Source organism: Zosterops lateralis, assembly GCF_965231275.1.
Source record: "Zosterops lateralis genome assembly, chromosome: 5".
NCBI classification, from domain to species: Eukaryota; Metazoa; Chordata; class Aves; order Passeriformes; family Zosteropidae; genus Zosterops; species Zosterops lateralis.
In genome coordinates this window covers 57950658-58191361 of record NC_139766.1, presented here as the reverse complement: position 1 = coordinate 58191361, position 240704 = coordinate 57950658, and the positions used below count along the sequence as shown (strand labels likewise).

At 44.0% G+C, this 240704-nt stretch overlaps 2 protein-coding genes across 4 annotated transcripts; both read right to left on the bottom strand.

Annotated features, from left to right (window-relative positions):
• Positions 1-112178: 112178 nt before the first annotated feature.
• Positions 112179-134191, bottom strand: SMARCA5 (SNF2 related chromatin remodeling ATPase 5). Its single transcript, XM_083861004.1, has 24 exons — positions 134033-134191; positions 131638-131712; positions 129252-129418; positions 128530-128630; positions 127788-127888; positions 125648-125827; positions 125134-125289; positions 124912-125043; positions 124574-124642; positions 124086-124195; positions 123582-123808; positions 122016-122137; positions 121775-121927; positions 120431-120567; positions 119829-119973; positions 119324-119443; positions 118975-119085; positions 118283-118396; positions 117577-117699; positions 116220-116352; positions 115177-115295; positions 113880-114092; positions 113340-113450; positions 112179-112459 (listed from the first exon to the last, which is right to left on the bottom strand). Exons 1-24 carry the CDS (start codon positions 134174-134176, stop codon positions 112394-112396), a joined length of 3129 nt encoding a protein of 1042 aa, XP_083717130.1. The 5' UTR covers positions 134177-134191; the 3' UTR covers positions 112179-112393.
• A 5085-nt stretch (positions 134192-139276) lies between these two features.
• On the bottom strand, positions 139277-240184 carry GAB1 (GRB2 associated binding protein 1). Of its 3 annotated transcripts, none has more exons than XM_083861666.1 (11): positions 240053-240184; positions 183755-184049; positions 172956-173169; positions 165049-165650; positions 163125-163210; positions 162615-162918; positions 151341-151430; positions 149463-149556; positions 148997-149120; positions 145933-146055; positions 139277-145725 (listed from the first exon to the last, which is right to left on the bottom strand). In XM_083861666.1, the coding sequence occupies exons 1-11, from the start codon at positions 240122-240124 to the stop codon at positions 145567-145569; spliced, it is 2163 nt and encodes a 720-aa protein (XP_083717792.1). In that variant the 5' UTR covers positions 240125-240184; the 3' UTR covers positions 139277-145566. The 3 variants fall into 3 exon arrangements, with proteins under 3 accessions (XP_083717792.1, XP_083717794.1, XP_083717793.1); XM_083861668.1 differs by having other exon boundaries at positions 162615-162825; XM_083861667.1 differs by lacking the exon at positions 151341-151430 and having other exon boundaries at positions 139278-145725.
• Between the last annotated feature and the right edge of the window lie 520 nt (positions 240185-240704).

The window sequence follows — 240704 nt, the reverse complement described above, 5'->3', positions numbered from 1 at the left end:
CACCTGCTCTGGCGCTGCCCCCCCACTCCACCCAAAGTGGCCCAGGTTGGAAGGAATCCCTCACCCTAAGCGTCTAAGACAGTCCGAAAGGATCTTGAATGATTTGATGGCTCAAGTCATCAGCAAACGCTCTGGGCACCCCTGCGCTGATGTAGTTTTCCAGTGGGGGAAAGTAAAGCCACATCCCACATAGGAGTTTGCACAGTGACGGCTGGGGAGATGCAGATGTGTCAAGTAAAGAAAGTTCTGTATTAGGCCTTACCCCAGTCCTTGGCTCTGTCGTTTGTAGGGGTGCATGGCGCTTGGGATGCCCTTTGCCCATATCATGGGATCTGGTGCCCATCCTGACCCGACAGCTGCACACAGACCAGCACACATCACAGCAGTAGCTGCTGGGAGCAAATGGATACTGTGTTACAGCCCATGTCACACACTCCTCTAACTGTGCTAACACCTCGTTGGCCCAGCCCAGCCCCTCCTGCCTGTCTTCAGCTCGCTTTGGAGAGCAGCAGCCAGGCAGCAGGCCAGAAAAACTCCCCGTTTTGGGTGAAAACCTCTGGAGTTCTTCTTGTTTTAAGAAAGGGGCAGGGAAGAACTCTTCACTCCACGTTACAGGAATGCATTTCAAAGTGCAAGCTGAACTTGCCCACCCTGCCACACTACCCAGCCTACTTCCCATTGCACAGCCCTTCCCCAAATGTCTGCCCCCACTCCTACACTGTAGCCAAGTGCTCAGACAATTTTCAAACAATTACGGGTCTTATTTCACTGACACACCGCTTAATGACTGCTTTGATTTCTGCCTGTAGTGGCAATACCACTTCTAACTCATAACTGTTGCTTTCTGGTGCAATCACATCATTTATGGCGAGCTATTTTCAGTCTTACCCTTCCTGCTTGGAAGGCTCTCCCTCTCAGTGCCTGTCAACAGATGTTTATGACATTTATCCTCATTATTCCGAAATTATTTTCCCTCCATCTATACTCCTTTCCAAAAGCCGGAAGGAAAACCCTAATCTCACAGCCTTTAATGCAAAACAGGGGCAGGTTACACACACCTGCCCTCGTTGCTTTTTTTTTCCCCCAGCATGCTAAAGTACTAAAGGTTGTACTAGAACAGTAAGACAACTATGGAAATGTTATAGTAACAGCACCCAAAACGTTAGAGTAGTAAAAACGTTACAGTAGTAAAGTAGTCAAAACCTCCTTAAATGAGCTGCAGCCTTTGCACCTGAAGAGAAATGCTTTGCACACTTCAAGCTACATCTATCCATTTTGATAATATTGAGAATTATTTTAACTCCCTTGTACACTGTGAAGAAATCCTTAGGGAGGTACAACTCCTTTCACCATGCACAGAATTAAGTCACTTATCCTGCACCAGAGCCACCTCCTGCTGTCACACCCAGGAGGCAGCTGAGTTTCCAGGCACCTCACCCAAAGCACCAGCTCACTGCCACCAGAAGGCTTTTTCAACTCGGCCTTCCATCCTCTGTCTCTAGGCTGACTACAGCTGACAGAGCTAGGCAGGGTAAAAAGGCAGCATGCACTCAGGAGTAACCTGCACACATCTCTGAGCCACAGCCTGAGCAGACTCCACAGGTGACCTCAGAAACCCCTTCAAGAGGCACTCTCACAGCTCCCACTTAGCCTGTATGCTCAGTAACTCTCCTCCTTCCTTACTCTCATGGTGAAGCTCACTACCTTTCAAAAAATAGTTATTGGTTAAAAACAGGAAAAAATAGATGCCCATCAGACACTAAAAGCAGTTTAAAATTCAGAGTTGGGGCTGAGGAATACCACTGCACGTATAAGCAAAGCAAGAACCATCCCAGCTGCATTGTAACACTCTTGGACGGTGTTAAGAGACACATTTAGAGCTCTCTACAAAACAGAATGAAGCAAAGCCATTTCCACTTTTTACATTACATCCCTGATGATAAAGCAACAAACTTTGGTTTGAATTTCAATACCAGAGGCCCAAATGGCTACTCTAAATCAGGAAGCCTTTAAAGGTCTGTCCTAGCCACACCCTGGAGCTCTGTTGGTATTGCACCTCTAACTCCTGACCCAGGAAGACCTAACAGGGTACAGCAACTGCAGCTTTCTTCCAGGATATCCAAATGTAGCGGTATGCTACTGTCTGGTGGATACAAGAACTGGCTTTGAAAAGTTAAGACTATTCTCTCCACCCTCACTGGAGTAATACCACATACAATTAAAAAAAATCTACCTTAGGCTTATACAACCTGGCCTTTTTGTTTGCTCTTCTTTTTCAAAGTCTCCACTTTCTTCTGAGCCAAGTCTTCCAAAGACTTCATAAACAGCTGCTGAAAGAAAACCTGTAACTGCTGAAAGTTATTCCAATCCCTCTGCATGACTGAGCCTGAGCTGGGAGCCCTGTTCAACCTGACTTCCTTCCAGCTGCTTGATTTCCCTGTCAGCAGGCAGCACTAAACAGAGCATCCTGACTTACAGGTTTTGTTGCAGGAAAACCCAGCTCTGCACTGTACGACCTGCGAGAAGCAGCAGCTCCTACCAGCTTTGAGGTGCACATGGAATGACAGGACACAGGAAAAGTGGAGATTTCATTTATTGGCCTGAAACTACAAATAGATTCACTTTGACTTCTGGCTCTGTGCTTGTGCCTTCAACACTTTCACAACGATCTTCTGCTCCTCAATAAGAAAAGCTTGTTTGATCCTGGAAAAGAAAAACTACTTTAGGATATGTGTCTATTACTAAAGAATAAACACAAAAATAAGACAAATTACAATTAATTTTTCCCATCTCCCACATTCATTGCATATGTGGTGTTAGTTCCACAGTTACATAAAAAGGGAACCCACTGCTGTTCTTGCCAGCAGCAAAAGACAGGGACAGTGGCAGCAGTTTGGGGATGGCAGACTACAGTGCCTGCAAATTTAGGGTAAGTGGCTTGGAGGCAAGCAAGGTAATACTTGATGGCTGAACATGGGAAAGTTTTCCATCCTCACAAACTTCAAAGGCAAAAAGCAGAACTCCTAACTGGAAAATTAATTCAATTCTGTTGAAGTCAGAATTGGTGTGACAAGTCGTGGTCAGCTCTCTTCCTCAGAACTACAGGAAACTACATGCATGTAGTTAGCAAAACCAGGAATACTTTCCCTGTCAGGATTAAAGCTCCTTGCATATCAACAGGGAAAAACCGAGCAGGTCACATCATGCCCAAATACTATTCTGGAAGACATGCAGGGCCACCAGGTAGATGGGACAGATCTATGCACAGCACTCACACACCAACAGACTATTTGATGGTTCTGAGTCAACTGCACAAGTGTATCACACACACTCTTTTACTCTTTAACATTAAATTGTCTTCTGTAAGTATCTGGTACATATGGGCTACTTCTGCAGGACAGAAACCTGTCAGAGGCCTAAGCAGGTGCAGGAGAAAACCTGACCATTACAGGAAAGGAGATGGCTGCAATTTCTGGTTTAGGCACAGTAAGAACAAAACATACTCATGCACTAAAAACTACCTATCAATCTCGTGATAGGTTTGGGAAAACACTCAAGAAAAAAAGCATAACAAAGTTATGCTATGGCTCTGCAGCTGTAACAGCTCATCTTTGGTGGTGCCTAATGTAATTTATCTTAGAACTTATGCATGTCAAAAAGAAAAAAAAAATTACTGGCACAACAGATGAAAAAAACTGGCATTAGATTGCTGACCCCAGAGATCTGCTTTGTTCACCATTCACAGAGATGACACGCTCGTGGTCATGTTTTTCCTCAAACTTGCTGAGGAATACACATTGAAATAAACATGGACCAGCGAGCTCCATCCGCATGTGAAAGGACCTTCCCGGAATACGGTCTGCAGAGTCCGACAAATCCGGGAAGCCCATTCGAAAATTATTTGGACTATTTGGACTATCCTGGGCACCTGTTCCGCCTCGAGACATGAAAACCCCTATAAAACCCCGAGCTGCGACCTGCTCTGTGTGGATTTGGGAGAACCGTGCCTGAGAGTGCGGTCTTCTCTTCCACCCGGCGCTGTGCTGTGAATCCTTTTGTGGTTTTCTCTTTTTATCGGTGATTGGGATCGTTTTATTAATAAATTGTTTCTTTGTTAATCTGATTGTTGCTGTTGTGTTTATAACAGTCTATAAACGGGTCCATTATGAATAACTAACAGGACAATATTCACAGCTGTTGCTGACAAAGAAATCTGCGCTCAGACTATGGTTCTGAGGGTCTTGCTCAGTTTCAGCCTTGCCAGACACAAGTTTGGGTGGCAAATTGACAGCCAGATTGTTGTTGGCAACAGCTCTGCCTTCTGTGCTGGAGGAGTGGGACTCACATGGAGGTTTCATTCTGGAACTGCTTTTTGGCATGTGGGTTGGTGAGGGTGGAAAACTGCAGTGGGTCCCTGAAATTGCTTGGATATTGTTGTGAGTCTGAGAGCTGCCAGGGAGAGGAATCCCTTCTTATAAAGAAGGGATTAAGTGGCTGAATGTGGAACAGAAGGCACATTTTGCATTTGGATATTTGACCAGGGGGTGTGAATCAGCACCACAGACATGCAGAGGGGTGACTTTTACCCTGATGCCAAGGGGCTGGAGGTGGCAGTGCCCTGGTATCCACAGGGCTGTGCTGGCTGTTCCTGTGGCCATGGGCTTTACAGAGCTCTGTGTGGATTTGCAATTTCTCCCAGCACCTGAATTAGGTGTGCTGCGCTGATTTGCACTGTCCTAATTTTTTTGAATTGCTTGGAAAATGCGTGCAGGGGAGATAATGTACGAGCAATGTTGCGGTGCACCTCTTCACCTGGCTAACCCTGGCACACCGAACAGCACCGTATGTTGTGGGGTCTTTTGCCACGCTTCACCTCCGAGAACAGTCACAATGGGGTCAGAAGGAAAGAGAAGGGACTCTCGGTAGGGTGGAACAGGGAACTTTTATTCTCTGTCCGGAGACCTCAGAACGAGAGACCCCGAACGGTCCAAAACACGAGCTTTTAAACCGGGCTAACTCAGGGGCGGGAACAACCAGCACAGCCAATGGTAACACAGCAGGGAGTGGCAAACTCATCAACAGGACCAATTACTGAGAACGGGGAGGAGAGAGGGTCAGGGTCCAGCCAATCCCCAGGCTCAGGCCTCAGGGTGATTGGCATGGGGGGTAGGGGTGATGGACAGGGCAGGTGGCGGGAAGGGACAGCCAATGGAAAGCCGTCTCCAAGGGCCGGCAAGGGGAAAGTAACAAATGAGGGTCTAAAAATAACCGAGAGGGAGACAAACAACAAAATGGAACCCGAGGGGAAGGAACTTGGAAGCCATTTTAACAGGGGTACAAAGAACTGTGAAATACATTAAACTTGAAAACACCCACAACTCCCCCTTTTGTTTTATATAAATGAAAAGGCAGTAAATGTCTATGATTGTTTCTGAATGTCCACTGCTTCTCCGGCAGATGGAGCTGTGCGAACTGAGTCTAGCTCTCGCAGTGCTTCTTCTAGCTCTTGGAGTTCTAGATCTTCCAAACTGACTCTGTTGATTGAGGGGGATGTGGTGTCTGAAAGTAACTTCGACAACAGTTTTTTAATTAAGGCAAACTCGACAGAAATCATAAAGAGAATAAAAACAATGAGTAAAATTGTCTTAATGATGGAACCAGACCATGATGAGAGCCCCCATCCTTCAAACAGATTATCCAGCCAACCTCCGGTTTCTTTCTTGATGTTGTTTATCATCTCTCGAATCTGGGCGATGGATTGTCTTACATTTTCGGCTTTTGATGTCAGGTTGAAGCAACACATGCCTTCAAACTCCTCGCAAGAATGTTCATGCAGCAATAACAGGTAGTCAATGGCCGCCCTGTTTTGCAGGGTGGCCTGCCTCGTTATTTGCTCGTCCGATAAGAGGTCCGTTAGGGCGTTGGTCGTCAAATTGGCCTGTTTCACTACCCAGCACTCCAATCTGCCAAGTTCCCCCATGGCTTTGGCGATTGAAATCCAGGGCAGAAATACCGTCACGGCCGTAGCCTTGGCCCTGGACCAATGCACGATTTCCGAATTACAGTCCGGGTCGAGACTTGCAAGGTCTCTTTTTTGGACTGGTGCGTGGCGTGAGGAATTTTTACGGATCCAATCAACAATTTGTGTTTTGTTGGGTGTGAACAGCCCCAACTTTCCCAATGTGCATGGGCCTCCGATCGTACGAGCGGGGATGCCGGCGTAAGCCCTATCTCTGCAAATCAAAAAGGTGCCAGTGGGGAGGGAGAGGGATTTTGATCCGGCTGCACTGGGCGCTGCCACATGAGCTAGGGCTGAGCACCATGAACTGGCCCAGTATGCATCCTTAATTTGCTTTATGGTGTGGTACAATTTTCGCTGGCTCTCTGGGGGATTATAGGTGAAATGAATACAAAAGGGAGAGGGAGAGGAGCCGAGGAGATCCAGCTCCTGCGGCTCCTGGGGAAGCTCGGGGAGATGGGAGGTCCACTCTTTCCAGAGGGCCAGGGGATTCTTAATAAAGGCGGAAGCATGATTAATTTCAGTAAAGTGGGAGATTTTTATGGGCTTACGGTTAAAGCTTTGTCCCATGCGGAGAAGGGCAGGGGGGAAGTCCTTCTCCGCGAACGGGATCCCCACGAGGCACGATGACAAGGGATCACCTGCCACTGCAGAGGAGAGGCAAATGTGGTCCTGGCCCAAGGTCTTCGCAAGGGTTTTCCATACATTGACCTTGGGCTGGGGGACAATCCACGCCCAGGTCAGTCCCAGGAGGCTGGCCAGCAGCATTCCCTGAATGATCAGGATGCCGCGGGAGACTCTTTTGGTGGCATCTCTTTTGGCCTGGTCCATTTGGCTTCCTGAAAGGAAACTAAAAACACACAGAATTAGTTAAAAAGCCACTCTGGAATGGCTGTGCTGTCTGGGCAATAAGGGGGAAAGGAGTCTTCGCCTTCTTTTTCAGAGGGAAACATCCACACAGGGAGTGTGCTGGTGGCACGATGCCAAGCTCTTTGCGCTGGGTCTAACTTCTGCCACTTAGACTTTGGTCCTTGCTTTTTCTTCCTCCTCCAGGAGGCTACCGCCACTTGCGTTGTCTGGCCTTCTTTGGAGGGTTTGGGGACATAGGGTCTCACGTTACGGGACGGGATCCACCGCAAACCGGTGTCAGTAGAGACGCAGGCGTACCCACGTCCCCAGGTTATTAACTCGTGAGGTCCCTGTGTCCTCAAAGTCTCCGGATCTCTAATGAGGACCTTCGGCCTTTCGTGGGGCTCTAACTGTGCGCTCCCTCGAAAATGCCTAGTCACCGGCGGGTTCATGGCCTCAAAGGAGCAGTTTAAAAAGTTCAAAGTAAACAAGGCACACGCGAGCCTGATTGATGGTGGTTCGTTTTTCAAAACTGGGTTCTGTTGGCTCAGGACTCTCTTGATGTTCTGGTGAGTCCTCTCCACGATCGCCTGACTGGTGGGAGAATAGGGGATGCCTGTTTTATGCCCTATCCCCCATTGCTGCAGGAAGCTGCAGAATTCCCTGGAGGTATACGCAGGGCCATTATCGATCTTCAGTGACTTCGGGATGCCCAGGAAGGAGAAAGCAAGCACAAGATGCCGGATGGCATCCGCCGATTTCTCCCCTGTGTGGGCAGAAGCAAAGACAGCACCCGAAAAGGTATCCACCGAGACGTGCACATACTTCTGCCTCCCAAACGGAGCGAAGTGCGTGACGTCAGTCTGCCACACCTCACAGCTTGACAACCCACGGGGATTCACCCTAGTGGGCATGAGGGGAACCGAATGTTGTTGGCACGTGGGACAAGCGGCCACGATCGCCTTGGCTTGGTCTTGGGTCAGGTTAAATTCCCGGGCCAGCCCTGGTGCATTTTGGTGGTGGAGCTGATGGCTGAGCTTGGCCTGCTCGAAGATGTTTGGCAAAGGGGCTATCTCGACAGGGGCAGCGAGAGCATCAGCCCTCCTGTTTCCCTCCGCGATAATCCCTGGCAGGTCCCTGTGTGATCTGACATGCATCACGTAAAATGGTTGCTTTCGACGGGAAATCAGCTTTACGAGTTTCGAAAGCAACTCAAAAAAGGCGATGTTGTCCACCTCCTGTAAGATGGAGTTCTCTGCTCTGGAAACTACTCCCGCCACGTAGGCCGAATCTGTTATTAAGTTGAGTGGTTCAGGGAACCGCTCAAATGCTCTAACGACTGTGGCCAACTCAGCAACCTGAGGGGAACCTTCCACCTCAGCTACATCTGATTCCCACTGCTGAGTCTTGGGATCCCGCCAAGTCATCACTGACTTGTGAGACCTCCCGGACGCGTCTGTAAAAACTGTCAGAGCATCGAGTGGCTCCTTACTCTGAACGCTCTTTAATTCCAATTGGAATGGAGAGTCCGAATTGAAAATTTTGTGGGCAGGTCTAAATATAGAAATTTGTCCTGAGTAGTTATCCAGTGCAAATTGCAAGGACTCATTTTCTTGGAGGAGGTGTTCTAACATTGCTTTAGAAATTTGGCCCGAATTGAGTCTGATTGGTATGTGAATGCATTCAAAGTCACATCCGGCTAGCTCCCGAAGATGGAGTCTAGCCTTCCGGATCAACTCTGCCACCAGCTCTTGTGGCCGTGTCATCCTCTTGGATCTTTGATGGCTAAGGAAGACCCACTCTATTACCAAGAGAGGATCATTCCCGCCTCGATCCTTCCTGGGTGTTTTTTTGGATGATGTCGTCCCATTGAAAAATCAACCCCTGAAGGTGTGGCAGTCTTCCGAAGATTATGAGTTGGAACGGCAGGTCAGGTCTGCACCTGTGAGCCTGCCTGGTGGATATGGTCTCCTGAACCTTTTCAAGGGCTTGTTTTGCCTCTGGGGTGAGTGACCTAGGGGAACTGAGCCCCTCCTCTCCCCCCTTCAGTAAACTGAAAAGAGGGGCTAGGTCTTCAGTAGAGAGATCCAGCCAAGGCCTCACCCAATTCAAAGTCCCACACAGTTGTTGGACATCCGCGAGATTTTTAATTTCGGTCTTGATTGCCAATTGTTGCGGAACAACGGTCCGCCGACCGATTTCAAGCCCTAGGTATTTCCAGGGGGGCATCTTCTGAATTTTTGAGTCTTGCAGCTCGAACCCTGCAGCAACCAGTGAAGCCACTGTCAGGTCAAGTGCGTGGGCCAACAGATCGTCGGTGGGGGCACACACCAAGACATCATCCATGTAGTGATGGATAATGGCCTGGTGCGCGGCTGCACGGACAGGGGCGAGCAAGGAAGAGACATACCATTGGCATATTACCGGAGAGTTCTTCATGCCCTGGGGCAAAACTCGCCAATGGTATCTCCTCCTTGGGGCTTCTCGGTTGATGGTAGGTACCGAGAAGGCAAAACGTGGGGCATCGTCTGGATGTAGCGGAATTTGGAAGAAACAATCTTTTATATCTATGACTGCCAAATTCCAATTTTGGGGGAGCATGGTCGGGGATGGCATCCCTGGTTGAAGAGACCCCATATCTTCTATTACTTCATTAATTTTACGGAGGTCGTGAAGGAGCCGCCACCTGGTCTTATCAGATTTTTGAATGACAAACACCGGGGAGTTCCACGGTGAGGTGGACTCCACGATGTGTCCTTTTCGTAGTTGCTCCTCCACGAGCTCGTTGAGCGCCTTCAATTTTTGTTTTGAAAGTGGCCATTGTTCCACCCAAACTGGAACATCTGACAGCCAATTCAGTTTGAGGGTAGGACGCTCTTCAATGGCCACCGTATTAACTCGGGACGGGTCAGGAAAGCCAATTGTGACCCCCCACTGTGTCATCAGGTCTCTTCCCCACAGGGGTGCATCATAATCTAAAACGAATGGGCGTAGAGAAGCCAATTGCCCATTCGGCCCCTCAATTTGTACCACGCTCTTGGATTGTCTCGCCAATTGGAGCCCGCCTACTCCAGAAACGTGCTTTGCCACGTTCTGCAATTCCCAATGTGACGGCCACAAGCTCTCCGGGATGACCGTCACATCCGCCCCTGTGTCCCAGACTCCTTTGATTAACTTAGATTCTCCACCCACACTGACCCTACACGTGTCTGTGGGTTTTTGGCGTGTTATTTTCCTTACCGCTAGGATGTCTGGTGGTTCTTCTGCACAGACCCATCCTGTCGTCTCGTCTTCGTCCCCAGTTAATCGTAAGACGTCAAGCAAGGGGTTCGGGATGAGCTGTGCAATGACTTGTCCTTTCGGTAAGAATGTGGGTGGATTGTCTGTGTGCAGCCAAAGGACGAATTGCTCCGGGTCTGATGTGATTGTCCCGGGAGCAATGTGTATATCTGGTGGTGTGTATTTACAGTCCCCCACGACGACATATTTACTTTCAATCAGGCCCCACGTACCTTTCTCCCTTGAGACCACGGCTGTGTGCCAATCGCGGTCCCGCAGGTGAAGAGGCTCGGCCAACTGGAGCCGAAAGGGCTCGTACCTTGAGGTCGTCGTCAGAGACCCTTCAGGCTCAGGCAGGATCAAGTCTCTTGGAGTCACGTCCTGTGGAGGAAGGTCTGGTGTATCGATCTGTGTAGAATCTGTGGTCAAGTCAGGTAGCAAGGTCTGTGAAATAAAATCAGAGGTGTTAAAAGATCTTATCTCTTTGCTGTTCTCCCCGGCGGTTTCGCCCTCCCTGTTATTTTCTTCACGCCGGGGGGCCCCGCGCTCTGTAGTTAGTTTTTTGGTTTGGCAGACCCCCCATTTCTCCCTCCGCCATCCTCCTGTTTTAGAAAGTTGTCAAAGTCTTTCTTTTTGGGGCACTGGCTAGACCAGTGTCCCCTTTTCCCGCATAAGAAACAGGGTCTCTCTCCGGGTGTCTTCTTAGGTGTCTTGGGTGTCCTCACATCTTCCCCAGACTGGACTACAGCGACTTTTGGGCCTCCAGTCCTCTTTCCAGTTTGGGGATTCAGTCTCGGAGCCGCTGTCACGGCACTGACAGCCCGCAGCATTTCATCGAGGGTAGGGTACTCCCCGGGCTGTTTTGGTATCCGGAGGATGATCTCCTTACATACTTCATTTGCGTGCGTGGAGACCATTTCCTCCAGAACCTCTTCCCGGGCGTGTACCCTCGGAACCTGCTGCTCTATTGCGGTGGTCAGGCGCTCCACGAACCCCACGAATGGCTCTGTAGGCCCCTGGAAAATTTCTGAGTAGGGAGTTAGTGGCCCCGCAGGCCACATGTCACAAAAAGCCAACTGCGCTTTTTCCTTGATTATCTCTAACACGCTCTCGGGGATGTTCTCGGCCTGCTCCGAGGCACTTTTCCAGTCTTCCTCCCCCATCAAATGATTTAAAGTGATGGGGTCCCCGCCATTATCCGTAGAGGTTACTGGATCTCTTAACAAGCTGGGCAGGGTGCGTCCGAGCAAGTCTTTCCACGTTGCCAGCCACAACTTGTACTCGGTTTTGTTGGACAGACAACGGAAAAGCTGCTTCAGATCGAATGGGAACACCACCTGACCCGCTAAAGAAGACGATAACATGCCTTGGAAGTACGGACTATCTCGTCCTTACTCCTTCAGGGTCTTCATTAGATCCTTTATTATCCCCTGCGGCAACGGCCTCCAGGTAGCTGCACTAGTTCTCCCTGTCCTGTGTCCCCTGTATGTCACTGGCGTCAGGGCAGGGATGCTACCTGGGTCAGGGCTTCCAGCTTCCAGGCCCTTTTCTTCCGGACTTCAACCGTGGGAACCGGAAGGCGGGGCGTGGGAACCGGAAGAGGGGCAGGGCTCGGACCAGTTGGAGGGCGGAGCACTGGGGAAGGACGTCATTGTGGGAGGAGATTCGAGGGGTGGGACTTGAGAGGGGGCGTGGTAGGAGGGAGGAAGAAAGGGAGGAGACTCCTTGTGGGAACAGGGAGGGGCCGGGGAAAGGGGAGGAGTCGGGGAAAGGAAAGGGTTGGTGCAATGGCGTGGAGGCTTGGGGGAAGAAGAGAGGGTACGGGAAGGGAAAATGGAGGAAAGAGATGACGAGCGGACCATGCAGCCGCCGCCCTCTTGGGGAAAGGGGTCGGGGGCGCCATCTTGTGCACCGGGAGGCTCGGAGAATGAAAACCGAACTCTGGGTTTTGAACTGGGAAAGGTTCGGGGAAGGGAAGGTTCCCGGGCGGGTGGAGTAGATCCGCTCCGGGAATCCTGAGCAGTCTGGCCAGGACTGCCCAGGCGGGGGGATTTTCTGGTTCCTGAGGGGACAGGGCTGGCAGACCCCTTAAGGATGCCAGACTTAGGTAAAGGGGGTCGGGAAGGGGGACTGGGGCAGGAACAATTGGAACTGGGGACACAACCATCATATCTTTCGGGGGTCCCTTTCTCCACTCCCTGTAATTTGATGCATGCAGCTCGAATCTGTTGGGCCCAGTTTAGAAATTTAATAGCTTTCTGGTCCCCTGACTTAGCCAAATGGGAAAATTTCACGCACACCACGCTCCAAAACAGCACGGTGTCTGTCAATCGAGGAGACGCCTTTGGGAAGTGGAGGAAGAGATACCGCACGAACTTCTTAAGCTCTCCCTTGGAGAACTTAAAATTAACAACAACCAAAAAACCCTTAACCTTTACTGAAACTTCTCTTTGGGTGGTGCTGAGCCGCGCACCCATGGCTTGATGTTAATCGCACTACCCAAACCAGAATCTCATTCAACAGAAACAACAGAAATCGTTACTCGTGCCGCGACAAAACTCCGGCCAGGCCACCAACCTCGCAACCGGGGCGGCTAAATCAAAATTCCACAGCCCAAACACAAACCAAACGTAAATCTCACAACAAACTCAAAATAAATGCAACTGGACCTTTCCGAACCCGAAGAGAGAGAGAGAGAGACAAAAACCGAAAACCCAAAAATCCCACCCGCTCTCCCCGGAGGCTGCGCAGCCTGAGGCACCTAAGCTTTGACTCAGAGCCCCTTTCCTGAACTGGGTGCTCCCCCTCCCACCTGAAGGGGGCCGCTTCCCGCCGGTAAGTTATACTTACCCGGTCCAGTCGCAAGGGCAAAGGACGAGATTCAGGAAATCCAACCCCGAAGAGGACTCCCGGGTGCTGGAGCTGCCCTCTTCGTCCACCGGGAGCGCACCAACACGTGGCTGCTTCTACCGGTGGCACGCAGAGCCACAGAAAGTCCGGACCCCTTACGGTCTCGCAAAAACTTTAAATCCAGTGGATCCGAGGATCCACACGCTGGGTCCTACGCCACGATCTGTCCTTCGGTGAGGGCAGTGGGGCCCCACGTTGGGCAACACTCCTGTTGCGGTGCACCTCTTCACCTGGCCAACCCTGGCACAGTGAACAGCACCGTGTGTTGTGGGGTCTTTTGCCACGCTTCACCTCCGAGAACAGTTGCAGTGGGGTCAGAAGGAAAGAGAAGGGACTCTCGGTAGGGTGGAACAGGGAACTTTTATTCTCTGTCCGGAGACCTCAGGACGAGAGACCCTGAACGGTCCGAAACACGAGCTTTTAAACCGGGCTAACTCAGGGGCGGGAACAACCAGCACAGCCAATGGTAACACAGCAGGGAGTGGCAAACTCATCAACAGGACCAATTACTGAGAACGGGGAGGAGAGAGGGTCAGGGTCCAGCCAATCCCTAGGCTCAGGCCTCAGGGTGATTGGCATGGGGGGTAGGGGTGATGGACAGGGCAGGTGGCGGGAAGGGACAGCCAATGGAGAGCCGTCTCCAAGGGCCGGCAAGGGGGAAAGTAACAAATGAGGGTCTAAAAATAACCGAGAGGGAGACAAACAACAAAATGGAACCCGAGGGGAAGGAACTTGGAAGCCATTTTAACAGGGGTACAAAGAACTGTGAAATACATTAAACTTGAAAACACCCACAGAGCAATTCTTGGCCCGTGTTAAGTCTTGCCTGTCGAGCAACTGTTTCTCACTGGCCCTGCTGCCACTCCCAGGAACAGCCAGAGCTGCACGGTTGCCAGCTTAGGGTGTAGTTGCATTAAAATGCCACAAAGTGGCAGCAACACCGGCCTCGCAGACTGAGCCAAAGCGGAATTGGAAATGCAAGTCTCATCTCCCGACTGCCTGTGCAAATCTTTAGAAAACAAATACAGGTGTGGTTAAAGCAGTCAACAAAAAAATTTAAGCAGAGTATCTGGAACAGAGTTTTTGGGTTTGCAAAACTCTGCACTGCAGTGAGGCTGAAAATATTCCAAGAACAGTTTCAGCCTAAATAAAGAGAGAAAGGCCCATTTGACTGTGGGAACAATTTAGAGTTAAGAATTTCAGCAGTCATTTGTTCTAATTAAGCTCAAATGGGCTAATTGGCTGAATTTTTATCAGCTGTTGACAACTTGTTTATGAAATAAATCTTGGTCTCCTTTGATGTGGGAGCCTCAGTCCCATCACACAGGGTCCTGTTGAGCATCCTGCAGCTGTCCCAGCAGACACAGCAAGCAAGGTGCTGCTTCTTGTTCTCATCCTGGTTTGGGCAATTAGGTTGGGCTGGAGCTGGGAAACCCTGTAGTCAGTTTTGCATTCCCAGCACCTTAATTTTTTCTTTGATAAACCTTTATTTACTCAGGATTTTGCCTGGGTTAGTGAGGCCTGACCCCATTCCTCAGTGATTGATGTTTGTAGATTTTTTTTTTTTTTTTTTTTTTTTTTTTTGGTTCTCGATGTGTGTTTCATGCAGCTTGTTTCCAACCCCTAGAAGAGATAGAAACACTCCACAATGAAAATGTTGTTGCAAGTGGAGGTAAGGACACAGAACTGAGCTCCTGCAGCCAAGACATAGGCTGATTTTAAGAGACTGCACACAAAAGGGTCATGGCAGCAAAATGATCTCATAGAATCTGGTGCCTCAACAGCCTTAGAACTGCTGGACTGCTGAATGCAGTGAGAAAGGCTGCTCACCCAAGTGCTGGATTGAGAATCTGCTGTCAGCCCTGCTGTTATTTGATTAGCTTCCCACTTGTTGTGGTTTGAAAGCAAAATGAATGAGAGGCTCCAAGTCAGCGATATAATTTAATAAGAATAACGGTAAAAAGGTAAAAGTAGAATAAAATAAATGCAATAACACAAAGGATCACTGACAGAGTCAGAATACAACCTGAGCAGGATGGTGGAAGCAGTCCAGATGAGGTGCTCTTCCTGAAGCAGTGATCCTGTAGAAAGGTCTGGTAGCCCTGCTCCTCTGGGAATCCAGTGGATAAGTGCTCCTGCACTGTCCCACATACCAGCTTATATCCAGGTGAGAATGCTTGGCTCCTCCCCCTGGGCAGAGCATCTCACAATAGCATGAGGAGTGTGAAGTGGGTCCTTGGTGGCCCATTAAACAGAGATAACCCCTGGAGGGAGTTACCTGTGACTCATGGGCCAGGCGTTAATGGGCCATTAGCAGAAGACACCCCCAAAGGCATTAATGGGCCATTAGCAGAAGACACTCCAAAGGCCATTAGCAGAAGAAGGCAGGGGGCTTGGGAAAATACTAGCCCACCTGGTTTCAACAGTTCATGAAGATGGTGATAGAATAAATACTTTGTGTGCATCCTACACTGCAACCCAGGACATAATCCACCCCTAATTCTATTACCATCTACATCATATCCAAATCAGTACATTCTTACAAAGATATGCATACACATAGAGAATAAAATGTTACACACTGTTCTCACTTAAAATTAGGTCTCCCTGTGGTACACAATGGGTTTCCCCATCTTTCTGCATTACCCACCAAGTGTGACCAGGTCCTTGAGCAAAGGACCACGGATGGGTCTGCCTTTTCCTGAGGTGGGATTAACCCAACCAGTCTTCCCTAAAATGCCTTTCGTATGTACTGCAGGGACTTTATCTCCATCCACTGTGTGCAAGGGTTCAGACTGGGCAGGACCACCTCGATTAATAGACCCTCGGGTGTTGACCATCCAGGTAGCTTTGGCTAAGTTCATTTCCCAATTCTTGAAGGTCCCCCCGCCAAGTGCCTTCAGGGCAGTCTTTAGTAGTCCATTGCACCGTTCAACTTTTCCGGCAGCTGGTGCGTGATAAGGAATGTGATGTATCCATTCAATGCCATGTTCTCTGGCCCAGGTGTTTATAAGGCTGTTTTTGAAATGGGTCCCATTGTCCGACTCAATTCTCTCAGGGGTGCCGTGTCTCCACAGGACTTGTTTTTCCAGGCCCAGGATGGTGTTCCGGGCAGTGGCATGAGGCACAGGGTAGGTTTCCAGCCATCCAGTGGTGGCTTCCACCATGGTCAGCACGTAGCGCTTTCCTTGGCAGGTTTGGGGAAGGGTGATGTAGTCAATTTGCCAGGCTTCCCCATACCTGTATTTCAGCCATCGTCCACCATACCACAGAGGCTTCACTCGCTTGGCCTGTTTTATTGCAGCGCAGGTCTCACAGTTGTGGATGACTTGGGAGATGCTGTCCATAGTAAGGTCCACCCCTCGGTCACAGGCCCATCGGTATGTCGCATCTCTTCCTTGATGACCAGAGGCATCATGGGCCCAACGAGCTAGGAACAGTTCTCCCTTGTGCTGCCAGTCCAGATCCACCTGTGATACTTTCACCTTGGCAGCTTTGTCCACCTGCTCGTTGTTGTGATGCTCCTCATTAGCCCGACTCTTGGGTACGTGTGCGTCCACGTGTCGAACCTTCACGGTCAGTCTCTCTACTCGGGCAGTGATGTCCTGCCAAATGTCAGCGGCCCAGATGGGTTTTCCTCTGCGCTGCCAGTTGGCCTTTTTCCAGCGATTCAGCCATCCCCACAGAGCATTAGCTATCATCCATGAGTCAGTGTAGAGATAGAGCCTCGGCCATTTCTCTCATTCAGCAATATCCAAAGCCAGCTGGACAGCTTTAAGCTCTGCAACCTGACTCGACCCACCTTGTCCCTCGGTAGCCTGTGCAACTTGTCGTGCGGGACTCCAAACTGCAGCTTTCCATTTCCGGTTAGCGCCTACAATTCGGCAGGAGCCATCAGTGTAGAGAGCGTATTGTCTTTCAGTCTCCGGTAGCTCATTGTATGGTGGGGCTTCCTCAGCACGTGTTACTTGCTTTTCTTCTTCTTCAGACGATAATCCAAAATTCTCACCTTCTGGCCAGTTTGTTATAACTTCCAGAATCCCAGGGCGATTTGGGTTTCCAATACGGGCGCGCTGTGTGATGAGAGCAATCCATTTGCTCCATGTGGTGTCAGCGGCGTGATGTGTGGAGGGAACCTTTCTTTTAAACATCCACCCCAGCACTGGTAATCGGCGTGCCAGAAGCAGCTGTGTTTCAGTACCAATCACTTCTAATGCAGCTTGAACTCCTTGATAGGCGGCCAAGATCTCCTTCTCTGTGGGAGTGTAGTTGGCTTCGGAGCCTCTGTAACTTCGGCTCCAGAATCCCAATGGTCGGCCTCGAGTCTCCCCAGGCACCTTCTGCCACAGGCTCCAGGACAGACCGTTGTTCCCGGCTGCAGAGTAAAGCACATTCTTCACATCTGGTCCCGTCCTGACTGGGCCAAGGGTTACTGCGTGAGCAATCTCTTGTTTGATCTGAACAAAGGCTTGTTGCTGTTCAGGGCCCCAGTGGAAATCGTTCTTCTTGCAGGTAACCAGATAGAGAGGGCTCACGATCTGACTGTACTCAGGAATGTGCATCCTCCAGAAGCCTATGGCACCTAGGAAAGCTTGTGTTTCCTTCTTGTTGGTAGGTGGGGACATGGCAGTGATCTTGTTTATTATCTCTGTGGGGATTTGGCGACGTCCATCTTGCCACTTGGCTCCCACGAACTGGATTTCTTGAGCCGGTCCGTTAACCTTACTTTGTTTAATGGCAAAACCAGCTTTCAACAGAATTTGGATAATCTTCTCTCCTTTCTTGAAGACCTCCCCTGGGGTGTTCCCCCATACGATGATGTCGTCGATGTACTGCAGATGGTCCGGAGCCTCACCCTTCTCCAGTGCAGCCTGGATCAGCCCATGGCAGATGGTGGGGCTGTGTTTCCACCCCTGGGGCAGTCGGTTCCAGGTGTACTGCACACCTCTCCAGGTGAAAGCAAACTGGGGCCTGCACTGTGCTGCCAAAGGAATGGAGAAGAAGGCATTGGCAATGTCAATGGTCGCATACCACTTTGCTGCCTTGGACTCCAGCTCATATTGAAGCTCTAACATGTCTGGCACAGCAGCGCTCAGTGGTGGTGTGACTTCATTCAGAGCACGGTAATCCACCGTCAGTCTCCATTCTCCACTGGACTTACGCACAGGCCATATTGGGCTGTTGAAAGGTGAATGAGTCTTACTGACCACCCCTTGGCTCTCCAGTTTACAAATCATCTCATGTATGGGAATCACAGAGTCTCTGTCAGTGCGGTATTGGCGGCGGTGTACTGTTGTTGTGGCAGTTGGTACCTGTTGTTCTTCGACTCTGAGCAGTCCCACAGCAGAGGGGTCATCTGAGAGACCAGGCAAAGTATTCAACTGTCTGATGTTTTCTTTCTCAACTGCGGCTATCTCAAAAGCCCAGCGATATCCCTTCGGGTCTTTGAAATATCCATACCTGAGATAGTCTATGCCGAGAATGCATGGGGCCTCTGGACCAGTTGCGATGGGGTGTTTTTGCCACTCGTTCCCAGTTAAACTCACTTCAGCCTCTAATACAGTCAGTTCCTGGGACCCTCCTGTCACCCCAGAAATAGAGATGGATTTTGTTCCTATATACCTTGATGGCATCATGGTACATTGGGCCCCAGTGTCAACCAACGCCGTATATTTTTGTGGGTCAGATGTGCCAGGCCATCGGATCCACACAGTCCAGTAGATCCGATTATCCCTTTCCTCTTCCTGGCTAGAGGCAGGGCCCCCCTATTCCTGGTCATGGCATATATTGTTCTCCTCTTGTACGTATGTTTCTGAAGTGCCTTCAAGAAGGTCAGTTATATCATCATTCCTGTACCGTCTGGAGTTCTGAGAGACTGGGGCAACCTTGATTCTAGATGGGCTTCTTGTGGTAGGTGTTCCTCTTTTCAGTTCACGTACTCGGGCTGCTAAGGAGGAGGTGGGTTTTCCATCCCACTTCTTCATGTCTTCTCCATGCTCTCGAAGAAAAGACCAGAGGTTACCTCGTGGTGTGTATCCTCTCTCCCTGGCTGGGGGACGCCTGCTCCTAATGGCAGAGACTCTCGTCGGCTCTGGTGAAATATGATAAATTTCTTCCTTAAGTTCTTTTTTCAGTTTCTGATGGCCTTCTTCAATCAAGCTCCGGACTTGCGCAGCCAGTCGTGTTTCCGCAGACGAGACATGAATACAAACTGGGGCGGTGACAGTATCCTCGTAAATTCTTAATTTATTAGCCAAGACACCCACCTTGTCCTCACCTTCCCTCCATTGCACTGTTGCCAAGTAACGTGAGTGCATCTCTGGTCCAAGCCGTGCAAGTCTCAGCCACATCTGTGATGTGCACTGGATATCATCTGGGTTTTTAGGAAATCTCTCGTTTTCTGAAAAAATGATCTCCAGCACAGCCAATTCCCTCAGGCATTGGATACCTTGTTCTATTGTGCTCCATTTGCCTTGGTGCACTTGGAGGTCTTCTTTACAAAGGTATCTGTCTTTCACACTTGTTAGCAGTCGCTGCCAGAGGCTGAGAGGTTCTTGGGTTTTCCCAATCCCCTGGTCAATGACCACATCCCAGGACAGCGATCCCAGTTGCCTGGCCTCAATTCCATTCAGAATGGTGTCATTGGCTGCAGCGTCCCAGATGCGGAGCAGCCAGGTCAGGATGGACTCGTTGGTCTGGCGGGTGAATTCCCTTCGCCGGTCACGCAGCTCACCCAGGGATAGAGAGCGAGTAATAATCTCTATCTCTGTCTCCTCTGCTGGCTGCGAAGGTCCTGCTGCATCCTCGTCCGTCACTACGCGGACTGATTTGCTCCTTGACTTCTTTTTCTGAGTGGTGGCAACTGCTACTGGTTTAGGTGGTTCCAGTTCAGTGACGGTTTGTGTGGAGATGCTGACGGCACCTTTGGTTCCTTTCTCCTCTGTGACAGTCTGCATAGATGTGGACAGTGTTGCCTCACTTTTGGCTTCTTTCTCCTCTGTGGTGGTTTGTGTAGATAAGGACACTGTTGCCTTGCCTTTGGTTCCCTTTTCCTCTGTGACAGTCTGTGTAGACGCAGACACTGTTGATCCACTTTTGGCTTCTTTCTCCTCTGCAATAGTCTGTGTAGATGGGGACACTGTTGCTTTGCCTTTCTTTCCCTCTTCCTCTTCCTTAGGAACACGCTGTATCACACCAGGTAGTGTTTTGATCCTAAGCATGGTGCAGAAAAGACAATGGGCTGTGCAGAGAAGACAAAGCAGGACTAACAATAACATAATACTGTCCTTGGCATCCAGAGGGTACTCAATATTTTCAAAAACTGCTGTGTGATGCCTGAAAAGCTGGAAAAAATCATTCTTTACTCCTCCCCACAGGGGCTGAGTGGGATTGTTGAGGCCCCAGATGTAGCATCCTAGACCAGGACACGAATCCAAAACTGGGTATATATTCTGAATGCTGTTCATTGCCTCGGAGTTTATCAAGCAATGGACATAGTAGACCAATAAGGCAATTTTAGTACCATACCCTGGTCTATGCAGGAGCATTAAGACTGGCAGATAGTGCCCCATGTGTGGAAAAATATAGAGAGATAGGTATAAGACACATGTAAGCATGTTGAACATCATAGCAAACAGGTGCCTTCTCAAATACAAAACTGTAGTTCTGACTTTTCTCAGTGCCTCGTGCCCCACGTTGGGCACCAAAAATGTTGTGGTTTGAAAGCAAAATGAATGAGAGGCTCCAAGTCAGAGATATAATTTAATAAAAAGAAAGGTAAAAAGGTAAAAGTAAAATAAAATAAATGCAATAACACAAAGGATCACTGACAGAGTCAGAATACAACCTGAGCAGGATGGTGGAAGCAGTCCAGGTGAGGTGCTCTTCCTGAAGCAGTGATCCTGTAGAAAGGTCTGGTAGCCCTGCTCCTCTGGGAATCTAGTGGATAAGTGCCCTTGCACTGTCCCACATACCAGCTTATATCCAGGTGAGAATGCTTGGCTCCTCCCCCTGGGTAGAGCATCTCACAATAGCATGAGAAGTGTGAAGTGGGTCCTTGATGGCCCATTAAACAGAGATAACCCCTGGAGGGAGTTACCTGTGACTCATGGGCCAGGCATTAATAGGCCATTAGCAGAAGACACCCCAAAGGTTATTAGCAGAAGACACCCCAAAGGCCATTAGCAGAACAGGCAGGGAGTTTGGGAAAACACTAGCCCACCTGGTTTCAACAGTTCATGAAGATGGTGATAGAATAAATACTTTGTGTACATCCTACACTGCAACGCAGGACAACACCACAGCTGTATGTGAGGCTGGACACCACAGCTCTGTGTGTGAGGCTGGACACCACATGAGTTTGTGTGAGGCTGGACACCACACCTCTGTGTGAGGCTGGACACCACAGCTGTGTGTGAGGCTGGACACCACATGTGTGTGTGAGGCTGGACACCACATACGTGTGTGTGTGTGAGGCTGGACACCACAGCTGTGTGTGAGGCTGGACACCACATACGTGTGTGTGTGAGGCTGGACACCACATGTGTGTGTGAGGCTGGACACCACATACGTGTGTGTGTGTGAGGCTGGACACCACATGTGTCTGTGAGTCTGGACAGCACAGCTGTGTGTGTGAGGCTGGACATCACATGTGTTTGTGTGGGGCTGGACACCAGAGCTGTGTGTGTGAGGCTGGACACCACAGCTCTGTGTGTGAGGCTGGACACCAGAGCTGTGTGTGTGAGGCTGGACACCACAGCTGTGTGTGAGGCTGGGCACAAGGTGCTCTCCCTGAGTGCTGGGATGGTTTCTGCACGAGCCGTGGGCCCTGTGCGTGCCGGACACAGTGAGGAGAGAAGGGGCCAAGGGGCCTGACACACCTTTGCCTTGAGCATAACCCTGCCTTGACCAAACACACTGAAAGGTTTCCCCTTTGGCCCGAATCTCTAAACGTCAGCTCAGCTGTTTGATGACTCAGGTTTGTAGCAGCGAGTTTTGGTTCTGTTCATTAGTGTGTGTCTGTTCTTTGTTCATGTTCTGTTATGTGGAAGCCATAATAGTTCACCCCTTGGAACCCCACCCCGAGTGTCTTCCCTGTGGTTTACCGCAGCTACAGTGACCTGTCAATCACTGTGTGACACACCCCCAGGTCCTGCCTGTCACTCCGAGACCCCTTCACGCAGATGGAAAGTTCCAGGGAGAGCCTCGAGTGATTGAGCAGGATCCCGGCTGCTCCCTCCTTCCCTGCCCTGATTTGTCCCTCGGTTTGTCCATCTTATGTGGAGCCACTCCCTGCCCTTACTGGATTGGCCCTTGGTTCTCCCCTTTCTCCAGCCCCAGTTAAAAGTGGCAGTGCCGGGGTGATCTGGGCTCTGCTGAGGCAGAGATCCTGGGGGTGAGGTGGGTCCTGCTGGAGTCCCAGTAAACTGTGGGTAACTCTTGGCCGAGTCCTCCTTTTGTCCTCATCATCATCGCAGCTTGGTTTGGTGGGAAGGAATTCCCCTCAGAATTACTACATTTGTCTTCCTCTGTGCCTTCCTCTCAGCAGCCCTGGGGATGTTCCTGTGTGAAGCCATTTGTCTCACACAGTATGAGAAAACCTAAAACAAGGTACTCTGGAGCATGTCATCTCCTCTGAAGTCTCCCAACAATCCCATTCCAGTAATAGGAAATGAATACTAATAGATGAAAGTGGAAAAGGCCCAATGGTTTTTTAACAAAAAGAATGCCCACAAGGCAAGGGAAAAAAAGTCACTAACTTCTAGACATCAAACTGTCAGATCTCACCATCCCCCCACTGGAACAAAACCCCAAAATGCCAGAGGAAAATCCCCCATGGCACGCTTTCCAAGGTGGTGCCCGGGTTCTCCCTCGGGAAAAACAGGTTCTATCACAGAGTAGGTCTAGCAGCACATGAAGGCTCGGCGGCCCATCCAGCACTGGCTTGCTCCCAAAGGCAGAGCTCTGCAGGACGGTCACAGCAGGTGCAGCAGCTGGGCTGGAGCTCCTCGCTGTCTTTCCTCCCTGGCAGGGGAGGAGACTCTTGGGCTGGGAGCGAGGCCACTCCACTTCTGCCAGCATCATGTCCCTGGGCTTGGACAGATAGTTTTCTACCGGGACTGTCCTGCACACTGTTCCACATATCCTTCATAAAGGCCATAAAACCAACTCCAAACCCTCTGCCTACAGCAGCTTTTCACACAGGGCTGCAGAATTCCAGGACAACTGCAGGTGAGTGTTGGGAGATGCTTGTCCTCTACCTGCCAGCAGAATTCTTGATGATCTAAAGCCATTTCATTGAGATGTAACATGGGATCTGAGTTTTTTCTATTAAAGTGTTTCATGATGAGTAACAAGCCTTGGGGACATGAGGTACTGGGCTGACATGTGAAAGCACGAGCATCTCCTCCAAAGTGACTGCTTTAATTGTCCAGTTTATTACTCTCCTATTTATTCCACACTAATAAGCAAACTCAAGCTTTCCTTGGAGGAAAACAGGCATGGGATAAACTACAGTCCCTCTCAGAGTCACCGGGGTGGCAGTGACGAGGCAGGCAATCTGCCTCATTGGCAACCATTACAGAGCTACATCTCAATCTGTTTGGAAGTGCCATGGTAGTTCTAAGAGCTGCTTTCCTTCATGAGATACCAAAAGAAGGACCCCAGTGATTTTCGTGCAAACCCAGTTGGACTGCTGGCTGGATAAATGTACATACAGATGACTATTCCAAAGCAGTGCATCTTTTCCCAGTGAAATACACGACCTCTTCTTCACTATGAAATTGTGACTGAAGACACCTCTGAGGCAGATCTGGGTGAGGTTGCAAAGGAGCAAAGCTGTGGCCTTTGGGCACGCTTCTCTTTGTTTCTTTGCTCAGGCCTTTTGTGATCGCAGAACACGGCTAGGTAGAAAACCTTTGACTATGCAGGATGTTTTGCGTTCGTTGCCTCCTAAACACGTCAGTAGGTGGCCCCGTTGTAATGGCATGTCGCAAACAGCAGCACAAATGACACAAAGATAATGTGGCAAAAAAGCAAAATGAGAGGCCCAGCAAGGAAAGGATGTGGTGAGACAGTGGCACATCAAGTGAGCTGCACCCTGATAATCTCTAAGCTAGCAGGTCCTGGTCTCACAGTCTCTGCTTCCATTTTAAAAATTTGGTTTATTTTATATTAAAAAGAATTATCAAAATAAACTATATTGAATTAAAACATAACAGCGCAATGTAAAGGATACAATCAAAACACATTTATTCCAACCTACAGCTAAATATCAGAACATATGTACATCTGTAGCTATAAAGACTAACTCATAAATCCATTTCTTCACTCCAAGGACAGGCAGCAGCTTCTTCCTGAGCTGGGAAGAAAGAAAGCTCTTCCATTTTGTGTGTAAAGGCACATATCATGTATGCACAGAAATCTTGTTTGTTGCAGTGCCTTCCTTGTGTTGCTCGCCTCGGCCAGCCCTGGCACCACGGGCTAGGCAGGAGCAGAGTCGCAGCTGCTGAGAGCAGGGACTCTTCTAAGGTCAAAGGCAACTGGGTTTTTTGAGGGATCCTCACCCTAGGGCCGTGCCTCGAAAGAGACCCCGAGCACCTAGGTGCAACAGCTTAAAGGGGTGGGCGTAACTCAGAGAAGGGTAGAACCTGAGACCAGTAGGGAGCAAGCAGGGAGTGGCTCAGGACTAAACAGACAGACATTGTAACAAATCTTAGAGAACTGGGAGGGGGATTCTTGGATCCTGTCCAATCACCCGATGCCTCTCCTGGAACTTTCCAGACGCAGGGAGAGGCCCCGGAGTGATGGACAGGACCAGAGGGTTACATAACTCGTGACTGACAACAGCTTGTGGTGAGAAACCAAGTGGGAAGGACAGGAGGGGAGTACATGAAACGAACCATTTAACAGTAAATTTCAGAAAAGTGAAACATGCAAGTGGAACTGATTATGAAACTGCAACCATGCAGTCAGGTCTGCAAAAGAGAGACACAAAATGTAGCAGAGGTCGCAGTGCAAACCTAAAGAATCTGAAGTTCCATGTTTCACGGGAACAGACTTCATGGGCACTTCTAAACAGCAGCACAGGGAAACAGGCTCCTGCTGGAAGCCCCTTGAAGGCAGGCCAGGGGGACACCCTGACCCACTTGCACAGAGCTCCCACTGGAACAGCCTGGCCTCTGGGCTGCCCTGGGACAGCAGGGAGCCCAGAGCCCTGTGCTTTCCAGGAAGGGCTCAGCTGCACATGCAGCCTCCTGCTCCTGTCCCTGCCCCATGACTGAGCAGCCCTCCAGCTCCACGGGGCACTGGGAGCAGCAGAGCTCATTGCAGGGGCACCTGCAGGGCAGAACTGCTCCCTGGGAATGTGCACAGGCTCTCCAGGCTGGCACAAGAGCCTTGCTCCTGCCAGAGAGTGACCCAGCTCCCCTCTCACCTCTGTGTGAGGCTGAGCCATGCTCACAAGGGAAGAAGGGAGTTAGGTGAACTCCCACCTCTACAATCAATCCATCTAATGCTTGAGGCATCCAAGGGGGTTCTGAATTATTCAGAAGATCACTTTAGTTTTCTTTTCATGAAACTACCATCATTAGAATTCCTCTAATCAGTATGGAGCTGGTAAGCCACGAGAGAGAGCTTCTACTACTTTGCTTATGTGTTGCTCATTGCCCATCCAATACTTGGAAATCCTTTCCTTCCAAACAGTGGCAACCCACAGTGGTCTCCAGAATTTGACAATTCCACCTAGGAAGCAACTGCTTTCCATGCTACTTTTCATGGCCTTTATTTCTGAAACACCCACTCAGTTCTGGGTTGGGGTTTGGTTTTGGTTGCTTCTATTTCTCTTCACAACAAAGGAACTGCTGGCACCTGAACAATAGCACCCCACGACAGAAGTAAAAGAGGCTTTGTACTCCCCATTTGATGTCCCCAGTATTCAAGGACCCAAATCTGTAGGGAAAAATTTGCTTTTCAAACGTTCTGCTTTTGCCCAGCTTCATTGCTCCCTGGAGTTATTCCCTGCTTTCTTCCCTGCACAGACACCCAAATCCAACATACACATGACCAGCCTCAAAACATTCCTGATCATGGCAGTTCATAAAAATTCAAAAGATTTTAATGGAAATGAGACAGGGCAGATGATGAAAAGATGGTTGTTCCTAAATCTGTGCTTTCTAATGCGTGTAGCATGGCCAAGATATTTCTAAAAGTGCAACAGTAATGTTTAATGAGAAAGGACATTTCTAGTCCAGAATTATTCCAGTAAAATGTCACCTTATTTACTGAGCAAGACTTCTCCCTCGCTGTATTCAGCATTGCAGCTGCAGAGCAGCAATTAAGGAGTCATTCCAAAGGAGCTGGACCCAGGATTTGGCAGAACTAACCCTGAGCAAAGGGACCAGGGCATCTGATCCCTTTTTCTGCAGCAGCAGCAGCAGCAGCAGCAGCAGCAGCAGCAGCAGCAGCAGCAGCAGCAGCAGCAGCAGCAGCAAAATTATTTCTTCAAGTCTCATCTCTCCTATCATTACACACCCAGAGATGGCAAAGGAACAACAGCAACAGGCCTTCTTTGAGGCTTTCAGCTCAAAACCATTGGCTGACACAGATGCACCAGAGACCCCATTTTGTCTGGCAAAATTCTACTTGTCCCGGGTCAGGCAAGGCAGGGATGGGGACAAGGCAGAAGGCAGCTCCTCCTGCAGCCTCAGCCTGCAACACTGACACAGGCACAGAGAGTTGGGGAAGAGATTTGTCATCCTGAACCTGCCAGAGCTGCCTTGGGCCTTGTGCTGTCACAGGATGACAAGCTCAGAGCCTGCATAGGCTGCATCTATTTGGAAGTCTCCTTCCCCCTGCCTGGAAAACTCACAAGGACTTTCTGTCAGAGGTTTCCCTATTTCTCCCAGTGCAAAACCAGGCAATGTCCATGAATGTATTTCAGATCTCCAGGGGGTTAGCTCACAATCTGCCCCAAGAAAAATTCTCAGCTTCAAGGGCAGGAGGAAGGAGTGGGAAAATTTCTCATTTCATGCTCACTGCCTTCTTTTTCTCTACTAATTGTCACACCAGAAAGGCTGCAGGGAGATAAAAGGCACGTGCAGGACGGAAAAGGAAAGTTTCCTTTTCCGGCACTGCATTTTCAGGGCCCCAAGGCACCACTCCAGCTCGTGCCACCCAACACTTCACACTGGAGGAATGTTCACTGCACCAGCAGAGCTCACTCCAGTGACTGGGCTCAGGGAGAGTCCACTGAGCCCATCAAGGAATTGAAACAAATTTAAAGAAATTTTAAAAGAAGGGATTTTAACCAAGCTTGCAAAATTTGGTTGCTCTGACTTGCTCTGTGTCGCGATTCCAATGGTCATTTTGGGACACACACCCCCTGGACTTACCTGCATGTTCAGAGTCCTCTTGGCCTCTGCTGCTTGATGTGAGCCTTGAGAAAATGGAGGGCAAAAGAACATATGAGGAGGTAGAAAGAGAAGGGAGGGAATGGGTGTAGCATGAAAGGAGGCAAGCCTTCATAGCATGATCACTCTAATGAAGACGGAAATGCAGCACGTAAACCCAAGAAGAGGCAAAGCTGATTAACTGACCTCAAGCTTTCACTTGCTGGAGTCAGACAGAGCAGGCCAAGCTCGAGTTGAAACACAGCGGTCATTCTTCCACTTGCATCATCCCTCCCCAATTCTGCTGTCTCTCCCTGTGGAGCCAAATGGCTCCTACAGCCTCTGTGAAGCAGCAAGAGCTGCTGAGCTGAGACACAAGTCTGTATGGAGGGCAGCTACTTCTGTACTTGGGCACCAAGCTCGACTTTGCTCCTGCCTTACCCTGGTGACAGTCTGTGCTCCATGTGGTCAGAGCGCTGCTGTCTCCTGAGAATGACATTACACCTCCTTGGTGTTTCAACAAGAAAAAGGCTTTTTCCAAGTCAGCTGCTAAGTAAGGATATTCAGACTGCACTTTAAAAGCCCTACCAAAGCTTTTCAATTGGAATGATACATCTGTGACTCTATTGTTATAACTTGGAGAAGCTTGACACCTACATTTTCTCACACACATCCAAGCCACTATCTTTCCATCAAGTACAGTCCAATAACTCTTCTCCAGCACCTGGTCCCCTTTGCAAATATTAACCGTTGATCAGACTATACATCTATACCCCAAAATTTAGCTGGTATCTCCTTCCACAGTGGAGGCCCAGGCACAGAGAAGTTATACCTGATGTTTACAGAAGCAGCACCTGAACTTGCAAGCACCTCTAGAGTAGTCAGTATTTCCCTATACAGGTTCTTGTGGCTGCAGAAGTTGACAGTCAAGGATCACAGTATTCAAAGATCTGCAGGATCCAGACCCATGCAGTACAGTTCCCAAATGACACCACAAACATTACAGAGGGAATCAACAGCCAAGTCCAGCAGAGGACCTGTCTTGACGTTCTTGTAAGCTCTGCCTCCTCTTCCCCACCACCGCCTCTGCTCTTGGGGCATATGGTGGTGGGGTTGACATTGTGCTGGATCATCAGAGCTGGGCAAAATGGAGAATACACAGAGGTTTGCCTACACACACGGGAGAGCTGCCTGTGCAAAATAACCTCGCAAGATGGCAAGACTGAGGTGAAGAGCACCCTGGAGCAGCAGACACTTTGCTTACCTCATCTCCCAGGACTGGTGGCAATCCAGCTGCAGAGAGCTCTGCAGTGGCCCTGCAGCCCTGCCCACATGGGGACTTGGTGCCTTGCGGATAGGGGGGATCAGAGGGGGTCCCAATGACCCCTTCTTCATATCCCCACCAATGGAATCCAGCAAGGAGGCCTGGAAAGAGTAAAAGATGGTGCTCAGATGAAGCATCCTGTCCTGCCCCTAGATATTTAGCCATGATTTAAATTGAGACCTGGTAGGAAAAGAGTAATCAAACTGACGGAGCACCTTGTGCTAGGACAGGGAAAGTTGGCCTAGGAAAGGGAAGTGGTGAGGGAGAGACCTTGTCACACATTTGCCACCACTCCCCTCGTGCTCACTTCTCTGCAAGTGTACTTACATTCCCAGCCGGCATCCACATGGTTGGCATCAAGATGTTCTGGGGTGCCACTGCCTCCACTGGCCATTAAATGCTGTGGGAATGGGTTTAGATCCCTATTCTTTCCCTGTGCCTAGAGCACCTAACAGCCAGTGCTGATCTCCAGCCAAGTGCCCACAGAGCCATTCTGCAGGATGTCAAATCTGCTTTTCTCAAGCTCCTCATTTCTTCTGCTGCTGCCCTTCGCTCCTACACCTGCCCAGCAGCCTTTGAGCCCATGTTGCTGCTCAGCTCTCGGCGTGCTCGGTGCTCTCCAGCTCCCACCCATCCATCATTTCAGGCTCACTGGCAATGCAGAAGCTCAGCACAGCTCCCTGCCCTGCTGCTCTCTGGAAGGTTTCTGCCTGCCCAGGGTGATCCATGGCCTCCATGCCATGGCCAGGAAGGGGGATTGAGGGGGCAGGGGCAGATGCACACCCTTCCTCAGTCTCTCATCATTTCTGGCACAGCTAGAGAAGCAAATCAGGACCTGTTCAAACTTCAGTTCCTGTCAGGGGAAAGGTCTCAGAGCTCTGCCTAAAGCACATAAACTCAAAATCTACCACACAGGACATAGCTTGGTCTCATTACCTTATGTCCTTTTCCCTCTGAACTCAGCTCCTGTTTTTTTCTGCAGCCACCATCATAGCTGCTGCGATTTTTCCCATTCTCCTGCTCTGTACTGGATATCTTGTGTGTCTTGGTGGAAGAAGAGCTTTGGAGGGTGGGAGGCAATGGCTTGGAGGGAAGGAGCATAGAGGGACGTGCCAGGGGAAACCTCTTGGCAGGAGGTGAGCCAGTCAGGCCTGCAAAGAGGAGACACAAAATGTAACAGAGGCTGCAATGCAAACCTAAACCATCTGAAGCTCCATATTTCATGGAACACATGTCTTGAAAACTTCTAAATAGCCTCAAAGGGAGAATACTCCTGCTAGAAGCGCCTTGAAGGCAGGCCAGGGGGACACCCTGACCCACTTGCACAGAGCTCCCACTGGAACAGCCTGGCCTCTGGGCTGCCCTGGGACAGCAGGGAGCCCAGAGCCCTGTGCTTTCCAGGAAGGGCTCAGCTGCACAGGCAGCCTCCTGCTCCTGTCCCTGCCCCATGACTGAGCAGCCCTCCAGCTCCACGGGGCACTGGGAGCAGCAGAGCTCATTGCAGGGGCACCTGCAGGGCAGAACTGCTCCCTGGGAATGTGCACAGGCTCTCCAGGCTGGCACAAGAGCCTTGCTCCTGCCAGAGAGTGACCCAGCTCCCCTCTCACCTCTGTGTGAGGCTGAGCCATGCTCACAAGGGAAGAAGGGAGTTAGTTGATCTCCCACCTTTATCATCAACACATCTAATGGGTGAGGGGTTTCTCAATTATTCATTAAATTCCTTTGTATTTAAATTTCATAGAACTAGTCTGCATTTAATTCCTCTTAAGAGTACTGAGTTCGCAAGCCTGAAGGAAAAGGTGGAAGGCTCCAGTGACAAGAGGGGACAGTGATTCCTTCCTGAGGCTGGCCTTTTGTGAATAACCAGTAAACACCCACAGAGCTGTGTCTGTTGTTTCTGGAATGCACAAAGGCCTCTCAGCAAGCAGGCTGCCCTTACTGGTGTTTCTATAGCACGGTAAAACCATCCTCAGGGCTGGACCTAATCAGCCAGTAGAGGAAGAAGAGGAAATTTATCTGTAGTCAGATCCAACATTGATGGCAAAGCAAGAAACAGGACTTGTATTTTGTGACCATGTCCAATTTGTGGGCAGCTGTGACCACAGTCCCTGTCCTGGCTGACACCATCAGTGATTTGGCTACTGTCCAAAAGGAGACAGCAGAGTAAAGGAATGATAGAATGTGTTGATGCCATGGGCATCCTTGCAGGATCATCAGTAGCTGTCAGCCACCTACTCTGACACAGAGCCACCACTGACCACCATGGACCAGTTTTCTCTGAAATCTAATGGGATTTTTTTTCCCATTTGCCCCTCAGGCCTTTCTGCTCCTTTCTATCCTCACCTCTTCCTTCAGTGGTCTTTCCTTTTCGAGGGAAATCCATCTGTGAACCCGTGCTTCTGCCTGGCAGAAGTATCTGGGTTTGGGTTTGGGAATGCTCGCAGACCAGAGGGCGATGGGAGTTGGTCCCCAGCCTTGGAACAAGGTGGGGTGGCTCCAATCCCAGCACTGGGCACAGAGAGGCAGAGTCAGACGTGTCTCCTGCTGCTGTGTCCGTGTCATCCACGACCGTCACATTCTCAGTGCAGGGCTGCCCCTTTGTGACGCACTGGCCTGTGGTTCTCTCGTTTCCATGGCTGCACAACACCCACCCCAACTCCATCCCTTGCCCTTCCTTTGCCAGGGGCAGCCAGCCCTAGGCCCAGCCAGGCCAGGGCTGAGGGTCTGACACTTGATTGCACCAAGTCCTGGCTCAAGGAGTCTCCAATCTGCTGCAGCCCTTCACTCACCGCAGAATCATCTGGGGCTGCCCTGGGGGAACAAAGGGGTGACGAGCTCTTTGCAGATGAGGGTCTCCTCCATGTGCTGCTGCTCCCTGCTGCTTTCTCCCACAGCTGTATCAGGAGCCTGCCTGGAAAAATAACCCTGCCAGTGCAAGTGACAGCCACCCATCCCTGCCATGGCCCTGCCCACAGGGCGTCCTGCTTACCAAACTGCTCCAGTCAGGTGGAGTTAGAGAACAAAAAATTCCTTCAAGCCATGCATTTCCCACATTCTGGCAAAATCATGGCCACACAGCCCACATGTTGGAGGCAGACTGCTGTCAGCAGAATGGGAGAAGCCCCAGCAGCTGCTCTCCCCATGGCTGGATGGCCATGGCAGCAGAGGCAAGTCTCTCACCATGCCCACTGCTCTGGGACCCAGGGCTTTGGAGTTGTTCCCACTGAACGCAGGCTGCTGCTACAGCAGCAACATCACTTCAAACATCTGATAACAAAGAGTTCCAATGGCACACAGGACATGCCCCAAGGGCTACGTAAAAGAAAAAAAAAAAAGAAAAAAAGGCAGGAGGAGGTAGGGGTGTTAGAATAGTTTGCTTCTTTTTAATGCAAGCATACTTGGATTTAACAGAGACACTGGGCTTATCATATCGGGACTGGTTTGCAAGCCTCTTCTCCAGCAATTCCCACCAGTCTGCAAGATATTTTATGTAAAAAGGGTAGATAAGATATTACAACACATCCATGAGCAAGTCTGAGCCAGAACTCAAAGCACAAGACAAATACTTCCAAATCTGCCACCCATGGGGAAAGGAAGCAGAAATGCAGATGAAACAAGTGCCATTGAAGCTGAATTGCCTGCATTTACCCCATGGTCCCGCCTTTCTGTACAAATGCACAGCAATTCAAACACTCAGTTTAACATCAGGGAATAAAAGTGTTTCGAGAGCATTTAAAGCCTGATTCCTAATATTTTCAAGCAAAGGTAGATGCTAAATTCCTTAAAAACACAAATGCGGGTCTATTTGAGACTACATCCTTCAAAACAAGGAATGGAGGTTTGGAATTGCAGAACTGTTTCCATTGGAAAAGACATTTAAGATCATAAAGTGCCCCCAATAACCTGAGACTGCTCACACTGCCAAGGCCACCACTAAAGCCTATCCCAGGACAGGAGGCTCTTGGCCTTTTTGGACACCTGTGCACATACTGGCTCACCTTCAGCCACTGACAGCCAGCAGCCCCAGGTCCTCTTCTGCTGGGCAGCTTTCCAGCCACTCTGCCCCCAGCCTGCAGCCTTCCATGGGCTTCTTGTGGCCCAAGTGCAGGACAGGGCACCTTCCCTTGGTGAACCTCATACAAGTGGCCTTAGCCCATGGTCCAGCTTGTCCAGATCTCTCTGCAGACACTTCCTACCCTCCAACAGATCAACACTCCCACCCAGCTTGGCCTCGTCTGTAAAGTGGCTGAGGTGCCCTTGATCCTCCCCTCCACATCATTGATAAAGACAGGAAACACGACCGGCCCTGGCAGTGAGCCCTGGGGAACAGCACTTGTGACCAGGTGCCAACTGGATTGAATTCCTCTGAATTCCACCACTCCCTGGGCTTGCCCATCCTGACAGCTTTTACCCAAGGAAGAGGGAATTAAATTCTTCAGCCTTTTCCTCATCCTTTGTTCTATGTTTCACCCCCAAATCTTATAAACTACACAGATTCTCCTTGGCCCTCTTGTTGTTGCTGATGTATTTGCAGGAATATTCTTATCCTCTTTTGCAAGATTCTAGGAAGAAATTCTCTAGTGGGAGGCTGGTGAGGCACTGGGAACAGGTTACCCAGAAAAGCAGTGGATGCCCCAAGTCCGCAAGTGTTCAAAGACAGGTTGCATGGGGCCCTGAGCAGCTGCTCTGGGGGAAGGTGTCCCTGACCACAGCCAGGAGTTTGGAAGGAGACAGTCTTTCGGGTCCTTTCCAATCTAAGCCATTCTGGCATTCTAGGATTTCACTGCAGTAGCCAGATTAAACCTGGGCTTTGTCCCTTCTCATTTTGTCCCTGCAGAACCTCCTGACATCCTTCGAGTCCTCCTCAGCTGCCTGCCCCTTTCTCCAAAGATGATAAACTCTCCCAGAGCTCCCTCTGGGACCCTTTGGGAATGGGACTAGTACAGAAAGCAGGGAGTCAGGTACATCTTCCTAGGGCTCATTTCATAGGAACAATAGTGAGGAAATATGTCAGTGGTAATTGTTTTCTGGTTAAGTTCACCTCCTAAATGAAGAGGACCATGCCCCATTGTCTAAGGTATTCAAAATGGCCAAATGAAAGTTCAACACCAGAAATTAGTGTATCCTGGAGCTGCCTCTGCCATTGCCTTACCTGTCACACAAAGCCAGCTTCCACGTGCCTCCCCGTTTCTTCCACTCCCAAGCAGTCTGACCTCCAAAGTAGCTGCTACACAGAGTCACCAGGAAGGGCATTTACTTACGGCACCTCCCTTCATGGTGCCCAGAGGCTAAATTGCCTAAATTCAGCGCACAGAACCTAATGGAGGCCAGCTAAGTGAGATGGAAAACACCAACAGTAAAGCTGTGTAGAATCACTCCTTTCTCACCTGCAGCAAAACCACTTCAGCTGGAATGACCGTGGCCAAGGAATGTGCCTGCAGCCTGGAGGAGGCATGGATGTGCAGGATTCCCCTTCTGCCTGTGCTGGCTGCAGCATGGAAAGCCAGCTGGGGCTGTTCCTGCTACAGAGGAGGCCAGTGGCAGTCATTCACTGCTGAGTGCAAAAAGGTGTTACCAAATTACTTTCTGAAGAGGCAAAACCAAACACAGCAGCACTTGAACAGCTCCAGGCCCTGGGGATGTTTCAGTAAACAGGAACTGAACTCCTTATCACCCTTCTGCTGGTTTCATCAAAAGGAAATGAATCCTCTGGGATTTCCAGCTTCTGAGGATCATTAGCACCCAGTAAACCAAACCAGACATTTCAGGCCTGCGAGAGAATCACAGTGCCGATCCCTGTGCTACTGATCCCATCTCTCCCTACTTTCCTAAGTTCTTGGTGGCCAGCTCACTTAGATGAGACACGCAGCTCACAAGAAATGCTCCTCTATTTTTCTGCACAATGAATATAAATGAGATTATACATCCTAAATCTGTGTTCTCTTACCGGCACACTGACTGATTTCAGGACTTTCTGAACCACCAACTACTACTGTGCGAGACAAGGAGCACAGAGAAAAGATTTCATGTTAAAAGCATCTTTAATGAACTCAATGAAAAATATTTCAGCCACACACCATGCTTTGAGGTGCTTAAATGTACCATAAGCTTAAAAGTCCATATCAACAACCAAGATGAAGACTGCAAGAGGTTCATGGAGTGGGACAAACCCTGAAAAGCCTCCAGAGCTTCTTCTGAGTATACAACACCAACCCAGACAAAAAAGTGCCAGGAGACCTTGTGTAGGGAGGGACTTGTGCAGCCTCCCCATCCAGACAGCCAAATTTTCTAAGAGGCAGAATGTGTGTGGGATGTACTACAGTATTATCCCACAGCTCTGGGCTGAATGGCACCCAGGCTGGAGAATAGACAGATTTGAGGAAAACTTGTCACTCGTCGTTGGCCTCACAGTCCACTCATCCTTCTGCAAACAAGTCCCAAAGAACCCAGTTGGACTGCTGGCTGGATAAATGTACATACAGATGACTATTCCAAAGCAGTGCGTCTTTTCCCAGTGAAATACACAACCTCTTCTTCCCTATCAAATTGTGACTGAAGACACCTCTGAGGCAGATCTGGGTGAGATTGCGTAGGAGCAAAGCTGTGGCCTTTGGGCACACGTCTCTTTGTTTCTTTGCTCAGGCCTTTTGTGAGCAAAGAACACAGCTAGGTAGAAAACTTTTGACTATACAGGATGTTTTGGGTCCACTGTCCCCTAAACACGTCAGTAGGTGACCCCATTGTAATGCCATGTCACAAACAGCAGCACAAAAGACACAAAGATAACATGGCAAACCGTAAAACAACAGGCCCAGCAAGGAAAAGATGTGGTGAGACAGTGACACATCAAGTGAGCTGCACCCTGATAATCTCTGCTTGGTTTTTTAAAACTTGTTTTGTTTAAAATCTTAAAAAAAGAATTAAAAAAACCCATACAATTAAAAATACAGCATCAAAATTTAAAATATACAATAAAACACATTTATTCCAACCTACAGCTAAACATCAAAACATATGTACATCTCTAGCTATAAATCCTAATCAGTCCTGTATCAGAACATATGTACAGCTCTCTAGCTAAAAAGCCTAGTGCATGAATCATGTATAAAAATATATGTACACGTCTAGCTATACAGTCTAATGTATCAATCCTGTTCTTCAATCACTCCATGGACAGGCAGCAGCTTCTTCCTGAGCTTGGAGAAAATAGCTCTTCTGGACAGGAGGTGGCAGGGGCAGATGCTCCCCCTGCCTTAGTATTCTGTCATTTTTGGCACAGCTCAGAAGTCAGATCCGGAGGTGTTCGACTCAGCACTTTGTCTGCTTCCTGGAGAACATCCAGCCTTCACCAGCGCAAAATGTTGGCGAGGTTTTCCCAGATGTGTGGGGGCTGGCTGGCAGCACACCTCTTCAGCTTGGTGCCCATCACCTTGTAGAGAGCAGAGGCGAGCCTGGCAGCCACGGCGCGGACATTGGCACTCCGGACGGGCAGCGCCTTGTTCCCCAGGAAGGACCAGAGCACGGGCAGGGCGCAGCGCTGGACGGCCTCAGGGCTCCTGGGATAAACCCATTCCACAAGCACTGCCGGGAGAGAGACACAAGCTGCTTCACCAACAGCATTAATGCAAACAAGGATCCACCTCTAGTCTGGCCTCTTGGAAGCCTCTCTGGCTCAGATCAGCAAAACAGCACACACAGCCCCGTGATCCAGAAAGGGGCAAAGCAGCAGATCCTCACCAAAACACAACCACCAACCCCTCAGCACTAATTTATCAAACAGAGCCCGGCAGACTTTGTACCTTTGTACCTTTACTAAATTATCTCACAATCTGTTTCTACATGAACAATGACTGAAATGTCAAATTGCTATTTTTTCCTTTTAGCAATTGTCTAAACCCACGCTGAAGATTTTGAAATGCACCATAGAGAGGCAATTGAGAGATTTCTAATAAAATGGATGATTCCATTTTCATGACCTTTGATGTCAAGTGCCAAAAGTGTGAGCTGGCTCTTGCCTTTGCTCAGTGGCACACAGCAAAGGGCAGCACAGGAGCACACTTTCAAACTCCAGCCCACCAGAGATGGGTGCTGCTTGGCACTTGGCTTAGAAACATCAGTGACTAGCTAGAGTCTTTGGCAGAATGCTTTTGTGGCTTCTAACAAACAGCTGTTTCACCCCTCAGGGGGTCTTAGATAATTACCCAGACTCCATTGCTGTGGCATTTGAGCATCTCCACATTTTAATGGCATTTCCCCTCCCAATGTTGATGACATTTTTTTCTTACTATGTGCACTGAAATAGGGGCATAGAGAGAGAAAAATGCTACCCAGGGAAATGAAATTGAACCAAAACATGAGAGTTTTCTCACACTGTCTCTCTAATCTGCTCTCTGCTCCTTTTCTGAACTGAACTATATCAAACACGGACAAAACTTTACTACCAACGGGCTCCTTGCATGGCAGAGTTGGCTGACAGATCCAAACCTGAAATGCTCTGGAGACCATTCTGATTTTCTGATCAGGCAAAATGCTATGTAGTAGCCATTTATTATTATGTGGTGGAAGAGACTTCCTTTTCTCTATGCTGTTAATCCACCTGCAGTCATCAACGTTTCAACAGCTCCTGAAAGTACCCCACACCAATTCTGCTAAGCAGGACAAGGGTCCTGCTTAGCATTTTACAAGGGGAGCTAATTGGGGTTTAAATGTAATTAAAGGCATTGGTCACTATGGAACTTGAGAAGAGAAAGTGCTGTCTGTTCCTTCCAAATCTCAGAGATCTGCTCTTTCTAAAGTAGTCCTAATTTATGCTTAGTTCCTCTATTTGAAAAAGAGATCAAAATAACTGCAAAACTAAACTCTCTATTCCATTCCAAATGGCTGAACATGCCCTTTTCAGATTCCTAATGAAGACACAAAGTGCATTAAACCTTGCATTTAAAGATGTTGGCATAATTAGCAGTGGATTTAGCCCCAGTTAAAGCAAGGCTATATATCGTCCCCTCTACTATCTATTGAGATTATCATTCTTCCATTCCTTAGCTATTGCTGACATAGCAAGCTCCTCTGAGCAATCAATTATCAGCTGATTTGTAGCATTTTGGACAGCACTGACCGAGGAAGACACTGTTTGCACACCCTGAAATGTCCAATGCCACTTGGACAGCACAGGTAGAGAGCCTGAGCACTCTGCTTCTGCCCCTCTGCCCCAAAGGCTGCCTTGCACTAATCCCTGCCTCTGATGTAAGGGTTGAGGTTTGACCTAAGCTCTGACCCCCAGGCTCTGCAGGATTCAGCCTCAAAGCTTTCTAAGAGCAAAACAAGAATTCTGGGGAGGACAAAACTAACTGATGCCCTGAAACAGCATTTGCCACCATTTTCCCTAAAGGATCGCAGATGTCCCTGAGCTTCCAAGAGTGGAGCCAGCTGGGTATTTTAACCCCTCCCTTTCATGGAGGTGGGTTCTGAAAGGCCCCAGTGAGAGCTCAGGGCCGAGGCCCATCTCAGACACTGCACACCTCTGCAGCAGCCAGGGAAAACCTGCCCAATACACCTGCCAGGGCTATGGGGCAGGAGGGACAAGCTCCTCCTCCTGGTTTGGAGGAGCTATTCCACTGTCTATTCACAGGCATTCCCTGTAAATACTCCCTCAGAAAACCTCTGGGCTTGGAAGGGGAGGCCATACCTGTGATACGCTCCGTGACATCCAGCAGAGCTTGGCCACTCAGTTTACTCCATTGGTAGCTGAACTCTTTCATCAGTGATACTTTATCTACAAGAGAAACACACCTTTCTGCTCACTCTTCTGAGGTCACAGGAGAAGGGACAGTGGGGAGGGAAAGGGCAGAAGCAACCCCATTGTATAAAATAAAGTAAATTGCTGCTGATTTTTAAATCCTTTTCTTCTTTCCTTCCAGCCTACTTGGGAGGGTTTTAAGTTCCAAACTAAAAGATCTCTTTTCACATTCGTAGATCCAAATCTGTCTACTGTACCAGGAGCTGTGTTAAACAGTTCCCATCAGGGACCTCAGGGGTTCAATCACACGTAATCAGTGACAAGGTTTTGCATCCCAAAGCAAACAGGAAGAAGCCCATACTTGGGACACAGGAAGGCACTGAGTCAGGCAGTTCATGAGTTCGCAGAGCACCTGAGGTGGAGAAAGTAGAAACTCCCCTTGAAGACCTGCCCCTTCAACACTCCATTCTTCAGGCATGTTTCCCCAGTGTGGCATTTTCAGAGCTGACATAAATCTGGGTGGCAAAGGAATTTACAGCAGCCCTTGCCTAGGTAGGTATTTGCTATGGCCTCCTTGACCCATGTTAAATGACATGTGAAACAAGGCATCATTGACAGCTGGATTTATACCTGTTTCTTAAAAAGAAATGAACTTGGGGAATCATAAGTTCCTCTTTGACAAAAGAAGACAAAGAAGAAAGGTAGAAAATAGGCAGCTAATGCCTATAATGCAGAGCCTGCCAGGAGGCTGTTCTGCAGAAGCTCTGATGGGCCAGTGTCCCTTCACACCAACAGCAAAGCTGTTCATTTGGGAAGTCAAATGGGGCCCAAGCAAACTCCAAAACCCCTTTGCCTCTGAATTCTGGCAAAGCTGTAGTCCAGGACCTTCTCTTCAGACAAGCAGCACAGAGCCAAGGGCTCCTGGGACTTTTGGGGAATGCTGATGCACATTCAAGCCCGTTCGGAGGTTGGTGTGTCAGGAGTGCACCTGCACTGCTCCTGGTGGATGTCAGCTGGGGCATTGCACAGACACCAACAGCTGTCAAGGCACTCAGGGTTCTCTTGTGTCCAAGAGGCAGAGACACAGTTGAGGAGAGTCCATGTCAAGGGTCAGCCTCACCTAAATGAGCAATGGATTCCTCCAGGGCTTTCACAGCTGCAGTGCGAACCCCGGGATCCTTTGAGTTTAGGTTGGTTGTTATTCCTTCCACCAAACCCACGATCACCGGGTTCAGGGCGTCTTCCAGGATGCCAATGATCTCTGCCAGCATGTCCAGCGCCTTCTGCTTCACTTTCTTATGGCTGTCAGAAATTCTCAGGACAAAATGATCAAAAATCTGTGAAGAGAACAACAACATGAAAGCTGCATTCAAATAGCCTTGTTTAAAGGGAGGTGTAGAAATGAGCACTCAGCAGTGTAAAAGAGGAGAGTGATCCTTTCTGTCAGATCAGCACTTGCTTGCACAATTTCACTCTTTTCCTGTGGGCCACTCAATGGAAAGGCTGTGCAACCTCATGCTGCTTGAAAGATTTTTATTTTTCATTAAGAGATTTGGTTGGGGACAGGAGAGTTCCTATGGTGTTTCTCTCCCCCTACAGGTCATTATGATAAAAATAAAACAGTAAAAAGCCACCTCAGTGGCACGTGGCACCTTTCCTCCCAGACCACCTTAAAAACAGGGAGCCCGTTCCCGTAGAAAAACTCCCGAGCGCCGCGCCCCCCCCCCATCCCAGGTCAGAGACGGGGCAAGGGAGCCGCGGCAGAGCGGCCGGCTCTGTCACCGACAAGGAGAGAGGAGGTAGCCGGTCGCCCCGTCTCCCCCCCGGTTCGCTGCCATGCTCCCCGGCCGTCCAGCCCACGGAGCCGCCCGCAGTCAGGCGCCGCCGGTCCAGCGCGGAGAAACCCCGGCCGCCCCCGCCCGCAGCCGCGGAGCAGCCTTTCCCCAAGCCCCAGCCGTTCCCCGTGCCGGAGCGGAGAAAAGAGCCCCGGCCGCCCCGTCTGCCCGCAGTTGCCATGCTCCCCGTACGAGCCGCCGCAGCTGCACCGTTTCAAAGGAAAGAAACCCCGGCCGCCTGTCTGCCCGCAGCCGCCACGCGGTCAGCCGCCTTGGCCAGATGAAGCGTCCCCGAGCTGGCCAGACCGCTGCCCTGCTTCAAGAGAAAAACCCCACACCCGCCACGTTCCACCTCCCACCGCACAAGCCCCGGCCCAAACCCCCACAACGTTGCCGCCGCTGTGAAGCAGCGTGAGACTGAGACGCCATTGCTGCGGCAAAGACTACCACACGGCCGCAAAGAGCTCCAAGCGCCCGCCCCAGTGATCCCGCATGCAAATTAAAGACTCCAAAAGCATCTCGGGATGAAATCTAACATAAAAAACCCCCTTATCAAATAAAAACCAAGTAAAATTAAAACGGATAAGAACTAATACTCAGCCGTGTGGACCCTGGGGAATCAGAAGAGCTAATTTCTCCAGCTTTGCTTACTAGCCGTAAGTTAAAAAGACCAAACCGGAGATGAGACCACAGGAGAAAACAAAGAACTGTCAGGACTCTGGGGTTACTCCCAGCGAGGGTTAGTCCTCCAGCTCTGTTAAATTGCCTGCAGCAGAGCTGATTAAGCCCTCCTCCTCCACGGCGACCACGGGCAGCCAAAAACCCCTCGGGCGAATATTAATAAGAGCTGATTAATAAAGGCGTTTATGGAGATTAATATTTTCTCCGCCCATTTTTATTCATAACACTCCTATATTATTAACCTGACTATTCTGCAGGGGAAAAAACTCCTGATTTAGGACATTGAGTTTTTTTTCTACTTGCTGCCACTTGATTTTATCCTCTGTGAAGTTATTGTATAGAATGTTTAGTTCTCTGCATAAGAGCAGATAAGAACCTCTGTCAAGAGCTATCTCCATCTCTGCCCTTCTCTATCAAACACAGAGGCTCTCCAGCATCCAGGGGCTGAGGCCTTCATCATGCAGAAGGCTTCAATCTGCTGCCAACAGAGTAATGTCATGTCTGCTGCCAGTAGGCCACCCATTGGGAGAGGGTCTAAGCATATGTACCTTGCTGCTCTCATACACAATCTCTGTGTCTTATGAGAGCTCTGTAATCTGGAACCTGCCTTGTCTGGTACCCAGCACGGCATTTCTGGGTGCCTGAAGTGTGCCAGAGATTTACAGGAGCCTTTGTTTCCATTACCAGGCCTCCCACTGAGCCAGACCAAGGAGATGGGTCATCCCACCAGTCCTGGCCTTGCCAGTGACGAAGAGCTGAGGGATGCCTTTGGAAAGGTAAGGGATAAGGTCAGGGATGGGCTGACTTCTTTTCCAGAGGCTGTTTAGTGCTTGGCCCAAAATCATCATCTTCTACTCCTGGGGGATGGGGATTCTCTTGGGAATATATTTAACAGCCACAGAGCAATTGGTTGGTTGTTTCTTGTGGTGCCAAGGTCACTGCTTTGGAGATGCTGCTAAGCTCATGCCAGAAGCATTCTTTATGTGCAAAGGCTGTTTTTGAGAAGTTCTAAAGGGCAGAGCAAACTACACACCAGTGAACGTGGGCAGAGTGAACCCTTGGAAGCAGAGAAGCAAAGGTTCTCATGTTGTGTGCAAGCAAGGCTGCAAGCTCAAATGGGAGAGTTTGATTTTTTTCCTGGTTACTCTCTGGCTGTATCTCACAGCCCTCTTCTTCTCAGACCTTCTGCTCATTAACATCAATGTTTCTGCAACTTATTTTCACATGACTCCTCTGCTTGCTCTCCTGGTCTCAGAGACCAAGTCTTTCAGAGTCCTTGTGAGCTGAGTCCTTCAGAAGCCAGGAAGTGAGAAACAGCTGCAGTTCCCAGCCATGAGTGTTAAGCAGCAGCTAATTGTCTCTCCTTGCTCTGTATTGCACATGGTTTTTGTTCTGCCATGGCCTGTGGGAGCTGAACTGCCTGCTCACTGCTCACATGAGCTCTTCGTCTGTTTTGGAGCACTCCTAGGACTTTGATGCTTCAAGCAGGGCTTCCTGACACGGGTGTCACTTGGAGCAGTGTAAGGTTGTGGCACAAAAGTGTTCCACCTCACTGTGTGTAATTGCCAAGGTGAGGAGGGGAGACATTCACCCAAAACTACTGGAATGTATATGGAGCTGCATTAAAGGCCATGGCACGCTATGGACTCTGTGCCCCTGAGGAGATCTTGTGACTGGTTTGTGTGCCTCTGCTTACAGTCTGTGACCTATTTCCATTGCAACTAGATCCGTGATGCATTGTGCAGGCTGGCTCAAGAGAACCTGGACCAGAAGGACATGGAGCTTTTTGAGAATGAGATGGAGAAAAGGCGACAAGAGGAAATGTCCTTGCAGCTGCCTCCACAGACAGCTGACCCTGGGGATGCAGCTGAGGCAAGTAAGTGGTGGCTACATTTGTGGTCCTCTTTGACAACTTGCTTGCCCTTTCCACAGTGTTGCAATCACGCTGGGGGCTGTTCTGCTTGCATCTGAGTGGAAGCTTGCAGAGGATTTATTTCCATTCCCCAAAGAAAAATACAGAACCACAAAGTGTCTTGCCCATGGCCTGACTGAGTCAGCAGCAGAATATCAGCTTCCCACCTTGTTGTGGTTTGAAAGCAAAACGAGTGAGAGGCTCCAAGTCAGAGATATAATTTAATAAGAAGAAAGGTAAAAAGGTAAAAACAAAATAAAATAAATGCAATAACACAAAGGATCACTGACAAGGTCAGAATACAACCTGAGCAGGATGGTGGAAGCAGTCCAGGTGAGGTGCTCTTCCTGAAGCAGTGATCCTGTAGAAAGGTCTGGTAGCCCTGCTCCTCTGGGAATCCAGTGGGTAAGTGCTACCTGCACTGTCTCACATACCAGCTTATATCCAGGTGAAAATGCTTGGCTCCTCCCCCTGGGCAGAGCATCTCACAATAGCATGAGAAGTGTGAAATGGGTCCTTGATGGCCCATTAACAGAAATAACCCCTGGAGGGAGTTACCTGTGACTCATGGGCTATTAGCAGAAGACACCCCCAAAAGTCATTAGCAGAAGACACCCCAAAGGCGTTAATGGGCCATTAGCAGAAGACACTCTAAAGGCCATTAGCAGAAAAGGCAGGGGGCTTGGGAAAACACTAGCCCACCTGGTTTCAACAGTTCATGAAGATGGTGATAGAATAAATACTTTGTGTACATTCTACACTGCAACCCAGGACACACCTTCACCTCTGAAATCTTTCAGGAGTAGAAAATTCTGTCTTGTAAAGTTGACTGGGGCTTCAGACTCTCTCCTGGAGAGCAGCCTCCAGGGAAGGTGAGTCCAAAAGAATGCTTCTCAAGCAAGGTGCAACCTGGAAGAAACAAACTTTGACTCTTTTTAACAAACACCAGAGATCCTTCTCCCACCACTCTGTCCTGCGGGGCAGGGGCTCTGGAGCTGTGCTGAAGCCCCAATCCAACGCTCCTGTTGTGGGCCCAGGAGCCCCCAGCATTCCCAAGGGAATCCCGGGGAGGGGCTCTGCCTGCAGGGCTGTGTGCACTGGCCCCAGGGTGGCAGCAGGGACCTTAGGAGGCAGCACTCAGCCCGAGGGCATCACCCAAGGTTATCTGCACTTGCTTTTGGTAGCTTCCCCAGCCAGCCCCTGAAACAGGAAAACAAAAGCAAAGCAATCCTGGGTTTTCCTTGTTTCCTAGAGGAAGCATCCCGACAATTTGGTTTTAAACTAGGAGAGGGTAGATTTAGATGAGATAGGTATTAGGGGGAATTTTTACAATGAAGGGGATAAAACGCTGGAAGGCTTTGCCCACAGAGGCTGTTGTTGATCCATCCCTGAAGGTGTTCAAGGCCAGTTTTTCTGAACCAGAACCTGATCTAGATGATGATACCCCTGCTCACAGGGCTTGGACTAGGTGGTGTGGTGGTTAAAGGTGCCCCAACTCTTCAAGGATTCTGTGATTCTGGGATCATTGTCCCATGTTAGTGTGCCAGGGTTATCCTTGAAGTTCTTTGGGATAACAAAGAGATGTTACTCAAGTCCAGCAAGTTTTCTGGCCCTTTCCATCGTCACTCTGTCCAGCCCCCTCCACTTACAAGCTCCTCTTTGGTCCCTGCAGGCTTTAGCCTACCTCTTGTCCATGGCACAGCTTCCAGTGTGCAGAGAAAACATCCTGGGGCTGCCTTGAAGAAGGAGGTCTGGACGAAGCAGGACAACGTGTCCTTACTGCCCAATATGCCCATCATCCATGGGGCTGGCAGCTTCCCACGCACCTCCTCAGGTGAGCCTGCTCCCTGGCAGCTGTTTCCCACACGGGTTTTTCCTTGCACAAGGAGCACAAACTGCCTCCTGCCTCAGCCAGCATGGCTGGGATCTTGGGCCCATAGTCTGTCCTGAGAATGAAGAGCAAATCTGCTTTGGAGTTGCTCCATTTTGGAGCAGTTGGTTCTTCGAGATCCACTGGAAAGTTGAGCTGAAGAAAGTAGTGGTAAAGGCCTGAGCTCTGGCTTTTGCCCACCCTGATATTTCAAAGCACAGCACTGGTGCCAGGAGGCAGCTGTAAGTGCAGGGATGAGCTGGGGGCAGTCAGCCAGGGTGTGCTCCCTGTGCACCTACGAGCACCACCACAATCAGTTGTCCACTCCCCATCTCAAAGGCCCTCTGCCTGTGCTGCTGTCCGGCTCTGCAGGCAGCTTTTCTGCTCTCCCAGCAGGGGTGGTCTCTGCAGGGCACTCAGCACTCGGTGCAGTCGTGCTGCTGCTCCCAGAAGTGCCCGAGGGCTCCTGGCTGCCCCATCCCAGGGCCTGCAATGCCCAGAGGGAGCCAGCAGTGCCTCCTGTGTCACCCCACCCAAATACAGCAGCCATGGGAAGCAGATGACAGCCAGGAGGGGCTGCCTGGCGCTCCCAGGCTGTTTGCTGCCTGCAGCAAATGCACAACAGAGAGTTCCTAATGGCTCTTGTCTCTCCTCTGTGGGTAGCCTGCCTGTGCTCTGATCCCAAGTAGACCGAGGTAAGAAGAAGGGAGCTGGGAATGACACTTTGAATGCTCTTTTCTAGTGATGCTGCTTCCATGTTCAGAAATTACCAGACCTAGGGTGACGTGGCTCTCCGTTTCCATTGAATCTAGATGTGTGTGTCTCCATACTTGTGCAATGACAGCACTAATGTCACTAATGGCTGGGGGACATCAGTGACATCCAGATTAGCTCTCTTCTGAATGTTTTTGATGTTATGGTTCCTCTATGCTTTGTGAGAACGTGCAAGGTAGCACCAAAACCGTGCAGAGTCTAGAGCAGTTCATCTAGATTTAGTGCAATGTTTATTCTTCCATCATTTTAGACAGCTCCGATGTTTTCATCTACACATTAGAAAACAAGCTTTGGAGTGCATGAGGTGAAATTTTTGATTGACAGTGCTTTCGATGCCAAATGGGTTTCGTAGGAAATGCATATATCAACTGAATTTTCTCATACCTGGTAAATTGATTATCAAAAGAGTGGGTCTGCCCACAGTTTGCATCTGTATTTGCAAACTTTTATCCCCAGAGTGCATTTGGAAGGCTTGTTCTCAGCTGTCTGGGCTGGAAATGGCATTTTTCCACAAGAGAAAGCTTAGGCACTGCACAGTGTGCACACACGTCCATTTGATGACAAATAAATTTCACCTCAGCATCTCTGAAGTACAGCCAGTGTGTAGCTGTGAAAGGGTAAAGATTCATGATCCTTGGAAAGAACCAAATCCATAAACTCCTCCTTTCCCCATAGTAGGCTGAAATGTAGGTGCCCTCAGCTGCCTGCTGCCTAGAACATTTGGAGTCAGAGCAAGCAGAGGCGCTGTCAGGTGTGCAGGGTCAGGTCTCGCTGTTCCCTGGAGCTGCTCCGTGGCGATTCCGCCGGGCCCCGCAGGGCTGGGCTGTGCAGGCTCGGCTTGGGGCTGTGGCCAGGCACTGCAGGCCTTTCTCCGGGAGCTGCAGGGAGCCTCTGCCCTCAGGGCTGGGGAAACGAGGGTGCTGAGCCAGGAGAGGCACCCGAGGGGTTCCCTGCTGGGGCAGCAAATGTCTGGCAGGGAGTGGGAGCTGTGCGGCCTCAGGAACCGCCTGTGGCCCTTGGGAGCCGTGTGGGCAATGTCAGCTTCAGCCCGGATCCATGCCTGGCTTTGGGGGCACTGCTGGGAGAAAGCAGGAGCCCGAGGAGCCGGGCAGCAGGGAAGGCCCTGCCCCAGGGCCAGTGTGTTAAAAATGGGCGGAGATAATATTTTTCTCCTTAAAATGCCTTTATTAATCAGCTCTTACAAGGGAGTCTCAAGAGGCCAGCAACTGGGTTCGCCCTTCAGGAGGAGGGTCCTGGTCCTCCCTCGCTGGGAGTCTCCAAGGAGTTCTGATTTCTGTTTGTTTGCTTCGGGTTCTCACCTTTCCTTTGGTATTTTTAGGTTACAGCGAGTTACAAAAATTGGATTAATTAGCTCTATTGATGCTCTAGGGTATATACAGCTTAGTACTGGTTTTTGTGGGTTTAAATCTTACTTAGATTTATCTTTATAGGGGGTTTTTGGTGTTAAAAAGGGTCCCAGAATGCATTTGGGATTTCTAATCTACATGTTCTACGGGGTCGCCCCGGGGGCGCAGGGGCTGCAGCAGCCTCATGGCATTTCGCAACAAGCATCAGCGAGATGGCCGCACTACATGGAGAGGGGGTGTCTCGGAGGTCCTGCGGGCTTGATGGTGGTGGGGGGGGGAGGTGCCGGTGGCGGCACCTCGGCGGCGATCCACCGCGGCTCAGGGAGCGGGTCTTTGGAGTGGGCCGGGCCGGGGCGGGGGCCGCCCCATCGGCAAAGCCATGCCAGCAGCGGCGGCGGTATGCTAGGAGCCGCGGGCTGCTGTGTCGGGAGAGCCATGCCAGGACGGGGCAGTGGTGGGAAGGCGCAGGGGTTCTCCGCGCCGGGCTCGGGCTGGTTCGGCAGCTCGTTCTGGGGCCTGGGGGGCGGGAGGTGCAAGTTCTCTCAAGGCAGCGGGCAGTCCACTCTGGCGTCAGAGGGGGGCCTGCGGGCAGCCTCTAGCGACCAGGCAGCCTCCCCGTCACTGCTCCCTTCAGGGGGACCACAGAGGTGGCTCTTTACTGTTACATTACAATTTAAGATTATTACATTTAAAATATTAATACACCTATTCTATGACAATCAAGGGTTTCAACTCTTTAAATTTTTAACATTTCTAATTTTCATTTTTATCAAGTGTGTGCCTCACGGAACCCCGGCCGGGAGATGAGGCTGCAGCGGCTCCATGGCGAGTGCCCTGCCCGGGCTGCAGCTCAGCCCTGACCGACCCTCTCTCCTCACAGGGACCTCGCCCGAGGCCACACAGGCCGAGCGCCCGGAGGAGCTGCTCCCTGGGCACAGGCAGAGGGGCTCGGCCTCTCCTGACCCGCAGCAATCCCTGCTGGAGGCGCTCTCCCTGCTCGGCAGCGATGACTGGTAAGAAAGGCCCGTTCCCTCTGTCTCCGTCTCAGCCTTAGGGCAGGTTACAAGTGAATCTGCCCGGTGCCTCTGAGCTCCGAGAGCCCAGAGGGCCCAAGGGCACAGGTGAAAGCAGTCCAGAGCAGGGAGAGGAGAAAGATGGGAGAGCTGCCTTTCCTTGGCCTTGGTCTGCAGCACTGCTCCAGCTCCAGCAGGGTCCTGCTGTTCCCTGCCTTTGCCTGCTGCTCCATGGAGCTGCAAAGGAACTCCTGAGGGAAGAGAGGAAGCTGTGGGACAAGAGGATTTGGTGCCTGAAGCAGGATGGCAGCAGTTCTGAGTGTAGAGATTTGGGTGCCTTGGGGCACCAGCTCAGTGGGACTGGATAAGACTTCTCCCTAGTCTAGTGCTGCTGACAGCAATGGCAGGTGAGAGGGTCTCCCTGTGACCTTCTGCATGTGAGTCCCAGCAGCAGCTCCAGGGAGTTCCTCTTTCTGAGAAATGGACTGAGTTGTGTTTTAAAATCCCTCAGCCCATCCTTACTCCTGAAGGGCTCATGGCAGAAGAGAAGGAAAAAGAAAGAAAATCCTCAAGGAAATCTTGCACTTTTGGAATTCAGCTTTTTTCCTTCTCACTGCTTCATATGGGCCTGAGATGTTTTGTCAATAGTCACAATGTGTCCCAAAATCAGACACAGGCAGGACAAGGCCCAGAGGTGATAACCCTACAAATGTGAGGTATTGGTTGACTTTTTGATGTCTGGGGTAGCATCTGCTCACTGGGAGATGCTTCATTCACACAGGGATAAGAATGGAAAGTCTGCCACCGGGCATTTCCTTGTGCAGTTGCCTTTCTCTCTTCTGCTTTCTCTTCCCCACTTCTCTTTGGTGCCCTGGGAGGTGCAGGGAGCTTCTGCAGGTGTGTGGGGATGACACTCAGGGCTGCCCGTGGGATTGGTCGCCAGCCCTGTGCTGCAGCCCTGATGCCTCACACACCTTCCTGCAGCTCAGGGCCAGAACAAAGCAAGTGCTTTGAACCTTTAAATAACAGGTTGCTGTTGTAGGGGTAATTGTAGGTAGGGGGTTTTGGGAAAAACCAGGTGTAGAATCTTCTGGGCCATCCTGCTGCCTTTTTGGGAATGTGTGAGAAGGAGGGGAGTGGGTGACAGACAGGCCTGGACTGTAGAGTGAAAACTCAGTTCCAGAGTGCCAGAGCAGACTGTCACTGCTGAACCTCCTGCTGGGGCTGACACAGAAGGAAAAAGCCCCAGTAACAGCACGATGGGACTGTGTCTCAGGGACAGGTATAGGCAGGTGACAAGAAACAGCAGCATGGCCTGGTCTCACACCTTCTAGGAAGCCGTGACACGGGGACTTCATGTGCCAGAGATTTCAGAGAGGCTGTCTTCTTAAAATGGCCACAAATGAAGACCCTGAAACCCCTCTCTTTGCCCCTTGGATTGGTGTCTGCTTTTGACAGCCACAGCATCCTGTGGGAAGGAGTTCCACGATTTCATTCAGTACCCCTTGAAAGGCTCCCTCCATTGTTTGACTGAGCTGCCAGCCTGGTAATTTCAGAGGGTGCTGCCTAGTTCTTGGTTGGAGGGAAAATTCAATCTTTTTGGCACTTGCCTTTCAGGGAGCTGAAGGAGAAGGGACTCTTCAGCATCAAACACCTGGCTGGGTCCCACTCAGATGTCCTGCTTTGCAGACTTCATGACATTTGCTTGGCAGCTACCAGGGAGGTGAGGACACTGCCCTGAATTGTCGCCCGTACTTCTTACGTGGTGTGTGTATGAGGAGATGTGCATGTTCACCTCTGTGTGTGCTCAGGGATTGCCTTCATTTCTCTTTTGATATTTCTAATGTCTGTCAGCTCTCTGTAGGATCTGTGAGTACACGTAGCTGGATTTACTGGCACGTTGGGTATCTGACACTCGTCTTTCAGTCAGGTGCCATTATAATGCAATGTGCAAATGCAGAAACTGGGACATTAATTACTTTATTTCCAGAGTCCTAATCTCTGCCTGAGCTGTGATTCAACACTGCAAATTAGTCTGTAGACCTGAGCCTGTGTTTTCTGTTTCCCAGCTGAGTGCTTCAACTTCTGGTGTTGCTTTTTTGAACAGGAGCACATGACTCTTTTGTCATTATGACTTGTGCCTTTATGGTTAGAAAGCAGCCCTTGCTTAAGTGCTTTGGTGAAATGGTTTTTTTCAGGCCTCCAGTAAGCAGGTCTGAGGCCAGAAATTGGTGCCAGATTAAGTGCCTTTCTGTGCTTGATATCCTCTGCTCTTTTTGTGCTTTCATGTTCTCCTGGACCCAGCGAGAAGTGTTGTCATTTCCTGGGGCTTCTGTCTAAGGCAACAAGTTTTCTTTTCAAGGTGATTCTTCTGTTTCCCCTCATGACTTCCCCAGGTGACCAACCTCCGCTCCAAGGTGTCCTACTCTGCAATTGTCACTCTGGGAGAGCTGTTTGCCACCTTCAAGAAGGACATGGACTCTGAGGTGGATGAGGTTGCTCGGGTCCTGCTGCAGATGGTGTGGAACTCCCCCGAGTTTGTCCAGAAAGCCGCCACTCAGACCCTGGGGCTCATGGTGGCCAACGTGGCTCCTGCACGAGCAATGGCTGCTCTCATGGACAGTGGCCTGCGGTAGGTTCTCCTTCTTTTCCTGATATTGCTCTCCTTCTAGTGAGGGGTGGGGGGAGGGATGAGAGAAAGAATGGGAATGGTGGGAGGGAAGGGTCCTGTATCCTGCATCTTCTGTGAACTCAGTCACTTGATTCTCCAATCAATCTCATTTCTTTCCTCTTGTCACCTCTTTCTACCCTGCTGCAGCCTATTAGTTCCCAGAATCCCAGGACTGTAGAATACGGGGAGTTGGAAGGGGCCCATCAGGATCATCGAGTTCAGCTCCTGGCCTTGCACAGGACCCCTCAAGGGCCGCACCATCTGCCTGAGATTGTTGTGCAAATGCTTCTGGAACTCTGTCAGGCTTGGTGCTGTGACCACTGCCCTGGGGAGCCTGTTCAGTGCCCAGCCACCCTCTGGGGGAAAACCTTTTCCTATTTTCCCCTAAACCTCCACTGACTCAGCTTCCTGCTGCTTCCTGGAGTTTTGCCAGTCTGTCAGAGTTTCCTAGATTTGGTGAATGGTGGGGAAGTGAAAGTGCCTGCAAAGGCTAAGGATAGATCTTTGTGCTTTTGTGGAAAGAGGGACAACTGCAATTGCAGCTGTAAGCGCTCTTCGATATTTCACAGTGCTATCCACAGAGGCCCTGGGAAAAACCACGCATCCTCACTATGCCATTCACTTGAGAAATCAGGAGGGACCTGCTGGGGTGTGGAGCACACGGGGGAGAATGTGCTGGGTGTGGCACAGCCTGCACAGCAGGTGCAGCTCCTGCCAAAAGGAGTATTGTATGACTGTCTTGGCCTTGGAGCTCTACTTAACTATTTCTATTTAAACTGATATTTCATGTTAGCCTTGAGATGCTGAATCACTTTACAGGCACCTTCACAGGCCAACTGCCATGGGACAGCTGAAGCAAATGCTGCCTTAAAAAAGTGTTGGTGCTGGACCTGGGAGTTCCCAAGAGACACTCCCTAAAACAGGACAACCAGGCTAAAGTGACTGCCACCCTTTCCTCAGCTTTGCAATAGGGTAAACCATTCAGAGGTATCCCTTGCCAAGCCTCACAGAAGAAGCAGGCTGCACTGCTGGATATTCTGCCACTTCACACCCCACAGCGTGTTTTCCCTGCATTTGTTTTTTTCCAAAGGTCTGCAGATTTGGGGATAAATGGGTGAAAGAGCCTCAAGCCTTCTGTGGCCCTGTGTAGTGGGTGCCCTCTGATGGGTCAGCCTGAATTGTCTTGAATTTCTAAAGAATTCCTATGTAATCAATTTCTTTAATCTTTCTCAGAGTAAATTTTGGGAAAGCAATTGAGTATCAGATGGTGCAGGGAGACTGAATTCCTCCCTCTTCTTTGCAGGCAGTCCTTCTGTACAACGCTAACTTTGTGTTTATCCGAGGACAGAACCTTCTACAGGTGTCTACAGTTGCACAGAGAACTAGACCTCCTTCGCTCAGCAAGGACAGGGAGAGCATGCTCTGGGCTCTGGCCAAGGCCTGTGCTGCTGTCCCTCCTTCTCCCTGTGCCCCAATGTTTTCTCTCTTCTTCCCAGGAGCTGCCACGTCCAGGTGCGGAAGTGTGCGGCCGAGCTCCTGCTGTCCTTGATGCAGAGAATTGGGGTCACGAGGCTCGCAGGCACACCCAGGGCTGAGAGGCTGGCACACGTGGCAGGGAAGCTTGCTCAGGACTGCAACAAGGACACGAGGTAATAGTCTCCATTTCACCTCCTAAAACAGGAAAATTGTTTGGTGTCTGGCTATAAAGGGTAAAAACACAAAAGAGTGGGAACTAAAGGAAATACTGAGTTGCCTCACTGTGTGGGTAAGGGTCGTAGAGTGATGGAATAGGCTGAGTTGGAAGGGATCCATCAGGGTCATCGAGTCTAGCTCTTGACCATGTGCAGGACACCCCAAGAGTCACTCACTGTGCCCAAGAGCATTTTCCAAAGGCTTCTTGAGCTCTGTCAGGCTTGGTGCTGTGACCAGTGCTCTGGGCTGCCTGGGGAAATGACTGTGCTGGGCAATGTGAGGTCGGCCAGCAAGAAGGAGCACTGCCGACTTCCTGTGACTTGAAGGATTCTTTAGTGAGATCAGAAAAGCTCAGATTAGCCAGTCAAACAGTTTTGTTTGGCCTTAGGTGCACAACATAAAGCCAAAGTGTTGGCTAATGTTCATCACTGAAGGATCCCAAACACCTATTTCTCATTAACTTAAGCCTTTTCTAGAAATGCTTCAGGGGTCCTTAGCCAACGTTTTCAGTCTTTCTAAACCTCTTCTGCAGATTTCTCGAATGCTGTTATGTGTGGCTCAATGACTTCCAAATTTCTTTGTAAAGAAAACTGTGGATTCCTGGTGGCAAACTTAGCTCAAACCACCAAAATCCCCTTACTTTGATGATTGAATTCTCATTAATAGCTGCCAAGAACACAAGAGCAACTAGCTGCCCCTGTGCGTACATATAGTATAGAATGATCAAAAGTAAGCATGAAGTGTTTTGTCCGGGCGTCCATGCCAGTTAAAGAAAGGCAAAATATTGTGCAATGGCAGCAAGAGCCTACTAATAGACTCTGACAACAAAGCAGATGTGTTTTGATTGTTCCCTGGGGTCCTTCCATCCCACAGAAGCACACCCACAAGTTTCAGAGTGAAATGGTATTTTTCTGTTGCCTCACGTTCTCCTCTTGCCTCTTGTGTTCAGCTGACAGCTCTGAGCAGTAACAAGTGGAGGTAAATGTCTGTCTTTGCTGAGTAGGTAATGCTTTGTCACGCAAGGATTGCATGTGAGGAGTTTAGGCATCAGCCTCTTCTCTTCTGTTAACACCCTTCTTTTGTTTGTTCACTTTTCTTTCTTTTTCCTTCCTTCCTTCCTTGCATCCTTCCTTAGGCATTATGGACAGGAGATGGTGAAGATGTTGCTGAATGATCAAAAATTTAAAAGGCTTTTGGAACAATCTGTTTCCACCCATGACCTGGAAGATATTATGACAAGAATTAAGAAGAAAGTAAGTCCTTGGCAGGAGAAATATCTCCTTTGTGCAAGTATTGTCACTGCTAATATGAGATCAAACATATCTCATCTGTATTTATCTTGTTCCTCTTCTGCTGAATCATTTTGCTCCTGGGAATGAGCTGTTAATCCCCAGACTGTTTATCTGCACACCAGAAAGGAACTGATATTATTAGGGGAGAAGTGGGGTTTTGAATCTTTTGAATATTGGTCACAAACAGGAAAGGGAAAGAGGAGAAAATGGGTTTCATATTTAAGTGTAAGCCCCCACTGTGTGCTCTTCCTACTCTGCCCCCAGTAAAGCAATTCAGTGGGAATAGTGCTGCTGAAGGTAACAGAGCCTTTGCAAAAGACACCAAAAGTAGTAGTACCATGAAAAATTCCAAATATACAAAAGATGTACAAGTCAGTCCTAATTACAACAATTACTATCTGTCTTCTGGGAATACTGCCCTGCTGTCAAGCCCTGTGGAGCTGGAAGAAGCTTGGTGAATCCACCTACATCCAGTGTAAAATAATTTGGTTTTTTGGGGGAATTTTATTCTTTTTATCTGCATTATAAAGGGAAGGGAGTATGACTTTGTGCAGGAGCAGGGAGAGTGAGTGGTGAATCAAACCAGCTTCCAACACAATGGGCCAACACCAAAAGAGTCCAATTTTTTTGCTGCTTCCTTTGAGAACACTTGATGCCTACCAGTTTGCATTATTCCCATTTATGCTCAAGACTAATGAATTTGGGATTTTAGACTGCTGCTCAGTATGGTAGCATCCATAACCTGCCGTGGGCTATTGAAATAGAGAGTTGGCATCATTGACTCTCTGGTCTGTTTATTTCTGTAAATTAGGAAATTCCCTAAGCCGTGGTAACAGTGATCCTGGTTCTAACTTGTGTTTTAAACAGAGAATTTCCTATTTTCTATTCTAAAGATTTACAGGGTTTCTCTATGTTTTTGTAGGGTATGGAAAACCAGAAGGGTGAACACCCACCTGTCAAGAAGGCGGAGAAGAAGAGGAACGATGACTCGAAGAAGCTCCAGGCCACATTGCCTCCTAGTAAACGGTACTGAGGGTTTTGTTAGATGTGACACAGCACATGACAAGCTTTACATGTCTGTTCCTCAGGAAGATCTTTCTGGCAGAGATGACCTGTGCCAGAGATTGTTTCCTTTCCCTGCAAATGCTCCATGATAAAAAATGTCTACTATTGCATTACGCTGGACACAGCTCCTCTGATATTCCTGCACTCGATACTGTTTGCTTGATGGACAGCATGTTTGGTTTATTTCCCCCTGCGCTGCAATCAGCATTTAGGACAGGAATTTGGTCCTTGCTGTCTCTTCATGCCAGTGGCAGAGCTTCTGGTACCTGTTCTCCCCTGATAACAGAGGGGATTTCTTTAGCTCTGTCCTGCTCAGATGTGGCAGGAAAGTGCCCACATGCCTCAGTAGCATAGCTAGGATCTTCCTGTGCTCATGGAAGAGACAGGTTGATCCAGGAGAATCGTTCCCAGTGGGTTTGTTAAACTGTGGATCTAGTCTCTAGGGAAGCAAACGTAATTGCAAGCAAATTTTTTTGCAAGCAAAAAAAAAAAAAAGCAAACGTAATCTCTAGGGAAGTGAGTGTAGTGCTGGGACATCTGGCTTCTGTTTTTTTCTCTGTTACTGATTTTTATATCTGGATGCTTCAGATATGCCCCTGTGCTTCTGTTCAGATGCATCCCAGCTGCGTTTCCAGATTGTCATGCCTGGTGTAGAGACACTTCTCCAGAGTGATGAATTTCCTTAGTATAAGACACACAGCTCCCATATGAGGAGGCATTTAAACGTGGGAGTAGTGTCTCTTTCCCCACAAAGACCTGTGTGCCTGGGAAGCCGTGTCATGATCCGCTAATGCAAGCGGGAGTTGTGATGGTTTGTTAACTGATCTCAGAGTGCAAAAACAACACCGAGGGGATTTCAGTATTCATCAAAACAAATGCACTTTTATTAGTGCTAACAGCAAATGCGATAGAAGGATTTGAAGGGAAATAAAGGACAGCGAGAAAAGAGAAAGTGGGGGTGAGTAATAGTTACCAACAGACAGACAAAATCCTCATGGTCCAGCCAATAAATCCATCTTCCATGGGGAGATCTCAAAGTCTTTGGTTAACTCAGGGGTCTTTATAGTCGTTTCCAAAGTGACAGGAAGTTGGCCAGAAGATGGGGAGATCGTTACGGTGTGTTTGTTTTGAGAGAACAAGAACAGGTACAGCCGTCAGCAAGTGCAGTCTATTCACCGTGACTTGCCCATTGTTTCTGCTCTGGTTCTGATGGTCCGATGGAAATGTGTGCTAGATTTTTCCATAGAACACACCTACAGGCAACACTTGGCAAACATCCCACCTCAGCCAGGCCAGAATTCCAGTGTTGGGGTTTTAGAGTTCTTTAGGGGTTTGGATCTATGTCCTTGACGATGGTTGTGAGGCAGATAAGGGATCTTCGGACTGTCTCTTACAAGCCATCTGAAAATAGATCAGATACATCTCATCCTTGGTTTTCCTGAGTGAGCACTGGAGAGAATGTTACTTGCAGATCGTGTCCTGTAATGATTGTCATGAGGTCCACGTTGTTTTTCAGAGCCTCATGATTTTCTAGCTTGAAATGACACCATTAGGAAAGCTCCCCAAGATGTTTTGCTGGCAATTATCTGAAGGCATTACCACCACCAAGTCGTAATTTGGTTTTATTTTCCAGGGTGAAGTCGACCTCTGATGGACGCCTCCCACAGCGTGCCAAAGCCCAGGTCACGTTACGTCCGGCTGTGGAGGAAGCGGAGCTGCTCCAGAAGCTTTACCATCTCCTGGAAGCCAAGGGCTTCCAGACACGGATGGAAGGAGTGGCACTCCTCCTAGACCTGTGCAAAAGCAGCCCCCAGCTCATCTCCACTAACATTGTCCAAGTACGTAGGGTGTCTTCATGGCTCCTTTCCTTTAGCTCCTTTCCCAAGCCTGTAGCAGTGAAGTTAATTTGGTGTGTCTTGGCACTACATCCTGCCTGTCTGGGACACGCTGCTCCCTCTTACGCAGACAAATTTAATTCAGGTCCAGGCTTCAGGACAAGTTATTTCAGTACAGCTGTATTTGTCTGGCAGGTGCCTATTGATGCTCTTCATCAGATGATCACAGAATTTTCTGCTGCTGTAACTTCTGCTGTCTCCTCCTCCCAGTTGGGCCAAGTGAAGGGAATCCAGTCACTGAAAGCATGGCAATTATTCTCTAGATTAAAAATGAGTTTGCATGGGGAAACAAAAGCATCAGGCTGGGTTGGTTTCAACTCAGTTTTTTTAAAGGATACTTCAGTAAACTCCATCTTGTGTTGCACAAGCACAGCTCTGGCTACTTCTTTCCATCCTCCTCCCTATTCCTCTTGGTAAAAGCAGTGCTTAGCCTTCTTGGTTTGGTATTTTATTTTTTCTCTCTTTGGAAAATAAGGGAAATGACTAAGGACAGATCTCTGCCTTCTCCTCCCAGCAGCTGCTTTTTCCCTTTTCCCAGAAAATAGGGCCTAATAATGTGGCTGCCAAGGGACTGAACTTGCTTTAATGGGAGCTGTACAGCACATGAAATTTCAGAAGCCTACCTGTTAGTTAGACAGATGGTCTGCATCCTGGAAGAGTTGATCAGAGCCCTGCACTCTTCAGACAGAGGTTCTGAGACAGACAAAACACACCTTGGATCTCCTCCAGCCATGGTTTTGGCAAAATCCTAATTGTCCTCAGTACTTGAGGCAAGTGTCTAGAAAACCAGGCATTGTAAATATCTGCTTCCATATTTCTACAGAACAGATACTATTTTGCATTAATAACTGGGATTTATGTAATGACCTGTAGGGGGAGAGAAACACCATAGGAACTCTCCTGTCCCCAACCAAATCTCTTAATGAAAAATAAAAATCTTTCAAGCAGCATGAGGTTGCACAGCCTTTCCATTGAGTGGCCCACAGGAAAAGAGTGAAATTGTGCAAGCAAGTGCTGATCTGACAGAAAGGATCACTCTCCTCTTTTACACTGCTGAGTGCTCATTTCTACACCTCCCTTTAAACAAGGCTATTTGAATGCAGCTTTCATGTTGTTGTTCTCTTCACAGATTTTTGATCATTTTGTCCTGAGAATTTCTGACAGCCATAAGAAAGTGAAGCAGAAGGCGCTGGACATGCTGGCAGAGATCATTGGCATCCTGGAAGACGCCCTGAACCCGGTGATCGTGGGTTTGGTGGAAGGAATAACAACCAACCTAAACTCAAAGGATCCCGGGGTTCGCACTGCAGCTGTGAAAGCCCTGGAGGAATCCATTGCTCATTTAGGTGAGGCTGACCCTTGACATGGACTCTCCTCAACTGTGTCTCTGCCTCTTGGACACAAGAGAACCCTGAGTGCCTTGACAGCTGTTGGTGTCTGTGCAATGCCCCAGCTGACATCCACCAGGAGCAGTGCAGGTGCACTCCTGACACACCAACCTCCGAACGGGCTTGAATGTGCATCAGCATTCCCCAAAAGTCCCAGGAGCCCTTGGCTCTGTGCTGCTTGTCTGAAGAGAAGGTCCTGGACTACAGCTTTGCCAGAATTCAGAGGCAAAGGGGTTTTGGAGTTTGCTTGGGCCCCATTTGACTTCCCAAATGAACAGCTTTGCTGTTGGTGTGAAGGGACACTGGCCCATCAGAGCTTCTGCAGAACAGCCTCCTGGCAGGCTCTGCATTATAGGCATTAGCTGCCTATTTTCTACCTTTCTTCTTTGTCTTCTTTTGTCAAAGAGGAACTTATGATTCCCCAAGTTCATTTCTTTTTAAGAAACAGGTATAAATCCAGCTGTCAATGATGCCTTGTTTCACATGTCATTTAACATGGGTCAAGGAGGCCATAGCAAATACCTACCTAGGCAAGGGCTGCTGTAAATTCCTTTGCCACCCAGATTTATGTCAGCTCTGAAAATGCCACACTGGGGAAACATGCCTGAAGAATGGAGTGTTGAAGGGGCAGGTCTTCAAGGGGAGTTTCTACTTTCTCCACCTCAGGTGCTCTGCGAACTCATGAACTGCCTGACTCAGTGCCTTCCTGTGTCCCAAGTATGGGCTTCTTCCTGTTTGCTTTGGGATGCAAAACCTTGTCACTGATTACGTGTGATTGAACCCCTGAGGTCCCTGATGGGAACTGTTTAACACAGCTCCTGGTACAGTAGACAGATTTGGATCTACGAATGTGAAAAGAGATCTTTTAGTTTGGAACTTAAAACCCTCCCAAGTAGGCTGGAAGGAAAGAAGAAAAGGATTTAAAAATCAGCAGCAATTTACTTTATTTTATACAATGGGGTTGCTTCTGCCCTTTCCCTCCCCACTGTCCCTTCTCCTGTGACCTCAGAAGAGTGAGCAGAAAGGTGTGTTTCTCTTGTAGATAAAGTATCACTGATGAAAGAGTTCAGCTACCAATGGAGTAAACTGAGTGGCCAAGCTCTGCTGGATGTCACGGAGCGTATCACAGGTATGGCCTCCCCTTCCAAGCCCAGAGGTTTTCTGAGGGAGTATTTACAGGGAATGCCTGTGAATAGACAGTGGAATAGCTCCTCCAAACCAGGAGGAGGAGCTTGTCCCTCCTGCCCCATAGCCCTGGCAGGTGTATTGGGCAGGTTTTCCCTGGCTGCTGCAGAGGTGTGCAGTGTCTGAGATGGGCCTCGGCCCTGAGCTCTCACTGGGGCCTTTCAGAACCCACCTCCATGAAAGGGAGGGGTTAAAATACCCAGCTGGCTCCACTCTTGGAAGCTCAGGGACATCTGCGATCCTTTAGGGAAAATGGTGGCAAATGCTGTTTCAGGGCATCAGTTAGTTTTGTCCTCCCCAGAATTCTTGTTTTGCTCTTAGAAAGCTTTGAGGCTGAATCCTGCAGAGCCTGGGGGTCAGAGCTTAGGTCAAACCTCAACCCTTACATCAGAGGCAGGGATTAGTGCAAGGCAGCCTTTGGGGCAGAGGGGCAGAAGCAGAGTGCTCAGGCTCTCTACCTGTGCTGTCCAAGTGGCATTGGACATTTCAGGGTGTGCAAACAGTGTCTTCCTCGGTCAGTGCTGTCCAAAATGCTACAAATCAGCTGATAATTGATTGCTCAGAGGAGCTTGCTATGTCAGCAATAGCTAAGGAATGGAAGAATGATAATCTCAATAGATAGTAGAGGGGACGATATATAGCCTTGCTTTAACTGGGGCTAAATCCACTGCTAATTATGCCAACATCTTTAAATGCAAGGTTTAATGCACTTTGTGTCTTCATTAGGAATCTGAAAAGGGCATGTTCAGCCATTTGGAATGGAATAGAGAGTTTAGTTTTGCAGTTATTTTGATCTCTTTTTCAAATAGAGGAACTAAGCATAAATTAGGACTACTTTAGAAAGAGCAGATCTCTGAGATTTGGAAGGAACAGACAGCACTTTCTCTTCTCAAGTTCCATAGTGACCAATGCCTTTAATTACATTTAAACCCCAATTAGCTCCCCTTGTAAAATGCTAAGCAGGACCCTTGTCCTGCTTAGCAGAATTGGTGTGGGGTACTTTCAGGAGCTGTTGAAACGTTGATGACTGCAGGTGGATTAACAGCATAGAGAAAAGGAAGTCTCTTCCACCACATAATAATAAATGGCTACTACATAGCATTTTGCCTGATCAGAAAATCAGAATGGTCTCCAGAGCATTTCAGGTTTGGATCTGTCAGCCAACTCTGCCATGCAAGGAGCCCGTTGGTAGTAAAGTTTTGTCCGTGTTTGATATAGTTCAGTTCAGAAAAGGAGCAGAGAGCAGATTAGAGAGACAGTGTGAGAAAACTCTCATGTTTTGGTTCAATTTCATTTCCCTGGGTAGCATTTTTCTCTCTCTATGCCCCTATTTCAGTGCACATAGTAAGAAAAAAATGTCATCAACATTGGGAGGGGAAATGCCATTAAAATGTGGAGATGCTCAAATGCCACAGCAATGGAGTCTGGGTAATTATCTAAGACCCCCTGAGGGGTGAAACAGCTGTTTGTTAGAAGCCACAAAAGCATTCTGCCAAAGACTCTAGCTAGTCACTGATGTTTCTAAGCCAAGTGCCAAGCAGCACCCATCTCTGGTGGGCTGGAGTTTGAAAGTGTGCTCCTGTGCTGCCCTTTGCTGTGTGCCACTGAGCAAAGGCAAGAGCCAGCTCACACTTTTGGCACTTGACATCAAAGGTCATGAAAATGGAATCATCCATTTTATTAGAAATCTCTCAATTGCCTCTCTATGGTGCATTTCAAAATCTTCAGCGTGGGTTTAGACAATTGCTAAAAGGAAAAAATAGCAATTTGACATTTCAGTCATTGTTCATGTAGAAACAGATTGTGAGATAATTTAGTAAAGGTACAAAGGTACAAAGTCTGCCGGGCTCTGTTTGATAAATTAGTGCTGAGGGGTTGGTGGTTGTGTTTTGGTGAGGATCTGCTGCTTTGCCCCTTTCTGGATCACGGGGCTGTGTGTGCTGTTTTGCTGATCTGAGCCAGAGAGGCTTCCAAGAGGCCAGACTAGAGGTGGATCCTTGTTTGCATTAATGCTGTTGGTGAAGCAGCTTGTGTCTCTCTCCCGGCAGTGCTTGTGGAATGGGTTTATCCCAGGAGCCCTGAGGCCGTCCAGCGCTGCGCCCTGCCCGTGCTCTGGTCCTTCCTGGGGAACAAGGCGCTGCCCGTCCGGAGTGCCAATGTCCGCGCCGTGGCTGCCAGGCTCGCCTCTGCTCTCTACAAGGTGATGGGCACCAAGCTGAAGAGGTGTGCTGCCAGCCAGCCCCCACACATCTGGGAAAACCTCGCCAACATTTTGCGCTGGTGAAGGCTGGATGTTCTCCAGGAAGCAGACAAAGTGCTGAGTCGAACACCTCCGGATCTGACTTCTGAGCTGTGCCAAAAATGACAGAATACTAAGGCAGGGGGAGCATCTGCCCCTGCCACCTCCTGTCCAGAAGAGCTATTTTCTCCAAGCTCAGGAAGAAGCTGCTGCCTGTCCATGGAGTGATTGAAGAACAGGATTGATACATTAGACTGTATAGCTAGACGTGTACATATATTTTTATACATGATTCATGCACTAGGCTTTTTAGCTAGAGAGCTGTACATATGTTCTGATACAGGACTGATTAGGATTTATAGCTAGAGATGTACATATGTTTTGATGTTTAGCTGTAGGTTGGAATAAATGTGTTTTATTGTATATTTTAAATTTTGATGCTGTATTTTTAATTGTATGGGTTTTTTTAATTCTTTTTTTAAGATTTTAAACAAAACAAGTTTTAAAAAACCAAGCAGAGATTATCAGGGTGCAGCTCACTTGATGTGTCACTGTCTCACCACATCTTTTCCTTGCTGGGCCTGTTGTTTTACGGTTTGCCATGTTATCTTTGTGTCATTTGTGCTGCTGTTTGTGACATGGCATTACAATGGGGTCACCTACTGACGTGTTTAGGGGACAGTAGACCCAAAACATCCTGTATAGTCAAAAGTTTTCTACCTAGCCGTGTTCTTTGCTCACAAAAGGCCTGAGCAAAGAAACAAAGAGAAGCGTGCCCAAAGGCCACAGCTTTGCTCCTACGCAATCTCACCCAGATCTGCCTCAGAGGTGTCTTCAGTCACAATTTGATAGGGAAGAAGAGGTTGTGTATTTCACTGGGAAAAGATGCACTGCTTTGGAATAGTCATCTGTATGTACATTTATCCAGCCAGCAGTCCAACTGGGTTCTTTGGGACTTGTTTGCAGAAGGATGAGTGGACTGTGAGGCCAACGACGAGTGACAAGTTTTCCTCAAATCTGTCTATTCTCCAGCCTGGGTGCCATTCAGCCCAGAGCTGTGGGATAATACTGTAGTACATCCCACACACATTCTGCCTCTTAGAAAATTTGGCTGTCTGGATGGGGAGGCTGCACAAGTCCCTCCCTACACAAGGTCTCCTGGCACTTTTTTGTCTGGGTTGGTGTTGTATACTCAGAAGAAGCTCTGGAGGCTTTTCAGGGTTTGACCCACTCCATGAACCTCTTGCAGTCTTCATCTTGGTTGTTGATATGGACTTTTAAGCTTATGGTACATTTAAGCACCTCAAAGCATGGTGTGTGGCTGAAATATTTTTCATTGAGTTCATTAAAGATGCTTTTAACATGAAATCTTTTCTCTGTGCTCCTTGTCTCGCACAGTAGTAGTTGGTGGTTCAGAAAGTCCTGAAATCAGTCAGTGTGCCGGTAAGAGAACACAGATTTAGGATGTATAATCTCATTTATATTCATTGTGCAGAAAAATAGAGGAGCATTTCTTGTGAGCTGCGTGTCTCATCTAAGTGAGCTGGCCACCAAGAACTTAGGAAAGTAGGGAGAGATGGGATCAGTAGCACAGGGATCGGCACTGTGATTCTCTCGCAGGCCTGAAATGTCTGGTTTGGTTTACTGGGTGCTAATGATCCTCAGAAGCTGGAAATCCCAGAGGATTCATTTCCTTTTGATGAAACCAGCAGAAGGGTGATAAGGAGTTCAGTTCCTGTTTACTGAAACATCCCCAGGGCCTGGAGCTGTTCAAGTGCTGCTGTGTTTGGTTTTGCCTCTTCAGAAAGTAATTTGGTAACACCTTTTTGCACTCAGCAGTGAATGACTGCCACTGGCCTCCTCTGTAGCAGGAACAGCCCCAGCTGGCTTTCCATGCTGCAGCCAGCACAGGCAGAAGGGGAATCCTGCACATCCATGCCTCCTCCAGGCTGCAGGCACATTCCTTGGCCACGGTCATTCCAGCTGAAGTGGTTTTGCTGCAGGTGAGAAAGGAGTGATTCTACACAGCTTTACTGTTGGTGTTTTCCATCTCACTTAGCTGGCCTCCATTAGGTTCTGTGCGCTGAATTTAGGCAATTTAGCCTCTGGGCACCATGAAGGGAGGTGCCGTAAGTAAATGCCCTTCCTGGTGACTCTGTGTAGCAGCTACTTTGGAGGTCAGACTGCTTGGGAGTGGAAGAAACGGGGAGGCACGTGGAAGCTGGCTTTGTGTGACAGGTAAGGCAATGGCAGAGGCAGCTCCAGGATACACTAATTTCTGGTGTTGAACTTTCATTTGGCCATTTTGAATACCTTAGACAATGGGGCATGGTCCTCTTCATTTAGGAGGTGAACTTAACCAGAAAACAATTACCACTGACATATTTCCTCACTATTGTTCCTATGAAATGAGCCCTAGGAAGATGTACCTGACTCCCTGCTTTCTGTACTAGTCCCATTCCCAAAGGGTCCCAGAGGGAGCTCTGGGAGAGTTTATCATCTTTGGAGAAAGGGGCAGGCAGCTGAGGAGGACTCGAAGGATGTCAGGAGGTTCTGCAGGGACAAAATGAGAAGGGACAAAGCCCAGGTTTAATCTGGCTACTGCAGTGAAATCCTAGAATGCCAGAATGGCTTAGATTGGAAAGGACCCGAAAGACTGTCTCCTTCCAAACTCCTGGCTGTGGTCAGGGACACCTTCCCCCAGAGCAGCTGCTCAGGGCCCCATGCAACCTGTCTTTGAACACTTGCGGACTTGGGGCATCCACTGCTTTTCTGGGTAACCTGTTCCCAGTGCCTCACCAGCCTCCCACTAGAGAATTTCTTCCTAGAATCTTGCAAAAGAGGATAAGAATATTCCTGCAAATACATCAGCAACAACAAGAGGGCCAAGGAGAATCTGTGTAGTTTATAAGATTTGGGGGTGAAACATAGAACAAAGGATGAGGAAAAGGCTGAAGAATTTAATTCCCTCTTCCTTGGGTAAAAGCTGTCAGGATGGGCAAGCCCAGGGAGTGGTGGAATTCAGAGGAATTCAATCCAGTTGGCACCTGGTCACAAGTGCTGTTCCCCAGGGCTCACTGCCAGGGCCGGTCGTGTTTCCTGTCTTTATCAATGATGTGGAGGGGAGGATCAAGGGCACCTCAGCCACTTTACAGACGAGGCCAAGCTGGGTGGGAGTGTTGATCTGTTGGAGGGTAGGAAGTGTCTGCAGAGAGATCTGGACAAGCTGGACCATGGGCTAAGGCCACTTGTATGAGGTTCACCAAGGGAAGGTGCCCTGTCCTGCACTTGGGCCACAAGAAGCCCATGGAAGGCTGCAGGCTGGGGGCAGAGTGGCTGGAAAGCTGCCCAGCAGAAGAGGACCTGGGGCTGCTGGCTGTCAGTGGCTGAAGGTGAGCCAGTATGTGCACAGGTGTCCAAAAAGGCCAAGAGCCTCCTGTCCTGGGATAGGCTTTAGTGGTGGCCTTGGCAGTGTGAGCAGTCTCAGGTTATTGGGGGCACTTTATGATCTTAAATGTCTTTTCCAATGGAAACAGTTCTGCAATTCCAAACCTCCATTCCTTGTTTTGAAGGATGTAGTCTCAAATAGACCCGCATTTGTGTTTTTAAGGAATTTAGCATCTACCTTTGCTTGAAAATATTAGGAATCAGGCTTTAAATGCTCTCGAAACACTTTTATTCCCTGATGTTAAACTGAGTGTTTGAATTGCTGTGCATTTGTACAGAAAGGCGGGACCATGGGGTAAATGCAGGCAATTCAGCTTCAATGGCACTTGTTTCATCTGCATTTCTGCTTCCTTTCCCCATGGGTGGCAGATTTGGAAGTATTTGTCTTGTGCTTTGAGTTCTGGCTCAGACTTGCTCATGGATGTGTTGTAATATCTTATCTACCCTTTTTACATAAAATATCTTGCAGACTGGTGGGAATTGCTGGAGAAGAGGCTTGCAAACCAGTCCCGATATGATAAGCCCAGTGTCTCTGTTAAATCCAAGTATGCTTGCATTAAAAAGAAGCAAACTATTCTAACACCCCTACCTCCTCCTGCCTTTTTTTCTTTTTTTTTTTTCTTTTACGTAGCCCTTGGGGCATGTCCTGTGTGCCATTGGAACTCTTTGTTATCAGATGTTTGAAGTGATGTTGCTGCTGTAGCAGCAGCCTGCGTTCAGTGGGAACAACTCCAAAGCCCTGGGTCCCAGAGCAGTGGGCATGGTGAGAGACTTGCCTCTGCTGCCATGGCCATCCAGCCATGGGGAGAGCAGCTGCTGGGGCTTCTCCCATTCTGCTGACAGCAGTCTGCCTCCAACATGTGGGCTGTGTGGCCATGATTTTGCCAGAATGTGGGAAATGCATGGCTTGAAGGAATTTTTTGTTCTCTAACTCCACCTGACTGGAGCAGTTTGGTAAGCAGGACGCCCTGTGGGCAGGGCCATGGCAGGGATGGGTGGCTGTCACTTGCACTGGCAGGGTTATTTTTCCAGGCAGGCTCCTGATACAGCTGTGGGAGAAAGCAGCAGGGAGCAGCAGCACATGGAGGAGACCCTCATCTGCAAAGAGCTCGTCACCCCTTTGTTCCCCCAGGGCAGCCCCAGATGATTCTGCGGTGAGTGAAGGGCTGCAGCAGATTGGAGACTCCTTGAGCCAGGACTTGGTGCAATCAAGTGTCAGACCCTCAGCCCTGGCCTGGCTGGGCCTAGGGCTGGCTGCCCCTGGCAAAGGAAGGGCAAGGGATGGAGTTGGGGTGGGTGTTGTGCAGCCATGGAAACGAGAGAACCACAGGCCAGTGCGTCACAAAGGGGCAGCCCTGCACTGAGAATGTGACGGTCGTGGATGACACGGACACAGCAGCAGGAGACACGTCTGACTCTGCCTCTCTGTGCCCAGTGCTGGGATTGGAGCCACCCCACCTTGTTCCAAGGCTGGGGACCAACTCCCATCGCCCTCTGGTCTGAGAGCATTCCCAAACCCAAACCCAGATACTTCTGCCAGGCAGAAGCACGGGTTCACAGATGGATTTCCCTCGAAAAGGAAAGACCACTGAAGGAAGAGGTGAGGATAGAAAGGAGCAGAAAGGCCTGAGGGGCAAATGGGAAAAAAAAATCCCATTAGATTTCAGAGAAAACTGGTCCATGGTGGTCAGTGGTGGCTCTGTGTCAGAGTAGGTGGCTGACAGCTACTGATGATCCTGCAAGGATGCCCATGGCATCAACACATTCTATCATTCCTTTACTCTGCTGTCTCCTTTTGGACAGTAGCCAAATCACTGATGGTGTCAGCCAGGACAGGGACTGTGGTCACAGCTGCCCACAAATTGGACATGGTCACAAAATACAAGTCCTGTTTCTTGCTTTGCCATCAATGTTGGATCTGACTACAGATAAATTTCCTCTTCTTCCTCTACTGGCTGATTAGGTCCAGCCCTGAGGATGGTTTTACCGTGCTATAGAAACACCAGTAAGGGCAGCCTGCTTGCTGAGAGGCCTTTGTGCATTCCAGAAACAACAGACACAGCTCTGTGGGTGTTTACTGGTTATTCACAAAAGGCCAGCCTCAGGAAGGAATCACTGTCCCCTCTTGTCACTGGAGCCTTCCACCTTTTCCTTCAGGCTTGCGAACTCAGTACTCTTAAGAGGAATTAAATGCAGACTAGTTCTATGAAATTTAAATACAAAGGAATTTAATGAATAATTGAGAAACCCCTCACCCATTAGATGTGTTGATGATAAAGGTGGGAGATCAACTAACTCCCTTCTTCCCTTGTGAGCATGGCTCAGCCTCACACAGAGGTGAGAGGGGAGCTGGGTCACTCTCTGGCAGGAGGAAGGCTCTTGTGCCAGCCTGGAGAGCCTGTGCACATTCCCAGGGAGCAGTTCTGCCCTGCAGGTGCCCCTGCAATGAGCTCTGCTGCTCCCAGTGCCCCGTGGAGCTGGAGGGCTGCTCAGTCATGGGGCAGGGACAGGAGCAGGAGGCTGCATGTGCAGCTGAGCCCTTCCTGGAAAGCACAGGGCTCTGGGCTCCCTGCTGTCCCAGGGCAGCCCAGAGGCCAGGCTGTTCCAGTGGGAGCTCTGTGCAAGTGGGTCAGGGTGTCCCCCTGGCCTGCCTTCAAGGCGCTTCTAGCAGGAGTATTCTCCCTTTGAGGCTATTTAGAAGTTTTCAAGACATGTGTTCCATGAAATATGGAGCTTCAGATGGTTTAGGTTTGCATTGCAGCCTCTGTTACATTTTGTGTCTCCTCTTTGCAGGCCTGACTGGCTCACCTCCTGCCAAGAGGTTTCCCCTGGCACGTCCCTCTATGCTCCTTCCCTCCAAGCCATTGCCTCCCACCCTCCAAAGCTCTTCTTCCACCAAGACACACAAGATATCCAGTACAGAGCAGGAGAATGGGAAAAATCGCAGCAGCTATGATGGTGGCTGCAGAAAAAAACAGGAGCTGAGTTCAGAGGGAAAAGGACATAAGGTAATGAGACCAAGCTATGTCCTGTGTGGTAGATTTTGAGTTTATGTGCTTTAGGCAGAGCTCTGAGACCTTTCCCCTGACAGGAACTGAAGTTTGAACAGGTCCTGATTTGCTTCTCTAGCTGTGCCAGAAATGATGAGAGACTGAGGAAGGGTGTGCATCTGCCCCTGCCCCCTCAATCCCCCTTCCTGGCCATGGCATGGAGGCCATGGATCACCCTGGGCAGGCAGAAACCTTCCAGAGAGCAGCAGGGCAGGGAGCTGTGCTGAGCTTCTGCATTGCCAGTGAGCCTGAAATGATGGATGGGTGGGAGCTGGAGAGCACCGAGCACGCCGAGAGCTGAGCAGCAACATGGGCTCAAAGGCTGCTGGGCAGGTGTAGGAGCGAAGGGCAGCAGCAGAAGAAATGAGGAGCTTGAGAAAAGCAGATTTGACATCCTGCAGAATGGCTCTGTGGGCACTTGGCTGGAGATCAGCACTGGCTGTTAGGTGCTCTAGGCACAGGGAAAGAATAGGGATCTAAACCCATTCCCACAGCATTTAATGGCCAGTGGAGGCAGTGGCACCCCAGAACATCTTGATGCCAACCATGTGGATGCCGGCTGGGAATGTAAGTACACTTGCAGAGAAGTGAGCACGAGGGGAGTGGTGGCAAATGTGTGACAAGGTCTCTCCCTCACCACTTCCCTTTCCTAGGCCAACTTTCCCTGTCCTAGCACAAGGTGCTCCGTCAGTTTGATTACTCTTTTCCTACCAGGTCTCAATTTAAATCATGGCTAAATATCTAGGGGCAGGACAGGATGCTTCATCTGAGCACCATCTTTTACTCTTTCCAGGCCTCCTTGCTGGATTCCATTGGTGGGGATATGAAGAAGGGGTCATTGGGACCCCCTCTGATCCCCCCTATCCGCAAGGCACCAAGTCCCCATGTGGGCAGGGCTGCAGGGCCACTGCAGAGCTCTCTGCAGCTGGATTGCCACCAGTCCTGGGAGATGAGGTAAGCAAAGTGTCTGCTGCTCCAGGGTGCTCTTCACCTCAGTCTTGCCATCTTGCGAGGTTATTTTGCACAGGCAGCTCTCCCGTGTGTGTAGGCAAACCTCTGTGTATTCTCCATTTTGCCCAGCTCTGATGATCCAGCACAATGTCAACCCCACCACCATATGCCCCAAGAGCAGAGGCGGTGGTGGGGAAGAGGAGGCAGAGCTTACAAGAACGTCAAGACAGGTCCTCTGCTGGACTTGGCTGTTGATTCCCTCTGTAATGTTTGTGGTGTCATTTGGGAACTGTACTGCATGGGTCTGGATCCTGCAGATCTTTGAATACTGTGATCCTTGACTGTCAACTTCTGCAGCCACAAGAACCTGTATAGGGAAATACTGACTACTCTAGAGGTGCTTGCAAGTTCAGGTGCTGCTTCTGTAAACATCAGGTATAACTTCTCTGTGCCTGGGCCTCCACTGTGGAAGGAGATACCAGCTAAATTTTGGGGTATAGATGTATAGTCTGATCAACGGTTAATATTTGCAAAGGGGACCAGGTGCTGGAGAAGAGTTATTGGACTGTACTTGATGGAAAGATAGTGGCTTGGATGTGTGTGAGAAAATGTAGGTGTCAAGCTTCTCCAAGTTATAACAATAAAGAAAGAGTCACAGATGTATCATTCCAATTGAAAAGCTTTGGTAGGGCTTTTAAAGTGCAGTCTGAATATCCTTACTTAGCAGCTGACTTGGAAAAAGCCTTTTTCTTGTTGAAACACCAAGGAGGTGTAATGTCATTCTCAGGAGACAGCAGCGCTCTGACCACATGGAGCACAGACTGTCACCAGGGTAAGGCAGGAGCAAAGTCGAGCTTGGTGCCCAAGTACAGAAGTAGCTGCCCTCCATACAGACTTGTGTCTCAGCTCAGCAGCTCTTGCTGCTTCACAGAGGCTGTAGGAGCCACTTGGCTCCACAGGGAGAGACAGCAGAATTGGGGAGGGATGATGCAAGTGGAAGAATGACCGCTGTGTTTCAACTCGAGCTTGGCCTGCTCTGTCTGACTCCAGCAAGTGAAAGCTTGAGGTCAGTTAATCAGCTTTGCCTCTTCTTGGGTTTACGTGCTGCATTTCCGTCTTCATTAGAGTGATCATGCTATGAAGGCTTGCCTCCTTTCATGCTACACCCATTCCCTCCCTTCTCTTTCTACCTCCTCATATGTTCTTTTGCCCTCCATTTTCTCAAGGCTCACATCAAGCAGCAGAGGCCAAGAGGACTCTGAACATGCAGGTAAGTCCAGGGGGTGTGTGTCCCAAAATGACCATTGGAATCGCGACACAGAGCAAGTCAGAGCAACCAAATTTTGCAAGCTTGGTTAAAATCCCTTCTTTTAAAATTTCTTTAAATTTGTTTCAATTCCTTGATGGGCTCAGTGGACTCTCCCTGAGCCCAGTCACTGGAGTGAGCTCTGCTGGTGCAGTGAACATTCCTCCAGTGTGAAGTGTTGGGTGGCACGAGCTGGAGTGGTGCCTTGGGGCCCTGAAAATGCAGTGCCGGAAAAGGAAACTTTCCTTTTCCGTCCTGCACGTGCCTTTTATCTCCCTGCAGCCTTTCTGGTGTGACAATTAGTAGAGAAAAAGAAGGCAGTGAGCATGAAATGAGAAATTTTCCCACTCCTTCCTCCTGCCCTTGAAGCTGAGAATTTTTCTTGGGGCAGATTGTGAGCTAACCCCCTGGAGATCTGAAATACATTCATGGACATTGCCTGGTTTTGCACTGGGAGAAATAGGGAAACCTCTGACAGAAAGTCCTTGTGAGTTTTCCAGGCAGGGGGAAGGAGACTTCCAAATAGATGCAGCCTATGCAGGCTCTGAGCTTGTCATCCTGTGACAGCACAAGGCCCAAGGCAGCTCTGGCAGGTTCAGGATGACAAATCTCTTCCCCAACTCTCTGTGCCTGTGTCAGTGTTGCAGGCTGAGGCTGCAGGAGGAGCTGCCTTCTGCCTTGTCCCCATCCCTGCCTTGCCTGACCCGGGACAAGTAGAATTTTGCCAGACAAAATGGGGTCTCTGGTGCATCTGTGTCAGCCAATGGTTTTGAGCTGAAAGCCTCAAAGAAGGCCTGTTGCTGTTGTTCCTTTGCCATCTCTGGGTGTGTAATGATAGGAGAGATGAGACTTGAAGAAATAATTTTGCTGCTGCTGCTGCTGCTGCTGCTGCTGCTGCTGCTGCTGCTGCTGCTGCTGCTGCTGCTGCTGCTGCTGCAGAAAAAGGGATCAGATGCCCTGGTCCCTTTGCTCAGGGTTAGTTCTGCCAAATCCTGGGTCCAGCTCCTTTGGAATGACTCCTTAATTGCTGCTCTGCAGCTGCAATGCTGAATACAGCGAGGGAGAAGTCTTGCTCAGTAAATAAGGTGACATTTTACTGGAATAATTCTGGACTAGAAATGTCCTTTCTCATTAAACATTACTGTTGCACTTTTAGAAATATCTTGGCCATGCTACACGCATTAGAAAGCACAGATTTAGGAACAACCATCTTTTCATCATCTGCCCTGTCTCATTTCCATTAAAATCTTTTGAATTTTTATGAACTGCCATGATCAGGAATGTTTTGAGGCTGGTCATGTGTATGTTGGATTTGGGTGTCTGTGCAGGGAAGAAAGCAGGGAATAACTCCAGGGAGCAATGAAGCTGGGCAAAAGCAGAACGTTTGAAAAGCAAATTTTTCCCTACAGATTTGGGTCCTTGAATACTGGGGACATCAAATGGGGAGTACAAAGCCTCTTTTACTTCTGTCGTGGGGTGCTATTGTTCAGGTGCCAGCAGTTCCTTTGTTGTGAAGAGAAATAGAAGCAACCAAAACCAAACCCCAACCCAGAACTGAGTGGGTGTTTCAGAAATAAAGGCCATGAAAAGTAGCATGGAAAGCAGTTGCTTCCTAGGTGGAATTGTCAAATTCTGGAGACCACTGTGGGTTGCCACTGTTTGGAAGGAAAGGATTTCCAAGTATTGGATGGGCAATGAGCAACACATAAGCAAAGTAGTAGAAGCTCTCTCTCGTGGCTTACCAGCTCCATACTGATTAGAGGAATTCTAATGATGGTAGTTTCATGAAAAGAAAACTAAAGTGATCTTCTGAATAATTCAGAACCCCCTTGGATGCCTCAAGCATTAGATGGATTGATTGTAGAGGTGGGAGTTCACCTAACTCCCTTCTTCCCTTGTGAGCATGGCTCAGCCTCACACAGAGGTGAGAGGGGAGCTGGGTCACTCTCTGGCAGGAGCAAGGCTCTTGTGCCAGCCTGGAGAGCCTGTGCACATTCCCAGGGAGCAGTTCTGCCCTGCAGGTGCCCCTGCAATGAGCTCTGCTGCTCCCAGTGCCCCGTGGAGCTGGAGGGCTGCTCAGTCATGGGGCAGGGACAGGAGCAGGAGGCTGCATGTGCAGCTGAGCCCTTCCTGGAAAGCACAGGGCTCTGGGCTCCCTGCTGTCCCAGGGCAGCCCAGAGGCCAGGCTGTTCCAGTGGGAGCTCTGTGCAAGTGGGTCAGGGTGTCCCCCTGGCCTGCCTTCAAGGGGCTTCCAGCAGGAGCCTGTTTCCCTGTGCTGCTGTTTAGAAGTGCCCATGAAGTCTGTTCCCGTGAAACATGGAACTTCAGATTCTTTAGGTTTGCACTGCGACCTCTGCTACATTTTGTGTCTCTCTTTTGCAGACCTGACTGCATGGTTGCAGTTTCATAATCAGTTCCACTTGCATGTTTCACTTTTCTGAAATTTACTGTTAAATGGTTCGTTTCATGTACTCCCCTCCTGTCCTTCCCACTTGGTTTCTCACCACAAGCTGTTGTCAGTCACGAGTTATGTAACCCTCTGGTCCTGTCCATCACTCCGGGGCCTCTCCCTGCGTCTGGAAAGTTCCAGGAGAGGCATCGGGTGATTGGACAGGATCCAAGAATCCCCCTCCCAGTTCTCTAAGATTTGTTACAATGTCTGTCTGTTTAGTCCTGAGCCACTCCCTGCTTGCTCCCTACTGGTCTCAGGTTCTACCCTTCTCTGAGTTACGCCCACCCCTTTAAGCTGTTGCACCTAGGTGCTCGGGGTCTCTTTCGAGGCACGGCCCTAGGGTGAGGATCCCTCAAAAAACCCAGTTGCCTTTGACCTTAGAAGAGTCCCTGCTCTCAGCAGCTGCGACTCTGCTCCTGCCTAGCCCGTGGTGCCAGGGCTGGCCGAGGCGAGCAACACAAGGAAGGCACTGCAACAAACAAGATTTCTGTGCATACATGATATGTGCCTTTACACACAAAATGGAAGAGCTTTCTTTCTTCCCAGCTCAGGAAGAAGCTGCTGCCTGTCCTTGGAGTGAAGAAATGGATTTATGAGTTAGTCTTTATAGCTACAGATGTACATATGTTCTGATATTTAGCTGTAGGTTGGAATAAATGTGTTTTGATTGTATCCTTTACATTGCGCTGTTATGTTTTAATTCAATATAGTTTATTTTGATAATTCTTTTTAATATAAAATAAACCAAATTTTTAAAATGGAAGCAGAGACTGTGAGACCAGGACCTGCTAGCTTAGAGATTATCAGGGTGCAGCTCACTTGATGTGCCACTGTCTCACCACATCCTTTCCTTGCTGGGCCTCTCATTTTGCTTTTTTGCCACATTATCTTTGTGTCATTTGTGCTGCTGTTTGCGACATGCCATTACAACGGGGCCACCTACTGACGTGTTTAGGAGGCAACGAACGCAAAACATCCTGCATAGTCAAAGGTTTTCTACCTAGCCGTGTTCTGCGATCACAAAAGGCCTGAGCAAAGAAACAAAGAGAAGCGTGCCCAAAGGCCACAGCTTTGCTCCTTTGCAACCTCACCCAGATCTGCCTCAGAGGTGTCTTCAGTCACAATTTCATAGTGAAGAAGAGGTCGTGTATTTCACTGGGAAAAGATGCACTGCTTTGGAATAGTCATCTGTATGTACATTTATCCAGCCAGCAGTCCAACTGGGTTTGCACGAAAATCACTGGGGTCCTTCTTTTGGTATCTCATGAAGGAAAGCAGCTCTTAGAACTACCATGGCACTTCCAAACAGATTGAGATGTAGCTCTGTAATGGTTGCCAATGAGGCAGATTGCCTGCCTCGTCACTGCCACCCCGGTGACTCTGAGAGGGACTGTAGTTTATCCCATGCCTGTTTTCCTCCAAGGAAAGCTTGAGTTTGCTTATTAGTGTGGAATAAATAGGAGAGTAATAAACTGGACAATTAAAGCAGTCACTTTGGAGGAGATGCTCGTGCTTTCACATGTCAGCCCAGTACCTCATGTCCCCAAGGCTTGTTACTCATCATGAAACACTTTAATAGAAAAAACTCAGATCCCATGTTACATCTCAATGAAATGGCTTTAGATCATCAAGAATTCTGCTGGCAGGTAGAGGACAAGCATCTCCCAACACTCACCTGCAGTTGTCCTGGAATTCTGCAGCCCTGTGTGAAAAGCTGCTGTAGGCAGAGGGTTTGGAGTTGGTTTTATGGCCTTTATGAAGGATATGTGGAACAGTGTGCAGGACAGTCCCGGTAGAAAACTATCTGTCCAAGCCCAGGGACATGATGCTGGCAGAAGTGGAGTGGCCTCGCTCCCAGCCCAAGAGTCTCCTCCCCTGCCAGGGAGGAAAGACAGCGAGGAGCTCCAGCCCAGCTGCTGCACCTGCTGTGACCGTCCTGCAGAGCTCTGCCTTTGGGAGCAAGCCAGTGCTGGATGGGCCGCCGAGCCTTCATGTGCTGCTAGACCTACTCTGTGATAGAACCTGTTTTTCCCGAGGGAGAACCCGGGCACCACCTTGGAAAGCGTGCCATGGGGGATTTTCCTCTGGCATTTTGGGGTTTTGTTCCAGTGGGGGGATGGTGAGATCTGACAGTTTGATGTCTAGAAGTTAGTGACTTTTTTTCCCTTGCCTTGTGGGCATTCTTTTTGTTAAAAAACCATTGGGCCTTTTCCACTTTCATCTATTAGTATTCATTTCCTATTACTGGAATGGGATTGTTGGGAGACTTCAGAGGAGATGACATGCTCCAGAGTACCTTGTTTTAGGTTTTCTCATACTGTGTGAGACAAATGGCTTCACACAGGAACATCCCCAGGGCTGCTGAGAGGAAGGCACAGAGGAAGACAAATGTAGTAATTCTGAGGGGAATTCCTTCCCACCAAACCAAGCTGCGATGATGATGAGGACAAAAGGAGGACTCGGCCAAGAGTTACCCACAGTTTACTGGGACTCCAGCAGGACCCACCTCACCCCCAGGATCTCTGCCTCAGCAGAGCCCAGATCACCCCGGCACTGCCACTTTTAACTGGGGCTGGAGAAAGGGGAGAACCAAGGGCCAATCCAGTAAGGGCAGGGAGTGGCTCCACATAAGATGGACAAACCGAGGGACAAATCAGGGCAGGGAAGGAGGGAGCAGCCGGGATCCTGCTCAATCACTCGAGGCTCTCCCTGGAACTTTCCATCTGCGTGAAGGGGTCTCGGAGTGACAGGCAGGACCTGGGGGTGTGTCACACAGTGATTGACAGGTCACTGTAGCTGCGGTAAACCACAGGGAAGACACTCGGGGTGGGGTTCCAAGGGGTGAACTATTATGGCTTCCACATAACAGAACATGAACAAAGAACAGACACACACTAATGAACAGAACCAAAACTCGCTGCTACAAACCTGAGTCATCAAACAGCTGAGCTGACGTTTAGAGATTTGGGCCAAAGGGGAAACCTTTCAGTGTGTTTGGTCAAGGCAGGGTTATGCTCAAGGCAAAGGTGTGTCAGGCCCCTTGGCCCCTTCTCTCCTCACTGTGTCCGGCACGCACAGGGCCCACGGCTCGTGCAGAAACCATCCCAGCACTCAGGGAGAGCACCTTGTGCCCAGCCTCACACACAGCTGTGGTGTCCAGCCTCACACACACAGCTCTGGTGTCCAGCCTCACACACAGAGCTGTGGTGTCCAGCCTCACACACAGAGCCCTGGTGTCCAGCCTCACACAAACACATGTGATGTCCAGCCTCACACACACAGCTGTGCTGTCCAGACTCACAGACACATGTGGTGTCCAGCCTCACACACACACGTATGTGGTGTCCAGCCTCACACACAGCTGTGGTGTCCAGCCTCACACACAGCTGTGGTGTTCAGCCTCACACACACGTATGTGGTGTCCAGCCTCACACACAGCTGTGGTGTTCAGCCTCACACACACATGTGGTGTCCAGCCTCACACACAGCTGTGGTGTCCAGCCTCACACAGAGGTGTGGTGTCCAGCCTCACACAAACTCATGTGGTGTCCAGCCTCACACACAGAGCTGTGGTGTCCAGCCTCACATACAGCTGTGGTGTTGTCCTGCGTTGCAGTGTAGGATGTACACAAAGTATTTATTCTATCACCATCTTCATGAACTGTTGAAACCAGGTGGGCTAGTGTTTTCCCAAACCGCCTGCCTGTTCTGCTAATGGCCTTTGGGGTGTCTTCTGCTAATAACCTTTGGGGTGTCTTCTGCTAATGGCCTATTAATGCCTGGCCCATGAGTCACAGGTAACTCCCTCCAGGGGTTATCTCTGTTTAATGGGCCACCAAGGACCCACTTCACACTTCTCATGCTATTGTGAGATGCTCTGCCCAGGGGGAGGAGCCAAGCATTCTCACCTGGATATAAGCTGGTATGTGGGACAGTGCAGGAGCACTTATCCACTGGATTCCCAGAGGAGCAGGGCTACCAGACCTTTCTACAGGATCACTGCTTCAGGAAGAGCACCTCATCTGGACTGCTTCCACCATCCTGCTCAGGTTGTATTCTGACTCTGTCAGTGATCCTTTGTGTTATTGCATTTATTTTATTCTACTTTTACCTTTTTACCGTTATTCTTATTAAATTATATCGCTGACTTGGAGCCTCTCATTCATTTTGCTTTCAAACCACAACAAGTGGGAAGCTAATCAAATAACAGCAGGGCTGACAGCAGATTCTCAATCCAGCACTTGGGTGAGCAGCCTTTCTCACTGCATTCAGCAGTCCAGCAGTTCTAAGGCTGTTGAGGCACCAGATTCTATGAGATCATTTTGCTGCCATGACCCTTTTGTGTGCAGTCTCTTAAAATCAGCCTATGTCTTGGCTGCAGGAGCTCAGTTCTGTGTCCTTACCTCCACTTGCAACAACATTTTCATTGTGGAGTGTTTCTATCTCTTCTAGGGGTTGGAAACAAGCTGCATGAAACACACATCGAGAACCAAAAAAAAAAAAAAAATCTACAAACAGCAATCACTGAGGAATGGGGTCAGGCCTCACTAACCCAGGCAAAATCCTGAGTAAATAAAGGTTTATCAAAGAAAAAATCAAGGTGCTGGGAATGCAAAACTGACTACAGGGTTTCCCAGCTCCAGCCCAACCTAATTGCCCAAACCAGGATGAGAACAAGAAGCAGCACCTTGCTTGCTGTGTCTGCTGGGACAGCTGCAGGATGCTCAACAGGACCCTGTGTGATGGGACCGAGGCTCCCACATCAAAGGAGACCAAGATTTATTTCATAAACAAGTTGTCAACAGCTGATAAAAATTCAGCCAATTAGCCCATTTGAGCTTAATTAGAACAAATGACTGCTGAAATTCTTAACTCTAAATTGTTCCCACAGTCAAATGGGCCTTTCTCTCCTTATTTAGGCTGAAACTGTTCTTGGAATATTTTCAGCCTCACTGCAGTGCAGAGTTTTGCAAACCCAAAAACTCTGTTCCAGATACTCTGCTTAAATTTTTTTGTTGACTGCTTTAACCACACCTGTATTTGTTTTCTAAAGATTTGCACAGGCAGTCGGGAGATGAGACTTGCATTTCCAATTCCGCTTTGGCTCAGTCTGCGAGGCCGGTGTTGCTGCCACTTTGTGGCATTTTAATGCAACTACACCCTAAGCCGGCAACCGTGCAGCTCTGGCTGTTCCTGGGAGTGGCAGCAGGGCCAGTGAGAAACAGTTGCTCGACAGGCAAGACTTAACACGGGCCAAGAATTGCTCTGTGGGTGTTTTCAAGTTTAATGTATTTCACAGTTCTTTGTACCCCTGTTAAAATGGCTTCCAAGTTCCTTCCCCTCAGGTTCCATTTTGTTGTTTGTCTCCCTCTCGGTTATTTTTAGACCCTCATTTGTTACTTTCCCCTTGCCGGCCCTTGGAGACGGCTCTCCATTGGCTGTCCCTTCCCACCACCTGCCCTGTCCATCACCCCTACCCCCCATGCCAATCACCCTGAGGCCTGAGCCTAGGGATTGGCTGGACCCTGACCCTCTCTCCTCCCCGTTCTCAGTAATTGGTCCTGTTGATGAGTTTGCCACTCCCTGCTGTGTTACCATTGGCTGTGCTGGTTGTTCCCGCCCCTGAGTTAGCCCGGTTTAAAAGCTTGTGTTTCGGACCGTTCAGGGTCTCTCGTCCTGAGGTCTCCGGACAGAGAATAAAAGTTCCCTGTTCCACCCTACCGAGAGTCCCTTCTCTTTCCTTCTGACCCCATTGCAACTGTTCTCGGAGGTGAAGCGTGGCAAAAGACCCCACAACACACGGTGCTGTTCACTGTGCCAGGGTTGGCCAGGTGAAGAGGTGCACCGCAACAGGAGTGTTGCCCAACGTGGGGCCCCACTGCCCTCACCGAAGGACAGATCGCGGCGTAGGACCCAGCGTGTGGATCCTCGGATCCACTGGATTTAAAGTTTTTGCGAGACCGTAAGGGGTCCGGACTTTATGTGGCTCTGCGTGCCACCGGTAGAAGCAGCCACGTGTTGGTGCGCTCCCGGTGGACGAAGAGGGCAGCTCCAGCACCCGTGAGTCCTCTTCGGGGTTGGATTTCCTGAATCTCGTCCTTTGCCCTTGCGACTGGACCGGGTAAGTATAACTTACCGGCGGGAAGCGGCCCCCTTCAGGTGGGAGGGGGAGCACCCAATTCAGGAAAGGGGCTCTGAGTCAAAGCTTAGGTGCCTCAGGCTGCGCAGCCCCCGGGGAGAGCGGGTGGGATTTTTGGGTTTTCGGTTTTTGTCTCTCTCTCTCTCTCTTCGGGTTCGGAAAGGTCCAGTTGCATTTATTTTGAGTTTGTTGTGAGATTTACGTTTGGTTTGTGTTTGGGCTGTGGAATTTTGATTTAGCCGCCCCGGTTGCGAGGTTGGTGGCCTGGCCGGAGTTTTGTCGCGGCACGAGTAACGATTTCTGTTGTTTCTGTTGAATGAGATTCTGGTTTGGGTAGTGCGATTAACATCAAGCCATGGGTGCGCGGCTCAGCACCACCCAAAGAGAAGTTTCAGTAAAGGTTAAGGGTTTTTTGGTTGTTGTTAATTTTAAGTTCTCCAAGGGAGAGCTTAAGAAGTTCGTGCGGTATCTCTTCCTCCACTTCCCAAAGGCGTCTCCCCGATTGACAGACACCGTGCTGTTTTGGAGCGCGGTGTGCGTGAAATTTTCCCATTTGGCTAAGTCGGGGGACCAGAAAGCTATTAAATTTCTAAACTGGGCCCAACAGATTCGAGCTGCATGCATCAAATTACAGGGAGTGGAGAAAGGGACCCCCGAAAGATATGATGGTTGTGTCCCCAGTTCCAATTGTTCCTGCCCCAGTCCCCCTTCCCGACCCCCTTTACCTAAGTCTGGCATCCTTAAGGGGTCTGCCAGCCCTGTCCCCTCAGGAACCAGAAAATCCCCCTGCCTGGGCAGTCCTGGCCAGACTGCTCAGGATTCCCGGAGCGGATCTACTCCACCCGCCCGGGAACCTTCCCTTCCCCGAACCTTTCCCAGTTCAAAACCCAGAGTTCGGTTTTCATTCTCCGAGCCTCCCGGTGCACAAGATGGCGCCCCCGACCCCTTTCCCCAAGAGGGCGGCGGCTGCATGGTCCGCTTGTCATCTCTTTCCTCCATTTTCCCTTCCCGTACCCTCTCTTCTTCCCCCAAGCCTCCACGCCATTGCACCAACCCTTTCCTTTCCCCGACTCCTCCCCTTTCCCTGGCCCCTCCCTGTTCCCACAAGGAGTCTCATCCCTTTCCTCCTCCCTCCTACCACGCCCCCTCTCAAGTCCCACCCTTCGAATCTCCTCCCACAATGACGTCCTTCCCCAGTGCTCCGCCCTCCGACTGGTCCGAGCCCTGCCCCTCTTCCGGTTCCCACGCCCCGCCTTCCGGTTCCCACGGTTGAAGTCCGGAAGAAAAGGGCCTGGAAGCTGGAAGCCCTGACCCAGGTAACATCCCTGCCCTGACGCCAGTGACATACAGGGGACACAGGACAGGGAGAACTAGTGCAGCTACCTGGAGGCCGTTGCCGCAGGGGATAATAAAGGATCTAATGAAGACCCTGAAGGAGTAAGGACGAGATAGTCCGTACTTCCAAGGCATGTTATCGTCTTCTTTAGCGGGTCAGGTGGTGTTCCCATTCGATCTGAAGCAGCTTTTCCGTTGTCTGTCCAACAAAACCGAGTACAAGTTGTGGCTGGCAACGTGGAAAGACTTGCTCGGACGCACCCTGCCCAGCTTGTTAAGAGATCCAGTAACCTCTACGGATAATGGCGGGGACCCCATCACTTTAAATCATTTGATGGGGGAGGAAGACTGGAAAAGTGCCTCGGAGCAGGCCGAGAACATCCCCGAGAGCGTGTTAGAGATAATCAAGGAAAAAGCGCAGTTGGCTTTTTGTGACATGTGGCCTGCAGGGCCACTAACTCCCTACTCAGAAATTTTCCAGGGGCCTACAGAGCCATTCGTGGGGTTCGTGGAGCGCCTGACCACCGCAATAGAGCAGCAGGTTCCGAGGGTACACGCCCGGGAAGAGGTTCTGGAGGAAATGGTCTCCACGCACGCAAATGAAGTATGTAAGGAGATCATCCTCCGGATACCAAAACAGCCCGGGGAGTACCCTACCCTCGATGAAATGCTGCGGGCTGTCAGTGCCGTGACAGCGGCTCCGAGACTGAATCCCCAAACTGGAAAGAGGACTGGAGGCCCAAAAGTCGCTGTAGTCCAGTCTGGGGAAGATGTGAGGACACCCAAGACACCTAAGAAGACACCCGGAGAGAGACCCTGTTTCTTATGCGGGAAAAAGGGACACTGGTCTAGCCAGTGCCCCAAAAAGAAAGACTTTGACAACTTTCTAAAACAGGAGGATGGCGGAGGGAGAAATGGGGGGTCCGCCAAACCAAAAAACTAACTACAGAGCGCGGGGCCCCCCGGCGTGAAGAAAATAACAGGGAGGGCGAAACCGCCGGGGAGAACAGCAAAGAGATAAGATCTTTTAACACCTCTGATTTTATTTCACAGACCTTGCTACCTGACTTGACCACAGATTCTACACAGATCGATACACCAGACCTTCCTCCACAGGACGTGACTCCAAGAGACTTGATCCTGCCTGAGCCTGAAGGGTCTCTGACGACGACCTCAAGGTACGAGCCCTTTCGGCTCCAGTTGGCCGAGCCTCTTCACCTGCGGGACCGCGATTGGCACACAGCCGTGGTCTCAAGGGAGAAAGGTACGTGGGGCCTGATTGAAAGTAAATATGTCGTCGTGGGGGACTGTAAATACACACCACCAGATATACACATTGCTCCCGGGACAATCACATCAGACCCGGAGCAATTCGTCCTTTGGCTGCACACAGACAATCCACCCACATTCTTACCGAAAGGACAAGTCATTGCACAGCTCATCCCGAACCCCTTGCTTGACGTCTTACGATTAACTGGGGACGAAGACGAGACGACAGGATGGGTCTGTGCAGAAGAACCACCAGACATCCTAGCGGTAAGGAAAATAACACGCCAAAAACCCACAGACACGTGTAGGGTCAGTGTGGGTGGAGAATCTAAGTTAATCAAAGGAGTCTGGGACACAGGGGCGGATGTGACGGTCATCCCGGAGAGCTTGTGGCCGTCACATTGGGAATTGCAGAACGTGGCAAAGCACGTTTCTGGAGTAGGCGGGCTCCAATTGGCGAGACAATCCAAGAGCGTGGTACAAATTGAGGGGCCGAATGGGCAATTGGCTTCTCTACGCCCATTCGTTTTAGATTATGATGCACCCCTGTGGGGAAGAGACCTGATGACACAGTGGGGGGTCACAATTGGCTTTCCTGACCCGTCCCGAGTTAATACGGTGGCCATTGAAGAGCGTCCTACCCTCAAACTGAATTGGCTGTCAGATGTTCCAGTTTGGGTGGAACAATGGCCACTTTCAAAACAAAAATTGAAGGCGCTCAACGAGCTCGTGGAGGAGCAACTACGAAAAGGACACATCGTGGAGTCCACCTCACCGTGGAACTCCCCGGTGTTTGTCATTCAAAAATCTGATAAGACCAGGTGGCGGCTCCTTCACGACCTCCGTAAAATTAATGAAGTAATAGAAGATATGGGGTCTCTTCAACCAGGGATGCCATCCCCGACCATGCTCCCCCAAAATTGGAATTTGGCAGTCATAGATATAAAAGATTGTTTCTTCCAAATTCCGCTACATCCAGACGATGCCCCACGTTTTGCCTTCTCGGTACCTACCATCAACCGAGAAGCCCCAAGGAGGAGATACCATTGGCGAGTTTTGCCCCAGGGCATGAAGAACTCTCCGGTAATATGCCAATGGTATGTCTCTTCCTTGCTCGCCCCTGTCCGTGCAGCCGCGCACCAGGCCATTATCCATCACTACATGGATGATGTCTTGGTGTGTGCCCCCACCGACGATCTGTTGGCCCACGCACTTGACCTGACAGTGGCTTCACTGGTTGCTGCAGGGTTCGAGCTGCAAGACTCAAAAATTCAGAAGATGCCCCCCTGGAAATACCTAGGGCTTGAAATCGGTCGGCGGACCGTTGTTCCGCAACAATTGGCAATCAAGACCGAAATTAAAAATCTCGCGGATGTCCAACAACTGTGTGGGACTTTGAATTGGGTGAGGCCTTGGCTGGGCCTCTCTACTGAAGACCTAGCCCCCCTTTTCAGTTTACTGAAGGGGGGAGAGGAGGGGCTCAGTTCCCCTAGGTCACTCACCCCAGAGGCAAAACAAGCCCTTGAAAAGGTTCAGGAGACCATATCCACCAGGCAGGCTCACAGGTGCAGACCTGACCTGCCGTTCCAACTCATAATCTTCGGAAGACTGCCACACCTTCAGGGGTTGATTTTTCAATGGGACGACATCATCCAAAAAACACCCAGGAAGGATCGAGGCGGGAATGATCCTCTCTTGGTAATAGAGTGGGTCTTCCTTAGCCATCAAAGATCCAAGAGGATGACACGGCCACAAGAGCTGGTGGCAGAGTTGATCCGGAAGGCTAGACTCCATCTTAGGGAGCTAGCCGGATGTGACTTTGAATGCATTCACGTACCAATCAGACTCAATTCGGGCCAAATTTCTAAAGCAATGTTAGAACACCTCCTCGAAGAAAATGAGTCCTTGCAATTTGCACTGGATAACTACTCAGGACAAATTTCTATATTTAGACCTGCCCACAAAATTTTCAATTCGGACTCTCCATTCCAATTGGAATTAAAGAGCGTTCAGAGTAAGGAGCCACTCGATGCTCTGACAGTTTTTACAGACGCGTCCGGGAGGTCTCACAAGTCAGTGATGACTTGGCGGGATCCCAAGACTCAGCAGTGGGAATCAGATGTAGCTGAGGTGGAAGGTTCCCCTCAGGTTGCTGAGTTGGCCACAGTCGTTAGAGCATTTGAGCGGTTCCCTGAACCACTCAACTTAATAACAGATTCGGCCTACGTGGCGGGAGTAGTTTCCAGAGCAGAGAACTCCATCTTACAGGAGGTGGACAACATCGCCTTTTTTGAGTTGCTTTCGAAACTCGTAAAGCTGATTTCCCGTCGAAAGCAACCATTTTACGTGATGCATGTCAGATCACACAGGGACCTGCCAGGGATTATCGCGGAGGGAAACAGGAGGGCTGATGCTCTCGCTGCCCCTGTCGAGATAGCCCCTTTGCCAAACATCTTCGAGCAGGCCAAGCTCAGCCATCAGCTCCACCACCAAAATGCACCAGGGCTGGCCTGGGAATTTAACCTGACCCGAGACCAAGCCAAGGCGATCGTGGCCGCTTGTCCCACGTGCCAACAACATTCGGTTCCCCCCATGCCCACTAGGGTGAATCCCCGTGGGTTGTCAAGCTGTGAGGTGTGGCAGACTGACGTCACGCACTTCGCTCCGTTTGGGAGGCAGAAGTATGTGCACGTCTCGGTGGATACCTTTTCGGGTGCTGTCTTTGCTTCTGCCCACACAGGGGAGAAATCGGCGGATGCCATCCGGCATCTTGTGCTTGCTTTCTCCTTCCTGGGCATCCCGAAGTCACTGAAGACCGATAATGGCCCTGCGTATACCTCCAGGGAATTCTGCAGCTTCCTGCAGCAATGGGGGATAGGGCATAAAACAGGCATCCCCTATTCTCCCACCAGTCAGGCGATCGTGGAGAGGACTCACCAGAACATCAAGAGAGTCCTGAGCCAACAGAACCCAGTTTTGAAAAACGAACCACCATCAATCAGGCTCGCGTGTGCCTTGTTTACTTTGAACTTTTTAAACTGCTCCTTTGAGGCCATGAACCCGCCGGTGACTAGGCATTTTCGAGGGAGCGCACAGTTAGAGCCCCACGAAAGGCCGAAGGTCCTCATTAGAGATCCGGAGACTTTGAGGACACAGGGACCTCACGAGTTAATAACCTGGGGACGTGGGTACGCCTGCGTCTCTACTGACACCGGTTTGCGGTGGATCCCGTCCCGTAACGTGAGACCCTATGTCCCCAAACCCTCCAAAGAAGGCCAGACAACGCAAGTGGCGGTAGCCTCCTGGAGGAGGAAGAAAAAGCAAGGACCAAAGTCTAAGTGGCAGAAGTTAGACCCAGCGCAAAGAGCTTGGCATCGTGCCACCAGCACACTCCCTGTGTGGATGTTTCCCTCTGAAAAAGAAGGCGAAGACTCCTTTCCCCCTTATTGCCCAGACAGCACAGCCATTCCAGAGTGGCTTTTTAACTAATTCTGTGTGTTTTTAGTTTCCTTTCAGGAAGCCAAATGGACCAGGCCAAAAGAGATGCCACCAAAAGAGTCTCCCGCGGCATCCTGATCATTCAGGGAATGCTGCTGGCCAGCCTCCTGGGACTGACCTGGGTGTGGATTGTCCCCCAGCCCAAGGTCAATGTATGGAAAACCCTTGCGAAGACCTTGGGCCAGGACCACATTTGCCTCTCCTCTGCAGCGGCAGGTGATCCCTTGTCATCGTGCCTCGTGGGGATCCCGTTCGCGGAGAAGGACTTCCCCCCTGCCCTTCTCCGCATGGGACAAAGCTTTAACCGTAAGCCCATAAAAATCTCCCACTTTACTGAAATTAATCATGCTTCCGCCTTTATTAAGAATCCCCTGGCCCTCTGGAAAGAGTGGACCTCCCATCTCCCCGAGCTTCCCCAGGAGCCGCAGGAGCTGGATCTCCTCGGCTCCTCTCCCTCTCCCTTTTGTATTCATTTCACCTATAATCCCCCAGAGAGCCAGCGAAAATTGTACCACACCATAAAGCAAATTAAGGATGCATACTGGGCCAGTTCATGGTGCTCAGCCCTAGCTCATGTGGCAGCGCCCAGTGCAGCCGGATCAAAATCCCTCTCCCTCCCCACTGGCACCTTTTTGATTTGCAGAGATAGGGCTTACGCCGGCATCCCCGCTCGTACGATCAGAGGCCCATGCACATTGGGAAAGTTGGGGCTGTTCACACCCAACAAAACACAAATTGTTGATTGGATCCGTAAAAATTCCTCACGCCACGCACCAGTCCAAAAAAGAGACCTTGCAAGTCTCGACCCGGACTGTAATTCGGAAATCGTGCATTGGTCCAGGGCCAAGGCTACGGCCGTGATGGTATTTCTGCCCTGGATTTCAATCGCCAAAGCCATGGGGGAACTCGGCAGATTGGAGTGCTGGGTAGTGAAACAGGCCAATTTGACGACCAACGCCCTAACGGACCTCTTATCGGACGAGCAAATAACGAGGCAGGCCACCCTGCAAAACAGGGCGGCCATTGACTACCTGTTATTGCTGCATGAACATTCTTGCGAGGAGTTTGAAGGCATGTGTTGCTTCAATCTGACATCAAAAGCCGAAAATGTAAGACAATCCATCGCCCAGATTCGAGAGATGATAAACAACATCAAGAAAGAAACCGGAGGTTGGCTGGATAATCTGTTTGAAGGATGGGGGCTCTCATCATGGTCTGGTTCCATCATTAAGACAATTTTACTCATTGTTTTTATTCTCTTTATGATTTCTGTCGAGTTTGCCTTAATTAAAAAACTGTTGTCGAAGTTACTTTCAGACACCACATCCCCCTCAATCAACAGAGTCAGTTTGGAAGATCTAGAACTCCAAGAGCTAGAAGAAGCACTGCGAGAGCTAGACTCAGTTCGCACAGCTCCATCTGCCGGAGAAGCAGTGGACATTCAAAAACAATCATAGACATTTACTGCCTTTTCATTTATATAAAACAAAAGGGGGAGTTGTGGGTGTTTTCAAGTTTAATGTATTTCACAGTTCTTTGTACCCCTGTTAAAATGGCTTCCAAGTTCCTTCCCCTCGGGTTCCATTTTGTTGTTTGTCTCCCTCTCGGTTATTTTTAGACCCTCATTTGTTACTTTCCCCCTTGCCGGCCCTTGGAGACGGCTTTCCATTGGCTGTCCCTTCCCGCCACCTGCCCTGTCCATCACCCCTACCCCCCATGCCAATCACCCTGAGGCCTGAGCCTAGGGATTGGCTGGACCCTGACCCTCTCTCCTCCCCGTTCTCAGTAATTGGTCCTGTTGATGAGTTTGCCACTCCCTGCTGTGTTACCATTGGCTGTGCTGGTTGTTCCCGCCCCTGAGTTAGCCCGGTTTAAAAGCTCGTGTTTCGGACCGTTCGGGGTCTCTCGTCCTGAGGTCTCCGGACAGAGAATAAAAGTTCCCTGTTCCACCCTACCGAGAGTCCCTTCTCTTTCCTTCTGACCCCATTGTGACTGTTCTCGGAGGTGAAGCATGGCAAAAGACCCCACAACATACGGTGCTGTTTGGTGTGCCAGGGTTAGCCAGGTGAAGAGGTGCACCGCAACATTGCTCGTACATTATCTCCCCTGCACGCATTTTCCAAGAAATTAAAAAAAAATAGGACAGTGCAAATCAGCGCAGCACACCTAATTCAGGTGCTGGGAGAAATTGCAAATCCACACAGAGCTCTGTAAAGCCCATGGCCACAGGAACAGCCAGCACAGCCCTGTGGATACCAGGGCACTGCCACCTCCAGCCCCTTGGCATCAGGGTAAAAGTCACCCCTCTGCGTGTTTGTGGTGCTGATTCACACCCACTGGTCAAATATCCAAATGCAAAATGTGCCTTCTGTTCCACATTCAGCCACTTAATCCCTTCTTTATAAGAAGGGATTCCTCTCCCTGGCAGCTCTCAGACTCACAACAATATCCAAGCAATCTCAGGGACCCACTGCAGTTTTCCACCCTCACCAACCCACATGCCAAAAAGCAGTTCCAGAATGAAACTGTTGCCATAAGGCCTCTGTTAGCAGTAGTTAGGCTAAGGAGTTGGTTCCTGTGCAGGCCCATGAGAACGAAACCTGAGAAATGAGGCCTGAGAATCTGCTGATGCGAGGAACAACGTTTAAAGGACTTAGTAGAGCATGTAGTACATAGGTATACAAATTACTTGTGAAATATGATTACATGGTTACCAATAAAATGTTTCTATGGTGGGAGTTAAGCTTAGAGAATTAACTTTTATTTTAGCTAGAGCAAGCGTGCAAAATTTATAGCCTTTAGAAAGGTTACCTGTAAGATGAATGTGAATGTTTAAAGTAAAATACGTAGGAGGCTGCACGTAGGCTGATGAAGTAAGATTTGTAACAAAGGTATAAAAGATGAGCATCTTTTGTAACCAACTCGGGACCCTGACTTTGAGACGCTAGTCCTCAGGGTCCTCGGGGCCCCTAAATAAAGCACCGCATAAACTGACACTCTGTTGGTTTGTGTTTTCTCTGGGGATCGGGCAGCAGTTTTCTGGCGACCGCGGCAGGACCTCCGGAGGTGGCTGGGGCGGTTCGTGAGCCGATCAACTCCACGCCGGCACCAGGTGATTTCTGGGGAGTCATCGACCCGCGCCCGACCCCGCGCCTGACGGACGACTGTGAGAAGGTAAGCCCGAAAGGTGCTTTATTTTATTTTTTTAAGGTTTGGGTGCCTGCCTAATAAGACGGGACGGCGATTCCCGCAGGGTTGGGCTAAAGACGTCTATGGTCTGGGAAGCCTAGGCGCCGACCGTCAGACGAGGCGAAAGCCTCGCAGGCTCGGCACTTGCCCCTCGCGGCGACGAGAAGTGGCAAGTTTGGTATTGGTATTGGTACTGGTATTGGTATTGGTATTAGTATTAGTATTGGTGTGTGTGTGTGTGTGTGAGCAACTTAAGGTGTAAAAAAAAAGAAAAAAAAAAAAAAGAAAAAGAGAAAAAAAAAAAAAAAAAGAGAGAGAGATGATGCCGTTTAAAACCTTTAAGGCTTTGGTACAATCTAATGATAAGGTCCCAGGGAATTCCCCCTTGGGATGTTTACTGGGAAGGTGGAAAAAGGAAGGATTCCACCAAGAGTTACATAAAAGTAAAAAAGTAAAAAGATTGATTATTGTAATCATCGGTGGACACTATATGAAACTGGTGGCCCAGAGTGGCCTTTGAATGGATCTGTTAACCCTGATGTTATAACCCTTTTGATGTGCTTTTTACAAAATAATGAGAAATGGGATGAGATACCTTATCTTGATTTATTTTATGCTCTCAAAAACAAACCAGAGATGGCCGCAAAATGGGTCTTTACAATTAGAACTTATATCACAACTGCGGCCACATTGTAAACGAGAATCGAAACTTGATGAATTGCCATACATAGATCTTTTCTTTTATTTAAAAGAGAAACTGGCATAGTTAGTGGAATGTGGAATACAAGCACTAGTCTTAGAAAATAATCATTGTTTGGCTTGTGTCCAAGATAAGTGTTGTGTAGAGCACCTGGTTTTGAAAAAAAAAAAAAAAAAAAAAAGGGAGGAGATGATTTGGAAGCTGATTTATTTGTAAGACCCACTGCCCCTACCAACGTTCCCTCAGCATTAAGTTTTACTCCACTTACTCTCACCCCACCTGATTCTGTTTCCTCTCCCCTGGTTGCGCCTATCCAAAATGCTTCTCCTGGCTATTCTCCTTCTCTGCTGACACTTGCTCAAAGATTTATCCCTCTACCGACCCTCCTCTCCCACCTATGCCTATGTCATCGGCTCCTGTCCCCTATCTCCAGTCCTCCTCTGCCGGAGTTGCCCATTGCTTCTATCCCTGGCAGCGATCGGGATTTGACTGTGGGGCGGGGATGAAGGGGAGGGAGATGCAGAAGGGACAGGGCGGAGAGCAGTGGTGGTAGAGGGGATGGCTCGGATGCAGCCAGGAAATATACTGGTCTTCAGGAGGATGGTGGGCGAGCGGGGATTCAGCTCGCCTTTATTTTTCTAGACCAGTCACAGGAGGACATTAGGAAAAGTTACAGGAACTGGAAAGCGGAAAGTTAAGAAGTTTGGACAAGCTTTTGGAGGTGGCGAGGACGTGGTGGCAGAACCGGTCGGGACAGTAATAGAGGTGGTTTTGGCAGAAGCTGTGGAGTATTAAGAATAAATAAATTAGAAGGACATTGAAAGTGAGAGTGCCCAATCTGGTTTAGTCAGTATGTTCAGCCTCAGTTGAATAGTATAGCCAGAGTCATGGATCTGTGAGGGGAAGCCAGGATCAAAGGAACAGATGGTCACTCTGTGCTTAGAAGGGAAAGATATCACTTTTCTTGTAAATATTTCATATTAAATTATGTAGAAGGGCAGATTGGAAAAAAAAAAAAAAATTTGACTGTAATTATTGGAGCCACAAGGAAGGAGGAGATCTGGCCATTCCTGCAACCCCTAGATCTGAGCTTTGGAAATAAAACTTTAACACATAAATTTTTATATATGCCTGGGTGTTCAGCTCTGCTTTTAGGATGTGATTTTCTGGCAGCTCTAGAGGCAGTGATTACTTTTGAGAATGGTGAACTTGTAATGAGGATACCCGAGTCTAAGCCAGGAAAGATTTAAGGGGCATAAATAAGATAACTAAAAAGACATTTATTTAGTAGTTGCTAATCCTTATACATTGCTAGCATCAGTGAAAGAAATATACAAATGGTAAGTATAGACTAGTGCAGGATCTAAGGGCAATAAATAACATTGTCAAAGACATTCACCCAGTGGTGGCCAACCCGTATACTTTGTTAACATCTGTGTCAGAGAAATTCCAATGGTTTACAGTTATTGATTTAAAAGATGCCTTCTTCTGCATCCCACTGGCATTAGAAAGTACGAAATATTTTGCCTTCGAATGGGAAAATCCGGATACCGGACGAAAAAGGCAGCTCACTTGGACACGACTTCCCCAAGGATTTAAGAATTCTCCTACAATTTTTGGAAATCAATGAGCCAAAGAGCTGGAGGAATGGAAGACGACTCAGGTAAGAGAATCACCCTTCTCTTACGTTCTCCTCCAGTATGTGGACGACATCTTTCTGGCTACAGAACAACGGGAGGTCTGTTTAACCCTAACTATAGAACTGTTGAATATGCTGGGACAAGGAGGATATCGGGTTTCAAAGGAAAAGGCCCAATTAGTCCAAGAGAGTGTGATATACCTAGGCTGTGAAATCTCAAAGGGGGTAAGGAAATTGGGAATCAATAGAGTTGAAGCTATCTGTGCAATACCCACACCCCGAAACCACCAAGAACTAAGATCCTTTTTAGGAATGGTGGGTTGGTGTAGACTCTGGATACCAAACTTTGGGCTAATGGCTAAACCCCTTTATGAAGCTTTAAAGGAGTCTCAACTGCAGTGGAACAAACCACAGGAGAAGGCCTTCCTAGATCTGAAACAGGCCTTGAAAGAGGCACCTGCACTCGGCCTACGAGATTTAAATAACGACTTTCAGCTATATGTCAATGAGAGGCAGCGACTAGCCCTGGGCGTACTAACCCAAACCCTTGGATCGTGGAAGAGGCCTGTTGGGTATTTCTCTAAACAACTGGACACTGTGAGCGCAGGATGGCCGGCATGCTTGCGGGCAGTGTCAGCCACAGTGATACTGATCCAGGAGGCCCGAAAATTGACTCTGGGGAGAAAGATGGAGGTGTTTGTGCCCCATATGGTACTGGCAGTTTTGGAACAAAAAGGGGGGCATTGGATGTCCTCTAGCAGATTGTTACAATACCATGCATTGCTCAGAGAACAGGATGATGTTGAGCTCAAAGTGACTAATTGCATCAATCCAGCAGAGTTCCTCCGCAGTGAGCAGAATGAGGGCGAATTAACACATGACTGTATGGAAACCATCGAACAGGTATACGCTAGCCGACCGGACCTGAGAGATGTGTCCCTGGAGGTGCCAGACTGGGAACTGTATACCGATGGATCCAGCTTTGTAGAGAATGGAACCAGGTATGCCAGGTATGCAGTGGTGACCCTCACGCAGGTGGTGGAAGCTAGGGCCCTCACCCCAGGAACATCTGCACAGAAGGCTGAAATTATAGCATTAACCAGAGCCCTGGTCCTGAGCAGTGGGAAAAAGGTAAATATATGGACAGATTCAAAATATGCATTTGGAGTTCTGCACGTACATCGGGCTTTATGGAAAGAGAGAGGACTGTTAAGTTCACAGGGGACATCCATTCGACATCGGAATGAGATCCTGCTGCTACTGGAAGCTGTGTATAAGCCAGTGGAAGTGGCTGTGATGCATGTGAAAGGACACCAGAAAGATGAGAGAAAGATTTTTCGAGGGAATCGGCTGGCTGATTTAATCGCACGAAAAGCTGCTAGAAAGGTCTGGACTGAAATGGCACCGATTCCAACGAAGGTAGGACCAGTACAACCTTATATGGGACAAAAACCCAGTTATTCCGCTGAGGATGAGAAATTGGCACAGCTGGTCCAGGCCCAGAAGAATGCAATGGGATGGTATGTGACTGGGACTGGCCAAGTAGTGGTCCCTACCAAATTGATGAAGGTGATTTTAGAAACTGAACATAATAAATGCCACTGGGGAGCAGAGGTATTGGTAAAATTTCTGAAGAGGGAAAGTATCTCTAACCAGATGTTAACAATGGCTAAACGAGTGAATGCCATGTGCCCAGTGTGCCTTAAAAATAATCCAATAGTAAGGAAGCAGATACAACTAGGGAAATTACAGGTAGGAGCAGAGCCAGAAGATTATTGGCAGATAGATTTTTCCGAATTGCCCCGATCACAAAGATACAAGTATCTGCTGGTGTATGTCTGCACGTTTTCGGGATGGCCAGAGGCCTTCCCTTGCAGAACTAATCAGGCCAAAGAAGTAGTGAAAACATTAATGAGAGAAATCATTCCGAGATTTGGGGTTCCATTAGGGATCTCTTCTGACAGGGGACCTCATTTTGTGGCAGGAGTGGTACAGACAGTCGCCCGATTGTTAGATGTTACCTGGAATTTGCATACCCCATGGCGGCCTCAATCCAGCGGGCAAGTAGAGAGGATAAATCAAACCCTGAAAGGACAGATTAAGAAAATCTGTCAGGAGGCCAAAATCCAGTGGCCTCATGCCCTACCATTAGCCTTGTTAAGAATTAGGATTAAACCCCGAGAGAGGATAGGAGTAAGTCCATACGAGATACTGTGTGGCAGACCATATCATGCTACAGTATTAAAGGGAGACCCTCATGTAGTAGGGAATGATGTGCTTTTTAATTATGTATTGTCTCTGAATAAGGTACTTACTGCCCTAAAAGGAGCCCTGCAATGGAACAGATCCCTGCCGCTGGAAAATCCTGTCCATGACATCCAGCCGGGAGACCAGGTCTATGTGAAGAATTGGAACACAGACTCTCTGAAAGAAACATGGGAAGGCCCACGACAAGTGATCATGACTACCTTCACCGCAGTAAAAGTCGAGGGGATCGACAACTGGATACATTACACCCGAGTCAAGAAGGTGCCGACCCGTTGGGAAGTTCAACCGTTAACCCCCACTTGAATGGTGTTCCGGCCCAAGGACAGATTCTGATGGTTGGGTTCTTGCTGATCTGTTTATTACCTTTAACCAATGAATTTTTAGTTATTACAGAACTTGAACCCAAAATAGTGATGATGGAAGGAATGAATGTGTCTATGACCTGTCTGTTCACAGACAACCAGAAAGTTGGATCCGACGAAATCAATATAAAGTGGAGGAGACAAGGGGCAGAACAAATTCATACAGGTATAACTATGGTTTGGGATGAGGATGAGCAAAAAGGAAATACCACCCTGCAACTATCCAATGTCACAATTACTGACAGCGACGTTTATCGTTGCGTAGTCTGGATAAGAGAGAGTTTTGATTATGGGAGTTTCAAATTGAAAGTTTTACCATGGGATACTGGGAAAATAAGTGAAGAAACTGTAGCTGTAAAAGTAACTCCAGTCTCAACTCAGGTGGATATGTGGGACAGACCTCCTTTGAGAATAAATTGTACCTTCAAATTGGAAAAGGAATGTTATCAGGATATCCAAGTCAAGTGGTGGAAACAGAATAAACATCAGCAATGGGAAAGACAGCTGGGGAATATAAGTTGGTGGACTCTGGGAACTTATGGGAAGGGGTGGCTGAATTATACTGATCCAAAGATAGGAGAGACAGAAGGTATATATCTGTGCATAGTGTCTTGTGGAGGGAAAGGGAATTTTGGGTTACGAAAGGTGGAGGCAAGGGCCCACTTAGGCTCTGAAATTAAGGCCCAACATGGAGAATATCAAGTGACCAAAGGGAAGGATGTGATTTTTACTTGTGAAGTTAAAGAAGGCCAGCATTTTTCCGAGTATGGATGGTGGTTTGGGAAAAATTTAACATCTGGAGGGAAGTATTAGATAGAAAGGAGATTAGGAGAATCAATTATCCTGATAGTAAGGAATGTGCAGCCGGGAAAAGATGAAGGCATTTACTAGTGTTGGATAGCATAGGATGATTGGTGGGCACATGCAAGAACGATGATGTACCTAGATGAGATGAGAGTGACTCGGCAGGTAGATAATGAGGTAGGGTTACCAAGAAACTCTAAACAGGAAAATCTGGTAGTAGGACTGGTACGAGACTTTGGAAAAACCCAGAATGTGTCATCCATAACTGCTTGTCTACCTTTACCCCATGCAGCAGGGGATCCCATACCCTGGGGAATTATTCCTATCACTGAAATGCCTCCGATCACCAGAAATGGGACAAAGGAATGTAGGAAAGAGTTACATAACCGTACTGAGTGGACAGTTAAAACAACAACTCTCCGCAAACAGTGGTCATCACCTGGAAGTAGAGGGGATTGTGAAGCCTTACCCAATTCCAAATTCATCACGATTGGACGATTCAAAAATGTAGGATGGTGTGAATATGATGAGGTACAATCACATAAAATGCCCATTACAAAATATTACTATGAAGTGGTTTGCCAGGATGGCAAGGAAGAGTGGACTACATGGCAAGCAATCTGGGGGCCAAGCTTGCTGGAAACATATAGTTATCTGCGGAAAATTGGATGGTGTGTACAATGGACTGGTAGAAAGAACCAGACACATGCCCATGTCCTGACAGCAGAAACAAGTCATAGGAAAATGACAGAGAAAGTAGAGTCATGGAATTGCACAAGGGTAATTACGTGTGATACACCAGGAGAGCAGGTAGGGCTGGTACCAGTGAAGATTTTGCTGAAATGGGGATGTGAATGTAGAGGATACAACCACTTTATAAAAGGAGAATTAAAAGGACAAAAGCAGGTGAATTGCAAAACTACTACTATAAGGAGTCCAGGGAATTTAGTATGGGTCATGGGACATGGAATGTGGACCACACATATACCTATAGATGGATTGGTAACCCAAATAACATTGGGAGTGCCCACATTATGCCCATTCTGGAAACAATCAAGATTGACAGATTTGGACATAGGAAGGAGGAATAAAAGAGAGGTCATAGAGGGAATAGATCCAGAAGATGAGTGGCATGAACCATCAGGAGGGGTCAAATTGGGTTGGATGTTAGAATCATTATTTGCTCCCATATTGACCTATAGAAATAGGGAAATGCTCTACCGGCTTTTGGGACAAACTGAGAGATTAGCATCAGCCACTAAAAAGGGGTTTAAGGATTTGAATTTGCAGCTACAAGCAACTAGTAGGATGGCTATACAGAATCGAATGGCATTGGATATGTTGTTATTAAAGGAAAATGGTGTCTGGGGGTACCTACATGATAGAACAGATCATTGCTGTATCCATATCCCAAACGTTACAAAGGAAGTAGAAAAAGACATAAGTCAATTGGATGATATAGAGTCTAAGATACAGGAAACCAAAGAAGATGCTGAACACAATTGGATTGGAGCAATATTTAGCTCTTTAGGGATCCAGGTTTCTGGTTGGATATCCTCTGTCATTCAATATGTAATAATGATTATAATCTTGGTTGTGATTATTTTTGTAGTATATCGTTGTTTCTTAGGAATGATCTTTAGGGAAAGGATGCATACGAGAAGAGTCATGAAGGCCATGACCCGAAATGAAGTCATGACAAGAATCACTCCACCATCATCTTATATAGAGACTGCTGCATGAAGAAGAGAATTGAGCATCCTTGCAACTGGTTGAAGAATGCTCAAAAGGGGGGAGTTGTTGCCATAAGGCCTCTGTTAGCAGTAGTTAGGCTAAGGAGTTGGTTCCTGTGCAGGCCCATGAGAACGAAACCTGAGAAATGAGGCCTGAGAATCTGCTGATGCGAGGAACAACGTTTAAAGGACTTAGTAGAGCATGTAGTACATAGGTATACAAATTACTTGTGAAATATGATTACATGGTTACCAATAAAATGTTTCTATGGTGGGAGTTAAGCTTAGAGAATTAACTTTTATTTTAGCTAGAGCAAGCGTGCAAAATTTATAGCCTTTAGAAAGGTTACCTGTAAGATGAATGTGAATGTTTAAAGTAAAATACGTAGGAGGCTGCACGTAGGCTGATGAAGTAAGATTTGTAACAAAGGTATAAAAGATGAGCATCTTTTGTAACCAACTCGGGACCCTGACTTTGAGACGCTAGTCCTCAGGGTCCTCGGGGCCCCTAAATAAAGCACCGCATAAACTGACACTCTGTTGGTTTGTGTTTTCTCTGGGGATCGGGCAGCAAAACCTCCATGTGAGTCCCACTCCTCCAGCACAGAAGGCAGAGCTGTTTCCAACAACAATCTGGCTGTCAATTTGCCACCCAAACTTGTGTCTGGCAAGGCTGAAACTGAGCAAGACCCTCAGAAACATAGTCTGAGCGCAGATTTCTTTGTCAGCAACAGCTGTGAATATTGTCCTGTTAGTTATTCATAATGGACCCGTTTATAGACTGTTATAAATGCAACAGCAACAATCAGATTAACAAAGAAACAATTTATTAATAAAACGATCCCAATCACCGATAAAAAGAGAAAACCACAAAAGGATTCACAGCACAGCGCCGGGTGGAAGAGAAGACCGCACTCTCAGGCACAGTTCTCCCAAATCCACACAGAGCAGGTCGCAGCTCGGGGTTTTATAGGGGTTTTCATGTCTCGAGGCGGAACAGGTGCCCAGGATAGTCCAAATAGTCCAAATAATTTTCAAATGGGCTTCCCGGATTTGTCGGACTCTGCAGACCGTATTCCGGGAAGGTCCTTTCACATGCGGATGGAGCTCGCTGGTCCACGTTTATTTCAATGTGTATTCCTTGGCGGAGAATTCTCTTTTTCGTTTGGAGAGGAATTTCTCTGTCTGGGTGCAATGCCGATTCTTATCTGGGTTGGCTGGTGTCTTTGTTTCTTGTGATGGTCTTTGTCCTGTTCTCTTTGTCTCAGGACTGAGGACGGCGGAAACCTGGCGGGGGAATAGTTTCTACGGACCATACCCTTTTTCATATTTTATATTAACACCAATCTAACATTTCTTGCTATATTCTTTTATCACTAATTTTTACCCAATGTCACATTTATCACATAGACCATCAGCACATGGGGCCATTCAGACAATTTAATGCATGTCGTCATTTTAAAGGCAGGTACCACCCTCCATCTCTTCTTTTGCAAGGCAGAAAAGCATTACCCTCAAAAACCACAAAATTTTCCAAAGGTAACAAAAAAAATTACAACTGTATTTAAAACAAACAAAGAACAAAAAAAAGCAGGATCTCTGCATTGAACAAGAAAGTAAAAACAAAACAAAACAAAACTGTTTGTAAGGCTTCAAAACAACAGAGAACTTGGAACTATTTACATCCTGGACACCCAGTTAAGGCACTTGGGTTCCAGGCTGGGACACTGGAAATTCCGTGTCATTCAGGATAGGAGGTCAGGCTGGCTTCTGATCATCTTGCTTGGCTTTCCTCAGCAGAAAACTCTGGAACAGAAGGAGGGAGAGAGAAAATATTTGGTTGGATCCGTGCAACAGGCACACCTGGCAGAGGACAGTCAGGAACTGGAGTGACTTTACTCCAAGAGGACCTGCAAAGCCTTTTCAATTTCAGCAGCCACCTCTTTAGGGGGAGGATTTTTACAGCCTTCCAGCCCTTCTGCATGGCACAACCTGCTTCCTTCATTTTGCAAGTTTGCCAGCAGATCATGGCAGTGCATCCCTTTGCCCAGAGGGGCCCACAAAACTCTTGGGTCCTGTGGAAAATGACACTGCAAAGGTCCCGTGGGATGGCAGGTTACAGCTTTTGAGTATTCCCCACTGCTGGCACTACAGGACAACACAACAGTTGTAATGACTAAAATATACAATAACATAAGCAGCAGCAACTCTAGGAATTTCTGATGGCCAGTACTGGTCAAAGGCCCAGCAAGGAGTCCAAAATTCCAGTGCTGCTCAGCTGCAGCCAAGCTACTTAGCAGGTGCTGCCCTGACAGGGCAGATCTCTCCCTCTCCCTTTGCTCCCTGAAGAAATGCTCATGAGGAAGCAGAAACTGGGGTGGGTGCAGGGCCAGCCCTGTTTGGTGTCTTCAGAAACTGCAGGCAGGGCTGTGAATCAAACACTTACTGTTCCAGCCTCAGGTCTTCTTGTCTTGTCTTCATCTGGAACAGAAGTCACTGGAAAAGGATTCTTCTTATCCCTTGCAGATCCCTGAAAAGCCACAGAGAGAAAGCTGGTCAAAGAGAGATGCGTACAGCAATTCCAAAGCCGCGATTTCCTTGGCTTTTCACCTGGCAGCTCACAATGTGCCTATAAACCTTTCCCAAGCACGGAGAAATTCAGCAGCAGGTTTTCTTGCTCAGTGGCTGAGTGATGGCTGGAAGCAGGAAAAAGATCAGGAAAAAGCAAGCAGTTAGAAGGCAGCTAATACAGTCTGCACAGTCTGGCCTAACTCACAGCCCTTCCTCCCCCCCAACATCCTCGACCCCACATCCTGAGCACAGTAAACAACCCAATTTTAATCAACAGCCAGTGAAATCCAATTTTATAACACAGAGATGCAAACCTGCGAGGGCCAACAGTTTTGTCACTATCCTGTAAAACCTTATGCCCAGGTTGCAGCCACACTCACAGGTTTGTTGTTTCCCATTTTTAAACAAATCACCCTTTCCTTTTAGAAACACACTCCTTTTTACACCAGCCTGCTATTTACAGTTGCCTACAAACAGAAATGGTCACTTATCTGAGAGGATGTTCCTCAAGACAATCACACAGCACCCCTGGGTCCTGAGGATCCTGCCTCCTGGCAGGGTTCTCCATGGCAGGCAGCTCTGGGTTGTCACTCTCGCTTCTGGGTCACTTTTGGTCAGTTTGGTGCGCGTTGTGCAGCAGTCATGGCCGGCACTGCTGGCAGCTCCACATTTTTCCTCCCAGCTTGGAATGAAGCTTCTGATGCTCTGCAAGAGAGAAGCAAATTCATGACTGTGATGCACATATAATGGTGGCATTTCTTAAACACCTGGCCACATCCTGCACCAAATCTTGCCAGTGTCTCAACAAGCTGAGAGGCTTCAGTGAGAGAGACTTTGAACTGGCAGAGACCTTCACATTCAATAACACAGTGGCCTAGCAGATTTCTGATCAGCTGAAATCAGCATGAGCAGGGAACTCTGGCAGCAAGAGGCAGCACCAAACAGCTCTCAATCTTGCTTCACCACTGCTCATTTCCATTTTTAGTCAGCCTGTCCAAGGTTCCAACAACACACCAAGCAGTGAATCCCAGCTCTTGGAGTGCAGCACCAGAAGAGCAGGAAATGAAGGGAAACCCAGTGGGAAGGCTCAGGTGTGAGGCTGCACTTCTTGCCCGACTCTGCTGTGCATGGCACAGTCCTCCCCCCTCTTTCAGCACCCACTTTTCCTGTGCTTTGGTCCCTACTCACTGCACACGTGCTCTCCAGCTGCTCTGCCTTGGCACAGCTCCTGCTGCAGAGGATGATTTGACACAGAGAACAGCACCATCCCCAACCTGATCCAGAGCCCTCTCTGCCCAAAAACACCTCCTGCCCTTCCCACTCCAAAGGCCAGCACAGGACTAAGACAGCTGCTCATTTTCCCTGAGGAAAAGGGAGGGAGAAGTCCAGAATCCAGCTGCTCTTCCATTCCTACTGCAGTTGGAACATCCCTTCCCCCAGGCAAACATCAGCCCCAGAGCCTCTGTGCTTTCAGAGGATGTCAGAAGGGAAGGGCTCCCCACTCTTAGCCAGCTACACCTCCAGAACTGCTTTCTGCCCTGCTTGCTTCCAGCATGTCAAGGCCAGGCTGCAGCAGCTGAAGGTGCAGAAGGCACACCATGTTAGAGCAAACTCTCAAGTGTCAGGACAGCAGACACTGTCTTGTCCTTAGTAAATCTAAGAGAGACTTAGATTCACTCATCTTCCTGACATCCCAGCACTGCATACTCACTTCAGTTCATTGGAGCCTTTGTTGGCTGAAAGCTGCAATTATTTTGTTGGGATTTATTTTCATTCCTTTTTCTTCCTGGGAGTATCCCCCTTGTCTTCCCTCTAACAGGAAGAAAGAAAACAGGAAAAAAAAATCACTCAAGTCTTGAAATTTCACCTAAAGTACAGATCATTATAGCTCAGATTGAGAGATTCAGCCTGAAATCAGAAAATATAACACACTGGAACTACTTTTAGGGGAGAAGGATCATGGCTCTAGTGCCACCCCATGAAGGGGAAACTCCACATGGGTTGTTCTAACACCACCTTGATCATTGTCCAAACCCATCTCCCCCTGCCCCTTTCACCTCCTTCTTTCCAGGGGGCTCCTCAGGACTCCTCACACTTTTCCTCTTCAAGTCTGCCTTCCTTGCAGGCAAGAACAACTTCTTCTCCCCTGGAGGCAAGGGCACCTTCTCCTTGTGCACATCTCCAGGCCTGTGTCCACTGGGGATGAGAGTGTCACGTTCCTGAGCATCTCCCAGGAGCCTGGGGTCCCAAAATCCTTTGGTGTTGGCCTGGTGGGAGCCCTTGTCCTTTCTCTTCTCACAGGGCTCCTGAAGTGCCAGTTTCAAGTCTTTCCTGCCCAGGGCTTGTGACTTCACTGTTTTCCTATCTGTCAGCTGGTCCTTGCAAGACTGCTCTGTGACCTGCAAGGGACCAGGCTCACTCTGCACCTTCCGCTCTCTCTTGCATTTGTTGTGCTCCAGGGGCTCCCCGGGCCTTTTGATACCCACAGTGTTCCTGGGCACGGCCTCTTTGGGCAGCACAGGAGGCTTCAGGCAGCTGTGTTTGGTGGCAAGATGAGCCTCCTGTGGATCCCTGGCCACTTGGCCACAGTTCTGATCAGGCTCCTTGTGCTTTCTCTGCTCAGAGAGCTCATGCAGTCTCAGCTTCAGGTCTGTTTTGAAGGCAGATTTTGGTTTCTCTGCTTGCTGAACTTTCAGTTTGTCCTTGGAAAAGTGGTCTGTGACCTTCAAAGAACCATGCTCACTCTCCATCTGGACACTTTTGGGTTTCTTGTGCTCCAAGGGCTCTCTGGCCCTTTTTATACCCACAGATTTTGTAGACAAAGCCTCCTTGGTGTGCACAGCTGGCTTCAGAGAGTTCTGTGTTGTTGTAACTTGAGATTCATGAGGAGCCTTTCCCACCTGGTCAGAGGTCTTCCAAAATTCCTTGGCCACCTGGACAGAGCTCTTTTGAAATGGATAGATCACCTGGCCAGAGCTCTTCTCAGGCTGCTTGTCTCCTTGTGCACAGCTCTTCTGAGAATCCTTGGCCTCTTGGCCAAAGTTCTTGTGAAGATCCTTGATCACTTGTCCAGAGCTCTCCTTAGAATCCTTGGCCATTTGGCTGGAGCTCTTTGGAAAATCCTTGGCCACTTGGATACAGCTTTTGAGAGATATCTCAGCCCTTTTGCCAGAGCTCTTCTCAGAATCTTTGGCTCGTTCATGACAGATTTTCTGAGAAGTCTTGGCCTCTTGGCCATAGCTCTTGTGAGGAGGCTCCCTTGCCTTGGAGTGCTGCTGGCTGGAATTGCTGCTGATGCCAGGCTCCTGCTTCTCACCCTCCTCACGTCCATTCCTAAAAACAGTTTCCCTGGGACCCTCTCTTGGCACTGCTCCTCGCTTTGTCTGGGTCACCAGGTGTTCAAGGTGCCACGTTTTACAAGTTGATGGCTCAGGCTGCCAACCAAAAGAGTAAAGAAGGGTTCAAGACTGATGCCTTTGTGGGCTCTTTCTGTCCCAGCACAGCTCCCCAGAGGCCAGGGACTCTTGCCCAGAGGTTGTCAAGTCTGGGCTTTGCCCTGTGAAGAGCTGACTCTAAACAAACAGGCCACGTGCACTAACTTGCTCCTCCAGCACCATGGATGGAGATGTGCTGAATAAAATACATGAACCAGTCAGTGGGAAATAGCTAAGCCTTCACTGACATCTTTGGGGCAGGTCTATTTTGGAATCAATATTGTTAAAATATTCCAAGAGCTGCCAAACAGCTGGGCTGAACTTGTTCTCAGCAGAAAGTTCTCTTGTCACTTATCAGAAGCCCTGGCAAGAATGGACTGCAATGATTACCTTGGCCTGCAATGGACGTTTGGAAGTCTCTGTTCTAGGAGGTGACTGAAGAGGTGACAGGAGAGGTGGCAGGGGGCTGCACATTTCCTGGAAAGAGAGGGAGAGAAGCAGCTCTCAGGAGTTTGGCTGATGGACACAGAGGGAGCTTCACCCTTCCCACAGTCACAGGCATCCATCTCCTCATGGATTTGTAGAGGCTTCCCCGTGGAGATCTGTTCTTGAAGAGCACCCACCTTCAATATTCCTTCAATGGACTGCACATAAACATACAGGATTGGCTGAAACAAGAAAGAGGGAAGCCGTGTGAGTTTCTTTGGGTATTTTAATCATTGATGGCAAACAAGCATGTGCTCAGCCAGCATTTGCTTACCAACAGCTCTGCAAGTGTAATGAAGTCCATTAATAATGAAATGCTACTAAGGATCTAAAGGCCCATCTGAAGGGGAGTTAATAATGGAGGCCAGGTAGAAAACCAGCTGAAATCCCCACATTCGCTTCCTCATCCTCCAATAAAAATGTCTCTGTTCCCTTTGGAACCTGGCAGTCAGGAAACACTGTTTCCATTCTTAAACTACTACTACAGCTACTACTGGTACTACTACCACTACTGCTACTACTCCAACTACTACTACTACTACTACTACTACTACTAATCATTATTACTAATATTATGATGTTATGTAAGTATGGTTGTGGAGTCTTCTCCCTTTCTGGAATTTGGCTTTGAAGCAGGTGAGATTTGTCTTCAATGCACCTGGGAACCAAGTGCCTTTGAGCTCTGGGCAGGCTGAGCCACAAGCCAGGCAGGCTCCATGTGCTGCTCCCATGGCCTTGAGGCACTGCCAACAACAGAGGCCCCAACAATTGCACTCACCTTGACAGGCTCAGGAAGGATTTTGGACTGTGGAGCTGTGCCTTCTGACCTCTGATTTGAGCAACCTTCACCACTGTCCACATAATTTTGCTTAGGGTGAGCTGAGAGGTCTCGTGGCTGTGCTGAGGACTCTCTCTCTATGGCCTGATATGGGTTTGTCACCCTGGAGGCCAGCCTATGACTGCTGGCCTGTGACTGGGATTTGGGCTTTTCTGGAATCCACACGGGAATCAGAGGGGACTCGCGGCTCAGGAGCACCTTGGAGTCCCAGTCGCCCAGCAAGTTCTTAATGCGCCTTGACAGCCAATCTTCTTTGTGGGTCTGCAGCAGAAGAACAGAGAGGGGGAAATGGCAGAAACAGGCCAAGCCAGAGATGCAGCCCAGCAAGAGACACTGCTCAGGATCTTCATGGAATCTCCATGCAGCCCCACAAGGGAAGTCAGGCAGGCTCAGTGGAGGAGATGGGAAGATGCTGTGTTTGCAGGGATGGGGCTCAAGTCTGCCACAGCCCATGCAGAAGACACAGCTCTCCTCTCCCACCCCAAGCCTCCTTCCTCCTCGCCTTCCAGCCTGCACCCCACTCCCATCACCTTGTAGGGTCTGGCAAAGAGGGGAGTCTTCTCCAAGAGTGGGTATTTCTCTTCTGGAACCGCCTGCCTCCTCCGCCTCTCTTGCTCCAGGATGCGCAGCAAGGCTCTGTTGTTGTTGCAGCTTCCAGAAAGACATAGAGGAAGGAGAGTTAACTCCTGAAGCCCTGTTGATACTCCTGCACAAACTGCAGCTTTAACACAAGGGCACGTGTCCAGGGCCAAAGCAATGCTGAAATCCACAGGATGCTGACAGTGGACACATCAGTTCTGTCCAGCATGTGCTGTGCCCCAGAGTAATGAGACACACAGGGGACAGCACCCATCCTTCTCAGGGATTGCTACTCCTGACTAAAAGACAATCCTCTGTCTTGAGGCTTTTGCCACTTTCAAACATTGAACTGTGTCCTGTAGTTGCACTGAAATTCCCATCAATGCAATGAAAAATGAAAGCTCAGACATTCACAAAACACCAGCTCAGATCCCGCTGTTCCTCCTCAGCCACATAGGCCTGCACTCAATCCCACCAGCCCCACATCAAAACCCCAATAAAGCTGTGTCCAGTCATGGAATACCAGATCCTTTAAACAGTCTCTGCTCTGTGAAAGACTACTGCAAAATGGGAGAAACTCTGGCTCTGCTATTTGTGGACATTGGGGAAGGAAAAGCGTGCAGGCACAGGGAATCTCAACATTCATCACAGCACCTGGGAAGCCAAGATTACATCCAATTAATTCCTACCTATTGCTGCTGTTCTGGTTTGGTGTTGGTTCCATTAGGAAGCCTCAGACTAAGTCAGCTTCTCTGAAAGAGAACAAACAGATATTCACCATCTGCACCAGGTCATGCCCAAAAGCAGGGCTTAAGATCTCCAGGGCCTTGCTACACTCAGAGCCTGGAGTGCCCAACTGGGAGTCACTGCAGTGTTCCTAAACAGAAACCATCCAAACATGGGGATGACACCTAGCTGAGAATGGGAGAACCAAGAGATCTATTTCCCCTTTTGCCAGCAGTGCTGCTGCATTTCAGGTCAGCTCTTACCTCCAGATCTGGCCAAGAGCATGACAAACCAGGCCCCTGCCACAGGCTCCAGGATATTTGGTTCCATTTTCAGGATTCATCTGCCTGAAGAACCCTGCCTTTACACAACCAAACGGGCCTCACATGAATGGCAGCATTTGTGCAAAGAGGAAGGAAAGGAGGGCAAGAAAAAGCCCTACAATGACAACTCTAGTTTAAAAGGTAGCAAGATCCCCTCAGCAGAGTTAAACAATCTCAAACAGGTGGAATCAGGACTGAAAACATTTCAATTTGTGACATTCACGTACAGCATCTCCCACTCCAGAGGGAGCAGAATGATTTCTCACTGGGGAGGAGGCTACAGGAGCATTGGGTGAAATCTTGTGAATCACCCCACTTAGGACAACTGGCATGAAACAGGAGCACAGACACCTGGGGGAAGAGCTGAAGCAGCTGAGCTCTGGGCCATGGCTTTAACCCCAGGGAAGGGAGCAGCAGGGAACCATTCTGCAAGCCCCAGAGAGACAGGGGCCACTAGGGATGGGAATGCTGTCAGAGCCCAGCTCCCCCTGCAGCTGGGAACCCAAGAACAGACACTCACACTAAGCTCAGAGGACACATCTGGAAGCAAACAAACACTGCATCTTTGTTCCCTCCTCACAATCATGACAACCAGAATGTTAGCTGGGAAATAAACTGCCTAAAAAACCCAAGGTGCCCACTTGAATTTAAGATAAACAAAGGTGCAGAAGTAGGAAGTGCACACAGGGAGAAGTCATTCCAACCACCTTCCAACTTCTTTTGAATGGACTTGGCACCGGCATAACTTGGGCAGAGAGGGGTGCACGCACACATGTGAATAAAGAGCGTGGCAGGGAAGCTGCTCTGTCACCAGCTTCTCCCTAACATGGCCACAAAGCACACAAGTGGCCAGCAGGAAAACCTGGATTTCAATAAACAACCAAAAAGTTCTGCCAATGCCCTTGACAGGGCCAGGTTTTCACCCACTCTGACGCCCCATGGATTGGAGGCTGCACAGGCGGCGTTAACCTGACACAATTCCCACAAGGCACAAATGCTCCTGCAACCAAAGCTGTGCTTCTGAACACAGCTGTGCTCACAACTCCTGAACCAAGCTGGGCTATCCTTGCTGTGGAGACCAAAGCAGGGACCCAAGTGTTATAAATGACTCAAACCCCGGGTGGGAATGAGTAAATAAAATCCAACTAGAACTCATTACAATTACAAACCAAAGGGGGAACACTGCTGGGAGCTCCATGGGAATCCTTCTGCCCACCAGAGGCTCAGGCTCACAAAATGGTGTCTCTGCTTTTTAGACATCCAGAGTGCACCAGCCTCACTAATATTCATAAAGAGTTCTCAGATGTCCTCCCAGCACTTCCCACAGTCCATGGTTTTGCCCAGATCCACAAGGACACGCCCTTCTCCACTTCTTTTTACAGCCCTGTCAGCCAGAGCTGCCAGGCACTACCACAAAAGGGCAGTGGTAGTGGGAGGGGAGGGTTGAAGGGAGAACAGGAAAGGGTTCAAAACCTCACTGGAACAGCCAAAGTACATGTCAAAAGAACTGCAAACCCCAACAGAACTTCTCCCCACCAGACTTAATAACTGCTCCTCAGTTGCATGAGCCAATCACTCCACCTTATCCATGACACAAATGACCCTGATGGGAATTCTTACAAGCTTTTGACAGTGCTGGATGTGGCCAGGCTCAGTTCTGCAGCCCTTAGCAGGCCATATCTCATTGCTCTTCTTTCTGCCTCCTCCACCCAGCCACAGGCAGAAAGCTGCTCTAATGGAACAAGGAAGCTTGGAAGCTGATTGGAAGCCTAAAGCTTATGTCTCCATCTCGAGAGCTTTTCCTTTAAATGTTGCTATCTCTAAGCTCCCCATGATATTTTTATGGGCAAAGCTTGGTGTTTTGCATACATTCAGTTATTTGATGGGACAACTCAACATACAGTCGGGGAACACACTTGATTTGTAGAACCACAGCACCATAAAACCATAGAACCATTGAATGTTTTAGGTTGAAAGCAGCCTTAAATTTGCACCACATTCTGCCCCTCTGCCATGGGCAGGGACACTTTTCACTAGACCAGGTTTCTCAAAGGCCTGTCCAACCTGGCCTTGAATGACTCCAATATTCTGGTGGCCACTGTACTAATATACACATGATAGACAAATATAGAGAGACAAGGCCATTGTAATTATAATGGCCTTGATTCCCAAAACTGGGAAAATAACACCTCCATAGTTTTGGCTTCACTTTGGCATGTGGGGTGTTTTCACGTGGGCCTTGCCACCTCCCTCTGGAGTCCCTGCCTGTGACAGTTCAACTGTAAAAGCAGCCCCGGGCAGCTGCTCCCGCTCCCAACGGGGCAATCCCAGCCCCAGCTGGAGCACCTGCTGCAGGCAGGGCCCAGGAAAAGCCCCGGAAAAGTTCCTTCCCCCTGGCACACATCTGCTGCCTCTGCCCTCAACCCTCTCCTTCCCGGGGCCGGCTCCTTTTGGCAGCACATGGGGCAGCACCGAGGGGCCTTTGTGCTTCCCATGTCACCCTCCTTTCCCAGGGATTGCCTGGCTCTGCTGCTCCTCAGAGACACGTAGGATGAACCAGCAGCCAGCCCTCCTGCAGCCTTGCCTTCTCCAGCTGACATTAACTGGTCCCACTGCCGGCTGGGGAATGATAATCCTAACTCTGTGCATGAAGAAGGCCTTAAAGGCCCTTTCCCTGGTCAGTGCCTCTTTCCCAGCCAAGGGCTGGCAGGGGGCAGAGGCAGGAGCAGGAGCCCGGCTTTGGAGCTGTTGCTGTGGGTGCCCAGCCCTGGAAGGCAGCAGGGACAGCCGTGGCCGGCCTGTTTGGCCGAGCCTGGCAGCCAAGCGCAGAATTACCTGGCCCAAGGCGGCCTTGCGGGCGAGGAACGCCTCCGCAGGGGCAGGAAGGGCGCTGCCCAGGGGCTCTGTGCGTGTCCCGGCGCTGCCCACGGGCTCTGTGCGTGTCCCGGCGCTGCCCACGGGCTCTGTGTGTGCCCACGGGCTCTGTGCGTGTCCCGGCGCTGCCCACGGGCTCTGTGCGTGTCCACGGGCTCTGTGCGTGTCCCGGCGCTGCCCACGGGCTCTGTGCGTGTCCCGGCGCTGCCCACGGGCTCTGTGGCTCCGCACACCAAGGGCGGTTGTGCCGGTGCGCGGGCGCCGCGCGGCTCCGAGGGCGCGGGACCCCGCCGGAGTTTGCCCTGTGCCCGCAGCCCCCGCTGCCCTGCGGGAACCCGGCCCTGCCCCACGGCAGCACACACACGGGCTGTCCCCACGGCGGGGGCCAGCGAGCCCCGGGCCTGCCCAGCGGCTGAGGAGCCGCCCAGGGAGCCCTCGGGGACTGGCAGGGAAAGGCCTCGCTCACAGACACCAAACTATTGCCCGGCCTCCTTCCCACCTAACCCTATCCATCTATATGGACTCCTTGGGAATAAAAGCACAGCTTTCATTTCACTTCGCATCTCTTTTGGTTTTATTACAAAATTTTCTACTTCATCCTCTTCATAGGTGCAGTTTTGTTTTAAAGGCATAAGCTCCCGTATCTCATTTTCCCGTGCTGAATGCTGGAGTTCCAGGGGGAATTAAGGGGTATTTCCTCCTGGCCTCTCTGCAGTGCTTAAATGAAAGGTGTCCTTGGTGTGCACGGGAGGCTTCTGGCTGTTGCATTTTGTGTCAGAGGAGTGTCCCGAGGAGCTCCTTGGCTGGCCGGGCTGCTGTGAGGAATTGCTGCTGATGCCCTGCTCCTGCTTCTTGCCCTCCTCACATCCACCCCCAGGGGCAATTTCCCTCAGACACTCTCTTGGCACCGTGGTCTCTTCTCTGGCTGCAATCTGGGCCATACTTTTTCCTTTTTCATATTCCTCCTACAAATTACAGAATAGGAAACTGAGAGATTTTACAGCGCTATGGAATCAAGTTTCCCCATTTGTTATTTTTAAACTAAAAGTAGTTAATTCTCATCATAAAGAATGGTTTCCTTAGAATGTGGTTAGTGCATGCATTAAAAACTCCAGAAAGTGTATTACCTTAGATACAGTAATGCACCTGCTGCTCCAGCCATTTCCCAGTTCTCAAATAAGGAATTGATGAAGAATTAATGAAACACTTAACAGGTGTTGAAATTACAATAGTATTGTGCACAGTACAAGTTGCTGAGCGTTTTCCTGTTTTATTAACTTGTCTCTTTCATTAAGCAGAGGCTTATGGAGTACTCTTTTTTTTTGCAAGTTTTTGGAAAAATAATCAGACAAGTGGAGGACAGAGTTTTAGTTCTTGATGTGAGCTACTTTTTTCTTCTCTGTTTCTCTTCTACACCTTGTCCATTACCTGTATGCAATGAAAATTTTCTGAAATAAGATGTTATAATCTTTTACAATAAAGCATACTGCTTGGAGCATAAAACCTAATTTTGCTGGGAAAAAAAGAAGATAATTTATGAGCTGGCTGCTTATGGCTTCAAGACCAGTTGTTATTTGGTTACTTTTTTTGTGTGAAAACAGACCACATAGGAATTGTACAGAATGCCTCTAAAGAGCTAATACTTCTCTAAAGTGTTAATTTTTTGAAATTAGAAAACTGCAATTTAAATTTGTTGTCTTTGTACATTTTAAACAGCATTACTTTTTTTTTTTTTTTTTTTTTTTTTTTTTTTTTTTTTGGGGGGGGGGATACAAAATAACTATTGTTTTAATTCATTATTTTTCTGAAAGCAAACTTCATTACTTAGGTTATTCCAGTCAGAAGTAGAGGAATCAACCACTTGTACACTGAGGCTCCTTGACTTGGTCATACAGCTATTCTCAACTGCAGACCAGATGCAGAATGACTCACCTAAAACTGAGAATTATTCTTGATCTTGGTCTGAGTTATGGCCCAGGGCAGGTGCTCACAACCACTGAATTCACTCACTGATGGGAGCTGTTATCAGGTTCCAGGAAAACTTCTGGTAACCGCAGTATTGGGCTAGAAATAATTTTTGGTTTAATTGGTCCCTGATTTATCAGTCTAAAACTCAGCTGTCCTGTCATGAACTTTATTTTGCTTGCTTTAGTGGTATCAGGCTGGTGGTTCCTTATATGTGGTTGTGGGCTGCCCTCTAGTGAAAAGAAGGGAGAACTTGCTTAAAGAGAGGTGCACTTTAGGAGCCACAGTTCAGGATGAATTTTAAGAGTACAAGACTAAAACCCATGATAATCCAGTAGCGATAGTCATGGAACACACTGTCTTCCCATACAAAAATAAATACACTTAAAGTTAGGTAATTCCTCTCCTGAGAGTTTTTGAGAACAACTTGGTAACAACTTGATTTAATCATTTTAGATTGACTGTCATGGTGTGAGAGGTGTTAATCTGCTTTACCAGGATCTGAGATCTACAGGTGGATCCTGTTCAGAATCTCTGTGACTCCTTCAGCTGCAGCACTGAGGTGTTCCTTTGCCCTGGACAGTGCCCAAGTACAGCCAGACCACCAGGAATAGGGATGGATGTCTGGGATGGGTGCCCGGCTGACTCAGTAGATTAAAATCCTGGTGTGTAAACAAACCATGATAGCAGGCATTTTTAGATCCTGAGGGCTTTTTTGCACAGGAAAAACCTAAGGAATTAGACTTGATTTTCTTGCAACTTAAAAAAAAAAAAGTGATTGGTGTGTATATGACATGAAATTAAAGGAGAGAACCATGCCTCCTGCTTTAAGTTGAATTAATTCAAATTCTCCTGCTCTTTTGGGTCTCTTGGCATGGAGTTCTGCCTAAATTACACTCATTGTTAGATAAATGCAATAGCTTCTCTGCATTCACACTAAGGAGGAAGAAGCTGTCTTAGAAATATTTTATCTGCTCTACTTTAGCAGTCTGCCTTAAGGAAAGATTAATCCTTTCTCTTTCAGCTGTTGACTTAAGATATATTCCACAGCAGACTTGGGACCTCTGTCCCGATGAATCTGATACTTGGTGTTTTCTAGTTTATAGTAAACGTGCATGAGGGAGGTTCTGGTTTGTTAGGGCTTTCTATGTGCTTGGGTGTGTTTTTTAAGGTGGCAGACAATGTTTTCTCAAACTTTAAGGAGCACCCCAAGCAATACGGACAGGAGGCTCTCACAGGCAAGGCTGTAATTGCAGCTGTGTGCAAGGAGAGCATGGCACGTGGTCAGTGAGAATTAAAACTGTATTGTAAAGCCACACTGGAAAAACAATATGCTATTAGTGCTTTCAAACACTCTTCAACAGATTCTAGCACTTCAGAACAATAATAATGACTGCTTTCTTATATTGTACAGTAATAACCTTTTTGTTTGCTTGACAATAATAATCAATTAGTAGTATCAAAATACAGGCAAATACTTAATGAAAAGGCAGCTTTTTTTTTCCCTCCCAGATGACACTGGGAAACACATGAATCATCTACAAGCAAAACATTTTGCTTGTTTTACCTACTTACTGAAAACAAACAGATTTTTTCTAACTTGTAGGACACCATTTGGGAGAGTAAGTTTTAGTTTCTTTCACTTACTGCATGAGGACATGTGACAGTCATTACAAAGGAAATGCTGCTTAACTAGTTAATAAATCTTCCCCTTGTGTTTGCTCTAAAAGTTTTTATTTCACCTAGTTTAAAACAAGTGTTCATGGTTTCTTTTGGGGTTTTTTGATAGTATTTGGTTGGGGGTTTTTTTTGGTGAAAATGGATGCTTTTAAAGGAAGGATTCAGCATTAAAGCATTTTTCTTTAGGGTATGCTAAGTTTAAGCAGTTAAACTGATTTCTTCTACAGTTCAAGGCGTGACATGCTGGGGCCTGGCTGTTAACACCGCTACACATTATCATGTTGTTGGACTTTTTGAATAGCCAAGTGTGGTTACTGAGCCTGTTCTCAGCAGGTATTTGCAAATCAGTCACAAACACAAACTCATCCTGTGCCAGTAAAAACTGTGCTGCATCTGAGACTCCTCAGCAAAACTGACTTTTCATCGTTTCTTTTTACACGGAACTGCTGCCTTTTAGATTTATGTTCTTACCAGGCCAAAACTGGGCAGAGCTTGTAAACATTTGCTCCATTTTGGTTTGTTTTCCTAGCAAATTCCACAATTATGCTACATTAGATGATGGCATCTCAGTCAGCAGATGCCAGATACAGCACCAGGAAGGGACAATGTAAGGATCACTCGAGCATTGCACTGTTTGACTGGGTCAGGACAGAGTGAGCGTTGCTAACTACAGCTGTGCAGAGCTGGAGTCAGCACCAGTTCCTTCCACTCCAGTCACAATCATCTCTGCATTTACCACAGCTGAGTGTGAGAGAGAAGGGGCTGTTTCCCAAATTGACGTTTCCTGTTTGGACTTTGTGGTTGTTTGCCAACAGACCCAATTCTGCCATGCTTAGGCCATTCTAACGAAGCGCAGACCTCAGCATGATTCACCAACCTTTTTCCTGGCTCAGATTTTAAGCAGGGAGTGTTAACAGTTGTGTTCCAATCATTATTCAAAAATAACCAGCCTTTTCACAAATTTCAAATAACTGAACATATTGGTACAGGAAATTCAGAGCCACAAAATTTTCAGGAAGAGTGGTGGCTTGTACCAAGAAAACACCACTAAACAGTTCTATTTATCATAATGTTCACAACACCCTAAGAAGAAACAAACAGGGGGATGATTAAATAAATATGTATTGAAGTGGAATTAATTAAAAAAAAGGTCACAAGAAGCCTTCTTAATAAATGAAGACAATTTATTACTTCAAGTGTTAATGGTAAAAAAAATTCAGCACAGCTGTTGCATTTAAAAAAGTGAAACTACAATTAAGTACTATGTTCTAGTTCAATAAACAGATGAACCCAATGTCCTTTAAAACAGTTAAGCATTATACAGTACATCTTATGAAGACCCGTAAATTAAAGAACTACTTCTTAAATTTAGAGATTAAAAAAATTCTGCATTCACAGCTTTAGCTTCTTTTTTCTCCCGCGCCCATCAGGAGTGCCGTCCATTTTGCGCTTCTGTGCCTGCAGGGTAAGATTTGATAGTAAGTTACTGTCATACAGAAAGGTTGTAAGTGAGCAATGTGCTTCAAAACAAAGCAAGTGGGGAAGATTTGATACCCTGGCAGCTTAAAAATGTGATGAATTGCAAACGTGGCATATGATAAATATGCACGTCTTTGCTGTTTTCATTCCCCAAATCTGGACGAGCAGGATTTCACAGTGCTAAGAAGTGTCTAAAAGCAAGTATGGATATTATAAAGCTTCCTGTTATGAAAAGGTACTTCTAAATACCCATTTAAATGTTCTGTGAACATGTCTAAGGAACTTAATAATCCATCACTATTAACCTGACTGATTTCTGCACATCTGTCAAGTAAGTTGTGCCCCTAAGTTTTTGCTACAACAGCTCTAGTTAACAACCTGAACAAATGGAGGTAAGAAAATGGGTAACGGTGGTATTTTATTTACAAAAGAGGCCTGCCTATTAGAAATACTTTGAATTTAGTCAGCAAAGAGAGCTGTCAAACATTTGTGCTGTTTTCCCAAATCTAGCTCTAGACTCATTTGTAAATAGATCTGTGGATGATTTAGCAGATTATGTAAATCAAAATGCCAAATACATGCCTGGTATGTAAATCCATACAGTGTACCAACCCAGTGATCCAAAACATAACAACTTTATCTGCTCCAAAACATGTGAGCTACACTTTAAGAACTGTTCTTCCTTTATTTGACATCCTCAACTGTACTAGCTGGAACACCAACATGAACTTTAGGCAGCTTTTAACATTGCACTCTAAGTTGTTGGTATCAAATAACTTTAGATATCACTTGTCCTAAACAATTGGAAAAATGCTGTTTTCAAGTGAGCTTTTTCACAGAAATGCCTTTGAAATCTTACCGAAGATGGTTTTGGTCCACGTTTCTTCTTTTCTGCCTTCTCCTTTTCTTCCAGTTCCATGTTTTCTCTTTCAATGAGAGTGATTAAAGTATTACACCTCCTTTGCAGCTCCTGCATTACACAACATATTCAATCAGTACCTTAGGCAGACACTTAATGTAAAAATCCTCTTAGAATATTAAAAATGCTGATGAGTAGGTAAGTGTGTCGTTGATCTTGTCAGAGAAATAAAGAATGAAATGTTTCATGATACTTACTGGCTGGCTGGTTTCACAGGAATGGATTTGATTGCAGATGTTTGCTTTGTAAAACACATTTGTATTTAACTCAAGTTGGAAAAGGTACCTTAGAATTTTGAACTTCTCCTCCCATTTGCCATAGGAGGAGACACATTTGACACTCGTACAGTTGTCGCAAAGTTATAAAAAGGTAAAGCCTTATTCCCATGCACCTACCTCAGTATTTCAGCAGCAATTTAAATAACATAACTTAATATTGTGATAGGCATGCATGAATAAAAAAAGAGCAATATATATATACCATTGCAGTTCTGGACTTGAGAAACCAGTCAAATCTGAATTGCGGCGAGTTTCGGATACATTGTCTTAATTCATCATAGACATTTTCTTTATCAAATCCTAGTTTGTGAAGCATACAGATTAGGAAGCGATCCTCCTCTTCAGTGTAATTCTTCCCTTTATTAGTACCATAGGATATTCTTAGCTGGTGGAAAGGGGCTTTATATCTCCCAATCTGAACAAAACAAATAACACCACATAAAGCTAAGAAATAGGTCAGAATTAGCATGGAAGTCTTTTGTATGAAAGCAATAAATCACATGAAGACAAAAACTAGATCTTGAAGGATCTCCCATGCTAAGTCATCACAAGAAAAGGACCGTAGGTTCAGGACAGTGCATTTATCAAAGCTATCTAAACTGGCAAATTCTGATTCCAACACTAGACAGCTTTGTAATCTTCTGAGTAATGGTAGACTTTCACTACATTTGAAAACAGGCAAGACTGATCAGAATTCAAATGGCAACAATCCTTTTTAACTCAAATCCTCAGGAACTGGTAAAAGAGTAAGAGTAAAAAGGTACATGAGAGTTAGCACATGGTTCAACTGAATTCTGGTTTATTGAGTCTGACACTTCTTCCCTAGAAGAGAACTAACTCAGCAAACCTGAAGTGAGGAGAAAATTCTGATAAAATGTCTTTATTAACTACAAATCTCTTCACTACCACATGTTGCTTGGTGAAACATAGACAAGAACAAAAGCCTCCTCTGTTGGGTAAGTCTGTCTTTTTAAGTGCTCTAAACAAGTGTCTCTCATCTCTTAACTCCTTCTTGTCTCCCACTATCTCTACCTGTTTCTGCCTCTCTCCATCTCTCTCCCTCTGTTTCTCTCTCCATCTCTCTACCTCCTCCTCCCACCCTCCACTTCTCTCTCCTCCATCTCTCTCTTTCTTTCCATCCCCATTTCTCTCTCTCTTTCCCTCCATCCCTCTTTCTCTCTCTTATTTCCAGTTACATGTGTCCAGGAGGAACTGTGCTCCTCCCCAAAGCCTGCACTATGTGGAGTTTGTTACACAGCACTCTGAACTGTGCTGTAATACAGCAGACTGTTACAAACACCAGGGTAGGCCATGGCTAAGGCTGTCACCGCAGCGCTTCTGTGGGATGGAAAAGCCATAGGAAGAAATTGCTGAGTGTTGTGCAAAGAGGCCAATGTCATGCCCAAGATGTCTTCATACATCAGCAGCACTGGCCAGACAGGGGTCCTGTATCTCCTCACAGGCACCAGGAAACAAAGCAAGAAACTGAGCAAACTCACCTTTGTATCAAGAGCCTTTTTTATGCTGATTCGTCTCTGAATTCTGGCTTCTCCTCTTTCAATCTGAGCCATGATCTTCTCTATGTCTTGGAGTTCATTGCATCTTTCCCAGAACACAGCTAAGAAAAGAACAACTGGTTAGTTTCTTATCGTGCATTGTAGAAGTCAGAGGCTTAACCTTACAAAAGGACGTTAGCTGTTCCTTCCTTTTACCAGAAGTTACTGCTATGTAATAACAGATCTTCTCTTCCAGCTACCATGTGCTTCAGTATTACAAATGCTATTTTCAAGAGGGTAGGTATAGGAATCTTCAGTTTAAATGAGGTGCAATACAGGCCAGTAAGATTTTTGTGTGTCAGTCTCCTCACAGGAAAAAAAGCTTCTTCAAATGGAAACTGATGTAACAGAATAGTTTTTTATCAAGAGAAGCAAGAGGCAACTGAGTGCCCAAAGACAATTGCCTAAAAGACAATTAATTAGACGTTTAAATAAGGGGGTTTTTAGAAGAATTTGTCCCATTTTCAACCTAGAAATTTAGAAATTTTGTGCCAGGACTTTGTAGCTACACTACAGTGGAAGAACGTTCTGGGACATGAGACTCAGGTTACAAAAACCAGTGGTCACTCTATGTTTAATCAGGATGTATTTACTGTGTTCAGCTCTTGAGGAGGAGGTAAAGGTTAACTTCTGGTTACTGAATACAAGGAAAAGGGAAATCTCTCCAGCTAAGCAGTAGTTCTCAGCATTTCCTTTTGCTAAAATTAACAGGAACTGAAGACAGTGCTACCCAGTTAGATTCAGGATAAAGTGAAGTGGCTCAGCAGCAGTTTACAGGTGCATTTTAGTAGCTTTAATTACGCAGGTGCTACTGATGGTAAAAGCCACATCAGCAGATCCAAAATCCATCAGTATAATTCTACCCTGAAAACCTTCAATAGCAGTATAAGAAATTCTCAGCAGTAAGATGTTACCATGCTCACAGGCAGCTCAAAGGAGGCAAGCAGACTTAGATACTCTTGGAGGTGAGTACAGAATTAAGTTACCTGAATACTCAATTACTTCCTCTGGGGTTTTCCCTTCAACTTCTCGTGCTATATTTTCAATGTCATCACGGCCCCACTTCTCATTGGCTTTGATGAACTGGTTGAAATCTCTCTTATTCCAGTTAGTGAAACCCTGTACAGCAATCAAGACGAAACATTGCACAGAGGTTCAGGATTTGTCCATCTCCAGATTTGATTCAACAGGCTTCTTTAAATTGCCTGTAACACTTCCATCATTCCACAGTTTCTCTGCAGTTCAGTTTAGTAGAAGAACTGTTTTCATACTGCAGTCACTGTAGTCTCTCCATTTAAATACTGCATAATGACTAGCACTAGTTCTTTAGTTACCTAGTAACTTCTGTTAAGTTTTCAGCTGATAAATTATTCCCTCTTCCTAATAGTCTTTGCATGGGATCGCTTTTTAAGAAAAAAAAAATCTCAAGAGAAGCAAGGAGTGTCTATAATGGCTTTTGTTTTGTCAAAAAGGTCCCCCAAGTGCCTCACAGACACCCTCAGCCATGGCACCTGGTCACTCTCCCTCAGAGGGACTAAAGCTATCTTGTGATGATGACACCCAGCAGGGACAGAAGTAGCACTGCTGAAGTTATGAGCCAAAGTAGGTTCATTTCATATTACCAGTAACTTTTACAAGTAGTGGGAGGTTGCAAGTTCTGCCAGCCATGTTGTGATTTAGCCACAGCTTACTGGACTATACTGATTCCTGACCTCTGTGATTCTGGTGTCTCCACAGTGAGCTGTTCCAGCTCATTACTACGCAAGCAAGAAATCCTGTCCTGTAATTCCGATCCCCTGCCAAAATACAACGTGTAAACACAATATCCAAATAGGCATATCAGGCATTCACCTGTTTTAAATTATTTTGATATACACACTTCCTAATTATCTACCTATTCAGCTCACACCCTCTTTTAGAGAGGGGCTCTATCCACTACCAGATGTAGTTTAGGAAAACTGACTGTTCAGACTCCAAGACTCACTTCCATGTGGGTGTGAAACTGAGACAGAAGATGTGCATTAAATAATGTGGAATGCAGCACATGCAGCTTTGCAGCCTATCTGCAAGATCCCAAGGAAAGACATCACCATGTACAGTCAATGCCACACTAGGATTCAGGAGAATCCAAGTGCACTAAGTTGGTGCATATTCCTCAAAGATATCCTATGACATAGGCCTATGACAAACCTAATGCTAGAAACTCTTTTCAGTCAGAACTAAAATTTGCAGATGTGTTAACTATGGCACATGCCAATCAGTGACCAAGAAATGTTCCCATAACGCCGTGAAACACAAAACAAGCTTCAGCTGATTTCAGTCTCACTGAAGACCCAACAATACCTGGGTTAGAAGTTTCTCTTTTTCTTCTAGTTCTTCATCATTAAGAGGTTCAGCCTCATCAATCTTAAGCTGCTCTTCCTTTTGTGCTTGGGCTGCATTTGGGAGATCAGGATTACGAGGTACCTGAAAGGTTTTGCACTTTGTAAAACTGAATGACCTTTTCACAGATAATTGCTAATTGTCACCCTTCTGTTAATATAACCTAGTAATTTCTTCAGCTGAACATGATTTTATTCCATTTAAATTATTATGAAAGGCTGGAAAAGTACATATTCTCCTGCTGTTATATTAAACTCTTCCATTGTGGGAATTCAGAGAATCACACAGAAGGGACTGGACCTTAAAGATCTTTTCCAACCTCCTGCCATGAGCAGGGACAGCTTCCACTTAGACAAGTGGAACACTTGTCTTGAACACTTCCAAGGATGGAACACTGACAGCTTCTCTGGGCAAATGATGCCAGTGCCTCACCACGCTCAAAGTGAAGAATTCCTTTCCAATATCCAACTAAACATGCCCTCTGTCAGTTTAAAGCTATTCCCTTGTAAAAAGTCCCTCTCCAGCTTTCCTCTAAGCCCCCTCCAGGTATGAAAGGCTGCAATCAGGTTGTCCCAAAGCCTTTTCTTCGACTGAACAATCCCAACTCTCAGCCTTTCCTCTTTAGAGAGGTACTCCATCCCTCTGGTGAAGGAAATTCTTCACTTACCTTGTAACCAATTGTTTTCCTGTAGTAGAGAATTTCTTTTTCCAACAGTTCAAACAGGCGAGGAGGAAAGAACTGGAAGTCCTGTACATTTGGCTGTTTTGGAGGCCGTGGAGCCTGAAACACAAAGTTTGCATTTGGTTCCCTTTCCCATACCGAATCTGCTTCCTTGTAAGAACTGACTCAAGTTTAAGAGCAAACAAAAAACTTTACTGTTACAAAAATGCACTGTCTTAACTGGGAGAAAAAAAAAAAAAAAAAAAAAAAAAAAAAAAAAAAAAAAAAAAAAAAAAAAGTCACACCATACAAGAGACACCAACCACCACAAAGAATTCTAGAAGTAAAAGACCATTGAGAGAAGGGGAAAAGAGATCTTTTGGGAGGAGGTGGCTGGGGAAAGTCATATGTGTTTAAATCATCAGTCTTCTACAGGAAGATTTACAACTGCCTAAATAAGAACCAGAAAGAACTTGATCTTATCCTCCTAACATCTTACAAGTTTCATACTGTTCTTACTTTTTTCTCACAGAAGTTTGTTTCAAGCCCTTTGGATTGTTTTTCTAAATTTAAATAACCTCTCCACTTTATGAAAGTGAGCAGAGCAGTTTTTGTCTGAAGACCTATTTGTTGCTTACAGTTTTAGCCATTTACCATGCATATTTAAACAATTCCTTTCTTTTGATTAGTCAAGTCACCTTGGGTGCTTTTGGTTCACTGACTCGAAGAGCCTCTCTGAAGTAAGCATCCACAGCATAATTGGCTTTTCTTTCTCTTTTAGGAGGTTCAATCCACTCTGTAAATGCCAACTATAAAAGACAAAACCCACGGACCCCAAAGACAAAAATTAAGTCTTGTAAGATCATCAGACCAGCTACAAGTTTTATATAAAATTAGATCTACATCTACTTCATTATAAGTGTTAGTAGTGTTTTTATTTAAACTATTACCATAGATGACACTGCATTTTACCCAATACATCTTAAAATAAGTATGATTAAAACATGCAATTTAGTGCATTCCTTCAAAAGAAACTTAAAACATTACCTTCTGTTTTTCTCTGTAGTCTTCCCCTTCAAAATTATACACGCTAGATTCAGTATCCATAGTAAAATTCCTAAGGGAGCTTTCACCCATCTTTGAAAGTTTTTCGTTCATTTCCGCAGTCTTGGACGGGGGACACAGAAAAGAACAGTAGCCATTTGGATGGTACTTCATTATTTAACATCTCATTCCCAGATAGAACGGGAGCCATTTTGGAAGGCACGTCATTATTAAACACCTCATTCCCAGAAAGGAGCCACTCTGAAAGGTACTTCATTTTAAAACATCCCATTGCCAGAAAGAAGAGGAGCCATTCTAGAAGGTACTTGACTATAAAACATCTTATTGACAACATCAGAAAAAACAAACATGATTGAGCAACACGAAAACCCTCCACAGCAGAACCCCTTTTCTCTCCAGCTTGGAACCAAGTTATCATCCAGAGACTCACTATCTTGCCATCACATTTAAATCTACACGTGGGCTTCCCCTTTTCAAACCTTCTCACCTTCTTTGCCCCCCTTTCCAAAATGTGATCAATATCTTCATCTGTAATCTCACTGTCCTTTGAGGCAAACACGTGTGTCGCTCCATGTCTGATCATTTGCAGCATTTCATCCTTTCCAAGTTTATTCAGATTTTGATCCACCAATCTCCCTAAAGATAAAAATGCCTGAGGATAGCAACTCACTAAAGAGTTTATGTAATGGAAGAAGCAATACAGGATTTTTCTCCCCCTTATATTTCCACATACAAGTTATATATTACTGATTCCAAGCAAGTCAACCAGGGTTACCTTACTTTATTAGAAAAAGGAAAGGCATAAATTTCCCCAGCTTAAAGGAGAAGCTGAGTGCTTTAAAAACACAAATCTGACTATATCTACTTTTATACAGGTATCACTAGGGAGGTAAGCAAAAAGTTAGTGAGGAAATGCCTATTCCTACAGTAAAATAAATTTTCAAGTGGATGAGGCCTTTGCAACTTCTTCTCCAGAGCTCAGCTGAGGAAAAAGCAACATTCCCATTGGTTCTGACTGGCTGATTCCACCGTGGTTGACAATGGGAGAAGAAGGAAATTGCATCCTAGATACGAAGCACCTTCATCTACTTGCCTTGCTGGATGACTATGGAATCCAGGCGCAGTTTCATTTCCGCACGCTCCACTATCCTCTCCTCCACAGTGTTGTCTGTAATAAACCTGAACACTCGCACGGTTTTGGTCTGCCCAATTCTGTGTGCTCGATCCTGCCCAAAACAGCAACAGAAAATTCAGCACTTGCCTTCCACCAGGACTACATAATTAGGCTTAAGAGCTTCATTATTTCCAGCACATGAATTTACAAAACAGAACAGCATAGGTTACTTAAATGTTTACAGCTATGCATGGCTAACCAAGATATTACATTTTTATCTACACTGCAAGCTTTGGGGTTTTTTCAATAACATTGCAAATGAGTCTGTCTCTATGTGTCATAGCTAAAAACCAGCAGGTTTTGGGGTTTTTTGTTAAATCACACAGAGGAGAAGACTTGGATGCTTCTGACCTTAAGCAACCTGCTGTAAAATCAAAGCATGAAGAAATCATCTCTGTGCTGACCCAAAGTTGCCTTTCTCAAAAGCCTTTGGTGGTGCCATGAATAGTTCAAGAAAAATACAACACCCTGTCTCTCCTGACTAGCCAAACATGAACCACTGTGAGAATCAGTATTCTCAACATACACCTGTAGTGGTAGCTGGTACTGCCTCACTTGAGCTTCTTGACACCAGTTCCATCACTCACCTTAAGTAATTTTTGCTAGAACTACTTGAGACCCTACAGATTAACTGAAATAATTAAAGAGCTTTCCAAGACTTGCCACTGAAAGGCCTCATTTGTAAAAAAAAAAAAAAAACCAAAACCAAAACCACTTTGCTTTCTTAGGTGGTTACTAATGTCCTTGACATGCATCCAGGATGGAGATGCATGCAAACCTACTCCAAAAATTCCCTAAAGATAGTTGCTCAAATGAGATCCTTCCATTACCATCACCATCAAAGCAGTTTTTGAAAAGTTTAATTCAACTTTTCTTTATCTCCTTTTCAAGATTTCAGGAAAAACAGTGCAAACACATTCACCTCCACTCCCCACAACAGTAAAGCTTTATAGATTTGGGGTTAACAACCTAGATTTATTTCATTTTTACTCAATGAAGTAGGCTATTTTCATTAAATAATACTAAGAGATGTAACATACACCCAGCATTTCCCACTGCATAAAATACTGTATAACCCAAATGTAACTAAGGACAGTGAAGTGTGACAGTGGAAGCTGCACTTGAACTGAAAATTGGTCTTACAAATCCTACTCCTGTGCCAAAATGGGAAAATACCAATTTATTGCTGAAGTACCCATTTCTAGCAAAGTTCTGTGAGAAAAAGAAAAGAAAAACAAAATTTCCATCTGGAATCTTACCATAGCCTGGAGGTCTACTTGTGGATTCCAGTCTGAATCATAGAGAATTACAACATCAGCAGTAGCCAGATTGATTCCAAGACCTCCTGCTCGTGTACTCAACATGAACACAAATTTTGAGCTGTCAGGATCATTGAAGGCATTAATGGAAGCCTAAATAAATGAAAAGAACATATCAGTTAAATGAAATGTTTTACAAGAAGTATTTTCACATAAATACAATCCTGAAAATTGTAAATACCTGTCGTTCATTGTGAGGAGTTTGTCCATCCAGTCTGCAGTATTCATAATTCCTCCACATACAATAATCTTCCAAGATATCCAGGACTCTTGTCATCTGACTGAAGATCAGAACCCTTGAGCCTGTTTGGGTAAAAAGGTTTCTTATGCTTTCACCATAAAATTTAACAAACTCTTCAAGTCTGCACTACCAGAAAAGGAAGGAGGGCAATTCCATATATTAAGAAGAAAAGTAGTTCAAATTTCAGACCCCAAACTACAATGCAGGGCTGCAGCTGCTGCTGTCACAGCACGCCCATGCCATGGGACACATTTGTCTTACTCTGATTTGTCACTGTCTAATTAATGGCTGTCTTTTCCCTTTCTTTTGTGTTGTTCTCCTTAACAAAAAGTTCCCAGACACAGCAGGGTAACACAAATATAAAAACATCATTAAGTATAAGGAATAAAATTTTGAAGTACTTCTTTGTTTTGGATTTAAGATCTCTAGAAATGAATTCTTTTTAAAGACTTGTCAGTTTACTTACCTGCCAAGAACAACTTGAAAAAAAAAACCAAACCAACCAATGTAAATGTTCTGTACTTTATGCATACACACTCAAACATTTCAGTCTACTGGAGAAATTTAAGTAAAACACAAGATATAATAAAGTATCTACTTCCTTTTGTCCTTTGGACTCAAGCATTAATACTGAACTCTCTTGTCCATAATACTGCTCCCTCTTGAAGATGATAAGTTGATTTGAGACCAGGTCAGAATTAATTATAATACCTTATTAATAAAACTGATAACAGGAAGAAGCCAAGATCAAAAAAAGCACAGTAACCAATGAATTGAGTTAAATGGCCACAGCTGCTTGGATGATACCTAGATATAAAGTACAGGTTACTTTTATACTACAGAAGGCTGAGGTTTGGATGTGTTTTTGTTTTTCTGCAAAGTGTCCCTACTCACAAACTTATCTCCAACTCCTTTAGCAAAGTTACTACAGTAAGCATACTCAAAAAACAATGAGTTAAAAATTTATTCCAGTGTGGCAGAAACTCTGTGGCGAGTTTTCCAGTAATCTGTTTTAAAGCTTTGTCCCTACTATCAAATAACTTTAAAACAACTCAGGAGTTCCCCCATATCTGAGCTTTTATAGAATACACTGAAAAACTTCAGGTGCCGCTCAAAATCGCATCCAGCAAGAAAAACCAACATTTCACAAAGGATTTGACTTTAGCCCTGCATGAGGACTCTGAATCTGAAATAGTCCTTCATGGCAAATCAAAGGTGTGACTAAAATACTACACAATTATACTTCAAATAGCTAATAAGACAAAGAAGGAAAACCTAAAGCCCTGATGTTTCTGTGGTCTCAACTTTGCTAGGATGAAAAAAAGAAAAAAAAAAAGAAATCAAAACACTTCAGCACAAAAACCCATAATGGACCATTGATCCAAGCTGGTATCATACTAGAAATCAACAATAATCCTGGCTGAAGTCTTGCTAGTTTTTGTTCAGAATACACAGAAATATCACTGAAACAAAAAACTCTCAAAACCCCAGAAATGAGATGCATACCTTGTTCTTTCAACTTAGGTAATAATTTGTCCAGAACTACCATTTTGCCACTGTTGGTGACCAAATGCATGTCTGTTGTGTAAGGTGGACCAGGCTCTGCTCCATCAAAGAGGTAAGGGTGATTGCAGCATTTCCGCAGCTGCATCAGGATGTTCAACAGTCTCATCTTGTCCAGCTTCCCAGCTGAGTTCAGGATATCTATATCCTTCATCAGGATTCGGGTATACCTACAGCAAAGATAGGAAAAAAACTTCTGTTCAATCTAAAATGAAGTTGGTCCCTCTTTAAACAACAAATATTGTCAAAAGCTCACCCTAACTTTCATTTAATCATGTAAATCTCCCTGACATGCATGGTTCTGTCATAGCAGTGTCACAAAGAAATAGCTATAAACTAGGAGTACACCAGAGAGAATAAATCAAGTTCCACACAACCTTCAAGTCACAGACAGCACATTCCTTCCGAGCCTTAAGCACAGTCCAGTCAAGCACATGCATTAATTACCATTCTCGCTGCATTTTGCTGAGGCCCACATAAATTTTAACTTCCTTCTTTGGAGGCAAGCTCTTCTCCACATCAGCCTTGATGCGACGGAGAAGGAATGGTCGTAGCACCTGAAAGAGATTTATTATTAAATACATTTTGGAAATTGAAACACTCATCAGGTCAATGGACAAAACACAGAGCAGATTTCTCTATCACAGAATCCAGACCTATTATCAGACAATCTGAAAAAGCAATCTGTATGAAGAGATTATTTGCTATACATGGGATATACATGTGGTTTTCTCAAAGACTCAAAGATTAGGTCAAAACCATCTTTCATATGGTTCTGTGTCCTTTGACTTAATTTTGTTTGGAAAATTGTGGAATAATCTCTCTTTTCTTAATAGTCTATCATAAGAAGCATTAGAATAATTGTTTAGGATTTAAACAAATCAACCTACACTTTAGGTAAATGTAACACTTGTACAAAAGGCAGAAGGACTCACCATATGAAGGCGCTCCACCAGTTTTTGATCCCCTAGACAGTTGTTGGTATCAAACCACGAATCAAAATCCTGTATCAACAAAATCATCAGTTCATAAGAGGCTTCCTTTCAAGGTGCCACAGCATCACAATGGTGAATAAATACAACTCTTATATAACCAGGAAGTAAAAGAACAAATTACCCTATTTGGCCTGTTTTATGAAAAGCTCTATAACACAAACATTTTTAACTCAACCTATCACTTATCAGTAACTGACACCCTTAACGATCATATCCAGGTCTATTTTCATATCTGGCAAACAAGAAAATTAATTTGATTAGCAGAAATGAAGACTTACTTCAGCTGAGTTAAAGACATCTGGCAAAAGGAAGTTGAGAAGTGCCCAGAGTTCATGTAAATTGTTCTGAAGTGGAGTTCCAGTTAATAGCAGCCGGTTGGTAGTCTTGAATTCCCTCACAATTTCTGATAACTGAAGGACATTGAGACATGAGCAAATATAAAACATTACCAGTCCCCACACCACCCACACAAATCTCTTTTTCAGTGTAAAATAAATTACCTTTGATTTTTCATTTTTAATCCTGTGGGCCTCATCTATAACAAGGTATCTCCAGTTGAACTTTTTGAATACTGACTTCTCTTTAATAAGCATTTCATATGATGTTACACAGACATCCCATTCTCCAGGCAACAACACATCTCTCACAAAGGCAGCCTAGATAACAAGATGACAGCTAATTACTGAGGATTTGTCAAATTTAAAGCAAAAAGAACACGGTAGCACTGTTACAATTTTCCTATTTTAAATCTCATGAAGGCAGTGTCCTGCCTTCATGAAAGGAGACCGCAAATCTTTGAACAAGAAATTCTGAACATAAAGTGATGAAGCAATAGCTGGGCAACACACACATGAATTCTAAGCTGGTTATACCCCAGGCAGGCAGCATTGTAGGTCTTAAGCCACTACAAATTCAAGTAACATCCTTCCCAGGGAAGGAAAGGGAAAGGAGAACAAAATCACATGCTGGATTTACACAGGACTACCCAGAAAAAGCCACCATATCCAGACTTACTCGCTGGTCTTTGTCACCAATCAAACAAACCGCTCGAAGTGTTGGTACCCATCTCTTGAATTCATTCATCCAGTTCTGCAGAGTGGACTTAGGAACTAACACCATGTGAGGTCCAGGAATGTTTCTGTAGTGTTTCATATAGCCAAGAAGAGAAATTGTTTGCAGTGTCTTCCCAAGACCCTGTAAGACACATTAATGTGTTAGAGAAAAGAACACCTCTCAGAAAACACCTTTATGAAAACCCAAGAGTGAGCTCTGAGTACAGCACTGGAAGGCACAGCAGCCTGAATAAATGAGAGAGATACAAAAAGGGCATCAAACTCTTGGCTGGGAAAAGCTTGCAGGGCTTCCCACATTTCATTAAAACAAGTAGCAAGAGTATAATTTTGAAACCTTGGATTATGAAGTTAGAATTTTGCCTTACCTTTCAAGTAAGACAACTTGTTAAAAATACAAAGAAACATTATTTCCTAAAACTTTATTTCACAGGCTACGGTGTACTCAGGTTATGCAGAAATCAAACTTTACAAATTAGAGTTAGGTGTTCTCTCAAATTTGAAATAAAGTGAATAAATTCAGAACCTTTAGGATTTTTTAATTTATTCAATTAATTAAGCATTAATGTTAATAACATGGTCACCATAATGTTATATATTATCAGTATTATATTATTAAAGCTTTATAATTGCAAATATGTTGCAAATACATTCTTAAGTAATTTTTAAAAGGAGGCTTCCATGGGCTAGAAATTACATCAGTTCCTGTGAGGAGAGAGCCAAACAAGTGTAAAAACCTGCATATGTCGAAGAAGAAAACAAATACTGAACGTCTGGTAAAACACGGTATCTGCAACATATAATTTTAACTAAAACAAAACCGAGGAAGAACTGAAAAAACACATCATTCCTCTACTTTAAGTAATTCAAAAACATGATTCAAATGCATGGGAATTAAAAACCCCAAACAGCATCAGCACAAGTAATTTTTGTTTCTAAAATTCGAGTCTTTGTTTTCAAAATAACGAAAAACCACTGGGTACAAGATGTGGAAAAGTGTTTATAGGCTGGGTGAAATGCATTAATAACTTCAAAATTATTAATACTTAAGAATAAAGAAAAAATGTTTAATAATAATAATATTTAATCTCTTTAACACAAAATGGATTTTGGAATACCACTAATCCAAGGACTCAAAGTTTCTGAGGTGTTTTTGTTAAAACAACCCTGCTCTGCTTAACAAAAAAAAAATCCTCTATTCATAAGCATGCATGTTTAAGAAAATCCTTTATGTATTTAAAGGTGAAGTGTGTTACAGAACAGTAATTTAAACTCATTTGTCTCTAACTTATCTTGAAGTTTTATCACACAGAAATTACAAGATACTGGAAATGCAATACAGTGAAATTAATTAGATTTTAGATTTTTGTTTCTTCTTTTATACTCCTTATAAAGAGATACATCTTAAATTATTAAGGGGACACAAACACCTGTCTTTGAAACTACTACAATTTTTTCTGCATTCATCCCTTATCTTTTAGGGGAAAAGAATAAAAAACAAACAAAAGCTGCTACGGCCAGTGCCAACTGATATGCCCATAGTCATGGTGTATGAGGAATTTTACCACAGCTCTCTAGCTACATCTATCTTTGCATTTTTCCCAGAAAATTTCCACTGCTGTAGCTGTTCTGTGGACATCAGTCCACGGAGGACACTCATATCCTGGTATCTACACATGGCCCTAACAACAGGTGGTGTTTCCACATCTGATGCTCTCTTCCTATATGACACTCTCCTCACAAGGGGAGCTGGAGAATACCATGACAAAACACCTGCAATTTAGAGGGAAAGAAAACAGAGGACATGTCATTCTGGGGAACAACTCCCCTCCACCGACTTCATCCTCCTAAAGGTTGACAGATTCCCTTCCCATCTGTCTAATTTTGAAACCTGCCTGCACTATTTATTTAAATTAAAATACCTTTGACACTTTCAAAATTAGTGACTTTAAACACACTAGAAAAATAAGACTGGCAAACTCTATACTCATTTTGTGTTATTTAAACTCAAATATATATACACACTGCTGGACTAAAATGGCATTGTGTTCTCAAGTGATTTTAAACACGGGTTCTTTGCATACCATTTCATCAGCCAGGATGCCATTGATGCCATTTTCATACAGAGAAATGAGCCAGTTCAGTCCTCGGATCTGGTAATCACGCAGCTTTCCCCACTTCACATCTAAAAGACATCAAAGAATAGACTAAAAGATATACAAAAACTTAGAAAATAATTTCACCACCTGTTGGCTGCTAATTGACAGTGATTACCAAAGCTACAGAATAAAACCAAGTAATAAATTCATGTAATAAATTCAAGGACAATGCAGAGTGGAGACAGCAATATGTTAATTTTGTTTCTGCAAGCTGCTGCAACAGCTTTGTTTTCTGCAAAAAATTCCACACAAATTCCGTATCTATCACCACTGTCCAAATGAGAACACAGTCAAACATTTAAACAGCAGAATACTGAATTCCATTAAATGAACTGGAAGCTGTTTGAAAGGTGCTTTAAATTTTATCAGAATATAGGTTACATATGCAAAAATGATAAGACGACAGACTTAAAAACTCTTTCCTATTAACTGAAATATACAACTGGATTTCTAAGGGACAAGACTCACTGGACCATCTTTCTAGCATGAATAAAAATAAGCAGTTCCTCAATAATACATTTTGTACCATTAGATCGGTGCTGAATTTTTTTCCTCCCTCTCCTGTCCCACCAAATTACTTCACTACCCTTAGAGTGTATACAAAATCAAGTTCATTTTGAAGAAAAAGAACAGAGGCAAAAATAAAAAAAAAAGGAAGGAAACCTACATGATGGAGATTCTTCAAATCGAGTGCAGACATTGGTTGTCTTGGAGCTTTCTGTTAACAGCTCCTCATCCTCTTCCTGCTCTGTCCTACGGTGCCGATAGCTGGAAAAGTCCAAGGAAGTAAAAAGTTTGTGGAGAAACTGAAAAGACATCAAGTTGCTGTGAAATAAAATCTAATGTACATTATTATATATATTGCAATAGAGAATGCCAACACCCAAAGAAATTTCTAGCGAGATTCTTCACTAGAATTCATGTTCAGCAGGCTCAAGTATCAGCCCAGAGTGACTGGAAAGACATTACTGTGTGCATCAGTCCTGGCCTTAAACTACAAGACAGGGAACCACACTGCATTTAAGTTCTGGCTGCATCTGCCAAACACTGCAGCCAGACAAGCTGCAATGAAGCCAATCCAAATTTCTGGATTTGTAATTTTCAAGCTGCCTGCAAGATGTTGCATAGTGATGTTCTCCATGAGCTCTTAGAATTTAGAGCCATGACTGTCTTACTTTTCTGCCCCTGCTTTTCTTCATGCTGGAAAGCTTTAGCATCAACACGAATCTCTTGTAACTCCTTGAATTCTTAATCCTCAACTTACAGGTGGGCAGTTGAAAAAAAAGGCACACACACTGCCACAGGACAAAAGCTTACAAAGTTCAACTTCCACATTTAAAGCACAATAAAATCTTTACAGTACAAGTTGCCCTATGTGTCATCACTCACTCGCCAGCTGACAGTAAATTCTGTTTCTCATCCTTCTTTATTCGTGGACGTCCCGGTTTCATTTTTAAAGGTGAAGTTGGAGTTTTCTGAGCAGCAGGCTGAATGAAATGAGCAAAGAGCTCAGTCTGCTTCAACAGATACTCAAATCTGTTTGCTCTGTCTGTTTGCTGGTGACAAGAGAAAATTAAATGGAACAAGTGTGAGACATTCCAGTATGTATTCATTCAAAAGAAAAAGCAAACAAATACTTTTTAAATATAGATTTGCATTACTTTATATACATCACTACAACACCAAAGAAAAGATGAATAACATCAATATACCTGCTGCTGACAGATTCAATACTCTTTTTTGGGGCCAAGGCTCATCTCTGCTAAGCAGCGTGATCAAAGCTGCAAGACAGACCTGTGCCAAGACTCAAATCTGACTTTGGCACTAAGATTGCACAAGTCTCACTAGATAAGGCCAGAGTCCCCTTAACAACTTTCACCTATCAAAAGGGATATTCCCACTCCTAGAAATTTCCCCCCACCCATCACACACAGGATTCTTCATTGTGCTAATTCATCTTTCACCAAACTGGCAACAACTGCTCCCTATTGCACTGGTGACCTGCCTGCTCAGAGAGATACAGCACCCAGCTGGGCTGTCAGATAAGCAACAGAGCTGGCACCAAAGGGGGCAGTGAGGGCAGAGCAGCTCAAAGCCAGAACTCAGAACATCTGTTTCAGCAGCAGAGACCTTAGATATGCTCAGCCTAACTCATCAAGCTGCCCCCTTTGATAGGAGTTGCTATTTCTACTGCGCAAGAAAGATTACAGCAGACAATACTAGTATCTGAAAGGTTCAGCTTCTTTGAGACAGGTTCCATTTGGAACCAGCACACCTTGCCAAGGCCACACCAAAACTTTGAACAGACAAACAAGCTAAAAACAGCTCCAAGGCAAACAGTAACCAGTCTGACATTCTGCCAGCTGCCACAGCATAACCTGGTATTTAGCAACTTGCAGCACAGCTACAGGAAGTCAGTTTTCTTAGTAAAAAGGAACATGTTCCAGGCTTCTGCAAGAGCAATGGCAGCTCTGTGAGTGTTTTAGTCCTTGGAGTGAGTAGATCCTGCACTATGGAAGAGACAGGAAGAGTGGTAGAGAACAGAGATACCACAGAAGAGATGTCGATGTGCCAAAGAAGACTCAGACTCATTCTAAGGGTATTTTAAGCTTGACTGACACAGCCACAATCCACATCCATGAAATTTAAGTTTTCCTGTCTATTTCTCTTTGGTTTTGTTTGTTTACTTTGTAAGAGTTTCTGAGGTTTAAACTAGGTAAGATCTCACTACTGTCCAAACTGCTGACCCTTATTTTAAGTTCTTTTTTTACTGGCTGTACAAAAGAGAAGTAAAAGAGATGCAGACTGCCTTGCAGAAGGTTCCTCATTCTAAAATTTTAGTGAGGAATCCTCTGCAAGTTTTTGCCCTGCACACACATCCCCACACTTGCTTTCACTGCACTTGAGGATGTTCTTTTAAGGGACTAACAAACATTATCTGTGTCTTTTAGACAGAACACAGAAAAGAACAGCCTGTACTCTGCAACCCTGAGCTATCCTTATACCAGAGACACTCTTGCTATTTTCTTTTCCAGTGCATCTCTAAAACACAACTGCCCTTGTTATTGTGTCTGTCTAGAGGCTAAAGGAGACAATTCCAAGTTCAGTTCCTTCAGTGTGCCAGAAAGTAGCACAAGGAAATATGCAGAAGATGATGGGGTTATTTTCAGTGGCAAGAAGAAATAACACAGGAAACAGCAAATTACAAGAATCAGTTTCACTTTCCTATGAAGAAATTCCACATGGAATCATAGACACTGAAATTACAAAGAGGAACAAAGGCAAACAGGGAGCAACTGAGAAAGAAACTGCAACGAGATGACGAGGAATGGGTGACTCCATTTCTTACATTATAAAAACTATGAAAAAATAAAAAATAAAGAAAACAGCAAATTTTCTCCTTTGTAACCTGTGAAGCACAGAATCATCACCCCACCTTCAAAAACCTGAAGACTCCAATTAAAGCTTCACAAAGAGATTCCTAGAGAATCTTTTTATTTCTGACTGAGAAGCTGAATGCTCAACTCTTTGTAATCCCCCTTGCCTACAGGATGGATGCTCTACAGGTAACTTTAAAATGTTTGAAAGGAGAATGGTCCAAGGAGCATTCTTCTGGATACTTTTTGTTTCAAGTTACTTAAATATTTTTTAATACCTACACAAATCTTTATAAATCCAGTTAAGATAGTTCAAACAAGCAAATAGAAAACTCAAATCTATTTTAAGTAAGTGCATAAGTAATGAATAGCTGTACACAGTCCCAAATATTACATACCATTTTCTCCTCATATGTAGGATCTGTTTCCTGGATTTCTTTTTGTTTTGCCAGAGTTGCATCATCAAAAGACTCCTGAGATGAAAAAGATTTAAAAAGAATTATTTCTGAAAAGGGGAAGATACCCATGTAAAGGAGAACATGCTTGTTTCACATTGTATCAAAGCAGCAAAAGCTGGCTGTGGCACCTGATGTGGACAGAGAGAGTAGTCAGCTCTCTACTGTTTCCTATACAATCACCTGGAGATGGATCAAAGATCCTTGCCACGGGATGAGGGATAGAGCTGGGTCTCTGTAATCCGATTTAGCTCCATCATTAAAGCATCACATCAACATGAATGAGGGAGACAGTTGTGCTCCAGGAGATCAGCATGCCACTTCTAGGTGCTGAGCCAGTCCCTCCTGGAGCTGCCTCTGGGGCTGTGAAAGCACCAGCTCCAGGCCTGAAGTGAGGGTAATTTCAAGGTTTTTGCCAGATTATCCAAACCCCTCATCACTCTGTATCAAAGGAACAAATCTAAACAAGAATCCAGACTGCAGTCTTGTCCTGAAAGCTGAGGAGGAATTTAGGAAACTGTATTTTTCTTTTGTGCAGTTTACTAAATCAAATTATGTTTATCACCCATGGTACTATTAACAACAGAAAAAACAGCTGGCTGGGAGAGGGCAGTGCTCCCTCATTCCCCTCCTGCCAAATCCTTAACATACTGCCTTCAATTACTCTCTGGGATCAGGGCTCTTTTATCCTTGTCTCTTCTGGTTAACTCTTTCCACATCATCTCTCATACACATTTTCATCTCCTGTTGTTAAAACTAAAAGCAGTGAGATGATCCTTCCCAGATAAACAATGCTAAGGTAACATAAAAATATGTTGATAATAACTATACAAATAACTCTTGAAAGGGTGAGAAAATGAACCAAATTAGATGCTTTCAAGTGTTTATTAACCATCTGTTTAACCGAGCCAAGTAAGAATGGAGCTAAATTCAATCTTTACTGGTCAATACAGAACAAAGGAACAGGAAAAGAAACAAATGAAACAAAGGCTGGCAAGAAACAGGATGTTTGTCACTGGGTATTTCCCCACAAGCCTCTGGCAGGTGAGACATGTGGAAACAGAAAAATCCTAACACAAATGTTTAATTCACCAGTCAAAATATAAAGAATTGAGCATAAGAAGCGATGGCTAAAGCTCTTCTGAAGTCATAACCAAATCCTCTTACTCATCCCTCACTGAGCCAGCACAAGCCGAGGGCCGTTGGAACTTCTGTTCGCAATTCTCTTTCTCCCGAAATGCCAAACCTGGAAAGCCCAGCAGCGGAGCAGCACGGCCATCCGAGCCCATCATCTGCTGCACAGATGACAAAACCCTGCAATTTAGCTGGAGACCAGAGAAAGCAGTCTTTCGGATGCTCACGACTCCGAGGCATTCCAACTCCAACTTCACCGTATGCCAGGAAATCCCTTCCCAAGGTAAAAAAGGAAGGGACTTGGCAGCACGGAGAGCCCTCGCACACGGGCGCCCGGAGAGCACGCGTTCCTCAGCCTGCACACGCTGAACTCCAGCCCGGAATTGCCCTATTTCTACAGGTTCGAGCAAGACTTATTTCCCACAGTGCTTCGGCTACTTGTTCATCCGAAAAACACGGCATTTGCAAATTTATTTAGATCAAGTAGGTTGGACAGCCCAGCGTGACTCAGAGTACAAAACACCCAGGGCTAAAAGCAGGACCGACCAGTTTCCTGCTATCATTAAAGAAACAACGCTGCGATAGAATTAGCATCTCCAGGCAATCACTTCCAACCCCTTGAAATTTCTAGAATATATGCACCTGTTGCCAAAACAACCCCTCCAACGGCCCTCACACCGTCTTCCGTCCCCCTCAAAAGAAAAAGAAGAAAAAAAGAAAAAAGTTTTGAAACACTTCAGCAGACAAACATCGCTGGTGTTTTTCAGAGGCCGGGCCGGCTCGCCGCCGGAGCAGGCAGCGCACAGGCCGGGCAGGGTCTCGGGGAGGCGGGAGCGGAGGGAAAGCCCGCGGGTGCGCGGGGGGCTCCCGCCGCCCCGTTTGGAAAACAAACCAGCGGCGTGACGCGGCCGCAGCGCCGCCTTCCCCGTGTCCCGGCGGCAGGAAGAGCGCGACTCCCGGGCCCCCTGCGCGCCGGTCAGGGGACACGGAGAGACGGGACCCCCCGACACCCCACCCCTCTGGGCGGGCCGCGCTCCCGCGGGAGGCAGGGAGAGCAGAAGGGAGGGCGGCAGAGGAGGCAGGAGCGCGGCCCGGCTGTGCCAGGTGCGGCCCCGCGGCCGCTCCTCCATTGTCTCCGCGCCCCACGCGGCCCGGGGTGTCCCACCTGCCGCCGGGGGAGCCCCGCCGGGCCGAGCCCACTCACCTCCATCTTGATGTCGCCCCCGGCCAGCCCGGCGGCGCACGGCGGCCCCGTCCCCGCGGCCTCGCCGCTGTTGGCGCCCGGCGGCAGCGGCGGCGCGGGCGGCTCGTCCGGCTGCGGCGGCGGCGGCGGCTGCCCGGCGGACATGATCCCCGCCGGGAGGAAACGGCGCTCCGCCGAGGCTGGGGCCGGCGTGCGGCGGTGTGCGCGCTGCGGGCAGGGGCGGGCGGCAGCCGGGATCCCGGCGGAGCGGGAGGACGAGGCGGCGGCGGCCTGCGGTTCCCGGAGCGCGGCCGGCGGAGGGAGCGAGGCCCGGCCCGGCCCGTCCCGGCGGGAGCCGCCAACCAGCGCGCGAGCCGCGCCGCGCGCCCGCGCTCGCGAGACTTCCCCCTCGCGCGGCGGGGACGGCGGGGAGCGGGCAGCGCGCGCCAAGGCCGGGCGGGGGCGCTGCGGGGCCCGCGCGCGCCCGGGAGCCCCCGGGACGGGCCGATCCGGGATCAGCCGGGAACCCGCCCGGCCTGAGGGGCCCTGAGCCCGGCAGAGAGAGGAAATTGTCTCTGTGACTGCGGGGTCCTCGCCTCCCCGTGACCCAGGGCCGTACACGAGAGATCTGGTCAAGTCTGGGCAGGCGTCAGGTTTCATATCCTGCCTAAGATCACAGCAGATCCCGAGCTGGAAGCGACCCACTCGAGTCCCGCTCCTGGCCCTGCACAAGACATCCCCAGGAGTCACACCCTGTGCCTGACAGCACTGTCTAAGCACTTACTGAGCCCGCTGCTGTGACCACTTCCCTGAGGAGCCTGTTCCAGTGCCCGGCCTCCCTCTGGGGAAAGGATTTTTTCCTGACATCCAACCTAAACTTCCCCAACACAACTTAGGGCGTTGCCTTGGGGTCCTGTCACTGTCACACAGAGAGGAGATCAGTGCCCGCCCCTCCTCTTCCCCTCAAGCTGTGGCTGCAGGGGGGTCTCCCCTCAGTCTCCTCCAGGCCGAACAGACCGAGTGACCTCAGCCGCCCCTCATTCGGCTCCCCCTAAAGGCCCTTCCCCATCCCCACAGCCCCCAGGAAAGGCCCAGGAATCACCCCAGGAGGTGAAGCCGTGCTCTGGCTGGAGACAGCAGCAGCCCCAGGGGGGAGCAGCAGGGCTGTGTGAGTAAAGCAGGTGACAGCAATGTGCTGTACAGTGAGCTACTGGTGAGGCAGCTTCGGGTTACTGCATGGGTTCCTCATCTCTCCATGAGTTCTGGGTAGAGGGACTTGAACATTCATGAAAAGGGTGTTACAGAGCCACTCTCTCAAGTCTCCTGCTTCTCACTTGCTCAGGCTGATGGAGCCAGACCAGGTTTGTAGGTACAGAAAGACGGTTTTGTAACCACCTGAAAACAACAACACAGTGTCTTCTCCCTGCTTTAAGGATGGGGTTGAGCAGATCCACCCCTGCACTGCCTTCGCTCAAGGGAGGAGTGCACCTCCTCACTGATAATCTGCCAGGTGCCATCTGCCAGAGCGTGCATCCCAGAGTGCACAGAATGGGATGAAACTGAACAGGAAAATCTGCTTAAGAGCACTACAATTGCACTCCAGGTGCAAACAGAGGCTGTCCAAAGGGCCAGACCTGAGCTAGTCAGAAGCAAAAGTCCCCTGACTTTTGTCCCCTGTCACAGCATGGACAGCCACGTTCTCCACATCATCCAAATTGCTCTACACTACACATCTTCTCCTGCTCATATACACATTGCTGGAATACACCTGTATTCCAGCAATATTCACAAGTGCTGTCAGTGTAGATGCAGTCCCTGAGTGCACTCCACAGGTTTGTGAAGCTGCATCTTCCACATCCTGAGAAACCATTGTAACCTGGAATGTAGGAACAAAACAGAGCATCCTAATGATGATTATTACCACCTTCATTCCAGTGTCTTTTATTGCAGACATCCTTTAACATTTTTTGAAGTTGAAATTATTAGCTTTGACATTTCCAAAAGATTGTGTCACTTTGTTTCTGCCAGAACTACTCAGAATAATAAATTCCCAGAAAATCTCAATTTTTCTAGAATAAGATTTCTCAGCTAATCACAAATTTACTGACATATTTTCCCATTCCTCATTGTCATCTCTTATCACAGATGAAAACTCAGTCCCTGAGCTTTGCTAAATGCTTTTCTCTCTATTCAGGGACACAGCTTGAACTTTTAAAATACATGCAGCAGCAAATTACACTTAACTGTGTTATTTTAGCCACCTATATTCTTCCAGCAAAGCCTTGTGTCCACCTGCTGTGCCTCAGCTCCTGCCCCCTCTCCCAGAGCTGCTCCAGATAATGCAGTGCTGTCCATGTGGTGAGGAGTGTAGGTCAGGGTGGGAAGGGAGCTACACTCCCCCTTTCCCATTTTTCATTCTTTTGCCTCCTCTGCAAAGCACACAAACAAAACCACACATGGAGAATCACTGGTGAAGGAAAATGGAGTAGAAGGCCGTTAGGAAGAAGTCAGGTATTTGGGAAGAGCAGTGAGGATGTTTCAGCACCTTCGACATCATCTCTTACAATCAGAATAAAACTGACAGGTAGAGTTTGTTTTGATGGAGAAGGGAGAAAAGCACAACCTCTGCCCAAATCTCATTGATCCTTGGCCATCCAGCAAAATAAAACAGTGCCATGCTAAGGGGTGAGGGTGTTGCCATATTTGTGTGCTTGGTATCAGAAGAGGTAAACATTCACCTCTACTTCAACAGGCAAAATAATTGAAAAAAGTCTTGCCAAAAGTTAAAGGCTCTAAATTTCTTTTTGAATTTTCCGAAGTCCTGAAAGCAGAGCAGAAGACTGTGCAAGAAAAACCCCAGAAAACCAAAACTGAAAAAAGACCCCACCCAACCACAGCAATCAAACCAAACCAGGCCCCAGAAAACCCCAACCAAAGCAGGAAAGAAGAGTTTCTAAGTTAACATGACAATATTCATGAACACACAAAATCATAACAGTCCATACAGCGCCCAAATATGAAAACCTTAAATTGAAAGCAACCAGTGGCATAAAGGCATGAGTTCATGATAGACATTACTGATGTGCTGAACACCTCAAATACACAATAAAGCAAGAAATCCCCCCTCAGCCAGGACCAAACTCTAGAGAGAGCTAATTATTAACATGCTTACGAAGTTAGGAAAGAACAGTTTAATTACAGATTTTTGTCAATTCTCTCGGGTGACACGTCTTTCAATTTTGTTGCTTAGTTGTGCAATAATAACTTTAATTAATATTCTTTAGATGTCTCCTTGTTAGACAAGAAACTGAAACACCACAAGTAAGAACAACTCTAAATGATACTATTAGCTTCGCAGCAATTATGCCAATAGGTATTGCTGCACATATATCAACACTGTAAATCTTCCCAAAATTTGGGAAACTAAAGGAATGAAACAGAGTTATTTGTGGTTGCTCCGTGAGACATATGGCAGTCACTTGGGTTCAAGAGGCTTAGAAAGGGGTGAGAGCTTTGTTTGCGTTCAGATCTTAAGGGGAGGGTTGTATTTTTATTTTTTTTTTAGTTTGCAATACCAAAGCAAGATGCTACCCACGTGAGATGAGATACTGCCAGTTTTTCCAGTTCCAAGGCGGATATTGAGCTGGACTATCCCATGAAGATACAAATACAATTAGACTTATTTCAAAGCCATCACTTCTGTTACTGTCCCTTTTCTTCCAGCCTCAGATTAACAGTGCTACAGTGCTGCAGGCAAGAGGTGGTGCACACACACACACACACTCAACAGTCAACAGTCAAAGAAGCTATCAAAATCATGATACATCTGTTAAAAAAAAAAAACCAAAAACAAAACCAAAAACAAAACCAAACCACCAAAACCCCCCCCAAACCCTCTGCCCATCAGCAAAGGTCACTGTCATCAGCTTCATCATAACTGACAACACACTGATTTCCAGTATTAAAACCCATCCCCCACAAAAAAAACCAACACACGCAAACAATACCATATATTAATTTCAGTAGATTCCTTAATGCAATGGAAATGTTTTAGAGTTTACCACATGTAGGTGCATAAATTTCATCCATGTGCTCTTTAAATTTTGAGTACCATGATGTTGAGATTGTTCAAATTACAGTGTAGCCATCCTGGTAAAATGAACATTTCATAGAAAATAAGCAGCCCTGACTTCATCTTCTGTGCTTAAACAAACTGTAATGAATATTTGTAAGCCTCTGTGTGCCTGCCTTCAAAAAGCAGAGTACAAAAATAGTGACATGTCAAGACCAAGTCTTTTAAATTGTGCTCAACCACAAACCAGAGAATATTTGGTAACAGCAACATGGCATGCAGATAGCATATCAGACTCTGCTTGTGCCCAGTTTAAAACAAGCTCTTTGATCAATAAAATTTACCCATTAAAAAAAAAAAAGACCCCATATGGAGTCAACTGTTGATACTCATTACAGAAATCCTCGAAGAATGGAGATTCTGTAACAAGCAGCACTCTTGCAGAAAAAAAAACCCAGAATGAATAAAATGCTTTCAGATTTTATTTCTTTGCTGCTATGACTGAAAAGACTCAACCAAAAGGCAAATATATTTTTTTTTTCAATCTGTAAAACACATTTTTGAAAAAAAATTGCACAAACACCTTATTACACACACAGATCCTACTCTGGATTCTCCTCCCTCTCAGCAACCAGGTTGTGCCCTGGCCCTGTTTCCTTTCATGAAAGTCACTCCTCACCTTACAGTACTGCAACCAGAGGGAGACAGGGCAAGGAAAGACTCCTTTGGAAAACTTACTTCCTCCACCTATTGGCACAGCAGTTAAACCACTTGACTTACAGAATCACAGAATAAACTAGGTTGGAAGAGACCTTTGAGACCACCAAGACTTGCTCCTGCTGCTGTTATTCTTACAGCAAAAAGGGACTTTAAGAAGTTGGATAGTCTATAAAAAGGGAAAGATAGGGATAAATCTGAAAAAGAGGTTTTTAAAGCAAGACATAATACTTTATTTTTTCCACTTTGAGTACATGGGCAGTTTTATCCCTTAAGTAACACTTCTAGTTGGATTCCACATGTACACAGGTATATCTGCCTCTACACCCAAATGTCATACATTGATGCCTCTGCCATGGCATCTTAATCTGATTTTTATGGTTTTCTTGCCTTTCTTATGCTGCTGTGTTTCTCCTCAGTTGTGATCTGGGCCAGTGTAAGTACTGTTCCCCATACTTAAGTACTCAGGGGCTTCCAACACAGCTTTTATTGCTCAAATGGTGGGCTCTCATGTGTGCTGTGGACTCTGGTTGTTTTGTGCCACATGTATTTCCTAAGCCCTTGGTTTTAGACATGAATATGCCTCTTGTATTAACCTATAGCCTCTGCTTTGTATACATCGTCTGAATTCCTTTCTGCAATAGTGATTATTCTGAATCACAACTGAGATTTGCAACATTAAAAAAACCTCCTGCTTACTCACAAAAAACAGAGCAGCTTTTATAAAAGTAATTGGTTTTCAACCCTCCTTTAATTAAAGAGAATAGTTGAGGGGAAAATCATGTCAGAAAGACACAGGAAATCAAACTAAGACTTCACCAAATAACTAAGTATCCTTGAGAAAATGTACCAGCATTTATTCAGATCATTATGATACAGGGGATATAAAAATTACTAAGAAAAAACTCTGACATTGTGTGTGCGGAATGGATAATTTAAAATAATTTTAGGGGCTTTAAAAATTTTGTTTGGGTTTTCTCAAAGCAGAAGAACATCCCATTTACAGAACAATAACTGCATGCTTCATTTCAAGTTTCCATCCTTATTCACCTACTAAAGGGAAATCTCAAGATCTGAGAACTATCCATTGGAAATTTATCCCTAAATTTAAAATGTTGTTGGGAGCCAATGTTTTCTGATCCTTGATCCCAGACTTTAAAGATGGTCCTTCTCCTAGTACACCAAATGCTGTACAAAAAATACAGACCTTAAATATCAAAAAACTGAGGTGAACAATAGTATTCATAGTGAGATACAGCACAGCTCTCAAAGGGTAGTACTGAGTGTACTTGCATCACAATCCTAAATATTATCCTATTCATTTTACACAAAGGAAACAAACCCACCAACCTTCTCCAAAACTAAATTTTTGCTTCAACTCTTGATATTGTTTTTAAGCAAACCCCTTTTTCAGAGCTTGTTGGTGCTTCCCTGGTACTGGTCATGGGATCTGTGTCCCAGCTTCTAAGGTGAGCACTGGAACTGGGGGCAGCTGCACCCCATGGTGTTTGAGGGGATCAGAGGCTAAATCCTGGTCCTGGGTGGCTCCTTTACTTTTTTCCTTCTTTTTAAAAAGTTCAAGGGCCAAGTCGGTTTTGTGTTTCCTCATATTGGTTCAGTGAGTAGAGCTAAAGGCAAAAATGTCTTAAGAACCATCACTTCTTTCATTTATCGAGGACAAAATATAGTTAAAACACAAAGAAGTGTTTTTTGAATTTAATTCCTAAACTTATATTTACATAATTGAGTAGAAATTAGATTTTGAAAAAGTTCTTGAAACTTTCACTTACTTAGAGGACATTAGTGCCTTGAATATTAAATTCTTCTCCTCAAAAGATCCTAAATGAATTTGTGTGCCTGGGGAATTTGTACTCTATTACACATAATGCTTTTTCAAATGCTGCTCTATGCCTAACTGGAGATTAGGGAGCTTAACTCTAAACACCATTTTTTCCCAACACTTGGGTTTCAATTATGATTAATTTTTTAAAAAATAATTAAATATGCATACCATGATTTATAGGTATTACTATGAAGATCACCTCAGCAGAGGGTTGAATCACTGTTTTGATGCAATTAACTCCAGACTCTGAGGTACACCAGCAGGCCAGTCTGAGGCATCTCCAAACTCCCAAGCCTGCATCCTTCACTTCTAACACATAATGGAAAGAAAAAAATCTCAAACGTTTCAGCTAGTCCACATAGTTTATAATTGTGCAAAAACCAGCACAAGTGGACAGAAGCAAGTAGTGATTCCTTCCTCTAAAGTATATTCCCTGAAAAGTACATAGAAATCTGAAAACTTGCATATTTTAAAGTCTGATAGGAATTCAGGGAAAAATAAGGCATATTCATATTTTCCTCTTCTTCTGGCCTTCTGATTAAAAAAATCAAGCTGTCTGGGTACCTTGTGCAAGCCTCCCCCACACATTAAGCCCAGGACCTCAAACATCATTTATTAAAATCTTACTAGGATTGGCCATTCTGAAAATGTGATACACGTTTTCTTTTTATTTCACTGCAGATATAACTTACCAGGAAAAGGCTTGGCAATGATGAGAGATCCGGGGAGAATTTTCAAGGGCGAATCATGATGATTACTACAAGTGCTGGCTTATAATTGCAGGAAAACTTTGAGAATCTCCATTTTACCAACTTGGTGTTTTATCTTCTAAACTGTACAGGATTTTTTTCTATTCCATTTTAGCATATTAAAGTTAAATATTTTGTGTGTGTGCACAGCAGATTACACAACTGTACACTCAGTTGACCTGCTTATAAAAACACTGAAGCAAACATAGATCATCCCTTTCAAATAAAACAAAATTTTCTTTTCTATACCATCTAGAAAGAAAACCACTGGCACCAGCACAGTCTAACTCTGTTTACCTAATAACAAGATGGTAAAAACCTTTCAACTGCTCATGCATCCAATACCTGTTCTCCCACTCCTACTACTGAAAATTAACATCAGGGCTGAGAAACCATAAACATATTCTGGAAAACTTAAAATGTCAAAGATATTGTTCATAACCCTCTCAACATCTTTTCTTTGTAGCCCATTCTGCACCTTGTCAGGCTGAGAGCTGAACTCAAAATGTTTCTTCAGTTAAAGCAAAAAGCCAGAAACCTCAATGCTTGGGATTTGGTTCATCTAGACCCAATCAATAGAATGTTTTTGTGGAACACTTATTACATTAACTGTGTGATAGGTGCTGGAGAAGCACCTTTTCTGTGATCTTGGGCCATATTAGTATCCCCAAGTAATAAACAACAAGAAATTAACATTTAAGAAGCATTTTGGTACAATACACAGAGATCAAGAGCAGATGTAGGAAATATGGAGGATAATCTCCAAATTAAAGTTCACCTGTGGATAGTGCTGACCTTCTTAAGACCTAGAGGTATGAAATAGTTCAACAGATGAAGTGGCACTATTGCTGTCCAAATTGCACACTGATATTGTATGGCAATACCTTCTCCTTGAGCAAATAAACTTCCGTTCGCTTTTCCTGACACAAACATCTACAGCTAAGGAGGGAATGGCACTTCTGTGATAAAAATCTTGCTTGGCTCATAGTGTACTGTGAAAGCTACAGAGGTGCCCATCACTCCCTAATTAGCTACAAGAAATAGCTAATTACTAAATTCTACATTACCTAATCAAAACAGCCCTACTGTAATTTGTCTGTACTCCCTAAGTGTGGCACTATGTCACAACTGTCATACAGGAATGGATTGTTATTATTTTTTATATAAATACAAATGTCAGAAAACAAAAAAGACTAATGATCACATTTTCACCTTTTTGAATGTCACATTACAAAGTTTTAGTGGAACAGAGCAACTGTGTTTCCACCTGCACTTCATGAGGTAATAGTGATTATATCACAGTGTGTAAAAGTGTGGCCATTGGTACTTACCAGATAAAAAAATGTTCACATCACACCATGGAACGATACCAAATCACCTCTCATGTCAATCTTAGTGCACAAGGCACCAAGTTTTCTTTTGATTTTTAAGTGCAAGATGTTGTGTACTTGTAAAACACATATTGCACATATATATATTTGCAATTTATAATGACATATAAAGCAATGAAAACTGTATCTGCAACTGGTAACATACAGTTTGAGTGAAACAAGGAAAAACTTACCTATTTGAAAAAAGAATACTTGACAAACAACACTGACAAGTTACTTCTGTGGCAATATCTACTGGAGTTTCCACCAGCTTGCCTCCAACTAGAGTGTCCTCACAAAGCTAGTAACTGGAAGTGACACAGGGCTGATATCAGCTTCACTTGCTTTCTACCACCTACAACTTTAGGAGTCACATTTTCAATTTTATATTCACATCCTGAGACCATCCAAGAGCTCAGACAGATCTGCTCTGTAAAGCCCATGTAGCTTCACTGGTGAAAATGAGATGTATCATCAAAAATTAGTATCACACCTGATTCTGAACATACCATGGACAGCATGTAAGTATGGAAAATGCAATACTGGAATATGGGGGAGAAAACTGCTTAGAAATCTAATTAAGGAGAAATTATAGACTGCTACCTAGAAAATGTTACACTATCTGTACAGTGTGGAAACTGCTGTTTTCCTTAACAAAAGAAAGGGGAAAAGCCTAAAAATTGAGAGTGGATTCTCAATCATGATGACAAATAATGCTGTGAATCCTGCCAAATTTTAAATGAAGAAAGAGTAAGTGTAATCCATAAATCAGTGACTGATATCAGCAAACTTAGAGCAAACCCACCTTCTATCACTAGCTCAGCAAGAGAGGCCACCCTAGGAGACTGATTTTTTCCTGGCTCCCAGAAGAGTGGGAATTCACATTATTTGGCTTCTTGTTGCAGGGTCTTAAATCAGAGATTGATGTTAAAAATTGTTCTAGCTATAATTTGTTTTTTGTGAGGTAGTGGGAGGTAATCTACAATTGTGACAAAATGTGGTTGGTATCCAGGCACTTTCCCAGACACACTGACATCCGTTTGCTGTTTCACAGGACAGAGTTTACACATCAAAACCGAACAACTTGATTTATTTAAAATTCACCTCAAAATGCATTGTGTTTAGTTTCTTTTTTTAAAATGAACATTCAAAGCATCAAAATATTACTAATTTAAAAAGAACCTTTGTTAAGAATAAGATAATTTACATACTGTAGATTGTGGCTGTGAGGGGAGAGAAACAACCAATGGTAGATTAGGCACAGTACAAAGGCCAACATGCCAGCAAACAATGCAGCTTTATGCTCAACTTTTAAATGATCTGGACAAAATAAAACAATTGGGCAGGAAAATGAAACCAACCACTTACTTGAGGGCATTTGTATAAAACAAAAGTGTTAGTAAGTTTTCTATCTAGACCTAACTCATTCACGTGTTTAAAGAATTCTATCTTCTTCCAAATAACAAAAAATGTTTCTAAACCAAGGCAGATTATTATTTGGAACTGGCATAGTAAAATAAAGGATCACAGTATGCAGAGCTTAAATCCTGTACCAGGAAAGAGCAACAAGTGGTTTACAAGGGGATTATTTAGGTATATTATCTAATTTTTAAAAACAGAGATATAAAATATCAGTTGCATAGGGATTTAAATATAAGGCCAAGCAGGAGATTAAAGTAAAATAGAGCTCATAAGAAGGGCACTATGGTGTTAAAACATAGTATTTCCACTTGAATTAATGTCTAATTCAAAATCACAGTATTTTGCTAGTACTACAAAAAGTGAACGTCAAACTGTCCCATTAATCTTGAACTGAAAACTGACATTAGAACTTCTAAACAGTACAAAACTAAAGCTCATTGTCTAAACCTGATCAGTGTATTAGCACAACAGTGCTTGGTACGTACCTGATTTATATACTCTACCTTCTGTAAATAATATAAAGGTTATTTCTTGTTAATAAGTGTGAGATCACAATATTACTGCATGCCATCAGTGGTTTGCAGGCTTACTTGACATTTAATTATTCAGTCTTTGAAAGTGTAAGATCCTACCCTGCAGAATCTTCACCCATTGAACACAGAACACTGTCATTAATAAAATACAATAGAAGTTCCACCACTAACAACTAACATATAAGCCAGGATTTTAGGTCTAAACCCAGTACAGTTCATTATTATTACTCACAGCAATTTTTTGTTAGGAAGGTAACCTGTAGACTTCCAAATGATCTTGTGTGCATTAAATATAAACAAGTGTGTAACTAACGGTCGACTCTTGGCATTTCAAGTAGATTATTCAATTGTGAAAGTATTTCTGCAAAATCAATTTTGAGTTGTTAAAATGAAGTTCAAATATTAATTTCCATATCTACATGTAGCTTAATTAACCTAAAATTGTAAGGAATAGTAGTGTGAGGAAAAAAGAATTCTCCAGCTGAATTAGGCATTAAGGTACACTAACTGGGAATACCTGAACCAACATTGTAACTGAAAAAGTGCATAAACACAGTAATACTACAAATGTGTTAACTACAGAACAAAAGGTTTTCTGAAAGCTAAGTGGTATTATTTTACACGTTATTTACAGGCTGTGATTTTTCCAGACACCACAGAGCCAATTCATGATCTTAAAGTTCCTTTGATATATTCAAAGTGTCCTTTGGCTTCCATCCTATCTCAGTGAGGAGCTGATTCCCACCCTGGGGAATCAGGTACTGTACAGCCAAACAACACCGCCATTGTGGTTCTGTGTTTCTTCAAAATTCACTTCTTTCCGTTCTCCGAGGACAAGGCAGTGTGTTTTCACTTGACGCTTTTCGTGGGCGTCTCGGACTCCGTAGACTGCCTGCCGTCAGTCCACGCCTCCCGCGTGCTCTTCAGGGCCAGCGTTTTCTGCTGGTCCACCACAACGTAATCCACCCTCTCGTCTGCCACGCTGCTGCCCGAGCCACTGCTCTTCTTCTGGGAACAGACAGAAACAATCTCAAGTCAATTAACAACAAAAAGACAAGGGGAGTCCCAAACAGATACAGAACAAGCACCAGTTTCTTTGAAAGGTCCAACATGGTCTTTCAACCGGTCATTTGAGAAATGACCATGAAGATGATCTTGTGGAAGGCGATTTTGAACTCCTGATGGCAGAACTGCAGGAGCTGAATGTCTGCTTACCTTACGAGGTGGAGTAGACTTTCCCGAATCTAGGTCCAGATCTAAATATTCCACTTGTTTATCTCCTTTAGGTTTTATCATGGGGCTGCTTCCTCCATCAAGGCTGTTGCTTCCAAACAAATTCTGAAATCATAATATAAAGAACCTCAGCTACAAATGTAAAAACTAATGGTCCACATTATCAAATATGCTTACTGTATCTACCAAAATGTAAAAGGTTAAGGAAATGACTGAGACTCTTGCAGTCACTTAAATCATGCAAATTTCATTGACCTTGTATGGCAAGGGGATACATTCTATATCAAAACTGGGACAGAGTCAAAAGCCAATGGGAGGAAAAAACCCGAATACCACCCCACCAAATTTAAGGTTGCCACCAAACCCATCTGTGCCTTCCACTTAATGTCCCCTTCACATCCTGAAATAAGAACAGAGCATGTTTTGTTCTTTTTAAATGTAGTTGTTATAGCTCAAATTTAGCATTGCTTAAGCACAAACTTTTTTATTTCCCTAAATTTTTGTTAAATACCTACAATAATTTCTGCTTTAGAGCAGTGGCAAAGCTAAAAATGATACTTTTACATTTCATTGAAAAGTCATCATGATTAAGCTGAAAATCAAAGAGTATCGTTCAATTCAAGATCCAAATATTAAAACTTTGGAAAATATGTGTAGGGCTGCCTGAAGTTGCATTGCATATACCTAGATTTAAATTAGCCCAGACTTTTACAACCTCACCTCCTCTGTCCTCTCCCAGCCTGATCCCTCCCTCTTAACAGGTGTTATAGGAACAGTACAATAGAAGGACTCTTCTCTAAAAGATAAAGAAAAAACAGGAAGACAGAGGGCAGCAGTCAGCAAAAAATGAAGAGGAAGGCAGAAGGAAAGACAGAAGGGTAAGGCTGAGAGCAACTTGAAAGAAAAAGCAGATAAAATATTGCTGATTTTATTAAATAAAACATAAGTATGACGTGTCCAAACAAGGTGCTTCAAAGCTGATGACAGAAAAAGATGAAGAAATACAGACTCCTTGCTAAGAGAGAGTTGGAACAAGTAAAAATTCTCAAAAAGTCAGATTTTAAAACAAAGGCCGTGAGATATCTGGAAATGTTCTGGTTCTTTAGGAAATAAAGTATTTTTTGGGCTAAAGCCAAATGGGCTGGGATTTTAAATTGAAATTATCCATTATATCACTATTGTCCAACTCATTTAATATTAAGTGGTAACAAGGACAAACACAAACAACTGATATGAAGCTCATTTTTGTTGCTCAAAATCTCTGAACAAATTCCTCATATTAAACATACAAAAATCAGATTCTGTATCAATGCTTCCAGCATAAATTAAAAAAAGCTGTTACTCTTTAAACAAAAAATAATCTGTTATTTCAAACAAACTAGACAGGCAGAATATATGCATTAGGAAACAGAAACTTTAATTACACGCAAATGAAACAGAAAGGAAATCTGTAGAATAACCTTAAAATAGGATCAGTGCAAGCAAACAGAAGATATTAATGAGCTGGGGCATTAATTGTACCATCTTGGTATGGAGGTTAAGCCCCTGGAACAGCCTTAAGAACCAACAGAAACACCCGGGTTGAGCTGTGGTTCTGTGCAGGGAGAACCGTGGGCACGGGTGGGGCTAATCGCTGGTGTAAGATGGGATGTTTCTTGCACCTGTGGAATGGGACATGACCTTTTACTTACCAATGGCCCTTGCAAGAGAGGGGCTAAGGTTTAACATCAGCAGCTCCCCCGTGCTTGATGCCTTTCCCTTGGGAAACACAACAGGTACGGCACAAAGCATAGCTCGGGGCGCTCCGCAGGTTCCAGAGCCTGTACCCCGCCAGCTCCCGTGGGGAATGGCACAAGGGGGACCTAGGATGTGGCATCCAGAGGTAGCAGTGGTGAGCTGCGGGGCAGGGACACTGGAGGAAGTTGGGAGAGGATCCAGAGCAGCAGGGGACAGGGAAGCAAAGAGCATTGCGAGAGGAGAGTCCAGAGGCAGTGAGATGGGCCAGCACATGCCATATCAGAAGGTAGACACACAAACAGAACAAAAAAGGTTCTAGACAGGCTCTGCCCAAAGAAGATCTTACATAAATGATTTAAAGATAAAAGATGCTGCTGTATTCCCTGCTAAGAACCCAAACATGCGAGTGCACTGAACTGACTGGATGGAGCTTTGAACAACACGGTCTAGTAGAGTATCCCTGCCCATGGCATGGCAGGTTGGAACAAGATATCTTAAAGGCCCTTCCAACCCAAACCATTCCACGATTCTATACTGAGATTAAGATACAGGTTTCCTCCAGTGTTTTATGCACATTCTAAACCACATTTTAGTTAGGCCTAGGTCTAGTGCTATTGTCTTCATTAGAACTACTGCTATGGGGTTTTCTTTTTCTCTCTCTCCTTCCCCTCACCAAAGAAAAACCACAGTGTGCATCATTAACTTTTCCTAACTAGCAGCACTCCATGCCGAGTATCTGAAGCTTCATTATCTGAGAAAATTCTCCCCCAAAGGGGAAAAAATACAGATATTCAATACACAAAGACTTTTTCTATGCTCTTCTTTGAAAGAAGCCTAATAAAATACACATGGTTCTGTTTTCGTAGAATGTATACAATAAGTATCAATCCTTTTTTTCCCCTGTTCCTTCTACATTTCCTGGAAGATGTCCTTTTAATACAGTTTTTTAAAGCATGTCTCAGAGGTTCCTAGGACAGTTTATTTCCCTTGATGTCATAATAATCAACTGGTGCATAGCCCAAGGACAAGCGATTACAAAGAGGGTACAGATTCTAGGAAAGAGGTAGGAAAAAAGTCATGTCTTGAACTGTTTTATATGATAGACACATATATCAACCATTCTCTTTATGCTCTTAACTTCTTCAGTGAAATCCTACCAAAACTGCAGCTTTGCTACGGAGATTTTTTTATCATTCGGTTGGATCTAGAAGTATAAAGGGAGTGATGTTGAGTGAAGGATCTGTGTTTGCATGATTTAAAAGTAAGGACTGCACAGGAAGAGAGTAGTTAAGATGTAGATTTTACATACTGGGTCTTCAGTGGACTGATTTGGGTTCATGGATACATAATTCTCTTCACTGTCGTGCGAGTCACTGCTGGAAGTTGTGCTATGAACTGAATCCGGTCTGGGAGACACGGGAAACCTGGAGGAGCTAATTACCAGGAATTATTTTACAAACAATACATCTCGAAAATCTTAAACCTCCTGGTAAACAACAAAAAATAAGCATATTAGAGCTGAATTTTTCATTCAAGTTTACGAGAGTGTCACATTTTTTGGTTATACACAGTCCCTTATATTTAATATTGCAAAACAAAATTTCACACAGACACACTTTATTTCAATGCAGAGATACACACACAGACTCACGCACTTCCAAAGGAAACTTCAAGCTACAAACAAGCTAAAAATATGATACAGATGAACACACATTTATTAACACTCTAGTCAGCAAAAATTATTAATCTGAATGAGGAACAGTCAAGAAACTTACTCTCGTGCAAAGCTTCTGGTGATAGGAGATCTAACTGGAGCTTGTAATTCTTCCCATTCAGGCAGAGGTTTTATTTCTAGTGGAGCTGGTTTTGCTATGTAAGAAACAGACAATTGTAAAGCACAGAACATTTCTAAACAAACTTAAATTTAAAAGCTTTTCACAGCCTAAATACAGAAAAAAACCCTCTATCTTTCAAATAGTAAATAGTAGTAAGGAAAGGGAGACAGTTCCATTTTCAGCAAGACATGGTATATTAACTTATGTTTTTAATCTTTTCAGGTAATGAGAAGAGACATGAATTAAAAAATTAAAATATAACATTTAAAAAGCCCACTGCAATTTCAGAATTTTCCAGCATATACTTGTAGGCAGTAATTCTGTTTTGAAAAGAGATTCTGAAAGTGGCAGCATCGTGTTCTGTCCTCGTTCTGCTGTGACGACCTGTTGAGCAGGCAAGCCCAGGGCAGGGCTGATGGGCTGTTTCAGCAGAGCCAACTCTGGAGACTTTTCTTGGCTCAGGGCCAGTTGTTAATATGCAAACTGTGCCCTCACTGTGTACATGTGCCCTTACTGGCGAGGTTTCACAGCTCCACGAGTGGGCAGAACCTGCAGCTAAGGCTAAGTCTGCAAAAGTGAGAAATGAGCCAACAGCAGGAAGAGCCTGGCTTGCCTCAGTGCTCATCCACAGTCGAGCAGAGCAATGCGCCACTCATGACAGCTAACACTCTTCTCCAAAAAAGTGCCATTTTTGAATTCCATTTTCAGAACAGAACCATGAGTAGGCTATTAGCAAGAAACACATTATCCCTCTCTCTAGCTTATATGTCTCACCCCTCCTAAACATTAGGAAAAAAATAAAGTGTTAAAAGGCTTGTGGAAAAAGAAATATCACAGAGTCAATCTGCTGTCAACTTTATCCTCTCTAAAACTGTTTTTAGAAAACAAAATGCAGTATCATCATAAAAACAGCCCTTTCTCTCCTTTCCCTCATGGTGCCCTCTCCCACTATGAGTTTTCTGCCTCTTGGCAGGTTCACCAAGATCAAGTGTCAGGCATGTAGTGACAGAACTGAATGTGATGTAGGCAAAATGATACTAAAGCATGACTGACACAATAATTGATCAGCTTGGCTCAAGTCCTCTGTAAAGGTCTGAGACTACCTGGCAGGAATAAACAGTGGGCAAGGTACTGCTGCAGCAGAGACAGAGCCAGGACTTTGTCCAAAGCCCACCAAGAACAGCAGAAATATTTCATCCAGTTGCAATGGAGTTTAAAACCCAAAGGTAATCAGTGATATTTCTCTGAGATTTTTAATGTTGTTCATTATTTTCTCTACTTCTTGTGACTGTGTAAGGCACCAACTTCACATCTTCAATAAAGCATCTTCAATAAAGCCCATCAAATTAATTGCAATCCTCTTTAAGGTGCATTAATAGATGTCTGTACTAGTGTATGGTCAGAGGATCAATATTTTGCTTCATTTCAGGAGACCTGAATGAACTGTGATTTCAGGTTATTGCCTAACTAAAGTTTCAAGTAACTTACAAGTTACTATGTACAATTTACAAGTTATTATATACTTGTTTCTAAATCAACAGACAAAAGTCAGTCCAAAATATGAACAGCTACAATTTAAGAGATCAGAACATTCACGTTAATATAAAAGAAAAATTTCTATGCACTGTTCAAGCCAGAACGTCTTTAATTCCTTATACAGGAAACTGGTTGCTTGGCATGGAAAATATATCCATGACCTTAGACTATAGCAGAAAAGAATATGCCAGAGTTAAAGTTATTCTAAAAGAACAGTTTTCTTAATTTTTGCTTCACTTATTTTTATAAAGCTCCATATACATACAGTGCTAAAGTACATACCCTTTCTTCTTGTAGTAAAGTCACCTATGGTTTGTGAATCAGTTCGCTCTAAACCATGTGGTTTAGGTCTTAAAATTTTAGGACTTTGACCTAATTGGCAAAAAGAAGACTCTCTTAATAATATTCTATTTGTAAGTGGAAAACTGGAATTTTGTAAATAAACATCACAACCCCCTGCAGAAAGGTTAATGCCACAAGCATAAGCAAGCTGCTGAAGGAGATTTTACAGTCTAGCTGAGGCTCACACTAAGGGCTTAAGCACCAAACCAGAAACAAAGAAAACACTGCATGCAAGTAATAAATCTCTCGGAGGCAAGCGTAAAAGGTGTACAAAAAGGCTAAAAAGTGCATCAACAAATATTATAACTGATCATTACTACTAACTAGTTTCATTAAAAATAATTAAAAATACATATTTGAGGCATATTTAGCATGAAAGGAGAACAGTCCCGTTTCAGATACACATTGAAGTACCCTCAGAGAAATTAAATCCTCCTTAGTCGCCAAATTACTTTGGAAATAATGACTCTTGGGAGTCTCCATTCCTGTGGTGCTCTTGGGAGGTCTTCTACCCACTGTGTGTCTCCCACTTGAGATGCCTCAAAAATCTTTTTTACAGTGTATTTGTTAAACTTGTTCCCCAGAGGTCTCCACCTGTCTCTACCAAACCCCAGCACTCTGACCCTGCAGACACAGCAGGATTTTCTTCCCAAGTTTTCAGCCTGCATACTGTCCCCTCACCAAGGCACAACCCAAACTCCGCCAGAAATGACCCTGGCATGAAAATACCAATCCTACAGACCCTACAGACAGCAACACAAATACCCTTCCAATAAGGATGTTCTTTAGCCAACTTGACCACTCTGCAAGTGTTTCAGGTCACGCCATCTATTTTAAATAAACATGATCAATAATGTGTGATAGCCCTAAGCTTTCATTAAAGCCCATCTGACAAAGTGTAAATATTAAAAAAGGCAAATGCCTTCAAGTGGTACACCAAGAAGCCATATGAATACACCAAATGAAAAGTTCAAGTCTGATTATGTTAGAAAGCTGCCCTACAGCACAAAATGGAAAAGGACTGGTACAAACTCAGGTGTGGGCTGGTACTCCCAGCAATGGGTGAGAATGCTTTATAAAAAATAAACTTGGCAGCAAGCACCAGAAGTTTGCAAATCTCTACCCCAAGGGTTTTGCATATGAAGTGCTCTATTACTGTTATCACTGAAGTATTGGGAATAATCAAGTAACAACAAGAAAGGTAAACACAGAGGTTTTGTACTGTATCTTAACTTCTACACAGTGCTTCTGAGACACCATGCAGGTAAGATAAATTTTATTTATTCATTACTAATGCTGCATAGCAACTTCCTTAAAAAGAAAAGGACGTGAAATTATTTTTATACAGACAGTTCTTCTCCAATTTCAAAATCAGATGCTCCCTTAAATGGCTCAATGTGCTGATGAAACGGGTGAACAGTTGGGCAATGCTGACCAAAGACACAGACTGTGAAGTGGAACATGAAGTATTCCTGACAAGAGCCAAGTCAAAAGCATGAGCCAACATGTTGGTGTACTCAATTCTGAGCTGATCCAATATTCTTAAGTCCTTGCCTATAACTCTGATAAAAGCCTGCCTATTTAAAAAGACCAGGATCTTAAAATTGATTGAACAAATGTACAAGCTCAAATCCAAACACTTTTTATTTATTACAATTTGATGCTGAATATCATTACCTGATAATAATAATTTTGTATTTCACACTTTTATAATCTGATTTAAAAGAAATCTGGCCCAATACAACTCAAGTTAATATGTGCTGATATAGAAGCACAGATCATGAGCACAGTAAGAAAACTAGCAGAGGTAACAGAGTTAATGAAATTATTTAAGTAGTGTGCACTTAATAACCTCTGCTCTTATAACCAAACAAACTAAAGTGCCTGAAACCCATAATAAAGAGATAAGCTCAAGGAACTCAGGGCTGTGACTCATTATTTCTCCTTTTGTTAATGATGCTACGTGGTCTAGCGCAGCCAACCTTCCTGAACTGGGATTAGCCCCATTTGTAAAATGTGGATATTATGTAATTGCTTGCCTGCTTCACACTTAACTTAGCACTTACCAACCACTCTGAGATTTTCAGAAGAGCTATATAAATAAGTACAGGTCCCTTTAATACTTTTACATCAGACAAGAACATACAAAACTCACTGAGCTTTCATCTCTTGCTGCTGCAAGACTGTTCAACCTCAATAAATCTGGTGGCAAAACAGCTTGCTGCTACCAACCAGCCAGGATAATGCAATTCCTCGAGTTTAATGTGTCAAGAGAATTAAAATATTTGTGCAGAGTGTTTTCTTTTTCCTCCCTACAAAACAAAAAACCCAAAGGCCTAATCTCTGTTGAGGAGCTTATACTGTGCAACAGGAAAGACCTGACACCAGGCAAAGGAAAAGAGGAGGGGTGGATCAAAATCACAAATCTGAGGTTACATATTTGTGTAACTGCAGGATTCTTTCACTCTGTTTTTGCCCATTTAAGAAGATAAAGTGACATGAGCCAGGGCATTGAAAGCCCTTAGTAATACCCCTTACTGCCTTAAAAAGACAATTTTCCCCAGGAGCACATACCTGTATCTCTGAAAAGCAAAAAAATGATTAAAATATGGAGGGGGAAATGCTTCCCACCTGTACAGCAGGCTGATCTCCCACATCTGTTCTATCCTCAAATACTAAAGTGTCACAGGGCTGTTCTTCAAATCAGTGTAGTGACAGTTGGGCTCTATGGAGAGCCTGGCTCCACTCAGCATTCAACCCCAGCAATACTGAGGAACACATTTCCTGGGGTTCCCACAGACCCAGATTTACCTCATCTCAGGAAAGAGAATACTTTTAACTTACATACCTATTCTGGGAAACATAGATCTCGGCAAAGGAAAAAAAAGTTTCATTTATGCAATTTTTTTTTTTCCTAACTGAAAAGGAACTAAATGTTACAACACCACTGGATGCAAACCTGCACAGGGAAAAAAAAAAAACAAAAAACACAAATAAATTATGTCAAGTGAAACCAACCAAACAAGAAGTGAAAATTAGATGTTTTCACTGTTCAGTCAAGTCACCACCTGTAAAATGCAAAATGCTACAGCCAGGAGACAGAAGCTCAACTTCTGCACGTTCTATCAGACTGTACAAGGGCACTCTGAGCTGAAAAATCAGTAATGAAGTCTATTTTTCTAACAAATGGCTTGTTGTACAAACTGCCAGGCAGAGCAGGCGATGATGGCTGTGGCACTGGAGCGCACTCAGACGCACGAATTCTGCTCCTGGCATTTGGGGCACTTCAATGCTGCCTTTGTCTGCAGAGTCACCAGGAGAAGAGTCTATTTCATATGTTTGAGTTCGTTTCAAACAACGGTTTAAACTGAAAAACCTTTTTGGTTTTTGCATTGGCTCTTGTTTTCCACAGAACACTTGGAATATAATTTGGGGGAGGGGGGGAAGTTGTCCCACTGCAGTAAATTCCTGCACCAGTGTAGGTGGGTCCTCATGTTTTTGGTTTTGAGGACATAATGCTGAAAAGATTCATTTGTTCTCAGACTATTGCCTTGAAACACCAGAACTAAACATGATTTCTATTAAGGACACTTCTTTCCTGACTGGATGCTTGCTCCATGGCTTGCTGGCAAGAGACTTCATGTCAGGAAATTGCAAACATCCTCACAGAAGAGGCCAACTCTTCTATTTAAATACCAGCTATTTAGGGCTTAAAATTTTAAGGTAAATATACTAATGTGACATAAAATTTGAGAAATGCATGATCTTATAGCGCTGTTTCCTGGCCAACAGGACTAATCCTCATGAAACAAGGAGATCAGATGTAGGAATGCTAGAGCAGTGCTGTGCTTGGGATAGGAGGGGGAGAGCAAAAGGAAAAACCAGCCACATAAGTGCTCTGCATCCACACAAAAGTACTTTCAGAGAGAAATAACTAACCACAGTTTCTTGTGTCCATCCACAAAATGCACATCTTGCCCCCTTCTCTTTGTAATTCGATGAAACTGAAATTTGCACTGAAGTCCAAGAATTCCCACACTCAGAATCACTGTAGAATTTCCTTGAAAAACAAGGCTGAAACTCACTGTCTTGCTCCCACAGGGTTTATTATTTGGTTTTCAATTCTGCTGAGTAAACTCTTGCTTTTTTTCTCTTCTTCCTCACCCAAGTGAACCCTGATTCCTGAGTACATGGTCTTCAACATAGAGCTCTACAAATATCCTGAATTTGCTTTTTCATCTCTGTTTTTGTAAGACTGTTTCCTGCCAAGGTACTTCTAATTAGAAACATGTATTTAGTTATACAACATTCAAATGGATTTCCATACTAGTATCCACCAACAAATAGGAATATCAATAATGTGCTTTGTGCTGGCTGGTGATAAGATATGGATGCTGAAAACTATGGTCTCTAGGACAATAAAAACAAATTGAAATCAACTTATTTTTTAATGTAATGAAATATAAAAAGCAGTCACATAAAGAGTCACTTTCCAGTCTTCTCAGATGTCTTTATCCCCTCAAAATAACTTTTTACAGCAAACTGGTACTTTGAATGCTACAGAAATTAAGAATTATTTGGAAAAAAAATATCTGATTATGAAGAAGGCCAACTGGATCTGACAGCTAAGGTTCACTGGTATTTCTAAAATATTTGGCAAATGCCATAAAACTACTCAGAGAATACCAAAGCTATTAATCATCAAAATACTATTTGACTGCTCTAATTTGTGAGTAGCTCTACATGTCTGTATTTTAAAAGCCCCCAAAGCATGATGAACTAAAAGCATTCAATAACAAAGGCTGTTTTAAAACCAAAGTACAGTGTTCTGGAGTGTTTATTGATTAGCAGTTTAATGCTGCACTAAGATTCACAAAGTCCAACAGACTTCAAATACAAAACACAGAAAAAATAACAAGATTTAAACTATTCACCGAGAAACTAAAGCTTTACATTAAGCCTATTAAAAACTAATGAAATAGCATGACAATATGTGCATCAAAAACTGTGCTGTCTTGAAAAAAGTGATAAGGATGCGGCAAAGAAGAGAAAAAATTTATAAAGAGAAATAAAAATAGGGCATTATTACCCATGTTCTCTTGTTCCTGTTCTACCTCATATTTTTGGAGTTTAAATTACTTTTTAAAAAAATCCCTAGCCCTAATCTCTAAACTTAATCATCTCTAGCACTAGTATCAGAGCAAGTATTGCAGTTTGTCTTTAGAAAACTGGCAGGTTTGATTTTGTTACAACCATTGTGTCCAGCAAAGCACAGCTTCCTCTGCAGCTGTGATGCAGCCATCCAAATGAAATCTTTATTGAAATTATTTGTTGTTTCAAAGTTTTAGAAGACAAATCACAGCTGCAAGTTAAGGACTGGTGCATCACAGCAAGGAGTTATGTAAACTTCATTTAAAGCCATTAAGTAAAAACTTGATTTGTACAAGTGTAGTACAGGCATGGAGGAAGTCCAATTTTCAGCTAAATGGGAGCTTGTTGAAGATCAAAGAAGAAGAAAAAAATCAATAAATTTGTACTCAACCTGCTTTACAAACTCCGAGGAAGCACCAAAACATCCCCCAAAACCTTAATTTTTTAAAATTCCTAAATGGAATGAACAAAGGGTGTAGCTTCCAAGACAGACTAGAAGATAAAATGCATGGATTTCTCAAAAGCAAAATGAGCAAAACTTCTGCTCAGAAAAGTCATCACAAAAATTACAGTTTCGTTTTCAACAGATCTCTAGTCCAGTTCTTGCTGCAGAATGAAAGCAGACTGAAATCACCACTCTTATATTTTGAATGCTCACTTGTCCTAAAGCCTCAGAACATAACTGAACCTTTATTAAAGAATATGCAAGACAATGATGATAGTGTGGAACACTGAAGTGTTGCCAGCTCCTAATTATTATTGTTTTGAAAGAATTGCCAGTTCCCATTGTGACAAATACTGCCAGTGTTTCTCTGAAGTTTTATTTAAGGATGGCGTGGTGCTCCTGCTGTATCAGGACATGCAATATGTTCACAGTGTCCAACTTAAATATTTACATGTTTGAGTATCTAACAAGGAAACTGTTCATCAGGCTATTTATAGCTACTTGCATGATTAATGAGGGTTCTTAATTTCCTTAACAACTACCTGCTCTGCCTGGGATTTGTAGAGCACCACGCTGCACTGAAACAATGGGAGATGATTCCAGTCATCCAGAAGGATCACAGCAGGTCCTATGGGGACCAGAATGGGGCAGGTGCTTCCTGCCATGGGAAAGCTCTGGACACAATTACCTTTTCAAAGTGAGCCTGGGCTCTTTTATAAAGAAAACTGGAATTCTCTGTGAAGTTAATCCATTTGGGAGATTCTCATGAGGGGTGGTGCCAGAGATACAGCCACATTTTTAAGAAGCAAGCCACATATTTGTGGTTTAACCACACAGATTATGTCTTTTAACATCTTAAATGGGGAAAAAAAAAACCTATGAGAAAAGCAACCAGATAAAATTTTTAACATTTTTAAAAACAATCACAATTTCCAACTCCATGAGAATTTTCTTTCTCTCCCTTGGTTTCATTTCTTTGTTTGTTTTTTTTGTTTTCAAGCTGCAACTGGGTATTTTCTTGGAATGAAAAAGAATGTGTGCATCACTCACTGTCTCTAAATCCAAGTTTACCACATACTGGGCTGAAAATTACCAGGGCCAAGCAGCAGTCTCTTTTAAAGGCAGTCATGTGGCCTTAAGTTTTAGGAAGCCTCTCAGTTTAATTGCTAATATATTTTTGTTGAAATATAAGCCATTAAATAAAATTTTAAAAAAGCTATAATGCACCACACTAACTATTGGTTATTTTTGCCATCAGCAAAATAACCTGTGCCACCCAATCCAAAAATAGGACTGAAAATATTGTTCAAAATAATCTTGACTGCAATTAAACCCTAACAATATTTGAACAAATAGACAAATTGCTATTAAAGACAAATGAAGCAAACTCCAGTACCATGTTGTAAGCTGAGAATCCGAAATTCTGTATTGCCTCTGTCAGCAATCTGCTGAGTGATCCTGAGGGCATTGTTCTATCTCAGCTCCCCATGACCCTGAACTAGGACCTAGGCTAAATGGAAAACTCTCAGAAAGTGCTTTTAAGTATTATTGATCAAAAACTTCACAAAAATTACATTTATATTCATTCATTCATACATTACATTAATATACTCTATTCAAATGAATGAGATTTAACTTTTGATTTTCATTTTATCATGGCCATGAATTTTTAGTTCAGCCATATGCCCACTGTTCATATATTTCTTTTCAGAACCTTAAAAAGACCACTTTGGTAGAAATGTGCTATAACACAGAAAAAAGAAGTTACCAATTAAATGTAAGTTAGGAATCAAGCTGAGATTTTGAGGAAGTAAACTCCACCATCACCAATTCCATTACTGACTTTACACTTTGATTCAGATATTGAAAAACTGTATTTTATCAGTGAAGATGACAAGCACATATTTCTTAAGATATTTCAGCCTCACAGATGGGATGATGTTACACAGCTGCAAGGACTTGTTCTGGACAGCTCCTAAACAGTTATTAAAAAAAAAAAATCTGTTTTTGTAGTTGCTTGGTCTTAAAGTTTCTTGTTTTAAGATGAGATAGCCCTCTGCCCTAGCCATGGAACAAATCCTGGGGCAGGAGGGGGTCACTGTCATTCACAGAGGTTCACAGAGACCCCCATCTCTCAAACGTTGCACCACTCAAATGCTTCTTCCTGATCCATAAAAAACAATCCACACCTTTTTAATTATCTTTTTTGACCATTAATTTTTCCCTTGAAAAGAGAACCTGGTTGTTCTTTGCTAGTCTAGGGAGTCTTTCTCCACCTCACAGCATTTGGGCACCTTTAATTCTACTGCTCCTTCTTGGACAAACAGTATTTTGAAGAAGGCATGTCACCATCACAACAAATGTCACTTCTGCTCTGTGGCAGAACCTGTCACTGTCTTTGAACGATTCAGAGAGTAAGACCCATTTGCAGGGGTGGATGCAATATTTTTTCTGCTTGAAGCCTTTTACCAGCAAACACACTTCCAATTTAGCATCAAGACTACATGCAATTGTGGCAAGCTAAAGCAGCCAAAAGCAGAAATTCAAAAATCAATATAGCCAATGGTCCCATGTAACTAAACAGCACCCTGAAAAAAAACCAAATTAAAAAAGAGATTATTCTTGTCATTCGATTACAAGTGAATGCAGAAAAGCGCCTGCTAAACGCTCTCCATTTTATCCCAAGCAATACATCACTTACCTTTTGGTATGCTTCTCTAAAGAAAAAGTAAAGTGTTTTGATTCAAGTTATTGGGGCAGAGAGCCAACACCATGTTTTGAAATTACTTTCAGGACTTCCAGAAAGTACTGGAAGCACCCCATATTTACAGAAGCAGCTGTGAGCTAGAGAAATGAAACTACACAAACCTGTATTGTAATCTCAAGGCTGTAGATGCTTTTATTCATTATTATTTTTTAACCCACTTTCTGAAACAAAGTTTTCCTAGAGACCAGTGAAAAAAGAAACAGGCTGGGGAGATCAAAGACCCTAAGGCTGTAAGCAGCAAGCCCTTAAACCAAAGGAAAAGAGAAGAGATGCTAAACACATACATTTGACAACAAAAAGCAGTGTATTCTTCCTTTATCTGCTGGTTTCAGTGCATTATCTCTTTGTCAAATGCATTTTTAGCACTGGATGTAACAAACCTCCCTGGCCCACAGAAAATACGACTGAGCTAAAGCTAATGCTTATGTGAAAGGTGCTGGTGTATTCTAATATTCTAAGTATTTCTAATAGCTTCCAAAAAGCTTAGGGGCAGTGCAAACATTGTTTTTGCAGCAATCTGTAACCAATTAAAAAAAAAAGACAGAGCAGCTTCCTCTGACACAACATGAAATGTGCCCTCATAACACCTTACCCCCAACACACCTGATATTTTAAAAACCATTTTTGAAGAAGCATCAGTGGTCTTCAACAGAAGTTCTTGAACCAATGACATATTAAATCCCCTCAACATTTAAAGGAGCAATAGCCCAAAGGTAAATATTTTATGTTCCGTTTCCTCCCCTTCTGTCTCTGCCAAAGATTTATTGAACACACAGGCCTACTTGACACTTCCTTAGCACTAATTTGTAGCAGAAGAGCACTGCACTACATTTACATAAACAGAAACAACCTGATAATAGAAGCTGCTACAAGAACTTGAAAGCTCGAAGAGCAACACAGAAGAATATAAAGCACACCATTGTTTTAGTTAGGTAAAGGTCCACTTAAACAAGGGCTTTACCTAATTTAATTCAAAGGAAACTGCAGTTTTACTTTGCCAAAGGTGAATCTGGAAGGAGTTATTGTGTAGAGACCTCAACTACTGAAATGGGAATAGATCACCATTCCTGTGTGTCACCAGATCTTTCTCCACAGCAACAGAAAACTTGCAGTGGTGCATTTGATAAAATTAGAGCGAGGCAATCTGTGTGTGTGTGCTACTAGGATAAAACCCTCAGTGGTAAATCAGAATCATTACCACTCTTGGCAGCTCAAGATATTCACCAAACTTTGTTTTCCAGCCCCTAAGCACTATACCATATTTACATTCAGGGACAGTTTTACTTTAAAATCACTTCAGTTTGTAAATTACATTAAACAATCCTATTATTTTACAGTGATAACATCTTCCAAAAGTCTGTAGACAAAAATTTCATCCAGTAACTCTACTTTCTTTAAGAGGTATGTTAACACATCTTAAAGGCCTTCCCCTGGTGTTAGCTACATCTTTCTAGCTGTAAAGCATTTGAGGATGGAAGCAAAGCAGGAGCCTTACATGCCACTTTCTGAATGTGAAACACTAGTTCAGATCAAAAAGAGAGATGCAAGAGCAATGATGCTGCCCCAGCAAACAGCTGTGCGGCAGCTTTGCACTGCCAACAGCAAGTGAGATGCTTTTCAACACATACATTTATTACTTCTGAAGGTCAAACATTTTATCAGTAAAATACACAAACTGGCCAATCTGGGAAAATATTTTAAATCAGTTCAGTTTATTCTGAGAATGTTTTCCAGTATCAACTTTCATCAATCTCTTCCTGTTCAGTATTTCTTAAGAACTAAGCAAAACTGCTGTCTGGTAACACAAAAACAATTAACACAAGCAGAGGGCCAAAAGTCTTAGAAAAGGTCATGCCTCAGTTTTTGAAGATGGACAGGCAGAATGAGATCTGGTACTTTCCATTTCACACAGCTCATCTATCATAGTGATACTCTCTACATCCCTTAATTACAGCCTGTTTTCACTTTGTGGTAAAAATACTAATTTAAAGGTTTAGTAAGTGAATATTTTGGATCATCTGAGTATTTACCATTATGCTTGCCCACAATGAAGTCAGCCATTCTCAATGTAAATACTAATTTTTTCAAGTACATAAGATTAAAAATAGGACTTACTCAAATGCAAAATAGGGCAGACATTTGACCTAATGTTTAGTTCCCTCTTCTACAAGAAAGTTAGTTATCTTGTCCCAAAAAATTAGTAGGGAAACAAGTTCTTTAAGCATTTGCTTGTATTTCTAGTAGGATGGCTGATAAAACATTTTAGATAAAAAATCCAAGCTATTTATTAGGGATTCCCTATACAAGTATCTCTTATAGACACACTGGAACCCCATCACCTTGGTTCCTCAAGAACTCTGGTCACCCAAATAATCCTCATTTTAAGGAAAAAATAAACACATTATGTGCCAGATTTAAGAGATTAATTTTTTAGGATAGATTCAAAGGGGCCCTCTACAATGATGATGTGCGCTGATCCCATACCAAGCATTGTTATGGGTATAAATTTGTGTTCTACCCAATGCCTTGTGTTCTCTCTCTGCATCACAAGTGTCTTCTGTATATTCAGAAGGACACTCTTCTGAATCTTAGGAATTCAGTGACATTTTTTCATTAGTAACTAGGGCAATAAATTCTAAACCTATGCTTTTATTTGGCACTGTTATTGTGATGCTTCAATAATGTTAAAAATAATCCTAGGGCTCCTCTGTGATTTGGTTATCTTGTAGGACAAAAATTATTTCTAAAATAATTTCTAAACGCATGATCATTTTCCACTGAGCAGAAGTTGAGAGAGCTATGTTATTTTCTTAGATGATAAAGATTAGGTTTTCCTGGAGGTTTTCCTCACCTTTTCTGTCTGGTTTGAGGTTCCGATCCACTGGCGGTGGCTCACACTCTGCAGCAGGTACCGACCGTCTGGGAGGAGTCTTTGGGCTGGACCTGAAGCCCATGTGAGCAGGAGGAGGGACTTGCTTTCCAAATAATGGAAAATCAAACGTGCCTGGTATCATTGGTACATAGTTTGTTTCCTGGATGGGTTCAGTGAAGCTGCTGGAATGCTGTCGTGGAGGAGAGTTGGGATTCATTGGGACATAATTTTCATCTAGTTCTTCACTTGAAACACTTCCCACTGTCAACATGCTTCTGTTTTTCTAGAATTAACATATATTTCCTTTAACAAAATAAGTTATGCAATCAGCTGTGAATCATATGAGTCTTTTAACCTAATCTACTCAGATTAATGTATTCTATTGAAACTGAAAAATCACAAACACTGCACAGCTTGCTTTCTGACACAGGAACAAAGAGCATTCAAGCACTGTCACTGTTGCCTCTCATCAGATCATGTCATACTTACAAAGTGGTTATGGAAGCCCTCCAATGAATTAGATCTGTCATTCGGAAACGTTCGTGGAATATCATAACAGTCTTGAGAACTAATTTCTGAAGAAACAAGAAGAGAAAGTGGCCATTTATCACTCCTGTTCCTGTCACTTGGCATCCAAAGTCTGTCGTTATTTACTGTCTGCTTCTGAGAGCACACAAACACACCTCCTGAAGCTGTGGCCCCTAGATTTATCTATATATGAGAGGACTGTGTTCAAAACAACCTTAGCACTCATCAGTCACAACTTGAAGCTCTCACAGTGGCATTTTTCCATGGCAAGAAAAGAGAAATGAATTTTTGCTTTTAAAGAAGCAGCAGGGTCTGCCTTTCAACTGAGCAGGTGTAAGAACTTAGTGTAAGAGTGAGAATCTGGGCCCTCATGAAAAACCTATCCTAAAATAAACAAACAGCAGATGTAGTTTAACATCTGGAGAAAGGTTTTCTGACTGATGCCCTTTGCTTGGGAAGTGCTGATTCAACAGGATCCCATCTGTTGCAGGAACAGGTGAATCCCTTCTCTTCAGCTCACCAGTGTGGTCTCTGGGGGCTCTCAGCAGGAGTGGACTGCTGCAGAACCAAAGATCTCTCCCTTTTGGGAGTCCTGGCTCTTGGCACTCCCCATTTAGCAGGTCCTCAGCTCCCTGGCTGGGTCTTTGCTGGACAGGGATCTTGGTGAGGCTCCTGGCTCCCAGGTGTTGTTTATCCATGCAGGCAAGAGGCTGCCTTACCCTGTGGTGGCAGGGATGCCTCTCCTCATGATGCTGGCACAGAAACTGGGCAAACTCTGGGGTTTATCACTGTCTTTCCCTAAAAAAACTTCTGAAGTTTTTTTAAGATTTTCACCACAGAGGAAAGATAAACAACTCTGCTCTTAAGTACCAAATTTAAACAGTGTTTTCAGAAAGACTACTTTTACTGAGGCAGACAATCTCAGATTCAGTGTAGGAATACTCACCTATATACTTAGCAAAATGAGAGAAAATAAGCAAAGCAAACAAAGATCTTTCATAGTGTTGCTTTGTAATTTCAAACCACTAACAATCACCAATATTTTATGCTCAGTCTACAAAATGAATGACAAATAGGACAATAGTAACTGAGAATCTGTGTGATCCTACCCATTCTGTATACTGCCTCCTCTAAAAGCCTTGTATTCATCCCACATTTCAAACAATTCTCCTTTAAAATCACCTCTAACATTAGTATTGAGTTAAACCAATACAAAATTTCACCTTAAAAACAACACTGTAATACTCACCTGCTTCAGAAATCTGAAAGAAAATGAAACCCTTAGCCCAAGAGTGGTAACAAGACAATACACCTGACTGCACATCTAGAGTACCAACATTTAGGTGGCCACAAGGAACAACTTTAATTCTACTAAAAGGCTGCAGTAAGCATATCTATCGCATGGACAGAAAGAAAGGCTGGTGGCAATGATCATCAAATCAGGGTTGATCTCAAAGCTCTGGGTATACACCATATCCCACTGATCTTCATGAAGCAATTTCAGCTTCTGCAGATTGGGCCACACTTCACTGAGCTTGCTTTGGTCATTCTGAAAGACTGATAATGGTAGTATTGAATTCAGTTACATGAGCTTATTACCAAATAAGTATGTCTAGATCTTCAAAAATTTTTAGCAAAGGCTGAATACCACAGTGCAATATCCACCCATTACAGATGTTCTGTGCTTTGCCGTTTTGATGGCTTCCTTTAAAAAATCTCCTTTCCTCTTTTTTATACATTTCAAACATGGTGAACACAGGTGTGAAGGGCTAAACACCTCTTCCTACAGGCTAAAAACGTCCCTCACACCATTCACCCCATTTGTATCATTCAGATCACCCAGCTGAAGGCAAAAGCTCTGCAGGACAGCTCAGGGGATACCGACCTTTGCGGAAGACGTTGAGGTCTCCCGTGGAGATGGTGTTGCTGCGCGCGGGCGGCGCTCCCGCGGCGGGCACGCAGTAGCTGCTGTCGGTGTCCGAGGCGGTGCGGCTGATGCCGCAGCTTTCCACGGGAGATCGGTCCGCTGCCTGGTGAGGTTTGGGTGGCCGAGGTGGAGGGATGTCTGGAATAGTCTCCAGTTTGGAAGTCTGAGACAACGTTCCCTCTGGGAAAGTTCGTGGGATCTGATAAGTACCTCCGGGCGTGGGGGGAATGTCATAGCTAATGGAGATGTGCCTCATCTGCGCGTCTAACGACGTTGCTGACGGGGTATTGAAAACGTGTTGCTCTCCTTCGGCGTCAGTCCCAGATGGAGATGCTGCCTTGGGCAAAACATCCTGGGAGTAACTCCTGGGCAGGTTGTAGAGGCTGGAGTCTGCCAGCGTCAGCGCGGAGCGTGAGGGCGGGGAGTCATAGACGCCCTGCTGCGGGAAGAAGCCGTTCACAGCGTGCTTGCTCCCTGATGGAGCAGGGTTTTTGTGGGAGGGCAGGTTATCGTTGCAGTCTGTTTCTGAAGAGCTGGATTTTGCAGAGTCAGCATGAGATCTACATGTGAGATTGCGAGATTAGAACGTTGGTGAACACGCAGAGGAAAACAAACATCGCAAACCATAAACACAACGTTTATCGTGTAACCAACTGAAAAGTCTGCCAGTGTCTTCCAATTTTTTATTTCTATTTGTTTATAAATGAGATGCAGGAACTCAATTATTAAACAAATGGGAATACCTAGAGATCCTAAGTAACTGCATTCATACAAATCCATGCATGTGAAATACATAGCACAACTCTGGAGCTTTATCAACGGCTCCACAAAAGGTTGATGTTTCATAAAGCAAGTGATTTTCAGGATGCCAGTTTGAAGCTAACTTTGCTTGGGGGCTGGGGTTTTTTTAATTATTATTTTTTTAACCCATGCGGGAAACTAGCAGCACTTTATTGAGACTGTTAAAGGTAAAAATAGGATGCTCAATTCTTGGATGTACAGTATTTGCTAATTCAAATCATTATGAAAAAAATATTAAGGAAAAAAAAATTACTAAAAACCCCCTAAATGCATGCCTGAAGTTATACTGACCATATAAAACTCATTTGAAATATGTGAAAAGAGGAATAAGAGATAAGATCATAAATAGAAGGAGGAAAATAGTATGTTCTTTGAGGGAAAAAAATCCGTAGATTGCATGCGCAACAGGGAGCTTTTGTCTTGAATGCAAATGAAGGAGGTGTTGTTAGATGTGGGGATTCACGAGAGTAAGACAGACTTAATTAGCAAATCTAGTCTGGTGACTAGGATGCCCTGAAAAGAACAAACAGAACTTTGAGCTCATGAGAAGATGAGATTAAAAATCTGCTCAAGAGAAGAAAATTCAATCAACCCCCTGCATGGATATGTTGAAAAATGTATGAGTTGTTTGTATGATCTTTTCACCTAATTATTGTAGTAGAAATTATTAACCTTACTGAAATGGTATATAAGTTCTTGGAAAACCTGAGTAAAATCAGATTCTGATCATGGTCGGTCTCCCCATCTCTCCTTCAATTGCCAATAGTTAGATAAAGCTGCAGAGCAGTTTACTTTTGATTTCTTAGGAAATTCTTTTGTAAGAACAGCACTCATTAGTGCTGCTACTAACCACTACCAGTAAACTTATGTGGAAAGTAACCACATTACAATCATTTGATTTCCTTTCTAAACCTCCCCCTTTACTGTGCTCCAGGCAGAGAAATTCTGTTATCAGTCTGGCTCCTTGCTTAAATGAAAGTCAAAACAGTGGCAAAATACTAACAGTGGAGATGTTAGTGGTGTAGTTAAGGAAATCCATACACTTTTTGATCAAACATACAATGATATTTCCTATTTTCATTACCTCAATATCATACCATTGTGTTAATTGATACATGCATATGTAAATATTTCAGCATGCATGTATATCAATGAATATCTGCAATACAACTCTTAGTAAGTTCTATTAAGCAACTGGACTACACATTTCCAAAGCTTTTGAGGAATAAAGTACATAAATAAAGAACACCCACTACCACAAGAAGCATTTTTCCCCTTATTTAACAGGCTCTGCACCTCAAAGTGATCTCAACCAATACTTATTATTCACATTTCATTTGTCAATAAGTTTGTACAAAACTTTCTTAAGGGACAGCTGGATTTATCTCCCAGGGTTCTGGCAACCTGAGGAAAAAGGAATCCAGAAAAGCTATTCATTTAGGTTCCCTCCCCAGTCATCAGTGGAATGGAGACTGTGTGAAACACAATCTGTTCTTCTTAGATATCATCTAAACCAAATGAATCACCCCCGAAGTGCCTCTCTGCCAGCTGTCAGGGGAACCAACATGATCAGCTTGGAATGGACATCTGCACTCAAGAGAAATGTCATTCACCTCACCAACTGGTTTTTGTTCTGTTTAACAGCAAAGATACAATCTTCCACCAGGACAAGAGGCTTATGACAGTTCTCGCTTCAATTTTATCACCTTTTCCTATCAGCTTATAGTTATTGTTTTAGCATTTTTTTTTCCATTAGAAAAAGTACAGTAATTTTGCTGTAGCTACTATCTTAAACATAGATTTCAGTTCTGTCACTGGTCAGAACTGGTTTCCAGGTAACTCTGAACTTTAATCTGCATTTAGCTTAATCAACTGCTCCCAAAAGAAGATAATTTTCTCATTATTTGTTCCTAGTACAACTAAGGAAGTAAAACTTTCTATATTCCTCATGATGCTGACCATGAATATATATTTCTCTTGTTTGTTAACAGTTGCTTCAGAGCTTCAAAAATTCATGTATGAACCACTGGAAGTTTAAAACACTTCCAAAATATAGAGTACATAGGACTGAAGGAAGCACATGAGGTTACAGAGTGCAAAATGGATTGTGAACACTCTGAGCTCAGCTCCTGCTGCAGCCCTTTCTCTTTATTCAAAGGATTGATTCAGGAGTTCCTCACTTTCTAGATATACTCTACTAGTTCTATGATATCCATTTAGACCAAAATCCCAGAAAAAGTCAAGCATTTTTCACATGAGCAAATATGGCAAAGACTGGAATCTTTAAATTTTATACTATAAAAATAAAGTTGGACACTGACAATCAATTGCAGAACCAACATTATTAGTTCCAGTTCACTAGGATATACTTTAAAAGGAAAAAAATTCTAAAACTACAGGAATAAAACATAAACACTACGTTTATCTTAGAGAAACATGCAGGAACATACAAGCAAAGCTCAAAATTAAATAACAGCATATTTACAATGCCAGAGCCTAAGGATTACCCAGGAAATTCAAGCAACAAATGCTATCCTTTTTAAACATAGGAGTTTTTCTGGGTCTAAATGAATGATGCTGCTTCTTTCTTGACCACAAGCACTTGTGCAAACAGGCTTTCAAAAACCATGACACATGAGGCAGCCCGGTCTGTCATTTGCTTAGCTGATGGCAACAGCTTACATTTCTTATTACAAGAGGGCATTTCTGATTTAATTCATGATTTTGAAAGTAATCTTTTGGAATAAACATCTCAGTCTACTGAAATAGTTTTCAAAATATAAATGGGTTGTAAGCAATCTGACTTTGCACAACTGAAAGTTTGAAGACACTCTGAAACAAAGAAAGCAGTTTATGCCAAAATGAAGCCAGGGAATTCAGCCTCAGAATTTTAACTATTTTTAAAAGTCATCATTAACCAGTGATCAAGATAAGAACACCATATACAATTCTGAAAATGTACAGTTGACAGGAAGAGAATGTACTCCTGATTTGGGGTTCTTTTTTAATGACTTCTGTACTTCAGGAATTTTAATTTCTCCCTTTAGTACAGCTCAGTAAAAAAAATCAATTGGCTCAAATATTCCATTAACAATCAGTTATTACGATAAGCATTAAAGGGTTTTTACACCTCAGCTTAAAATAATGGCAAGGCTGGATGTAACACAATGATAACTCCTCACTTTATAAACAGAGGATGACTGTGACATGAATTGAGTATGCATCACATATGTGCAAATTATGGTAAGTGGCCAAACTCTCCCTCTCTCAGGGCTAGGACTGGCCACCATCTCTTTCCACATACCAATAAAAGAAAACTGTCCAGCCTGTTGACCTACAAGGACTGGGCATTAAGATGCATGGAGAGGAGATGGGGCAGTGAGGCAAGGGGAGCCCAGTAAAAAGCCAGCCTCCACCTACTAAAAACCACTTGTTGACAGAGATCCAGGAAAAAGGGTTATCGAGTGTTTCAGTCTGAGGGGTAATCATCTCATTTTTGCAAATAAAGTATTTGGACTGGATTGACCACTCATCCTTTTCAGCTGATTCTTTTCCCATCTGCAGGAATCAATATGATTAAACAGAATATTATGAACAAAATGGCAGCAAAACTGCTCTTGTGTGCCAGCAATCTGGGACAGCAACAGCAAGCATAGAAAAAACAGGATAGACATAAAAATAAATAACAATCAGACTTCTTTTCAGAAAATGAAAGCCAAAGTTACATAGTTTTTCTGTTAAAACTCACAGAACACCATGCAAGATGAGTCTCAAACAAACAGTATTTTCAGGCAAGTTAATGGCTCTGTGATTAATTTCTCACACGTGTTCCAAGAATGGCTACTGTTCACTCACTGCAGTGGAATCTTTTTACTTTCAAAGTCTTCTAATAGCAGGTATTCCTGCCCTTCTTCTGAGAGAAAAGGTGACCCTTGGCTGGTTCATACACATAGGAAAGATGAGGAAGACAGCATTTAGTTTTTCAATACACCTTTTGAATGAGCCAGAACAATAAGGGATTTGGAATCAATGTTTGGCTGCATTTTCTTATCTAGGATCCAAATAGAGACCTTAAAATCTCCCTAAATGCTACAGTGAAACAATGTTCATTCAACAGTGATTGGAGCATGAAACTATTTTAGAAAAAATACTGCATGATAGTTACAGCTGCAATTGCTGCATGCAAGACATTCTCATAACAGTATGTGGTGCACTCTAGGACACTGTAATGGAGCACTTAATTATTATTTGCTAGGTCTGAAACGCTACAATTCTCAAAAATCCCAAAGAGGTGACTCAGATACATCTGCGTTTCACAGTTACCCATCTCACCCAGAAAAGAACCTCAAAAGCCTTGAAGTAAAATTCAGTGGGTCCCAGATTACCTGTAAAGTAACATGCAGAATCAGAATAGAAAATGTTCCCTCTGCATATTGGTAATCTTTAAGTCTGAAGGGAAAACATTTAACATTTAAGTAACAGTAACATTTAAGTTACAGCTATTAAGCCTTGTACTTTGCACTAAGTCTGTATGAAATACACAAATAAATTGTTCTAAGCCTGGAAAAGAGGAAAATGATGCAGCCATTTAATTTTTTTTCTTTGCCTGTAAGAATGTGGATTGGGGTAGAGTGCACTCTTCCTAATCATCTTAGTAATGTGCTACACAGATACACAAAGCTCATTCCATAGGAAAAATCTATATGCTCTATACTCTGTCCCAAATCCAGCAGCTTACCTACTTTACCAGACATAAAACATAGGCATAAAACATAAGACATAAAACAATCTTTTAGGTGGAGCTGAAAGTCCAGCACCACTGTCATTCTGAATTTTCATTATCACAGCCTTTTAAATGAAAGGACACAGCTATTTAGTTACAGAAAATGAACTAAGCCCATATAATATCCAAGTGATCATAATGTCGATATCTTCAAATATTTCTATAAAGTCATAATTTATTTAAACAATCTCTATACTCCCAAGATTTTGTTTTGTTCTTTCAGTTCACTAGGCATTTTATCTCCACTGGACCTTTTACTTTCCCCAGTACCTTCTCCCCTGTGTCACCAGTAACTTCCTTGAGAAATTTTGCAGGCTAATCATGGGCTCTATACTTTGCCACATTTTATGGCCCCTTCTATGATCTCCTCAGCCTCTCTACTTAACCCACACATCACGTAACTGAGGAATTCAGGTCAGAAGGTCAATTACACATCCCAACCTTCATAATTCCTAAAAACACCTTCACGTTGTGCTGGTAAAACTCTGTTCTGAGCCTGTCCCTTGCAGAAGCAAATGGGAACTCAGACACAGTTCTGATGGGCCAGGGTGCTAAAATCCAAGTGAATTCCTCTGCCAAACCATTCTGGAAGTGATACCAAACTTAAAAGCTTTTGGCAGGAACACTGACATTCCTCTTCAGCACTAAACATCCACTTCAGCTTCTAAACATCACTAAACACAGACCTCCAACACTGGGTTTCCCCTTCTCCTGCAGGAGGTTCTGGGGCATTCCGTGCTGCCTGTAACCTGCACATTCCATACTCTGGGGGAACTGTAGGCTCATTCCCTTGTTTTATAAGGAAGACTGTGAAGGGTGGATACTTTTTTTACCACATAATCATCAGTAAATGGAGCAGGAAACTCCTCAGGCACAACAGAGCAAGATAAAAATGCCAAGGGATCACAGAGCACATGGCACAGGTAAAACTGGCAGAGCATCAAGGTGTTGATGCAGAAGGCACTGCCACTGAAAGGTATGGCCCTAAGGAAGCATGTGAAATAGTCATGAAAACATTCTCAAAGGAAGCTTTCCTCAGCCTTCCACATACTTGTCTGTAATCACAGAAAGAATAAGATGTTTTTTTAATTTTTCTGGAAATATCCCAGCAGATTTTATTTGAAATTACTGCAGAAAAGAAGCTCGCCAGAGGGATTTATAAGGTTCTCCTACAGAATGCTCAAGGTCAGAAGGGACCTCTGGACATTATCTGCTCAGCTTTTCCAATACCTCTGAGCAAACCCTTCAAAATCAGGTGAAGCTTCTCAGGAGCTTGTCCAATCAAGTTTATTTGTGGTTCTTTTAAATAGGTGTTTTTTAAAGAGGACAGAGACTCCAGTATGTCCCTGGACAGCCTGCTCTAGGAATGGCCACCATGATCCATTCTGGCAAACCACAGTGATATTTCCCAGGTATCTACTATGAATATCATATCTGCCTATGAAGGAGGTGCAGAGCATTTATTTAAGTTAGAAGTAGCAGTTGGAGAAATAAATAGAGATTTAATTCAGTAGAAGTTCTAAATTTTTCCTTCAGATTTCCTATTGCATACGTCTCTACAGAACTGACTGTGTAGATACTCTTATGCTGTAAAAAATAAAGCTTATATAATTTTCCTTTTAAATATGTGTTATTTGGAAAAAGCTGAAATTCAGGATATGGAAACTGAGTGCTTTCAGCCTCTGCCTTCTTAGTTATCATAAAATAATTGAGTTTTTTTCCTTGTTTGAGACTCTGAACCATGCTAGTAATAGTAAACAAATGCCACTTGAAGATCACTGTACTCAGTGATGTGGTAACCTGGCAGGTGATAATAAAATCAGCATGTTTTCTAAACCCCTCCCATGAAAGCTTTAACTGGCAAAACTGGGGCAACAAATGCCAGGAGGGAGAAAGGCTAGATTCCTCCAGCTTTTTTCTAGTACTATACTGGACTAAGCACACCAGCTTTTGGCTAAAGAAAGGGTACTTTGTGCCATGCAGCACTCCAAGCTCCAATGAAATGCTTGGATTGCTGCATTACTGTGATACTTCATGTTGGCATATTGCTGTCCACGCTTTTGGAGAATGCAATACGGCTCTGGCACGGATCACACAACTTACTATTCCAACAAAAGGTTTAATGCATGGAAAGAAAAGAAGGAAAAGTTACAGGCAGCTTCCCTGTGCAGATTATGTGCATCCAAATGCTCGGTGTCTTGGCAATAAAAAAATGCGTTCAGCACAAACATTCTTGGCCTGTAATACAAATAAGTGCTATTAAGAAACAAAAGTCACTTACCTCATCGGTTCAGGTTTTTTACTTTGACAGTTTATTAGCAGTAAGTAGTCTTGAGGATCTTCTTGGCCAGAGGAAGACTCCAGAGGGGGGACATTAATAAGCCGGTAAGGAGAAGGAAGGGAAGATTCTGCTTGCACGGAAGGCGGTGAAGTGTTGATGGGCAAGGGTAACTCAGCAGATGTTTGTAAGGAAGTAACTGGTGGCTTCACAGCATCTGCAAGCACAGAAGCAAAGAATTCTTTATACAGTAAAGGAAGAGTTTTTCAACAATAAGAAAATTATCAACAGAGGATGCAAAAAATCTCAGGTTTTAGTTCAGATTTGTGAAATTGGACATGAGAACATCTGGATGTTAGTGTTTGTTTCAGGGTATTTACATTTATATATCAATCTTTATATTTTCAAACTGCAATCTATTTCTTAAGTAAGCCTCAGAAACAGAGGTTCTGCCTTATTAAATGACTTATTTAACCTGCTTTCTGGCCACAGAAAGAACAAAGATGCTGACAGCTGTGGTAACACAGCTAAAAACACAAATCTGTTGTTTTAATCAAGAGCAGACAAAAGCCCGTAAGTTATTACTTGAACATGGCAACCTGAGTCAGCACTTGCAAGTATTCATTCATTTTGACCAAGGTCACTTCAATGTCTGAGATTAGTCGCCAGGCAAGGCCTGGCCACTCTCACAATATCTGAAAATCAAGTGCTTTTGCAATAGAAGATCCCTTACAACTACCAAAATAATGCAAAGGTACAACAGGTAACATGTTCCACTTAGCCCCCTGATTACATACCCTAATTTTTTATTGTTGTGCAATAAAAGAAGCAGTTGTGGTTGGGTTTGGTTTTGGTTCCCTTTTCTTGTTTTGGCTTAGTTTGGACTCCTTTTGGGGTGGGGGGGGGGAGAGGAGGTGTTACACTGTGTTGTTTTTTTTTATTTTTAATAACATTATCTTTATAATTCTTATCCACTTCCTATCCATGTATATTCTAAACTAACTCCTTTTTTCCTTCCAAATACATGTATCCAGACTATTAAATTATCTGGGAGACTGGAAAAATATTGACACCATCAAACATTAAACAATTGTTTGGCTTTTTCATTGTTTTAATGACACATTGACTAAGAACAACATAATTAAGCAAACTATTTCCCAATTATCAAGGCTCCCTTACAGCTCACTGTACATTCCAATTTGCACATCCCAAGAATGGACTCTGATTATTAGCATTGTTTAAATGAACATATTATTATCCAAAGCTCCTGCTCCTGTCAGGGTTACAGGCACTACAAAGTAGCTTCATCCAGCTTCTGCTTCCCAGCACTACCCTGGGAAAAACCAGATGAGCAGCCCAGAACACAGCCCTCCTGCTTCCAGTTCTCTGTACACCAGGCACAAGTGATTTAGACATGGAAATAGAAATAGCAGCACTTGCTTTGAACTCCCATGGCACCTAAACAGGCTCAGAAATTAAATCCCACCACACCCATGTGGGTGGAAGAAGTCTAGGTGTATGAAAATTCCTCAACCCAACTTACCTGAAAAGGTAGGATAGCCTAAAAAAAGTTATTATGAAGGGTTGTGGCTGACCTATTCATCAAACTAGTTAGCAGAAGAAAAGAAAAACCAGACTGCATCGAGGGATTACACACATAAAAATAAATTGATGCACCCAGATCAGATAAATAATAGTACAGAGATGTTTATGATTAATAAAATCTTTATACATTATATTTCTTGAAAAACATATTCCTGAAAATTCCTGACCATGTCCTATAGTTTGAAAAATGGGGGAAAAAAGATAAAATTCATTACATTAATTGTTCCCTGAAAACTGTTATTTAAAATAGCCAATGTTTACTTAAATACCTTTTTCTTTATAATTCCTATGCACTCCCTCTTTATGTGTATTCTAGAGTCACTCCTTTTTCCCTTCCAAATACAGCAGTACTTGGATGCAAAAGCTACTAAAAAAGTAGTTAATTTTCTACATACTGAAATATAAAACATGAACAATTTTCTATAATTTAGGAAATTTGAGAGCTTGAAGGAGCCTCTTTGAGGCACCTACTAATGTTTCTTGATTCCCCTAATGCAGGGGCTCAACAGCAGGAACAGAAAAGTGCCTGAATGGACCTACCAGGAATGTACTTCTTGTTCCTGGAAAAGTGGCAGTGGGAGAAAGGACAAGCAGCTTTCTGCCTGTCCCCTGCAGAACTGAGGGATACAAGTAAATTTATGCACCAGCAAGAGTGGGGAAGAAAAGTTTCATACCAAATCCGTCAGTCTTTGACCACTGAGATGACCATCTTAGAGACGAGAGCCTCAAGAGCTTCCCTGTGCCACAGTCCCCACCCCATTCCTGGGCTCTGGCTACGCACAACCCTCATGTCATTGGAACTGCTGGATGCCAAGTTCACACGAGGGGAAAAAAAGCAATCAAACAGGATATCCTTGGGGCTTTCTGGGAAGATGGGTGTGTCAGCCAGCCCTCATGCAGTCAGGAGAGCCCAACAGGTACACAGTGAGGTGCCTACGTGACCTGACGCAATTAAACAGACCATGCACGCACTGGCATTCCCAGGAACAGCAGCAAGACTCAAGGGTAACTTTCCAGGGAAAAATTAAATCAAGAATTTTGAGAGTGGGCCAATGTATCCACAAAGTCTGATGCACTGCTCTGGCTTCTGGGGCACCCCAAGACAGAGGCTGCTTCCACAGAGCCTCTGCTGACCAGCCTCTGGCAACCGTTCTCTGAATTTCTCCTATTTCTTTGAGTGCCTTTATATTTTTGACCTTTACTACCATCCTGTGGCAGAGAGGTCCACCCCTTATTACACATGACATGAAAACCCACTTCCTTTTAAATTTGCTGCCTGATAGCTTCACTTGATATATTTCAGCTCCTATCTTCAAATAAACTGTGAACAATTACCTTCTACTCATAATTCCCATTCCCAACTTTACACAACTTTGTCATAGTTTTTACTGAATTGTTGCTGCTTAATTTTTCCTGGTGCAGAAACCATTTCATTACACATCTGGTTTCCCTTTGCCCTCACCTTTCCTAGCTCTGCTACTTTTTCTTTCCTGAGAAGGAGAACTAACTATTTCACAAAAAGCACAAAAAAAAAAAAAAGTCTGGGACACATTTACTGATTTACGGAGACATAACAATGATTCATTCTGCTCTTTTCCTAACCTTTCCCTTTCAATTGTTACTGAATATTCAAGGTGATGCTGTCCAGCTGTCTGGAAGCTTTATGATCTGTTCCCTGAGCAAGGATTTGGAGCCCATTAATGTTAATGGATCGTTAGGGACACTTTCCTTCTGATGAGTTGCCTCATTTATTTTGACACAGATAATACTTGATAAAATCCCTGATCCTCCTACAGATCTGTGTGGGGTTTGTTTGAGATTGGTGTTTGTGTGGTTTGGATGAGGGTTCTTTCAGATTTTTTTACAGCATACAGAGCATTAACTATTAAAATACCAACTTTCTGATCTGAAATCCATCCTCATACAGACATTTTCTATGTGTTAAATAGTGTGGGCTAATGCCAGATTTAAAGATCTACTGAACTTGGTCTAAAGCACTTCAGATTTGCTTTATGCATTGATGCCATTTCAAATTTGACTTCGAGGGAAGCAGTAATGTTAAAACTTTCATCACTGAGCAAATGAAGGCTGTTTGCCTATCAGCACCCTCTCAAATATTCTCTTCAGCCACGTACTCCTGAAGCTGCTATGAAGGAAAGTTTCTCTCTCAGCAGCCCATTATGATTTCAAAGAGTACAATCATCACCTTGCTTCGCTTTGGATTTAGCAGATTTTTAGGGAAGGGGTCATCTGCACACCAAAGAGCATTGTAAGTCATTTGGTTTGTTCCCAGAGCTCAGACACTCGGACTGCTTTGAAATAACTGGGAGCTGGAAAAACAGCCAGAATATTTAACATGCAAATGAGTCTAACAAGAATCCTATTTTGTTTTTATAATTCCTGCATTCAGTACAGCTAGAACAAGCAGCTTTCTCAAAACAGGGCAAGAGTTTTATCTTTTCTCAGTTGGCTTGTTATGTGCAGTTATAGGCTTCATTTTCACTAGAATTTATACTTCTTTCCTCATAACCATTTTCAGATCTTATGAAATTAATGAGGTAAAAAATGCATTTTCTGAACCAGAATAACAAAAGGCTCCACTTTCTTCCTTCTTAACTATATAAAGCTTCTTTATTCCACAGGTTCCTATATATCTGTACTTTGTGTACAGCCTAAAAAATCCGAGTGTGAGAATTTCCATTTAGGATTGAGTTTGTATTTTGGTTGATTTTTTTGTTTGATTGTTTGTTTGTTTGTTGGTTTTTTAATGAAAGCAAATATAAAATTGTTTTCTACACTATGATGTACAGTCCCTTAATATTCTAATTATGCAAAAACTTGAAATATTCTCATAGTGAACAAAACACAGAGGCCTCATTACAGCATGCATTTCTTTAAATGTCAGAATTGCAATCAAAGTAAGAAAATGCATTCTTTGCACACTGTAGGTAGAAATATGAAAACAGAAATGGGATTTTTCCATTGTAACACTGAATCAGCAACAGATGTGCAATGACATGATTCTTCTATTCTTCTGAGATGTTTTGTTCCATCCACTTACTATAAAGCAAGTGTTATTAAAATAACCAGTGGCCAACAAAATATCAGAGCAATAACTTTGTGCAAAAATTCACAGATAAAATAGTAAGAACCATGATTAAAAAAACAAACAAAAAACCCCTTCACAACTTCAGCTGAAGCATTAAAAGAACCCCCTTGTTTGTTTGAGAGATCCTGGAATCAAAGGGCCACATGTGCATGCACAGAGCACAGGCATGTGTTTGCTGGTGGGCACTTGCTCTGTTCACACATTAATTCCATGGATGGGAGCCAGATCCAGCCCAGAAGGGACACAGACACATGAGCATGGATTTGGATTTTGGCATTAAGTGATCAGCTTGGCATCAATATGAAATCTATGCAGTAAAGCTCCATAGTGAACCTTTCTGCTGTACCCAGAGAAAGTCCTTTCAAACATTCTAATAAAAAATTCCTATGCATGTAACAGGTTCATTTTCTTAGTTTAATATAATCTCACAGTCTCTCTCTCTTTCTGAAGACAAACATGATACCCTATTTAAAACATGACACCCTATTTAAGGAATGAAGAATTTAGCTTTGCATATTATGTGCAGGACAACCCTGCCTCCTGCATCCGAACCAGAAACACGACTGACTGTTTCAGTTTACATCACGTGCTGAAGTTTCCAGCTTTCAGAGCTAATATCTAAAATTTTGTCCTTTCTATCTGCAGTTCATGTGTAATTTTAAGGTGCACTTTTGGTTACCCATTTAAAATTTGAAAATGCCAAAAGCATTTGCACTCAGAATTGACTCCTCCTCTCCACCTGCAATTTTCTTCTGAAGACTCTTCCTTTAAAGGGAGAAATAAGAGAAACATCTGCAGCCTGTTCTCCCCATCTTCAGATGGCACACAGGCCGGGTGATGCAGGAAAAACAATGAAGGAGTCCTGTTATACACTAACTTCTGTAGCTGCTCGTGAAGAGAAACAGTGCAGCACACTGCACACGAGAAAGAAATCTGGGAATTATTTTTCTTCACCAAAAAGGCCCAAAGCTTTCCTTGGCAGAGCATGCTGCTCTGACCACATGGTGACCTTTTCCCAGCTGGGGCTCCAGCCCAGTGCCTGGACCATAGCTGTCTATCTGTGTTCCAGAGAGGCTTCCATCATTCCATGTACTGCCTCCCAGCTCGTCACAAATCACGGGATAGCAACCTGCAAAACACTTTTCCAATCCTTCTCCCAGAGACTCAGCAGTCATGTTAATAGCACAAGGGGTGTCCAGCAGGAACAAGAGAAAATTAAATTACCTAGGCATATTAGATTCAGTTTATTTTTCCTCGGGGAAGAAGAGAATCACCTTCCATGTGAACTTCTGTTACATGCAGCTGTCAGCTTAAGATAATGACCTCAAACACTCAAGATTAAGATTCTGATCATACTCCTGATAGTAAATTATTTTTTAAATATGTGTATTTTTGCCTCACATCTTGTAAGGGAAGACCTACTGCTGCAGATTTTGTGCTCTATTCATCATCACCTTAACCACCTGTTCTTTTACTACATCATCTGAAGCAGAAAAGATTTTAGTTCTGTCTGCTGTCTTCTCTTTCTCCTTTGGATAACAGGCAATGATCATCTCAGCTGTAGCCACCAGTTACCAGCTCTATCAAACCCTTGATTTTTCCTAAGCAAATTTGCTAGAAAGCTTTAACATCATTCTTCATAGTCTATTATCTTCCTTTCAGTAATTTCACCCTTAAAAAAATCATATTTGTCTCTCATTATCCACCAAACTTTACTTACTCAAAGTAAGCAACCAAAAAAGCCTCCACAAAAGAGGTGTCTTTGTGCCACTATTCCTTCTAAACCTACTGCCTGACTTCTGTGACAACAGACCCAAACCTCTTCTCTCCTAATGGAGAAGGTTTCTCTCTTAATGCTTAACTCAGTTCTTTTATTTTTGCTGCACTCCAGACCATCAGTCACCCATGCTTCTGGCACATCACCTTTGAGCCAACAATTCTTTCTAGCTGATCATATCTGAGAGATACAAAAATGCCTCAACTCTTCATTAGTACAACATCTCGATAGTGCAAACTTGTTGCGAAGCTTATTACAAACTTGTTTTTAAGCTTATTACTCTGTCCTTCCACTTTTCTTTATGCTCTTCCAGAGCCTCCCTTCCCTCATCAGCTCAGCTATTTCTCCTCACTTGTGAGCCCATTAATGACCAAAGTCTCAAATATTCAACATATGTTATTGGGATGGAGATTTTGCTTTGCCAAGTGTGCCAGGCCCTGTCATCAACTTGTTAAAGCTGTCAAAGAAGATAATTTTTTTTATTTCTTACAGGCACACCCTTCATGCAGGAAGGGCACCCTAAACACCTCTAATACCCACTATTTATTAATCAAAGACAAGGAATCAGGATGGGAGGGTGAAGTTACGTTCATCCTGTCAGTCTCTGATATTTCACCCAATCTGCAGTGCACAGATTATCAGAACATCCTTTTTAAAAAGCACGGTTATTTTTGGTTACCCAAAAAATAATTTTATTGTTCCAAAGGCAAAAAAGATATGAGGGCATACAGCAGACAGAGCAGCCTGAACAGAAACTTTGAAAGCATCATGTGTGAAGCAAGCTGCAGCTCCTTCAATGTATGGCCCTTAAGATGACAGAAACTTTGTTCACCACATTTTATTATTTGTGTAAATCTAATTATAAATTTCAACATCTTGTGCTTCCCTTTTTTCCTCTTCTTCTCTACCTTGTTATTTCATCTGGTTTATTTTGCTACTGCTATCTTATTCAAATGAATACATGCAAGTAACATGTTTGCATATAGTAAGATGATTTCCTCCTTCCCTTGCTCTGCCAAGCACGCAATTCACTAAATTACAGAAACATGGAGCTGGATCATATATAAAACATTCATCACAGATGTCTACTAAAGTCCAGGGAAGGACTTTCTCAGCCTGTGCTTAGATATCCTTCGAAGGGTTTTCTTTATCATTACATCACTCACTGAGAGAAAAACAAGTTCTCTCTTCAGATAACAAAGGATCCACGTCCTGCTTATCACAGCTGCTTTTTTTGAAAGTCAGTTCTTCTCTCAATATTTTCTTCTTCAGGGGAAAAAAAAAATCATTCAACCTTTCTTCTCACCAATCACTTTTAAAAACACATTTCCTCTATTTCTACCTTTCTTTAAACATTTATCCTCATCCCCCTGAAAGTTCAGGCCACAGTGTTTCAGAGGATGTTCCTACAGCAGCAGGCACAAAATAGCCAGTACCCATCAGGTCCACTCAGTCTCTCCATCCCAGATTGTCTCTCACTAGACTTCAGAGTGAAACACTGCTGACACATTTTTGCCTTATAGTTCCATTTTAACCTCTAGATGATCTATTATGTCATGATCTTACAGAGAAAATATGAATGCTAAAAGTGTAGTATGAAACTCTGTGGCAAACCCAAACCCAATGCTCATTTTTAGCACCCCCCAACTTCGTACGTGTGTTTTAAACACAGAGAAGGTTTTACAGCTTCCATTTGAAAACAAGAAGCATTAGCTGAAGAAAACATATAAAGTACCCAGAAATTAATTTTTTAAAGTAAAAGAATTATTTACCCTATTTAAAATAAAAAGTTGGTCTTGTTTCTGTCTTAAGTTTAAAATACCTAAATCACGGTGAAACCTTTCTTAAAAGAAAGTCCCTATAAAAAGCCAATTATTGCATATATTGTAATTGTAATGCAATCATTACAGATTGCACTACACTATGATGCAACCAGAAATGTGAACACTCAATGCTTGTAAATATGATTGAAGAATATAAATTTATCTTCTCTGTCCAAAAACAAATGTAACACTGCAGATCTCCACAACGAAGAGATTTCATATGCAGAGATCCATTTCTAATACAAAGCATTAACTAAAAATGAGTACTCAAAATAATTTCTAGTGCAGTAATACAAAACCCAAACTTTACATCACAGGAATTGCTGAGTCTTTGCTATGTATGAAAGGAGCAGCTCAGAGCTACTGAGCTTTATTTTTCTCTACAGTTAAGAGCAACTCTTTCTTCCTCATTCATCCCAACACCAAAACAACAACTCCACATCTGTTTTCTAACAGCACTAGCCACTGCCATCTTGCAATTTTTTTCTTAATAAATCCAAGGGGGCCAGGAAAAATCCAAATGTTCCCAGATTTCCAAATGAACCCCAACAGGAGCAATAGGACAGTGGTGTCCCTAGTTCCTGATTGAGGAAAGGATGCCAATGACAGGACACTCAAAACACAACCCTTAATCAGTCTGGCAAGAGATATTTTGTCCAGCTCCAAAGGAAATTATCGTCTGCTTCCACAGGCTAATAGAAAGATTGGTTATACTCCTTTTTTTTTAGCTCCAGACTAAAATGATAGTGCATTTTTACTGTCTGAACTTCATGTGTTCTTTAACTTCCTAAAATAAACTGCAGGTGAACACAGATTTATACAGTACATTTACGACCTGCTCTTCCACTGGCAGGAAGATTCATCTTGGAAAAATAAGAACTTGGCAATAAACACTCAGAAACTGATTTTCCCATTTTCCTTCTTTTAAAATTCTTCCTCAATACACTGCAAGGCATCACTAAACCAATAAAACAGACAGTACTGTCAACTCTCAGTTGTGTGAAGTAAAGGTGTTGGAATAATTCAGCCAAAGCTAAAAAGCCAGAAATGAAACATGCAATGAGAATACAATGGGGAGAAGCTATGGATACAATTGACTGAGGCAAAAACTCAGTTTGTGAGGGCATAGTTATATCTCTCCACATCCACAGGAGGGTCAATCTTCAGTTCAATGGCAGAAAACTAAGGGCTAACAATACACCAGCTCGCAAAGGAAAGGTCTGATGGTTTTGATGGGACCCCACCTCTCTGTTCTGTGCAAAGGACACGTGCTCCTTTGTGCTCTGCCAAAGAGCGGCCAGGGGGACAGGTTTCCTCCTTAGATCCCAGATTCCCAGTTTGTCCCCAAAACTAAGGACTTCTGCCCACAGCTCCCCTGGTGCATTTCCCCCCTGCCCACCCCTCCCTAGAACGCAGGGATACCTGGCAGGCTGAGCACTGAATCCCATGGCAGGCACTCTCTGAGACGTGCTGCGGGTCCTGGCTGTGCTCAGGACACCATAAAAACATGCTGGAACTTTCATAAAAAGGAGCACCCTGCCCCTGAATTTGCTATTAGATTGGCAATTTAAAGATGAGATTTTCATGACAAAGTTGTAGTTCAAAATTGCAGTAAGAAGACAGAAAAGGGCCCCTTCTCAGAATGCAACAATGTTTTCCAGTCACTTTTGAAGATTTGGCTGGAGCAAAGTGATGCAAGCCCCTTTTTCTCCTTCACCTCCCTCAATCCACAACCCTACACAAAGCAGGGATTTAATTCTAGCCCCTTCAGTCAGGCATGCCTTATGTATAACCCTCTTACCACTCCTATTTAATCTTTTGTTGGAACTGTGCACAGAGCTACAGCAAGTCACGTAACTCACTAATCTCCAAAAGGAATGCAGGAATACTAGGTAAATAAATAAGAATGGATTCAGGACAAGCAATGACCACAAGGTATTTGCAAGGATTTAAACACACCATCACATTTCCGACAAGCTGCCTTCATACAATATCTATTTTGGTAGGATAGAGTTGGATAGTGCAGAATTACAGGTTATTTTTTGTTTGTTTCAGCTGATGTGGGGTGGATTTCTTTTCCCCCAAGTTTCAAAGCAGACGGAGAAACGGTAATATTAGAAACTTGACATTTTGCACTCATTCCTGCTTGCATAACCATATGTTTTTATACCAAATGGGACTCCTTTGATGATTACGAAGATCTACTGCTGTGCATGATTTTACTTAGAGATTTTTCCTGTACTCCCAAGACCTAAACATCACGCAGAACAGAAGAACGTCATCCAAGTTCTACGGCACGCTTAATTTGTAACAAATTCTGAATATCTCCCTCTGTTCTGCTTACTTTTTCTTCCAAGGTAACAAGGAAGTTTCAATGCCAACACACACAAGTTTTAAAACATATGCCAGCCAAAGATAGTCATCTGATCTTTGAAACACTCTTCACACGTAGGCGCCGCACTTTCTCAGAAAAAGCAACAGAACTCACCCTCATCTGTAGGGTTGAACCCACAGATGTCACAGATACATCGAACCCACTTATTCATCTCCTCCTCGCTGTCTGCTACCAAATAGAAAACTCGGTCTATAGTGTTGATGTCAAAAATGTAGCTGTTCTCAAACTCCTTTTTGTTGAACGTTAATCCAGCATCCACTTGTTGGCACAAATTTAAGTCAATAATACGGATAGGCTTCTTGGCATGGTCATTTTTGTAGTATTCCAGTACATCTGGGTCCCCCGTTAAGCGGCCGCTCCGAAGCACAAACCATCTTCTCTTCCATGCCTGGAAATTGGGGAGACAGAAAAGGGAGAAAAATTAGAAGGAAAAAATCACACTTTAAGACCTTGTATGTGTGGTTTCAGCCTAGGTTGAACCAAGTACCAATAAGTAGTTCCATTATACTAAGAGATTACACACCAAATACCCACATTTAACACTATTTAGGTATTGTTACATCAGTGGACTTGAGGATCAGTGAATTTGTATTTTAAATTTTATATCTTGGCTTTGTTTGTAATAAGTGGATATATAAATTAAATCACTGTTTACAAAACAAGAAATCATGAATACACCAAAGAAAGAAGTGGGGTGGAGACCAGGAGAGGCGGGAAAAAGACACAAAAAGGGCTTCTGAAGGAAGCTCTCACAGGCATGGGAAAGACAAAATAAAATACATCTTTAAGTGTTCCACGGAGTTTTGTTTCCAATATCTGTTGTTTCAGGCTGATGCATTTTAACTGAATTTTTCACTGATACTCAATGAGTGACCTGCATTTAAAGACCAGACAATGCTCTCATTGTACATTGTACACCTCGATGCCAGGGGAACTCTGCGCTCAGAACCTCATCATATTTCTACAGTAGTATTTCTTACAGAAAAAGAGCAACATTATTATTTTTTGAAACTGTTAGAGAGATGAGGATGGAGAGAATGACCAAATGTTATAGTTTTACCACATAAACCCAGTCTTTGGGGACGATACAGAAGAAATTAATTTGATAGTCTGACACTGTGCCTATTATACCAGCCCTCCTGATGCTGCAGAAATAAGCTGGTCTAAGAGAAAAGCAAAATGTCTCATTCTCTAACTAATCCTCAGCTGCCTTTCATCCCATGGGCCTCCAGCACCTGCCATAATTCTCATCACAGACCTTAACTCAAACCACACAACCAAGCTCAGCATACAGCTGTCCTGCTGCTTCCAACAGCATCTTTATTGCCCCACTTGGCTGCACTTTTGTTCCTCAGCTCTACCAGCAATAATGTGCTAGCAGCTTCTTTTTATACCCCAATGCCAGGGTGATGGGCACAGCAGAAGAAACCAGACATACTGCCATTGCTCACTAGGAAAACACTGCTTTCACACTGAGAAATCTGAAAGCAGGGCCCAGACACAGTGGGGAGCCACCCCTGTGTCATCTATTTGTTTTTGTCATCTTACACTTTTCAGCAAAGTTGGAGACCAAGGTAAATCAGCGCAGTAGCCAAGCCACTGTGCATTACACCACAGACTCACACCATGCCCCAAGGCACACCACTTTAAACTTCTTTAGGATATTCAAACAAGGTTGAAAGCAAGTCCTTTGGAAGATTTAAAAAAAAAGAACAAAAAAACCAAAAAAAACCCCCCAAAAAACAGCAGAAGAAATGCATAAATAAGACAGGTGAATGCATTTTCCTTTTGGCCAGCCCTGGCTGTGTGCTGACCAAGGAAAGGAACAGAACTAGCAATGATGGTCCCAGAAGGGGTCAAGATATGTGATGTCCTTTAAACACTTGGACAGCAGCTTTGAAAACAAGTTTCTTACTGTGTAAGGAAATATTCATACCCATACTGTAGGGAAATATTCATACCCATTTTTGTGAGGCACAAGAGTGCATTAATTTCCTTTTTTGTAGGTGCTACCTTCACACAAATTAGTGGAAGGAGGGCAAATGGGACAAGGGACAAGAACTGCACTGCCATCTACCCACTCTGAACGAGAGCTCTGCCCCAAAGACTCATAAAATCCTCACTGGGAAGTGGGCATGCCTTTGTGAGGCATCAAGCTTAGAAAGCTATTATGAAAAGATAATACAGAAAACAGGAGAAAAGGAAAAAGGACAGACAGCTTAATTAAGCCTTGTGATCCATTCTCCAACTACTAAAGCTCTAAAAGTTTTTTGATTTTAAGATAATGTCTATATTTACAAAATAATTGTATTTATTGTAGTTCTGAACAACAGCATCTGTTTTTAAATGCCGAACTGTGCGAGTCAAGTCAAAGTCTCCAGCAACTATTTCCATGGTAGCTGTGAGTTAAACTGGGTGAACAGTTAAAATGTAGAAGATGTAATAGATTAAACCCGTTCGATTTAGATTTCAAATGTGAGCATATCCTAGCAGCACAGCTGGATAAGCACCATTTAACAGTGACCCAAAAACATTAGCAGAGTTTGTTTTGTTTCCTGCTTCCAAATCAAGTGACAACTTAGATGCTGGGATAACAGGAAACTTCAGCAGAGGAGCCTCTCTCCAGGCAAGGCTGATCACAGATAACTGTTACAAACTGCTTCAGAAACAAGCTTTATCTTTAACCTCAGCCTTCAGCCACTCAGATGAAATTTTCAAAGCAGAAATCAGGAGGAAAGAGATTAGAGACAGGAGAGGAACCAGGGCAATTGAAAAGCGTGATGCGTTTTCTCTCACACTTTGTGCAACAACAAAACCCCATGTGAAAAACCTCCATCAACTCTGTATCAACCAGGCGTGCCTCTGCTCAAAGTTTATTTCTAGTACTGTTTTAGAGAATGAATTAGCAATCCTGACAATTTCTGTTGAGTATTAATGAGTAAATAGGACTCTAAAACTGAGAAAAACCACTGAGCTAAAAAGAATTTCCTTTCAGCCTTCAGGCTATAAAACAGCAACTCTTAAGTGTTTAAAACATTGAATTTAGCCTGCTAGCACCTGCTACTATTTTTGAAGAGTTTTCACATAGTGCATATGCGAACATTTATTTCAGTCCTATAGTGAGTCACACTCTGAAACTGGCACAGATTATACTCAAAAACAAAAGCAATTCCATAAACTACACACTAATAAGGCAGATACAAAGGTTCTCTGGACTACAGTACAAAGCACAATTTAGCAGCAGAATAAAGCTTAAAGCTAGACAAGCGAACTGACATCAGCACCCTTGCTAATCATAGTACAAAAGCGCCTCTATACTTTGTCAAAGTGCAAAATGAGCTCACATAAATCAACCTTTGTTATTTGAAAATATCTGGGATTCTTAAAGCTTGATCTATTTTTAACATTTCAGTATTTGTCGCTGCAACGAAAGCTGTGCACTGCCCCACTGAAGTACAGAATATTGTGCTATTTGTGTTATATGTGCAAGGAAGAGCTTCTTCAGCAGCAGCTTTCCAAAGAGCAATCTCTAAAAGAGAGAGTGCACGTGTGCAAATATGTACCCAAGCAAGTTTTATCATTTTCCCTTTTTTTTTTTTAACCCATTTGGCCATTTTTGTTTTAAAATTTTGCGTTTTCTCACACAGAAGTGCATTCTACAAACTATTTCTCATAATCACTCAAAAAGATGCAACGAATTTAGGTCACAGGAAATTAAAGGTACCAATTATTTATCTGTCATGTAACTGATGTTATTATCAGCCATACATTATCAAACACTTCCTTTCTGTGCTAGAAGTCAACTGCTTTAAGTTTGAGAAGTCAAAAAAATAGCCAGAGTATGATTTAAATATTTTGTAGTTATTTACTTCTGGGAAGAAATTTGAGCTTTTTTTTTTTTTTTTAAATGAAAGATTCAGTCAAATATATAAAATATGTTATTAATATAATTTGGGTTTAAAATTATATTTTATAACTCTACTATCACTTATTCACTAAATACTGCTTACAGAGCAAATACCTAATTCAGAAGAAAAATGGCTCCCTTTATAAATGTTGTAAGGCAAACATCGTGGCAATCAAGTTCACCAAAAGCCTGTGTAGGCTTTGTAAATTACTACAAAACACAGTTTAACAAGGTTTGCTGCTTTCCCCTCAGTCTAAGAAAGGCCTTGTGTGCCTCTCAGCTTGTTTTCTCCTCTGGGCTGCTCAGCACATCAGCTGGCCTAACACAGGACACCACCACGCCTGCCAAACATTGTCCTGCTTCTGTCATGAGACCATCGCATCATGAGACCATCATAACTATAGAAACGAGCTTGTTTGCCTGCTCTTGAGGGAGGCTGAAATGCGACAAGCTGCTCACCCACAGAGCATCAAATCATCAAAGGAACAGTGGAATTCTGTATTTTTCACACAGCATTTTGAGTAGGTTATAAAGTAAAACCAAGATATTCCTACGATTAGGTTTTGTTTTTTTTTTTTTTTTTTTACTAAGGTGTATGCAAACTGCTGATTTCAATGTGAATGAATGAGCTAAGAAACTGACAGAAAGCATCCTGCAGCAGTGTTAGGGTTTAGTTGGGTTTTGGCCTTTTTTTTAACTACTGCATACTACTGTGTGCATGCAGTACACAGAATTTATAATATGTTCTGCTTACAATAGGTATACCTGTTGAAGAAGTTGTAGCTATACTTCTCTTAATCTTTACATTTATGGATTATTTACTTCTCCCCTCTCCTCATATACACTTGAGATGTACCTCATTCAGCTGCTGCCTGTAGTTCAAAGACATAGGAAATAGGGGATGTGTATGGAAATGGAAAGGAAGGAAGAAGGGGCAGGAAAAAGCAGATCATTTATATTTTTGAAAGGATTTAACCTTCTATTTAGATCCCCTTAAGCTGTTGCTGAAGAGGCCAAAATGATTACATGACATGTTTAAATAAAAGCTTAGAGATGTTAAATCAAAGACGGCTTTTCCTGGTCCATTCTTTACAGATTTAGCTCTCACATGGCCAAGGGGCTGCAGATTGATAAACTGATCAATTATACTTCTGTAGTTTCCTACTGTTGTTACTCGCCATTCTAAGGTTGCTTAAAGCTAATTTTTCCTCTTCTAGCACATTTGCCACCATTTTTCCTCTGGGTAGCATCCAGTAAAAAAATCTTTCAAAACTCCTGAGCACTGGCTAAGTCCAAGAGGGCATCCCTTACACCCCACCCCAGTAACACTGCTAATAAACCTTTCCCCATGTATGACCAGTAAATCCAAGAATAAAATTACAAATCTCAGGCTTTCCTTCTCATCTTTCAAGTGTCCAGATGTTTGTGCTTAGGTTTTCATCTCTGCACTCAGAGTATTTTAAAAGGGAACTATTTGACATCCTTGGCATCCTCATTTCTCAGAGACATCAACGAAGACCTGGCAGAAAGAAATTACCTACACAGGGTCACAAGGGAGGCTCCAAAAAATACCTGGTGTTTCATAAATGCACAACAAGATATTTCCTTATTCTAAAAGAACTTAGGAAGTAAACAGAAGACAGAAGGCAGAACATGAACCAGAGAGAAGTAGAAGACCTAAAGACACAGCCTGAAGTGACTTCATAATGCTCTTCTGGACTTTGAAGTCCTGTAGCTACTACTGAGCATTTTTAAATTGTCTGCTGGGATCAAGATTTAATTTTCTTTACGCTTTTTGCTCCCATCTATTTATTCCTCTCTTTCTACTTGTTTTTCAGTGCAAAGGTTAAACAACAGTGAAATTGGTACATGTCTTTGACAAACAACCAGAAAAAGGATCCCAAACAGCAGCTGACTATTTCTGCTCCTTTTTGCCTCCACATTTCCAGTGTCCAGGTATTCCAGCCACGGCAGAAGACAAACACACCTCTGGCACAGTTCCACAGACTCGTGCGTTAGACCCGTGCTCTGCATCCCAGTCGAAGCTCAAATGAAACAAAAATAAAAATGTTCCTTCACACTGTGCTTCTTTTTAAATCCTGTTTGTGGTCAGCCTAGCCCAGTGACAACTCTCACTGAGGAGCTGCATCCCACAAGGCACGTACTTGGGAGGACTGCCGGGAAGTAGCAGAAGAAGGTCAAATTGGGTAACAATACTTCCAGTACAGGACTTTACTTTTTCCACTTGCTGCTCTTCCAACTTGCAGGACTAACTCCAACATGGTGAAATTGCAAAATTTCAAATTTTTTTTTTCACTAAGAAATTAACACTTGCAGATTTCCATATGGATTTCTATATCTATTTCTTATTTTGAGGTGTTTTAAGGAAAGCATTTTCTGTAAATCTTTTAAAACCTTTTTGGTTGATTGGTTTAGTGAAGTTTTTTTGGGTTTTTTTAAACCAATTTTAATTGGTTTCTTTTTTAAAGGCCATATCATGAGCACCAGAAACTGAAGAATATGTAATTACCAGTTATTTCTGAAACCCTTGTCATAACACCAACTGGCAATAGACATCCTCTTATCCTCTTCCTTAAAAATTATGCCCTTTATTTTTTGAAACCTAAGACAGAACAACTGAACCAAGAACAAAAAAACCCCAAAGCATGTTTAGTGTCTCCATTCTATAGAGCAGAATCAGCAAATCCATGATTTGACAATAGTCCAAACATTCTACTCTTAGTAGCGCTAGATACTAAGACGCGCAAACAGATTGCAGGAAAACAAACAAATGTGATACGAGGAAAACACTGAATATGTTATGACTTTCTTTAAATACTTAAGACTTGTTTTCCAGGAAGCACCATCTTTTCTCACTGAGCAAAATAAGGAAAAAACAGTCTCAGTGGAAGTTTCCACTCTCCTGGCCATCATCCTGATCATCTGTTCCGAATACACACAAGGCCAAAATTTCCTGTTTTCAAACTATTGTCACCATTTTCTAGTCTTGTGCTGTCGATTCTAACTTTAGCCTGTTAAATAAACAAAACACTGAAAATCCAGCAGAACAATACTTCCACACACATTTACTGTGAGCTCTGTTTCATAACTGATGTTTCAGCATGTGAATTACTCTCCCAGCCTTAATTAAAGTGCCAAAAAAGGTGCAAAATAAAATGCAGACAACAAATGTAGCACAAAATGCTGCTTTATTTTGTGAATCTGAAACTAACTGAATATCTTCATTGTTTTCTCCATTTTGCATGGGAATTCTTAATTTTTTTCATGCCTTTTGCATTTATTTTTTTTTTCTACATTCTTATCCCTATTCCCAATGTGCAATTGTGCAGCCAGGTCTGTATCATCTAATTCACATTAAACTGATCCTTATTACAACTAGTTTCAGTAAATATTTTTTTGCAACACGCCAGAAATTTTCTAATGGCAAGCACAAACTTACTCCTGCACACCAGGGAACTATCACCATCTCTTCACCAAATGAGAACCTATTCAGAGCTATATAGAGCAATAAAGCAGGAGCCCTGCAGCAGCACCAGGACCTGAGCCCCCATTTCACTGTCCCCAAGTCAGGACCAGTGACCAGATCATCTCTCTCTATTCCTACATCCTCTAATCCAACTGAAATGCCTGTAGAAGTTCAATTGGTTCTGAGCTCTTGCAAACCCACCTTTTCACTTCTGGTTGCTCTCCTTCACCACCCATCCTGTGTAGCCAAGACTTAACTCCTAGGAACTTGCTGGGAACACATTCCCCATCACTGATATGAGCTTTGCCATCTCCTTTCACCATTCCATCTCACTCCTCTGTCAGCAATGGAGACACAACACTCACAGCATGAGGTCACAAGGAGAAATACAGCTATTGCAGGTCCCTTACTCACACATCTACATGGTCTTTGGTTTGCTGCCCTGTTTCCCAGAATATTTCTAAAATTCGGTCATTTCCTCTCTGATCACGAGCATGCTCTGATCATCCCCCTCTCTAGTCTTTCCCATATCCATCCTATTTGAAATAATGCTGCCAGGAGAATATCCCTTCTCTCATTCTGATTACATCATCTTCTATTTTGAAGTTCTCCATTTATTGACTGGCTTTATTGTACTTTTGGGCTTCTTCCTATTTTGAGGCTTTTTCTACTTAGAAAGATCTGTGTTCTTACTTGACTCTGTCCCTCTTGCAAGTCTCCCCCTATTGCTTTTTGCTCTACCACTGATACCAGATTTGGATCATTTTTCCTTCTCTCCTGCACCTTTCATTTTTCCTTTGAAGGCTTCCATAAGCAAGGGCAAGACATCTGCTTCCTTAGATTCCTCCTAAAGATCAGCCTCTTTGACAGCGCTTGTGATCACTCAACCAAACTACAATCTGGCTTTGCATCACATGGATTTATTTAAGAAATAATGTTTTTGTGTATTCACCAGACAAAGGTTTGTTTGTTGAAGTGTTTTTTTTAAAGTTGCTCCAGTCTTTTCATCAGCTTTTAATTAGAAGTCACTTCTCCCCACAACTCTTAATCTAAGAAAGCAAATAATTCGGGGTACGCTCTGCCCTGTTTTTAGAAGTCTCTGTACATTGTTTATCACAAGGATTACCAGCATGTTGACAGGACCCCCTTAACAAGACAAACACAAAATATACCAGCCATGCCATTTCACTTAGATTCCCCTGAGCTCATGGGTGTAGGTTGCATGAAGCACCACCCAGAAAAATAAAGAATTCAGTATTTATAAAGACGTGAAAAATTCAAAGCTGACAAGTCAACCCTACACTCCACTGATATCAACAGCTGCTTGCCCTCTAATGGCTGGGGATTTCACCATATATTTTTATCCACTCATTCCTCATTTCCTAGGAGGATAGTAATTTTGAAGCAGTGTTTCTAACCAGTAGGGAAAAATTTCCCATTTCTCCAGATCACAAGCCCAGTGCTTCCTGAAATATTTTGTACAAACTGAGTTTTATTTTTTTTTCCTTCTTACTCTCCTGCGTAGATATCTATCTTCATCATCTGTGAAAGATTTATACACAAGGAAAAGCAAGAAGATACACTGGGATTTTGTAAAAACATGCCATTCTTTCCAGGGGTTTGGATCCTCTCAAGGACACTGCAGTTGCAATGACCATACAACACATGCTTGCACCACTGCATCAGGTTTGGATCACTCAAACATGCTTCTCTTGCAAACAATGCACGAGTTTTCTATAGATGACAGGAGGGCAAGCGTTCTGTACATCATCTCTTCAACAAAATATTCATAGGCTTAAATCCTGTGCTTTGTACACCCCACAAAAGAAAGAGGATTTGAGCTACAGAAGCATCAGTTTCTCCAGCTTCAATAGGGAATTATGAATTAAGAGGGATTTAGCAATGAATTAAGGATGATGGTACAAAGATACCTCATAATTTCTACCATTTGCCTCCCAATTAACTAACCTGGTTTAACCTACCAGCTGCATTAAAGCTCCTACCCATCCATTAACACACAGTCTCCAATGGAAATTCAGATTATGTTTTAAATAATCCCCACAAATTAAATTTAGGACATGCTGACACTCCATCCTTATCCATTCCTTATGAGAGCAAAAATGTACAGTCATTGACATCTTTGCAAATCAAGTATGTGCAGACGAAAGCAGGAGCCTCTCCCTCTGCAAATGAGTCAGCCACTGCTCCAGCAATGAAAGGACTGACACTCAAGCCCTTTTCCTCAGGCACAGTGAAGGGACAGCTAAAGGAAACCTATTGTTCTGCCAAAGCTTCACAGGGAGAATCAGCACAGTAGTTTTGATAGACTGTGAGGCACTGCAAGGAATTCCTTATTCGTAAGGAATAAGGAATGTAATCCTTCCCCTGTGTATAAGAAAAGGGAAGAATTAGGAATGGTACTCTACATTTTAACACTCAAACTATAAACTTTTCCATTACAAATCCCCAGATCTGAAATGTGCATGTGCAGAGATGGCAGGGAGAGTTGCTAAGAAAAGTAAAAGCTAAGATAAAATAAAAATCAGCATTCTGTCTGATAAATACATTCTCACTTTACACGGCTGAAAGTATTTACCAATTAGGCTCCAGCAGTTTTTTCTGAGCAGAACTGACCTGAAGAACTCCAGAGAAAAATTAATTTCAAAATAAACAAGCACAAAGTTCAATTTCTTTGCAAGACATGATGATATATACATTCCTTTTGCTATGCTCCTTAACCCTGAGTTTCTACTGTAGCAAAAATACTGTTTTTCCAACAATGCAAACAATACTTATAGATTCAAACAACTCACTGGCAGTAATGAAATGGTTAAGAAATTCAGAAACAGCAATATCACATACCAATAGCAAATTCAGCTACATACCAGGACACTTGAAAATTAAGATGCTTCAATATAATTACTTGGATTAGCTTACAAAACACTCCTCTAGCTCTCATCAGCTCACATTAAAGAGTTTTCTACTCCTTGCTGGACTGTAACAGAACCCTCACGCCGTACATTGTTAGGATGAACAGCTCTGCAGAAGGTAAACACCACAACCAATTCACAGCCGAGTGAACAGACAAGCAATCACAGGCAGCTCTTCAGTAACAGCACAAATAATAGAGGGCTGTATGAACACACCTAACACTTACCCACAATGTACTGAAGCAATACATCACAGAGCTTTTGTTTGCACCTCATGGCACAAAACCTTTCTCTTGTTTTTGTTTTTTTAGAGCTAGTGATAGGAGTGAACAAACCGGTAGAGAGCTTTAGGCTTTTTCTTCAGAAACAGAATTCACTGAGTTAACTTGTAAATCAAAACAAAAGCTCTTCTTGAATAAAAAAATTTCAAGCACAAAGATAATATTCTTTAAGGAAACCCTTGTTTACACACTCCAATTCATTCTCCCCATACCTAAGTTACAAAACAGAAAAGTAAACAACATCAAGAGCAGAGTTTTTGTCTAGTTTACCTCTTCAAGTCTTCAGCAAATTTAAGCAATGTCGTGGCCATTTCTGTAGTTTTGTCTACCCCAAAATAAGCAAAGCTTTCTTTTTCCTGCCGGCTTCCCACCTCACTCTACACCACCCTATCCTCATAACCTTTGACCAACAGGAAGCAGACACAATGGACTGAAAATAACAGCAATTGTAAGATTTCAAATGATTTAATACATGAGGGGTGGGCTTAAGATTTGAAAAACTTCCCTTGCTTTGGTTTTTCAACAGCTGCTTAAAACATGTTATCTACATAGACTTAAAATGTTAGTTCAAAATCACAGGCTGAATGGGGCTAAAAACTGTGAGACTTTTACTAGGCAGTATTAAGAGCACAGACGTACAAATGCTTGCATACATTGAGATTTCGTGTTTAAGTCATAGTCATTAGGCTGTTATACATAACAAACTTAGTTTTCCAGCAGTATAAGCAAGAGTAGTAGAATTTTCTTAGAGCATTTTGTCTTTCTTTGAAAACACTCCTGTTTATCTGAACTTTTAGATCAGAAATGGGTATATGTCCCATAAAATTAGAAGACATTCTTGTAGAGAAGTGCAAGCATCCATTTGAACACTGCAGTTATAACCCATGGTGATGGAAAGCCACAGATCAGTTTGCTAATGTACAAAAGACTTTTGCTAACTCTGAGTAGCTGAGATGCACTTTGTGGTGTAGAAGGAAAGATCTTCACTCCTCACATAAAAGCCCAAGCAATGACCCCATATATCTCTTCATTAGCAGTAAAAAATTCATGTACTTTAAATTGTACCAACAGCTTGGCACAAACACTGGAGGGTTACAGATTCCAAAGTCCAAATAGGCAATTACAGCATTTCTTTTTATTAGTTTTAATGGTTTTTTGCCCCGCACCCCAAGTACCTGCTGACTATCATTTTGCAAAGCCACAATCACGTCCCAGGTTCCTCCTCTGTGGTTAGCCCACAACACACAGAGGTCACAGTCAGAAAAACAGAAGCACCAACTCAGAGAGGGACTCACCTCTCGTACCAGAGCTACATTGCGTTTTCTGTACAAAAGAAGGGGCAAGGGGTGGGATAAAGGGTCAATGTCATCTTTACACAGAGTCCTGATCCTGAGCACAGGATGAGCAAACCCAATGTTCCCCCAAAATCAGAGAGGCTGGTAATGTCCCCTGCCTTGCAATCACCAAGCAAAATTTCAAGCTGTGAATACTGCATGGAATAGCTACAAGCATGCTGAAATTCAAGGTCACAATAATTTTCCAGCATTATTAATGCTCCAAGATAATTCTGAGTACGTTTGCTACCCCATGCACACACTTTATCAAGCATTCACTACACCTCTATTGCACATTAGGCACTACTTCGTTTCAAAGGCATTTTAATAATGGAATTACAACAGAAACATTCTTTTAATGGCAGGGGAAGCTCAGGCACTGCATTTCTGCAGGATAAGAGTGGATCTACCTTGCCTATGCACTATTTCATTAAGGTCTGCTAGAGCTCAAAATAACAACAGAGAAGCCCCTCACAGCCCCTGGTATCCAACAACAACTTCCAAATACAAAACATTCAAACAGCACAGGGACAAGCTTCTGGGCACAGCAGCACAAGCCACCACTGACATGTCAGAGGAGTAGCCTGAAGCAGAAATAGTTCAACAAGGAAAGTAAATACGAGGTCCTCAGCCAGCCTGCAGTTTAGGAGTCCCTTGATACCACTCTGTCTGCTAATAGGATCCTCCTCTTCCCTTCCCCCATTTTAAGACACAACCTGATGCCATCACACCAAGGAATAACAGAGAAAGGATATCCTGCCTAGATTTTCCATTATACAGATCAAATCATCAATCCAGAGAGGTCTTTGCTCACACATGGGATAAAAAGAAGATGCTTCCAACTGATAAACCCCGAGAGGAAGCAAGGTTGGCTCCATAACTATTTTTAAGTAGTTAGCATTCACACAATGGCCTAAAATTAATGGCCAACCCCCAGGGTCCATGAAACCTTCATTAAAGATAAAATGAAAATGAAAAAATAGGGAGTTAGCATGTTTAAGAGGGGAAAAGCAAAAACAAAATAACTAGAAGGTGATGGATATAATTATGCTTCTTCCCAGACTCACCTTGAATTCAGTTTGGATGCTAAGTTTAATTTAAGTGAAAAGATAGGAAGCTTTATGTCATTTTCTCTAAAAATGAAGCATTTCCTTCAACAATTTCTGGGAGAAATCTTTCTTCAACAGCTCTTGTCATTTTGACTAATGCTCTTTTGCTCTAAATATCATATGACAAAAAGTAAGTAAACAGAGAAAAATAAAAATATCTTTATGTAGCTGTATTATGAAAGGAGGAACTTGTTTCTTAGCCCTCATTTCCAAGGCCAGATACCACAGCTGTGCTGCAGCTCCAGCTGAACTGCTCCCTGCATCTCACCACCTACCAGACAAAGGGCATTTAGTTTACCAAATGTCCAGTGTTTCACATTTAGCTCAGTTAAAATCATCCCACATCTAAGGCCTCATCTAAGCATAAGAAAAGTCATGCTTTGTGCATCTGGACAGATGATGAATACAAACATCTTTGGTATAATCTAAGGATAAATAATCTAAGTGGCATGGTTTCAACGTTAAATTCACTAAAAATGTATTCTCCTGCCAGGCATTTCTCTGGATAAAGAATAAGATGAGGCAAAAAGCCCTGTAAGATCATCCTTGCAATCTAGGAAATGCCCACAAATTCAAGACATTTTAAATATCACCATTCATCTCCACCTTTTACTGCTAAGAAGGATTTCTTCTTTTAAGCATTTATCCTTGTGGAGGTTGTTGTTCTTGCTCTTTTCAATAACAGCATCCTTCTGATGAGTAACTGAGAGATTAATGGAAAACAAAAATTTCTGATCTCACCACAAACTATTCCCCTCCTCCTCTGTGCACTCAATAAAAAGTGAACAATTAGCCTGCTGTTTGCTCAGTACAGTGAGATTGTTCATTTATTCGTTTGTATCAGATCACATCACGGAATAGAGAAAAACATTAAAAATACCGTAAAGAAAAAAAATCTACCATTAAACTACCAATAGTGCTCTGCGAATTTAAACCCCATCAGATTTTTATTATTTCTTTTGTAGTTTTGAGCAGACTCAAGTGTTACCCTTTACTTTATCTGGTCTGCAAAGCACTCCACATTTTTACGTTTTGCTCTTTGACATGAAAAGCAAGCACTGCGTTACCCAACTGCTTTTTCCACCTTTTTTTGCTGAAAGTTTCATAACTGGTTTCATTTGCTATAAAAATGTTTAATTTTTAACTTACAGGCAGGAAAGAAACTCTAAAACTGGTCTCCTTGTTACTTTATTTGTTGTTTTTCTTATACACCTAAACGGCATCTACTTTGTTTACTGACTGGAAGCTCTTACCACTGCCAGCACTTCAGGAACAATGTGACTATGGAAAGGGAAAAACATGTTTTTCTACATTTTGTTTGTCATCTAACAGAATTATAAGGTACACATGCAGAAGTTTCAAAATATTTTTAATAGCGGATAACCTCAAATGGACAAAACAACTTAATTCAGCAGGTACTTTATCTCAACTCCTAACTTAACCCTTTTCATTCTGGAGCCACTTATGAGCAATAATAACTCCTAATAATGTAATAAGTAATGATGATTTGCTATAGCACTGGTTGTTTTTCAACATCTGTATCATGACATAGGAAAAGTGTATTCTCTTTCTAACAACGACCATTTTTTAGTCCTTAAAATGGAAAGAACTTTGAGACAAGAGCAAGAGGCATGAAATCAGAAACATGATTTAATTTTGTACAGTATCTTGTACAAAATTTTCCACCTCTTAAACCTATATCCAACATTATTATTATGAATCCAATTGGACATACAACTGATCTGATGATTTAAATTTGATTATGTTGTTTTGCCTCTGCTTCAAGCCTCTTCCTCCCAGAAAGCCACAGAGCTGAAGCTGCTTATTCACAACTTGAATCATGAGAGACGAACTAAGACCAGTAATAACAATGTCAAAGCAGAATTTTGGAAATCAGTGATGCAGAGTGACTGTATCTTCACTGTCAATGACTGTGCAGGCAAGACATTGCTAATGCCACTTTATTTGTACTGCTGCTGGCAGCTCCAGCCCCCAGCCAGGCAGGTGCCACTTCACTGGAGCTACTACACGATTTAAGAGCACTCAAAAAGGTTATGCTTGACAGGCAGAGAGGCCAAAAGCTGAGTGACATGGAAACAAAGCCATTCTCACTTTAGGTAACAAGCTGATGTGCCACAGTGGCCAGAAAGTCCAGTCTTACACTCCCATTAAAAAAAAAATTCACAGAAAATAAGACATATTCCAGCAGATTGGGAAAGTCAACTCAGATTTTACCAAAGCAAAATGACGCCACCACTCAGTGAAGATCAGAAGATTTTGAGGATGGGGTGATATAGCCAGAGTGTTTAGGTTCAATAACATGAAATTTAAAACATGAAGCCCAATGACATGTGAATAGCATAAATACTGCTAGAACTGCTCACATCAGCTACTGATGGACACAATCCAAACTGCTTCAATCCAGAGGAAAATTATTTTGGTGATGAAAGTCGCTGAATCAAAGTAACAATAAAAAGCACTTATTTTAATGTCTTGGCACCTTAACCAAAATATGCTGATCAATCAATTTGTTAGTCACTTCATGACTAATAAATAAGCATAACCAGTATTTATTGTGTGCTTTCTACCCCTTACAACTCTGATCAAACACTGTAATAAAAGCATAGTTTGATGGGTCACAGTTTAATGGTTTGCTATGCTATGAATTTCTCCCCGTGGTGGCAGGGATAGATGATTTTCTGCAATACTTTATGCCTGAACTAGACATACAAATTAATCACCTTCTCCCTGGCAGCATTGGATGCAGCTTGGGAGAGAAGCTACAGCCGAACTTCTCTTAGCATTTAAAAGAGGTATCACATCAGACCCACAGAACTGACAAAATTCCCACAGAACATAAGAAAAGTTTCAGTGAGTTTATCACACTCCACAGAAATGAGCTGGCAGCGTAGAGAGGCATATACAAATGACTGCTTTCTCTTTGATTCACAATATTTAGATTGTTATTTCCAGCCCAGGTAAAACAAATTGGTGTTATGATACTATTGTTAGGCTGCATGTATAAACACACTTATGCACTTTTGGAGGCAGGCCAGCCAGCTCAGCAAACACATTACAAAAGAAAGAGCAAAAGAGGTAGAGCATGAGCTGCTGCTCGGGTTCACCCACCAGGCTGTTATGGGAGGTGGGAAGGAAGAAAACAGCACAAAACAGTGCAGCAAAATATGTTGTGAACATGCTATTTTGAGAAATGTGGAAAGTTTCTTGGAAAAAAAAAAAAAAAAAGAGACAGCTCAAGAGTTGGTTCATGCTCAGCAAAATAACTCCTGAACATTTCATACAGACAATCAAGTATTTTAAATCACCTGGCTTAACCCAAGGCAAAAGAAACAAAGGAACAGCGGATATAGATTTCTTACAGTGAAAGGAAATTGGTGGGCAAAACACAAATTACCATCATCAAAATTTTAGCCAGTGGAAAAAACTATTTGTTTTCTTTAAGAACAAAGAATAAAGACAAAAAACATGTTCTGGGTAACCTAGATCTTTCCCTGCATTTTTAAAGGAGCAGGGCTCCGTCTTACCCCTCTCTCTTTTGCAATAGCTCAGGCACTTCACTCCCATTCTCCACTCAACCCAACATTTATCTAAAAAATTACACTAAACTTTTTTTTTTTTTTTTTCTTCCCTCACTTCAGTCAGGAGAGGTGTTTGGAGACAGGTTATTTACAGCTGTTTTCCAGGGGATTCAGTTTAGAGATATAGAGTTGAAACAAGTATATCTGAACCAAGAGAGATCATGGATTTTTCAGCCATTTTACAACCAGCCTATATAAGCAGAAAAAGAGTTACAAGTTTTAAATAAGAAAGGCAGACTAACAAATACAATCGTGGCTTAATCTCCCTATCTTACATTCTGTCTTGGTGATCCTGAAGTCACTTATCTGTTCCAACAGCCAACAGGGCTGAGATATCATTAATTTTCTAAACACATCCAACATACAGAAAGCTGCATGAAGAAGTGAAGACAGTAACTCATTCCCTTTGGAAAGGGTCTTGTGAGGTCTCTCATTTGTGATTTTGTCTCCTTCATTCACAGGAGACATTCTGGAAAGAGAATCTGGGTTGCACTCATACCAACAAAGGAGGTTTTCTATTCTCATAATCAAAACACTTGCCTTGTTTCATGGAAACACTTCACAATTTTATATTCCGCTCAGAGGAACAGGTCCTTCACTGGCAAAATACAGCTGCATAACAAGGCCTGGCTTTGCCCTTAAAATAAAAAGTAACTGCAAAGTAGTGCCATTAATACAGTAGCCCCAAGCATTTCAGGAAGCATCAGGATTTGACCAAGGTCTCTGAAAAGGAGATCTTGAGGTAATTCATACTTGAGAGCAAGCTGAAGTTGAAATGGAAAACATTTGCATAAGTATACATACCAGATATTGTTCATTTCCAATGACCAGATAAGAGTAAATTCACTTCAGTCCACACACAGAAAGATAACAACAGGAAAATAACACTTTGTGAACAGTTCAAAAGTTTTGTTTTTTTTCAAAATGCAAAAAAATCAGAACACTTGTCAATTCATTTATTTTCTTAAGTATTCTGTATTTGAGGAAATTTTACTTGATTTTGCATATAAATTACTGGCCTGCCTCTAATTTGCCTATCACTGATGGCCAGTATGACACTGGATTTTAAAATCAATCACAGGATGATGTCTCCTATCATCAAGCTATGCCATTTTCAGTCAGCTGGTAAAATTAAACCTGAAAACTTGATGTGCATTTGCTGTGCAGATAACAATCCACACAATACTCTATCTATAACCAGTCACTTGTAAAGGTTTGTAATCTTATTTTTTGTCAAATACACATGGAAGAACATACTCTTCACAGTGTGTATAATGCCTCACTTCTTCACATACAGAAATAGTCTATTGTGGTGGATTTTTGGTTTTGTGGTGGCTTTTTTCTTTTTTCATTTTTTTTTCTTTAATTTTTGTTTCTGACACCAGACCCAAAATAGCTCCTAGACAAAGGTCACTTCCTTGCAGAACTGATAAATAAATAAACCACATTTGTCAACAGAATTCAGAAGATAACTCATTGCTGTGTTTCCCTTGCCAAAAAATCAAATATGTGTGCTTTTGTCTCACTGGATGTGCTCATTAGTGTCATACAGTACTTTCTGTAAGTAAAACAAATGGACAAACTGCTCAGGACGCACAATGGAAGTTACACATCTTTCTTCTGTTTGTACCCCAGCTCCCAACGGATTAACTGGACTATTTTTTAATACAGAAAAATCTGCTAATACAGCAACAGTGGTCACTACCAGGCTCACAATAGCAGCCCTGACTTTCCAAAATTCTGGTCTAGTAACCCTTGCATTACAAATGTAACACTTGAGATTCAGAATTAGAAATTTTGTAGCTTGCTGGTAAAAGCAAAGCTCAAGTATTGGACTAATCAAGCATAATACTTTTTAATTTGCAATTCAGTGTTTTCAATTGGCTCCTTAAAACAAGTATCATGTGAAGAAGTCAGGTGGGGTTTCTGTACACCACCAGCTCTGGTGTGAGCATGTACTGCCTGCCACACTGCTTGTAAACAGGACAGGCAAGGGGACAAGGAGTGACACTTACACTACATCTCATCACAAAGGCAAAGGCAACCTGCAGGAAAAACCCGCTTTACAGAAACAGAACGGTGATACATACACTGGAGTATTCCATAGGAAGTTACACAAAGAATATCCTCCCAACATTAATAGTACAGAATTTCACAAAGAACAGCAAAGCATGGTAAAACTACCACAAGGCTGATGATGATTTTTTACAGAAAACTACATCTTCATACAGAATGATGTAAACTTACTTTTAAACACAGGAAGATGGAACATTCTTCATCAGCCTCCAGCTGCTGCAACTATCATCCAGGAGAGAAACCCAGCAAGATCTCCATTTCAGCATCACTCCAAGGAGAGCACTACACTTACTTAGCATCAGTTCCCAACAGCAATACAACTGAAAGCTCTGCAATCTGGTAGCCTCAATGAAGGTTTTAATCATGTAATGAGATTACCTCATCCGTGTGTGGTTTCACAATGCAGTCTCAATGGCAGCCCATTATGGCAGTCCCCTGACACGCAGTATCAATCATGCTAATCGGCTTTACTCTGCTATCACTCCTACAGACACACTGCCACGCACAGAAACCAAAACCCCGCACAGTTTCTACCCCACAGGTTAAAAGGGATTGTGGTGAGAGAAAACACTGCCAGCTCCAAGCCTAAAATTGATGTCACATCCACCCAGCAGGTTATGAGCCATGTTCCATTGTAAAATTTTACATACGTATGCTATGCATTCCATACAACAGCTCTCATGGAGAACATGAACTGTACATGTAACAATGCACATGTTTACAGTTAATAAACATCACACTGGAAAAATCTTAATGCTTCACAGAACATCAGTAGCTGCCTTTTCTGAAGCACAAGCTTCTTCCCCAGGTACCATCAAGTGGAGGTCACAAAGCACAGCCCCCTGCCCCTTTTACTGTTACCAATATAAAAATGCTACAGTAATTAATGCCCTTCATTCACCAAAACCAGGAGCATCCAACCTCAAAGTAACATAAGGCATAAACAGATAAAACTTGTTCTATTTGACAGACGAGCATAATGAGAAAATCTAAATATAAAACACACACACGAATAACACAATTAATATGAGGCAGCTTTACACATTAACCACCCTGGTTATCAGCCCATTTTGCTGGGCCAAGCATCCAAAACTCTTCTGAATGCATCTCACTTCACTGCCAGAATACTCACTTATAATGGAAATGCAAAATGGGAAAACCAGCATGGCAATGTCAGGGCAATAAGGCTTTGGACTTTGCTATCCCAAATTAACTGCCTCATAAACCATTGACTCAGTTGGTCCAACAGAAGCCAGGGTCTGACTTGGAATTCTTGCTTTGCTGGGCAATCTTTTTGTTAGACATTAAGATACCAAAAAGTAAATTTGTGGAATTTGACATTCGAGACAAAACACATATCTTTGAAAATCTCTACATTTTCTGCCCTACTTTTCCACAAGCATACTCAATTCAAGCAGTTCTATTTTTAGGATATCATCTTTGCACATCCCAAAGTGAAGGCAGACAGCTCTAGTTCAAATAATTAAGTAAAGACTTATAAATAATTTACCCTTGCTACCCAAATACATACTAGCCCTTCAGAACAGAATATGACATTGTAATATAGTTTAAAAGAATGCAAGGTCAAAACTCTAGATACAAATCAACAATGGTTCATCCACTATTTCAACAAAATAACTGAACTGATAAAAAGGAGACAAGACAGAGGAGAGGAGGGGAAAATGCATGACTTGGCTACAAAGAGAGGGAAAAAATCTAACTCTCTAATAATGTTTTATTTCATCTAAAGTATCAAATATTGGTATTAAAAGTGGCATTATTATTCTGCCACTAGCATAACACTGAAATCTATCTAGAATGGGCAACTCTTAGGTGGTCCCTGTAAGCATGGAACACTCACAGTGCAAAAGTGTCTGTCTTTACACTGCTCAGCTGTTAATAGGCTTAAATATTTAATTCTCCCTCATCCAGGAACTTTGTATTGTTTTCAAATTTTAACAATATTCCAAAAGTCTCCTCCTTCTGAGACCAAGATTTTCCTTCCCACCTCCCCAAAGAAAGCTCTTGTTGAAAAACACTGAAGTGCCTTCCAGGGTCTCTCAGCATTGCTACTGAAACAATTTAACAGGGGTAGAGGACAAAGAAGGACATCTTGCTTAAACAAACCAGTAATTATCTCATTTTTACTCCTTTTTTCACATACAGCTTACAACAGATATCCAGGACCAAAAGTCATTAGCACAACCAGTTAAAACATGATTTAGCTAAGACAATACTATAATGGGAGATGTTAGGCAACCTAAAACTTTGAAATTCATTGGATGGTCTATCTGTAATAAGATTCCTGATGTTATTATGTTAGTTTTCATAGGGATCCAAAATGTTAATTAAATCAAAGGTCAAAAAACGTGTGAGTTGCAATCTCAAAAAAAACCCAACAAGAGATCAACTTTCTATGAAGTTTGTTTTACCAGGCATCCCAAGTTTGCTTAATGCCCCTGTGTGATGCTCTATAAAATTGTCATTTAGATTAAAGTAAGTCTAAGCTCAGGTAGGAGAGTCACATAAAGCCCAGGGAAGCAGCATTAGGATGAGAGAACTCATTTCTAATAGCAGCACACAGAATTTATTGGCTTTCTGTCACTCATGTGTCAGTGTGACCACTTTTATCCCACAACCATTTTTGTTATTCACAACAGAAAGGCACAACATGGCCAGAAATAAGCACACTGTGCTGCTGACTAGACTCAGTCTGAGCACCACAGAGATACCCAGGTACTTCCCCCATTATGGTGAAAGACCAGTGAATCAACAAGAGTGCTCAGAGGATAAAAAAGAGGGAAAAGAAATTGTCCTGAAAAAAAAAAAAAAAGAAAAAAAAATTCAAATATATCAAGTCACTGATCACCTTTCTGCTCATTTATCTGGAGGATCTGGAGTGGGGAGAAGGGATAGGAGAGAGCAGAAGGTAAGAATTCATGCATGCAGGTGACCTATCATTGTGAATAGACTAAGACTAAATTAAGAAATGGCCTTCCTTTTGATAGAAACCAAGTAATAGATTCATGCAATTCCTGGATTTGCTTATTCTTGTTGATCTCCAAGGTCCTACAATACTTCTCCTAGTACAATATAAGCATCTTAAAATTGCACAAACATGCAAGCAAACAGTGAATGGAGAAGAGAAAGACAGGAAGAAACTAATTTTCAGTGCAGGACAAGTATGAAATAGGGATTTGTTTTGGAATAGGAACTGCAATTATAAAAATAATAATAAAAAAATCCAATTACTGCCACGTATCAGGAAATTATCATCTCAAGCTTGGTATGCAAGACCATAATAATGCTTGATGCCTGACAAGTCATTTTGGGTCATAAAAACATGCTATTTCTGGCACATTTCTCGTTGGTCAGAACCTACAGCTTGCTCCACACTTCTAACCAGGGCACTGTAATAGGTGCAAATGTTGAAAGAAGGCCTTAAGAAGTATCTTCCCACCTGACAGTAATTTCTTTCTGACTTCATTATGATGAAGCAGAGTGTGAAGCTGCACTGGAACTTACACCCACAGAAAACTTTAAAGATGAGAAAACGCTTCTGGAGGTGGACATTTGACCACATTATGTATAGCACTGGGGCTGTTTGGGTGTTTTTGTAATTTTGCATATTTAAAAGAGTCTGTCCTGGGAAAGCACAGGTGCTCCTCAGGCCAGCATGCTTTCAAACCTCACCTACAGGATTTGCAATGGATGCAGTTCAGAACCACAAACCTCAACATATTCTTGGCTGCACGGCACCGCCAAGACCACGTCTGCAGTGAGGCGGATCTCAGCCTGCCCTCGCAGCTCCTGCCCAGCACACCAAACACCCGCCCTGAGCAGCACCAGGCCAGGGACACACACACACTCACACACAAATTTTCTATCCCAACTGCTCAGAGCAAGGAACTCAGACCACTGCTGCTGATCTTATCCCTCCGCCAGCTCTCTCAGACAGGTGAGCAGAGAACAACCATCACCAAGGGACAGACCAGCTGAAGAGTAAGGAGCTCCAGGGCGTTGTCTTACTAATAGTCAAAATAAAAAGCTGGCCTAGACAAGTCTTCAGAGGCAGCAGAGCTCAAGCAGAGCGAGCTCTAGACCCAAGATGTTGCTAATAACCAACCTGTGATATCTTCTAATCTCTGCAGTGCAGATTCAGGGCTGAAAAGAAAGGATAACATCTTTTTTTGGAACCTGCCTCCTGCCCCTAATTTCTGTTGTACATTATTACATACAGAGATATGGTATGCGTACACCAGAAACAACATGATTTTACAGTTATAAATTACCAAGCATTTGGTAAGACAGTGATTTCAACCATTGTTCCAAGAGTACCAAGTAGTCATTTGTTAACATAAGAATGGAAACTACATGAGATTTTATGGTATAAATTTATAGTCAAAAAGAAAAACAGAACAGTCTCATTAATTTTACTTACTAAAAGCACACTTAAAATGTTTCACAAAATACAGCGAGTTTTATGGAAGAGGGGGAAGCCCTGAAGTACACGCATGAAACCAAAGACAAGACATATGTAGGGGTAAGCTGTTCCAGGTGCAAAATATCATGAAAGAAACAGATCTGCAAGAGGGAAAACTGATTGATCAACCCCAAGACCTGAGGAGTTTAAGTAGCATCAGCTAGCAGAACTACACCATGTGTATTTCAGCAAAGCCCTGCCAGCTCTGTGCCCTGTCCTGCTCCAGAGGGATGTCTGGGGTGGCACACACATCACCACCCACTGAACCTCCTCCTAGGGCCACAGCTTCCCGAGGCCATCTGCAGGAAGGATGTCTGTACAGGCTGCATGTGGCTGCATCTGTGGTACTTTGCCTTCGAGATTCCAACTTAAAAGAGAAGGCTGGTTGTATTTATTTATATTTGATCAGAGGTGCCTCTTAAGATCACAAAGAAAACAACTCTTGCTCATCCTCCAAGAATCTCCCAGCAGCTGTGCATGGGTGCACACACACTTGCAGACATGTATCTTGGGAGGACAGGGAGAACAACAATTGATTTCCTGCAAGTGTAACGTCCTGTTGTTTTTCCGAGGTAATCTAGAGAATTATCACAATCCCAGATGTTTACAGGGGGAAAGAGATACTGCAGTAACTCTGCACAAGATGAGACAGCTGACTGCCTAAGCACATCATTCTAAATGCAAATTCAAAGTTTCACTACGTTTTCTATAGAGGCTCTCTGTTCCAAACCCTGGAACTGTAAACTGTGAGATATTAACAACCATACATTTGAGTTTCCAGTCACTTCAAGGGTGTCTGAGGCAATGAACTTATACAAAGTATTTTTAGACTTCCTGCAATCAACTGTCCTGCTGGCATTGCTCAATATGACACACAGTTGTCTGAAGGATGCAGTTGTGCTAACAACATGCAGTTTAATTTTAAAGTTTCATTTCTGTGTTTTCCATAAGTACTGGCAAATTTGCTCATCCAACAAGTTGAATCACAAGTGATTTAGGGTCATCTAAGCCATGCCATATTGTGTAAATGCTTATTAAATTATACTTATAAAAAGTAACTCGTTTTATCTACATAAGATAATTGTGTAAACTAAACAAAACACTAGTAATGACTGGGTGTGTGGAGCAAAAAGAGATGGCTAAATTCTGCACAGTAAAGTTTTGCCATTACAGCATCTCACAAACCTAAGATTAGTCTTGCCTGGAGATAATCTACATCGTCTGCGAAGGAAAACAAAGAAGAAAATGTTGCCTCTACTTTACACATCCTGCAAGATAGAACAACTGATCTCTAAGAATTGTCCTATTTCCTGGTGTGGGGCAGAAAATAATAAACAGTGGAATCATTTTGAGAAGGAGTTAGGAAAGAGGGTGACAGCTTGTATCATCTGAGAATCTTATATGTCCAAGGAAGGATCAAGATATATCAGTGCAACCACGGCAAGCCAGTCAGAATATTCCAATACAAGATGTTCCTGCAAGAAAATAACCATGGGCAGGGTGATTGCTGGAACAAACTAATTATTCAGCAGCGTTGAGTAACAAATCACTATTTGATGCAGCTCCAGACTATCCACTATTATAGTAAATACTGTCATTAACCATGATTAAGCACTATCTCTAATGAAGACGCTTCAAATGAAGGAGCTTGCTAATTAGCTGTGTCCTACATCTCAGAGCCAACAAAGGAATCTTAGAAGTCTTCTGCTGCCAGTTGGTAAAAATGGGTGACGAGGACTGGCCTAATAACACATTGACGACACTTCTTCCATTAAGAAAACAAAAGATGCCATCAAGATGTGGCTCTGTGATTTTAAACTGTTGCTGATGTGTTTCTTTTGGACTGTGACTGCTCTTGGTCTACTTCAGCACTGTGACTGTCATTTAGAGAAGGAACTGACTGCTACTTTTGGCAGCTGCCTCAATTCATCATCTCCTCACTGCTGCCATTACTATTAGAATACTAAGTCACAGAAATATTGATCACACTGCCAACTATTCAGAAAAAAATTATAATAAGTTTCACAGACTAAAGCTGATGTAGAGACTTAACTGAATTGCCTTTGATTAAAGGCCCAGCTGAAATTACAATGCAAATAAAGTAGTCCATTTTAAAGAGTCAGTTTTCACAGTAGTGTCCTGTTGCAAAGAAATTTAAATTCTTTCTGAAGAATGACATCAAAATGACCTCAGTTTCTTGTTAATAAGGATGACTGTTTTCCTCAGACTAAATGATAACAGACAAAGAATTTAAATGAAGGAAATAGTCTTGGGGCAGGGGGAATCCTCTAAAAATGGTGAAGAACTGAGCGAAACAATCAGATTTACACAGGATGATTCAATGCTGCTGAGGCTTACTATAGTATGTACAAGTGACAGTAGAGCATTGTATTCCTTTTTTTCCAGTTATAATCTTGGTCTTGATAAAACCAAGAATAATTCAAAGAGTTAAAAATTAAGCCACATACAAAGCTAAGGATCCTTTTTAGTAAGCATAGAAAACATTTCTTATGATAAAATTGAGCTGGATTAATTGTGCTAGTAAAAAGGAAAAAAAGGCTCTTTTGCCATTTGAGTTTTTAGAACTCCTCTCCCCTTCTGTGCAGCACAACCAGCAGCTCCACAAATGGATTATCAAAAAATAAGCTTCATTAATTTGAACAAATTTCATACATTTGGTAAAGTGTAGAAGGTCTTTCACTGGCCAACACATCTGCAAAAGCATTCAAGCATCTGTTTTACACAACTGTTCGTTCCCTTTCGTGTCACATGCAAGGAATTTTTCTGAAATACCATGTGAATGCAAGACTATTCTTGCTATCACCTGCAGGTCCAAAAGTAGCACAGCAATCTCAAAGAAACCTTGCCCACACCTGCAAATTCCAAAATGTTGGTTATAGGCTACTGTTTCCACCACAACTTCAGTCCATGTTTAGACACTTAGCAGCCCAGCACAAACAGCAGTAGCTTTAAGAGCAAACCATGTCTCAGCTTTTCAAAAGTCAAAAATAAGAAAAAATGAAAAAAAGCACCACGAAAAACCCCAGTTACCATACTGACTTTGGGTTTACATGTACAAAAAATCAACAGTGGCAACAAAAGGCAATGCACAGAATCCAAACTAACAACTCTGGAATTTGACATCTCTCGGCTGTCATGCTATTTAGCCAATTGACTCATACATATAAGTAATTCCTAGTGATGGATATAAGATAGAATATTCTATTTTATTTACTAGGGATGTGTTAGGAAAGACATAACCCATGTTGTCACTGTAATCCTGTTCACATGGAGTAAAACCAAATTTGTAGAGTAAACAACAGAAAGGAAAGAGAAAGCACCAACTCCTGTCAGGCAACATATTTCTTTTGTCTTAGATTATGAAAGGCTAAGAACTACTTCAACAGGAATTATGTAAATGTTTTAACAGGAAATTTTAATCTGAGAGCCATAAATAATTACTTCAGTAGCTATGGATTAGAGCAGAGCATAAACAAAATGTTTTTGTTCATATTGAGGTGAGGCAAAGAGGTTGGTATTTGTGCCACACAAACTATTTGTAATAAAGCACAAGTGATACTCTTGATACTCCTAAGAAGAATTACGAAAAAATACATACCGCAGAAGAAGCATGCACACAGACAAAAAATTAAAACCACATGGGAGCTCAAACTCAGTTTTATGCCATCCAGTTTGACAGACTGGAAAGATGGAAAACCTTGCCATCTCCCCAGTTCTCTCTGGGACACTTAATATTCTGTATATTTTTTTATTAAGCATACACAAAGTCATACTGAAATAAGTGACTGGAAAATATTTCTCTCTACAGATATTCTCATTTTGTATTATCATCAGATCCTGACACCTAAATAAGAAATCCTGGTTGTATTTCATATGGGTTGTTATAGAGATTTGCCATACAGAACATACTTTGCAAATTATTCTGCAATGCTTTTAACTGGATAGTTAAATGGAGCCAGAGGAAAGTGCTTAAGCAAGTCTCATTAAAAAAAAAGGCAGTTACAGTTAAAACTGCATGTATAAGACACAAGAATTTACACAAATCAAGAAATATCTCAGATCTCAGTCTTAAAAGCTCCTATCCCAAAGTCTACAGTTAAAAAACAAAACAAACAGAAAACCAAAACAAAAACACAGAACAAAGACCTTCTCCTGAGTGTTTACTACTGTTGGGTGAACTTGAAAGCATAGTCAGAACTAAGTTCCTCCTTTAAAGCAAAGTCCGTACAACAACTCCTAAAAGCAGAAATAGTACAAGAGTTAAGTTTATTTTCAGTATGAGAACATAAGCACCCAGAACATGACAGCAGCCAAGGTCAGTTTTACATTTTCTCACTTGAGGAGTGAACACCAGTTATCTCTGGACAATTCAGCATCTCACAGAAGTTTCTTTAACACAGGTGATGCATGAGGGGGGAAAAGTCTGTTCTTCACGCGGAGAGAGACAGAGTGTGCAGGGCATCTCCAAAGCACAGTTTCTCTTTTCTCTTTACCTTTCACAGTTTTTCTTAAGGGCATGGACTGGGGAACTTGCCAGATCTACTGCACTAAGAAGAAACAAGATGTTTTGCAATAGCCTTGGTAAAATAGAAGTCACAGTTTTAAAGATAAACACCAATCATTTCAGTGGCACAGAAGTTTGAAAAAGCTACCGCAAGAGCAAAGACTGAATTTCAATTGTTTATTAGGCTTTTTCAGGCTGTTATGAGAATCTAGATAGTTTACAAATCCCCACTAGGAATTTTTTTCTCCTTCAAGCTATATGCTCTGAGGAAGCAAAACCCATTGGAGCTTTTTTGCTTGCTTTCTGTGGTATGTTTTCAAACATCCTCCCTTTTATTTATTATTGCAGTTCTTGAGGAGAACTCATAAAAAGATTAGGACAGACTGCTTTCTCTAAAATTGACATTGTTGCAAGAAAAAAGCATATTATCTACTGTAGTAAATCCAGTTAGTGTTTCACCACACAGTCTCTTTACATCCAAGTATAAAGGCACTGAGATTACAAGCAGACAACCAGTTCTATGCCTGTGAAATTGGTTTATCAATTTGGGACATGAAATCTCTGTCAAGATGACTTCAGATTCTATGTAATTTATTTTTCTTTTCCTCACAAATTTAGTAATTTCTACATTATTTTAGGCAAATGCTTAACTTTTTCCAAAACAAGAAACAGCTAATACAGAAACTTTCAAGACAATAATGATGATGGTAATCTGAGTAGCTACTTCTATTTATTGTACCAGCAGTTATCATGTGCAAAGAACCCCTGCTACGATTTTTAAAAGTTTGGCTGGTATGATATGCTTAGAGGTGCACACTTGCCTTTTTGTTACACAGAGATCTACTGACCTTAAAAGCCAAGCCTGTTGAACACGACTTTCACCAATGAAGCGTGGTTGCTTAATGACTTAATGGAGGCAGACCATTAGCTTACAAAACAGCACCGCTCTGCCTACCCAGAGAGAAAGTAGAATTATCCCAGTGGGACAGAGAGAGAGAGAGTCTAGTAAGGAGAATCCAAGGAATGTCAAGTGCAGGATTTGGATATGCTGAAGGCAGCAGGGCAGAAAGAGCAGACATACCTGTGCCCCTGGTGCTGCCCCTCTCCATGGCTCACATCCCTGCCTGTGTGTTAAGAGTGGTCTTCACAGCCAGCTGCGCATCCAGCACAGGCTGGCCCACAGCCAACTGAGTGACTTCAACTGCTCCATATTAATATGACCACAGAAACAGCAGGCAGGGGACAGCCAGAGGAAATGGAGGGGACTGCAGCCTCTGCTCAGCAATCCCCCCTTTGGCAGCCAGCGGGCAGAGAGATGGGCAAGGGAGCTGCTCGTTCACCGGGACCAGCGCTGGAGTGCCACATCCATGCTGGCACCTGCTGTGCCACCTAACACATGACACACTTCAGTGCAAGACAACAAAAGACAGACAGACAGACATCCCCCTCCCTGCTGGGTAGCTGTTCACTGTTCACACACCAAGGCACTTACAAGGAAGGCAACCACCTCCTCAGCCTCACCATCGAGCACCTCGTGCAGACACTTGACAAGTGGAACCTCCCCGTGGTAAAGGGTAAGATTAGAGAGATGGAATTTTAAAAGGCCTTGGAACTTTCAAAGAGTGATAAAATGCACCAAATTCCTGCAATAAATTATCTGGCACATTCTAAGCTATTTCCTGATACACGAGCTGTTCAGTCAAAAACTTAAAGGTCAAATTTGCATCAATAGCCTCGCCAAAAAGTTTTCTACAGAGAAAGGAAAGGAGGAGGAAAGGCTAAAGAAGAGAAGCAGACATGAAAATAAGAAACCAGTATCTGTATTTTATGCAAGATAAAGTCACTTGCCGTGCAGAATCTTCCTGAAGGGGTGAGTTATTAGCCTTGTTTTAACCAATATGCTATTATCTCCAAGTCTTTCTAATTAGCAGTATTCTTCCCTCCAGTGTTACTTAGAAATCCTTCTTTCTTTAAAAAGAGGGGAGGGGGATTAACGACTGTCTCGGTTTTAATCCTTCCTTACACTCCCACACAGAGACCTTTTTCTTTCTTAAGGACACTTCACAAGTACTTCATTATGTTCAATTTTTTTTTTTTTGTGCTCAGTATATATAAGACAGCTACTTGCCATTTTTAACTCATTCAAGCTGCAGCCAAGCATCTTGCCACAGAAAATTAGGCACACTGCTGTTAAAAAAAAGGTCTTTGAATACTTAGAGCTATAATGGTATGCTTAAGCAAGCGAACACATGAAAATGCCAAATGTAGTTTCTTACCTATGTCACTTGCAGATTTCTAATGAGTCCACATGGCTTTGATTTGTTTGGGGTTTCTTTACACTTCTTTTAAATGAAGGGGAAATGGAAGCACCTGTATTTTCTACGACCAGCACACCCCAATAAGAAAAACTGAAAATCTTAATTACTCAAACCTGTCTAGCTCACTATTAATCAAGAATGCACAACATGAAAATGTTCCACATTCAACCAGCTGGTATTTTAGTGAGATCACATCCATATTAAAGATGATATGATACAACACCCAGACGGGGAAGAAAAAAAAAGCACAGCCACATCTATGCCTTATTTTCACACCTCATACTGTCAATAAACCCTTTAAAAGCAAAACATTCAAAAAGAAATACCATGTCTCTTAATGGAACCTGGCACTGTGATTTGCAAAGTAAACAGAACACATTTAAAGCTGTTACAACTCAGTAATAGTTTTGGAGTGCTCAAACCATAATAAGCCATGCACAACTAATATTTAAGAAGGAAGACTTCTCAGTAGCATAGTTTCCAGGCTGCCATTTCACTCTCCTCAGCTTCTCCTCCAGAGAAAACCTGCAAGGTATGTACCCAGCATCACTCATGCCTGTCATACACCAGTGCAGCTGTGCCACCTGGTACTTGTGCAGAAAGGCTGAACTCTGTTCAGCCCTTCCCTCCCCACTGCAGAAGCAAAGGAATACCAAGAACACAGCACATTTTTCACACCTTGCTTCAGCTCTCCCCTGTAAGATCACCAGTTTGCCTGGGGACACAGATTTGCACCTAAGAAAAAAAACCCTGTTACCACCAGGTGCTGTGATCCACCAGAAAGTAATACTGAAATTCCCCAAGAGAACAGATTCAGCCCAGCTGACAGCAACTGTAGGTCTGAATGACATATTAAAAAGCAATCAAGCTGATTACATTATGCATCAAAACATGGTTAAGTGGTACAGTTTTGCTGCAACGTTAAAAGAACATCTGATCTCCCTCTGAAGAAATACAGTTTCACTGTCAAGATACTGGCAGTGAAAAAAAGATGAAAAAAACCTGCAGTGGAAGAAACAGGGTTTTGTCAACAGTTTGTGGATTGCAAGTCTAAGGCGTCCTACACCCAGTGAAAGATTTATGGATGCAAAGGGTTAATTTAATGACTTTGCTTTAATAAGATGGAAGGGACATTACAGAGCTCTCCTATTTCTTTTGGCTTTTCTTGTTTGTATTCTTAGGTGCAAGCTATTCCCACCACTCCCTTCTCAGCAGGTGTAGGCTCACTTCCAAAGCTCCCAGTAAACCACCTCTCCTTAGAAGCCCAGCCTGGCTGCTGCAGGTTTCTCCAGGTTTCTATACTCAGAGCCCAAGACGAGAACAAAAGTTTCTGTAAGAAGCAGGAGCATTCATCACGTCAAGAAAAGGAGGAGTACAGCAGAGATAAGCAACAGCAGAGAAGGAAGTCCACCTGCATATCTTCCTCTACACAATTTTTCCTGAAAGTGTCAATGTGCTGCTTTTGGCTGGGCTAGAGTTCATTTTTTCATAGCAGCTGGTATGGGGTTATACATACTGGATTTGCACTGGAAGCAGTGTTGATAATGGAGATGTTTTCATTACTGCTAAGCAGGGTAAGAGAGACAGAGCCAAGGCCTTTTCTGTCTCTCCTCCCAGGCCACCAGTAAGTGGGGTGGGGATGCACAAGGAGCTGGGAGAGGACACAGCTGGGACAGGTGACCCTGACTGGCCAAAGGGATGCATGTTCCAGGCCGTGCTCAGCGAATAAAGGGGAGGGAAGAAGAAGAAAAGAGGCATGTTCTGTCTTCCCAAGCAACTGTTACACAGCTGTCAGCTGGGGTTAAACCAGGACAGTCACTCAAGGTGACTGCAGAGCTCCACGGTGGATGTGCTACCTTTCTGCTGCAGATGGAAACATCCTGCACACACATTCCCCCCAGCAACTACAAACTCTGGGAGCTGCCCCATGTGTAGAAGGACCACTTTGACCCAGAAAAGAGAGGAGTAGCTTAGGAGGACAGGACATTGTCAGAACTTCACCTGCCTTTCCAAATGCAAAGGCTGCCCTTCACCCAAACAACAAATTTTTGATCCCTAGTAAGTTCACCCTAACAGGGAAGCACCTGCTGGACACACACACACAATCCAGACACCAACAAGATGACCCAAGTTCCTCAGCAGTATCACAACATGCTGAGGATGATCCCAGAGAGCTCTTGGTTATCCAAATTCACAATACAGAGTCATGATTTTAAATGGGAGCTCTCCTTCTATTTTTAATTGGAAACTTTCCACTTCAAGTTTCCTCCAAATTTCGTAAGTTTGACTAAGAGAGACAGTTTAAGTCAAAACAGCTGCAGAGAGAGATACATTACAAGTTTGTACACACTTCTGCATACCTTTGCATTAGTACTTTTAACATGGTATGGCTTCTTCTTTGAAGATCTAGAGAAACTTAAAAAGTAATATTATGAATATTAAACTCATGCTTGGATTCAATGCAGGGTAAAGATTAATTAGCAGTATAAAAGTATGCTTTGTTGTACCACCACCAAGTCTGTCTGTGAACCTCACAAAGCTCCAGAACCATACCTCTCAGACTCTGCTGTTGTAGCCCAGGGGGCACAAGCACTTATTTGCCCTCAGGTTAAAATTTATTTGCATCCACAGGTTAAAAAATACATCTGTCACTCACACAGCATTTGGACCAGCAAGAACTCACCATGCCACAGTCCGCTTTTAGAATTGCCTTTTTTCTTTCCTGTTTTTAACCCAAAAGGGTTTTGCTGATTCCTCTGGTGAAGAGCAATGCCACAAAATAGCTCCCAAATCTAAGGCACTCCCACATTGCAATTCCAAAATGCAGACTTTTGTGGGCAGCCGAGAAGATACAACAAGAATGTAACTATCAAGGCAAGACTTTTCTTCCAACATACTGTAACCACCCTATGAGTCTTGTATACACTCTTGCAACACATCTGTGGAATAAAATGCAAAAAAGTAATTTTCCAAGGAAAAAAGGAAAGATTATGTCCCACAAAGCTCCCTGCAGGCAGCAGGGGAGTGGATGTCTCCTCTTCCTACACAGCGAGTAAGAGACTACCAAAAGAGCATTTAAGTCAGCCAGCATGCCAACATGTCAACATGTAAAGTTTCACTTTTCAGCACTGAAAAAAAAAAAAAAAAAAAAAAAAAAAAGCCCAAGAAAAATCCCAGCAATAACAAACACACACAACAAAAAAAGGAAAATCTGCTTCCATGCATGAGGCCTGAGCAGGAATATTCACTAATGATGGCTTCTTACTCCAGTAATAACTTCAACAGAAAAGTTGTTCCAAGTTATTTTTTGAGCTATTCAGTCAAAAGTCTTTGCATTTAACATCATGATCCAATGAATGAATTTCCTCCGAAAACCCCACCCTTCTCTCCATGCCAAAAGTTCACAAATCTGAAATTCTAGCCCCATCCTGGATTAACAATTCATTGCTCTGTCACCAAGTCATATTTTGTAAGCCGCCTTCAGTGTATTTGTGGCAAGAATCATCTATAAAATCCTGAACTGCCAAAACCTGCTCTGATAGTCCCACTCCACTTGCTCCCACTCTCACTCAAGACTCCAGTGCAGCCTGAAAGCAGAGACAAGGAAAGGGCATCTCTGCCAGGAGTCCAGGTATTTTTCTGCTCTGACTACTGAGTTCTCTATCAATTCAAATTGAAAGATTCACAAGAAGTCAGGAAGTTTGAAATGGAATCAATAAAGCTATTTGTCTCATTTCATTCTTGCCTCATGAATGAAGGAAAAAGAACAACTACTAACCAGACATCAGTCCACCAGGTGCTGCAGATCATGTAATTTTTGGTGTATATACTGATAAGAGTAAACGAGGAAATCCTCCAGAGCATAGCAGTCATTGTTATATGAAATACGTTGCTTCTCTATGAATGTGCTAGTGTCTGTATGTTCCTAAATACTTTAAGTTTTATTCCTGTAGATGGTTCTTTCTGAGAAGGCTTGTCAATAGAAACACTGATTTCTGAACATACAAAGTGGAAGCTGTAGACAGTCTGAAATTTAAAGACTGAAAAAGAGCATTTGATATCAAGCTTCCTAATTATTTTTTACACAATAGCATGAAATTGAAGGATGGAAGATTTTTAAATAGCAAAGCTATCTGGAAGTGAAGCTTTTAAGGAACAACATGACAAAGGAAGTGTATTTATAGGTTTGAAAACAAGGGTGAGGGGAAAACACTGAAGCAGCTGAAGCAGCAATATTTTTCCACAGTGGACAAGAAAAAACAATTAAACAGGAGGAAAAGGCAGACAGAGAAGAAAGTAAAGTAGCTAAAACCAAGGCTGCAGTACTTAACTTATTCCTGTCCCAGGTATCATGAAATTGTTGTTGCTTTTTGTTTTTACTTTAAAACTAGTGCTTTTTTTTTTTTTTTTCCCTACCTGATCCAGGTTTCGTGACTGCCTTTCCCAGTTTTCATAATTAAACCCATTAAATAAATAATTATTCGGCTATGACGCATGTTGCTATGGCAAGGGCTGCGATAGCAAAGATTTGAGCTTTTATGACTTCACTGCAAGGTCACAGAGAAGCCGGCGAACAAGAAAAATGAGTGGTGAAAAAAGGCCATTTCCATTAACATCAACCACAAGGAAAGACACCAAGATGAAGTAGGTGGCTGCACCCTGCAGAGTGGTCTAAGGACAGGGATTTCATCTCTCACTCCAGCCTGTGCACCAAGGCACAGGAGGAAGAGAGATGTGACTGCCCCATCCTTTGGGTTTTGTCTGGCAGCTTTGTTAGCGCAGTGCTCCGGCAGCGTGCAAGGCCCCAGGGCCACATCCATCCATCCATCCATCCATCCATCCATCCATCTGCCTGCTAACCCAGCCCAGTGCTCTTTTGCCTTTCAAACTACGTAGAAAAATACTGCAAGGCTGTGATCTTTAAAGAGCGTGCATTCATTGCCAGATCACTTTAAAGCAGCGCTGGAGGAAGATAAACACAACAGCCTGGAACACGGGCATCTCTGTTCTCACCAGCATCCAGCCCAGGTGGGAGAAACCCCGCAAGGTGCACAAGCAAAGCAGCACTGCCAGGCCAAGGCAGAGGGGCAGGAACTTCTGGGGGTTCCCTGGGAACAGTCAGACATGCTTGGTGGTCTCCCTGGAAAGCTGTGCATGGAGTAAGGCAGAGCTCCACAGCAGGAGAGGGAGGTGGAGCCAGCAGCCTCCAGCCCTACACCCAACAGGGTTGAGGGGGGAGAAAATAACTGCCCTCACATTTTTGACCAAACTTCCTCCCCAAACAGCTAGAAACCACGGCTGCTGAAGGCCCTGACTTAGGAGAAAGAAGGGGCCACTCACAGCATGGTGCCCTCCAGGTGACAAAGGCCAGACAGGGACAAACACATCACTAACAAGAAACGTAACCAAGCTAAAGCAAGGTGCCTCTGCCTTGTTGCTATTTTTACCTGTAGATCTTGTCCTAAAAATATTTGCGTGGGGGAGGAGGGGAAAAAAAAAAAAAAAAAAGGATTTAGTGGGGTGTCAACTAAAAACTTCTCATCAAATGCATGCATGTATTTGAAAGCAAATAAACCGCTTTGATGCTGCTCTGTGGTGATGTCTACAACTCAGCAGAGAGGACAGGCAGGCAGGCTCTCACATTAACAGAAGAGGTGGGAGATTCAAAACTAGAGATGAAGAAAGCACACACTTGTACTGAACTTTCAAAACAAGTTATTCCAGTTTAACATTTTTCTTCCTGAACTGACATGGCATAAATAAGAACCAATGAACTAATGAAATGCAAAGCTTATCCCGAAGCATGAAAGTATTATAATTGTGCTGTGCTTTGCTAATTTTAGAAGACGAAGAAGAATGACTATACTATAATAAGTCAAATGTAAATATACAAGGCCATCTAATCACCCACAGTGCATGCAGCCCACATTACTCAATTCTTCTCTGCACCCTCTTAGTTTAGGGCAGTAAGAGCAGCAAGGAATTCCTCTGCTATCTCCAGTTTGATAGATAAACCTATTCTACTCCAGAGTAAGTTTAAAATTTACCCGTCATAATTTCCTTTACTTCAAGGCTGAGCTTCTGCCTGTAGGTTTCTTGACACACAGGCATGTCAGACAGTGCAATACAGAACTGTAAAGTCTAACTTCTTCAAAGTGTTCCATGCTCCCTGCTGGCTCCACCAGCACCTCTGAATCCCAGAGAAAGTCAGATTTTCGTCCCTATGGTACCCACACACTGGACTGACTTCACTATAATCTGAAGACAGCAGTTTCTTACATGGCACACAGAATAACTGGACTGAAAATTCAAATAATGGAAAAAAAAAAAAAACCAACAAACCAATAAACCCACCACCAAAAAACCAAACTACTGAGAAGTTTCAAATGAGGGAACATCTTCCCTTCTAGCTACTATTTCTAGATAAAAATCACTATGGGTCATGGCCTCTCCTGTTATAAAACCATCATTTTTCACAAACCTTCTTCCTGTAACACAGATTATGGAGGTCAGATAACTGCTCAGAAATATTGAGACACAAGCCACATGGTAAAGTGTACATAAATATATGCTCGTTATCTCCACTTTAAGTTACCCTAAGAAACTCTGGACAATCCATCCCAAGCAAACAAGCACATTAGGAAGGCTATCAAAATAGGAAAAGTCAGGAAAATCAAAGATTATGAAGCTACATTTATTCCAACCTTTTGGGAAGGTGGGAAGAGCAGAAGAAAAAAAAAATCTGGAAATGTATTGTTTCAGTGGAGCTGTATTTTTAGTTTTCTGATTAAATTTTATTATTGCTTTCATGTTAAAATTAAAATATTTCATTTTTACTGTGACAGAAATACTAATTAAATATTTCTATTTTATCAAAACATTTTTCTACAAAGGTCAATAAATCAATGGATTATAATTAAATACTTTAATTTATCTAGATAACAATTCTGAATAACTCTCTTGAGGGAAACGTCAACTCTTATGAGAAACTTCAGATTCTTAGAGACAAACAAATATTACATGCTAATGTTCAAAAGGGACAACAAAAAGCAATTCTAGGCATCAAAGCCCCAGATTTATACAACAGACCTGATTCTATAGCTGAAGCAGTTCTCATGAACAAAACTGGCAAGAAATATATTAACTGCAGAACTTGGTTCACAACCAGACTAATTTCACGGTTTTCTGTTCAGCCCAATAGTGATCAACTTACAGTAGCTCTGATTAACTGGCTCACCTGAAAAATTCTTTCCTAGATTTTGCTTCGTATTAACTCCTGAAGCTTAGTCCAAGAGGAAAAGAAAATTTTCCTTAGCATTGGAAGCATTATGCACAATGACTACTACATTCTTATTACACTAGACCTTTTCAGTGAAAGAAGCTGTTCATAGCAGCTATATTATATGAAATACCAAAAATATTCTTGTGATGGACTCCAAAAGGTCACCAGAAGACCAATAAGGCAGTGAGCTTAGGAAAGGGGTTTAGAAAAAAGAACAGTAAGTCACCTCACTTGTTACAAACTGTCCATCAACGCATTTTCACTACATTTCAGAACAATCCAGAAGACCACCAATAAGAAAATCTGCAACTCTCATTTGCCTGTGTCAGGAACCCAGGTCCCTTGATTTATTTTTTTAATACAAAAGGCTGGTATTATGACATTTTTAAGTGTGCCTGATTTCCCACAATCTGCAAAAAATTGGTATCATCATTCTGAGGTGTGTCTGAAAAGCAGAGATTTCATGTGCCATTAGTGTGTCATAGCATAGGGGCATATTTTGTTAATGCTATGTAAGATATTACAGTGCATTCACGTAGCTCTGCAGACTTTACCACACTCACCTAACAAGACAGGCGAGTTTGGCTTATACAATACGTAAACAAGCCTTAGAGCAAACATGCAGTAGAACAAGTTGAAACATTGGTTACATTAGTTAAACCTCATTACACCTGAGTAGCCTCTTCATTTCCAGTTATTCCCATTAAGAACACTGCAGGTTCGCAAGATCAGAAAATAACAAGTCATCACCTTCTCCACCCCCCTCCCCAACTCCCCTTCCAGGAATACTTTGCACAGATTGATGCAGCAGAACAATTGGAAAGTGCACAAACAGGTCTGGACCACGTCCAATTTGCTTTCCCATCGATATGCAGACAGCTTTATCTTTTTGCCCCAATCAGGGGCAAAACTCAAAACATGCAGCCTGGTCAGTTTTAGCTCAACCAGCAGCAGCCCTCAGTGCCCTGACCTGTGTCACTGCATGCAGGATCCTGGTGAGGGGGCTCATGCAAGTATTTCCTCTTGGACAACACCAGTCTAGGATTACATCATCAAATGATGGAATATTCTGAGTTGGAAAGGGTGGCACATAGGATACAGGGCTTATCTCCTTTGCACAGTAATTAATTCTGCTTTGTCACACATAATTCTTACAGAATTTCTCAAAAACTTGTGAAAATAGAAAGCAGCAGTCCCAGTGGCCATGTCACCGCTCTAAATTTATCTTCCAGCTCCAAATCACTTCAGACTTGCCTGACACAGTTTGGGAGAAAAGTATCTGATAGAGGCACAGTCCAGGGAAGACATGAATGATGCTGTCAAAGCACCTGAGGACTCCAAGGCATTCTACCCCATTCAGATGAGGGAATGCATGTTACAAATTCCATTGCCTTCAAGTTTTGTTATATTAAAAATAAAATTTGAAAAAACCTAATTATTTTATTTTATTATTAGAGAAGTGAGATCATCACGTAAAAGAAAATTTGGCTTTATAATTAAAATTCCATTCGTTCAGGGGTCAGCTTTCATATTTGTGTTTGCTTTTGTATCTCAGTGGAATTCGAACCATGCACTCTATTTGGGGCTTTACTGAAGGATGACCACAAAGAAATTTTGCAGCTGATACAGGGGACAGCAGCTTATCTTGGCAGCGCTCCCAAAAGAGCAGAGAAAACTCCCGTGCTCCCCAGTCTCTATTCTGTCAATTGTTCCTATGCACAAATTCAACCCCTTTTGGCCTTCATGGAATTCCATATGGGCAAAGTCCAAACTACAAAGGAATCTCTTAATCTGCCCAGATTAGACTAAAAAAGAGCAATTACATGTAAAGCCTCTACATGCTTTCCAAACAGAGAAAGAGACGTTTTCCACCATGAAGTCTACTGAAAAATTTGTATGTAGTGTTCCTTTCCTTGGTATAGACACATGAGCATTTCACCAAAATACACAAAAGAACAGAATAACCTCACACAAATCCTTTGTACACATAATAGAAAAAACCAATCTTGATTGAGAACAGAATGAAAAAACACCCTCTAGTTCTAATAGTTCAGAAAATATTTTATCACTTAATCCCAAACTTAGTGCAGAGTTTACAACCAGAGATAAATCTGCTAGAGCAGGCAGGAAAAGTAATAATATATAAGTCTCTATAGAGATACAGTGCAGTTATGAATGGCTTTAAATACAACCTTCAAGGAAACTGCATTTTATGAATCTATGAAGAAAAAAATAGTTGTGACATTTAGAGAGATACAGGCCAGTCCTCTATATCTTAATCAATGATATTTTAATATCTTTATCAATGATCTGGATGAGGGGCTCAAGTGCACCCTCAGTAAGTTCATAATGACACCAAACTGGTTGGGAACCTTGATCTGCTGCAGGGGTTTGCAGAGGGATGTGGACTGGCTGGATCAATGGGACAAGGCCAATTGTGTGAAGTTCCAAGTGCTGGGTCCTGCTCTTGGGCTGCAACAACCCCAGGCAGCAACACAGGCTGGGGCAGAGCGGCTGGAAACTGCCCAGAGGAAAAGGACCTGGGGGTGCTGGTCAACAGCAGCTAAACATGAGCCAGCTGTGCCCAGGTGGCCCAGAAGGCCAGTGACATCCTGGCCTGGAGCAGCAATGGTGTGGGGTCGGCACGAGCAGGGCAGGGATTGTCCCCCTGCACTCAGCACTGCTGAGGACACACCTCGAGTGCTGTGTCCAGTTCAGGGCCCCTGACTACAAGAAAGGCTTTGAGGGGCTGCAGCGTGTCCAGAGAAGGGCAATGGAGCTGGGAAGGGTCCAGAGTACAAGTCCTGTGAGGAGCAGCTGAAGAGGTGGTGCTCTGTAGCCTGGAGACAAGGAGGCTCAGGGAGGACTTTATCACCCTCTACAACACTCTGAACTGCGGTTGTAGTGAGCTGAGGTTGGTCTCTTCTACAAATTAACAAGAAATAGCAGAACAGGAAATGGTCTCAAGTAGTGCCAGGAGAGGTTTAGATTGGATATGAGAAAAAATTCCTTTATGGAAAGAGTGGTCAAGCACTGGAAAAGACTGCCCAGGGAAGAGACAGAATCGCCATTTCTGGAAGAGTTCAATAACCATACAGATGTGATCCTTAGGGACATGGTTTAGTGGTGGACACAGCAGTATTTATTTAATAGCTGAACTCAATGATCTTAGAGGTGTTTTTCCACCTTAATGATTCCAGGAATATGATTAGCAAGCCTGACACACACACACACACACAAAAAAAAAAAAATTATATATATATAAAAACAAAATAAACAAAATGACACCGGGTATAGTTGGCTCTGTCTGGAAAACACCTACATGCCCAGCCAATGGTGAATGTGAGCAAGGCCATCGACAAGTTCCTGGAATGGGCAAATCTAGTGGTGAAGAGACTTAAATGTCAGGAAAATGTTGGGCACATGTTAAAGGAACAGAGATGTCAGCTGCACAGACAACTTCCAAGAAAACAGAAAATACACTTAAGTTGGTAGCAAAAGATGAGTGGTAGTAGTATACAAGAAGACAAGTCTGAGAAAAGGCAGCATTTAGGAGCAGAGAGATTGAGTGTGTGCCACTGATGCAAAGTTTACATAAAATGGGCATCAGGAGCCATCCACAACCAGATCAATAGCAAGGCAGAGCAAAGATGAACAGATACAAGCTGAAACAGAAGCTGCAGATCTTCAAGGGAAAGTGAGAACAAAAGGAAAAGAAAAAGAAGAAAATAAAAGACTACCTTTTAGGAAAGACATGAATTTATTTCCAAGAGTAGCAGGGCATTATGTCACAAGGCTAAATACAAGAGCTCAAGCAAGGAGTTTTTGATTGCTTCCGAAGTGAATAAAGGTGAAAAGGAGAAAAAAAAAAAAAAAAAAAAGAATGAATGAGCATCAGCTTGGAAAAGGTCACCTGTAAGCCTCTGCAGGCATCTGCAAAAGTCATGAGGAAAGACTGAGCCAGGTTCAAGCCAAGGCTTCACCCTCTGGGAAGGCTCTTGGCTTCAAATTCTGCTCCAGCCAACCCCTCATAGACAAACTTTTGGGCACATTGCAAGACTTACTTATCTACCCATGTCTACTTACTTACTTACTTACTTATCTACCCATGTCTACCTGACATAGGAATGGAGATTCTCTGAAGATTTTCCTATTTCTTACAAGGAAGGCAGAGATATATATTTTGTTGGCACATCACTAATTTCTAAGCTGTTTGAACTGGTTTAATTACTGGTGTGTATATATATATATACATATACATACATACATATATATATACACACCAAGAGGTTCTGGTAATCACTGAAAAACATAAACTGTGCTTTATTACATTTAGAATATAATCTTATTTGGACATCAAGGTAGGTTTTATCACACTCAATTGAATTTCAGCTTATTCTTTCAAATACTTTCATTACTAATACTTAATTTTTAACCAAGACCCATAACAAACTTGGAGAACTCTTTCATTATTTTTTTTAAAGTTACAGTAGCACATGACTAACAGAGCTACAGTTTAAGCAATATGTCTTTGTTATCACATACAATAATTATCCCAAACAAACTTTCTGAATTATGCCGCTGAAATCTTAAAGATTTGCTGGGTTCTGTCTAATCTTCATGATACATTCTTGGGTAATTTCACCCTTGTGAAATTGTCCTCGTAAATCAAAAGCTCAGTCCCACAATCCCATCTGCATCTGGGGACCTTTTTCCACAGGTGAATAAGAATGTTTGAATGCTACCAGAGAAAAACTGCAGTTCAGAAGAGTTACATTTAATAGCCTCAATGAACTCTCCTCCAATCAGTCTCTTTTTAGCTGCGTAGCCTGAAGTTTAGGGATCTGTTATAAAAAAAATAATTCATCAGTGTTGGATGCTGCACTTCTTCATGAAAAGCCAAGATTAACACATTGAGTCAACAAGTTCTATTTTGAAATAGTTTAATTCACTAAGGAGATGACTGCTTTCCCCAAATGATGCAGACTTGTCTGCTGTTGTCTTGGCCAATTCAGAGGCTTGTTATTCACTACTTGGTTGATTTCAAAATCAGACTACCCCTTCAGAAAGTTGCAGAGACTATGACATCACATTTATGATAATTTATTGCACAATTACAGTGGCTACATCCCTGGATTTTATTTCGTGGGAAAGCATGTTTCTACTATAGACTCAACTCATTTTCTTGGCTTACAGCTGTCCACAGTCACACGTTTTGATATAAAACTTAGCATGATTTTTTTCATAATACTATAGAAGTGTTTAATAGCAACTTAAGGCTGCATAGTTCAATTGCCTAGAGAAATATTTGCTCTTTACAATGAGACTTACTGAAATTTCACAAACAACTCAGAAGCGCTGCTTAATAAGTTGCTAAAAATCATACAGGACTTCATCAGATTTCACTTTAATACTACTCATGTCTCCTTAAAGAAATAAAAAGCCCAACATCCTCTGAGAAGGCAAGATTGTCATCACCTCAGATAAATGACAATAATGCAATCACTGAAATTCAATGCAAGAGTATAATTTAATAACCTCAAATTCCAATGGAAAGATCTGCACACCACTGTGATGTTGGATTGACTAGAACTGATAAAATAGTACTGTGGAACATCACAAGACAAAGTAATTTGCAAGTGACTGCAAAATTGGCTTTCATTGTAGATTGGTCAGTGTTATCTTCATTCTAACCCAAGCACTTTATATTACAAGCTTAAAAGACAATAGTAGACAGGCCCTATAATACCATAATTACAGGACCCAGCCCTTACATTTTTGTTTCTGATTCAGCAAAACTTTCACATGGCGTAGAAATGACAGATAAGTATTTTCTACATTATTTAACATGGCATTTATTTGAATATGTGCTATTAAGTTTCAAGAATCCCAAAATGCATGTAGCAAACAGATTAAAATATTTTCATGTAATTGTTTCCACATGGTACAGTATTATTATGAAAGAGGTTGCCATGATTGTAGACTGGAATATATGATTAAGAGGATGCTGTCTTCTATCACAGTACTTTCTTTCCAATTCCCTAGTATGTACAATGGCACATTACCCGAATTGCACCCCCAAGCAAATCACTTACACACAGAAAACTCACTTTAATCCCAACCATAGGAAAAAGTAACTCTTCCTACTGTTGTGAAATAAAATGTAAATTCTTTCATTCCACGTAGGCAAACAGTGCAAGTAGGCAATGATGGCAAAAAGGGTATCCAACCCAACCACAACTAAAACAAGCTCTCAGGTCCAAAGTCTCTCAAACTTACCTTTCTGAGGAACTTCATCTGTTCATTTACTGACTGGATGAGAAAACATGGCACAAGGGAAAGCCCCATGTCCCTGTGCATATGCAGCCTCAGCCAGAACAAACTGGAACATCAGGCATTCCTATGGCATATAATAGCAGGGTTCCTTTGCTTCATCTGTATTTTCTGAAAGTGGTACTCAACTAGGCTAGAGTAACATTCTGTTGCTTTGTCTTATTGGCACAACCCGCAAAATGGTTTTAGTCGGATTTTTAGATCATCTGCATAGAGAATATGCTTCCCATGCTATACAAAACACTGTCAGAAAAGTCAGGGTAAATTGTAACTTAAGAAAAAGGCAATTTCTTTATCTTTTACAAAAATTAAGTCAGCAAATATTCAGGGTGTTCTTACCTCATCTAACCTATCCTAAACATATTTAACTTGGTCTCACCTTCTTGCACCTTAGTACCAGAGAACCAGAGAGGGAAGTAAGGAGGCACAGATGGGTAGGAAAGTACAAGTGTAAAGCTACCAAAACAAAGACTGAAGGATGACCACAAAGAAATTTTGTCTCTGCTGTCTCCATTTACCAAGTGAAGTCCATTTAACAGTTCCACATGCTGTGCAGGAGCTGTAGTGTTCAACACATCGTGAGGCTGGTCTATGATGAAATTCAAGATGAATTTCCTTCATAAAGGACAGTAACCAGTAAAGAGAGTGAAAACGCAACAGGAGAGGTGGAGAGCCTCTATGGGTGTTAGCTGTGTGTTCTCTGCATCCTTCTGGAGTCACAGTCAATTCAAAAATAAAATAAAGGATTTTCAAAGCTAAGAAAGAGAAGTAATAACATGAAAAGTGAGGATGACACACTCCTATTTTGCAGCTTTTACCAATGTGATCTAAGACATGCAGCAGGCTGATGGAGGCTAACACACGCTCCAAAGAATCCTGTGTTATCTTCTCGCCTTGCAGTGAAAGAATCCAAAAAATGAGCAAAGCCTGAGCATTAGACTAGACAGTGTTTCCCCTAAGTGACTGCTCAGATGACCCACACTGTGTACCTCAGCACTGTACCTACATGCAAAGGTGTGAGAGAGCCAAGGGGCACCAACAGCAGCAGCTGTCTTGAGGCAATCTACTTGCTACTGTTATTAAGTGCAGAAGCTCATAGCCCACTGTTTATGCTCTGCTTTTATCATCTGCTACCATTCACCTGCTTGGGCTGAGCAGCCCAGCAGCTCCACCAGTTTGAAAGATTGGAAAGACAAGGAAATCAGCTGGCCACAGAAGCATGCTTACCCATGTAAGCAGCTCACCCAACCTGTACTCAAGTGAATTAGCTTCCCAAGCACACTGCCAGAGGGACCCCCTCCACCTTCATAAACACAATCTCAATGTTTGGAAAGGTGCCAGGAGTAAAATGTTTGTTTACTGCAGGCAGGAAGAGCTACCTATGATTCAGACATTAGGAAGTGACAGGAAGGACTAAATTATGCAATTTAAAAGTAGGAAAATAAACACAAAGTAGTTGCAATGAGAGGAAGAAGGGAGGAGGAAAAGATGAAGAGACACAAGTTTTGTATCTTCAGTCCCACTTGTGCAGGGCTGAAGCCATCATTGCAGGAGGAGGCCCCCATAGGATTCCTTCACCTTTTAACCCTCATTCTAGAGGCCCTGGCCAGGGACTTTCCTCCTCAGCACTGAGTAAGAAACATCTGTCCAGCTCAGTCTCCCAGTTGGAAAGGACAGATCACAGCCTTCCTTTGTTCCTTACCTTATTTAAGCAGACTGAGATTTCAGGAGAGCATTCCATTTGCCCTCCCTTTAAACAACAACTACCTGAAGCAAAGGATCGAAGAGCTCATTCTTCAGCCAGCTAAGGGAGGTGGGAACACTCTCCAGCTCTATCCAATGCTGGTTGCAGAGACTGAAAGGAAAACCTTTTCCCGTAAGCAGGAGAAGCACCCCGATGGGAATAGCACTGCCTTCCCAGCAGTTGCTGGAAGCAATCTCAGCAGTGCTGCTCATGGCTTTGCACCTCCCATCCACAGTTTGTTAGATCCCAGCAGAAGTTTAAAGTTTCTAAAATTGCAGTAATAATCTGCATTATTAACATGCTCATTCCAAGGCTAAAACAGCAAACAGGCAGATTTGTATCACAGTGAGTTATGGCTGTACTGTTAAGAAAACCCCACCAAAGAACACTCTCAAATTTATATAATGATAGTGGTGCCTCCATTATATTATCAGTAAAGATCTTCCTGTCATTCTCTTCATAAATCAGACAATAAATTCCTGTTCTTTTTTTTATTATTATTTTTTTTTCTTGGAGCTGCAGAGATTCACAGACTGACACAGCCATCAGATCAAGGAAAAATTCAAAGGACTGTGAGTTAACTTAGCACTGAAGTACAGACCATAGCAAAAAGCCCTCTGTAGTTACTTGTCCTAGGACAAAATTACCCTGGGATGAAACCAGGGTTAAGTTTCCCAATTTACACTAATGAGTCACTCGTATGCCACTCTTCAGTTTAGATCTTCCCCCTGCCCCTTTTCTCCCTTCCCCACTCCAAAACTCCAGAAAAGAAAAACCAGGTTTTATTTTAGTAATGACTGACTCCTGAGTGAATACAAGTGTGTACTCTCTGCTGACAGACCTTTGGTAGTGAAGAGTCATTTTAGTGATTTCTCATAGTGCTGAGAAGCTTATGCAATTTAACTTCATTTGTGCACACAGACAACTGCATTAGATAGGTCATAACTAAGAGCGTGACATGACCTCAGCTTTGAGCTTTGAGGGCATTATTTCACACTGAGTAACAAGCCATTAGACTGCAAAACTTACTCACACAGCATGATGCAAATAATCTCAGCAATAACTGCATACAAACAGTGAGTGGAAATGCACCAGGACATGCACGATTCAAAAAGATATACTTATTGACATCCTTACTCTTGCACTCATTGAAATTATCTCCCTTAGCAACAGGGAAGGATTTTGTAAACAACAAGTTTATCTAATACCACCATGAGAACATCACCCAGTATAATATGTAACTGAAAGAAAAAACTTTTATTTAATGAAGAGCACCAAAAGAAATCATAGAATTATGTAGCAAGTAATAGATTTAAAAGGGATAAGTTTTCATCAGATTGTGGTTTAAATCTCAAATTAAGTTCATACAGATCACTTTCTAGGAAAGCAGGACTGCCAGATGGCATCACACTCACAGCCTACCTCTGACACTTCCTGCACATCAGCAGAACCAGGAAAAGACTGGATCACACAAGTGAACCAAAGGAACCAGTTACAACATGACATTTTAGAAGTTTCCTCTTATCAGAGCCCAGACCTCCAAGTGTTCATGTTTACAGATGGGGGATTCTCTCCAAGCCTCCCAAGAATCTCCTGCATTCCCAGTGTGGATACCACATGGCAGAGCATTCCACTGCCTCATTTGTCCTGGAAAACACCAGCCTCTTCTGTTTCAAACTACACTCCAAACACTCCCCTCTGTCCCTGCCCCCACTTTTTTTAAAATTAAACAATGCAAGAACAAATTGTCAATTCACATCAAGTTCATACATTACTCTGACATCCTCTTTCTTGGTTGTTTATTGATGAAACAAACACATACCAATCCTTAGAATAACCATTAGAAGCATCAAATAAATTATCCCCACCATCTCTTTCCTAATAAATTTCTTACTTTTCAGTGTTTGCTGCAAAGGGACACACTTGCTGTCAGTATTTTACCCTAGTTTTAAGGATCACAGATATGTATACACATTTTTTAAAATCATAACTGTTTGTTAAATTCTGTATATGGACTTAGGACTGGTTTCAAAAAGCATTCCTTATAAAGCCTTATAAAGCAGCAATTCTCTCTGCACCATCCCAAAACCAGGTGCAGCTTCTCCACTACATCTGATCCTGCTTAAGAATCTACATGGAAACACAAACGTCAGAAAACTGTAACAGAAACATGCATTAAGTGTGAATGTGAACATTTGTCTAACACATTACGTGACTCAGTGCACTTATTCTTCATACAAAGGGAAAATGACAAACTGACACATAATTTTCAGAACTGCTTTTTTTTTTTTTTTTTTAAGAAATGGATATCCTTCCAAATTGAAACTCAAAATCCATTTTTCATCTGATATCATTTGTGTATTTACCCTTTTAATAACCCTCTCAAAAGCAGTGTAATTCTTATGTGTGGATTGCACCAAAGGTCTATTTGAAGGCAGGGGTAATACCAACTGTATTTGAAGAGCTTCCTGTATTCTTATTCCATACCCCAAATCTAATCCAGTGAACTCCTACTGTCAGCAATAAACACCTACGGAAGGTTTATTTTGCTTTTAAATCCCAAACCCCAGACAACACAGAAAAACAAACCAAAGTCTAATTTTGTGTTGTTTTTCTTTTTTCCCCCTTTTCCTCTGAGGCAGAAATACTGAAGAGCCTGGTGGTGGCTGTAGCCCCAGAGAGAGGAGCCTGCTGGCCTGCTCCACTGAAACCCATGGCATTCCTGCTGGGGTGGAGACAGGCTTACCCGGGAGGAAGGAGGGAGCACATCTGCCATCACCCTGCCCCAAGGCTGGCTGTGCTGGGAAGTGGGTGGGGAGGCAGATTTACTTTGTGACAGCCACTATCTTCACTGCCATGAAGGGTTTATCTGGTGTTGTTTTCACTTCTAAAGCAGCAGAACAACCAGAGAGCTGGCTGGAAAACTCGTGTGGGGAAAAGGCAAAGGGATAAGTTTGCTCTTCTCCTGCTGGGCAGGGTTACCCCAATGCCTGGCCACCATCCCCAGCCACCAGGTACAGCCACTGGCTGCACAATCCATCAAGCTTTCTCATCCAAGCTAGCCAGACTGTGGTACAAGGCAAAAATTACCTTTTTTAAAAAAACACAGAGAGGGAAAAGCTTTTTTCTGGCTTCCTAGAAATTCTCAGGCAAAAGAACAAGCACAGCTCCTGAAAAAGGGTAGTTGTTCTTAAATCAGTCTGCCAAGAAATTGCTGTACAAAATAAAAAGGAGCAAAAGCTTTTCATTTAATTCACTTCTTGATGTGGGGCCTGAACTCGGCTGTCTGGAGAGGCTGGATCTTGGCACAGCTTCCTAGCTGAAGTATCACCTCTTTCTCCAGGTATGTTTTTAAACGGAATTATTTGTATTATGCACAGATATTACATATAATAATACACAAGCCATATGGACATAGCTCCTGACCTTTTTAATTACACGTTGCTGTGCCACCAGTTCCAAGAGAGACAACTCCAAATATCCCATTTACCATTTACCCCAAATAACTGCCATTTACCAAGAAAAATAAAGGAAGAAAAATGTGTCACCATAACCTCAGGGAGTTTAATCATAAAGTCATAATTTTGGGGCATAAAAAGCAATTAGATATATTCCTTCTCCTCAGTCAAAAAACAAAAACACACCAAGAAAAAGATGGTTAAAGAGTTCAACAGCTAATTCAGTCTCTTTCATCTCCCAGAAAGTTACCTTGTAAACATTTCCCCACTGGATACAGCTAAGGAGACAGTCAGATACTACGTAACATAAGAGTGCTTTTTACAGCTAAAAGCACTGTGGCATGTTTCAAAGAGCTTCAAAAGTTCATCATGAGAAACAAAACCTTTGTCAACAGCTGGAAGCAAACACAAGTACAAAAAACATACTACGTAACCTTTTATTGGAAGCCAGGGGTGCTTTACTTAAAAAAAAAAAAAAAAAGTTTCACAAATACAACTAGCATATTGCACTAAACAATACTTACAAAGCTAACATTATTTGTGCAACTATGAACGCTTTTCCTAAAGCAAACAAGCCAGACAATTCATAAAAGAGTCAATGTAAAAGCCTAATCAAGAACTGATAAAGAGGGAATTGAAAATAAGCAGTATTTTATTGCAGTTGGGAGATGGCAGAATCCTCCCTTCGTCCTTCCAAAAAAACAAAAAAGAAAGGAAAAAAGAAAGAAATACACAGTACTAGAGCTAATTGTTTGTACATATAAGAAGCTGAATTTACATTACAGTCCCTAAAACAGCAGCAAATTATACTGTACTACAATATTCACCTGTACACAAAACTTACCTGCCTTGACAAGATTATCCCTTTCTGTGTGATCTTTCGGCCTGCCTTGCTCAAGTAACTTGCAAGACATAAGGTTTGGCCCTCCTAACGAAATACTGCAATGAAATTGCAACAGTTGAACTTGCTTCTATTGGCAATAAAATGATTACTCACTGAAGCACAGAAAACATTAAGGTAATTTTGAAAAGTTCTCAAGAAGTCTGTCACTGCAACACTGCAAAATTAGGATTGAAAAAATAAGGAGGTGAATCCTAGATCTACGTCAAAGCAAAACATGCACGTCATCAGTTGTACTCCTCTTCTTGATTTAGGAAAATATTTCACCCAATATAGTCCAGTGGCATCTACTTTCAGACTAGGAAAAGGTGAGAGAAGGACTAAAGAAGTCTAAGATACCAAAACCAGAGTCATCTACATTCCACAAGTTTATCCTCTTCCTTAAATTTCCTACATTTTGAATCACTGATGTTTCTTTCATGTTTTTGCCAACACTTCTATCAAAGCCATCAGTAAAATTTAATGGGGAGTAAATGTTTTCTAAGTGTCTGTAGAAGAGAGCATTTGATTCTAATAATGTGATCCCAAAAGTTTTGTCAAAAAAAGACAAAAAAACATGCCTCATTAGTGACCAAACCATCATTCCAAGATTTTTAAAACTTAAAGAGGGAGAGAAAAGGACACTAGAAAGAGTTCTGTTTGTCTCTTTCTTCTCTCTCTAAATAAGGGACTGCTGAATACCAAGAATTACCTCTCAACTGCTCAAGAGTTACCTGCTCCACCAAAGGTTTCCAGAATTGATGCTCATTTTGACAGCCAAGGTCTATTATTTTTTAAGCTAAACTGTCCAATAAAACATTCTTTTCTCAATTTATCCACTTGATATTTTGCACAGCTGCTTTGGGCTGATGATTGACTAAAAGCCATGCAAAACAAGCTCATCCCTGTATAACTGGAAACTAAAATCATGGTATTTCATTATTTCCTCTGCTTAGTACATATGTTACTTCTACTTAATTTCAATGTTGCAAGACTCTGTGCTTACATGGAGGTGTGGCCACTATGCAGCACCAAGAAAGTGGCAGACACTGATTAGTTTTCCCACTTCCTCTCTCTTCTCCCTGTTAGTTTCTCATTGAACTGTAATCCTCTGTGATTAGCTGCACCAAATCTCATTAACAGACTTATCAAAACACAGAAACAATAGTGAAAAGGCATCCATAAGTTGCTATATATCCAACTGAGAACCATCTTCAATATCACAAAAAGTCAGATTTTGCTTCTTCTTTCATTTCTCAGCTACTGTGTTCTCAAAATAAAAGTTATTATTTCACAGCTGTTAGGAAAATTTTTCCCACCACTTAACATATTTAGAACATCTGGCTTATTTCATTTGTCCAATAGGTCACCTGCACTTCAAGAGGAACAGGAATTTTCTCTTAATTAACAGGTCTCCAATTTTCTTATCTACACCACGGAACAAAGGCATTCAAGTGGTTCAGGTACCATCTGACCCCCAAGCTCAGAGACGCTGAAATTAATAGTATGGTAAACTACATAAAAAATAAAATATCTAGTGGAAGATAATCTTACTATGCACACATTAGACTTCTTAATTTGTTTTCTATGGTGATGCCTGCTCTTGTCCTCTGCAACCATCCCCTGGGAGTTAATTCAGAGCATGCACCACAGGTCAGGCACTAAGACTGCTGCAGCTTTGGCAGCAAAGTAACACCAGCTGCTGATGTCCTGCCAAAGATGACAAATACTTGAATGATGAATTCCATGTTCTTCAAGTGAGTCTTGCACCCCAACAGCAAGCTCAGGATGTAGCTACAGTCCTAAAGTCATACTCAAGATTGTATCAGCATTTTTAGTTGGCACACAAAACAACGCAGCTTCCTCCTATAATCAACAAAAACACTGTGTTTAGTCCTGTTTTAGCTTCATGGTTTAGGGTTTACTAACTGATGTCTGAAAGGATCAAAAGTCAAACTGCTGTTTTCTGACCAAAACACAGCAGAAGGGGAGGGTCAAAATTTCTTCCAGAAGGAAGGTTTCCTGCCTGAACACCAATCCCTGCAATGTCTTCAGTAACTTCTTGAGTAGCAGAAGCACAACCAAGTTCAGAATACAAAAGATGTCACATAATGCTATTTGATTATCCTCATCTGTCTTGAGTTAACTGAACTTGACCCAGTTCCATGGGGACAGCACTGAATGATGTCAGACAAGCTCACCTTGGTTTGGCTTTTTTTTTCTGTAAACCAATCAACTTTTTAAATTTGCTCACTATGCTGATGAAAGGTCACAAAAAAAAAAATGCTTAACACAAACAGGTGTCTTCTAGAAAAGGGGCCTTGGTCAGGCACTGCAGCTTTTACAAATTACAACTATTCTGCTGAATATAACATTTCTTAACACCATTACATATCTTAGCACGTTTAAGTATTACTCAAGACAGAAGATGCACCTATGTGATTAATGCCAAAGAGCAACTGCCAAACAAAACCACAGCGAAATACTCCCCTTCTGTACCTGTGCTGTCTGAGCCTCTAGTTTAAACATCAATAACTAGCTTAATAATCTGGAACCTTTTTAGTCACTGTCTACAACTGAAAAGTTTGGAAAGTAAGGGGATGCTGTCTGTAGCCTTGTCTAAATCCTAACTGTGCCCACTATATCCTAGGGAGATCAAGTCAATTTCTTGTTTTTTAAACTCCTTGCTTTTAAATAACTAAATGAACTATCAATAGGAATAGTGAAATAACAACAGGATTTTTAGTCATACTTACATCAAAATTAAGGTTTCTTAATTTAGTTACAAAAATCATCTTATGAACTGTAAGAAGAATTGGGGAAGTCTATTAGATATAGAAAAATCTGAACCAATTTATTCCAAAAAGTGTTTAGTCTACACAGAGTCTTTTTGACAGTGTTCTACCTTTTATCCAACAACATGTATTTCTAAGTAGGAGATATTAGAATCACAGAACAATTAGAGTTGGAAGGGATCTCTGGAGTTCATCCAGTCCAACCCTCCTGCCAAGGCAGGGTCACCTGGAGGAGGTGACACAGGAACACGTCCACTTGGATTTGGAATGTCATCAGAGAAGGAGACTCCACAACCTCCATGGGCAGCCTGTTCCAGGGCTCTGCCACCCTCAGTGTAAAGAAGTTCTTCCTCATGTTAAGGTGAAACTTCTCGTGTTTTTAATTTATGGCCATTGCTCCTCATCTTGTCACTGAACACCAATGAAAAGAGTCTGGCATCAACCTCTTGGCACCAGACTTTGGGATATTTATGTGCACTGATGAGATTCCCTCAGAATGCTGGGATACTATATCAGTAGATTTTCTACAAACTGGTTCCATAAACCAACCATCAATGCTAACATTCTCATTTAAAGCACATCCAGGTGTCCTACTGAGCCGTAGCCGACCTCAGACAAAAGCATAGTCATTCTAGGAGAGAATTTAAGACTTATTCCTATTCCCTCAAGCTTTTCTTCCTTGCTTTACCAAGGACAGCTGTGTTTAAATATCTGGTGGTTTCCAGCATAATGGCAGTAAAAATCCTCTGTGCTGCCACCACAAAGCATCAGCTATTTTAACTGGCACGTGCACAGCAGAACTGCAACACAGCAGAAAACCACGAAGCCAAGGTTTACTATCACATTTTAAAGGACAGATAGGGAGAAAGGGGCTTTCCCATTTTTTAAAAATAAGGGGACAGAAAAATCACAGCAAGTTAAAGTGAGCACATAAATGTTTGCAAAGCTGAAGGCAACAGAACAAGGGAAAAAAGAAAAACATACAAGAAGATGGCAGAAGCTGTGAAATTTAGCAGTCCTCCATCTCTCTGCACAAACAAGTTCCTTCATGTACTCGTGAAACCACGGCATCGGCTGTGGAGAGCTGTGCAGGATTTAGCCCCAGCTGCCTTTTCCTTCTCCTCTGCTAAATCCACATCTTGGACCCCCAACCAGTCCCAAAAGTTACTTGTACTTTCCTCAGAGATCTGCTGCTGGAAATGACCAGTCTATTCCCTCAAACAAACTGTTCTGAGCACCAGCTCCAGGGAACTGACAGCAGGTGCCAATGGCTGTCAGAACATTAATTCCATACCAAAAACACATGAACAAGGCACGAGAACAGAACTCCTGGGATGGGAAACAGACATTCATGGCATTAAGGCCACAGAAAGGAAATCTGACCATTCCACCTGCAGGACAGGGTTGGCTGGAGTGTTTTTACTTTTTTTAGCCTCAAAATGAGTATAAGCCAGCTTTAATACCACATCCAACTGTTTCAAACTAAAAATTGAAGTCCCTGTGAAACATATGTCTGCGTACTAGCTTCAAAGTGCTCCTTTTCACCCTTCCTAAGAACTAAACCATATTTGACTGCAATTTCAGACTTTTTATCTCCAATCCCAGATGGTAACCTGGGTTTGCCCCAACACTTGCATGCAAAACCTAATAGAGCACGAAGTTACGATTTTCCATATATACACATGAAAAGTATGCCTTGCAGAAAAGCAGTTTCCTATCGAAATCACTTTCCCATCTTTTCATCTGGTGCAGCCCCTGGAAATACCACCACCATAAAACACGGCTTTGGAAAAGGCAGCTCTCTGCTGTGCCTTCACTTAAGTGTAGAATTACAGGGAGCACAAGCCAACTCTCCAGCCAGTGCACTCAGCTAAAGTTCATCGTCTTAAGTACGTCAACTTTTTGTTTGCTCGAAGACGGCGACCGTAATGTCAAGGTCACTTTTAGGTCTTTGAAGGGAGCGTCAGCCTTCAGCCTGCAACAGATCAGGCACTACAGCCAAACAGGAGGAGTTTCACTTCAAGCCCTTCTCTAAGTGGTACCTTTCTTTTGCACAAGCAGGAAAGAGTCAAAAATAAAGTGCAAGATTTAAACCCATGACCTTATGGCCTACAATGCATGGTGATGCAATGTTAGTGACCAAATCACACTAACATAAGCTTGCCATATTATCACCCTGATACTCTGCCTACTCAAAAAAGCAGATGCCCCTTTCAAGTGAAAATTAAGGAATTACATTAATTAGGTAATTTTAGGACAGGGAACCACTTGACCAGTCAGGGTTTTCCCCTCAAAGGTTCTGGTGTAATTCCAGTACGGAAGTGGAGCTATAAATACATTGAAGGGGCAGCTACATGGAAAAAAGTTGGCATATTCAGAGACTGATTTATGAGATTGATTTAGGAGGGCAAACTCTGTCCATTTACAGCAACCTTCATGGGATTGAGAATGTAAAATTTATTAAAAGTTTTTAAAAACATGAATACTGCTCTTAATTGCTACACATTGGTAAAGAGGCATCCTGTGAATACACACACACAGACACGGAGAATTGGCCAAAAATACAGTCCATGTCCAAACCAGCAGGGAAGCAGAACCCTGCTACGACCCATCACGACGTTCTCTTTCCTTTGCACAAACAGGATTTTTGACACTGGGAACCAGAGAATGGGCTATCCCAAATATTGAGGTTTTTAATTAAAAATAGAGTCTCATTTTACAGATTTCCTGGCATTTTAAAAAAACTGCCCTGAACAGTTCTTCAAGAAGAGGCTGCTAATCGCTAACAAGACAAAAATAACATGGTCACGTTAAGATCTGTAGTCACAGATTCTCAAATAAATCTGACGCTTAGCTGCAGAAAAAAAGAAAAAGAAAAAAAATAGAAAAAAAAAAAGAAAAAAAAAGAAAAACACTGGGGGGAAAAAAAAGGAAGAAAGAAAGGAGGGGAAAAAAAAAATAAAGGCCCAACATTTTGTCCCAATTACACAGATGCCGCGAAAGAAGCCGGGTGCCAGTGGGCAAGGGCTCAGGCAGCAGCGATGACTCCTGGCATCACCCATCCCTCGTACGTGACCTGACAGCCTCCCCGGCGGCCCCGCAGCTCCGCTGTGCCCTGTCCCGGAATCTGCCCGCTCAGCAAAGGCGCTCCATTTTCCTGCAGCCAGCGCGGCCACCGCCGAGCGACAGCGGCAACAACTTGGGGAAGGCACGGGTGCCTCTCTCGCAACTCCCTCCTCTCTTTTCCCGGCGCGGAGAGCCAGGGCAGAGCTCCCCCCGGCCCGGCGGGAGCGCTCCAGGGGCATCCCCAGCTCCCGCCGCCTGCGGGCCCCCAGCCCGGGTGCGATCCCGCCGGGAACAGGGACATCCCCCGCCCTCTCCGGGATCGGGCACCGGCCCCGGGACGGCAACTGTTTACCTTTAAAAACACATATACACCGAGCCCGGACCCAGAGGGAAGAGGGGAAAACTCCGCCCCCTCCCTCTCCCGACTCCCTCGGAAAGGCGATAAAAACTGGGCTGAAACATCTGACCGCTCGGCGCCCCTTTCTTTACGAAGAAGAAAAAAAAAAAAACTAAAAAAAAAAAAAAAAAAATTAAAAAAAATGAAAGAAAGAAAGTAGGAATAAAAGGAGAATAAGGGCCGGGGGAGCGGCACGGGAGGCGCCGTGCAGAGGTCCCGGCTGGAGCGGGCCCGGCGGGAGGGAGGCGCGGGGAGGCCGGGCCGGGCCGGGCCGGGAGCGGGAGGCGAGCGCGGAGCTGCCCCGGGAGAGCAGCGGGGCAGGGAGAGAGGGAGGGAGTACAGGGGAGCGCGGCCCGCCAGCGGGAGAGGAGAGGAGAGAACACTCACGTAGCGTTTCAACTTCTTCTCCGGCGGGGACTTTCGGAGCCAGCCCGAGCAGACCACCTCCCCGCCGCTCATGGCTGCGCCGCTCCCGCCGGGGCTCCCTCCGCCGCTGCTCCTTCTCCTCCTGCTGCTCCTCCGGCCCCGGACACGGCGGCGGCGCCCGGGCCGGCCCGCCCCAGGGAGCCGCGATCGGCGGCACCGCGCCCGGCCCGGCCTCCCGGGGCTGCGGGGCGAGGGGCGGGACGGGCGCGGGGCGTGTGTGCCTGTGTCTGTCTCTGTGTCTGTCTCTCTGTCTGTCTGTCTGTCTGTCTGGCACAACAGCCTGCCGCAGCGGAGCGGAGCGGGGCGGCGAGCGGGGCTGGGGCGGGAGGGTCCCCCCTGCCGCCTCCTCCTCCTCCTCCTCCTCCTCCTGGCCGAGTCACACGGGCATGGGGAGAGACGACAGGGGCGGCCGCCGCCCCGCCGCAACTCGGGCGTCCCGGGCAGGCTCCGCTCCGGCCGCCGCCCCGCTCCGCTCCGGGACCTCCCGCCGGGCCGGGCCGAGGGCTCCGCTCCTCCCGCCGAGCCCAGCGCCGGCCGCCGCCGCTCCCGGGGCGCTCCTTCCCCTTCTCCCTCCTCCCCCCGCGCCGGGAGGAGGGATCGGCACCGCTCTGCC

What these genes read in the sequence shown, in the direction of transcription:
- SMARCA5 (XM_083861004.1), bottom strand. Translation starts at nt 134,176, where the DNA reads ATGTCCGCCGGGCAGCCGCCGCCGCCGCCGCAGCCGGACGAGCCGCCC. An exon ending in CTACATATGAGGAGAAAATG is followed by an intron (nt 129,419 to 131,637) that starts GTATGTAATATT and finishes TCTTGTCACCAG; the next exon opens with CAAACAGACAGAGCAAACAG. An exon ending in TGGAAAGGGGGGCAAAGAAG is followed by an intron (nt 119,444 to 119,828) that starts GTGAGAAGGTTT and finishes CCCCCGTCCAAG; the next exon opens with ACTGCGGAAATGAACGAAAA.
- GAB1 (XM_083861666.1), bottom strand. Translation starts at nt 240,124, where the DNA reads ATGAGCGGCGGGGAGGTGGTCTGCTCGGGCTGGCTCCGAAAGTCCCCG. An exon ending in ACCAGAAGCTTTGCACGAGA is followed by an intron (nt 149,121 to 149,462) that starts GTAAGTTTCTTG and finishes CCTGGTAATTAG; the next exon opens with CTCCTCCAGGTTTCCCGTGT. An exon ending in ATCAGTCCACTGAAGACCCA is followed by an intron (nt 146,056 to 148,996) that starts GTATGTAAAATC and finishes TTATGATTTCAG; the next exon opens with AATTTGTTTGGAAGCAACAG.